This window comes from Tursiops truncatus, chromosome 12 (assembly GCF_011762595.2).
Source record: "Tursiops truncatus isolate mTurTru1 chromosome 12, mTurTru1.mat.Y, whole genome shotgun sequence".
NCBI lineage: Eukaryota > Metazoa > Chordata > Mammalia > Artiodactyla > Delphinidae > Tursiops > Tursiops truncatus.
Genome location: NC_047045.1, coordinates 30,026,789 through 30,244,288, shown reverse-complemented (window position 1 = coordinate 30,244,288; position 217,500 = coordinate 30,026,789). Strand labels below are relative to the sequence as shown.

Below are 217,500 nucleotides of genomic sequence, written 5' to 3'. Positions count from 1 at the left end.
AATATTCCATTACCTATGATGATGATAATAATGATTCCTTAACTTGATAAATGGAAATATGTCAGAATGTGCTATAAAAATTATACATATATATAATCTTAAATTTTTATAAGTATAATGACATAAAGTGTGAAGATATATGAAAGTTTTACATAGTACTCAGTGTATGTGATTTATTATATGATGCCAACCTAATATTTTTATTTTATTTATTTAATTCTATATCTTTTTTTTTTTACAACTTTATTGGAGTATAATTGCTTTACAATGGTGTGCTAGTTTCTGCTTTATAATAAAGTGAATCCACAAGATCAAGGTCAATATGTAACATTAAGTATGATGAGAAATAGTAAAATTGAATAGGAAGCAATAGCTAATCTTCACAAACAACCCAACAGACTTATCTTGGTTTCATTTATCAGGAAGTCAACTCAGAAAGGTTAATTAATACATTCAAATCATACAACTACAGAGCATTGGGTGCAGGATTTGAATTCACAGACATCTACCACCAAAATTTTATTCTTTCTTACTGCCAGTGGTTTTTAGACATTTAAGTGCAGCAGAGATCTCAGGAGGGTATGCTGAAACATTCATTGCAGACCCCCACCCCCAAGTTTCTGATTTGGGCGGTCTTGGTTGGGGCCTAAGAATTTGCATTTCCAACAAGTTCCCACATGTTTCTGCTGGTTCAGAAACAGGGCTTTCAGAACCTCTATTCTTATTATGGTGCCTGTCAAACATAGACATAAGGAGAAAAGAGGAAGCAGGCTCACTTCATCACTACCTCAGAGGCAGGTGCTTGGTCATTAAAAAAACAATCCCAAGAGTCACGCTGTCTTAATTTGGGTCCTGCCTCCATTACTTACAACATGTGTGCCCCTCTTTTTACCCCAGTATCCTCCTCTGTAAAATGGAGATAAGAATAGTTCCAATCTCCCAGGGTAGTTTTGAGACCTAGAGTCGATATGCATAAGATACTTAGAACTGGGTCTGATATATAGTATATACTCAACAAGTGATATCACAGCTCGCCAAACTGTTTATAATTCCTGAGTGCTAAAATTTTTTAAAAGACATATTGATTTATTCAGCTGTCATTTTCTGACAAAAGAAATACACAAATAAATTGACAGAGATGAAAATTTCTGAATGTTAATTAAGAAAAAAATCAATTGTATGATTTCTTATATAACAGTGGCTAAAATTTTGAAGTTAAGTTTTGTAAAGACACAGACCATATTTCAAGTAGGTGATTCTTGTATTGATCTTCCATAAATCCTGATAGCATAACATAACAGTAAGTCATAAATCAGTGAAGAGATTTATGACGTGAGTTGGGATAATAGATCCTAGGTCTTTGCTTTAAGATGATTTAACTTCTCTAAGGTTCAAACTCAAAAAGTTTAGATGAATAGAAAGTGAGCATGTAAACTCTCTGTCTGAGATATTAGGTGTTATTTGTCATACAGACTTGTCAAAAAGTGCTAGATCATAGTTGATTCATCATTGAGTCTTCTAACAATGAAGAGGTTGGCTAAAATGCAAGTAATATGAGAAATCAAGGGTTCAAACATACCACACTGTTTAACAAATTTAAGAACCAAATGCTTTTTCACAGAGAAAAAGGGTCAATTGACTTCATGTGTGTGAGTAGCATGGACAATTTAATATACAATCAGCTAAATAGAAAGGGGTAAAGAGAATATGAGAGAGAGAGAGAGATTTTCCCTATGGAAAAGTACTATTAGAGTTTTCAACTAGAGGAAAGCACAGATATAATGACAAAGAAGAATATCATCAAGAGAAAGTAATAAATTAATTTGGTAAAAAATCGATAGATTGATTTAGAATGTTTCCCATTATTAGCATTAAAACACAAACAGGACTTTTTTGAGGTGGCCAGTAGTGATGAAGACAGCATTTGGTTGCTAAAGAGAAATGTTATTTTTATTTTGGCAAAACTTCAGAAGGGCCTTCTTCTCCAGTGACAGATCAAATTCTCATAGCTCAATTATCTATAAGAGCAAACCTACTTTCACTATATTTTTGAAAGTCTATAATCTCTATGGAGGATCCTCCCAATGTCATTTCTATAGTAATTCAGAATCTTAATGCACTTTATCACTCAAAAAGGAATTAAAATTAATGTTAATCTAACAAATCTTTCAAAACCTAAGAACTTCAAATTCTATGGATGTGTGTAAATCCATGAAACTTAATGTAGCTTCTACTTTTATAGAATATAAGGTCTAGAAGTGTTGTTCCTCCTTTGGCTTAGACCACCACTAAACTGTTCTCAGGGAGGGAGTGAATTATAAATCACTAACTTGGTCCTGTGAGAAAATTTGGGTCATTTTTACATTATAATACTTTAATGTTTGTGCTGTCTTTTATAGACGTCATATTCACCAGTATTTACAGTATCTGAAACTCTGAAATGTCCCAGGAGTAGGAATGGAAGTTCTGAAGGCTTTAATATGTTTCCTGTTGCTAAGGTAACCACATCCTTGATATCCATGTGTTCAACATGTCACTCTCATTTTGTGTCTGGCTCTCAGAGAGCCAGCACTGGCTCATGGCATCAAAGAAACACAAGAAATGAAAACAAGACAAAAGACATATGGAATTGTTTCCTCTTTAAGGTGTCTTTTTTAAGATAATAAACTCTCTCAAGTTAATGCTGAAATTCTTAAATTCCTACATTGAATTAATAAAGAGATTTAATGAGAAATTAAGAACTAGTATGTAGTATATGAGTCTTCTACAGATAAAATTACTAAACACTGTCAGGAAATACAAAAAAACAAGTTTATAAATGATCAACTGTAGAATAACACTCACCCATGTACCAAAGCAAAGGAATATTGAATCAGTGTGTGAACTATTCAATAAACTCAAGGAACTGTTATAAATAAAGTTATTTTAACTTTAAATATACCCAACGTTAAGGCCTAAATATAAAATGCAGTTCAACCATCAAAACTTTGATCAACATAAAACATGTTTAAGAGAAAGGCAATTTATTTCTATGTGTTAAATATGAAATGATCTATTAATACTTGATCACTATTTAAAGCAAAATTTTTTCTACATTCTGGCCCCTTTTAGAAATGAAACATTTAATTTTAGCTCAATAAAAAGAGCATATTTCAGCAATTTTTAAATCATCATTTATATATACTATGAAAAAATTAGAGATATGTTCATAAGTCTCCAATTAAAATTTAAGCAAATGACCTTTGTGCACCTCTCTGTTATATAAATTTGATGGCATTGCAAGAGATAACCAAAGATGATTAAGAAACACGAATTTTTTTCTTGAATGTTAGTCTAGGCCTGCCTTTATCATTCTTGATTTTAATTTTCAGGTTTCAACAATAAAATAAAATTTTAAGGTTTATCTCTGTCTCTATGTAGAGGTCAGACATATAGCAACTTCTTTTGATTTAGCATAATCTTCAGTACACAGAATGAACAGTGACCTAGCTTCCATCCTTTTCTTCTTTTATAAGTCCCTGTCTTCCCAACAACCCATCAGCATCTGAAAATTCCTTCCAGTCACTGCCTACACAGATTGAGCCAAAGCTTAAATTGCTGAATATGAAGTATAGAAAGGGCTTCAGTGTCACCCAGCAATGTTAATATATGGACAAATGCTCAAAAAGTGAATTGCATTATAAAGGACACTTCGTAATATAATATAAATATTGTATCATCATTTTAGCATCTAGGCTAGCTACTGCTGAGTTTAATGTTACATTTATTTCTTTAAAAAACAAAGGTTATTGAAAAGCTCATGACATAAAAGTTCTAATCAAAATGTTTAATACTAGAATAAAAGTATTTTTAAAAGACCTAACTGTGACCAGTAGGTGTTGGGCCTACTGAACAGCATAGACTAGAGTGTATATTATTTCAGACTGAGTAGAAAATACTAATTTGCTTTTCAACATGCATACATATCATTTGTTTTTGTAGTCAGAGAGCATTAACAGCTACTACTGAGGAACATGAAAAATGAAGTTGATGAGTTTTGATGAAAATTTTTTAAATGTGAGACTGATATTAGTCACGATTTTTTAGGCTGTGACTGACTGGCTGAGTCAGACTGACTCAAAGTATAAGGTTTTTTTTTTAAACAAAAGTAATATAGTTTCTTTATAAACGTAAAAAATAATTTTATTCTGATATAGGTAAGTGAATAAAATACTATGAAAAATTGGAGGTTTATTAATTGCTTTTATGCTTCTCACCATGTAGTCCAATTTCATATTATTCAAGTAAAAGCTCCAGTAAAAATCAATGAAGAGGACACTTCTGTCTCTGGCCAAAACTGAAGAAAAGAGACCTGATTACCTTCCTGACTGAAACAACCAAAAAACTGGACAAAAGCTAAAGGTTTTGAAGACACTGGCCATCAAGTAATGAGGGACAGTGATCCTTGATGGAAGAAAACAAATGGGGTGCATGCTATGGTTACCTCCAAGTTAAAGCTTTGAGAGAGTTTCTAGGCAGCAATACAGGAAGGAGGAAATCAGATGGAACTTGGAAGAATCCCTGATGTGAATATCAGAGGTGGGAGTCTGAAGAGAATAAGACAGATAGAGTTTGCAGGAAAGAGTACCAAGGATGAGAGAGATGCATATACAGAAAATATCAGAGATCTGCAGAGAGTCCCCCTGGAATATTTAGCTGAATACTAATCAGGGCATGAATATGAAAAAAATACCCAAGAGTGGAGAAAGAATCACCCTAAAATATTAGAAGAAATGATACTTGTGATCATTCAAGACCATGAATATACCTATTCCCACCACTCAGCATGGAAAAACTTCATAATAAATGGGCCACTGGGTAGATGGCCCACATGAGGATTTTGTCTAAGTTAATCTAGCTCTAGGTTAAAAGCTTTTCTGATCCCACCAAACAAAACCTTAAAAACAAACAAACAAAAATAAAAAGATCATATTGTTCTTAATACTTAACTAAATCCCAGAAAAATAGCAGAAAAATATTTACAAAAATGTGAAAATATTCATCATCCAAAAGCTGAATTTTATAATTTATAATCAGAAAAACAAGATAAATAATGATAAGAAAAAAATTAACCAATTAAAACTGATGCAGAACTGATGTTATAAATAGAAAACAAGGTTATTAAAATAATCATTATAACTTATTATATGTTTTAAATCATATGCTTAAAAAGTTAAGTAGAGCGATAGAGGATATTTAAAATTCCTAAATCAAACTTCTAGATATGAAAACTATTATGTCTGAAATGAAAAATACAATAGATGAGACTATTGTGGATTACATTTTGCAAAAGAAAAAAAAATTAGTGACCTTGAAAACAGAAGAAAACAACCTATCCAAAATGAAGCACACAGAAAAATACTTTTAAAATAAACACAGCTCAATGTTTTTAGAATATCAGAGCTCAATGTTTTTAGACTATCATATCAATTTACAGAGATACATACTAAAAACCACTGAATTATATACTTTCTTGAATTCTTTGGCATGTAAATTATAACTGGATAGAGCTGTTTAAAAAATATGAGCTGTGAGCAACTTCAAGTGACCTAATATATATGTGTGGAGTCCCCAAAAGAGAGAAGGGGGAGGAGGACAGAAAAAAAGACTTGTAGAATAATGAACAAAAATTTTCCAAATTTAAGGAAAAGTTTAAACACAGACATCCAATAAGTTCTACAAATTGCAAGTACAAGAATAAAATGAAATTGAGGCATAGCATAATCAAATTGCTCAAAATGTGAGATAAGAGAAAATCTCAGAAGCAGCCAGAGTTAAAGAGACATGTCATGTAGAGACACAGGGAGAAGAAAAACAGCAGATTTCTCATTAAAAACAATGTAAGCAAGAAGGAGTAGAGGAATACTTGTAAAATATTGAAAGAAAGTATTTGTTTTAGGATCAGGTAGAATTAGTCTTTCAATTTCATTCCTCTGTTTCAAGTTGTTTTAGTTACTCTAGGGTATCAGAATTTTCATATGAATTTTCAAATTTGCTTGTCAATTTCTACAAAGAAGCCTGCTGGGATTTTGATTGGGATTGTATTGACCCTATAGGTCAGTTAGTAGAAAACTGATATCTTAAAAATATTAAATCTCCTGACCCATGGATATGGTCTTAGGTCTTCTATGAACCTTGACTGATAATGATGTATCAGTATTGGTTCATTGATTGTAACCAATGTATCACACTTTTTTGGTGGTGGCAGAACTTGTGGGTGGGATGGGGGAAGAAGAGGGAATAGGTGGTGAACTTTCTGTATTTTCCACTCAATTTTGTTGTGAATCTAAAACTTCTCTAAAAAATAAAGTGTGTTAATAATCTTTAAAAAGAATGATCTTAAATCAACAACTTAATCTTCCGTATTTAGAAACAAGAAAAAGAACAAACTAAAATGAATGTAAGCAGAGGGAAAGGAATGATAAAAACTGAACAGAAGTAAATTTAATAGAGAAGAGAAAAATCAGCTAAACCAAAAGTTGGTTCCTGAAAAAAAACAATAAAATTGGCAAAAATTTAGCTAGATTGATCAAGAAAAATAAAAGAGAAGACTCAAATTACTAAAATCAGGAATTACAGAGAGAATATCGCTACCCATTTTAAGAAATACAGGAGATTATGAGAGAATACTATGAAAACTATATGCCATCAAATTTAAAAAGTTATGGTGGAAAAAGAATCACTCCAGAAATTACTGAAAGGCACAAATTACTGAAATTTACTCAAGAAGACAAAAAATTTAAATAGGCCTATACCAAGTAAAAAAAAAATTAGTAATTTAAAAACTTCACACTGGTGTCAGTTCAAGATGAAGAAGACACAGGAAAATCCTGAACTCACCTCCTCCCACAGACACTAAATTTACTGCTATATATGGAACAATTACCTCTTAAACCCTAAAACCTGGCCGAGCAACCACTTCACATCTGGCAAAGGAGAGGAAAACCACATGGAAGTGGGTAGGAAAGTTTTCTTTTTTAAAAACTTTTTATTTTATACTGGAGTACAGCTGATTAACAATGTTGTGATAGTTTCAGGTGCACAGCAAAGGGACTCAGCCATACATATACATGTATCCATTCTCCCCCAAACTCCCCTCCCATCCAGGCTGCCACATAACACTGAGCAGAGTTCCCTGTGCTATACAGTTGGTCCTTGCTGGTTATTCATTTTAAATATAGCAGTGTGTACATGTTGATCCCAAACTCCCTAAACATCCCTTCCCCCGATCCTTCCCCCTAGTAAGTAACCATAAGTTCATTCTCTAAGTCTGTGAACCTGTTTCTGTTTTGTAAATAAGTTCATTTGTATCATTTCTTTCTAGATTCCGCAGGTAAGGGATATCATATGACATTTCTCTTTTTCTGACTTACTTCACTCAGTATGACAATCTCTAGGTCCATCCATGTTGCTGCGAATGGCATTATTTCATTATTTTTAATGGCTGAGTAATATTCCATTGTATATATGTACCACATGTTCTTTATCCATTCTTTTATCAGTGGACATTTAGGTTGCTTCCATGTCTTGCTATTGTAAATAGTACTGCAATGAATATTGGGGTGCATGTAGCCTTTCAGACCATGTTCTGTTTTGTTTTTTCAGAAGCAAAAAGTTTTAACATAATGTATATGAACCATTTTATGGGGATGATGTCCAAGGAGTTAAATGCTTTTACAAGATTTTGGGCCAACAAATTACATGGTTTAAAAGTTCTGAATTGAAAAAAAAATTTTTTTCCAGGGGTCTTTGTTGGGCTTGATACAATTAATGACATGTCACATAAACAGAGGCAAGTGTAGGCACAATAGGAATCCTGTGGTTAGGGGGCCTTTGTTCATCCTATGCTACAGACAAACCAGTGTCTATGGCTTGCATTCAGATCTCAGTTCAGAGATTAACACTAAGGACATTTTAAGACATAATCTCATCATAAACCCCAGTGCAGTGACCTACAGTTGGGAGGGAGCTCAAAACCCAGAACTTCTCCCTGAGGAGCAAAGTGTTAATACTCCAAATCAGGCACCCTAACTTTTGAGAACAGGAACTGAGAGATGAGAGCCCAAAACATCTTGCTTTGACAACCAATGGGTCTCATAGCTCATGTGGTAAACTGATGAACGTCCCTTAAAAGGCCCACATACAAACTCACCCACTCTAGGATCCAGTGCAGAAGCAGCCCTTTGAAAGGTACCCAGACTTTATGTGAAAAAAGACTCATTTCCTAATTTTAAAGCAATTGTCTAAGGGGCAGGTGCCTGCTGGGATACTCTCCAGGGACAGAAGCTTGTGGGTGACATCTTCCCACTCTTTTGATGCCTTAAGGCCTTACTAAAGCCAGCAGACACCATTTTTTTTCCTTTTGTTTTCTTTTTTGTTTTCCTTTCCCATGAGGGCCACATCTGTGCTCCACCTGGTAGGCGCCATCTTCTGTACTCTCTCTCTACTTTACTAAAGCCAGCAGGTACCATCTATTTTTTTCCCACTTTTTATTTTCCTTTTTCTTTTTTTTTCTTTTTCTCTTTTATTCATTTTTCAATTTTCTTTCACTTTTCCTCTTTTCATTTTCCTTTTTTTTATCAAGTGCTATCATTGCATTCCCCCTGTGCCTCAGTCCAGCCAGGGGGCAGCATCTTTGTACTCTCTCTCTGCCATGTTCCAGAACACAAATATCTCCCAGCAGGAAGCCTCTACACATGTCTGGTGATCCATTTTTTTGTGACTGCCACTCAGGGGATGCCCCTTCATTGCCTGGCTCTGGAGACTAGAGGGACTTGTATTTGTGGGTCCCATGGCACTGTAACAATTGTAGAGATAGTTCTCGGCTGACTACTACTCCCAGGGAATTGCACAGATAGCAGACTGAAACACACCTCAGTCTTTTTTTTTTTTTTTGAAGTGTTTTTTTTTTTAATCTTTTTTGGAGTATAATTGCTTCACAATACTGTGTTAGTTTCTGTTGTACAAAAAAGTGAATCAGCCATATGCATACATATATCGCCATATCCTCTCCCTCTTGAGCCTCCCTCCCACCCTCCCTATCCCACCCCTCTAGGTCATCGCAAAGCACCGAGCTGATCTCCCTGTGCTATGCTGCTGCTTTCCACTAGCTAACTATTTTACATTTAGTGGAAATGTAACTATTTACAGTTAGTGTATATATGTTGATGCTACTTTCACTTCACCCCAGCTTCCCCCTCCCCACCTCCATGTCCTCAAGTCCGTTCTGAATGTCTACGTCTTTATTCCTGCCTTGCCACTAGGTTCATCAGTACCATTTTTTTAAGAGGCCTATGTGCTTGTCCAGAGCTTTGGCCTAAGGGGCAGGCTTCTGGTTTGGCACATTATAAGGACCTAATGAGGGGCTCTATGATAACAGAGGCTGCTGAATTCAATATTTTCACTCTCCCTCTGCCTCACTCCAGCTTGCTAGTATCTTACAGAAAGGAGTTTATATCCTCTCTAGTACCCTGATTTTTGTGGCTGCTGAAAGGGGACACTTCTATATCACCTGGCTCTGGTGGCCAGTGGAGTTTACACTCATGCATCCCATGGGACTGTAATCAACAGTGAAAGAGTTCTTAAATAGCTACCACCCCCAGGGCACAACAAAAGGCAACAGTCCCAGGAGCTCAATCTTTCTGGAAAGAGGCTTATTAGCTTATCATCATAGCTACAGCCTGATGGGCAGGTTTCTAATTAAGCACACATCTAATGGCCAACTGTAAACATTTCCTGAGATGTCAGATGGTGGGCACTATCTATACACTGTCCCTCTGCCACAGTCGAGAGAGCCAGCATCTCTCGGCGGGGAGCTATTATATGTGTTTGGTATATCTGGGTCCCTGGTATTTGCAGATGCCATCCAAGGGATACTCCTTGATTGCCTGGCTCTGATGGCCAGGGGCACTTGCATTTCTGAGTCCCCTGGCACTGTAACAATCAAAGAGACAGTTTTTGGCAGGCTACCATCCCCAGGGCATTGCACAGACAGCAGACCGAAACACATCCCCAGCCTTTCCATGAGAGAAGCCTAGTTGCTACTTCTGGAGCTTCAGCCTAGGGGCAGGTTTCAGGTTTGGCACACAACTAAAATCTATAGAGATGCTCTCAGGGAATGTAGGTAGGTGGATAGTATCTTTGCACTTTTCCTCTGCCTCACTATAGCTCACTTGCATCTCCCAGAAAAAAGCTTGTGTATGCAACTGGAACCCTGATTTTTGTGACTGCTGCCCAGGGAACACCTCCGGATTACCTGTCTCTGCGGGCCAGTGGGGCTTATGCATGTGGTCCTGCAGAACTCTGTATATTTGCATTCTTTAAAAGCTGTTGTCTGAGGGTCTGACCTCCAATCAGCCTGAATCTAGTTAGGACACTGTCTGGTCTTGGCACACCCTCAACTACTGAGACCTATTAAAAATAAAATAGCCTTCTTAGACAATCACAAAAGTTTGGAGACAACCAAAAGCTAGAGCAAGATTAAACAGTAAGATTCATCTCCTGCACAAGGCCAACTCTTCAAGACTGGGAGAAGTGGCTGTTTCATCTAACGTGTAGAAACCAACACAGAGTCAAGAAAAATGAAGAGACAGAGAAATACATTTCAAACAAAGGAACAAAATAAAACATAAAAAAAATTAATGAAACAGAGATAAGTAATTTACCTCATAAAGAGTTAAAAGTAATGATCATAAAGATGTTAACCAAACTCAAGAGAAGAATAGATGAACAAAGTAAGAACTTCAAGGAAAATATAAGGAAGTTCCAAACAGAAGTCGCAGAACTTAAGAGTACAATATCTGAACTGAAAAATACAATAGAGGAGTTTAACAACAGACTAAAGGAAGCAGAAAAAAAGGATCAGTAAACTCAAAGACAAGGCAGGGAACTTCACCCAATAGAGCAGCAAAAAGAAAACAGAATGAAAACAATTGACAATAGCTTAAAAGACTAACGTGGCAACGTCAAGCAGACTAACATCTAGGAGTCCCAGAAAGAGAAAAGAGAGAGAAAAGGACAGAAAATTTATTGAAAAAATAATGGCCGAGAACTTTTCTAACCTGGGAAAAGAAATAGACATTTCGATCCAGGAAGCCTAAAGAGTTCCAAATAAGAGGAACATAAAGAGACCCACACCAAGACACATTATAATTAAAATGTCAAAACTCAAAGACAAGGAGTGAACCTTAAAAGCATCAAGGGAAAAACTACTTGTTACGCACAAGGGAACCCCCATAAGAGTATGAACAGATTTTTCAACAGAAACTTTGCAAGCAATAAGGGAGCACTGAAAGGGAAAAAATTTCCAACCAAGAATAGTCTACCCAACAAAGTTATTATTCAGATTGAAGGAGAAAGAGAGTTTTCAGACAAGCAAAAGCTAAATAAGTTCATCATTACTAAACCAGCCTTACAAGAAATGTGAAAAGGACTTCTTAAAGCCAAAAAGAAGGTGTACAAGTGAGTAACAAGAAAACATATAGAAATATAAACCTCAGTGGTAAAGATAAATATATAGTAAAGTTATAAAGTTTTATATATAGTTATATATATTAATATATAAACTTAAAAAGTATATATACTATATATATAGTAATATATATATAAACTTATAAAGTTAGTAGGAATTTTAAAAGAAGAATTAGTAAAAATAACTGAAAATACAATAATTAGTTAAGGGATACATAAAATAAAAAAACCTAAAATGTGAAGTCAAAAACAAAGCATTGGGATGGAAGAGTAAAAATGTAGAACTTTAGAATGTGTTCAAACTTAAGTTGTTATAGACTTAAAATACTGTTTTATATATATAAGCTATTATGTAAGCCCCCCTGTAACTACCAAACAAAAATCTATAGTACATACACAAAAGACAATGAGAAAGGAATGTAACCATACCCTTAAAGAAAGTTGTCAACCAACAAAGGAAGACAGCAAGAGAAGAAAGGAACAAAGAAACTAAAAAACAGTCAGAAAATAGTTAACAAAATGGCAGTAAGTACACACCTATCAATAATTACTTTATATGTAAATGGATTAAATTCTTCAATTAAAAGATATAGAGTGACTGAATTGATAAAAAATCAAGACCCAACTATATGCTGCCTACAAGAGACTCACTTCAGGTGCAAGGATATACACACACTGAAAGTGAAGGAATGAAAAAAGATATTTCATGCAAATGCAAGTGTAAAGAAAGCTAGGGTAGCTATATTTATATCAGACATAATAAACTTTAACAGAAAAGGTGTAATAAGAGACAAAGAAGGGCATTACATATTGATAAAAGAGCCAATCCAAAAAGAAGATATAACCTTTGTAAATATTTATGCAAATACAGGAGCACCTAAATATATAAAGCAAATATTAGCAGACCTCGAGGGAGAAATAGACAACAATACAATAATAGCAGGGAACTTTAATACCCCACTTATACCAAGGACAGATTAGGCAGACAGAAAATCAGTAAGTAAACATCAACTTTAAACAACACATTAGACAAGATGGACTTAGATATATACAGAACATTCCATCCAAAACAAATAGAACACACAACTTCTCAAGTTCACATGGAACATTCTCCAGGATAGATCATAAGTTTCAATTTTAAGAAGATTGAAATCATATCAAGCATCTTTCCAGCCACAATGGTATGAAAGTACAAATCAATTACAAAAAGAAGACTAAAAAATTCACAAATACATGAAGACTAAACAACATGCTACTGAACAACAAATGGGTCAACAGAGAAATAAAAAGCAAAATCAAAACATACCTTGAGACAAATGAAAATACAACATATCAAAACTTATGATGGAGCAAAAAGCAGTTCTAAGATGGAAATTCATAGTAATACATGCCTACCTCAAGAAACAAGAAAAATCTCAAACAACTTTACACACCAAGGAACTAGAAAAAGAAGAACAGACAAAGCCCAAAGTTAATAGAAGGAAGGAAATAACAAAGATCAAGCAGAAGTAAATGAGAGTGCAAAAAGATAATAGAAAAAAAAAATGAATGAAACCAAATGCTGCTTCTTTGAAAAGATAAATAAAATTGACAAATTTTAACTAGACTCACCAAGAGAAAAAGAGAGATCTCAAATAAATAAAGTCAGAAATGAAAAAGAGGGTTTCCCTGGTGGCGCAGTGGTTGAGAGTCCACTTGCCGATGCAGGGAACACGGGTTCGTGCCCCAGTCCGGGAAGATCCCACATGCCGTGGAGCGGCTGGGCCCGTGAGCCATGGCCGCTGAGCCTGCGCGTCCGGAGCCTGTGCTCTGCAACGGGAGAGGCCACAACAGTGAGAGGCCTGCGTACCGCAAAAAAAAGAAATGAAAAAGATGTTATAACTGATTCCACAGAAATACAAAGGATCATAAGAGAATACTATGAATAATTATATACCAACAAATTGGAAAACCTTGAAGAAACGGATAAATTCCTAGAAACAAACAACCTTACAGATTAAATCATGAAAATAATGGAAAATCTGAACAGATTGACTACTAGTTATAAGATTAAATCAGTAATAAAAACTCTCTACAAACAAAAGTCCAAGACCAAACAGCTTCACTAGTGAATTCTACCAAACATTCAAAGAAGAATTAGTACCAATCCTTCTCGAATTTTTCCATAAGACAGAACAGGATTCAACACTTTCAAACTCATTTCACAAAGCCAGCATTACCTTGATATGAACCCATCCAAGGACACAACAAGAAAAGAAAATTACCAATATCTTTGATAAATAGAAGTGCAAAAATTCTGAACAAAATATTACCAGACTGAATTCAACAATATGTTAAACGAATCATGCACCATGATCAAGTGGGATTTATTGCAGGGACTCAAGAATAGTTCAACACCCCCAAATCAATCAACATGATACACCACATTAACAAAATAAAGGATAAAAATCATGTGATCATGTCAATGGGAACAGAAAAAGTATTTGACAAAATTCAGCATTCATTTAGGATGAACAAGGTGGATGTAGAGCAAACATACCTCAACATAATAAAGGCCATATATAACAAAACTACAGCTAACAATACTCAATGGTAAAAAACTGAAAGCTTTTTCTCTAAGATCACAAACAAGATAATGATGCCCATTCTCACCACTTTTATTCAACATAGTATTGGAAGTCCTAAGCTCAGCAATTAGTAAAGAAAAAGAAATTAAAAACATTCAAATTGGAAAGAAAGAAGTAAAACTGTCACTATTTACTTGCAGGTGACATGGCACCATAAGTAGAAAACTCTTAAGACTCCACCAAAAACTGGAACTTATAAATGAATTCAGTAAAGTCACAGGATGCAATATCAATACATAGAAATACTAATAACAAACTGTCAGAAAGAGAAATTAAGAAAACAATCCCATTTACAATTGCAACAAAAAGAATAGAATACCTAGGAATAGATTTAACCAAGGAGGCGAAAGACCTGTACACTAAAAACTAAGACACTGATTGAAAGAAATTGAAGATGACACAAATAAAATGTAAAGATACTCCATGCTCATGGATTGGAAGATTTAATATTGTTAAAATGTCCATACTACTCAAAGCAATCTACAGATTCAATGTAATTCCTATCAAAATTCCAATGACATTTTTCACAGAAACAGGACAAATAATTCAAAAAGTTGTATGGAACCACAAAAGACCGTGAATAGACAAAACAATCTTGAGAAAGAAAAGCAAAGCTGGAGGTATCACGCTCCCTGATTTCAAACTTTACTAAAATTATGGTACTCAAAAGAGTATGGTAAAAAAAAAAGAAAAAAAAAAAGAGTATGGTACTAGCATAAAAACAGACACATAGATCAGTGGAACAGAATACAGACCCCAGAAATAAACCTATGTATATATGGTGAATTAATTTAAGACAAAGGAGTCAAGAATACACAATGGGAAAAGGACAGTCTTTTTGATAAATGAGGTTGGGAAAACTGAACAGCCACATGCAAAAGAATGAAACTAGACCTCTATCTTTCACCAACCATAAAAATTAACTCAAGATGGATTAAAAACTTGACTGTAAGACCTGAAACCATAAAAATCTTAGAAGAAAACATAGGCAGTAAGGTCCTTGACATTAATCTTCGTAATTATTTTTTGGATTTGACACCACAGCAAAGGCAATAAAAGCAAAATTAAACAAGTGGGACTACATCAAACTAAAAAGCTTCTGCACAGAAAAGGATACCATCCACAAAATGAAAAAGTGACTTACTAAGTGGGAGAAAATATTTGCAAATCATATATCTGATAAAGGGTTAATATACAAAATATATAGGGAACTCATATAATGTAATAGCAAAAAAACCAAACGATCTGACTGAAAAAATGGGCAGAGGATCTGAATAGACATTTTTCTAAAGAAGACATACAGATGGCCAACAGGTGTGTGAAACCATGCTCAACATCACTAATCATCAGGGAAATGCAACTCAAAACCACAATGAAATATCACACCTTACACCTGTTAGAGTGGCCATTATTAAAAAGACAAGAAATAACAAGTGTTGGTGAGAATGTGGAGAAAAGGCAACGCTTGGGCACTATTGATGGGAATGTAAATTGCTACAGACACTATGGAAAACAGTATGGAGTGGAGCTTTCTCAAAAAATTAAAAATATAACTACCATATGATCCAGTAATTTCCACTCCTGGGTATTTATCTGAAGAAGGCAAAAACACCTACTTGAAAAGATATATGCACCTTCATGTTCGTAAAAGCCTTATTTACAATAGCCAAGAAATGGAAACAACCTAAGTGTCTATTGATGGATAAAGAAGATGGGGTGTATATATAAAATGGAACATTTTTCAGCCATAAAAAGGAATGAAATCCTGCCATTTGTGACAACATGGATGGGCCTTGAGGGGATTATGCTAAGTGAAAGAAGTCAGACAAAGACAAATACCATACACCCTCAGTTATGTGTAAAATTTTAAAAATAAATAAATAACAACAACAACAAAAACCCAAGCTCATAGAAACAAAGAATAGATTGGTGGTTGCCATAGGAGGGGAGTGGGTGTGATGGGTGAAGGGAGTCAAAAGGCACAATCTTCCAGTTATAAAATAAGACATGGGGATGTAATGTACAGCATAGTGACTATAGTTAACACTGTAGTGCACATTTGAAATATGCTAAGAGAGTAAATCTTAAAAATTCTTATCACAAGGAAAAAAAAATCTGTAACTATGTATGGTGACAGACTTATTGCGGTCATCATTTTGCAACATATACAAATATCTAATCACTATGTTGTACACTTGAACCTAATATAGTATTCTAAGCAAACTACACCTCAACAAAAATTAAAACTTCACACAAAGAAAATCACAGACATAGATGGCTTTACTGGTGAATTCTACCAAACATTCAAAGAAGAGCTAATACCAAATCTTCATAAACTTCTCCAAAAAAACAGAAGAGGAAGGACTACTTCTCAACTCCTCTGTGAGGCCACTGTTACCATGATCTGAAAGTCAAAGACTCACAAGAAGAAAACTACTAATTGATAACTACTTTTTAATATAGATGTAAAACCCCTCAACAAAATACTACCAAACCAAATCCAGTATATAAATGGATTATGCACCATGAACAAGTAAAATGGATTATGCACCATGAACAAGTCCCAAGAATGCCAGGTTGATTTAACATCCCCAAATTAATTAATATAACAGACCTTATTAATAGAGAAATATGATCATCTCACTAGACATATACAAAATTTGACAAAATCCAAAACCCATTAATGACAAAAACAACCCTCAAATTAGAAGTATAAACAAAACCTTCTCAGCCTGATAAATAGCATCTGTAAAAACCATACGGCTAACCATCATACTTAACATTGAAAGACCAAATGCTTTCCCTGAAGATAGGGAACAAGTCAAAGATGTTTTATGCATAATTGTACACTTCAAATTTGGAATATTTTATGTAACTCTTCTGATGCTTTTATACTTAAAACATATTATAATATTAAATATTCATCAAAAGCACAATTCAACTGGCTGCATAATATTCTATTAAATTAATGTATTACGATGTATTTAAATAATCCCTATTGTTGGAAAATATGATTAATTTAAAATTTTCTTTTATAAATAATATTAGGAAAGTGGGCATACTGGGTCAAATAATAGGAGCACTTTCAAAGACTTATTTGCCAAGATCCTTCCCCAATAAATTTGCACTAATTTATAATCCCACAAGAACTTTGAGTTATATTTTAAAACTGTAACATTTTATTTAATTGATATTGAACATTTTTATTGGCTATCCATACTTTTGTTTTTTAGATTATCTGTTCACAGTTTTAACAATATTTTATTGGAATATTAAATAAATTTTATGACACTTTATAAAAAAGTACCAACATCCTATTACATTTGTTCATAGTATTCTCTCTTTAAATATAGTTGTGGGATTTTTCATGTTGTAAACTTTAAAATTTTTAGGTAATCAAATCATTATTTCCTTCCTTTATGAGTTCTTCTCAAGCTTTTGAAAATATTTATCAATACCTTTTAAATGTTGTTTGATTTATAATTCATGAAATTTATTTTGATAAATAATCAAAATGTAAGGTTATAATTTGAGTTTTTAAAAATGGATGCCTTAGATTTTTCATGCAGTTTTTTTTTTTTTTTTTTTGGCCGTGCTGGGTCTTCATTGCTGTGTGTGGGCTTTCTCTAGTTCCGGTGGCTTCTCTTGTTGCAGAGCACGGGCTCTAGGCGCGCAAGCTTCAGCAGTGGTGGAGCGTGGGCTCAGTAGTTGTGGCTTGCGGGCTTTAGAGCGCAGGCTCAGTAGTTGTGGCACACGGGCTTAGCTGCTCTGCGGCATGTGAGATCTTCCCGGACCAGGGCTTGAACCCACGTCCCCTGCATTGGCAGGGGGATTCTTAACCACTGTGCCACTAGGGAAGCCCTCTCATGCATTTTTGTAAAATAAACTATTCTATGTAGTGAAGACACATGGAAATAAACACTCAATAAATAGTACTTTGCAGAATAATAGTAGCATTGACTGTTAAGAAACATTATCCAAAACTTGGGAATAAAGCAAAGGAAGGAATGTATGTTCTTTCAATGTCATACTAATGCACTGAATAACAGGCCCACCCATGGAGTATTTAATTCACAAGGGAAATGTAACTCCCTTTGATACATTATTTACTATTAATCAGGATTTAGGTTCTGAAATTACATGTTAATTTCTTAATATTTTAGGGTGGAGAAGTAATTGATTTTTGTCCTAAAAGATTCATATTTTTGTCATAAAAGGTTATCATTTTATTACCATGTAGCACTTTAAACAGTTTTATATATAATCTAACATTTTTATTGCAACACCTTTTCTTCAATGACCATAGTATATACTCAGTTCCTTAAATGGTCTTTGAACCAGCTTTATATCTCACTAGTTCCTTCATTACAGATGTAAATAGGCAAGTACATCTTTGACATATATTCCTCTAGATTTGTGTGACAGTCATGATTATATAACATTTACAACTTTAAAAAAATTAACTTGCACTATGTATCTATGCAAAAAATTTCTAAACCCAAATATTTTAATAATATTTATTTTTATTCTTTTTGTTGTATTTAGTTTATGATTCTTATTGTTGGTGCTTCTCTTATTTCTTAAATTCTGCTTTGCTACTTGTATGGTCTTTATGTATATCTTCTCATGTGATTTGAATGATCATATCTACTTTTTAGTTTGATTTAGGTTACTTTATTTTTTCCAACATATTTCAAACCTAAATCTAATTTTAAACCTCAAAAATAAATATAAGCTTAGTACATTATCATGATTTTAAAACGCTCTTCCCTGCCTGTTGGTCCATCCCCACCTCGCTCCTACTTAATCTCTTATAATGCAGTCAGGGATTTTAGATCCAGACTTTTGAGATTGCATTATTATCTTCATATTATATATGGTTTCATTCAAGAATAAATCTCCATTACATTTGATCACCACAATTAAAACAATGTTAATTAGTAATACTAAGCTAGGAACTACGTAGAACACTTAAAATGTATTATTTGATCACTAAGTTACCTTCTGAGATTGTTTCCATTATTATCTCAATTTAAGAAAAAATAATCTGAGGCTTAGAGAAAGTAAGTGCCCAAGGCCACAAATTTCTAAGTGATCCACCCATGAAGTGAATCTCATTTTGTCTCCCCAGAACACGTGCTCCAAACCACCAGGTAACATTGCTTTTTAGTTTAGCTTTAACTACATGTTTACTTGATTTCAATGCTCATCATCAGACATTGTCTTCATATTCCCCCAATTTTTTAAATTTTGAATTTTGTTTCATCATTCAGTTAGCTGCAATATATCATCAAGATTATTTTTGAAGAGGATTTTTTGTTTCCTCTGTAAATTTTTTAAATTTAAAATTTTAAAATATTTTCTGACATTATATAAAAGTCTATATTTCCATTGTTTTCATTATTTAATGACAGCTCAGTTGTGAATAAAAATTGCACATCGTAATTTTTAACCGTTCAAATTCAGTAGATTTTGCTCACCTATCATGTCATGTTGTAGACAGGAAATACAAGACCAGTCTAATTTTTTGAGCATTATCTGTTTTATTTTTCTACCCAAATGCTAATTATTCAGTTAAAGAAATAATATGTGATAATTACATTTCTCAAGGTGTATCTAGAACATGCATCTCTTTTTACCTATTTTGTATGTTATACATTGAATCCTCATGCCGTGATTAATTAATTCTCTCTTTATAGCTGTGAAAAGTTTTCTTCAAGTATGCCTTTGATTACTAGTTCTGTTCCATTTGTTTTATAATATTTCCTGTAACTGTTCCTTTTACTTCCCACTCACTCAAATACAACTTTCATCTTTAATTCTTCATCATTTTTGTTTTGATTACCAAAGAGCTTCTCAAATGCATCTTGCATCCCATGGATAAATTATTTTTCCAATGGACCTGAGCTGTTTGCTTTTTTGTTTACATGCTTGTGATATTACTTTATCATTTCTAAAATGATAGGCATTGTGGATTGTTCTTGGTCCCGTTTTATAGATGAAGGTCAAATCAATAGTTTGAAGGAAGCAGATACTGGTTCAAAAGTAAGCAAGCAAATAAAAGCAAATAGTATGGCTCTATAGGCAAAAGGGTATAGGCTTATAAGAAGAGCAGGTAATGATGTGGATTTAATATGACTACACACTACAACATAAAGCAGTATTTTAAAAATAAGAATGATATTGAGCAGTGATATGCAGAATGTCTTTATGAATCACAGAATCAACAAACTTTGTATTTCACCTACCTTGCCCATTTCTACATAACTATATCCAAATATTGATAATATCAATGAATGAAAGAAGGAAGAAATATATATATATATACACATATATATACACATATATATACATACATCAAATATGTATATATATATATATATACACACATACCAAATATTATTATTTGCAAAGCCCTGTGACAGGCATTTTACTTCCTTTTTTTTTCTTAAGTTTTTGGTGTGAAAAACAAGAACTGAAAAGCTGATAATAGAAACATAAGGTTTTATGAGTTTTATATTTTGTAATTACTTAAGAACTAACTACATTTTTATCTCACGGAGGTCTAATAAATGTTTTCCATTTTTCTGAATTATATATCAATTCCAATTCCCAGTCAGGGAAGAATTTGTCCAGAACTTTAACATGTATATGAATATTTAACAGGTGTATAAATATATATAAAAATCTGTATAGTCAAAGACACTATATATTTCATTACGCAAGTTACAGTCAGATTATTTGAACATTTTTAAGTAAAATAGGTTTAAACTATTTTGAAGATTTCCTAAACAGTCTCATCTTCTTTCATTTCTCTCTAAATCATAGTGAAAAATAATTGCATTCTAGCACTTTCCTGCCAGAAATGCGACTTCTCCAACAGAACAAAAGGGCTTCTCAGTAGAATTAATTTTCAGAAACAAAGACCTCCCAGTGAAAGTAGACATTTAATTTGAATTTTCAGCACAATATTAAGGGATTGTTTTTCTTCAGTTGCCACCTACATGTCATTGATCAGGAACCTTCTTTATTTTTGTGCCCAGATGTTCTAAAAGGTTGCTTTCATAGCTAAACGTGCTCTAAGTAGCTCAGGATACATTAACTATCCAACTTCCAGAAAAAAAGGTTGCAATATAAATGATACAAAATGGAACAATATAGAACAATACTAATTAGACTTTGAGGAAAAATACCTCTAAATGATACATTTTTGAGAAAGGCTGAGGACTATAGTGATACACTCCATAGAAATGAGTTAAGTACAGTGCTTTGTAAACTTGAACCACTTTATGACTGTTGGAGAAACCTTTTAATATCCAATTTACACATTTCTTTTTGCATATGTCAGGAAACAATTAAAAATTATAATTTCTCTGATGTCTTTTAAGTCTTCTATATATTCTAATTTCTTGGTAGCTTTTTTTCCCTAGCATGTACCATTCACTAGAAGCCTGAAGTACTCATATAAAAATATATTGCTTGTAGACATGCAGATGACTTCAAATACTTCACAGTGAATTGCTCATTCACCTGAGTGTTTAACAGTGTCAGTGTGCTCAACATTATCATATTTAATTGAATAGTTCAACAAGATAATATGCCAGGGCACACACCATTCTGTGAAATCGTTCAGTGCATTAGGCTAACAATAAATAAAGCAACACTTAAATGCAATACAGGGGACTTAGAGGAAATTATACAAAAAGAGAGACAGAGAGAGAGAAAAGAAAGGGAGACGGGAAAGAGAGGGACTTTTAAGAAAAAAGGGGAAAGTGGATGGATGTCTGCGAAGAGATTTCTGCGAAGGTCCATATTAATTCTTAAACCTCATTTTCTTGAATGACACTAAGAGTAAACATAACTGATGAGAAGAAAAGAGCGTATGTTTGAATATTATGTACATAGCAAATGAGTACTATTTCTAGTCCTTCAATTAGATCAGGGTGGTAGACAAAATTTTTCTGTAAAGGACCAAATAGTAACAATCATATGGCTTTTGGGGCCATATGAAAACAGCCATAGATAATGCATAAACAAATGAGTGTCTCTGTGTTCCAGTAAAACTTTATATGCAAAAAAGGTGTCTGACCAGATTTGGTCCATGGTCTTATATCATTGATATCTGATCTAGATAGAAAGTCAGCTCACTCTTGAGCTTGGATGGTGTAAAATATCAGGGAAAATAGAGTCATGCCTTTAATTTTAATAGGAATTCAGCGACTTATTTTTAGAGGTCGTTATTTTTCTACGAGACTGAGCCAAAGCACATATGACCTATGACATTAGCTCTATGCAATTGCTTTCTGCTTGAATATCATTTCTGAATAATCTCGAAACCTTCATTCTTTAGGCATTTTGCATGTTCTAACTCTATTGTCACTTCTAGATATTCCTTAACATTCATTATAGCAAAGAAGTTTAATGGTATCCCCCTTACCAACACAAATGTTACTCGTTCCTGGTACGCTGAATACCTCTTTATCAAGTAAAGTACAAGAAAGTTCAAATGCAAATGAAAGTTTCAAATAACACACAAGTAACAAAACGTGACAGTCTTTTCAAATATTTTTAAAATTTCCATTTATGCAAATGTTCATATACATTATTAAATTTCTAAAATAATATATTATAGAACAACATCAAGATTATCTTTCTCTGTTCCATTCATTCTATGGATATTGATAAAGGACAATATTTCTAATATTGTCAGGCTTGCTAACTTTTACTGGATTATGAATCACAATAATAGCATCTTTATGTTTCTGACACCTGGGACCAAGAATCTGCTCCTGCAGATTCCTCCCAAAGCTTCCCAAACCTTCCCAAAGCTGAAGGTTGGCAAAGAGTTAGGAATCTGGGCAACCAGAGCTTGCATTCCAAGTTTTTCACAGGCTAAATGTGTGATCTCAGATAGATTATTTAATATCTCTGAACTTCATTTTCCAGAAAAATAAAATGATGACAATAATGCTTAATAAGATGACTGTTGTAAGGATTAAGTAAGAAAAGTTGGAATTCAATATATGTTAACTCCATTTCCTTCTTTCCTTATTCTAAGTGGATGCTTCTTAGAGTGCAAAAAAATATCAGAAATCTTTTTTATCACAGGACAATTGATTCAGAAAAAAAGGCATTGAGAACAAAACCATTTAAAAGAGAAATCAAATTTTTATCTTAATTAAAAGGGGGTCAATGGCCTAATTGGGACTTTATTTTGAAAAATGTTATTAAAAATCCTGGATAGGGCTTCCCTGGTGGCGCAGTGGTTGAGAGTCCGCCTGCCGATGCAGGGGACACGGGTTTGTGCCCCGGTCTGGGAAGATCCCAAATACCGCGGAGTGGCTAGGCCCGTGAGCCATGGCCACTGAGCCTGTGCGTCCGGAGCCTGTGCTCCGCAACAGGAGAGGCCACAACAGTGAGAGGCCCGCGTACCATAAAAAAAAAAAAAAAAAAAAAAAAAAAAAAAAAAAATCCTGGATATAACTTTACTTGTTTTTAACAAAATAAATTTAATCTTGTAAGTATAAACATGTGCTAATTCTTACAACAAAAGAAAGGATTGTGTTAATGGAGAGGGAGGTAAAACTGTTTGGGATAAAATACATGATAATGTGATATAATATATATGAGGTCATTCTCTTTACATTTCAAACTTTTAGCTCAAAAGGCATCATTCCTGCAAAAGGAATCACAGAACATTTAAAACAAAAAGTCATTCAAAATAGATAAATAATGGATAAAGGATAAGAAAGCAATGAACCACTTACTACTCAACCAGTTACAGTGTGCACCTCTGTTTCAGGTTTTCCACGTACCCTATTTTGGCCTAAAACCATATTTTATTAATTGCAACAGTAAAATGTTAGATAAAGTATGCATGTATTTAAAAAAAAAAACCTTGTAAATGTTAGGTAGAAATCGTTTGGTTGTTATTATTACATAACAAAATTGTGGGATCAGTTGTTTGAAACAATTTTATTGCTGAATTGTCTTCATTTGGAAGATATTATAAAGTACTGGGAAAATATATAAGATGATGTTCCTCTAGTTTTGCTTAGGAACTCGCACTTGTCTGTAATGATATGAACCATGATTAACCTTATTAACATAATTAACAAGGAGCTTAAATATAATCCACAGCTTTCTCAGAAGAATTAATTTACTTCAGTATTAAAAATGGGCCATTTTTTTTAGCTCAAATGGCAAGCATATAATATTTCTTAATTTTTTAAATTGGCACAACTGTTATAAAATAGCAGCATAGTTACAGTAGTTGAAAATATGAAGTTAAAAGGTATGGTATAGACATGAAACATAGTAGTTATAGTTTTTGTTTAATTCTTGGACTCATAACACATATGATTCGAAAACTTGAAGATCACATAATACAATGTATGCTCCATTCTCCTTAGATATGTTTTTCTATTTTTTTCATCTTTGTGCATTGAATGCCACATAAATTTTGACACATTCTAAACAGACCAAAAAACTACTTGCTGTCATGATGAGTAGTTTGCTACCAAAGTTAGAGTATTCATTTAGGCATTAAATCAGTCATCCCTAAATGAATTGGAAATTCAATTACAGTGAAAAGAACAGGTTTGGTGACCCTTTCTGTGATTACATCTTGCATATAAATGTATCTAAATCATAAATGACTATCATTTTCCTAAACAAATGGCTGTACTAGGCAACTGACTGCCCACTTACTTAAGTTAAACTAGTACCATGTAAGCATTTTCATAAAATATATAAATGGAATGAAATCTCTAATTTAAAATATAAATAAAATCAGTGGAACTTCATGCTTTTTAATATGTATGAACCACATGACCATGAATCAGGTTGAACAAGAACTTACAAATATAAATGTGTAACTTGCAGGAAGTATATAAAATTACACAAGGATTCTTATAGAGGCATTAAAATAATGTACCACATTGTGCTACTTAAGAGGTTTCTGAAAATGTCAATAAAATGTGGCCTGTAAAAGAAGGAAAATTTAGAAATTTAGCTAATCACCATCATTGTCAAAAAGTTAAATGTGTTGGCTTATGAAAATTTATATATGTAAATTTTATTTATATATATAAATATTTATATATATACACATTACTATTGGGGTAAGATTAAGAAATAGCATTATTTTTGCTCTGTGGGGTAGAACTCAAGATATACTCACATTAGGAGATTCATAAGTAAAATTTGAGAAGAATGAATCTAAAAATATGCTTCTATATTAAATGTGGCCTAGTTAAGAATACGCAAAGTTCACTGCTATCTGAGAACAGTTTTAGAGCACGTGAGGGAAACTGGATAAAATTTGATAGTTGAAATAAAGCTTATAGGAAAAAAAATTTTAAATTATTATTTGGCATTCTACAGCTATTTCAGGCCACTATTTTAAAATTATGTCCACCCAGAGAAAACGAAATAGTTAGCAGCCAGCATCCGGAAGACTAATCAAATCTGGCTTTCCTTGCATGTTTCTGTCCTGTGGACACAGCTCTTATCCTCTAACACACAACTCCTTGTGCAAAAACAAACTTATCATTACAAGTTCAGTATTCTATTCCAAGAATCTTTCTAGATTTAGTTCCTGCCTGTTATGGAAAAGCAAAACTGGATTGTTTAACATTTTTTAATGCACTGCAGTTTTTATATAAGAATGTTTAATCTGTTAAAATAAATATTTATTTTAAATGTTGGCACTTAATAGTCCATTGATTATAGGTATCTATAATCCTCAATATCACAGCCTCTATTATTCTATAAACATCACTTTCTTAACTCTTTTTGAATCTCAAAAATTACCAAGGGAAAAATAGCTTAAAAGCACATAGGATATTCTGAAAAACGAAAGTAAAAAAAATAGGGCAATTTAATAGTAAACTCTAGGGCTTCCCTGGTGGCACAGTGGTTAAGAGTCCGCCTGCCGATGCAGGGGACACTGGTTCGTGCCCCGGCCTGGGAAGATCCCACATGCCACGGGGAAAAAAAAAAAAAGTAAACTATAATTGGAAACCATTTACATTGTAACTGTTTGAAATATAAGCTTTTTGAGGGTAGGACTGTGTCCTTTAAGTGACAGTATATATTTGTATTTATATGAAACAAAAAGAATAGTAATTTTAATATGTTGCTTTGCTTATATATATATATATATATATATATATATATATATATATGAAATATAAGTTTGTATCTGCTTATTTATTGTGAATGTTGGTTTTAGAACCAATATATTTCTGTGTCAGATAAGCACAGATGACACACTCCGGTCTGTTTCCCATCCCCATGGGCCTTATGATGGCTTTCTGCATGCCACATAATGGTCTCTCTGAAATTCAGGCTTGGATATCATCCAACTTTTTAAAGTTACATGTAGACAAGACTAAATTATTACTCATAGGGTCTCCTCAACATCAATCTTTATATTTCTTTTTAGTTCTTCCCTCTGACATCTAGTATATCCTCCTCAATGTCTTAGGGCTCATAACACTGAACTGATTTTAGTCTGTGCTTTGTTTTTGAGGTCCATATTAATCAGGTTGCACAGTCATCTTATTATCATCCTAGGAGCCTTTCTAGAGTATATCTTACTGAGTCTCCCAGGGACAGAAAAACCCTCAGATGTGCTTCCGTTATTTCTTGCTAGGATTACTACAATTCATTATATTCTGGCCTACCTGTCACCTCTACTCTTAGTTGCTTACAGCTAGTACAAACTCTGGCAATGTCTAAAAGCATACAAAACCTAGAATATCTGATCATATTACTTAAGCAAAGAGGAAACTCTGCTTGCCCCTAGGAAAGCTGTGGATTGTATTTAAGCCTTTATTACCTACAAACATGACAGCTTGCTGAACAATATAGTTAAGTAACTTGTTCTCAGTAATTGCTATTTTTCTTTAGGAAAAGTGCCAAGCATTGAAAGTATTTATTTCCAAAAGCAAGTTTATCTCACAGAAAGCATAACAGTTATGATCCTGAAAGGCTGAATAATTAACATTTGATAAACTGATTCCCATTTTTTGTGAACTTTGGAGGAGGACTTATTATATAGAAGAATCTTGTTAAAAATCATATATTATTTTGTAATGCAAATAATCAATCTTATGTTTATTTGTACTATAAACTTAAATGTTAGTAGTAGGGTATTAGGTTTAAAAGGCAAGGAACACCTGCAGTGATGCTGTAAAAAGAATAACAAACTCTATTTCAGTCTGGATTCTGAACTGTGAGTAAGTCCTCCTGGAAAGATAGCAATGCAGGAGCAGATTTACAGTGTTGTCCCTCATCCAGCCACTCACAGAAATTGACCAAAATGAACAATAAAATATACCTGCCTTTTATTTCAGATGTGATTAATTTGTATATTTACATTTCTTCATTCTGGGCTATGTTTCACTTTCTTTCATCCATCATGCTGTTTCAGTGTAGAAAGATCATCAACAGAAATATCCTCCTTATGAAACTGAAGAACTTACTTCATCTTCTATGTCAAAGCTGACTTGTAAGGTTCTTGAATATGGCAAGATGAATCTTTCGCCACATCAAATCCATAGAAGGTGTAAATAATGAAAAGGCAAAAGACATGCTACACTCTCTCCATGTCCATATTCCTTACCTATTTCTTATGTTTATCAGCCCTACTGAAGGCATTTTCTATGGTGGACTTCCAATTTTATATTAATATAAGAATGTTGTTTTGCAAAATTGTAATTGGTCTGTCAAAAACACTTGCCAGGTAATAAACCTGAAAAATGGCAATATCTCCCAGGATCTCTACTTTCTTTAGAAATTGGAATACTAAAGGAAGGCAAAAAGCAAGTGCATATCCTTACTAATATACTACACTCGATCTTAGCCAAAAGGCTGAGAAGGGATTATCCTTACTAATATTCACAACAGATGGTGGGTGGTGAGAAACAATGGTGGGGTAAGAAGAATCTTGAAACTAAAATTGTCCTTGAGATAAAAGACATTGAGCTCCTTTTGAAAATCAATGATGATATATTATCTAAAAACATCATTATTCAATTTTTGGAGTTGACTAAGTAATGGGTATGCAGCAAACTTTTGAAGACCAATCCCTCAATAAAACTGTATTTATCAAAATAAAAGTAAAATCTTCTGTAGGAGTAATAATCAGCACAGTGTCCTAAAGTAATGGAAATTTTATCCTTTGTAGCCTTAAATCCAGGATCATCCTCTCCTCTTATGAATAGCCTCCTTCTTCAATTACTTCCTTTATAATATCCAGAAAAGTAATAGTTGCAACAGTAAAAGCAGAGACAGCAACTTCCTTCACCATAAACCTTTTTCCCCTATGAGTTTCTCCATTTTCCACACCATCTTTGATTGGCAGCAAAGTTGTTATATTTCCAATTTTCAGTTGATCATCAAGGCTTTTGTCCCACTCTACATGAATTAAAAACATACCTGATAAGACGTTTTGAGACTTCGACCTGAAAAGAGACTTCCTGAATATAAGAATTGAGCAGTTTTCTTTTCCCAAGATATCAGGAAGCACTAGGAATCCTTATGTTGCAATTAAACTTACAATATCCATTCACTCATTTATTCATTTGTTAATAAAGTACTATTTGTTAAGTAATATAAGAATACCTACAAGATAACCTAAGTACTTATTTAAAGTGCTATCAGGAGAAGGTTCAAGATGGCGGCATAGGAAAATCCTGAACTCACCTCCTCCCCCAAACACAATAAATCTATAATTACATATAAAATAATTCCTTCAAAAAGGGACCTGAAAACTGGATGAAGAGTGCCTCCAAAACAAAGATCAAGACAGGCAGGAGAGGCAGAGACATGGTATCACCAAGGGGAAAAAAAAAAACACCCCAGCAGCAGTGATCCACAATTGGGAAGGGTTACAAAGGTATGGATCTTCTCCCTGCGGAGTGAGGAATTTGAGCTCCACATCAGGTACCCCAACCCCTAAGTCTTGCACAGGAGAGATGTGCCCCTAAAACCTGGCATTGTAAACCAAACCGACAGGGAATATGCCCAGAAAAACTATAGAACTGCAGAGAATGGAAAACCCGCTCTTAAAAATCTAGTGCATAGACTCACTCAACCTGAAAACCAGCACAAAAACACCAGATTGAATAGGGCATAGACCGTAGGTGAAGGGTACACACTAACCTTAAAGCAACTACCAGAGAGGGAAGAATCAGTTGGGATGCTCCCCAAAGACTAAGACACTGGCAGGCACAATTTTTGCACTTTCAGGCTACCTTGCCAATGCCAGTGCTGGTGGGTGCCATTCTGGAATTCTCCTTCTAACCCCGCTTCCAATGGGCACACCTGATGAGAGTTACACCAATCCCTCAGCTTTGCCCAGGCCTCACAGCTGGCCAGGGCATGCCACATCAACAAGCATGGCCCTCCCACAACAGGAAGGCATATGCAGCCTACAATGGGGACACCCCTTGAGTACCTGGCTCTGGTGGCCAGGTGGGATTGTGCTTCTGAGTCCCACAGGACATCTCCTACATAAGGCCACTCTTTCATGACTGGGAGAGGTAGCTGATTTACCTAATACATAGAAACAAACACAGACATTTAGGCAAAATAAGGAAGCAGAGGTATATGTTCCAAATGAAAGAACAAGACAAAACCCCAGAAAAAGAACTACAGGAAATGGAGATAAGCAGTCTACCTAATAAAGAGCTCAAAGTAATGGTCATAAAGATGTTCCCTAAACTCAAGAGAAGAATAGATGAACAAAATGAGAACTTCAACAAAGAGATGGAAAAAAAGAAAGTACAAAACAGAAGTCATAATTTACTAGAGGTCTTGTAGCAGACAGGATGAGGTAGAACAATGAATCAGTGAGGTGGAAGAAAAAGCAATGAAACTCACCCAGACAGAACGGCATAATTTAAAAAGAATTTAAAAAATTGAAGATACCTTAAGGGAGCTTTTGGACATCAAGTGGAATAACATTCTCATTATACCTTCTTCCCAGAAGGTGAAGAGAGAGATAAAGGGCCAGAAAAACTACTGGAAGAAATAGTGGCTAAAAACTTCTCTAACCTGGGGAAGGGAACAGACATCCAGGTCCAGGAAGCCCCAAATTATTCCAAATAAGATGAATCCAAAGAGACACACACCAAGGCACATTATAATTAAAATGGTAATGGCAAGGATAAAGAGAGAATCCTAAAAGTACAAAGAGAAAAACAACTTGTTATATTCAAGGGAAAGCCCATAAGGGTCACCAGCAGATTTTTCAGAAGTGAGTGGCAAGACATATTCAAAGTGCTGAAAGAAAAAAACTTCCAAACAAGAATTCTCTACTTAGCAAGGTTATCATTCAGGAGAGATTAAGAGTTTTCTAGATAAGCAAAAACTAAAGGAGTTTACCACCACTAAACCAGACCTAAAAGAAATGTTAAAGGAACTTCTTTAAGCTGAAAAGAAATGAACTAATAATAAGAAAACATACAAAAGTAAAAATCTCATTAGGAAAGGTAAATATATAATAAAGATAGAATGGATCAACCACTTGTAAAGCAAGCATGAAGGTTAAAAGACAAAAGTAGTAAAATTAACTTAAATTACAATAATTAGTTAAGGGATGCATATAATAAAAAGATGTAAAGTGTGTCATCAACAGTATAAAATACAGGGGGGAAATAAAAAGATAAAAGTTTTGTGATGTGTTCCAATTTAAGTTGCTACCAACTTAAAAGAGACTGCTATTTATATAGAATATTATATGTTAACCTCAGTAACTATCAGGAAAAACCTTAATTACCCAAAGTAAAATGAGAATGGAATCTAAATATAACACTAAAGAAAACCACCAAAACACGAGGGAAGAGTGAAAGAGAAGAAAGAAAAAGAGAAGAACTACAAAGACAGCCAGGAAACAGATATATGCATCCTTATATTCATAGCAGCATTATTTACAATAGCCAATATATAGAAATGACCTAAATGTTCAAAATGGATGAATGAATAAAGAAGAGGTGATATATATATATATATATATATATATATATATATATATATATATATATATATATATATATAGTGGACTATTACTCAGCCATAAAAAGAATGAAATATTGCCATTTTCAATGTCATGGATAGACCTCGAGGGTATTATGTTAAATGAAATAAGTCAGACATAGAAAGACAAATACAATATGATTTAGCTCACATGTGAAATCTAAACAAACAACATAAGACAAAAACAAACTCACAGACACAGAGAAGATTGGTTAGTTTTTATCAGAGGGGAAGAGGATTGGGGGTGGATGGGAAAATGGATATAGGGGGTCAATTGAATGGTGATGGATGGTAACTAGACTTGTGGTGGTGATTACTTTGTGGTGTATACAGATGCCTAATGATGATGTTGTACAATTGAAACTTCTATATTTTAAAAAAAAGTGCCTTCAAAGTAGGATCACCAAAAATATGAGAAAAATTCTAATGTTTACTAAGTTATTCACTCAAAAAAGTCATCATGATAAAGATCAGCTTATACGTCAAACTTGTTTTTCAGTTTCATATATATTTTAAACTTAATGTTTGTTGGAGAAGGGCTCTACAATCTTATCAATGCTTAGGGCCTCTAGAGTCTTTATCTAGACATGCAGATGCCACACAAGGAGCTGAGTTAATGCTATGAATCAGATAGGTGAGGTCCCTGTCATGAAAAAAAAAAAGATTACAGATTGTGATAAATAGCAGCAGATAGTAATGGAGGATGAGGAACTTGCCTTAGATTCAGTGGTTATGAAGGCATCTCTGAGAACATGACTTTCAAATTGATAACTAAAGGATGATAATAAACTTGCCTTTCAAAAATATGGGGCAATAGCAATCCAGCAGTTGTAGGAGCCAGGTGAAAGTCCAGTGAATGAAAGGGGCTTGAAATAAAAAAGAAAACAGAACAATATAATCAAGCATACAGACTGATTGTGGAAAGGGTCAAGATGAGTTTGGAAAGGAAGGCAGAAGAACAAATGAAGACTCATGAATTAAATAAAGCTGTGATAAGTAGTTCCAATGTCATTGCACTAGAAATGGAAAATATTAAAGGAATTTAGTAGGAAAGTCAAAGTGACATGATCTATGTTCTTAAGAAATTCTTCTGGCTGCTGAGTGTAGATTTGAGAAGTAATACAGATGAGGATCCTCAATCTCTGATTTGAAAAACTGAGTGGATGATTGTTTCTTAAGAAACAATGAAACTCCTGAGATTGGGAGGCTAAAGGAGGAAGATAAACGAAATAGGTAACAAAACACAAAACATGTTTTTGGATATATCAAGTTTGAGATTTTTATGAGACATTAAAGAAGACATATCAAGTAGGCAGTTTGGATCTAGAAGTCTTGGAACTTAAAGATGTCAGAGCTTAAAATATAAACTTGGGTGCCCACAGCATATACAATGTATTTAAAACCAAAGGTTTACAGGAGATCGTCTAGGAAGTGGGTAGAGACAAAGAGGAGAAAAAGGATCCAGGACAATCTCAGGTACTCCATTATGTACCAGCAAAGACAAGACACTGATTACCAAGATAGAAGAGGCAGAAGAAATGAAGTTAAATGAGGCGAGGTTTCAAGAATAAAGGAGTGGCCAAATGTTGCTCTATGCTTAAAGAAAATAAGAGGTAAGAACTGTCTGTTAGACTCGGCTAATGGACCACGGCAGTCACTGGTATTAGAGAGAAGAGCAGTTATAGTGTCATAGTTAAGGTGGAAATCAGAAGTAGGGATGGTGTTAGATAATGAATTGTGGATGAGAAAGTAAAGATAGCTACAATTCCTCACATTGTAGCTCTGTTATTTCAGAGCAAGATACATGTAAATGAAACTACAAACTAAATAGGAAGGTCACATTACTGCAAAATATTAAATAATGGCATAAAGTGGGGGGTACCTATTTTATACACCTAGGCTACCCAGTCCTACACGGTACTCTAGGTTGATTTTTAAGGATTACAAAATGCAAGAGTGCAAAAAGAACTTAATTTATTTGATATATTTTTCAGATAATCGTTCTTCATTCTGCTGCCCATTTATGGATGAGTAAACAAACAAACAAAAAGTACCTATAAGTTATTTATGTGAAAAAAGTATTTGAAACAGAAAGAAGAAAATATAGTGTGACATTTAAGATGAAGAATATATTAACCAATAATATAAAATTTTACATAATAAGCACTGAACACAGAAAAATAAAAATATGGGCTCCATATTTTAAGAAGAGAAAAGAAGAGAAAACAGACTGAATAAAAACGGAGAGAGCTAAGGAAATATTTTAAGGAGAGAAATTATGTCATAAAAATGTTAAAATTATTAGAAATAGTCAAATGAAGAATCAACCAAATTGAAAAGTGAACCTAAGATGTGGAGAACAAGCTTGAGAAAAGCACAGGAAAATATAAATTGACAAAATCAGTCACAAAGGAAAGTATACAGTTAAACCCAACAAATACTGAATTTGGATTTCTGAAGAAGAGAATGAAATAGAAAATATGTTCAACTGCATAACAAGTGCAAGGCTGTTTTATAAGTATGGGGTCTTCTAATTATGCAACAGTGCTTTCACCTTTCTTTCCAAAAATTTGTTTGTAGCTTCAGGTGAGAAGAGAATATTAAAATGTGGTTGGATATAATTAGGTAACAAGAACAGGCTGTACTTTTATAGTTCAAGAAAGGGTTATTTGAAAAGCAGTTGATTTCTCTCTCTTTTTCAGTTTTTTTTAATGAAATGTTAAAATTAATCAAAATTTAAAATTTAAATATAATTAAGCCAGTAACTACCATGTTGTATCCTGTCTTTATTGCTGGATTAATATTAACTATTACTAATATCTAAATCTAAGATGATATGGTCTAAAACTGGAAGTGCTAATAGACTTTTGTTATTGAGAATGTTATGGAGGAAGTAAATAGTAGACCTATGTATTTGGATAGTAACTGAAGATGACAAACTACATTCAACCTTCAGAGAACCACTGCAATTCTCTTTCACCAGAAATAATGGCTTAGAGGGGAAAAAAAGCAAAAACAAATATAAAATATAATAACACAAATTTCTCCTCTTTAGACAGGCAAAGGCTGCTAATAAATCATGTCTGTTTTAAATGAAAAAAAATTTTTTAGAAACTATGAATCATCAAAATTGACTCAAGAAAAACTAAATAAACCAATAACAATGGAAGAAATTAAGAAAGTTGTCAACCATATCTCAGAAATTTTTTGGCAAATATTGTTATAATTCCTCTAAATCTAAGAAGCAAAACTTTCTAATTACTGTGAAGTTTATATGCCTCTAATATTAAAGCCTTATAAAAATAAGTAATGGTATAGAAATTTATTTTTTTAATTATAGAGTCCAAGTTCTTAAATAATATAATAGCATATAAAATCAAATCATATATTAAAATATAATCCAAAATAAATTAAAAAATAATTCCAGCAATTCAAGGACTGTTCATCATTCCTCAATAGGTCAGATTGTAAAACCATACAATCATCTCAAAAGAGGTCTAAAATGCATTAGTTAAAATTCAAGATCCATCCTAGACTTTTTTAGAAAAAAATGAATGTTATTTAAAAAGCAATAAGAATCAGCATTATGCTGAATTCATAATAACCAGAAATAAGAAAAAAATTACACCTTCATACATTTTACACAAAGCTATCAAAGCAACTCAACATGAACATAAAAACAACAGAATATACAAGTACTGAAAATAAGGTCAAATGATTATCATTAGCAAATAAGAGTTTTGCTATCTAAAAAAAATAAGAGGGCTTCCCTGGTGGCTCAGTGGTTGAGAGTCCGCCTGCCGATGCAGGGGACACGGATTCGTGCCCCAGTCCGGGAAGATCCCACATGCTGCGGAGCGGCTGGGCCCGTGAGCCATGGCCGCTAAGCCTGCGCGTCCGGAGCCTGTGCTCCGCAAGGGGAGAGGCCACAACAGTGAGAGGCCCGCGTACCGCAAAAGAAAAAGAAAGGGAAAAAACTTAAAGAATAAGTTCTTTATGATGATAAACTAATATTTCAAAAGACAATGATTTTCTTATATACCAGTCAACGTTAATTATAAAATGTAATATGAAAATAATAACCCTCCTTGGACACAAATATATAAAAATATTAAATTCCTCAAAAGAAATTTAATAAGAAGTGTATAGAAATAACATAAATTTAACTTAGAGATTTAAAATATTATGGATACAGATATAAAGTTCTGTTTTTAAAGAGTCAGTATTACAAACTTTCCAAATTAGAAATTCCAGTCAAAATTCCAATAGATTTTTTGTAATGAAACTTGAAAAAAATGTTCCTAGTGTTTTAAGAAAAATAGATAAGGAAGGACTGAAAAAAACTATTTTCTGTATTGTGTATTAAAATATACAGTTGGCCCTCTCTATCTGCAGGTTCCAACCACTGATCAAAATATTCGAAAAACAAATTCTAGGAAGTTCCAAAAAGCAAAACTTGAGTTTGCCGTGCACTGGTAACTATTTACATAGGAGTTACATTGTATTTACAACTATTTACATAGTATTTACATTGTATTAGGTATTATAAGTAATCAAGAGATGATTTAAAATATACGGGGAGATGTGTGTAGGCTATATGCAAATACTACATAATTTTATATAAAGGAATGAGCATCTCTGAATTTTGGTATCCAGGGGGGTCCCTAACCAATTCTCCACAGATACTGAGGGACTACTGTACATAAATATAATAATTTAATATGGTGATGTTTATGAAGAAATAAATACTGCGATAGAATAGAAAACAAAATTTAATCAAATAAAATTAGAAGAACACTTTACATTAAAAATGTGATACTTAAAATTATAGTAAATTGATAAATTTTCAGAAACTAGACTATAATTTAGGAAAAACTGTAAATTCAATTTACTTTTGTTTAACAATTTAAATATAGGCTTTAATATAGTATTTTAACCACAAAGATTCCACTTTTAGGAATGTATTTTAAGAATCAAAATACATTATAGGGACTTCTCTGGTGGCGCAGTGGTTGGGAGTCCGCCTGCCGATGCAGGGGACATGGGTTCGTGCCCCGTGTCCAGGAAGATCCCACATGCTGCGGAGCGGCTGGGCCCGTGAGCCATGGCCGCTAAGCCTGCGCGTCCGGAGCCTGTGCTCCACAACGGGAGAGGCCACAGCAGTGAGAGGCCCATGTACCGCCAAAAATATATATATATATATATTATAAGTTAAACATATATTTATTTCAGTGTTAATGGAAATGTAATTAAAAAGAAATGTAAGAAAATGGAATTAAAATACATGTATTGATTAAAATACATTCTTGCACATGAAATATTAGATAGCAGTTAAGTTACCTTGTAGAACAACACTTATACAGTGCAACATTAAATGAAAAAGTCAGGTTAAAAAGAAGACATGATTTTATTTTTCTAACTGGAGTGCTTGAATGATAGTCTTTATTTATTTTAATGATACATTAGATTCTGTATAATTAGCAACTATTTATGAAGAAGCAATAATTACATACTTTTATTTTTAAAAAAGCATTCCAACCAGGGTTAACCACTTACACCACATGTGATCTTGGGCAAATCAATTAACCTCATAGAGTCTCAGTTTCTTCAACTAATAATTAAAAAAAAAAAAATGGCTGTACTGCTTGTCTGTTATATGTAATAATATTTGTGTAATACATATTGTGTTTTGAGGATTAATTAGTAGAAAATATCCTCCTATTTAATTCTATTAAGAAATATCTGATGTGAAAAATAAGAACATTAAAAATGGGGGATATGGAATATAGCAAATATTTTATAATCACTATAAATTAAAAAATTGTGAACCACTGTTGTACACCTGAAATTTATATAATGTTGTAAATCAACTATACTTCAATAAAATAAAATAAAATGGTAAAAAAAATAAAAATAAAATATGGGGATATATAATCTGAAAGTGATTTTTCTATGTTAACTAGACTATTGTAAATTTTGGAAAAGTGGCCTGTATTAAGGTAAATAGAAGTGTGGGGGTGTTCATAAAAGCTTTATGGACTTTTCTGAGTTACTTCAAGACAAACTGCAAAATTCTTTTTATAAAAAATCTAAATAAACCTAATATCATTCAACATTAATATTAAAATCCAGACAAGGCATACAACTGAATTCAGGTGGATGGGGCTGTTAGGAAGATAAATATATAGCTTTAAGCTTTATCAACTTCAAAAAGTTGAAAATCCTAGTATTAGAAAATCAAGTAATGATAAATTTACACACTTACATAAGAAAAGTTTGGTCTTAAAGTCACTTTCATAATGAGACCATTTCATAAACCTTTCCTGTGGATTTCATATCTATAAGATATACATACCTTCATCTGTGACATACATGTTAGAAAATAAATTGTTTAAGAAAGTGGTTTGTTTTTTAATTGCTTTTATGATGAACTGTGAATGTATGGAAAGTCACAAAGATTCCTTGACGGAACCAAAGTTTTTGAGGGTTGGCACAGATTGAGGATGAGAAGGAGTAAAGCAGTGGTCAATCTTACCCAAGAAGACATCATGGTTACTCTTAAAAGGCATTTTAAATACTAACATTTGTACTGACATTATCTGCTTATAGTTTCAATTCCTACAGAATTTTTTTTCTAAATTATTTTATATCAGCTTTAAAAAAGTGCGTATCTATAAGGTCAGTAAATTTTGATGAATAAGAATAAGAACTTTGCATCTGAGAGATCCTAGCTTTCCCTCACTGAGATAGCTGGCAATTTCTCTAAACACTAGGTTCCTCATTTGTAAGATGGGTAACATAAGAGACTTGCTACATATGGTTGTTTGTAGAATTAAATAAGATGATACTTGTTGAGCCAAAACTAAGCCTGGCACAGAAGAAACAGCAGTACTTGTTAAATATTTTTAGCAATATCAATATCAGTAATACTTATGTGACCTCCTTTGGTTCTATAACTGTTTCTGAAAAAGCGTGGTATAGTTTGGAAATAAATATTCTCTGTGTGTGAATCTTGTCAATAATTTAAATGTGAACTCTATAAGGAAAAGTCACTGTATTGATTAGTAGTTCTTCTTATTTCAGGGCTATTTTAAGTATCACTTTAAACTTTGGTAGTAAAAGCTGCAAAGTACTAAGTAAGTGTAAAGTATTAGTAACAAATGAAAAACCTGAAAACTACAATAATATACAAATAAAATATTGTTTAATGAGTGTTTCAGATAAATAAATCGGTCAGAAACATTCTTCAAATTTCAAATGGTATTTAACTCAGATTAGAAGTAGAAAACTGAAAACAATGTTTGTGATCTAAAAAGATCACAAGTTTTAACAAGTTTATTATTATATAAATAGAGCCTCTTAAAATGTTTAGTAATAATTTTAATTTGTGTCGTAGTATTTTTTTTTTTTTTTTCCAGTACGCGGGCCTCTTACTGTTGTGGCCTCTCCCGTTGCGGTGCACAGGCTCCGGACGCGCAGGCTCAGCGGCCATGGCTCACGGGCCCAGCCGCTCCGCAGCATGTGGGATCTTCCCGGACCGGAGCACGAATCCGTGTCCCCTGCATCGGCAGGCGGACTCTCAACCACTGCGCCACAAGGGAAGCCCTTCTTTTTTTAATATATATATCCATTCTTATTCAGATTCTTTTCCCATATAGGTTATTACAGAACATTGAGTAGAGTTCCCTGTGCTGTACAGTAGCTCCTTGTTAGTTATCTATTTTATATATGGTAGGGTGCATATGTGAATCTCAAACTCCTAATTTATCACTTCCCCCCACGTTTCCCCTTTGATAATCATAAGTTTGATTTCTAGATCTGTGAGTCTGTTCCTGTTTAGTTCAAATTAGTTCAAATTTTCAAACTATTTGCTTCTGTTACAGCACTTTTTCATATTATTTTTTCTACTACTACCAAACTCTCAAGAAAAAAAACCATATAAACTCATCAAACAATGAAGTATTTTCTTTGGCTCTACTCCTGAAAACTCAAATCAGTTTCTTTGAATCATAACCTCTAAAGTCCTGAAATGTCTTGCAACACTTACATAGTGAAAGTTTACAAGTAGTGGAAAAGATTAATCTATAAATATATTATATGGCTTTCACATTATCCACATATTACTAACAAATATGAAAATGGAGCTTTGACAAAATTCTGACTACAAGTCAAATACATATAAATTTGATTTAACATATGTGTGAGACCCAGAATTGTAGCTATGAAGAATATATTATCATGTAAAATAAGTATCACATATATAGTGCTTAAGACTTTCTTAAACACAGCAGATAAAAATAGACAATTGATTCTACCACATAAATTATATGTGAATGCTGGATAAATTTAAACCTTTATGGAAACTTGATAGATTGACTACATAATAGTTAAAAATTTTCCTTCAAAAATACAATCTCTATAATGTAAAATAAAAGAAAAATAACATACATCCTACATATGTAGCAAGCAAAGGGTTAGTACTTTCATATATTGAAAGCAATTAATAGTCAATATAAAGTTTAATGCTCCAGTAGCAAAACAAATATCAGACAAGAGTAAGAAACTCTCAATGAAAATAATGGAAAAGTCATACTAACCAAAGCCATCTATAGATTAAATGCAGTCCCTATCAATACTCCAATGGCACTTTTTTATAAAAGTAAAAGAAAAAAATCCTAGAATTTGTATGGATCCAAAAAAGACCCCAAATAGCCAAAGGATTCCTGGGAAAGATAAACAAAGCTGGAGGCATCACACTTCCTGATTTCAAGCTATAGTAATCAAGACAGTATGGTACAGGCACAAAAACAGACACATACAGAGTACTGATACATGTATATGTATAAATGAATCACTTTGTTGTACACAATATTGTTAATCAACTATACTCCAATATAAAATAAAAAGCTAAAAAAATAAAAATAAGTGTACACATACACACACACACAAAAACAGAGTATGAGCAGAGCTATACAGTAGGTCCTTATTAGTTTTCCATTTTATATATAGTAGTGTGTATATGTCAATCCCAGTCTCCCAATTTACCCCTTCCCACCACCCCACTTTCCCCACTGGTAACCTTAAGTTTGTTTTCTACATCTGTGACTCTATTTCTGTTTTGTAAATAAGTTCATTTGTACCATATTTTTTAGATTCCACATATAAGCGATATCATATAGTATTTGTCTTTGTCTGACTTACTTCACTCAGTATGACAATCTCTAGATCCATCCGTGTTGTTACAAATGTCATTATTTCATTCTTTCTTACGGCTGAGTAATATTCCATTGTATATATGTACCACAACTTCTTTATCCATTCCTCTATCAGTGGACATTTAGGTTGCTTCCATGCCCTGGCTATTGTAAATAGTGCTGCAATGAACGTTGGGGTGGTTTTTCATTATGATTTTCTCAGGGTATATGCCCAGTAGTGGGATTGCTGGGTCATATGGTAGCTCTATTTTTAGTTTTTTAAGGAACCTCCATACTGTTCTCCATAGTGGCTGTATCAACTTACATTCCCACCAACAGTGCAAGAGGGTTCCCTTTTCTCCACACCCTCTCCAGCCTTATTGTTTGTATATTTTTTGATGATGGCCATTCTGATCTGTGTAAGATGATACCTCACTATAGTTTTCATTTGCATTTCTCTAATAATTAGTGATGTTGAACATTTTTTCATGTGCTTTTTGGCCATCTGTATATCTTCTTTGGAGAAATGTCTAGTTAGATCTTCTGCACATTTTTTTGACTGGGTTGTTTGGTTTTTTTTGATATAGAGCCTCATGAGCTGTTTGTATATTTTAGAGATTAATCCCTTGTCAGTTGCTTCATTTGCAAATATTTTCTCCCATTCTCTGAGTTGCCTTTTCACTTTTTTATGGTTTCCTTTGCTGTGCAAAAGCTTTTAAGTTAAATTAGGTACCATTTGTTTATTTTTCGGTTTATTTTCATTACTCTAGGAGGTGGATCCAAAAAGATATTGCTGTGATTTATGTCAAAGAGTGTTCTGCCTATGTTTGCTTCTAAGAGTTTTATAGTGTCTGGCCTTACACTTAGGTCTTTAATCCATTTTGAGTTTATTTTTGTGTATGGTGTTAGGGAGTGTTCTAATTTCATTCTTTTACATGTAGCTGTCCAGTTTGCCCAGCCACGCTTACTGAAGAGACTGTCTTTTCTCATTGTATGTATATTCTTGCCTGCTTTGTCATAGATTAGGTGACCACAGCTGCTTGGGTCTATCTCTGGACTTTCTAACCTGTTCCATTGACCTATATTTCTGTTCACCCTGTAATGACCTATATGGGGATAGAATCTAAAAGAACAGTGGATATATGTATATGTATAACTGATTTGTTTTGCTGTACAGCAAAAACTAACACAACACTATAAATCAACTCTACTCCAATAAAATTTTTTAAAAATATTTGTTAAAATATTTAAAACTTAGTGTTGATTATAAATGTATGGGAAAATTTTAAAAATAAAGCTAATATTTATTTAGCACACTATAATTTAAAACAAACAAAACAAAACACAAAAAACCAGACACACACACCAATTGAACAGAATCACCAGCCCAGAAATAAACCCATGAATGTATGACCAACTATTATTTGACAAGGGAGCCAAGAATACTCAGTAGAGAAAAGACAGTCTCTTCAATAAGTGGTGCTGGGAAAATTGGGTACTCACAAATAAAGGAACGAAACTGGACCCCTATCTTTCACCACTCACAAAAATTAACTCAAAATGGATTAAAGACTTAAATGTAAGACTGTAAAACATAAAACTCTTAAAAGAAAATATAGGGAATAAACCTCCTTGATGTACGTAATATTTTTGAAAGAAATAATGACACTGATTAATGTCATTAATATGGTTCTATTTGGTGGTAAAAATGAAGAAACACACTTCATACATATGTTTGCATGAGCAATTAGAAAGCTACAGCAGCTTGTTGACCTCAGTTTCTTTAGGAGGGGAGTTGGGGCAGATACACTTGGAAGAGACCCATGACCAGGTGGGTAATGACCATATTCTATTATACTTAGTACAAAGACAATATGTTAAATATCTTAAAGCATATTTTAAAAATTATCTTAAGCCCATCTGGCAAGACATGTCAAGAGCCTTAAAAATGTTTTCTCTTGATGCAATAATTTCTCTATTAATAATTTTTCTTAATAAATAATTATAGGTGTTTCCAAGATTTATGTACAAGAATGTTAATTGCAGGACTATTTATAAGAGCAAAAATTTTGAGCTAATGTTCCATCAACAAGGAGCTAGCTAGATATATTAAATAAAAACTTATTTACATATACAAGTGTAAATAAATGTTATTGATATACACAAGTGTATAATATATACAATATATTTCTATGTATCTATATAATATATAATATACACATATATTTCTATGAAGATATTAAAAGCCATGTAGACATTTTTTAGAGAAAATATGAAATCTTTTGCTCTACATGCTACAAACATCTTCCCAGTTTGTCACTGCTTTCCATTCCTTTCGTGACACATTTACTATACTTTAACCTATATGAAAAGATACTAGAATTAACAACACCAAATAATTAACAGTGAGTCAGTAGATATATTTCCCATGATTTTAGCTTCAGATTCATGTTTATATATCCTATAAACCCTCTATCATGAAAACATGTTACATTTATAAGAAAGAAATAAATTATTAAAAAATAAAGTTTTAGCTTTATTTTGTGTAATATGTTGTATTTATTTAAACAGTTTGCAAAGAAAAATTCTACATTGACTATAATAGCATATATGTAGACCTAAAATATATACTGTTCAGGAAGTCATGCTTCTCAGAATACTGTAACATAGGATAAGAGATTATACTTATTATTTTTTAGCTAGAAAGTGGAAATAAAATTTGTTAATGATTTGAGCCCTGAACATATATCTGAAAGTTATTAATTGATATTTTCTTTTCTTGATGTATCACTAAGACATATCACATAGAAATGTTAGAGCAGACAGGAATAAAGATGCAGACGTAGAGAATGGACTTGATGATACCGGGAGGGGGAAGGGTAAGTTGGGACGAAGTGAGAGAGTGGCATGGACATATATACACTACCAAATGTAGAATAGATAGCTAGTGGGAAGCAGCCGCATAGCACAGGGAGATCAGCTAGGTGCTTTGTAACCACCTAGAGGGGTGGGATAGGGAGGGTGGGAGGGAGACGCAAGTGGGCAGATTGACTTTGTTATACAGCAGAAACTAACACACCATTGTAAAACAATTTTACTCCAATAAAGATGTTAAAAAATAAACAAATAAAATAAAATCTAAAAAAAATTTAGAGTATATATAATATTTTCAGAAATTCTAGATTGTTAAAGGTGCAATTATTATTAAACACTTTTCAATATTGGTTCTCTCCAACATAATTAAACTTCAGTGGATAGATTTTTCTTTAAAATACTTTAATTTCTTGTATTTGTTTTACTTTTAGCTGTCTGAAATGCACATTTCCTTATAAAATAAATTGGAATATGAGGAGTTGGTTTGGTTTGGTTTGGTTGCTCTCTTATATAAGTAGTTTGAAAATAATTCTGAAATGAAACTTTCACTGTGGTCAAGTTATTCCTATTTTCTTTCCACAGCGCCAGCCATGAAAAAAAATCCATCGCCTTTTTAACAATCATATTAAAGAGTAAAAAGACCTTTTCAAAAGGTGAGAGATTGCCTTTGGTACTGTTAGTTAAATGTCGTATTTTCCTCAAGAACTAAGAGTCACCTTTATTAATATAGTTGACTACAGTGGCATCTGATTCTGAATTTAGAAAGCCACTAAGTTTTTCATATTTCTTATATAGATAATCTAGCTTGCATATCAAACATGGAAGCTGCCACACTTTTTGCTCTTGACTCCATTAATTTCAAACTTAGTTTAAGACTAATTATAATAGAATTCTGTGGTTAGAAGTAAAACCCAGCTCTAAACTGTTTAATATAGAAACAGAATTTTATAAAGTTATGAGATATCTCATTGAACCCAAATATAACAATGGGACGGGGCCTGAAGAAAAACTAGATATGAGCAATTTTCTTCTCTGCTTCTCTCTGAGGTTCTGGTTTATTTTTCTTTCTTTCTGTCATTGCTTCTTAATCTCTGGTCCATAGGCCAGGACATATGGTCATATGACTGTTCCTAACAGTCCAGACCCCCAGTAAAAGCATGACATTCTTGGCCCCAAGTTCTAAATCTCCAGGATACGGACTCAGTGTTCCATATCTGGCAAATTGCCCACCACAAACCTATCAACTGAAGTCACCTGGTTATAAGGTTGATCCTGCTACTGCAATATGGATGGCAGGACTGGGGAAGACACAGACTTAGAAAAAATGGGAAGTTGATAGTCCAACAAAGTAATAGATATCCATTGTACTAGGGCCCTATCTAATCTATTCTCTACAGAGGCATACCTCATTTTATTGCACTTGATAAATATTGCATTTTTTACAAATTGAAGGTTTGTGTCAACCCTGCAACAAGCAAGTCTATTGGTGCCATTTTTCCAGCAGCATTGTCTTACTTCCTGTCTTTATGTCACATTTGGTATTTCTAGCAATATTTCAAACTTTATCATTATTATTAAATCTGTTATGGTGATCTGTGATCAGTGATCTTTGACATTACTATTGAAATTGTTTGGGGGCACCATGAACCCTGCCCACACAAGATGACAAACTAAATCAATAACTGTTGTGTATGTTCTGACTGCACCACCAAGCAGCTGTTCCCCTGTCTCTCTCCCTCTCCTTGGGCGTCCCTATTCCATGAGACAGGATAATATTGATATTAGGCCAATAATCACCCTACAATGACCCCTAAGTATTCAAGTGAAAGGAAGTGTCACACAGTTCTCACTTTAAAAATAAAAGCTAGAAATGATTAAGCTTAGTGAGGAAAGGGTATCAAAAGCCAAGAATGGGTCTAAATCTAGGCTTCTTGCACCAAACAGTTAGCGAAGTTTTGAATACAAAAGAAAAGTTCTTAGAGGAAACTAAAAGTGCTACTCCAGTGACCACACAAATGATAAAGTGAAACAGACTTGATGACATGGAGAAAGTTTTAATGGTCTGGTTAGAAAAATCAAACTAACCACAACATTCCCCTAAGCCAAAGCCAAATCCAGAGCAAAGCCCTAACTCTCTTCAATTCTATGAGGGCTGAAAGAGGTAAGGAAGCTGCAGAAGGAAAGTTTGAAGCCAGCAAAGTTTGGTTCATGAGGTTTAAGGAAAGAAGCCATTTCTACAAGATAAAAGTACAAGTGCTGATGTAGAAGTTGCAACAAGCTATTCAGAAGATCTAACTAAGATAATTCATAAAGGTGGCTACACTAAACAAGAGATTTTCAATGTAAATGAACCAGCCTTATGTTGGAAGAATATACTATCTAGGACAGTCATAGCTAGAGAAATCTCAATGCCTGGCTTCAAAACTTCAAAGGACAGGTTGACTCTTTTGTTAGGGGCTATTGCAACTGGTGACTTGAAGTTGAAGCCAGTACTCATTTACCATTCCAAAAAATCCTAGGGCCATCAACAGATGAATGGATAAAGAAGATGTGGCACATATATACAATGGAATATTACTCAGCTATAAAAAGAAACGAAATTGAGTTATTTGTAGCAAGGTGGATGGACCTAGAGTCTGTCATACAGAGTGAAGTAAGTCAGGAAGAGAAAAACAAATACTGTATGCTAACACATATATATGGAATCTAAGAAAAAAAAAACAGGTCATGAAGAACCTAGCAGTAAGATGGGAATAAAGACACAGACTTACTAGAGAATGGACTTGGGGATATGAGGGTATCCCCAAGGATATGGGGAGCGGGAAGGGTAAGCTGTGACAAAGTGAGAGAGTGGCATGGACATATATACACTACCAAACATAATATAGATAGCTAGTGGGAAGCAGCCGCATAGCACAGGGAGATCAGCTCAGTGGTTTGTGACCACCTAACGGGGTGGGATAGGGAGGGTGGGAGGGAGGGAGACGCAAGAGGGAAGAGACATGGGAACATATGTATATGTATAACTGATTTACTTTGTTATAAAGCAGAAACTAACACACCATTGTAAAGCAATTATACTCCAATAAAGATATTTTTAAAAAGTTACTTTTAATTTCTATAAAATATATTAATTCTAGTCAGTTTCTTTACTCTTTCGCCAGTGCCAATTATGCCCGTCCATGCCTCATTCAATCTCTCTTCCTTGCTAGTCACCCGTGGTATGTGGTACAACCAAAGATAAATCGTTATAACAAGTGATACTATCATCTGAAACTCTCTCTTAAGCCCTAAAATATCCTGGGTTCCTTATCAAAACCTTTGGCTAGGTTACCTATGTGGTAGAGCTAAGCCAACAGAGTTCACCTTATATGTCCTCAAACTTACAAAACATAACCAAATTTACAGCATCACTAACCCATCTATCACATAAGTGAAGGTGATTTTGAGTCTTATATGTTCCCACATTTCTAATTCACAAAATGACAACTCTAGTGTGTCATTGAAGAGAAGGATATAATCAATAAGAATTAGATTTTGGAACCTACTACCACTTATTGCCACATCCACATACCCTAAGACATCGGTATGCTATTCACAAGTTTATTTCAGAGGCTCAGAGTTACAGATTTCAATTCCAGTTCTGCTATGTAATGTAATCTTGGCCAAGTTACTTAACCTTTCTGAACCAGTAATCTTATCTACAAAAAGAGACTTGTTATATCTACCTCAAAGTGTTGTAAAGATTAAATAGGATAATGTATACAATGCTACAAGTATAGTTTGTCTTATTAATAAATACTAGTTTTCATAGCATTCAACCCAATAACATTCTAGGACCAGAAGCTCAGGCTGGCCCTGGAATGACAGATGCAGCCAGGCTAACTGGCGGGATGCAGAAAGTCAGCCTCCATGAGATCTGTTTCATACTTGGAAGAGGTAGCATCATCTCTCTTGGCCTGAAGAAGCTGCTGATTATCACAATCTCCCTTCCCTTTACCCTATACTCTGTCTTGAGGCATGCTGGCGTAACTTCAGAGCTGAGGTTTGAGGGACCTCAGCTCTGTAGTTATGGTTGCCTATCAGATAATTAAAGGTGATAAAAATTAGGACAACAAAAAGATCCTAAAACAGTAAGCCAAAACGATGATACATTATAATGGTAGAAGTATAAATGCTTTATTTAATTTTTCTGTTTTCCAAACTTTCTTCGTGTGATTCTATTACTTTCAGGATGAAAAATGTATTTTATTTACACTTGAAATAACCGTGAGAAAAAAAAAAACCCAGTAGTTTTAAAGGCTGGTTATTATAGTAGCATTTAAATTAGAAAAAAACTATAAAAAGCCTAAATGCCCATCTAAAGAAATGGATAAAATATGTGTTGGTAGCGTCATCAAATAAATTATTATGCAAATTTTTGAAAGTGACAATATGGATTTACATTCATTTAAATAAGATGAAATTCTTAAAAATAGATTATGTATCAGTGTGATAAAATAAAAAAAAGGTATGTGATGTAAATGGGAAGACATAAAAAAGTTTGTAATATGTATGATTAAATCAAATAATGCTATTAACAATTTGAAAATTTTAAAAAACGGTGAACTTTGGCCTCATGTCTGCCTTAATCCTCCCTTCTTTTTGGTACCAGTGAACCCTTCTGTTTGGTACTGGTGAACACAACATGGCTGCTGCCTCACCTCCCACCTCTTTTTTCAATCCACCTTGTCTTAATGACCATGATTTCAGCTCACCCCCAATCCAGACTGCTTCAGCATCTGGTCTCTGACCCCAGATGCTCTAGCAGAACATTGCCTACCTATATTTCTACATCTACCTGCCTGAAGGTATCCCAGACTTACCTGCCTTCCTGACTCAGTCCCAGGCATGTCCTGCTGGAGAAGTGCTGGCCAGAGCCTTCCCCCTAGGCACACTCAGCACACCTGGTAGCATGCACTTTGCTTTTAAAGATTTTATTATTATTATTATTGCCACTTTTTAGTTACATGGTGCAAATTCATCGATTCAGTTTCTTAATTATTTAGATGAAATATATCTCTGTTATAACATTATACCAAATTTGTTTTTCTAAAGTATTCTTTATTATGCCTTAGTTTCTCAAGAAATAATATTATAATCAGATTAATCTGTTCCTTCCTTTTTACAAAAAGTGCCTTTTTCTTGTAGTGTTTGCAGAAGATACATTTATGGCATTAGAACTACTCTGTTTCTTTCTTTCAAATTAAATGATATTCCTGAGACTGAATAAATCTTCATGAATAAGCACTACTGATGTTAAAATACACAAATGGACATATAATAAAATACATATTTTATAAAGCTGACAATGACTCTGGTTTCTCTTACTCTGTAACTCTGTAAAGAACTTAGTTTTGTTACCAATGTCCCCTAGTTGACTTTGCAATGACAGAGCACACTCGGGCCCTTATTGCTACTCTTGAATCTGCTGGGATAAGCAAATTAAAGCTGCCCTTGGAGGACTTCCTGAGCATCCTTGATTTTGGGGTGTACTCCACTTCTTCTCTATGAACCTGCCTATATATAAGGGTGAGAGGCTTTAACTCTGCAACACCCTGTATGGCAAGGGAGCCATCCTTTTCTTCTCTATGAAGTCTTAGTCAATGCAAAACTACATTAAAACTTGCTTGTGCTTTATCAATATTCTTTTGTCTCAGTAAAGTTTCATTTACCTGGAGGGGAAAAAAAAAAGTGTCTGTCTCCAATTATGAAACTGACCCCTCATTTGGCATACAAAGACTGAAATCTAAATTTCAAAAATTGGGAAATTTGATGCTAATTTGTTGTATGAGGAGAAAAATATGACAGATACAGTCCTGAATGTTTTATATAATTTGTTTTACTAAAATTCCACAATAAGACTGTGGGGAAAGCATTATTATACCCATTTCACAAATAATATCATATGGTAAGTGAGAAGGAAAGATGGAATTTGAACCCCAGGCTGTTGACTCAAGAATTTATACCCTTTCCAACCACTATTCTCCCTGTAATTACATAAACGAATTTGCTTTCAGATTTCCTTCATATTTTGACCACCTATTCTAAGAGACTGAACTCCTTTCCTTTATTTGAATTTGACTTGTCAAATCAGTCAGCTAACTTCAGGTACTCGGTGGATGCTATCATAGGCTAATTGAGGATCAGACTCCATTGGTAAACATATCACCTGATCATCTCCACTATCACCATAATGAGAATGACCACTCTTTGAGCACCTACTGTGTGATAACATTTTATCATGAAATTAGCATACACTGTTTTATTTAATCCTCAAAGTAATCCCCAAATCGGGAATTGTAAACCACAGATTACTACTTGTATCAGTCAGGGTTCTCCAGAAAAACAGAGCCAATAGGATAAAGAGAGAGAGAGAGAAAGGGAGAAAGAGAGAGATTACATGGAATTAGCTCTCGGCAATGTGGGAGTTAGCAAATCCATAGGGCAAACAGGCAGGCTAGAAACTGATGTGTGATTTTTATATAACAGTCCTGAGGCAGAATTCCTGCTACAGGAAACCTCAGTTTTTTACACTTAAGGCCTTCAACTAGTTGGATGAGGCCCAGGCCCACCACCCACATTATCAAGGGTAATTTCCTTTACTTAAAATCAACTGATTTACAGAAAAAAAAAGTCATATAAATTTGTTTAAAATTAAACTCAGACTTAAACAATAAATAAATAAATAATCAACTGATTGTAGAAGTTAATCACATGTACAAAGTGCCCTCAGAACAACATCTAGACTAATGGTTGGCCAAACACCTGGGTACCATAGCCTAACCAAGCTGACATACATAATTAACCATCACACTACCCTTTCTAAGATAATGCCCCACTTTTCTTAATAACATGCTATAAGTGAGGCCACACTCACCCGTTTAATTCTCATGTAGGCCAATTAGCTTTAGCATCCTACCACCTTTACCCTACCTAAATTACCATCCCTCAAATTCTGTCTCACATCTAAATGTCACCTCTGAAATCTGTTTCTATCAATTACCGCCTGCTTTTGGTCACACGATTAACTGATTGCTCTAGCACTAGCAATTTAAAAATAGGCAAAGGTTCATAGCTTTAATTAGTGTACCAAAACCAACTCCCTAAACCAAGTCTAGATCCCCTGTAAACCAGATAATCCAAGCAAGCCAAAATCTATTACTTCTACAGAGTTTCCTGAAAGCCATTTGATGTTGCAACAGCAAAACATCATTTGCCCTCAGCAAAATCTTTCATCTACAGTGTTCTGTTCAATCAGCAAAATGTAAGAGGCATCATTATTTCTCAGGAAACAGAAATCAGTAGGTTAAGTGACTTGCCTAAGTTCAAAGTGCTAGTGTGTGAGATATGGGAGATCTAGAACCCTAATCCATTTACTCAGCATATATCACTTGAACGCCTATTATATTTCAGGCTCTGGGATCCAGCAACAGATAAAACATACAGTCCACCTGACCTCACAGAGTTTAAATTCTAGAAAGTATAGTTAGCAAACAAATAAATAGATAATACTGGGGTGTCAGATAATAATAAGTGTTTATGAAGAAAAATAAAGCAGGTAGCAATTAGGATATATGATTTGGGGGTGAGAATCGCAATACAAAATAAGGCAGTCAGGAAGACCTCACTGAGAAGGTGGCATTTGATCAGAGCCCAAAAGACATGAGTGAGCAAGCTCAGTGGAAATATCGAGAAAGAGGGTGCCTGTCATACAGAGGAAAGGTCCTGGCATAGAAGCTGCCTAGTGTGTTTGAGAACCACAGTGGAAGCATTACAGAATGGTGCCAACTTAATTTATGCTAATCTGTCATTACCATCTTTAGATGTCTTTGCCATAGAATTCTGTTTGGCATAGCTATGTGGAAAGTCAAATATGCTTTACAAAATGAAAGTTATGAAATCTACAATTATTATTTTATCTATTATATTTATACTTACTTGTCATGATATGAATTTATCCTTCACTTATTAATGGTACTACAAATTAACTGAAGTGACTGGCAACTAAGTACACGAAGCATTAATTTGGCTTCTTAGCAAAGGGAAAGAGTGATTGTGGTCTCTCTAAATTCCTCTCCTTTTAGGGACTAATTTAGGCTTGTAGTACTTTGTTTAAGATGTATTAAGACTTTCAGAAAATCACTGTTTAAAAACCCCTTAAGAGAAATTACTTTTTATAATGCAAAACAAAATTGAAGAAAAATTTGCATATTAAGATTACAGTATCTGACTATATCTACATTACTAGGGTTTCTTGTTTTGTAGATAGGTTTTCAAGACACATTAATCAACATTAACTGTGTCTATGAAAGAAGGTCATTTATATCATCTTATGAGTCTTACATGATGATCACTTTTCTAAAATCTGTATCCATTTAATGGTATTTGAGCAATTTTAAAATGGTGATAGTAGAGAGTCCAGTCTAATTGCCAAGAGTCAAGTTGAGTGTAGGTAATATGTTTTACCAACAAAATCTGTGGTTATTACTTATAAGACATACCAGTTACCAGGTAAATTCAGCACCTATAGTATCATGCTTACTGATATCTAAGTCATATAAATATAGCAAATGAATGTTCAGGTCTACAGTGGTTTGCAGCACATTTCTCATACATTTCATTTTGCTAATATTTCCTTTAAATCACTTCCAAGAAAAAGAGTAAGGTGTCTATTCTCTATTTCTTCCTTTTCAGTTAAGCCAAATGTGCAAACACCACATATGGAAGAACAGGAATTCCACTGACAAAAAGGAAACCAACTCCATAAACAGAAGTATTCAAACAGAAACTTCTTAAACTGGGACTTTATTTTTTTTTAATCTAAATTTTGTTAAAGTACCCCTTAAGGTTATTCACATATTTTCCAATAAAAACTACGACAGAGCTGCTGCAAGCACAGTAACAATAAATAGCAGAAAGAAACTTCTAAGAATCCTATTGGTCCTGCAGCCTCCTGCCAGAGTCCCACACAATAGCAGATACTTAGGCTGAGAATGGCTCCACTGGAGCAACACTAATACATTTGACACAGCTTCCACCCTGTCATTATGCAGAGGAGCCTGTGCTTATCCCTTTGTAAAGTGGAGACTCTTTTAACCAGGAATCCCAGGATGAAACAGAACCATTTTCCTCACGGCAAAACAAATCCTTCTCCAGTGAATTTTGTTATTGTTTATTGTTACACTGTTCTATCAGCACTAAACTGTATGAAAGCTTCAATTAGTTCTTGATGAATGATCCCATAAAAGCATGTAGTTTCATTTCCCCTGCCACCAGATATATCACTGTTATTAAATGAAATATAATTGGGATAAGATTCACGAAACTTAGAGAAGCTGTAGTGCTCTCAGTTCAGCCTAAAATGGTTCGTCATCAGTGTAGCTGAATCACACTCGACTCACTGTACATATAAATTCCCATCGCTTGATCCTGGGGAGAATGTAGAGGCACTAGATACAGTCTAATGCACAATCTCTGCCCTTCACTGAAGATAAAGGCCTGTGGTGAGGTGCTGAGTTCAGCGCTGGGTCAAAGAGTTGTTATCTCCACAGAGGAGCAAAAGGAATCTGTATCAATCAGACTTCTGCATGATGGAATATACTCATGTTATATGTTCCATAGGACCTACTGCATTGTTCCAGCAATAGGTGGAAGCCATCAGTTTTCCTCTTTCTCCTTAGTAGAGAAACCCTAATTTTTAGCTAGGCATATTGATACACAGAGTAAAAGGCTAACTTCTCTGCCTCCTTTTTATGTGACCATGTTGCAGCCAACGAAATGTAGAATTGGGGTATGAGACTTCTGAGAAATCTCATTAAAGGGAGCCAACTCAGCTGGGGGCAGACTTTATAAAAAATCTTTCTACCTTTCTTCCCTCTTCTGGCCTTTAATGCAGAAGTGAAAACTGGAGCTTCAGCAACTATATTGGATCAGGATGTGACCTTAAGATGAAAATCATGTAGGAGAATATTAGTACAGGAAAATAGAAGCCTGCGTGCCTGAAGACATTCTGGAGCTACCATCTAAGCCTTGAACTGCTATCCTAGGTCTTAATTAATGTATGATACACTACTCTTTTGATTGAAACCCTATTACAGGCAACAGAACTTAACTGTAACTGAGAGAGCTGTGGATACTTAACATATTTTTTGTTTTGTTTTGTTTTGTTTTGCGGTACGCGGGCCTCTCACTGTTGCGGCCTCTCCCGTTGCGGAGCACAAGCTCCAGACGCGCAGGCTCAGCGGCCATGGCTCACGGGCCCAGCCGCTCCGCAGCATGTGGGATCTTCCCGGACCGGGGCACAAACCCGTGTCCCCTGCATCGGCAGGCGGACTCTCAACCACTGCGCCACCAGGGAAGCCCTATACTTAACATATTTTTAAGTAACTAAACAACACCACTACCTGTTGGTCACTCTGTGAGGCATTTTAATGCATTGTGACATTTCATCTTTAAAACAAACCTATAAATTAGGTACTGATGTTATCTCCATTTTACAGATGAGAAAACTAAATCACAAAGCCATCCAGCACATAGCCTAGTTGGTGGTGAGGGGTTAAGGGAGAGGAGAGGGACAAACGTACTTACATCCTGTGTTAGAGACTGTTCTACATGCTTGAGAAAAAGAAATGAACAAAACAAGGATTCCCGTCCTCATGGATCAAATATTCTAAGACAGTCTCAAGAGTTCTTAACTGTAATCTTGAACAGAGGTTTACAAAGTATGGTCGGCAAACCCCTTGAGAATCCAAGACCTAGTGGATATACAAGATCAAAACAGTTGTCATAATAATACTAAGACTTTACTTGATTTTTTTACTGTGTTCACAATTACACTGATGGTACAAAAGCAATGGTGGATAAAACCGCTGGCAGTTTGCACAAACCACTAGTAGTCATAGTATTTCTCACCACCACAGATCCACAGTTAATAACTAAATTAATTAAATTATTTCCCTTAAGAATGTCCTCGGTGAAACAGTAAAAATGTGTAATTTCACTAAATCTTGAAACTTGAGTACACATCGTTTTAATATTCTATGTGATGAAATGGGAAGCATACAAAATACACTTCTGTATACTGAAGTATGATGGTGATCTGGAGGAAAAGCACTTGTGCAATTGAATCACAAGCTGAACTAGCCAGTCTTTCATGAAATATCATTTTACTTGAAATAATTAATAACAAACTATGGTTATTCAGACATGAATATTTGGCAGGTATTTTTTCAAAAATGATTGAGGTAAATCTGTCAGAAGAAACCAGCAGAATTTGCTGCCAGTGATAAAATTTGAGCCTCACAATACTTAAGATTTTTCTGAGGAAAATGGTGGTGATATTGACCAATACGATGTTTTGATATTTGGAAGATATGCATAATTCCGTGAACCAATATTTTCTGAATGACCAATGTATGTGTTAAATACATGCATGGGTAAAATTATGCACCGGTAAAAGACCCATTCAGAGTGCATAATAAACTAGTGGATTTTAATGTAACAAAGTATCAAGAGTATATTGATATGATTTCAGATTCCACACACTCTTCTTCAAAAGAACCACTTGCTGAGTTTTGGTGTAGTATCAAAGAATACATACAATTTTATGTGATGACAACTAGATATGTGCATAAGGCCATATTTTCTTCACGTACTTCAATCATAAGAATGAATTGCAGCAGATGAAGATACAGATATAAGAATTGACTACTGTCTATTAACTTAGACATTAAAGAGATTTACAGAAGTATAAAATAATGTCATTCTTCTCCCTTAGTTCTTTTTGTTTGGGAGTTATTTTTTCATAAAAATGTTGTTTATGTTAGCAGGTAATGGGTTTAGTATTGTTATTTTAAATGAATTGTTTAAAAATATTTAAAGTTTTTTCCTCGTTTTAATTTTTAATAGTAAATAGAGACAGATATAACCCAAGGTCTTATTTCTTATTTTTTATTTTTTTGCGGTACGCAGGCCTCTCACTGTTGTGGCCTCTCCCGTTGCGGAGCACAGGCTCCGGAAGCACAGGCTCAGCGGCCATGGCTCACGGGCCCAGCCGCTCCGCAACATGTGGGATCTTCCCGGACCGGGGCACGAACCCGTGTCCCCTGCATCGGCAGGCGGACTCTCAACCACTGCGCCACCAGGGAAGCCCCCAAGGTCTTATTTTAATGGTGAGAAATTTAATTTGAAACAGAAAACCGGGATTATTCAGACAGTTTATCTTATTTCTATGGGACTCATAGCATCTCACATGTGCTTCCCTCAAATTTTCCATTAAGCTAGAAAGACTCAATAGCAGAAGAAGTTTGTTGGTGTAAATTTTGTGACCTGACTAGGATCACAAAAAGATGCCAGATTCCTCTTATTTGGAATGAGAAAATTGAAGTTCAAAAGCATGTGACTTTTGACATTGCAATTAAGCCAACAGGGGGAGCCTGCAGAACAGACAGAAATGTCTGGGGTTAATTATTCTAAATGTTGCAACTGTTGTTTTCTCTAAATTCCTAAGAATCAGAATGTTTGCTACAACCTTTTAAAAACTGAATAAAGGAGGATTACCTTATGATTTCTGATTCTATCATTTTCTTCAACACAAAACATATTTTCTACAACCAAACCAAGGCCTCCACTTAGCAACTGAGTTAGATATAGCATCATATACTATTCAAGCATCTCCTTAAAATTAAGATGATGTCAGTCATCTAAACTTCAATTTTTATATATTTAATATAAGGATACTAAGATTTGTTCCTTAGGGTTGTTGTGAGATTGAAAAGAGATAACAAGCTTGAAACCACCCAAAACTCCCCCAAAATCATGTGCTTAAATACTTTGGATTTCATTTGATACTTTCATTTTTTTGGCCCTATTAGTTCCTCTAACAATAAAATAGTTCTCATCCATAAAAACATGGCCATAAAAACATGCTTTTGGGGCTTCCCTGGTGGCGCAGTGGTTGAGAGTCCGCCTGCCGATGCAGGGGACACGGGTTTGTGCCCCGGTCCGGGAAGATCCCACATGCCGCGGAGCGACTGGGCCCGTGAGCCATGGCCGCTGAGCCTGCGCGTCCGGAGCCTGTGCTCTGCAACGGGAGAGGCCACAGCAGTGAGAGGCCCGTGTACCGCAAAAACAAACAAACAAACAAACATGCTTTTGAGATCTCTCACAACTGCGAGTAAGGATAATTGACCTTTGGCCTTGGCGCCCATCTCAGGCGCAGGGTTTGCAGTGAAGCTGTGGCTTCCCACAGGCTGCTCCCACTCAATGGCTGACAAGGCAACAATACTAAGACGGCCTGTTCCTGGGAAAATCACAATTCTCAGTATTCTAACCAGAAGTGTTGAGAGTTCAAAAAATCAAGTTGCACAAAATTATAGAGCTAAAGAGCTGAGAATGTTTAACTGAATTTGTTACTAGGTGGAAGGCTATCTTGAAATATGGAACTACAAAGATTTGTGAAATGGTTTTGGTTGATTATGAATAAGATACAGAATGTAAAACGTGATATCAGTTAACCCAAAACCTTTGTAATCACAATCTCAATTCAGAAAATCAAATCCATTCTATTTTTTGTATGGTATCTTCTAAACATACGTACATTTTAATTGGTAATATAAATTGTTATCATGTATTTTACTGACTTCTAGTCTATCATATATTCAAGTCTTACAGACAGACAGACACACACACACACACACATATTTTAGTGCTCGTTCAAATATAGAATGGAGTCACCACCTTGGGAAAACAAGTAATTGAAGGAGAGAAAAGAGGATTAAACTAACCCACTTCCTGCTCTTGATCCCCATAATCTTAAATTTAATATATTCTGAATCAGCTTTTCATACCTTTTTAGAACTAGAATACTAGAAATAGAATTCAAATTATATTTTCTGTTATAAACATACTTAGACTATATGTATAATAATAAAAAGTAAACATATAATAGTAAAACAGTAAGTGATAAAAAGCAAAAATTACTTTAAATATTTTCTGTACTCTGCCCTAATATCTAAGCATTTCAGTAGCTTTTCTTAGACATTAAATTTATTTGTAATCATAATACCAGTTTATATCCAAAACTCTCATAACCCAATCAAATTTCAAATTTAGACAAAAAATATATTCTTCAGTTACATATAAACTTCTGGAGTGGAAAACAGTGGCAATTATATAATTGGCAATGTTGATGACCATGGTGATTACAGCTTAGCACTCATTACTTTTCAGTTTCCCTAATATTAACTCAGTCTCACAACAGCTCTATCAGGTAAGGGAAGTAGATAAACCTTTTTTCCTAAAGAGAAAAGCATAGCAGTTCAGGTGATTTATTTGTTATCAAATAAATTGTTCTGATTTGTAGCCTCCTCCTCTAGATCACAAATAACATGCAGTGAGGGAAAACTGCCCTTACACAATTCAAATCCACAGGGTCTGTTCACCGTTCATTTATTATTTTACCAGATCCTTGTATTAGAGTTAAAGGAATATAGATACTAAGCTTTTGAGACCAATCTTATTTTCTTGATAACTAGATCTTACCATATTTTACTTATCAGTTAAAATGGTTCAAGTCAAATGGGAACATTTTAAAAGTAAATTGCATGTAAATATGTCAATTATTCCCAACTTGGTCTATAGATTCAGTGCAGTCTCATCCCAGCAAGTTATTTTGTGAATATCAACAAACTGATCTTAAATTGTATATGGAAAAGCAAAAGACCCAGAAAAGCCAAAACAATATTGAAGGTGGAGGACTGACAGTCTATAGTTCAAGATTTACAATAAAGCTACATTAGTCAAGACAGTGTGGTGTTGGCAAAAAGATAGACAAATAGATCAGTGGAACAGAATAGAAAGTCCAGAAATAGATCCACATAAACACAGTCAACTAAACTTTGACAAAGAAACAAAGATAATTCAATGGTGTAAAGATAATTTTTTCATTAAATGAGGCTGGAATAATTAGACATCTATATGCAAAAAAAAAATCTGGACACAGAACTTAACATTATTCAAAAAAATTTACTCAGAGTGAAGTAAGTCAGAAAGAGAAAAGCAAATACCGTATGCTAACACATATATATGGAATCTAAAAAAAACCCAAAATGGTCAGAAGAACTTATGGGCAAGACGGGAATCAAGATGCAGACCTACTAGAGAATGGACCTGAGGATACGGGGAGGGGGAAGGGTAAGCTGGGACGAAGTGAGAGGGTGGCATGGACATATATACACTACCAAACGTAAAATAGATAGCTAGTGGGAAGCAGCCGCATAGCACAGGGAGATCAGCTCGGTGCTTTGTGACCACCTAGAGGGGTGGGATAGGGAGGGTGGGAGCGAGATGCAAGAGGGAGGAGATGTGGGAACATATGTATATGTATAACTGATTCACTTTGTTATAGAGCCGAAACTGACACACCATTGTAAAGCAATTATACTCTAATAAAGATGTTAAAAAATAAAAAAAATTTTAAAAAGTGAGTAAAAAAAAAAATTAACTCAAAATGTATCATGGACCTAAGTGTAAAATGCAAAACTATAAAACTCCTAGAAAATAGCACAAAAAAAAATCTAGATGACCTTAGGTATGGTAATGACTTTTTACTTACAACACCAAAGGCTTGATCCATGGAAGAAAGAATTGACAAGCTGGACTTCATTAACATTAAAAATTTCTGCTCTGCAAAAACACTGTCAAGAGAATTAAAAAAAAAAAGCCAAAGATTAGGAGAAAACATTTGGAAAAGACATTTCTGATAAAGGACTGTTTTTAAATATATACAAAAATCTCTTTAAATTCAACAATAAGAAAACAAACAACCCAGTTAAAAAGTGGGACAAAGGCTTGAACAGACACCACACCAAAGAAGATATACAGATGCAAATAAGAATATTAAAATATGTTCCACATACTATGTCATCATGGAAATGAAAATTTAAACAACAAAGAGATACTACTTACACACCTATTAGAATTATCAAATGCCAGAACACTGACAGCACCAAATGCTGGCAAAGATGTAGAGCTAGGAACTCTCATTCATTGCTAGTGGGAATACAAAATGATAGAGCCGCCTTGGAAGTTAGTTTGGCAATGTCTTACAAAACTAAATGTAATCTTACCATACTGTCCAGCAATTATGCTCCCTGGTATTTACCCAAAGGAGTTGAAAACTTGTCCTGCATGCAGATGTTTATAGCAGCATTATTCGTAATTGCCAAAACTTGGAAGCATAATTCATAATAGTCAAAACTTGGAATCTACTAAGTTGCCCTTTAGTAGAAGAATAGATTGGTACTGTGGTACATCCAGATAATAGAATACTATTCAGCGCTAAAAAGAAATGAGCTATCAAGCCATGAAAAGATATGGAGGAAGCTTAAATTCCTATTACTAACTGAAAAAAAGCCCATTTGGAAAGAATATGTGCTGTATGACTCCAACTAAAGGACATTCTGGAAATGGCAAAGCTATGGAAACAGTAAAAATATCAGTGGTTACATTGGTTAGGGGGAAGAGAAGGATAAAGAGGCAGAGCACAGAGGACTTTTAGAGCAGTGAAGCTGCTCTATAATACTACAATTGTTGATACATTTCATATGTGTCCAAACCCATAGAATGCACAACACCAAGAGCAAACCCTAATGTAAGCTATGGACTTTGGGTAATAATGATGTGTCAATGTAGGTGCATCAGTTGTAACAAAAGTAGTATTCTGGTGAGTGATGTTGATAGTAGGGGAGGCCGTGCATGTGTGGAGGGCGAGGAGTGTACGGAATCTCTCTGTACTTTGTGCTCAGTTTTACTATGAACCTAAAACTGCACTAAGAAATAGTCTATTTTTTTGAAGTAGATTTCATACCATCTGCATAACATCTTAAAATGATAATCTGAGAGTTGGGTACTGGAAGCAGTATTTTACAGAGCTTTGGGAGTTTTCCTTCAGAGTCTTCATAATGCTGTTGGGCTTCTACTTTAAAAGACTTCATTTTGCTAAGGGGTGGCATATTTCCCACTTTGAAGATTCTAACATGTTTTAAAGGTCCTGTCTTTGAAGAAATGAATATCTGTGGGATTCCCTGATGAGAAGATTTTCTATTCCAGGAGAAGAGAAGTCCTCTGTTGAAATTATTTACCAGATTATGGTTTTAACCCTGGAGACAGTCTAATCCCTGACAGGGTTATCATCTTTTTGAAAATATTAATATGTTTGGAAAAGGTTCTACTTCTGAAGAAATTCTTGTTGCTAGAAGGAGGCTATCTTTAAAGTTTTTAGCAAGTTGTTGTTCTCAAGTATATTCGGTAGCATAGGATGACCTCACTGGGAGAACATTAAAGTAAGATGCGATTTCTTCTATCAGCATTTTTATAGAATTCTATGAACATTAGAATAGAACTAGTATCTCATGAAGTGTGTAAATCAATATTTTCATTTATTAAATTAAGTTAAAATGTTAAATGAAATCTATTTAACTTAAAATTATATATATGCCTTATTGGTCATTTTGGCATTTTATTTTTTTTTAATTTTCATTTTATATTGGAGTATAGTTGATTAACAATGTTGTGCTAGTTTCAGGTGTACAGCAAAGTGATTCAGTTATACATATACATGTATCTATTCTTCTTCAAAGTCTTTTCCTATTTAGGTTATTACAGAATATTGAGTAGAGTTCTCTGTGCTATATAGTAGGTCCTTTTGGTTATCTATTTTAAATATAGCAGTGTGTACATGTCAATCCCAAACTCCCAATCTATCCCTCTTCCTCATCCTTCCCCTCTGGTAACCACAAATTCATTCTCTAAGTCTGTGAGTCTGTTTCTGTTTTGTATTTGAAATATATGAGTCACATAAGCAATGATAAATATTAGGTCTAGCATTAGTCTACTAATAAAAGAAACACATGCTCTCTATCAATTGTCCTTTTTTATTCCATTTCTAAAACACCAAACATTTCCAAAGATGACACAAATATTTATTTGGAAAATTCACATGAGTGAACTGAAGGAAGAGAAAATAAATAGAGGACCTGTAATTATAAACACTTTAATGTTTTTATAAAGAAAATAAAAGTGAAATGAGAGAAAGGAAGGAGAAAAGAGAAGTGAAGAAATGTTAGGTAATTAAACAAATAGGCTAGAAAGTCCAAGATCAAGGTGCTGGCAGATTGGGTAACTGGTTAGAGCCCACTTCCTGGTTAAAAGATGGTGTCTTCTCTGTGCCTTCACATAGAAGAAGGCAAAAACTAGCTCTCCAGGATCTCTTTTATAAGGGCACTGATCCCATTCATGAGGGCTCCGTCATCAAGACCTAAGCCCCTTTCAAAGGCCCTACCTCCTAATACTATTACGTTAGGCATTAGGTTTCAACATATGAATTTTGAAAGGATGCAAACTTCTGATCTATAGCAAGAATCAAGCCATGTTCCACTTTCTTCTTGAAGCCAACAATGGCATCAGAGCCCACTAAACCTCTGTTTTCCCTGAACTGCAACAGTATATGTTCTTGTATATCCCTTGGTCAAGGTCTAATGTTGAGTTAATTGTGGAAAGAAGTAGGCACAGGGCCAGTTCTATATGTAATATGACTTTGTATTTTGAGTTTAACATTTTAATTCAGAGAATTCCTGTTAATATAATATGTTGTACAAAGTGAGATTTATTAGTGACTTCAGCGTTTGGCTAGTTCAACAGAACCAAATCTCCTATTTAATCATGATCCAATTTTAACAAGGCATTGTTTGATGGCTCTTTAGAGTTGTATTTTTCCCTTGAATGAAATGTTCATATTGTTGTTATTAACCTCTACTTTAAATAGATACCCAATCTAGTTATTTCTAGACATTAGAATGAGAAATAAATTTTTCATTGTGTATTTATTACTTTACTTACTATCTTTAAAACTTCACCCATAAAGATGAATCTACTCAATGTCACCTGTTATTTAACTGAATATGTTTATGTTAACACAGAGCAGACTCCTCTGATCCAGAGGTTTGCACTCCATGAGCGTATGTGGATTCAATGTCCCCCAACGTTCTTTCATATGAATCAATGCAGAATTTGTTCATATAGCAAATCATAACTTCATATGAAAAAAGAAAAGAAATGCAAATTACAAATGCAAGTCTGGGCACTAAAATTCCATGGCAGAACTTGGTACTCAATCTGATAATCTAAAACATCATTAATTACAATTTTCAGAGATCATGAATCTAATTATGTTATATCCATTTACAATCTTTTTCCAATGCAGTATACACATACACGTATTGATCAATTAGTCATCAACTATTTAGTGTATATATACTATGAATACAGTAGTTATTCTACTGTGGTCAGAAGCTCTGTATAAGAATTTCATTTAATTTTGTGTTTTTGTCCAAATGATAACCAGAAGGCCTAGGAATAATTATCTCAGAGACATGGAGGTATGGCTGTGAGGGAAGTCAAGAGAGAGGGCATCTGGATGATAAAAAAGAAAGAGGGAAAATCAAGAAGCAGAGAAAAGTATTAATGAAATTCTGGATATGGATGGCATTTGTGTTATAGATGTCTAATTCCAGAAAGGTTAAAGGCATTTTAACTCTTAATTCCATAATGGGGCCAGATGGGGGAAACACATATGCCAGTCTGATCCCTAGTAGTTCTTACCTCTCTGACCTGGGTGAATAAGTAATTTGAATGGAGGAAAAAGGCAAGTATTTTAGATGCTAAAATCCCAGGAAAGACAGAATAAACTTATGTGAAAAGAGCTTGAGAATGCTTAATATACCCCACAGAGTACAGACAGATGCAAATTGCCTTCTTTAAAGCATGTGCGGCAATTCTGCCCCAAAGAGTTTCTAAAATCTCACCCAAAACTAAGATCTTCTATAAGAGTGAAGATGCATCTTTTAGTTGATTCTATCATGCTGTTTACGCTCCTTAGTTCACATCTGAAATAATTTGATATTTGCAGTTCTTACAAACTACATTCTTCAAAATATTTTGAATGTAATTGGCTTTAAATGGCAGATAGTAGCATAGTTCAGCGCTAATAGTCATATATTTATATATAGATCAAAATGCATACATTGCAGAATATTTAATGATCCCCCAGTGAGAAAAGATGGAATAAAGAAATATATTTAATATAACCTATTTAACAATTGTCAACCAAATTGAATTGCTTTGGCTTTTTTAGGGGATAATTCTCTAAGGACAATCATGTAAGAAGCAATGCGCATGGTCACTAAGGCTATTTTTGTTCTGTTTCAGGCTTAAAATATACCAAGCAAATAGTGTAAGATGCTGAAAAATATATATATATATACTCTACCCTGATTAATGAATGCTATAGATATCCTTCTGCTCTGTCTGCTTGGTTAGCTTTGTTTCAAATGCGATACAGATCTCATGCTGCACGGCAGATCCAGAAATAATCCATGTTCCTTTAAATTCAGGCAATGCATCATATTCTATTACACTGTGTCACATCAGTCTATGACAGTAAAACATGAGTTATGTGGATATGGACCAGTAAGTGAACTGGTCCCGACAAATGGACAAGTTGAAGATCAAGTACAGTGTTCTCATGAAAAAATATTTTTAAAAATAATATCATAAATAATATATAAGACTTGAAGGGCACTGCTTCTTATTTACTCACATAATCAGCATCCCACATAATCATGCCCCCAAAACTGAAAAATGAATCTTGACCACATGCATTTATATGATCTGGAACTTAAATAAAAGTTTCCTGTGTCAAATTTCACCTTTGTATTTTATCAGATATTAGTTATGGAAAAGATAAATAATGCATCAGAGTCTCTCTTCACGTCAGCTATATCTAACAAAACAATAATGGGAGACATTAGAGACGAAAAAGAAAGGCTTTCAAGGATAAGAAATTTTGATTGTTGTAAATATCAGTATTATTCCAGTGGGGTCTTAAGGAAGGGTATGTGATCAAAGCAGTGAGAAAGTTAAATTGCTACATCATTACTATTGTGATAGTTCTAATTAATTAACAGTTACTGTGCCCTGATCTGCTAGGTACTTCAGAGAATTTTAAAATGTACACAGTTTTAAGCTATATAATAAGTTCCAAACAAGAGAGAATATAAAATAAATTAAAAACAAACTTGAGAATAATTGGAGGGAAAATTAAGAATAGACGACAATTTAGAATGTTGCAAATCTAAAGTTCTCTGATACTGCAATCTGATTATATACAATGTTTAATAAAATTGAGTGTGCTTTAAATAGAATTGATAAGAAATTGAGGAAGATTCTAGGTATATAATAAATACTCTTTGACATAAATCATAGCAATACTTTTTTGGTTCTGTCCTAAGGCAAAGGAAGAAAAGCAAAAATAAACAAATGGGACCTAATTAAACTTATTTGCTCAGCAAAGGAAACCATAAACAAAATGAAAAGACAACCTACAGAATGGGAGAAAATATATGACTGATAAGGGGTTAATATCCAAAATATGTAAATAGCTCATACAACTCAACATTTAAAAAAAAAAAAACCCAATTAAAAAATGGGCAGAAGACCTGAATAGACATTTTTCCAAAGAAGACATACAGCTGACCAACAGGTACATGAAAAGATGCTCAACATCTGTAATCATCAGGGAAATGCAAATCAAAACCACAGTGAGATATCATCTCACAACTGTCAGAATGGCTATCATCAAAAAGAACACAAATAACAAATGTTGGCCAGGATGTAGAGAAAAGGAAACCCTCATACACTGTTGGTGGGAATGTAAATTGATGCAGGTACTGTGTAAAACGGTATGGAAGTTTCTCAAAAAACTGAAAATAGGACTACCATATGACCCAGCAGTTCCACTGCTGGGTATATATCCAAAAAAATCAAAAACACTAATTCGAAAAGATACATGCACCCCAATGTTCATAGAAGCATTATTTACAATTGCTAAGGTATGGAAATAACCTAAGTGTCCATCAACAGAGGACTGGATAAAGAAGATGTGGTGTATATATATATATATATATATATATATATATATATATATATATATATATATACATACAATGGAATACTACTCAGCCATAAAAAAGAGTGAAATTTTGCCATTTGCAACAACATGGTTGGACTGGGAGGGTATTATGCTAAGTGAAATAAGTCAGACAGAGAAAGACAAATACTGTATGATATAACTTAGATGTAGAATCTAAAAAAATACAACAAACTAGTGAATATAACAAAAAAGAAACAGACTCACAGAACAAACTAGTAATTACCAGAGGGGAAAGGAAAGGTGGGGAGGGGCAATATAGGTGTAGGGGATTAAGAAGTGCAAACTATTATGTATAAAATAAGCTACAAAGATACATTGAACAACACAGGGAATATAACCAATATTTTATAATAACTATAAATGAAGTATAACCTTTAAAAATTGTGAATCACTACATTGTACACCTTCAACTTATGTAATATTGTACATCAACTATACTTCAATTAACAAAATAGATTCTAAGTATAGAAGTCGAGCCCTGGTCCGGGAAGATCCCACATGCCGCGGAGCAACTAGGCCCGTGCGCCACAGCCGCTGAGCCTGCGCTCTAGAGCCCATGAGCCACAGCTACTGAAGCCTGCGTGCCCAGAGCCCGTGCTCCACAACGGGAGAGGCCGCCGCAATGAGAAGCCCGCGTGCCGCGATGAGGGCTAGTCGCCGCTCGCTACAACTAGAGAAGCCCGCGCGCAGCAACGGAGACCCAGCGAAGTGAAGGAAATGGAAAAACAAAACAAAATTCCAGCAATGTTAGTAAACTATTATAACATTTTTTACCTAGTGGATTATTCATGATATTTTTACAACAGCCCTCTTTGAGTATCCATATGTCTCTATTCATGCCCCTAAAACTGCCCTTGCAACTTAGAGGAAGAATGTCATATAGAGAAAGGTCATAAGTTATGCAGCAATAAGAAAAAAAATATGAACTGGAAGAGACAACAAATCTTAGTAATACATATTTGGAGAAGGAAATGACCACATTAATTCATTTAATCATTCTTTCATTCAATAAACATCAATTATCAGCTATGTATTAGGAACAGCGTTCAGCAGTCCCGTGCTGAGTCACATTGCAGCTTCAGACAAAAAGAAAAATGTGCACCCCTGTACACACTTACCAAATACCTTCCTGTATTTTGACTTAGTGGAAAAAGTCAATAAAACTCTGCAATCAAAACCATGATTATATATAAAAAGCCCTGCTTTGCTCAATCTGTTTCTATGCCATGTTCAAACCTTATAAACCTAACCAGTGTGGGTTGTGGCACTTGCCAGGCTGGAGGATTGCAGAGGATTGGAAACCACTGGTCATACAATAATGCAGGGTAGTGAAAAGAAACAGAAATCTGTATTTGTTTTATTTTATTTTTATTTTTTTGGCTGCGCTGGGTCTCCGTTGTTGCGCACGGGCTTTCTCTAGTTGCGGCGAGCGGGGGCTAGCCCTCATCGCGGCGCGCAGGCTTCTCATTGCAGCGGCCTCTCCCGTTGCGGAGCATGGGCTCTGGGCACGCGGGCTTCAGTAGCTGTGGCTCACGGGCTCTAGAGCGCAGGCTCAGCAGCTGTGGCGCACAGGCCTAGTTGCTCCGCGGCATGTGGGATCTTCCCGGACCAGGGCTCAAACCCGCATCCCCTGCATTGACAGGGGGATTCCCAACCACTGTGCCACCAGGGAAGCCCTGTATTTCTTCTAAAATGTGGTATTTCGTTCATAGTGTGTTTTTTTTTTTTGCATTCTTTAAACATAGTATTCAAATATTTATCTTGATTATTGAGTATTTGGTGATTGTTTACATTTTGCATTTCACTGGTTTCACCCTAATCCAGGCTTTGGGTTCAAACATGGATTACAAAGAAGAATACAACAGGGCGTCTGCTCTCAAAGAACTAAAACTTTAATAGGAACTTTGTTTCCAAATCGATATCCCCTAGCCTGTAGTCTTTTCTCTCTCTCTCTCTCTCTCTCTCTCTCTCTCTCTCTCTCTCTCTCTCCCCCTCTCTCCACACAGGTGCACGCGAACACACACACACAACTGTATCTTCATCTTTGCTTAGAGAACTCCACATTTCCTTTGGGTGCTTTTCACACTATTTATTTCCCAAAGTTTTAATCATATTTCAAAATATTCAATTTTTCCACTGCTCCTTAAGTTTTACCAACAATTTTAATGGCATCATAATGTTCAGTGCTTTGTTCTTTGAGACATTACTTCACTTTCACTCATAATGCCAGGTATTTTCCATTGATATCTCCAGCGTTACTCTCCACTCTGCTCTCTGCCATGAGAGGCTGACCCACACGGACTCCATCAACAATTTTCCTTGCCTTCCAGCTTACAGTTGGATTCTGCCAATGGGGAGCACCAGTGACACATTGAAAGGATGGGGGAGAGTGAGGTCAGGATATTTACTGCCCTGTATTCTCCCTTGCAAGGTCTCCTCAGTTGGATGTTCCTCAACTATTACTTTCAAGGTAATATCTCTTTCTAGATTTTGGTAACTGCCCCCTCTCCTCCCTTTGGGACTGAAGTGATAACAGCTCTATTTTTTTTGCCAACTCCATCTTTTGGGTTTCCCCTTCACCCTATCTACACATTTGTAAATGGTCCCTTGCAAATAACAATTTTCAATTTATCCAGACAGATGTGCTATCTATTTCTCGTTGGGACCTTGATTGCAGCTCCCATCTATCTTACTGTAGTGATTATTATGTCACCAGTTACCATTTATTTGGATGTTCACTTTTACCTCTCTCTTTTAATTATTTTCTATCTCCTTTTGTTTGCTTATACAATTGTGCAATTTTTTAAAATTATAAAGATCTTTAAGATATTTTCAAGTAATTTGATACATTACTCTGATACTTTAAACACAGCATTTAGAATATGAGTTAACCTTAATTGACAAGGAAATCTCATTATTATAAGCATGAAATACTGTAAAGTAATGCCTCAAAGAGCTTTAAAATGTTATACTGGCTCCTATAATAAACAATCATAGACTCTTTCCCTACTGCCACTTTACTCAACACATGTTTAAGGATATCAACTATTGTAGGAGACAGTGAGCTAATCACTACTTAAACTGTATAGGACTTTGTAGTGTCATCTATGTGCCCCTTAAACTGTATAGGACTTTGTAGCGTCATCTATGTGCCCCTAAAAAAAAATATCTTTCTCATTTGATATTTTGAATCTGCAGTCACCTTGGAAACATAACTAAACATAAAAACCAGTCCTGAGTAAGGGCCTGGGGACCACCTTACACTAGCATATATGGACATTTAGTAAATGTGCTTTGGGATTATTGCAACTCTTTTGTAGCTTTGGGCAGCCCATCTCTAGATTTACAACTATTTTTCAGAAAGCTGAAAAACAAGAAGTCAGATATTGGGATGAGTGATGATTTATAAGCATGGATCCCATGAATAGCTTATAAATATAATTGATCATTTATGTCATTTCTAGTGCGTATGGAGAACCAAATTTTCAGATACTGTCTAGTAAACTTAAAAGATTTTTCCATGAAGTATTTATTAATGATTATAACTAAATATACTATCTTTAAGTCTGATAGATCATGGGATTTATTATCTGTATCATATAGCCAAACTGATTTTATTTATCAATTAAGAATAGTACTTTAAATTATTTTTCATTGGTCTTAAGTAAACTTATTCTTTCCATGCTTTTTAAGATGCTTATGAATAAAGACCCTGAGATATCTAACTTAGTCTTAATTAACTGTAGACTGTGTGACAGACATTAGGGACACGGTAAATGTTGATAATTTACTGAACTGAATTCTCTGATGCAGTGTATTATTTTAAAGAAAAGGGTATAAAGATACATGCTTTGGTCTAATAACTTAATTAGATATTTAAATTTAAACATATAGGTTTCTTTAATAATCTGAACACTTTAATATCAAAATCACAGGAGGTAACCACAGATATTTTGGTCAATAGATGAAGGGGATTCAGTGAAGGGAAGCAGCAGGATCCCTACACTTACTGAATGTACAGTGTACACCTGCCATAGAGGACCACAGTGCAGGGGTTAAGAGCATAGGCATCTTGACTAGATTAGCAGTTCAGCCACTGACCAGCAATTAAATTAACCTCTCTGTGCCTCTGTTTCCCATATCATTGGGATTATTATAGTAATGTATATCCCACAGGACTCTCGTAAAGATTAGATAAGTGAATATATGTAAATAGTGTCTGCACAGGCAAGTGCTCAGTATGTATCATCTCATTTACTCTTTTTTTATTTAATTTTTATCGGAGTATATTTGATTTAAAACATTGTGTTAGTTTCTGCTGTACAGCAAAGTGAATCAGTTATACATATACATAGATCCCCTCTTTTTAGATTCTTTTTCCATATAGGTTATTACAGAGTATTGAGAAGAACAATACTTTAAGATTAGTGTCATGCCCATCTTCTTCTTTTTGGAAAGGAAAACCAGAAATCAAATATCATTTACCTGTCCCAAAAGCCCTAAAATTAAATCCTACCTTTGATCATTGTCAAGAGTCACTGGCCAAATCATGGATATTTAAGCAATATCTGTTTAATATTTTTATATTATTCAAAGTCCTAAATAGAGGCACCTGTCAAAATAAATAAGATATGATTTATACATTAATTCTGACCATAGCCTAACACTGATCAACTTTGAATGCAAGGAGAATCAAAATGAAAAGACAAGTTTTTAAAAATGTGAGGACAGGAGACGTTGATCACATCAGTTTGCCGCCCACACCCCTCCAAAATGGTCATACAGAATTAAAGTTAAAGAAAGAAGAGGGAGCATGACTTTTTCTTATATTCCCTGGTCATCTTCCTAATCTCACTTCTGTCCTTCCCACTGTGATATTTGCTAAATCACTTTCCACCTCTATTTTCCAGTATACTTTAATTTCTGGTCCCATGCATTTTACTGGTTTGCACCATAATCTTAATGGCATTGCAAAATGTGCATGAAGGTTTTGTGTACAATAAAAAAAAAAAAATTCACCCCTTCAAAATTGCTTCTTTACTAGGTTGATGAACACTCCTAACAGTAACTGTATGCATGTTGGTAGAGCATCTGTCTCCTGGTTTGCTTCCCTGTCAAATTTACAGATTATTCTGCATAACTTTTCACCCTGAATCTGCACTCTACATGACATAGGTAAAAAAGCACACAGCCAAGTGCAACATTCTTTCTTTAGAGAGTGAACATGCAGTGCAAATTCATGCTGTGAGGATCTGCAAAACTCCTTGAGCCTATGAACAGGTGTGAAAAATGTTGCGACAATCTGAAAAAGCATATTTTAGGCAAACTACTCTTGTATTATTTAAGTAACAATGAAATTGTTTACCCACAAAAAAGCAGTTTATAATACTGATTTTTAATATGAGAATGTAACTTTGAGAATCTAAATTTTAAAACAGTCTCCAATTAGAGAATGCACAGGTAAATAATTAAAAAGTCAAAATCAAAATACCAACAATAGCCACATATTTTATACATAAAAAAGGTCTGCTTTCTCCAGTTTGCATCACAAAAAGGAATATTTCTTTGCAAAAGCTGAAAAGAGTAAAATCCAGATCCTGAATATTTAATAGAAAATAAAATGATATTTATTTTTAAGTGCATTCTACATTCAACACAACTGCATACTCAAAACAAATCTATTGCGTTGCCCTGACATAGTTACTGCAAAGGTTTTTCCTTTGCTGTCCCAAGGGCCCAATTGATTTATCTGCCAGAAGCCTAAAGCCCCAAAATAAGATAGCTTTGAGTTTACAGAGGTCATTTTTCATTGTCTAAATAAAAATTTCTAAACAAAAATCTCTCATCCTGTTAACCGCAGGGTCCTTATCTCCCCAGAGGCTACAGCAACCTGAAAGAAGCCATTTCAATTCTTTCATGAAGAAAGATAAAAGCAAGTTTTCGATTAGAAAGCTCAGCAAAGCCTTCTTATTAAATGTTGGCAACAGTAACTAGTTGAAAAGGCAAAACTGTTCTAGGATGGGGCGGGGGAAAGGGAAATTATTATGCATGCGACAAACCTTATACAGGGACTGCGAAGGCAATCGAAGACAGTGACATTCAAGGAGCCAAAAGGAAGTTTATGAATCCTTGTAACTCCTCACAGCTGTTCTACTCAGCGCCTTAATAAACTGCCTAGTTCTATCAAGCATGTTCTCTTAATTGTGTGTGCCTACTTTTATCAGCTAACATTAACTACGTGTCATGATAATTATGCATTCAGGCCCATCTTCTCTGATCTGTCATCATTCAAAGTGCTTATGCAGCACAGGCAGGGGTGGAATGTGGCACGCTATCCTAGCTTCAGAATAATAGATTTTGTGAGGCTAAGCTAAAAGGAAATTATCAAAAATGACTTCATAGTCTAAGTTTTGATAAAGAAGATAAACACAGACACTAATGGTGATGCCCTGGGAAACAGAACCGTGAAAGAAAAGGAGGATTCTGCTATTTGAAGAAAACCTGCTGTAAGTGAAGGAGAATGAAAAGCATAGTTACTATTTTAACGTAGTTGTTTCAGTAAAATGTAGAAGGAGAAATGAAATAATTTGGGGGCATGTTTACAATAAAACATAAACTAGTCCGTTTACCAGTTAAAGTGCCAGGGTATCCTTCCTAACGTCTCTAAGAAACAGGAAAGGCCTGAGGTTGGGGGTGGGGACAGGGAACTTAATTCAGTAAACATATTTTTAAATCTTTCTCAGTTTGCCCTCTAAATATTTATCCTATTAATTTTTTAGATTTCTATTAATTTTAAATTCTGATATAAAGAGAGATACCTCCAGACAAGAATAAACAGTCAGGCACGGTCTATGGTCTATAAAAAGTCTGGCTTACCTTATCTTCCCATTCTTAGCCTTAAGGTAGTAACTAAGAATGAATATAACTTTATTCCTCTCAGTTTAGGTACATATTCTAAAAAGCATCTGAAGGTGCTCTTTATTCTGTACCTTATAAAGAAAATACTTCAACTCATTTCTTCTAAGAAAATATGAAAATAAGATTTTTATACATTGATTTTAAAATTTGTCACAAACTGAAGGTTACCCAATAAACCACGGTCAGAAAATACGGCTTCATATTAAATATTTTAATGCTAAAATTATTATATCTGATAGAGAATATCTAAATTTTCTAATATTCTGCAGAGAATTCATTTTAGTGGATTCAGATAGAAGCCATGTTGCTCAAAACCAGACAAAGCATGAGAATATGACATAAGGACTTTTTCTGTGTGTGTGTGTGTATGTAATTTTTGTTTTTGTTTTGGTTTTTTGTACTATAGCTATGATGAGTAAGTGATAATACCTGCTTTGAAAATTTTTCAGCAAAAATCACCTTGACTATTTTATATGGGGAATAATTTTAAAGATTAATTTATCACTAGTTTCTGTGTTACAAGGAACCCAATACTGTCTCATAAGAAAATATGTGCCCATGAGGCCACCTTCAGGCAAAGTGTGATGGTTTTCTATCCAGTGATGAGTCTTCTTATATACCTCAAGTATTGCTCATAGGGTACTAAACACATGACCAGTTTTACTGTTTATGAGACATACTGATCTGTCCTGAACCAGAAATACAGAATATTTCCTCCCTTGGCCTCCATCAGAGAGTGGAATGTTTATCTCCCAGATCTTACATGCCCATCAAAATGCAAACTGAGGAAATTATGGTGCTCAGGGAAAAAGCTGAAAGGTATTCCCTCCCCTACAAGTTAAAATCTGCTTCTGATTAAAATGCCTCTCTGGAGAATATCATATATGGCTTCTATTGGCCCCAAATATAGTTCATATCATTAAATTGGTTTTTGATGCCCCTGACTCACTCCTTAGAAGAATGCATACAATAAGCAGCCCTATAAAATTCCTAATTGTAGTTCGGGTAGCAAGGTTGCAGAAGACATTATCTCATATCAAGATCCACATAAGAAATGTTATTTAGAAATCAGTGATCAAAAGTAATTATGCTTCTGCTGAGAAACTATTAGAGCTTACCTTTGTTGATATCAAGTTTTAAGTAACTGATTTTATCTATTTTATTCTTATTTTTTCTATTTTATAAGTCATTTCAAATATTTTGGGAAACAGAGTATGGCATAAATAATAAAAGGAATGGTTAAAATGATTGAACTCACATTACAAAATCCATACAAATTAAAAGGAACACCTGACACACACTGGCTTGAGTAACAGTCAGGTAAGTCATAAAGAGGAGATGTCTGGAGGAAGATATTGGTCCCTGGTTAGTGCAGCTGCTCAGCAATGTCAGCAGGGACCAAACTGTTCCATCTTTCTGCACTGATATCATCAGACCATTATTTTTTCCTCTCTGTGCTTTTTTACTCTTAGCTTTAACTGCTGCCACTATCCTAAATAATAAGACTATATTCAAAGATAAGAGGCAGAGGGAAGGAACAGTACCAGCCATGCATATGTCAGAAAAAGAGCATCACAAGATGCCCCAAAAGACTTTTTCTCACACCTCATTGGCTGTAACAAGAACACATGGCCCCCTCTTGCTGAGAGGGAGGCTGGGAAAGAGAGTACTCAGCTTTCTGGGACTTGCAGTGGGGATGGCAAAAGAAAGGGTAGTATACTTGGCAGGTAGATATCAAAAACAATATAAAACAAAACAAAAGGAGCTTCTAAATACTCATTATTAAGTTCAGATGGGACTTGCCTGGTTAAGAATCCACCTTCCAATGCAGGGGACGCAGGTTTGATCCTTGGTCGGGGAACTAAGATCCCACAAGCCACAAGGCAACTAAGCCTGCACGCCTCAACTACTGAGCCTGCACACCGCAACGAAAGATCCCACATTGCTGCAGTGAAGATCCCATGTGCCACAACTAAGACCCAACGCAGCCAAAAATAAATAAATAAAATATAAAAAAAGTAAGTTCAGAAAAAATAAAGTACTATATAGGTGGTTCTAGGTACTTTTCGCCTAAGCGTATTTGCTCTAGGCATCTTTGCCACAAGCATTTTTGCCATAAACATTTTCGCCACATAACTAATTGGCCATAAGCCAATTTTGCCATGACAGATAAAATAACTGGTTGACAGTTTGGTTTGACAATTTGGTTTCAACTGGTTGAAATGCATTAGTGTTCTTCCAGTTAGGGACATTATTGATGGCTTTATGGAGCTGACAGGTAATGAAAATTTGCCACAAGAGTTGGTTTCTTATTTTGAAACACACTACACTGGAAGATAAAGATGCTGAGAGACTCAAAAGAACAGAGTTGAACCCACATTTCCCATAGAACTTTGGAATGTCTATCAACAGATATGTGACAATGTGCCAAGAAGGAACAACAGTGTAGAGACTTTCACAACACAATACAAAGCTCAGATACAAATACGCATCCTAGTATTTGGAAGCTGATACCTCTCTTAATGAAGGAAGAAATTTTAGAGAAAAAAGAAAAAGTACTGTGTTGAATGGGGAGACAGGTCAACAAGAAGAAAAAAATAATTGTATAATACTATGAATGAATACAAATGCTTAGGTATAATTCACAAAATAAAACCAGTTATTTGTGCAGTATTGCTATGAATCTACACATATTTTAAATGTACCCAAATATTTTGTATTTTGAACATTTTAATTTTGTTATTCATTTTTCATGTTTCCTTTTATAGTTTTTCTTTTATTTTTTGTTATTTTATCTTTTACAGCAAAATTGCCTTATGGCCAATTAGCTATGCAACAAAAATGCTGCCTCAAAGATGTCTATGGCAAAGATGTTTATGGCAAAAATACCAAACACAATATTGAGTATGACAGTACTATAAAATAGCTGAGCAAGTTGTAGAGTTTTGTCTTCATAACCTGGATAGTTACTTTTTACATGTGTTAATTGAGATGGCATCATACTATCATTACCAAAGATCTCAAGGCCCAGAATAAACTTAGTGTGATGTTCAATCTTGAGATAGTGAATGTAAATCACATATCAGATAGAGTTCTTAACAATGTCTAATTACTTTGGCAAACCTCTTGTCAGACCTAATAGGTCATCACTGATCTCACATTGTATTATGGGTGAAAAAGAATACAATGTCAACTCTGTCTATACTTTTTTTCACACACTGTTCCTGCTTTCTTTATTCATACTGTATTTGATTTGTGTTTTCTTTGCAAAAACCTTTTTAAGTCACATATTCCTTCTACAAGCTTTGTTTAATTTAAATGAGTAATGAAATCTATAAATCCACTTATTTAGGCACATGAAACCTGTAATATTTGACATTTACCTTAGTATGTGTCAGACACAGTTCAAAAGGTTTTAGTCATATTTTCTGATTTAATCACGACAAAAGCCAAACAAAATAGGTACTATTAGTATCTCCATGTTATGGATGAAAAAAGTGAGGCTTACTGAGGGTTTAGAGGCTACTCAGCTATTAAATTGCTGAGCCTGAATTCAAAACTAGGCTGCTCTAATCCCAAAGCCTCCTTTCTTAACCACCCTACCAGTAAATCAGTTAATTGAGTAATCAGTCAAAATTCAACCAAGCAAATGAAATGGAATTTTAAGGCACAGTCATGGTCTAAGAAAAAGTAAGAAATCAAACAAACCAATACAATGTTATAGATGTATTGAAAGTAAACCTCTGGGAAAATTCAACCCATTTTTACAGTTGTATCTATGGTAGAGTACAACAGTTATATCCCTAGAATAATGACTGGAATAGAATGTTCTTGATTACTGTAATTTCTAAGAAAAGAAAGATATGAATAGTTTTTATAAAAGCTGAAAACCAAAACAATATTCTAGTAAGCACTCAACCAAAAAGGAAATTCAATGGAATTTTAAAGCCCCATTCAGTTAACGTAAAGGCTGTACTATATATAGGAAACATCATGAGATTTCTCTCCTTAAATCTTCCATAAATTCAAAGGTGACATAAACAACTGGGAACTTTCATTGAAGAAACAGAAAAAGTGGTGAACTCAATGAACGCTTAATTTTCTGGTAACATTTCCACTGGAATTCTTGAATGCAGATATTATAGGCATGTTGGGGGCCAGTAAGTTAGTCCACATTTAATAGAAGTGTGCTGACTCTCACTGAACAGACCTCAGTTTGCACCATAATCCAACTAAAACAGTGCACTGTCTCTCCCAATTCTCAGCTTCTTCTCGTGGCTCGTATTCTGACAGATTTAGAGTTTTAAATATTCACTTACTTGTGCTTAAATTCTGGTTCCAAATACTAGCAGGCTTTTGTTTTAACTCTCAGATGAGATACTAAAAATTAATTAAAATGCAATTATCCAATAAAATGAAACTTTCATTCAGTCTATAACTATGTGTCCTCTGACTCATTCCAAATGGACATTCTGTAGACCACATCCTCGCTTCCAGATCATGTTATGGGGAAATAGGTTGTTTGGTTCTTGCCGGCCTCCTATTCTTTTTGAGAAGTTAGCTATCTTGCTGTGCTTTACTATAAACCTCTAAAGTGATAAAACTGCTATCTAATTACTTAGATTTAGGTGCAGAATCAGATGTAAATCAGATTCAAACTTATTTGATAAAAAATCGGCAATAAAGAAGTTCCCAGAGAACTGAACTGATGGCTTGGTACAACTGTTATGTACTGTGATACACTCTGTTTTACCCTCTTTTCATCAAACCAGCCTCTATTTCTTATACTTCCAATCACTTCCCAAAACATGAGAAGTTTTATTAGCTTTTTTATGTTAAATAGGTCTTTCTCCAATAAGATGTCATCAAATTTTCATACTGAAACAGGTATTTTTCTCATTCCTGAGGATTGGTGGGATATATTATCAAGTAAGTTATGCTCAAAATTATGCATCCAGTCCTATTTAGATATGTTTGAAATATTACTTAAAGAATTTTTTTTAATCCATGCATCCATCCTCCCATGCAACTAACATTTATTAGGAAAACTGAATATGTGATATGTGCTCTGCTAGGTGACTTCACCTTCAGTCTCATCTCATATATAAGAGTGGTTGCTTGGCCCAGAAAGTCCTCAAACAAATACAAGCATCTTTATGAACATAAATAAAAGCATATTATAGAAAACTGATCATTTCAATTATGATATTTATAATATTCCTAAATGTTTGCATGTAAGCCTTTGCAGGAAGTTCAACTTACTCGATGATTTATTTGCCACCCTCATTCTCAGTTAAGACTATTAGTACACAAACAATAGAACCGGTCAGAATCATACATGTAATCTTAGTATATTCTCTTGCCTCAAGTGGCTGATAGTCTCATGGGAAGACAGAAAAATAAATATACAATCTAATTTTTAAACCATTTCAAGTGATGTGGGAATATAGTGTTTTAGGTATGGTGCTCTGACTAAAAGTTTTCGGGAAAGGTTTCCCAGAGTAGATGATGTTCTAGCTGAATCTTACAAGATGAGTTCTATTTGGCCAGAAAAAGATACGTGAAAAAAGCATCCAGGAACAGAGAACAGCACCAGGACAGGTATGAAGGGTAGGCGGGGTATTACAACCATTTAAGTAAAGCATGAGGTATGCTAGTGGGACCTGGGACTGGAGACTGTATGGTCTCCATTTCAAAACTGGTCAGGCTATTTCAAAAAAACTCAAAATGTACCACAGATCAAAAGGAGCCAGTGGAAGGATTTAAGGGGATATGAAATAATTAGGTTTGCATTTTAGAGTGATTGTTCTGAGTGCAATCACTGCTGTAGGTTAACTAAGAAAGAAAAAACAGAGGCAAGAGCTCCCATTCAGTGTCAGGAGGAAGAGATTTTCTGGAGAGCCCTCTCTCCCAGTGGGATCTGTTCATGCTATGGATGACTGAAGCTGTGGGTTTCTTCTTCACACTTGATTCTGGGCTCACATCCTCTACATCCCTTCTCCTCCCCTTCATGAGTTAAGCCTCATGCCCATTCTCTTGCCCTATAACCTGATTTCACTTCCTTAATCCTCTCATTCTTTAAGACCCCAGTCAACTCCTACAACTATTTTCTCCTGAAGAGGAGACAATAAAAAAGAAGCAAATAAGTTGTATTGTTCAAAAAAACAGTATTGTAAAATTATAGCATAAATCTTATGTTTATGTATTTCACATACCTAATTATTCTTAAAAAAAACATATAGTATGGCTCTATTTAGCTTCCTTATATTTTATGCTTATCCAGTGATATCTACATTTTAGGAAAAAATAACTTTAGTAGATACATATGCAACACCAGCCACTGACATAAAGAATACATAATGAAATAGTTATATTCCAAGAGAAAAATCAGATGATTAATTTCCAAGTATTTTTAGTGGAACATTAAAAGAGAAACAAATAATATAACTATACATATGGGTACCCACTTATACTAATACACACATACAAACTATACATTATTTTTCTATTTTAAGCTATGCCATTGAACTTACTTGGTTACTAGAAAAATCTTTTTAAAAGCACCCTGAAACAGCATTGTGGAGACTTAAAAAAAAAAAAATACACTACTATATAGCTTTCAGTGTAGAACCCATAATGTCCTTGATAGAGACCATCACGTATTGGGACACATATGCTGTTTTCTACTATTTCTTTGATTAGCCCTCATTCTTGCTTTTCAGGGTTTCTATCATAATACAAGAAAATAAAATTTTAAGCCCAGAAGGATTTTTACAGTAATGCAAGCTATTGATCAATGCAATTTTTTCAACCACAGCTTACTATTGCATCCAGATTCCTTACAGCTCCAATATGCCCAGCGGGTTAATACTGGGTAAGGTACAAGCTGTTAGAAAACTACCAGTAAATTTTTTCCCTCAATGTTGCTACATATTTCAAGCTCCCGTGGGGCAGTAACAAGACTTTTATTTTTTGCTTTTGTCCAAACCTCAGACTTCAGACATACTTTGAGTGATAAAGATCAGTCATGAAACACATATTCAAACCATGATTTTCTTGTGTTAGTTAATCCTAAAACACTGGGGCATATCATGCCTGTTGTCCAGTCCAGAAAGACATCTTAAACACCTACCATCACCCCCATTCCAAGAAGACCATGAGCGAACTATAAATGGTGATTGCTATTGCCTTCTCTAATTGGACATTTTATCTTTCCACTATCTGCCTCCCCCAGGCTCTGTTTTGAATCTTCTACTTCTGCCTCCTGATCACAAGCCCTTTGGTTTGTAGCTAGGTCCATCCTATGTCTAATCTCTAGAGATTGTCTCTGCTTCAGAGGCAATTTTATAGGAAGCTTAATCTTCAAGGTCCCTCATTTGCACAGGCCCCTTCCATGACCCTGCATAGGAAACTAGCAATTTGCCCATAAAGTCTTTCTTTTCATTTACATTGTAAAGTAAGAATTTTGGGGACTTCCCTGGCAGTCCAGTGATTAAGACTCTGCACTTCCAATGCAGGGGGCACAGGTTCAATCCCTGGTCAGGGAACTAAGATCCCACATGCCAGGCAGTGCAGCCAAAAAAAAAAAAAAGTAACAATTTTTATTTTTTTCTCCAAGATGACCCCATATATTTGTATAAGCTTCGGACTCCACAAAACTCAGATCAGCCCCTAACTTCATCCCTAAGCTGGCTTTTTGGTTGAGGTTCCCCTTGTAGAACTCTTCTCTTCATTTCTATCAGCTGGGTTCCCCTCGCTAAGGCCAACAGCTATGTTCCAGCTTGGCCTAGGCTCCTCTAGGCTTCTGGGCACAGCACCCTGCCAGGCTCACCTCTGAGTCCTGCTTAGCGGCATAGGAGAATAAGCACCTGAACTGCAATAAACAGTATAAGACAAATATTGCCCTGAAAGCATGTATGTGTATAAAATGCAAAATTAAGTCCCAACATAGGATAGAAAACAGTTTACATTCATCTGCTGCCAATTTCTCTGGGACATATCCTAGAATCACATGAAAACTGAGAAAAAGAAAACTACTTCTAATGCCAGACATATCTAAGTATCTCTGAGTGACAAGGTTTAGCCACAGATCGAGGGTCTTGAAAGTATGTTTGTTCCCACCTAAGTTCTTGGCACCATCGAAGACTACAGTCCAAGTGGATAAAGCTGTACATGCGGGGCTGTCCACCTGCAGAATGGCAGGTGGAAAATTATGCAGGGGAAAGAGTTTAATTGGTGACCTTTAAAATAATGATTCATTACCTTAAAACACTTTTATTATGTCAGCGTGAGTGCTTCAATTGAGACTAATGTATTTAAATCAAAAACAGTAGGTCTTATTTAACCTACCTCAACCAAAATAGTACGTTTTGAAGAATTTGTTAGACTTCTTTATCTTTCCTTCCCCTTCCCCCATTCCCTTTTCATCCTTTTCCTTCCCTCTTTTCTTTGCTTCTTTCTTCCTTCCTTCCTTTTCCTCCCTTCTTTCTTTCTTCCCTTCTTCTTCCCCTCCCTTCACTAAGTACTGCTTTTGTTACTTGGGCATTCTCCATTTGTTCATTTGCAAATGAGGTGGTATCTGCAGAGTAGACTCTAACCCTAAATAGTGCAAATCCTTTCTCCATTTCCTGGAAGCAGCTGGCCAAAAATGACTTCAGGAATAACTCTTCCAACCAGGGAAGGAAGTCAGGCAGACGAGCATTTAATTTTTCATTCGACTCATTAGTTACTACATGGAGTTGCTTGGGTATGGAAGTGAGATAATACCTGTAAAGCACCTCGTGAGGTTCTGGACCCTTAATAAAGGTTAGTTCATTGCATTCTTCCTCACAATCTAATACTAAGTCCTCCATCATTACCCAGGGTTATGGCACATATTATTATATGTCTAGCCCAATGGCAACCCTTTTAGGTCTTCCTTTTGGCCTGGATTTGCCCAGAAAGGAAAATTGGGAAAGTTGGCAGCCTATTAACCAATATGCTGAATGTGTTGCAAGAGTCACAAAAATCAGATTCCTACATGCTAACATGAATCCGAACCTAGAGCAGACATATGCAAGCAGGCAGCTACTCTAGTACCAAGAAAATAAACGGCTGGGCAGAAGCTATATTTACTAGGACATGTTTGTGATTTTTGAAGCAAAATTTTGTGACCAGTTTTCATTATATGCTGGGCTATGTAAGTTTTTATGGGATACACATTTATAAATAAAAGTATGAGAGCCTCTAAATCACTGACTTAGGCTGAAATGATGCCTCTAGGGTTTGAGATTATAAAAAAATAAAAGGAGACTGAGCAGGGATCATAAGGCAATATCCTACAGGAAGCAAATTGATACCTGGGATTACAGTAGCAATTCCTTTCTGGCATTCACGAAGGAACATATTTTAGATAAACAAATAGGCAGAACATTTTGGATCTCTGTAAATAGATCTGAAAAGTCAGGCAAGAGCCTTTCGCTATATGGGTGCAAATGACATCATTCATAACCTTTTGAGCAATTGGTGCATTTGAAGAGCTATAATTTGCACATATGAAACCGAAGTTGAACTATTCATTCTATTTCACATTATAGTCCTATTGGCAGAGCATGAGAAAGGCAAGCTATGACTAAATTTTTCATGACTATATTCTTAATAAGAAAATTTCACCTGTAATATTTCCATATTAATGTACATATGTGTTTTCCTGGATCTGAAAACAATAATAAGTGCTGATTTATTTCCATATCAGTCTTTTATGCTAAATGCCATAATTGCTGTTCTTTCTAATGGACGTACAGACATAGGAAGTTAAGTGACAGACAGAAGAGATCCTAAACCATAGTCATTTTCTATCTTTTAGTCATGTGTTCAACAAGTACCAGTGTGTAAAGTACTGAGTGAGGAGTTTGGAGGAGCTTGAAATGAAAAAGGACACATCATGTTATTCCTTAAGGAATTTAGAAACAATAGGAAAGAGGAAATGCTACACAAATATTTATGATGCAAGAAGCAGTTTAACATGTGCCATGAGAAATGTACAAACACTGGAGCCACAGAATTTCAAAGAAGGCAGAAGTCTGTCCAAGATAACTCAAAAAATCGTCATGAAAAAATGTTATTCAATCTAGACCTTGAGTTATAAACAGAATTTGAAACAAAGAAAATGTTGGTGAGCTGTATTCCAAGGACCTGATTTTAAGTAAACTTCCATTTGTTCCTGTTGGACAAAAACTCTGAGAGGTAAAATTAAAATCTAACAAAAGAAGGGAAATCCTTTGACTTTGGTGCTCATAATTTTCACCAATTATTTCTAATTGAGTGCAAAGATCAAAGCATACTAGGGGTCGGGCTTCCCTAGTGGCGCAGTGGTTGACAGTCCACCTGCCGATGCAGGGGACACGGGTTCGTGCCCCGGTCCGGGAGGATCCCACGTGCCGCGGAGCAGCTGGGCCCGTGAGCCATGGCCGCTGAGCCTGCGCATCCGGAGCCTGTGCTCCGCAACTGGAGAGGCCACAGCAGTGAGAGGCCCGTGTACCGCATTTAAAAAAAAAAAAAAAGCATACTAGGGGTAAGAAATAGCATGAGCAAAAAAAAATCACTAGCTCTCTACTGGTTACTGTATTTGAGGCCTAATGACCAGAGGTGGAAGGATGGAGGCGCATCATTGACATCGTCCTCTGGGGAACACTGGGAGCACTGTAGTTTCAAATAAGAACACACACACCCTAACTCATGTAGTTGAGGACTTATTTTAAAATACATCAGAATAAGAAACATCAGTAATAAATTACTACAGGTTTGTTACATTTTCTTTTTTAGTGTGTTTTTCCATTTACCTAACAATGAAAAAACATTATATTATTTTGATTTTATTTGAATATACATTCATCTGGGATGGGGTGCAGGACATAAACTGGTTTATGCTGCTTTGATAAAGTACATAAATTAGTCTCCCTTTTATTCATGCCATTCCCTTTCATTATTTATAGTTATGCTCACCAAAGAGAACAAATAAATCCTATGACGACACTATACAAGTCCCTGTTGGAAATATTATGTGTTCACATACGCTAATCCCTTTCACAGGGTGAAGGTACTGCAAACAGCTCCTCAGGCCCCAAGTTTCCAATATGCACTTAGGGTCACTCGTGGGCATCTCCATAAACAAATGTTACTACTGGTTAAAAGCAGGCACTTGGGACCTGGAGAAAAACAGTGTAGTAGTGTTTGATACATGAATAACTATAAACTAGAATTCCCACCTACTTAAAAATTACTTGCAGGGTTATTACTAAAGCAACTTTCCCATTAATTCACGTTAATAACTTGGGTTTGAAAACAGTATCTTGGGTCAGTGCTGGTATATTTCACCTTCTCCAAGGTAATAATTTAAGTATCAGTAAATGTAAGATATATCTGACTACATCTTTTGCATAAGCAGTGCAAAAATATTCAGAACCAACAGGAAAAAATGCATTTGTATACTCAATTTGAATAGAATTAGTGAATCAGGTCCATACAAACTAAACTTGAGCGTGAAGAAAACATATCCAGAGAGACAAGGCGCAGGATGAGCAGGGGTTGCCAGAGGAGGGAGAGAAGGGGGAGATGTGGGAAGACCACGCAAATAGCCTCTTTATACATTGAGATGGTTTTGAGAATAATAATGTGCTAGTTTCTTTTTTTTTTTTTCATCCAAGTAGCTATTGAAGATTGTAATGATTTCAGTCTAAAAAGCAATGCTGGAAAGCCTCTTCAGAGATTGCCAGCTCCCACTGTGCAGAAACACTGTGTTCTTGCATGCTGGTGTAATGGAGACAAACAAAAGAAACACTTCAAGGAAAAGGGATGCAGAAGAGGGAGGGCGGAAAAAGCACGGAAGATGTGGTTCCCAGAAAAACAGTAAGAGTTTTAGCAATGACCAAAAGCAAGCATAACAACACCCAAGTTTGAAACTGATGTAAGTTAAATAAAAAGGTCAACAATTTAAGTAATATATTACATAATGATATTCTCAGTCAAAATAACAGTAACTTGTCATCAACAATAATGATCTAGTCCCACTTTCAGTGATACCCACTCCCCACCTTAAACTGGCTCAATTTGATTTCACCTTTTACAGATATCTGTTTAGGCTCCTATTGGGAACAAATTTATTTAAAAGATTTCTAGTTATGTAAACACGTTTCTTTGTTGCTTCTGTCTGCTTGCACATATCTCTCTTTTTCTCTCCCTTTCTTTTGGCAAAATAAATACTTTAAAAATCAACACACATAACTACACAATGAAAGTATCCTAATTAAGATGATTCTCCTTAGTTACTTCAGCTCCTATAAAGATTTAAACATGGTTTAGTACCTCCAGATTCTGACCATTATAAAAAGGTCAATAATAATTACTGTTTGCTTTCAAATGCTCTTAACGTTAAAACTTTCATGAGATGAAAATTACACGAGGTGAAAACCGGTATTGCGTGCACGTTCTAGAAAAATCTATGAAGATAAATATTCTAGGAAAGTATATTTAAATTTGTTTTTAATCTCACAAAATTTTAATCACCGTGTCTGTTTTTAAACCTACAAAATGAGGACTAACTCTGCTTAATGCCATTATTTCTATACTAGGAACTGATGCTTCTTGGATATTCATTATATATCATTATAAACCAATGTATAATTACTAACTGTGTTATTCACCTTTGAATAAGGTTTATCTGTAGGTTTCATCAAAGTATTTTGGTGTTACTACATTTCGTATGGTGCAGTGTAAATGAGACATCTACTTCTTGTAACCAGAAACTCACTCTCTGGATAAGATCACACAGGATTATTCTGATAGAAGATCCTCATATCTCTATTTAGAAAGCAAATTATTATATCTGAAAACTTTGAAGAAAGGCATTTCAGGACGAAAAAACAAAAAGAAATGGGCAAGACATGGTAGCCAAAAACTCCAAACCACCAATGCTGTCAAAATTATTTTTAGGGTCACAAAATAATCTGAGAACAATATATTACTTAAGCTTCTTTTTTTTTGAGACATGATCTTGATTATGCTAGCATTATTATCACTGCATTACAAAGTTGAATTCTAAAATTTACCAATGTATAGAACTTTCGTTATTATACAAAAATATTTTACCAATGGACACAAAATATCATTGAATAATACTCTTTTATACAGTCCACTTAAATAATAGTTGTTTAATACAATATTTATACACTTAATATCTGAATAGCTATTAAACATACCTGGCTATATGAAAGGAGAATAACAAAGAACAATACAGGAGTTCTGCTCTCACTGACAGTTGCTGTTTATGATTCTTGAACAAAGAAAACCTTTTTTTGTTTAATATTATTCAAGAACTTGAAAGACCTAGCTGTTAACCACAGGCAGATCCATTCTTATTCATAACACTCAAATGTTTTATTTTGATATCTCTTGTCCCTTTTGTTTTTAATTATTTATTATTAGTGATAGCATATTATATATAATATGATAGTTATTATTACATAATGGCTAATATTTATGAAACATTTACCATGTGCCATGCATTTTTATAAGAGCTTTACATATACTGACACATTTAATTCAAACAACAACCTGAGAGATGTATTTTATTATCTCAGTTATATAGACGAAAGGTTAAATAACTTGCCCGAGAGCAAATACATTTTAAGTGGAAGTCAGAATTAAACCTTGGCCTTCCTTCTACACAATATTTCTAGTATTGACAAGTCAATGCTTTCAGTGTCTAAATATATCTATATATTTGAATATATTCAAAATGCCATATAAGTTTACAGTATTCCCAAACAGTAAAACATATATGATTTACCAATAAAGTTGTAATATACTTTTCAGGGAAACACTATTATAATCACATATGACTGTCCCTCCTCTGGAAAATAAAATTTTAAAAGATAAAGAAAAGGGAAAAGCATCTCTGATTGACCTCAAGAAGGGAGAAAAAGATGGAGGCCAACTAAGACTCTAAGGAAGAGCAATGGATTTCAGCCACTTCCTTCCTTTACCTTTTTTTTTTGGTGATTTTAATAGGGTTATAGTTTGTATTATTTTCTTTGTTTACATTTTATTTTTAAAAAGGAAGGAAAAGAAGTGTTTGTCAATTAAAAATGATTAAGGGGAATGGAGTTTTATTTTACTCTTTCCTTTCAAGATCCAGACAGTTACTTTTCTAGAATACAAGTTTTTTTTGGAAGACAGTTTAATAGCACGTTCTGTCTCTCTCCATTCATTATGATGCTGAACAAGACAGTGGGTGGGTGGCTGCTCATCTGGAGTTTGGTAGTGGGTTGCTGGCTAGACAATAGCAGGTCAGTCTAAAGAAACAACTCTGATAATAGTAGAGAATTCTAGATGATGATGATCTGTGGTAGTCTCACCTGCACCCGTAAGTCTGTCTATGGCCTCTCACTCCTGGAACTGAGTTTCTGTTTACATTCAGATTAGATACAGAAAGGGTATAAGTAAAGCAACCTGGGACAGCAAAGTACAAAACTGGAAAGACCTAGTCTGTGCCCTCTAGAAGCTCACAACCTAGTGAATGAGTGAGTGGCAGAGACTAAGAGCGCTTACTATGGCTCTGAGGTACTGTACAAGTTGTTGGGGAAGACAACGCCACATAATCCAAGAAGGGGCAGAGGCCAAGGCAGGGTAATCAGGAAGCCTTCACAGAAGAGGTAACTTGTGTTTGGGTCTTGCAGAAGGTTTTATCATCAAGCCAACTAAAGAGAACAGGGAGAGGGATATGCAGAGATGAAAACATTTCTTGCCAGAAGAAAAATAAAGCAATCCAATCAATTTCACTTGTGCAGAAATCAGTTCTTAGAAACTACTTAAAAACTCCAGCAGGGCAGAAGGTTTCTCAGCCATTCCCAGCAAGTTTGTAATCCCACATGGGGCTCTCCTCATTCATTTGCCGAGAGTATGAATATGGGGCAACAGTGGTGAAATCATCCAGCTATGATTTTAACCCCTCAGCCCTTCTTCATTTAGCACCTTCCCCCCATTTTGCTGTTTCTGTATTTGGAGTTCTGTTAAGCAGGGTGCTTGTGGCTTTAAAAATGCAAAATGGTTGCCAAAAAGAACAGTTTTGCCATGTAGCAAATGTTCATACTCTGCAATGCTAATTTATGTCCTTTCCTATAGTTATACAGGTTGCTATGTGCAATGAATTAAACATTAATAAAAATTATTTGATGATGCTATTAGGGAATATATTGAGAAAAATAGATGTTTGAGTACAGGGGTTGCCATTCTAAGGAGACAGCGTTTTTTGGTTTTTTTTTTTTCAAGATTTGAAAAGCCACTGAAAGGAACACATTTGGAAAATGCAACTATTGAAAAACTTAGCATGAGTAAATTTCTGTGGAAATTTCTGTTGTTTTACCTGGGTACTGGCTACATGGATGTGTACAGCTGGAAATAATTCTCCAGCTCTACACTTATGATAAGTATACTTTCATTTATGTATATTATATATATTAATAAAAACTTTAAGAAATTTTAGCATTAGCAATGAAATGTTTAATACATTCAAAAATACAGAAATACAACCATATTTTTCAGTTCCAAATCTAAAATAAAAACAACATAAAAATAGGAGAAAATGCTTCTCCATATAGAAATGGATTGTTTCATCTCTTGAAGAAATTCAATAAACGTAGTAGGAATTCTGGCTATGATATTTGTGGAAAATTCCCGCAAAATATATACTTATGAATGAAGTATGAAACGTTATTTTTTAAAAATCATACTTGAGTTCAATACATTGCTGCTTTTGTTTCCACCTTTGTGTTTCTGTATAAGAGAACTGAACAGCCCTAGAGGCTGACAGATAGTTTATGTGGCATTTAACAACAGAGAAGGAGGCTCCATCGGCCAAGAGTGGCAATGAGCTGACTGACTTCATGGAATACTATAGGTGGGAAAATTACCTTGGTGCTTTCTACTTGCACTGATTTTTTCTTCTGCTGACACTTCTGATGCTCTGAAAGTTGCTTTGCTCACATCCTCTGCTACTGGTGTCAAAGAACACTCTCAATCTTCACATGCCAAAAGAGGAGGAAAACCTTATTTCAATGCCCAAAAGACTTAGCTCCTGTCAAAGATATTCATTTAACACTCACAGTTGGTCTATGGCAACTTGAAGATGTTGTCTTAAGAAGTAGGGCTGGTAGGGGGTGGGGTGGAGAAGAAAAGGCCTGGCTTTCTAGGGAAATCTTGTGCTTTCCATATCCTGAAGGCATGTAATAAGAAGAGGCTGTACACTCATAAATAAAGAGGGCAATTTCAACTGTTACTTACAAAGTCTGTGCTTCTTCAGGAAAAGGGGGTAGGGTTAAGCAAGCATAATAAGATCATTACAATTGGCTAAGAATGGGGATATTCTAAAAACAATAAAAAGTTTATTATTAGCAAAGCTTTCTCCTATAAAATTAACTGCCACTCCGTCTTATTTCCTATTTAGTTTTGGCCAGCTACAGCTAATAAATTTCATGATAAGAAAAGTCATCACCAGCATTAATTGCAAACTTTGAATCTTCTTAATGTTTCAAGTACTCTAAATACCATACCAAAAACATGGCCATTCCTAAATATGTGCGGCACTTAATCCTAATCTACATAAAATAAGCACATAAAGCTTGAAGTCACTTATAAAAAGGTAATCAAATATATTAGTAGAGATTTGCTATCTGGCTAATGGCCAACGGATGACAAGCCATTCTTCAATTTACTCTGACCACATACACATTCATATCGCATGTCCATTTCAGACCATTTATTCATCTTCCACCCCTACCCACACCATAATATTCTTCTCTGATGGTATTATTTGTTACATCCTGAAATCCATCCCAGAACATGGTGAAGCACACAAACTTAGTTCATTGAGTGAGCCCTCTTTTCTTTCTTTAGGCTATTTTTAAAAACTGTATTCTACACAATAAATCCTAATTCAGCCAATACCAATTCATTCAAACAGCATCTGAATTTTAAAATTGGCTCCTTTTCAGACAATTAGCCGGAGTGCCAATTTCCCAGTCAAATAAAATCATTTTCCCATTAACATTTTTGGTTATATAATCTGCTATACAAATATAATACTATTAAAACTCAATGTGCAAATTAAGTCCCTAGAATATCTCAGTTGCTAATTTGGTCAGATAATTCCAAGCATACATTTTGCTGTCATTTAAATTGGAGATTTTTCTGCTGGCTGATTGCTTTCCAAGGGTGAGAATGTGGCTGAAGAGCCCAGTGCATGTCTCAGATTTTCCACACTTTGTACACATGGAAACTGTCTTTGGGCTGGGACTCTCTCCTCTGTCTGTAGAGCATATTGTACTTGCAGCCCTGCCTTTCCTCCTTCTAGGCTGCCAGACACATTTGCCCAAAATGAGTCACTCAGTCTTTGATTTTTTGCATTTAAGTTTGGCCTGTCTGATGTTGTTTGCACAGCCATGCCACATTGTTAGAAGTTGTGATTCAGTGTGTTCTGGGAGCTTTTCTTTTGCCAGCCCTGCCTACTTGTAATGCCCTTATTTCAGTTCATGGTTGAACAGCTGACTCAGGACCTTAAAGTGAACCATCCCCCATGTTTGCCCAGTTCCCAACTTGCTGCTGTGCTGATCTTTGCTTCACAGCTACAGGCCCAGCTGGGGGCATACTTTTAGTAATCTTGCTTTCCCATTTTTGTCACATATGTCTTGCAGGTGATGCGGGAAGCTGCCTGCGACATCTGTGACAGATCCAGACCCCCCAACCATATGGAAGGTTGGACAGTACCAAACATTTGATTGGATCCAGAGTTTGGTGCCACATTTACTGCCAACCTTCTAAAAGGCACACAGGCCATCTTGAGTTGGTTTTATTTCTTTGTTTCCCAGAGCTACAATTCAGAGTAGTTTGATATTCAACAACATCAGTAGTACACCATTATCACCTACAGATTACTGGTTACTGGTTGTACAAATTACTTAACCACTTTAAGTCTCAGTTCCCTTATTTGTCAAATTATTATAATAATCATTTCTGTTTCATAAAGTTAATAAAAAAGATAAACTGAGAGATGATACATGTAAATCACTTAGTATACACAAATGCTCAATAAAGGTTAGCTATTGGAGTATATATGAATAAACCAGTTTCTTTAGGCATTAGCATAGCATAAGTAGCTTGTAAAAGGTGTATGTCAAAACATTTACATGATCAGTTCTCATTTTATTCCTTGTAAATTAAAAATTTCTTGTATATAATTCTCATTAAATCTGTCTTCGAAAATGTAAGAACGTAAAGTTTCTAATGCTTGCTTCAGTCCCTAGACCAAGTAAAATATTTCAGTCCATTTCATACTTATTTCCCAAATAGCATTAATACTAATGTTCCATCCTCTCTGTGAAGGAAGGTAGGATTCCACTCTTGAATGTTCCAAGTCAGCAAGAGTTCTTGAAGCCACTTGGACTTCTGCCCACTGTTGGTTTTTCCATTGTGTGTCCATATTTCTGTTACTCAATTCTGAAAACTGGAGGCTAAGACTGGTTTTCTAGACCCTCATTCAGTTTCATGTGTTTGACCTCTGAGTCCTCATTAATGAAACCATTTTCTCTAGCTCTGTTTCACAGACTGACTTGTCACTGTGATATCGTCTAACCTTACAATATCCTCAAACAGGTGAAATGAAAGGTATCTTAACAGGCATCCTATCTTCCAAAGGATCTTTTTCTGCCTGTTGAGTAGTCTACTGAAAGATTTTTGGTGAGGGAGGTCTTACTTGTTCAGCTGCAAATTCTTTTCAACATTAATATTCACTGCCTTTTATACAGTCAAAAATCTGCATACTTTGGAGCCTATTATATAGTGTATCATGAATAAGTATACTATATTTTCCCATGCCTGATTTTCAAAATTTTGAAAACAACTACAACGCCATTTTCAAATTTTACTTTTTTTTAATTTAAGCACCTTCAATTCTATCATTCTTCATATCTAGCCTTCCTCCTATTTGAGTGGCCCTCTTCATTTAGTTCTTAAACATATGTGAACTACATTTTATTCTGTAGAAAGAAGAACTTTTTCTTTGAAAAAGCACCATAAAGCAACAAAGAATTAAGTAATTATTTTCCTTCTTTTTATCATAAGAATACATTTTCCCAAAGGCAGAGGACTTATTCCTTTTCTTGTCCTAAATTTTGCTCCTTAGGGCTCTTTTTCCCTGATCACTCTTCTGTGAAGATTAAGATTTGGGGCACTTGTTTCAGCATTGCTGTCACAAATTTGTTACTTATTTGAACTCCTCCTTGTTTCCAGACTCCTTCCTCTACTTCTTATGTTTATATGATTTCTGGGTGTGGATAACACATGGCATTACAAACACACTGGTACCATCCCATGCCTCTTGCCTTTGTCACTATAGCTATTTTAAATTATAAATCAAAATTCCTTTTTTTAATGCATCATCATTTTTTAACTGTACATAGAATTGTATATTATATTTCTCTGAACTTTCTGAACTTTACTAACTGGAATTATAAGGTTATCATATTTGGCTATGCAATCACATCACTATTTAAAATTCTAATATAAAAATATGATTTTTTTCTCAAGGTTGACATGACTTCTACTTTATGTAAAAGTTCTTATACAAAAACAGTAGAATTTATCACACTGCTTTCTCACTCTTATGAGAAACTATGAGAGTAAAAACACATCAAATGTATTTTAGATTACTGGTATATAACAACAGGGCCATTCTTCATCACTGACTCTGCCAATGGACCAGTCCTATTATTGATAATAGGAAAGTTTCAGACACACCTTCCTTTTGGCTGGGCTGTGGATTCACACACACATATACAAACATATTTTCTCAATGCCAAATGCTACAAAGTACATGTATCTTGTAAACAAGGTTTAGTCATCCATTCACTCATAAGTCTAATCCAATCAATTGTGGTGATACCAACAACATTACTTTAGTTATTTTAGCATTATATATAAAAATATGGTTGATTATGACATATGCATATGTGCAATTTGAATGTGTATATACGTGATTATATATGTATAAATATTTGTAAAATTGTCCACTATTCTGTGCCCTGATCCTTTCCTTTGTTGTTTCTTCCTTAGAATTACTGGGCACTTTCTTGACACAGTTTCATATTTTTTACTAGGCCATACAAATTGTTCATACTTGCTTCTATGATTTCCTTTCATTATTATATATATTATTATACTTATTAAACTAAGTAGCATGTAGTTTTTAAAATATTGATTGGAATTATTTATCTTTCTCAAAAGTTATTTTAACTTTTTAAAATCAGATCACTGAGTCTATTGCAAAATATACTCTTCCTTATGTTCTAAGAAGAACTCTGTCACCAATCAAGTGGCAATTTGTCTGAAAATGTCAGCCATTGGCCACAAAAATATTAAAGATTTTTCTTTCTTGATGGTACATTCCTTTTACCTATCCAGAAAAATGACTTTACACTGGAAGAAGACATCAAAACATCAACTGTGTCTTCAAAGCCTTCAGTTTCCTTCCTAGGAAGACATATTCCATGATCCTTTTACCAAACTTGTTTGATTATTTAACGAATCTTCACTGAATGCCTTCTCTGTGACAGCCAGTCTCCTGGCTGGACAGGTAGGAGAATCTACCATAATGGGAAAGATTTAGTTAGCTGGTCAAGGGTGTATTGACATGTTGTGCATAAATCATGATTGCACTGGGGACAGGACTTCAGGTCTGAAGCCAAATTCTACTTGGGATGGGCAGATCTATTAAGTGCCTCAAACTGACCTCTGATTCAAGTCATCCTACAGAATTTCCTCAGGAGTATGCTGAGACATTTGTTATACATGATCAGAAAGATTTGTTTCAACTCTCTACCTGAGCTTAGAAAGACTCAGAGTTGGTTCCTTAAATGATGTGATGGGTCCTTATTCTGAAAAGGTAGATGCATTGGTTGTTGAGTATTTTTGTGTAAGCAACTTGAGAGTCAGGAAAGCAACACTTCCCACTAGGAGATTACTATCTTTCTCCTGTTTTCAGGCATTCTTCATACCTATAAGTTTTCATAGTCTTGTCATTAAATAAATCCTATATCACCTTACTTTGTCTGTTGGCACCTTGCCACCCAAGACCATCACCACTTTAAAAACCTCAGAAATACTTTCAGAAGTCAATGTACGTCTATTTAGCCATATCAAGTCAACATTCTACCAATACAGCTCTATCTCCAGGCAACTTTGATAGAACTTTTATAGGACTCCTTGGTGCCCCTAAATTTATCTGCTCTAGGATAAATCTATCTTTTTATAGCTCATGGTTCTAATGTTTCCTCTGTTGTCTGCTTCCACACACACGAGGGCAATGGCAATAAACATAGTGACTAAATCTTCCAGATAAATGGCTACTTCAGAAATGACCTAGTTGCTACTATCAATGGTATTCATAGGTAGGGTCCTAAGATCTTAAGACATTAACTATGTCCTTGTGGGCATTTAATATTTTTCATAATTCTCAAAGAAATGGCCATTATATCAAGGAGATAACATCATTATAAAGTACTTTTGGATCCTTAAAAAGAACATAGAGCAAGGGTAAAAAGTTATTTCTAAAAAAAACCACCAAAGATCTGCACAGAACATAAATCAATAATTATTTACACAGAGTAAACTCAACATAATCAACATTCCAAAGCTATTGGTGTTTGAACTATTTTAGCAGTGTTCCATAAGAAGTCCTTGTCTCCAGTGTGTTTCCAGCCTTTTCTTCATGGACTACTCCTACTCAGACATAATTATCTATAATAATTTTATATTTTCATGCATGTAAAATCTGAATTTTTAAGCTGGCATCCCTAGCCCTATTCCAGCACTGATTTCTAAAGTACCTTGAGCTCACTCTCCACTGCATACTTTTTGTACTCCTTCTTCAAGAACTAGTCAAAGAATTACTTCTTTTATGATATCTCTGCTCCTTGCCAATATCTGTACCTTTCTACCACTCCTAAAACTTGTCAAAATATGTTTTTCTGCTTTCTTTTATAAGTAAACTTTTTATAGAAGTAAAACATGTCTTAGTTAGCTCAGGCTACCATAACAAAATACCATAGACTGGGTGGCTTAAACAACACACATTTATTTTCTCATAGTTTTAGAGGCTGGAATCCAGAGATGAATGTATCAGTGTGTTCCGGTTCTAGAGAAGGTTCTTTTCCTGGATTGCAGATGCCCACTTTCTTGTTGCATTCTCACATGGCAAAGAAAGACAGCAAGCTCTCTGGTGTCTCTTCTTATGAGGGTACTAATCCCATCCTGAGGCCCCCACCCTCATGATCTCAATTAAACCCAATTATCTCCCTAAAACCCCACCTCCACATATGATCACATTGAGGGTTAGGGTTATGTTAGGGTTCCAACATAAGAATTTTGAAGGAACACAATTCAGTCCATAGCAAATATACATTCAGGGAAGTGCAAAAATCATACGAATACACTTTGGTTAACTATTTCAAAGTAAATATACCCATGTGTCCATTCACTCCATGGATCAAGAAATAAAAATTGCCAGGAGGCATGAAGTCACCCTCTGCTACTTCCTCGTCATTGCTGTCTACAAATGGACCTATTATTCTGACTTCCACCACGAAAGACAGTTTCCCTGTTTTTGAATGTTATACAAATAGAATTGCTTTGTGCCTGGTTTCTTTTGTTCAGCATTATGTTTGTGAGGTTTATCCACAATTTCACATGTAGCAGTAGTTTGCTCATTTTATCTTATTAATACTTATCTTAAAATATTTAAATATTTTATTTACACATCACAATTTATTGTCTATTCTACAGAAGATAGATATTTGCTGTTTCCAGTTAGAAACTATTATCAGTAATGTCTTTTTACTTTTACATGCTATGGTACACATATCTATGCACTGTGCAAGTATATATAGTTAGAAGTAGATCTTCTAGATCTAGCATTATGCTGAACCTTAGTTAGTATACAATTTATTATTCTCAATAATTTAAGTTTTGTTGAAGCCTTTGTTAGATTAAGAAAGTACTTTCCTGTTCTGAGACTGCTAAGATCTTTTATCATTAATCAGTATGGAATTTTATCAAATGCTTTTCTTCACCTTTTGAATGATCATATGATTTTTCTCCTTTATATGGTTAATGGAGTGAAATACACTGATCAATATTTTTAATATTGAACAAGACTGTTAAAATAAATCTAACTTTTTTGTTGTGTATTAAAATTTTCATGTGCTGGTGGATTTTATGTGCTTACACTAAGTTTAAGAATTTTTTCTATGTCCATAAAAGATGGCTTTGTAATTTCCCTTTCTTGAAAAGTCCTTGTTAGGTTTGAGTATAAAGTTTATGCTAGTCTCCTAAAATACATATTTATAAAAAAGTGTTCCATCTTTTTTCCCTTAGAAAAGTTTGTGTAAGATTGTTGTTATGTCTTTCTTTAAGGTTATCTAAGCCTAGAATTTTCTTTATAGGAGGGTTTTAAATAACACGTTCAGTTTATTAAATAGATATAATACTAGTATACATAATTATATTATTTTTTGTATCCAGTTTGACAAGGTGAAGTTTTCCAGGAATTTGAATTTCGTATACATGTTCAATTTTATTGGCATAATGTTCATATGATTAAGACTGATAACTGTTCGTATTATCAGGATCTCTGATTATGTGCCTTTTTTTAATCCTAGCATGGATACGTTATATCTTTTTTTTTTTTTTTTTTTCCTTGACCAATCTTTGGAAGGCTGTAAGCCCTATTATTCTTTCCAAGGAACCAGCTCCTGGCTGTGCTGACTTTTTCAATTTTGCATTTGTTTATTACATTATCAATTTTGGTTCATACTGTAATTATTTATTTCTACTTTCTCTGGATTTAGTTCTTCTTATTTTTCAATCTCTTGAGATGGATACTAAGATTATTGATTTTCAGACCTTTTTGTATATATACATTTTATCACTATGTATTTCCCTCTAAGCAGGGTTTAGCTGTATCCCATAGGTTGTTTTATTTTTTATTTCCGCGGGGCTTGCCGGATCTTAGTTCCCCGACCAGGGATTACACCCGGGCCCTCACAGTGAAAGCACGGAGCCCTAACCACTGGACAGCCAGGGAATTTTCACATCCAATAGGTTTTAATATATTATTCTCATTATTGTTCAATTCACAACATTCCCTTCATATTTTCTCTGACTTTTGGAGAGTTTAGAGGCATAATGGTTAATTTTCAGACATCTGGGTATTTTCTTGTTGTATCTTTTGTTAATAAATTCAACCTTGATTTCACCATTGTCAGAGAACATACTCTGAGTTCAGTTCTTTGAAACGTATTGAGACTGCTTTATTGAAATATGTATATTTTGCTGTCAGGTATTCAGTGTTCTAAATAGATCAATTAGATAAAAGTTGTTAATTGTGGTTTTCACATCTTCTACTGTTATGTTAATTTCTTGTCTCTTTATTTTATCAGAGAAGTGGGTCTAATCTCCAAATATGATTCTGAAGAATTCTAGTTTGCCTTATAATCTTTTCAGTTTTTGCTTTGTCTATATTAATGCTATGTTATTATCTGTACATAAATTTAGAAATGTTTTATTTTCCTAGTAGATCGTTTAATCATCATGAACTCTTCATCTTTAGGAACAATTTTATTGCCTTGAAGTCCACTATCTTTTTACTGAAGTAATTACAATGGATTTTTAATATGTGCCTTCTGCCTTTTTTGTTCTTTTATTTATGGTGTGTCTTTTAAGAACTACATATTGTAGCATTTTTATTTCTTATAGTGACATTTCTCTTTCAATTAAATCTGTTTATATTTAATGAGACTATTAATATATTTGAATATAAATCTATCATCTATTTGCTTTGTGTTTATCCACTTTGTTGTTGCTATTTTTTCTCCTTTATTGTTTTATTTTGAGCTAAGAAATTTTTATTATTCAATTTTCCCTTCTATTAACTTGTTACATATTTTTAAAGCATCTATTTAAGAGGTTACTACAGACATTACTAACATGCATTTTGAATACAAATTAGTCGTTCTCTACCTTCTGGAAATAAAAAAGTACTTAGAACAGGTTCTTAGAATGTTTACTTAATACTCTCCACCATGTGTGCTATCATTTTAATGCATTTTATATATATATATATATATATATATATATATATTTGTTGTATACAATGTTTTAAAAATACCACATTTTTATCATCTTTTTTACAATTTAATCCTTTGTGCATTTTTGTACTTTTTTATGGTTATATTTATCTTGTGCCTAAAGAATCCCTTTAGTATTTCTTTTCATTTTTAAAATTTTTTATTGGAGTATAGTTGATTTAGAATGTTGTGTTAGTTTCAGGTGTACAGCAAAGTGAACCAGTTATATTCAGTTATACATATACATGTATCCACTCTATTTTTTTTTTTAAGATTCTTTTCCCATATAGGCCATTACAGAATATTGAGTAGGGTTCCCTGTGATATACAGCAGGTTCTTATTAGTTAACTGTTTTATATATAGTAGTGTTTTTATGTCAATCCCAATCTCCCAATTTATCCCTCCCTCATTTTACCACGTTAACCATGTTTGTCTTCTACATCCGTGACTCTACTTCTGTTTTGTAAATAAGTTCATTTGTACCCCTTTTTCTTCAGATTCCACATATTAGTGATATCATATATTTGTCTTTCTGTGTCTGACTTACTTCACTTAGTATGATAATCTCTAGTTCCGTCCATGTTGCTGCAAATGGCATTATTTTGTTCTTTTTTATGGCTGAGTAATATCCCATTGTATAGGTACCAAGTCTTCCTTATCCATTCCTCTATCAGTGGACATTTAGGTTGCTTCCATGTCCTAGCTATTGTAAATAGTGCTGCAATGAACATTGGGGTGCATGTATCTTTTTGAATTATGGTTTTCTCCATGTATATGCCCAGGAGTGGGATTGACGGTTCATATGGTAGTTCTATTTTTAGATTTTTAAGGAACCTCCATACTGTTCTCCACAGTGGCTATATCAATTTACATTCCCAGAAACAGTGTAAAAGGGTTCCCTTTTCTCCACACCCTCTCCAGCATTTATTGTGTGTAGATTTTTTGATGATGGCCATTCTCCCCAGTGTGAGGTGATACCTCATTGTAGCTTTGATTTGCCTTTCTCTAATAATTAGTAATGTTGAACATCTTTTCATATACTTTTTGGCCATCTGTATGTCTTCTCTGGAGAAATGTCTATTTAGATCTTTTGCCCATTTTTTGATTGGGTTATTTGTTTTTTTTGATATTGAGCTGCATGAGCTGCTTGTAAATTTGGGAGAGTATCTCTTGTCAGTTACTTCATTTGCAAATATCTTCTCCCATTCTGAGGGTTGTCTTTTTGTTTTGTTTATGGTTTCCTTTGCTGTGCAAAAGCTTTTAAGTTTAATTAGATCCCATTTGTTTATTTTTGTTTTTATTTTCATTACTCTAAGAGGTGGATCAAAAAAGATCTTTTTTTTTTTAACAACTTTATTGGAGTATAATTGCTTTACAATGGTGTGTTAGCTTCTGCTTTATAACAAAGTGAATCAGCTATACATATACATATATCCCCATATCTCCTCCCTCTTGCGTCTCCCTCCCACCCTCCCTATCCCACCCCTCTAGGTGGTCACAAAGCACTGAGCTGATTTCCCTGTGCTATGTGGCTGCTTCCCACTAGCTATGTATTTAACGTTTGGTAGTATATATATGTCCATGCCACTCTCTCACTTCGTCCCACCTCTAAGAGTTTTAAAGTGTCCAACCCTACATTTAGGTCTCTAATCCATTTCGAGTTTATTTTTGTGTATAATGTTAGGGAGTGTTCTGATTTCATTCTTTTATATGTAGCTGTCCAGTTTTCCCAGCACCACATATTGAAGAGTCTGTCTTTTCTCCATTGTAGTATTTCTTTTAACTTAGGTACAATGGTGAAAAATTCTCCCAGTTTCTATTTATCTGAAAATATCTTCATTTTATCCTAACATGGTATCCAGCAGTGCTATTGTAATTTGGCTAGGTATTGATTTATTTTTATTTCTCCTGCTTGTGTTTTTTAAAACTTTTTGAATCTGTGGCTTTATATCTTTTAACACTTTTGGAAATTTCTTGGCACAATGTTTTCAAAAACTGCTTTTCCCAATTTGTCTTCTTTTTCTGCAGCTCTAATTCCACATGTGATGCCTTTCATTTTCTTTCTCCATGTAGTAGCTAATATTCTCCTGAACTGTCTCTACATCCTTGAGCAAGGACATCTGTCAAAAAAGCAACTTTTGGTTTCTTTGACATTTCTATTTTTTGTCTGTTTTCTATTTCAATGATTTCTTATCTTTTATTTATGGCTTTCATGCATTTATTTGTTTTAGGTTTAATTTTTTTCTTATTTCTTAAGGTGGAAGCTTATTTAAGACTTTACCCTACATAAGCATTTAAAGCTATACATTTCTCTCGAAGAAGTGTTTAAGCCTGCACATTCTGATATGTTGTGTTTTCATTTGTATTCAGTCCAAGATATTTTTTAACTTCCCTTATGATTACATTTTGGACCTATGGTTTATTTATAAGTTTGTTTAATTTCTAAATATTTGGAGAATTCTCAGATATCTTTCTATTATTGGTTTCTATTTAAATATATTGTGGGTAGATTCCAGTGAGGCTTGTTCTCTGGTCTAGTGTATGGTATAGAATATATATTCTGTTCTTGGATGGAGTGTCCTATTAATATAAATTAGGACAAGTTATCTGCTTTATTCTTCAAGTTTTCTATATACTCATATTTTTTTAACATATTTATTGGAGTATAACTGCTTTACAATGGTGTGTTAGTTTCTGCTGTATAACAAAGTGAATCAGCTATACATATACATATATCACCATATCTCCTCCCTCTTGAGTCTCCCTCCCACCCTCCCTATCCTACCCATCTAGGTGGTCACAAAGCACTGAGCTGATCTCCCTGTGCTATGTGGCTGCTTCTCACTAGCTATCTACTTTACATTTGGTAGTGTATATATGCCCATGCCACACTCTCACTTTGTTCCAGCTTACCCCTCCCCCTCCCTGTGTCCTCAAGTCCATTCTCTACATCTGTGTGTCTATTATTGTCCTGCCCCTAGGTTCTTCAGAACCACTTTTTTTTTTTTTTTAGATTCCATATATATGTGTTAGCATACGGTATTTGTTTTTCTCTTTCTGAATTACTTCACTCTGTATGACAGTCTCTAGGTCTACCCACCTCACTACAAATAACTCAACTTCATTTCTTTTTTTTTTTTGCGGTACGCGGGCCTCTCACTGTTGTGGCCTCTACCGTTGCAGAGCACAGGCTCCGGACACACAGGCTCAGCGGCCGTGGCTCACGGGCCCAGCTGCTCCGCGGCATGTGGGATCTTCCCAGACCGGGGCACGAACCTGTGTCCCCTGCATTGGCAGGTGGGCTCTCAACCACTGCGCCACCAGGGAAGCCTTTCATTTCTTTTATGGTTGAGTAATATTCCATTGCATATACGTGCAACATCTTCTTTATCCATTCATCTGCCAGTGGACACTTAGGTTGCTTCCATGTCCTGGCTATTGTAGATAGAGCGCGATGAACATTGTGGTACATAACTCTTTTTGAATTATGGTTTTTTCAGGGTATATGCCCAGTAGTGGGATTGCTGGGTCATATGGTAGTTTTATTTTTAGTTTTTTAAGGAACCTCCATACTGTTTTCCATAGTGGCTGTATCAATATACATTGCCACCAACAGAAGAGTGTTTCCTTTTCTCCACACCCTCTCCAGCATTTATTGTTTGTAGATTTTTTAATGATGGCCATTCTGACTGGTGTGAGGTGATACTTCATTATAGTTTTGATTTGCATTTCTCTAATGATTATTGATGTTGAGCATTCTTTCATGTGTTTGTTGGCAATCTTATACTCATATATTTTTAAATTGTTTTATCAATTACTAGTCTATCAATTAAGTATGGATTTGTATATTTCTCCTTTTCATTCTGTGAAATTTTGTTTCATCCCTTTTGAAGTTCTATTATTGAGCACATGCAGACTTTGGACTGTTATGCCTTGAAGACTTTTATAATTATGATATATTCTCCTTTAACCCTGATAATTTAATTTGTCTACTTTTCTTCTTATTTTAACATAGCATTCCTACTTTCTTATAGTTTTCTTGTAGACAATTTATGTATGAGTCTTTATTTAAAAATCTATCCTGCTATTTATTTACTTATTTATTTTTATTATTTCTTATAAAGTTTATTCATAAAATGATGGATCATTCATTTTCTTTTTTTAAATTAGTTATCCATTTTATACATATTAGTGTATACATGTAAATCCCAATCTCCCAATTCATCACACCACTACCCCCACCCCCACCCACCACTTGCCCCTCTTGGTGTTCATAGGTTTGTTCTCTACATCTGTGCCTCAATTTCTGCCCTGCAACCTGCTTCATCTGTACCATTTTTCTAGGTTCCACATATATGTGTTAATATACAATATTTGTTTTTCTCATTCTGACTTACCTCACTCTGTATGACAGTCTCTAGATCCATCAACGTCCCTACAAATGACCCAATTTCATTTCTTTTTATGGCTGAGTAATATTCTATTGTATATGTGTACCACGTCTTTATCCATTCATCTGTCGATGGGCATTTAGGTTGCTTCCATGACCTGGCTATTGTAAATAGTGCTGCAATGAACATTGGGGTGCTTGCGTCTTTTTGAATTTTGGTTTTCTCTGGGTATATGCACAGTAGTGGGATTGCTGGGTCACATGGTAGCTCTATTTGTAGTTTTTTAAGGAACCTCCATACTGTTCGCCATAGTGGCTCTATCAATTTACATTCCCACCAACAGTGCAAGAGGGTTCCCTTTCCTCCACACCCTCTCCAGCATTGTTGTTTGTAGATTTTCTGATGATGCCCATTCTAACTGGTGTGAGGTGATAGCTCATTGTAGTTTTCAACGGCATTTCTCTAATAATTAGTGATGTTGAGCAGCTTTTCATTTGATTCTTGTCCATCTGTATGTCTTCTTTGGAGAAATTCTATTTAGGTCTTCTTCCCAGTCTTTGATTGGGTTGTTTGTATTTTTTTAATATTGAGCTGCATGAGCTGTTTATATATTTTGAAGATGAATCCTTTCTCCATTGATTTGTTTGCAAATATTTTCTCCCATAATGAGGGTTGTCTTTTCGTCTTCTTTATGGTTTCCTTTGCTTTGCAAAAGCTTTTAAGTTTCATTAGGTCCCATTTGTTTATTTTTGTTCTTATTTCCATTACTCTAGGAGGTGGATCAAAAAAGATCTTGCTGTGATTTATGTCAAAGACTGTTCTTCCTACGTTTTCCTCTAAGAGTTTTATAGTGCCTGGTCTTACATTTAGGTCTCTAAACCATTTTGAGTTTATTTTTCTGTATGGTGTTAGGGAGGTTCTAATTTCATTCTTTTACATGTAGCTGTCCAGTTTTCCCAGTACCACTTAATGAAGAGACTGTCCTTTCTCCATTGTATATCCTTGCCTCCTTTGTCATACATTAGTTGACCATAGGTGCGTGGGCTTATCTCTGGGATTTCTATCCTTTCCATTGATCTATATTTCTCTTTTGTGCCAGTACCATACTGTCTTGATTACTGTAGCTTTGTAGTATACTCTGAAATCAGGGAGTCTGATTCCTCCAGCTCCGTTTTTTTCCCTCAAGACTGCTTTGGCTATTTGGGGCCTTTTGTGTCTCCATACAAATTTTAAGATTTTTTTGTTCTAGTTCTGTAAAAAAGGCTGTTGGTAACCTGATAGGGGTTGCATTGAATCTGTAGATTGCTTTGGGCAGTATAGTCATTTTCTCACTATTGATTCTTCCAATCCAAAAACATGGTATATCTCTCCATCTGTTGGTATCATCTTTAATTTCTTCATCAGCGTCTTACAGTTTTTTGCATATAGGTCTTTGGTCTATTTAGGTAGGGTTATTCCTAGGTATTTTATTCTTTTTGTTGCAATGGTAAATGGGAGTGTTTTCTTCATTTCTTTTTCAGATTTTTCATCATTAGTGTATAGGAATGCAAGAGATTTCTGTGCGTTAATTTTGTATCCTGCTACTTTTCCTGAATCATTGATTAGCTCTAGTAGTTTTCTGGTGGCATCTTTTAGATTATCTATGTATAGTATCATGTCATCTGCAAACAGTGACAGTTTTACTTCTTCTTTTCCAATTTGTATTCCTTTTATTTATTTTTCTTTTCTGATTGCCATGGCTAGGACTTCCAAAACTATGTTGAATAATAGCGGTGAGAGGGGACATCCTTGTCTTGTTCCTGATCTTAGAGGAAATGCTTTCAGTTTTTCACCATTGAGAATGATGTTTGCTGTGAGTTTGTCATATATGGCCTTTATTATGTTGAGGTAGGTTCCCTCTATGCCCAGTTTCTGCAGAGTTTTTATCATAAGTGGGTGCTGAATTTTCTCAAAAGCTTTTTCTGCATCTATTGAGATGATCATATGGTTTTTCTTCTTCGATTTGTTAATATGGTGTATCACATGGATTGATTTGCATATATTGAAGAATCCTTGCATCCCTGGGATAAATCCCACTTGATCATGGTGTATGATCCTTTTAATGTGTTGTTGGATTCTGTCTGCTAGTATTTTGTTGAGGATTTTTGCATGTATATTCATCAGTGATATTGGTCTGTAATTTTCTTTTTTTGTAGTATCTTTGTCTGGCTTTGGGTGATGGTGGCCTCATAGAATGAGTTTGGGAGTGTTCCTTCCTCTGCAATTTTTTGGAAGAGTTTGAGAAGGATGGGTGTTAGTTCTTCTCTAAATGTTTGATAGAATTCACCTGTGAAGCCATCAAGTCCTGGACTTTTGTTTGTTGGAAGATTTTTAATCACAGTTTCAATTTCATTACTTGTGATTGGTCTGGTCATATTTTCTATTTATTCCTGGTTCAGTCTTGGAAGGTTATACCTTTCTAAGAATTTTTTTCATTTCTTCCAGGTTGTCCATTTTATTGTCATAGAGTTGCTTGTAGTAGTCTCTTAGGATGCTTTGTATTTCTGCGGTGTCTGTTGTAACTTCTCCTTTTTCATTTCTAATTTTATTGATTTGCGTGTTCTCCCTCTTTTCTTGATGAGTTTGGCTAATCGTTTATCAATGTTGTTTATCTTCTCAAAGAACCAGCTTTTAGTTTTATTGATCTTTGCTATTGTTTCCTTTGTTTCTATTTCATTTATTTCTGCTCTGATCTTTATGATTTCTTTCCTTCTGCTAACTTTGGGTTTTGTTTGCTCTTCTTTCTCTAATTTCTTTAGGTGTAAGGTTAGATTGTTTATTTGAGATGTTTCCTGAGTTAGGCTTGTATTCCTATAAACTTCCCTCTTAGAACTGCTTTTGCTGCACCCCATAGGGTTTGGATCGTCGTGTTTTCATTGTCATTTGTCTCTAGGTATTTTTTGATTTCCTCTTTGATTTCTTCAGTGATCTCTTGGTTATTTAGTAACGTATTACTTAGCCTCCATGTGTTTGTGGTTTTTTACGTTTTTTTCCCTGTAATTTATTTCTAATCTCATAGCGTTGTGGTCAGAAAAGATGCTTGATTTGATTTCAATTTTCTTAAATTTACTGAGGCTTGACTTGTCACTCAAGATGTGATCTATCCTGGAGAACGTTCCATGCACACTTGAGAAGAAAGTATAATCTGCTATTTTTGGATGTCCTATAAATATCAATTAAATCTATCTGGTCTATTGTGTCATTTAAAGCTCGTTTTTCCTTATTAATTTTCTATTTGGATGATCTATCCATTGGTGTAAGTGAGGTGTTAACATCCCCCACTATTATTCAGTTACTGTCGATTTCCTCTTTTAGAGCCGTTAGCAGTTGCCTTATGTATTGTGGTGCTCCTGTGTTGGGTGCACATATATTTATAGTTGTTATGTCTTCTTCTTGGATTGATCCCTTGATCATTATGTACTGTCCTTCTTTGTCTCTTGTAGCATTCTTTATTTTAAAGTCTATTTTATCTGATATGAGTACTGCTACTACAGCTTTCTTTTGATTTCCATTTGCATGGAATATCTTTTTCCATCCCCTCACTTTCAGTCTATATGTGTCCCTAGGTCTGAAGTGCGTCTCTTGTAGACAGCATATATATTGGTCTTGTTTTTGTATCCATTCAGTGAGCCTGTGTCTTTTGGTTAGAGCATTTAATCCACTCACGTTTAAGGTAATTATCGATATGTATATTCCTATTACCATTTTCTTAATTGTTTTGGGTTTGTTTTTGTAGGTCCTTTTCCTTCTCTTGTGTTTCCCACTTAGAGAAGTTCCTTTAGCATTTGTTGTAGAATTGGTTTGGTGGGGCTGAATTCTCTTAGCTTTTGCTTGTCTGTAAAGCTTTTGATTTCTCCATCCAATCTGAATGAGATCCTTGCCCAGTAGAGTGATCTTGGTTATAGGTTCTTCCCTTTCATCACTTTAAATATGTCATGCCACTCCCTTCTGGTTTGTAGAGTTTCTGCTGAGAAATCAGCTGTTAACCTTACGAGAGTTCCCTTGTATGTTAGTTGTCATTTTTCTCTTTCTGCTTTCAATAATTTTTCTTTGCCTTTAATTTTTGCCAATTTGATTACTATGTGTCTCAGCGTGTTTCTCCTTGGGTTTATCCTGCATGGACTCTACACTTCCTGGACTTGGGTGGCTATTTCCTTTCCCATGTTAGTGAAGTTTTCAACTAAATCTCTTCAAATATTTTCTTGGGTCCTTTCTCTCTCTCTTCTCCTTCTGGGACCCCTATAATGCAAATGTTGTTGCATTTAATGTTGTCCCAGAGGTCTCTTAGGCTGCCTTCATTTCTTTTCAGTCTTTTTTCTTTATTCTGTTCCACAGCAGTAAATTCCACTGTTCTGTCTTCCGGGTCACTTATCGATTCTTCTGCCTCAGTTATTCTGCTATTGATTCCTTCTAGTATATTTTTCATTTCAGTTATTCTGTTGTTCATCTCTGTTTGTTTGTTCTTTAATTCTTCTAGGTCTTTGCTAAACATTTCTTGCATCTTCTCTATCTTTGCCTCTATTCTTTTCCCGAGGTCGTGGATCATCTTCACTATCGTTATTCTGAATTATTTTTCTGGAAGGTTGCCTATCTCCACTTCATTTTGTTTTTCTGGGGTTTTATCTTTTTCCTTCATCTGGTACATAGCCCTCTGTCTTTTCATCTTGTCTATCTTTCTGTGAATGTGGTTTTCATTCCACAGGCTGCAGGACTATAGTTCTTCTTGCTTCTGCTGTCTGGCCTCTGGTGGATGAGGCTATCGAAGAGGCTTGTGCAAGTTTCCTGATGGGAGGGAATGGTGGTGGGTAGAGCTGGATGTTGCTCTGGTGGGCAGAGCTCAGTAAAACTTTAATCCGCTTGTCTGCTGATGGGTGGGGCTGGGTTCCCTCCTTGTTGGTTTGGCCTGAGGCGACCCAACACTGGAGCCTACCTGGGCTCTTTGTTCGGCTAATGGTGGCATCTGGGAGTGTTCACACCAAGGAGTACTTCCAGAACTTCTGCTGCCAGTGTCCGTCCTTATGGTGAGACACAGCCGCCCCCCGCCTCTGCAGGATACCCACCAACACTAGCAGGTAAGTCTGGTTCAGTCTCCTGTGGAGTCACTGCTACTTCCCCTGGGTCCTGATGCGCACACTACTTTATGTGTGCCCTCCAAGAGTGGAGTCTTTGTTTCCCCCATTCCTGTCAAAGTCCTGCAATCAAATCCCACTCGCCTTCAAAGTCTGATTCTCTAGCAATTCCTCCTCCCGTTGCGGGACACCCAGGTTGGGAAGCCTGACCTGGGACTGAGAACCTTCACTCCAGTGGGTGGACTTCTGTGGTATAAGTGTTCTCCAGTTTGTGAGTCACCCACCCAGCAGTTATGGGATTTGATTTTATTGTGATTGCGCCCCTCCTACAGTCTCATTATGGCTTCCCCTTTGTCTTTGGATGTGGGGTATCTTTTTTGGTGAGTTCCAGTGTCTTCCTGTCGATGATTGTTCAGCAGTTAGTTGTGATTCCAGTGCTCTTGCAAGAGGGAGTGAGAGCATGTCCTTCTACTCCACCATCTTCAACCAATCCTATTCCTGCTTTTTAATTGAGTTGTTTAGCCATTTACATTTAATATAATAATCAATATGGTTAGGTTTAATCTAGCAATTTGTTTTTCATTTTCTATTTCTTCCACATGGTTTTGTTTCTTCTTTCCTTTCTTTCTTTTGTTTGACTTTTTTATACTGAGTGATTAAGTTCAGTGCTTTTTTTGTTAGTACATTTGGCTGTACTCATTCAAGTACCCACCCATTCAACAGATAATGCAGTGATTAGCCCCACCATATACCAGGCTCAGTACCATGTAGTGGGGAGTACAGAGGTGATTAGGACAGACACTGCCCACTCAGAGTTTCTTCCATCAAACATTTAATTTTTTTTTCAGAGACTATATTTTATAATTCTAGAACATTCATCAGATTCCTATTTATTAATTCCATTCTGTATGAAGTACTCAAGAGAATTTTTATTTTCTTAAAAGTATTAATTGCAAATACTTTAAAATTATTTATCCTAAATTTCAGTATTTCATGATCTGTGGCCCTCTTTCTTCTGTTTGTTTCTTTCTGGGATTTTGTTTATTTTTTTCTATCTCTTAAGGATGTATGGTATTTTTTTTTCAACTGAATTCCAGATATAGAGTATAAAGATTTAAAGTCTCTGTATCATGTTATAATATTTTTTCCAGGCAGGCAGTTTGAGTAGAACAGACCATCTACTTAGGAGTGAGATGATTTGAGACTGGGTTTCAAAATTTGTGAGAAAATTTTGAAATTTTTTTTCAAGGTCCTTTCTCCTTGGCAGGACTTGATCTCCTATTTTTGCCCCTCAGCAAGGTGAAACTGCAAAAAATCTCTGCTTATTCTTCTTGATTTCTCGGACTCCCATCTTACAATGTTTAGGAATCTGCAAATCCCTCAAGGACAACAGTGGCACAGAATATCAATTTCACCTCAATATGTTTTCCTTTTCCTAAGACCTTAGCTCTTCAAAACCTGCCTACTTTGGTTTCTCTACAATGCCTCCAGTCAGCTAGTTTTTGTATTTCCAATAGCTTTTATATTGTTCTCCAAGCAAAGGCTGTTCTGATAATAGGATACTTTATCATAGTTCAGGAAAAAAATATCAGTATATCTCTTATAGGATTTTGGGTTCTAATAAAATGATTTACATATTTGTCTTACATCCACTACTAGATTATGAATTTCTTATAGGCAAGGACTCTGACTCATTATCTTTAGTTGTTCAGGGACTGAGATAGAGTCAGCTGTCAGTAATTATTAAGGTTTTCAGTTACATCTCTTATTTCTGTCTTAAAAAAAATAAAAAGTCTGCACACTTCTCTTCTAAACTACTTACTCCCCCCCACACCCCCACATATCTCTCTACCTGCTACTCTCTGGATTGGTAGTATCATCGTTCCATTCTATCCTCTGATCTCCTTAAAAAACTATTTTAAAATACTTCAGGATTCTTTTCTTTCCTGACACTAACCAGGTGTGATCAGAACATAATCTATCATCTCTCAGTAAACATATTCTTAATGCCCTGAATGCTTTAAATGAAAAGTCAGTATTCTTCCTCCTTCAAACAGACTGTGAGCCCCTTGACAGCAGAAGCTGTCCCTTTTGCTTAGCATATATCCCCTTACGAAGTGGGTTCAACACCAGGTAAAACAATGGCAGTTTGAGAAATGTGGTGCTGGTCACCTGCAAACCTCAGAAAGGGGGCTAAGTTATATTTGAGTTGAATGGGAATAACAAACTATAACAGAATTAATGAAATTTCTCCAATAATATAAGCACAATGGAGACTTTTCATTAATTTAATCTGTCATGAATGCTGGCATTTATCTTCATACCCCTAGAATCTGTTTTCTAGGCAGAAGATCCCTACTCTTTAATAGAACTTGATGGTAAGCTCCGAATAACAAACCATAACAGAATTAATGAAATTTCTCCAATAATATAAGCACAATGGAGACTTTTCATTAATTTAATTTCTCATGAATGCTCACATTTATCTTCATACCGCTATAATCTGTTCTCTAGGCAGAAGATTCCTACTCTTTAATAGAACTTGATGGTAAGCTCCGAGGTAAAGTCGTATCCAGAAAGGTTAATCTTTATGTTTAAGTGCTTCTAAGCATTGAAGTTCACAGTAAGTAAGCTTTTAATCAGCAATTACACATAGTAAATATATAAATATACACATGGAGAGTAAAATATCAGTCTAATTGTTTACCCATATGCAAAGACTGATTGAAACAATTCCTACCACCTCACTTAACATTCAGAATTTTATTGGGTCTACTCCAATTCTACCTTTACATATCAGAACAAAGACATGTGGAATTTTAAAAATTATATCAGTCTTTGAAGATTAGCAAACATGCCCCTTCTGAGTGTCACTTTTATCTAATTCAGCATCATTTGCCTGGTTTAAATCTTTAAAATAACCAAAAAAAAAAAAAAAAAGGTGAAAACACCTGCACAAAAGAATGCTCAATTCAACTAGTAGACAAAAAAGGGGAAAAAGGAAAAAAAAAGTAAACATGGCACAGTAGGAGAATAAAGCTTCTGGGGAAAGAAAGCAAAGCTGTGTGACAGATGGAAAGGTCTCAATGGATGAATGGTACTACTACAAATAAGTAGCAGGCAGCCAGAGGGAATCAAATAATAATTATGGAAGAAAAATGAGGGTTAAAAAAGAAGAAAAGAATGCTTTGACTCAAGCTACAGATTCTATATTAATAAAATTTCCTATATTTAAAATATATTTAATTACACATTCACAGAAGGTAGAAAATAATTCATGTCAAATAGGGTAGACAGTTGACAAGTGAACCAGTATAGACAATATAAAAAGCTCAACATGTCCTTGGAGAGGAAGGAATGCATTCCACAATTTGTACTGGCATGCCCCCAAACCTGAACAGATTACTTTCTGACGATCAATATCTGTAACCACCAGAGGCCTGTTAAAGAGTTTTTTAAAAAATCAGCTTCAAAGAGACCTGGTCCCCAGCTTACATTTTACTTTTGCCAGTGGGTGCTGAGGTAAGAGTTTTGGACAAGGCTCATTTTTCTTCTCTTTACAGGGCTGTGTACTGAATATGAAGTACCCTAGCATGTTCTCAGGCTCTAGTCAGCTGGATTCAAGCTCTGTTTATAGATACTGTGAAAGAAGACCAATTCCCTTCACCACCCTGAAATCAGCCTGTGCATATTCAACTCAATGAAAATTGCTGGCCACACTTTAGCTGGGATTCTAAAAGTAAGTGCTTATTCATCAATCTGATTTTAGCCTAATGTCGAGTATAAGTGGAGTATTTTCTATTTGAATCAAGTGGTGTTACAGTTACTTGACTTGAAAACCTAGAACATTTCCTCCCTTCCCATTTCTATAATATATGCGAATATCAGTGAATCAAACAATAGTTTTCCTAACACATTTCTATCCATAATAAAATAATTAAAAATATATTTCTAACAGTGCAGGAAATTTAAAACAAATAACAGGGAGAGCCACATAATTTCCCCATGCTTAACCACTGTAGAATACTCACTTCAGTCTAGAACAACTGTTTCTAAAATATTACACTGCAGCACTCTACTTTGAGACATTCTCCTATTAAATTTTACATCATTAGGTACATTTGGGTACCCTATATATTCTACCCTTCTCTGGGCAGTTGATAACTCACACTATCAGGTGAACAGCTCTGAGAGGTTCCACAGCAAATGAATCTATTTAGCTCTTTTTAACCCAGCATTTCTCAAGTGGATTTGAATCATAAGTTATTTAAAATCCTAAACAACTTTAGCGTACATCCATCTGGAGTCGTTTGTCAAAATTCTGCCTTGGAGTTCACTCAAGTTCATGATCATTTCCCCTTTGACTAAAATAATTTTTTTTCTAAGTAGTGAAAGTGAAAACTACAGAGAAGGCAGAGAATAATATTTCTCCTCCACCTCATCTAATATCCAGAACCTGTCTACCTGAATAAATGTTTGCAAGGAGGACAGCAATGGAGGGGGAGGAGAAAAGCCTCCCTTATTATAAGGATACATCTTATCACTCTCTGCTCAATCCCTCTCAACCTGCAAGTGACTGTTTTATTAAAAGTAAACTCGAGGGTGATAGATGAAAAGAACAACTGTAGCCTTTAATCACAAGGCTATGGCATTTCAGCAGTGTTGGTAGATGGAGGGAATAGTGAAATCATTGGAGACTTAAACAAATGGATTAGAAAAGGTCCTGAAGTGAGTTGCTGGATATATTTCAAAACAGAAACTTGATTAACTAATGCACAAAATGCAAGTGAACTCTTCCAATCAATAATCCAAAATTCCTAAGTATGATATCTGGATTGTGATATTTAAACAAAGTATGCAAATAATCAATGTGAGAGTTTCTGTGTTTGAAAAATAAAGTGGCAACATTGTATAAATTTCAGATTGTTTTATTCTTTACCCTTTATATCATTATTCCTATAAGATGTTCTGCAAAAATTCAGTCAAGTAAAGTAAATTTAAGAATCCTGAATATGATATCTCATAGTTGAAAATGTCTAACGCAAATTATCATTATAAAGGTCCTGGGAAGTCCTGCAATGCAGAAGGGCTTTGACCTTTGCTTGCGTTTTTCTCTAACTTAATGGAATGGAGAGCAATATTTCCATAGTAAGACTATTCATATCCTAAGGTATACTTTAGGAAATAGTTTTCAAGTGTTTCTTACAACAGATTATGCTTATAAAGCTATGGAAATATAGAATGGTTTACAATGCTTGGGAGAGTGTCAAATGGTAATATATTAAAACAGCATATCTCAAAGTATGATCAAGGAAATCTTAGCTTCCCCAAGACCCTTTCAGAGAACCCATGAGGTCAAAGCTCTTTTAATAATACTAAGATGTCATTTTACCTTTGCATTTTCATTGTTTCACGTATGTACAGAGGAAATTTCTAGTGAAAATAAATATTGCTAGATGTAATCCACATAAACAAAATATTTTTGGAATGTTCAATAGATTTTAAGAGTTAAAGAGGGTCCTAAGACCAAAAAGTTTAAGAACTACTATTTTAAAGTAAACATAGGTCTGGGTAATTTTTTAAAAAGGTGGAGAGCCTACTATAGAATTTGAAAGTTTACTTTCAAAGGTAACTTCTTCACATTTTAATAGGCTTTGGATCAATGAGAGAGGGCATTCTATGTACATATTTTATTGACCAATGTAACCTAAAGCACCTCCAATATGACAATAAACTCTGTTAGTGCAGAATTTAAAATAGAAATGGTATGACCAAAGAGAGATAAACATTTTAACTACCTATTTTTTTAAATGTATTTTATTTTGTGCCAGGCATTGAGCTGGGTAAATCTGTGTGCACGAGACAGTTTGTAGTCTGCCCTTTTGGTGATAAAGCACCTATGACTTTAAGCAGAGATACACAAATATACCTGAATCTAAACCTACAGTTATTAAAGATAACAACTCATTTAAAAATTAGTAAGAAAGCAGCATCCAAAAAATAGTCTTATTTATTTTCTCATTGGAGTCCTATTGAATATAGTCAAGTAAGTTTTTTGTTTTTTGTTTTTTTTGGTATAATCATGCACTTTTTTAGTCAGTGGGCATGAATATGGAGCAACATGCTAAGTGATGAGAAACAAGACAAGTTTTGCTGTCCATTATCCTCAAACACCTTGCTTCATGGCATGAATCTTTGGTAGCTACATCCTATTAGACACTAGACTAGGCTCTGGGGATATACTGATGAATCACACAGATAAGGGCCTTGCCTTCATTGGGTTATAATTGAGGAGATATATACAAATAAAATTAAACTTCAGGAGCATGCTGCTATTACCTGAATATGGAGAACCTAAACCTGGGACATTAGAGCATTATTCACCCCCAAAATGTGACATCCAATTGAAACATGAAGAATTAGGAGAAGTTAATGAGGTATGAAGTGTGGTGAAGAGTGCTCAAAACCCTGGAGGTAAGGGAGAACATGACATGTTCAAAGAACTAACAGAAGTAACCGTAGCGGGATTGTGGAGTGTGTGTGAGGGCAGAGGTGAGAGCTGAAAAAGAGACAGGCTTAAGGAAAAATCTCTTTCTTAGCCTATGTTAAGGAGACTGGATTTTATTCTAACAGCAACTAAAGTTATTGAAGCTCTTTAAGTAAGAGAGTAGCATTATGAACTTTGAGTTTCATAAAGATCACTCTGGCTACTTTTTAGAGAATGATTAGGAAGAGGGCATGACTTGGGACAAGGAAATCAGTTAAAAGGACACTGCCCCATCCTTGAAAAAGACAATAATCACAGCCTAAACTGAGGTAAGAATAGAGACCAGAGGATCATTTTAAGAAGTATTTAGAATGTTGAATCCATAGAAATTAGTCATGAGCTCTTAAAGTGAGAGAAAGAATTGAAGTACAACAGACAGGTTTGGGGGCCTGAACCAATGAGAAAGGGAACACAGGTGACAGAAAATCTAAAGGGAAACATGAAGAGCTGAATTTTTATATATTAAGTTTAAAGTTAAAGCAATTGTATATTCAGATGTGGAACTAGAAAAGCTGTCTAGAGTAAATATGTAAATGTGTGCTTCACTGGCATGTAAATGGTAATTTAAGCAATAGAAATGGGTGAGATCTCTAAGAAACACTGCGGGGTGGGAATAAGAGAGGGCCCAGAACTAAGCCCAAACCACACCGATATGGTAATTGGTGGTATGATAATAATTTTCTGAAACACTTAAAAAGTATCCTTTATTAACAGATTATTAAAGTCAAAGACTTAAGAAAAGCTCTATTTCTCTGGCTTCTTTTTATCTGTATACCCCTTCTGGCACGCACACACAAGCACGACACAGAGCAATCTAGGATCTTGCACAAGTAATGGCTGATTGTGCTGAATGCTTACTACAACCCAGACCATGTTCCATGCATTATTTCATATCATATCTCACATATGTAGTAGGTAGTATTACTATCCTCATTTTTAAATGAAGACACACATGTAGAGTCATCAAGTAACTTAAGGATGGCTATACTGTTAGCAAGTAATGAAGTCATGAAGTGTAGATAAAGAGATTAAAGAAGAATTAGGTAGATCTGAAGAATAGTAAAAGATCCAGGAACCTCTGTTTTCAAAAGAATATCTCAAGATGCTGATACTTAGAATGAGTTGAATCCTAAATGACCTTCACTTTTCCCAACAAAATTAGATTGTGCTGCTTGGTGGCACGCTGGAAACAGTTCCTTCTATAAAGCATAGTTTTACAGCTTTCCCCCAGGTTCCCAGGAATGTGGCCATGTGGTTAAGAGGCTTGAATCCCTTATTACACATTTTCCTCTCAATAAGTTCAGCATTACTTGAAATTTCTATTCTTCAACCCAGATAGTGCCTCTTGTATTACTGGTTAATCCCAGATTCCAGCTACAGTGAGAATTACTATATGTGAAAAGAAATCAAGATTTATGCTTATTTCAGTGTACCTACTCTGTGATGGGAGAGATCATTTATATCATTTCAAGAGGAATCTGGTTTCAGAGTTATTTTCTATTTGTACTTTTGATACAACAAAGTAACATAAGACATTATGAACTCTTTCCATGAGGTCATTTTATATTCACCATATATAATAACCCTAGCAGCAACCAAGTTACAAGCATCTTCTCAGTAACTCCAGATACCAGTTTACAATAAGGTAATGTCTATATTTTCAAAAGGAAATAATTCTGGTCTAAATATTCTATAATCAAAAAGTTCCATTTTAACGTAGTAAAGAAATAAAAGTTCCATTTTAACATAGTAAAGAAATAAAATCATTACGCACACAAGCTCTTAAGAAGTGTAATACATGGACACCTCTTTGAAAAATTCACAATGTGTTCCAGCTGATTAAGATTAATAAACATAAATGCCTCATAATCACTATATTAAAGAAATAGAAATCTCTTTTTTAAAAGAAAGATAATACATAAATATCAAAATCTTATTGACAAAAACAGCAGTGCGAAATAAGGAAGTCATTAATTGCGTGTTAATTTATTTTATCTTTTAAAGTGGGGATGTAGGGGCTATCAATAGATATTGTTTCTAACTTACAGAAGAAGAAAATATGTCAAGAAAAATTAAAAACAAGAAAACTGGAAAGAAACAGCACGGATGGGTTGAAAGAAAAAAAGAAAGCTTGAAACATGTCAGAAATTAAGACAAACATATCAGATATGACATTTAATGACAAAAATTTCTCTTAGGAGGAAAAACCTCAGAAAAGATAAAAAACAAATCTTGGTCATATGATATTTATCACAGAAACATCTAAAACAAAAAGAGTTAGAAAGATTAAAATAATAAAATAAGTAAATATCCAGACAAAGGCAAACAATAAAAAATTAAAAGTAGAAATGAGAAATAGAGTTGCATTTACATTTAAGACACAAATCGCAATGTATACACTTTTCTTATTCTGGAATGCTGACAAGGCAAGGGGAGCAGGTGAATCTGAAGAAGTCAAGCAGATAGTACAAGAAGGTCCAATATCCATCAGTTTAAACTAGAGAAGGGGCTCTGTGGACTATAGTAAGGAAATGACAGCTGAGAACCTCTTACCTCTGGCCTGGATGTTCCTCTCCCCAGATGAGACTCCTGAAAGAGAGGAGGAGAGAAAACCTGATATCCATCCATTTTTGGTATCCATTGTATTAGGACCCATGACAGAAAGTAGGTCCAGTTACAGAAAAATAAAATTATATTTATTATTCATCTTAGGTTATGAATTGTGATTAATAACATCTATATTAGTTATTATTATTACATAATTTAATTAGCATCTTCATAATGAAGAAAAAGAAACATAGTACAGTCAAATCAAGAGATTTGGGAGAATACAAGGAGAGCAATACTTCCTTATGTTCTAACATCATTTTGTTTTGAATAGGATTTGAAGTAAAGAATGAAATTACGTATTTATCTAAACTGAGACTGCCCCTTTGAAACAGATTGGAAACAATGTTACTACACTGTAGGAAAACTATTCAGCTTATATAACACCTAGAACACATTGGATGCCAGGGCTTTGAAAAGGAAGGAATTTAACTTAGCCCAAGTTGATTCCAAAACAGCCTCTTCGAGTATATTTGTTCTAATCTGAGTGTTGACAGCATGTAGCAGTTAGGCAAAAAGTTGAAGAGGGAGAGTGGCAGAGGGGAGGGTATCTGGGCCGAGATAGCAGCATTAGCAATGGCGTGGTGAATGCAGAATGAGGGAGTATAATCAGCTCTAGATGCCCAGAGGCACGTGGACACACAGAGCAGGCAAAGCTGAGGCTGGATAAGTTCAAGGGTAGAGAATGGAGGATCTCAAATGCTATCAACTGACTGTGAGAAAAAGTCAGTGAAAAATATCAAGACGATATATTTAAGCTTTAGCTATATTACGCTTAGAGTATTACAGAGAAGGCTTTTGCAGGTGGACAGACTAGAGGCAGGTTTTGCAATTATGCAACAAAAATAGCTCAAACTGATAAGTATTTCTTCTGATCTGCTGACTTGTACATTAAACTCAAATTGAAGCTCCCCATTATTTTTAGAAGTTATCATCTTAGGAGAGGAATAGGTAAGGAAGCCAGTAGGAGAATTAGAAGGGTGAGATACACAATTTCTGGTAATGATAATTATTGGTCACCAATATTGATCATTTAGAGTCTCATTAAAAATTTAAACAGATTCTCACAAGAGAATTAGCAAAATTGAGGGTGGAGTTGAATAATTAGAACCAAATGACATGTGGGGAAACTGATTTGATGTAGATATTGTGAAAGAATTTTTAAGTTATAATTTGCATTAAAGGATTAAGGGTGTAAATTATTATTAAAATACAAGCAAGCTATTAAAAATAAATTTCATGAAATAAATTCTTAGAATAAAATTGCATGAGTGCAAAATATAATTTTAAACAGAAGCAATCATATCAATCTAGTCCCTGACATAGGACACTATATATAGTTTGCTCTCAGCAATCACCCTGTCAACTTAAAAAAAAAAAAGGAACAGGAAAGGAAAAAGAGGCACTTAGTCACCACGTAGGTCCTGATTGACAATTCCACTCAAAAATACTGAAATTAGACTAATTACTAGCTGGAAGAAATATGGAAATTTTTGAGGGAAGAATATTTGTTTCTGCTATCTCTCCCCTAATAAAAAGGGGTCTGAATTGACATGAACAGAATGAAGGCAAAGTCTGAAATAAATAAACAGATACAAGGAAACAGTCTCTCCTGTTTATTTTACCTTCGATTCAGCCCAAGGCTAATCTTCCAAAGTGTATTTTGAAGGGACTGCTAGGTTCAAGCAGGTATTAAGTTAGGAATCAAGTTAGTTAGCAGTAAAAGAGACCAAGAATATGGTTATTTAAAAAACTGGTTAGATAGATCTCATATAAGAATCTCATAAATCTGTTGACCTTCTCCATAGAAAAATACTTTTATGCATAATATTCTATGGCGCTAACAGAAAATCCGAAGCCTATCCATGGAACCTGTAAGATTCCAAATTCTCCACATTATAAAACCACATATCTCAGCAAACTAAAAATAGAGAACTTTCTCAGCTAGATAAAGAGCACTTTAAAAAACCTACAGCTAACGTCTTACTTAGTGGTGAGAAATTTGAAGCTTTCCTGTTAAGATCAGGAAAAATGCAAGAGTGTCCTCTCTCACCACTCCTTTTCAACATCATTCTGGAAGTATGTAGTATTAGCTTACTATCTAATGCAATAAGACAAGAAAGGAAATAAAGGATATGTAGATTAAAAAGAAATAAATATAACTGTTTTTAGATGACATGATTGTCTATGTAGAAAATCCAAAAGAATAGAAAAAAATAGAATTAATAAAAGATTATAGTAAGGTTGTATAATACAAGTTTAATATACAAGAGTCAATTGCTTTCCTATATAACAACAATAAACAAGTGGAATTTGAAATCAGAAGTAAGATGCCATGCACATTAGCCTTCCCCAGAATTAAGTACTTAGGTACAAATCTAATAAAATCAGTCCAAGATTTATATGAGGAAAACTAAATCTCTGATAAAAGAAATCAAAGAACTAAATGAGTGGAAAGACATTCCATGTTTATGGATAGAAAGATTCAATATTGTCAAGATATCAGTTCTTCCCAACTTCATCTAGAGATCCAATGTAGTCTCAATTAAAATCCCAGCAAGTTATTTTGTGGATATTGAGAAACTGATCCTAAGTTTATATGAAGAGGCAAAGGCACAGAAAAGACAACAAAATATTGAAGGAGAAAAATAAAGCTGGAAGACTGACACTACTTGACTTCAAAATTTACAATAAAGCTACAGTCATCAAGATAGTGTGGTACTGGTGAAAGAACAGACTAATAAATCAATGGAACAAAATAGAGAGACAAGAAATAGACCCCATAAATGTAGTTAACTGATCTTTCACAAAGTAGCAAAAGCAATAATAATGGAGCCAACATAAAATGCACATGTATGTTACTGAAAAATCTGTCATGTTATATAAGACATTTATAAGTCTACTGTCTGCTTTTTCTTATCTAAACAAAAAATTAGCTCTACGTATTACTTTAAATAGAAGAAAACATTTTTTTCTACAAAAGACAGTCAGACATTCCATAATAAAAAGGAAGAGCGTATATAGCAAAAGTATTTATTGATTAAGTAGCACTGCAGTGTTCTGATTCCTGGGAAGAGTAATATTTCATTTCTTAGCACATAACAAATACACAAAAAATTCTGGAAAATTAATTAATATACTCTAAATTACTAACTTGGAACTGTGCTGTATAAAGCCATCATCATCACTATGACTGTAATCAACATTGCCACCATCATCTTTTCCTAGAAAGTTAACTTGTTGTGAGTCCAGTTCCTCACATCTCCATTAGACGATAGAGCCAACAGTTTGCCTCTGGCTCCCACAATGGTTCTTACTTTTTCCCTCCATTTTGACATAACTAAGGGAAACCCACACTCTCATGAAGAATTAATTTTGTATAGCAAAGATTCTTATGTTTTCTTGATTCTAAGGCAGTGCTTTCAATGTTTTCCCATTAATCATAGTTGCTTTGAAGTTTTGTAGATATCCTGTATGGATTTTAGGAAGTCCCTTTTGTTCCTAGTTTTACTAAAACTAGGAGTCTCTATTTTGTTGAAATTCTTTTTTGTATCTGAAGATATGACCCTATGATTTATCTCATTTAAGCTATTAAGATTTTAACTATAATAATTGTCTAATGTTAAGCAACCTTTTATTTCTGAGACAAATGTATAGTTTTTATACATTACTAGATTTGGTTTGCTTAGCAACTTTTGTATTTATTTTCATGAGTAATCAGCCTACAATTTTTCTTCCTTTGCACTGATTTCTCATGAATTAGCTTTAATAAATGTATTTTTAATCGCTTATCCATTAGATAGATAGATATATGTTTACTGATATGTTATTCATCAGTATTTTACTTTGTATATAATCTCTTTTATATTTGTAGTTTTACCCCATTTTCATTCTTAATGTTATTTATAAAAATCTCTATTCTTTTTGATTAAATTTTCCTAGAGTTTTGTCTATTTTAGTAGCTTTTCTTAAGTATTTTATCGACGCTCTCTAGCATTTATTTTCTATAACACTGATTTCTGCTTTTAATTCTTTTCTCCAATCTTTTTCTGTTGTTTTTTTTTTTTTTCATAACTTTCTCAATTTAGAAGGTTAGACTTTCTTCATTTCTAATGTAAACATTTAGGGCTTTACATTTCTGTCTAAGTTCCATTTTAGCTGCATCCCAGAATTTTTGACATGTAGTATTTTTTAAATAATTCAGTTCTAAATATTATCTAATGTCCATTATGAATTGTAGTTTTTGTTCGTTGTTAATGCCTAACTTAGTTGCACTATAGTCAAAAGTGCGGGCTTTATGACACTAATCTTTGAAATTTGTCAAGTTAGTTTTTATAGCGTAGCACATGGTCAATTTTCATATATGTTCCAGATGTGCTTAAAAAGAATGAATAGTTCAGACTTGTTGGATGAAGTACTTCATTTTCTGTCCATTAGATAAATTTGTACTTGGGCTCCTCAAATTTCAATACCCTACTACTTAATCTGCCTGATTTGTCATTTACTTGGAGTTAAATTATATAGCAATAAGGTAGACTTGTCAATTTTACTTTGTAGCTTTGCCAATTTTTCTTTAAATGTTTTGAAGTTACATTATTAAGTTCATAACATATAGAATTATTGTTTTCCTGAGGTTTGAAACTTTTATCATCATGAAACAATCTTCTTTATCTGTTGTAATGCCTTTTTGCCTTTCTGTCTGTTTTGTTTGACCTTAATATAATTATACCAGATTTCATTTCATTAGACTTTATCTGATACATATCTTACTTTACTTTAAATTTCACATTTCTCTATCTATAAATTTCCAATGTGTCTCTTGTAACCTGTATACAGCTAGACTTTTTTTTTTAATTCTGAAGATGTTTTTTAACTGGAGAGTTTAGTCCATGTACACTTATTTTATTATGTTTTCTATTTGTTTCACTATTGCTGGATTTCTTTCACCTCCAATTCTGCCATATTTTACGGGTTTTTTTCTTTTGTAACAAAGCAGATATATAATGATATGTAAAAATATGCTTTATAAAATAATCATAACTGGGACTTCCCTGGTGGTCCAGTGGTAAAGAATCTGCTGTCCAATGCAGGGGATGTGGGTTCGATCTCTGGTTAGGGAACTAAGATCGCACATACCACAGGGCAACTAAGCCCACGCGCCACAACTACAGAGCCCACGTGCCCTGGAGCCTGCATGCCGTAACTAGAGAGAAGCCCACGCGCTGCAACAAAGAGCCCACGCATTACAAGGAAAGATCCCCTGTGCCTCAACGAAGATCTCACGTGCTGCAACCAAGAACCAATGCAGCCAAATAAATAAATATTTTAAAAAATCATAACTGGTACTCTACATGGGGCACTTTATATATATTATCCCATTTAATCCTTACAAGAACCCTGGGATAGAGTCATCTCAATAAAACAAAAAGACACTTTTATGACTCTCAATACTTAGAAAATTCCATGGGTTTGGGGAGCTGTGAGCCAGGAACCATGGATTCAGATCAAATATATATGAGAAATATATTTTGGTCATATGAATGATGAAAAATATATTTTTCTTATAAATTATAATATTGAAATGTTATAAATAGTTTAACTTTTATTTGGGGCTATTATTTGGAATATAATGAAAAATGTGAATTGAATTCAGACACTGCTTTCCCCAAAATTTTCTTTTGCTAAGCATAACCTGTGCATCTGTGCCTTATAATCACTTTTCCAAAGTACACTATAATTTTATGCAATAATTTTGTGAAATCATGATATGTGTTCTCAAGCAATAAGGGTATATGGGATTTGAATTTGCATCTTATTTATTTCTCAGATAAAAGCTTTCTACTCTAAGAGTGTCTCACAAGGCAAAAATACCTGGGTTTTAGATTCTTTGCTTAATCACCTAGCATGTATGAAACTGTTAAATAACACAAGAATGCCATTTCCTATAGAAATGAAACCAAAGTTTCACCTTGGGATGAGTATAGTGTGACAACCAGATTTGAAGTAATCCGAAATGGTAGTCATCTTCACTTGGTGAGTTTAACTATAACATTCCAAAATCATTCTAGAATCTATGTAATTTTAAAGAAATAAAATTATTCTAATTTTAAGTAATTAATATTGTAACATTGACAAATACTGTAACTACTCAACCTTGGTCAAATTCTATATTTATGCAGTTGTGCAACAGATGCCATTCTCCCACCTACAATTTCTTCTTGATTTTTTTGAGAGCCCATAAAAGCCTTTTTCAATAAACTCTCCTAGTCAAACCCCACTTTTACTCTTTTTTTGAACTTCTGATTTTCATTTCTATATCTTGCCCTTCTTCATACATAATGTTTTAAATAGTTTTTACACTGCAGCACATATTTCATCTCCTCAGATGAACTGTAAACTCCTTAAAGGCAGAAGGCTTATTTTCTATTATATTTTACTCTCTAGGTGTCTTTTTTTTTAAAACATCTTTATTGGAGTATAATTGCTTTACAATGGTGTGTTAGTTTCTGCTTTATAACAAAGTAAATTAGTTATACATACACATATGTCCCCACATCTCTTCCCTCTTGCGTCTCCCTCCCTCCCACCCTCCCTATCCCATCCCTACTATCTAGTATCTTTAAGTATAACTAGAGAGAGAGTTTCAGTGTTCTCCTACATTTTGTGTTTATGGCATGCTCTGGAATATGGTTTTGGGTGGCATCTTAAAGGATAAAAGAATCAAAATTACCCTCCATTACTGAACAATATTTAGAAAACAGTAATGACTACACCATAACAGTGACTCATCTAGGCTACAAAAAAGGCTGTATATCCACCATACCATTGGCTCGCCCTCTTTTTACTTGTGTTGTTGGCTTTGAGCTGCTTGAGAAGAACTGTCTATTAAATAGATCTCATTTTTTTACATATGAATGGTGTCAGGTTCTTCCATGTAAACATAAACATGAAATCCTTCTTGGTGCTAACTTAAATTTCACCTTGCCTCTTTTCCCCTACTTCCAGGAAAAGACACATACTCTGCCTTGTGACATGATGGGCCCACCTCAATAGTCTGTGTAAAAGAAGGTCACAGGTTATTTTGTAGAAAAATAACACTTTTCTATATTGATTTGAACATGGTACAGCATGGCACACCTCTTAAGTCCCACACACAGGGTGAGAAGTACTGTAAGTTGACTCTACAAAAGCATAAACCAGAGCAAAATTTTTGCACTTAAGAACATTAAAACCTCAGATAAGACAACTGTGTGAAACTGTAAAGCACTGCAACCAACATATAGCTTTACTCTGAGCAATATAATAGTAGAGGTGTTTTAGACCTAATACACAGAGTTCTAGGCGTAATTCTGTTAAGCAGCTTTACATTTTGCCATTAGAACTATTTCCCTTCTATGTTAAGCTTTAATATCCTTTCAAATGCATTAATGTGTCCCCAGAACAGACTCTCACAGACTCCTGCCTGCTTTGAATATTTCCATTTTAATAACAGCTTCAGATCTTCACTCAGAGCTTTATATACCCCTTACTGTCACAGAGGCTTGTGAAAGACAGAAGGAAACAGCTCGTCATCCACAAAAGTCATCCAATGTACTGTTGTTTGCTTTAGAATACAGCCCACAGGAAAATTAAAGAGGAACATCATTTACATTTGATTTTCTCTATCCTTTGGGCTCATCTCTGAATATTTCTAGAGGAATTTTCTAAGTCCCTGTAAGAACTGCTTAAATCTTTTCCTTTCTGAGAGTGACTAGAGCTCCATACTGAAAGAGCTAAAGTCTCTCTCTCAGACTTCAGAAAGGCAGAATAGAGGCAAGTGTCGTTTTAGACCTTCATGGTATGAGGTCTTATAAGCAGACTTGCTATTCAGTGGCACAGCAGCTCAGAGATAAGGAATACCACTTCACCAAAGCAGCAGGGTTGAAACAACTTTTGTGACAGTAGTGATAGTTCTTCAGGCTTGTCTAAAGGGAAAAGTGAGCATTTTATGTTTTGTGAAATTTCTGATCGTATCATTAACCACTGTTACGCTTAAGGGAAAGTCTGAAGAGTTTAGGGTAATGATAATTTTGGAGTGAGGGAGAGGGATAACTTAAAGCAAACTGGAAGAATAGTCCAGATATAATGAAGACCTAGGAGGTCTTCATCAAGAAAAATAAATACAAAATTGGAACAAGTGAGAATGATTGTGAAGACACCAAGAGGAAGGACATGGGGGTAGGGAAGGAACAATAAACTATCAGAGGACAGAGGAGCCTGTGCACATATTGTATTTTGTCCATATTACTTATGTACAAGTATCATCCTATTTCATATTCCACTCTCAAAAAATGTGATTTGTCAAAGATGGTTAAACTCTCTGTTCCCTTACTACATCTTGGTTCATTTGAAATTGCTAATGAGAACACAAGAAGGCAAAGCTATATACTCTAAGCTGATGGTTCACTCTGACACACTCTCAAGAACAGGAATGACGTTCAACATTATGTGACCAGGCTCTGACCTAAGTGGTGGTTTGGAAATGAGTTACTGTGTCACTCATCTTGATGACAGTGACCCATTTGAAGACTTAAGCTCTTCACCACACACACTAAACAACCCCAAACGATCTTATCTGATTGATTTTACTTGGTAAGCTGAAAATAACTTTGAAGAGCTATTCTATTTCACTTTAATTAGCACATGTCTTTAAAGAGTTGAGCATCTTTAAAAAAAATAAATACTATTTTTTTAAATTATTTGATGTATCTAAACAACCAAATCAGCAACCATTTCCTGGACTCTGAATGTTAATATCCAGTTGCTTGTCACCTTTCATACTGATATAACACAGAAAGCTCCAACTCAATACATTCTAAACAAAATTTAACATTTTTATTCCCAATTTTCTTCTTTCTTGTCTCTTTCTATTAATAATGCTTTATTCTGCCAGTATTCCAGGCTCAAATCCTTGGAGTTACCTTTGAGTCTTCTCTCGCAAACAAATCTCACATTTTAAGTTTATAATTTTTGCTTCCTGATATTTTATACTCTAAATCATTTACGTTCTTACAACTACTACTATAAAAATGGTCTTCAAAGAACACCAGATGATTTATTGAGGGAAGAAAAAAAAACACATCAGAATTTCTACTTTAAAAAAACTTCATTTTGGGCTTCCTTGGTGGCGCAGTGGTTGAGAGTCCGCCTGCCGATGCAGGGGACGCGGGTTCGTGCCCCAGTACAGGAGAATCCCACATGCCGCGGAGCGGCTGGGCGCGTGAGCCACGGCCGCTGAGTCTGTGCGTCCGGAGCCTGTGCTCCGCAACGGAAGAGGCCACAACAGTGAGAGGCTCACGTACCGCAAAAAACAAACAAACAAAAAAAAACAACTTCATTTTATTCTATTTTTGAATATATGCATATATATATATAGATAGATTGATCTAGATATATATACATATATCTACAGAGAAAGAGAGAGATTTTTTTCATACTAAAGATATCCAACCTAGCATGTCTTCCAGCCAGGTGTAAGCCTTCTCTGCTTCTTACCTGACTTGTTGCAATAGTCTCTTATTGGTTTTCAGTCTCAAGTCTCAGCTCTAATGGAACCAGGCAAGATGGTATTGATTGGCCATCTGGTACATTTTGACCGCAGTTCTTTGCTCTTACCATTTTCTCTACCTAACGTATCCTTCCACTCCAGTGACACCTGTCCCATCTTACCCCATCCTTTTGGACTCAGTTCAGATGACTCTTTCTTAATCCTCTAACTGAAGTGATCTTTTCCTTCTCTAAATATCCATGACAGGGATGCCCATACCTCTTTTATGGCAGGCTTCACAGTTAGCATAGTTATTTAATTTTTAGGTATTTGCCCAAGTATTCAATTGCAAGATTCTCAGGGAGAGAGTCCATGTTTACATACTCCTGTACACTGGGCATAGCCAGCACAGCACCTTACACATAGTAGGTACTCAACATACGTCAGTTTAACTAAGTAATTAAAATTATGAATAGCAATTTCCTTAACTTCCTCCAAGTTGCATTGCAGTTTGTGTTTTCTTAAGGCTACTTATATTTTTAACTACAGTATATACTTGGTAAAGGATTTCACAACTCTCTAAATTAGCCCATGGTGATTACCCCTATTGTGCAATTTACCACTATTTTATTAAGGCAAGATTAAAGATAATACTTCATTGGAAGAAGTAACAGTGGCATTAACTTCTATTTACTTTGACATAATAAACCTTTAATAAAACATGGGCAAATTGCATTGAGGGGGGTAATTAATTATTCTAACATAAAATTTAAAGGGAACTTAATTTCTTATTCTGCATGTTTAGTGCTTTAAGATTAGTGTCATTAATGTCCTTTTTCTCATTTATAGAGGATACATAAAAATGTTCAATGCTTTCTGATTTGTTTTCTCATTAAATAATTCTGAATTTATATTCAAGTTCATAAACATAAGAACACAACTTGAAGATGCAACAGTTTTTCAGAAGTAAATATCCTTACAGAATGTCAGGGCAGGGAGAGTTTTGTGGGAGAGATTTTACCCCAAATCAAAAAAAAAAAAAAAAAAAGTCATCCTTGTCTACATTTTGAGTGTTGAATCAAAGAAAATTCTTGTTTGTTTTATATCCTCTGGCTTTATTACATCACACAAGCTTCAAAGGGGCAGAGCACAAAGAATTGAAAAATAACACAGCTGCATATTGCAATGGAGTGTTCTGCCTCTGCCTGTGTTTTGTTGTTCATGTAATACTTTTCAATAAATAAAGATGTCAATCAACTCTCTTTGCAGCACAGCACATTTCAGATTTAAACCACTTCAGACACATCAGTGCCCCAAGCTCATGCATTTAACAGATAAAAATTCAGCTTTTTGTCAAGGCAGAATGCAATATTGATTGTAGGTGGTATTTAGGCAGAGGAGTGGCAGAGCAATATTATCTTCACAGTCACATATAGTCCACTATGGAGGCATAACATAAAGTGCATTACACTCTGTGTAAAAATGTTTTCCTAATGCTAAGCATTGATTAATACCCATTTCCAAACACATTCCTGAGAAAGGATTCCACATGCAGCAAATTGTGAGGGTGGCAGAGGGGGGTTAGAAACACATGATAGCAATCATGAAAACTCTGATCACTTGATTTGATTCTAGTGCTTTGTAAATGAGCATAATTATTCAAACATGCTTCATTAAAAATCATGACTGTACAAGTCCTTCGGTTTAATGATCCAAGTATATACCGCGTGAGCTAAGCTTTAAATAAGAATACCAACTGGGTGCTAGGAGGCTATGAGAGAGATATTTTTCTTAAAATCAAGAGAAAGTGCAAAAACACAAACTCTAAAAACGAAGTCAGGAAAAAATCTAAAAGTTAGACCAGTAGTGAATGTGGTGGGCTATATTTTTCTACTTATCTTTACATCTATCTGAATGTCTCTTGGGGCCACCAAAGGTTAGATACCATGTCACTACTAAGCTACTGGAAGACTGGCATACAATTCCTGTAAATCTCAAACTAATTATTGATACATTTGAATTTTAGGTGTCACAGCTACTTTTGACCTTTGAAGGTTGGCTGAAGAAAAGTTTGACAGTTCTGAAAGTGTTCACAGATACTAAAAGAGGTTGTTTCAAATTAATGAAAAAGGGAAGAAAAACTAAATTAATGATGCCAAAGATATTAATAAGACTACTGTTATTAGAAAACATTTAATTATGTATGAGATCTCATTTAATAATAATGTCAGGGCTTCCCTGGTGGCACAGTGGTTGAGAGTCCACCTGCCGATGCAGGGGACACGGGTTCGTGCCCCGGTCCGGGAAGATCCCACGTGCCGCGGAGCGGCTGGGCCCGTGAGACATGGCCGCTGAGCCTGCACGTCCGGAGCCTGTGCTCCGCAACGGGAGAGGCCACAACAGTGAGAGGCCCGCGTACCGGGAAATTAATAATAATAATAATGTCAATTTCACTTATACTGCAAGATACATAAAGGACAATAAAGACAGCATACAAGGTACTCTGTCATTTTGGTTGTTCTGCTAATATTAAGTATTAACCTAAACAAAAGTGAATCATGTTTATGGAGTTAAAATACAGGGTATAAGGGGGATGAGTTTTAAGTTAAATTAATCTGCTCCTAAATCATTCAGATTCTGAAGCATAATGGGTAATTACCAAGACTCCCTGATTTTATATAGTGTTTATGATAACATGGAGTTGGTTTAAGAATGGATTGTCACTTTTCATATCACTATTTTTTTTAATTTTTGACAATTTATGTAGCATCATCAGAGACACATTTCAAAGAGTTTATAACAATTTTAAAGCAGATTAAATTTTAGAGTGTAATGTATTTTAAAAATATATTTTATTTAAATCTACAGCTATATTGCCAAATATATTAAGCACTACAGAATTAAAATGCAAACTCTCACTGGCGGCCTTATAACACCAAGAAAATAGTCATTAATCTCAGAAATGTTAAATTGATCATTTGCTCTCATGCAATGAAACAGCGTCAACATCAGGTCCCTGGTCACCTTTCAAGTTCACCGATAGCTTGGTGGATCTTGGCCAGGTGCCTAGATCAAATATTAGCAGTGTACCTATTCAGAAGTGATTTGTAAGAGGAAAAATGACAGATGATTCACTTTAGTCCCATTGAAAAAATGTAAAAGTGACCAAAAGCAACTAATTGATGTGATGTACTAAGAAAATAACTAAATCTGTAGCTCTGGGTAGTCTCAGTAAGTCTTATGTTAGGTAGAAAATACAGGCCCAAATTTGTACAGAACTCTTTCTCTATGGACATATTATGGGGTGTTAATAATCAGCCATGAGACCACAGCCCTCAGGGAACTCTCCTGCAGAGCTACAGCCATTTGCCTGGAGTGTTGCCACCTTAAAAAATTAATTCACATCTCCCATGTTATTAATATCACAGTCGTAAACTTCTAAGAAACAAATGAACGCTTCTACAAAATAAATCTGGGAAGACAAATTAGAAAATTAAATTTAAAACTATAGTAGTTAAATCATAATAAGCAGGAAAGATTGAGAATTTAAATTCTTTGAATGCAGAGATCATTTTTTATCTAACTTTACTATCATAACAGTTGTCATTATATTTAACTCAATACATTATTTTTTAAGTGAATGACATTCATTTCATTCTGGTCATTTATTCTGGTTTTCTGTGAAAAAAATTTAAACTTGGTGAATCCAGGTAATAAGTAGTTCAGCAAACTTGGAGTACAAGCTACAGGAGGAGTGTAGGTAAGTGATAAAAATAATAATGTCTGTAGATAAATTATTCTCGCTAGCTATTTATGTTATGTCAAGGAAGTCAGACTTTCTCCTACAAACAGCGAAAATTTCTGAAGGATTTTAAATTGGAGAGTGACATGATCAATACTGTGCTTTAGAAAGAGCACCTTGTAGTGAGCATATAGAGGATGAATTTACACAGGGTAAGACTGATCATTTATAAAAAATTATTGCATTATTTAAGAAAAATGATGATCCAAATTAAGGTATTAACAGTGAAGGTGATTAAAAAGTGAGGAAGGGGGGATTGGTCAGGAAGAGCCAGTATAATAATAACATAAATAAATGATATTTACTGAGCACTACTAGGTGCCAAGCAATACAGGTTAGGTAACTTGCCAAAAGTCACACAGCTGGTAAGTGGCAATGATGGGATTCTACACAGGAGGCTTGCCTCTGAGGGCTCCTTCTTAACTACTGCTTTATGACTTGTAGATTTCTAGCTTATGTGACATGGCAGATAGTCATGCTATTCCCATACACAATGGGAAACAGGTTTTGTGTGAAATATGTGAAATAGGAAATAGCAGGGTTTCTTAACCTTGGCACTATTGATACTATTAATTCTTTGTTCTGGGAGACTATCTTGTGCATTGTAGAATGTTTAGCACCATCCCTGACCTCTATGCATTAGATACCAGTAGCACACTCTCTACTCCCCACCCCAGTTATGGAAATGCTTCTGGACATTGCCTAATATCCCCTGGGGGCCAAATCATCCTCTATTGAGGACTACTGGTTTATGAAAAAGATAAAATCCAGTTTTTGCTGGTTTCTTATATTGGATTCAAGTTCCAGGCATCTAGATAATAACGTCAACCAAAAGCTAAATTTATGGAACTAGAATTCAAGAGATATTCTAACTGGAGCTATAGATACAGCTAGAATCATCATCATCATAAAGCGAATAGCGGATTTGCTTTCCAAGGACAATGTGAGACCCACAGGGGTCCAAGAGTACCCACAGGGGTCCAAGAATACCCTGGGGGTGGGGGCACAAGCCTTTATGAATTGAGATGAAGAATCCTTAAATAAGGATGAGAAGATAAAGAGGAAGAAGGAAATCAAGGGAAGGCGGCATCTTGAATAAAGTCAAATTTTGTAAAAAGTCCAAATCAATAAATTGAACTGAGCAGTTAGTATGTTACTGGCTACTGTTGCTGGGGCCATTTATAATTTTTTCCTTGAAACTTTATTCTTTTCTTTTTTCATTTCTTTAAGTATCTCTTCTCTGAATTCATTTATTATATGTCTATATCTTAATCGGTCAGATTTCAAAGTCTTCAAGAATCAGCTGATTACACTCCGAACTGCACCTCCTTCTTAGAAAAGCAATATCAGGCTAGTCTTTATGACCAGCAAAGTCATGTGCTTTCAAGAATAACACTTCTACTGTCTAACCCAAATGCCAATGAAAATTAGTGCTCCATATCAGATGGTGAATATACTGAATGATCATGTCCTCCTTGCATAGAGAGTTGGAAGGTGTAACAGATAAAGAGATTAAGAGACCAAGGGAAAGAATCAGACAGGGAGGCATTGAAATGGCTGAGTATGAGCGCTTTTGTCTCATTCTTAGAATAAGCCCCAATTATGTAAGATTACTGGGGCCCTATTTTTCTAACAACCTGAAAGACAAACACACACAGAAGCTGGTTCCAGAGACAGGGCTATGATAAAGGACTCTCAGATAGAACATGGACACGGTGGTGGCACAAAGGCAGAACCAAGGTGAGAAGCAGGCAAAGCAATCACTCCCTCTGAGCACTTCTCTAAAAGCGGTTGACATAACAGTTAAGACTGTGGTACAAATGGTAGTGGACACCAACTAAAAGAAGACCAAGACATACAGCAAAGTAAGAAACAGGGTCACATCTGTTTAATAAGCTGATATCCCATGGCTGACCTCACCCAGCAGCTTCACTGTCCTCAGGGCAGAATCTAGCTAAAGCTCTGCCATGGCTCTTAGGGTACAGTTGGGGTCAGTGAATACCATAAAGTCTTGGAATCATAACAGACCATGATAGGTTGTGGAAAAGCAGGAAATTAAAATTGTTTTCCTCTGTTATCTCAATGCATATTGCAAGTAAAGTGCTTGGTACTGCTGTATAAGAGTTGTTTTGAGTGGTTAGGAGTGTACAGATAGGGACGTTATTTTATGCATATATATATATATATATATATATATATAAAACATATGTATGTATGTATGTATGTATTTTAGTGGGGTTTTTTTGGCTTTGAGTAACCTCTACTGAGTCAGGAGTTAACTATGGTTCAAGATTCCACAGCTAGAAGATTGAAGAAAATGCAGGTTATTATGTGATTGTGGCTTGTAGTCAGCATGCTGAAACCTGTTCTTGAAACAATATATGTGAGCTAATTTTAGAACAACCTGTATATCCAACCAAATCTTATCTTCACAAAGTTGGATCTCTCATAGAAACACACAAAAAGAAAATTTTGGAACTATCTGAGAAAACTGAGGTGAGAGTAGGTTGCCCTACCAAGTCCCTGTGAAGTCTTTCACACAGTATTCACCATCCTTCAGGAAGAAAGTGACTACTGTCATGTTATGATGTGTAATTCACAAGGAAGGTACGATTGAGATGCAAAATGGCATTAGAAAGTGAAGAAATTCCAACTAGAATTGCTTTCAGGAAGAGTCTGGACTTGGAGTCAGCAAACTTTGGCCTGCTAGTGGGCGCTCTGCTTTTGTGAATACGAATACATTTTTATTGGAACATAGCTATGGCCATTCACTTGTTGTCCATGACTGCTTTCAAACTACAGTAGCAGGTCTGAGTAGCTGCAAGAACGTCCCATGGCCCAGTCGCCTAAACTGTTTACTGTCTGATCTTTTCAGAAAAAAGTTGCTAATCCTTGGTGTAGATGAGGTATTTCTGACTGAAGAAGGAGAGAATATTTAGCCAGTGTACCCCAGGAGCAGGAGAGCCAAAAAAGCTGTGCCAAAATGACTGGTTAGGAGGTTCTCACCAGAGACCCTAGTTTTGTGCATCAACTAGAACCGGCAGCTGCAACTCCAACTGCTTTCCTTGCTCTCTGAACTTACTCAGGCACAGCGCTGGCCTGTGATGTCCCACATTGAAGAGCTAGGCAATCACTGATCCTGGAATAAGGTAGCCCAGAGGGGGCTTTTTGTTTGTTTGCTTTTTTGAAAGAACTAGTTTTACCCCAGGTGAATAAGTATTAATGCCAGGGGAAAAGGGGGGTTTCATGGTTAAATAATTTTGGAACATGTGGACATACTTGATTAAATAAAGTTAAATATGCTTCTTTACTCCATAATTTTTTCAATCTTTAGTAGGTTAAAATGCCTTGTGAATCCCCAAAAAGAAGGAAAAGGTTAACATGTAAGTGGATTTCAAACTTATTTGAGCACAGCACTTTTTTTTCTTTTTTCAGAGTATTCACAGGACTTAAATTTCTTAGATATTAACTTTGAGAATTCAAAGTGAAAGAATACAGATCTGTTAGAAACTCTCTTGTCACAGGACCTTAGCATAAATTGTTTCCTCTTGGACTATGTCTCTCCTTTCCCGGCACACATACACTTTTTCCTGGTTAACCCCAAGTCATGATCAAATTTTTAGCACACACTCAATTCTTCCATGACCTAAATTCTGTCAGGTCACCTGTTTTACATATCCATAGTCATGGGTATATTGTTTTATTTATTTGAGTGATGATTTTATAAATTAGCCTTCCTCACCAGACTCTCAACTTCACGGAGATAACTGCCATATTCCTATTACCCAGAATAGTACATAATAATGTATGATAAACATACAATAAGCACTGATTAAAAACATGGATGAGATCTATCAAGTGCATCAAACAACACAGTGCTGCTATTACAGTCCCCATCAGAACCTTGAGAACTCACTCCATTAAAAGCTGACTGATAAAAGATGATTCTAATAGATTAAAATCTCCATATGCTCAGGCTTTCACAGCCAGGATGGAGTTATTTTCTGACCATAAAGCTACTCAGTGAGTAGAGGCTTACTCAGAGCAAGACAAACAGCTCTAATTGATCCAGGCTTCAAGGTAAGATGCCCGTGACTTCTCTATATCAAGTGTCTGAGGCAGACAGCCATGCTGGAGAGAGCCTGGGGCTGTATCCTTAGAACAAGAGCCACTGTGAAGGCGCTGGAGTTTTGAATGGAGAACATAGTCCCTTCAGGGTCACTCTCCTGAGATGCAGCTCCTGTTCTGTTGCTGAACTTCTGTGGACACCCCACTCTTGACTGAGACATGTACTGATTTTAAAGTATCTGTGGGATATTGATGTGAAGATGCCTAAGATCCATTGGTTCTGAATTCAGGAAGGTAGTCTTAGATGAGGAAATCTATGTAAAGCCATTAGTATGGATAAAATCACCCAAGAAGGCATGGGTTAAAAAAACAAACAAACAAAAAAAGTAGGAGAACTCTGGAGAAGGCATCTTTAAGGACAGGTGAAGGAAAAGAAGACCGAATCTAAAAAGCTCCAAAACAAAGATGACTAGTTGTTAACATTTGTTAAATCTAGCTAGTAAGAACACAGTGTCTGTTATGTTATTTTTCGCACTTTGAGTTTGTTTGAAATATTTCAAAACAATTTTTAAAAGAGCCTGAGGAGTGACCAGAAAAATAGGAAGTAAAGCAGGAGAGAGCTGCTAAATTGAATCCAAGGAAGGATAGCATTTCATGTAGGGAGAGGTCAGTGATGAAATGGAGAGGTCAAGCAAGATAAGGATTAAAAACTGTCAGTTGTTTTGTCAATTGAATGGTTATTGTGACCTGACTGAGAAGAGTTTCAGAAGACATATGGGGCAGATGACAAACCTCATTTAGTATAAGAGCAAAAAGAAGATGAAAAACAGCTATTAAAGAATAAAGCTATTTTTTAAATCTCACCTATCAACAGAGTGGGTAGGGTAGATTCAGGATTGTTTAATTCAGTAAAATGATATCAAGGATGCAGGTCTTTTCATCTTTCTGTTTTGTCATTTTCACCATTTGGAGTTTGTCCTCAGGCTTGTCCCCTTGTATTATGAGATGGTTACAGCAGCTTCAAGCATTAAACCCTCAAAGAGCAATAACCAGAAGCAAAATTTTAAAAGGAGAGGGGAAATGTTTTCTATCTCTTTGTGAGGTGAAGAAACTCTTCCAGTATCATCCAGGAAACCTCCTCTCATTCTCCATGGTCAAAATAGTATCACTGTGCTCAGCGCTAGACCAATTGTTAGCAAGGTGGGTGGGTGTGCAATAAATAACAAGCCATACTCCTGAGTCTACAGATCAGAGCACAGCACCTTCTCTGAACACAAAACAGCAAAAGATAAACCCCTGATAAAACTTGGGCTCTGCTATGCTAGCAAGAGTAGCAAGGCACTGACTGTGCAGGAGGGAGGAGTTGAGATAGACAGTGATGTCTGCCACCGCCTACACTGAAAGGAAACATCCAGCAGGAGGGCGAGAGGATGGGAGGGTGGAAGCCAGGACATGGGTAGAGAGATCAGTCTTGGGCAGAAAGGACTCCCACTCCACTGAGAAGGGAGAAGGTTAGGCAGAAGAGAGGGGTTGTGGAAGAAAAGATCAGAGGCAGGTAACTTTCAGGAGTTGAGATGGGGTTGTTGCAGGTTTCAGTAAGTCAGGAAATATGAGTGTGTATACACAGCACAAATAGCAAGTCGCCAGAGCTAGAGATGGAGTCACTGGGGAGAGGCCAGGCCTCACACATCTAATTCCCAAATAATTAACAGAAGAAAGATAATTAGCTCTACATGGATATGAAAGGTATGACTAAGTTAAATAGGATTGTGGAAATATGGGATGGCGAAGTGTCTTCGGTGTCAGTTTGGTCTTAAAAAATCTTCATAGGTTCACATTTATTTAAATCCTACTAACATATAAAAATTAATATGCTTATTAGACAACACATGTGGGAGAAAAGTTTCACATAGAGCTTGGTATAAGGTAGATCCTCAATAAATGTCAATTTCTGATTTGAATAATACTCTATACCAGCTCCATTAAAAGTCCAATTATATCCAACCCAATTTACATGGTTCTCCAGATTTTCTTGGTCCCAACTGGCCCTTGAAACTTGGAGGCTTGCTTGATTAAGAGCCCCAGCCAGCTGTGGCAGCTTCTCCACGGTCAGGACCAGGCTCGGGCATGGCTTTTGATGATGTCCTCTACAGCCAACTAAAGATGAAAACACGCTAGTGGTCTGGTACCCAGTCTCAGAAGTACAGTGCCCCTGGACATGGGGCCAGGCTTCCCCAGTGATTACTAGGAGGGGCTGGCTAACACCACCAGAAGGGAGCGAGTGTTAAGCACTCACAGCTCCTCAGAGTGGCTCCACAGTGAGACTTGAGCTACAATAGTTCAGCCGAGTTACTTGATTGAACTTGTACCAATGAGTGCAGGAAAATAGAAGGATCTGGCAAAGAAATTTCTCTCCCTTTGCACACCACCAACTGTCTTTTCCCAAAACTACAGTGGTTCCCTAAAGCCTGACATAAGAGTGTCCCAGGATCAAGCGACTGGCTATGGATATCTATGAACTGTCCAATCTTGGTGATACAGGGCATGATAGTATTTGCTTCCCTCCTTTCCTGCCCCACTCTCCTTTTCTTCCTGTTCATGCTGTTCTTAGATTTCAAACCAACCTTCACACCTCCTTAAAGGGTTAAAAAGTGAGCATTTCCTCCAAAGGCTGTTTTCTAGGGAATCCCAGTGAAGACTCAACAAACAGCTGGATTGCTGACCTATTCAGTATATACAACAAGAGTGTGAGGCAATAAGGTTGTCTGCCAATACCCAAATGCATAACTCCAGTTGATGAAAACTGCTCAAACAGCCAACCAACCTGAGCCCGTAAAAAAATAATCCAAACTTAAAAGGAATAATATAATCATTTCAAAACAATCCATGAAAAATACCTAGCACAGGTCTGGCACAAACTCAAACTAGGCACTCAGTAAATATTCATTAGGTGGTTTGTTCATTGATTTCCACTGATTTCAGCAAAAACAAAGGACAACTGGGAGGGATATAAAGCACTTATTGTCCTTCATTTTGAGTGTGCACAGTCCGAGACAATTTAAAATCCCCAATGAATTACAATAAATGTTTTCATGTTCAGTACTGGATCACATGGGGGACTCCATGCAGCAACTGTAATATGAGACTATTGATAGAATTTCAAACAACAGAAAAACAGCCTAATCCATGATTATTTGGGTGAGAAACAGCACAGACCACTGGAGAGCAGCACTGAGCCAGACCACAGGTGTCAGCTGTTAGGTGAAAGGCAATTGTGCCAGGGATGAGGCACTGTGATGTAATCCAGGACTTGCTAAACTTCAAACAAGTCATCCATAGTCCACCTGCGCCCCCGCCACCAGTTCTGTGGATGTATTGTGAATATACACTTGAGAATGTCACATGGGCTATATGGTACTTAGTCCTTTTAACTATAATTAAATCCTCAGTGTTGTAATAAATCAGAATCACCTCTAGTTGCTGTATGAAAATAAGATCTGTGTATAATTCTAATTTACCCTAAAATTCTCACAGTGCAAGTCACTTGCGTACAAATCCTAATAGTTCAGAATGGGTAACAACTAATTGCATTCTCCTCAAAAATGCTTTAATAACAAAATGAAATAGCTGATTAGTCCAATTCTAAACCTTTATTAAATTTGAAAAACTTCATAAATAATTTCTATCCCTAATAATATGTTTGCTATTTAAAAATAACAGTTCAAATACATCTAATTGCTCACAGTATCTTTCCCCAAAAGACTGGTGAATAATAATTTAATGTTGTAGTATCTGAAACAATAATCCCATGAAGTGTACTATTATTATCATTTAACAGAAAACGAAACTGAGTCTTAGAAGGTGTAATTATTTTGCCTCAAGTCATTCAACATCAGATGTTGAACTAAAGATTTTTGATGCTCTGCCAATTATTATTACCCCATAACAGATTCTGAGCAAAGAAGGCAAATACTGTCCAATTTTTAGTACATTTGATTTTAATCCATTCATTCATCAAATATTTATTTAGCACCTTCTCGCTTTGAGTATTTTTCTGATACATTCCATCTCACATCACATATTTCATACAATTCTCAAATCTGTGCAGTTAACCTGGGAAGTGAGATGAGCAGCTATTACTATCATCATTGTAACTTTTCCTCGAACACTTACTATGTGTTATTAAATAAGTTATATTAGGCTAGTTACCCTCAAAATAATCTTTAAATCTTTACAGATCACACAATTACCCCTTTAGAGATGTGAACCAAGGCTCTCAGACTCCAAGCCTATGATCCCATCCATGGCCTATTTTATGGTAGAAAGGTTTAGAGTTTAGAAAGCTATTACTTTATTGAAAGTCAAAACTTGAAACAGTAAGAATCAAATCTAAGTCTTTTAGCTCAAGAACTTAATATTTAATTTATAAAAGTTAGATTTTAAAATTCTCACATTTATGGCTAAAGCCCAAAATGTAAACAGTAGTAAAGAAAACAAAAAGCACTACTAGGATTAACACAAGATAAGCAGTTACAATCTTTTATCTCAGTTGAAGGAAGAGATGAAGACTCCACTATATCCTTTGCATATGAACTTCATTATTGAAAAGCTGACTCACCGTATAAAACTTCGGAATTAACATTAATTCAAATGCATTCCTTTCAGTGCTTTTCAGTTTCAGGAAGACAGGGTATGCAAGTCAAGGAAGTGGAAAGAACAGATACTGAGTATAGGGATAAAGATCATTTAACTGTCCCCCATTTTCCTGCTTCACTATTTCAGCCATAGTTCACTTATACCACTGTCAATGTCATGAACAATTCTTTTGAATAATGTATTCATCCAGATATTTTCAAAAAAAGATATGATAATACAAAACTATCCCCAAAATAAGATTAATATCACTCCCTTTCTTTGCTTTCATTCCCAAAGTTTAAAGGACTCAGAGTCACTTGCAAGATGGAAACCAAATGCTTTCAATTTTGATGCCATCTTAAAGGGATTCAAAGTAGGTGCTAGGATTCAAAGGCTCCCTTTGAAGCAAAAAAAAAAAAAAAAGAAAACACTCAAGAAGATTGGTTTTTGTCTTGCATTAGTGATCTTTCTTAAAAGTCACTAATGTCTTTTTCGCTTTTCAGTCTAGCATATAAGTGTGTGCTGCATAAGGTTCAGAACCATGTCAGGTGCAAAACCTCTTGCAGGGACTTTACCAAATGCCATCATTTACATTTGGAAATGGTAACATTCATAAACAAAGATGAAACTGAAGATAATACCAAAAGTAGGATTTGTTTAAAGTTTTGGGGAAATAATTACCTCTTGATCTACTGAGCATGTTGATGAGGTGCTTCTTTGAGTATATGCCGGTTTCAGTGAAGAATCGGCATAGCTATTCCATTTCAATCAACTAGCCACTAAACATTTAATGTTATATTTACTAAAATGTTTCCAAGTACCTAGAACATTGGCGTAGGTGGTTTGAACAAGTTTACATATTAATTACGTCCACTATCTCAAGTTGTCCCTCATCCTCCTATCATAGCATATGCTTAGCATAGCTTCTATACTCCTAAAATGACATGTAAGGCCCATTGTGAGCTGACCCCTGCCTCCCTGCCCAGACTCATCCTTCACCATCCCTTTGTCTCCTCAGTTATTTCCTTTTTCCAAGCTAAAACTGCCTGGAGTAACTACTATTTGCATTTAAGGAAATCCATCAGCTCTATTACCCCTGTGCCTGTGTACATGTGCTCCCAGTGCTGTCCCTGTGCTTCTCCTTCCCTGGCCAACTCTGACTCAGTCCACCCAAGGATTAGTTGCCCCTCTGTGTGCGTTCAGAGTAGTAGTCTTTGTGTGTCTCCACCACATGACCCCTCTAAGCTAATATGTATCATGCTCTTACTATGTGTCAGCCAGTTAATCTTCTGAACAACTCTAGGAGGTTGCCACTATTGCCATCTCCATTTATCAGACTTAGCAACTTTAAGTATATTCCTCAAGATCACACAGGTATTAAGGGTTAGATACAGAATTCAAACTCAGGTCTACCTGACTGCAGATCCCTTGCTCTTAACAAATACATTATTTCTAAATGTCATAATGTATTGTGATGCTGGCTACAAATTCACTGTCCTTGTCTTCAACATGATAATTTGTCCATTGGCACATTATGGAGAAAACTTTCCACACCGCATGTCAATAGAATTTTTTTGATTTACAAATAAAATGTTTTCAATATACCCATAGTAGTTTCTAATTAATGCTGCTTTCTTTTTCCTAGGAGGTTAGTAACCATCTGATTAACAGTAAAGAATAGAATTCTGCCAAATTACATCATCAAAGTTTACAAGCTGTGGTTTCTACAGTTCACCTTATCCTCTTCTTAACACTTTCTTACCTGGGTCATTACCTTTCTGACTTTCCATTATTCCTAATAGTGTAATGATAATGTTACTGTGATCCTATCTTTATGTGTTTTTAATATCCTAGAATGAAACATGTCTATCTGATTTAGGAGTATTATTCACATGTTACAGCTGGATGTGCTCTTGCATCTTTGTCCCAGTCTTAAGTTTGATTTCCCTCCTTTGTGTCACTTCTATCTTTTCTATTTGCATACCGCTTTCCTTGATGTAAAATGTAGCAATTGGAGTTGAGTCATCCTGCTGTTTTCGCTCAGCTGGTAGCATTTGTCCAGTTTCCTCAGGAGAAAGCCTAAGCCTTTTTGCTCAGTTACTTCTACAAACAAATAAAAAGACCATTTTGTTTGTATTTAGTATTTGGCAAGGTTTGCCCCAATCGTTTTTGGCATTTCTGATACCATTGTTTCAATTCCCAACCACATAAGGTATTCGAAGGGATTAATCCATTCAAAGAAACCAATGTCTCTCAATTGTCTTGTTCAAAACACAGGAAAGGTCATAACTACAAGGTCCAGAGGTACAGATAACTACTGATTTTTCAGCCTTACCTAAGCTATGCAGACCTCATCCTAGAAGCACCAAAGGCAATATGTGTACAAATTCACTTTATTACTGTTTGTGATGGCTTAGGCTTGATTCTTGGATTCCCATTTCACACCAGAATTTTTTTACCAACATAAATATGCACAGCTCAAAGTCCTCTCTTTTTCAGGAAAGAGAGAAGCAAGCCAATCTATAGAGTTCCCATTGGCCTTAAAATCAGAACACATCAGGAGTGCCTTGTTAGATGAATTTAGCAGCAGGGAAGCCTGCAGCTCATCAGCTTTCTATTCCTCAAAAGTAGGTACTTACTGCAGTCAAGAGGAATTATTCCTGAGTATTTCTGGTCATGGGGATGTTTTCATTACTTTAAAAAAATGTCAGAATAAGACAAAAGTCCTCATATTTGTTTTCCTCTACAGTATTACATTTGATTCAAATGCTCTTTTATCTACTCTGAGGGTTTTAATTAATAAGTGAAAATTATATATTCAAATAAAATTCAAGTTAATAGTATTTTTATTCATTCTATAAACAAACAAACATTTAGACAGTCTACAATGGCTCGGGTGCTATGTTAGGAGTACAGATAGATGTGAAACATGTACGTCTCCACCCTCAAGGAGAAGAATACACAGTGGTAAAGAAAGATATATTAATGGAGTATGCTGAAGACTGAATGACAGACTAGAGGAGGGACAGATGTGATCTTCTTGGCAGTGTTCAGGAAGACTTCATAGCAGAAGGAAATGAGGAAAGAGAAGGGAATTCACTGTTATTGGGTACCTAATATGTTCCAGATCCTGATTAAGCACTCAACAAAAGCCATCTTATTTAAACTTCATCACCTTCCTTTTACATAGACAGTCTTTCCCCTCATTTTTAGATGAGGATAAGGCTCAACATATTACGTATCCTGTCCACATCTTATGAGTGATATTGCTAATATTCAAAATCTGTCTAATTCTAAAATTTTTACTAACTCCCTATATTATTCTGCCTTCTGGGGGTCATTTGAGCTACATGGTAAAGGTAAGTTTTTGAAGGTATACATCAAAGGAGTTTTCCAGGCAGAGAAGAAAAAGAAGATAATTCCATGAAGAGGGATCTCTATTTTAAAAAGGAAAGTAATGCAAAATAATATAGAAAAAAAGAGAAACGCTAAGACTAAACTTAAATAATAATAAATTTACTCCCATCAATATCTAAATGTGGTAGGTCTACTATGAGTATTGCCATTCTCTCCATGTTGTGCTCTTCTCCATGAGTCCCCTTGCCTATTTGAAATTTTTAGGACATATCTATAATCTTGATATTTCTAAGGTTAAAATAATAATTAATAATGGGATTTTTTTATGTGCCAAGCACTTTCTAAAATCTGAATATACATTAATTTCTTTATAAGAATCTTATGAGGCAAGTAGCACTATTACCCCCATTTTAAAGATGAGAAAATTTCAGTATAGGAAATTAGGTAACCTACCCAGGGTCATAGAACTAGGAAGTGGTGGAGCTGTAATGTGAATATAAAAATCTGACTTATTCACTACACAATACTGCCTCCTCAGTTTTAGTCACCAGTAGAAGCAACTTAAGATTCAGATGGTTATCATATGAGATAAGAAATAAAATGTGACAAACATAAAAAATTTGGAAGGCTATATAGATCAGAGTGACTTAGCTCTATCATCTCTCATTTCTCAGCCATGAGAGTTTATTCAAATTATATGTTGCCAAGCAAAAACTACTCATTCTCAAACTGCTCCATTTTTTTCTCCCTTGGAGCTTTGTTTTGTAAAATAATCTTCCCTGATTAAGATGACTATCAACTGTATTCACTTGCTAGAGATATTCAATGTCTGTTAATAGAAATATAATCATAATCATATTCATATGTCAGGCAGCAGAGCATTTCAGCGATCCCAAGCATCCTTTTATTTCTTTGAGTAAGATACATGTCTGTCATCAAGAATTAAATGGCCTAAGGCTCTGCTACTTTTATGGAGGAGTATGCTTGTGATAAAAAACTTCCTGCACTCCTGTAGATTACAACTAAAGATTCACAGGGAGAAACAAACAAAATAGAGAAAAAAAAAAAAAACAAAGGAAAAAACCTAACATTCTAGGGCTCTGGAAAGTAAACAAAGCAGATGGATTGTACAGGGAAGGTGAAACTTGGAAAAAGCGACTGGCATAGAGTGCCCTGTTTTTGTAGCTTTGCCCTGAGGGCATTCACAGTTATACCAGTGGAGAAGGGTTGCTAAAACTCTAATAGTCACCATGTTTTCTGGCTAGTTGAACCAGAGGAAGGACATGCACGACTAGGGCAACCAGAGAGTAAGGGGGAATACAGTAAAGAAAAGAGTCAGTGATCAAAGCTGCTGCCCACCACAAGTGGGACAAGGTTTGAAGTTTGAGTCTAATCAAGCTAATTGCTTTTAAAAACAAAACAATACCACTCTTTGAAAAATAGAGCAGAATCCAGAGGATCCAAAACATGACATGTCCAACATCCAGGAAACTATGTGTAATTATTCTATATTCAAAGAACTAGGAAAATATGACAGTCTCAAGCAAGAAACAAATAAGTATAACTCAACTGCAAGATGGCCCAGTTGTTGAAATTGTCAAAGATTTTACAGCAGCTATTAGAAATGTGCTCACTGAGGTAAAGGAAAATATGCCTGTAATGGATGAAAAGATAGGAAATTTTAGCTTAGAAATACAAAATAAACCTAATAAAATTTTTGAATTAAAAAATATAATATTTAATTCAATAAAAATGAAAATAACAATCTGATTTAAAAATGAGCAAAAGACCTGAACAGATACCTTATGAAAGTAGATATACAGTTGACAAATAATTATATGAAAATATGCTCCACATTATATGTCATTAGGAAAATGCAAATAAAAACAACAATGAGGGACTTCCCTGGTGGTCCAGTGGTTAAGACTCTGCACTCCCAGTGCAGGGGGCCCGGGTTCAATCCCTGGTCAGGGAACTAGATCCCACATGCCGCAACTGAAACATCCCACATGCTGCAACTAAAGATCCTGCACACCACAACAAAGATCGTTCACATGGCAACGAAGATCCCACGTGCCGCAACTAAAGACCCAGCACAGCCAAATAGATAAATAAATATTAAAAAAAGAAAAGAAAAGAAAACAATGATAAGATACCACTGCAAGCCTATTAGAATAGCCGAAGTGCAAAACACTGACAACACGAAATCATGGTACTGTCACACACACACCACACACACAAAAGCCAAAAAATAAACTAGATGGAAAAAGTATTAAAATAATCCAAAGGCAAAAGAAAAAGAATGCCCCCCAATAAAATAAGGAAAAAGAGAAAATAATAGACATAAATTCAGGCATATTAATAATTACATTAAATAATAATGTATCCTCCAAGATATTTATCTATTACAAACAAAAATAATAATGGAGAAACCCAGCAGACACTAACTTAATCAAGTGATCATGGTTAATATGATAAGATATATCAGCATCATGCACCCCCTGATATGACAGACTGCAAAGGACAAATCACCTCTATAGTATTCTTTCCTAAAATGCATAACCTTAATTTAATAATCAAAACTACAGTGAGATATCAACTCACACCAGTCACAATGGCCATCATCAAAAAGTCTACAAACAATAAATGCTGGAGAGGGTGTGGAGTAAAGGGAACCCTCCTACACTGTTGGTGGGAATATAAATTGGTACAACCACTATGGAAAACAGAATGGAGGTTCCTTAAAAAAACTAAAATAGAACTACCATATGATCCTGCAATCCTACTCCTAGGCATATATCCAGAGAAAACCATAATTCAAAAAGATACAGGCACCCTAGTGTTCACTGCAGCACTATTTACAATAGCAAGACATGGAAGCAACCTAAATGTCCATTGATAGAGGAATGGATAAAGAAGATGTAGTACATATATACAATAGAATATTACTCAGCCATAAAAAAGAATGAAATAATGCCATTTGCAGCAACATGGATGGACCTAGTGATTATCATACTAAATGAAGTAAGTCAGACACTGGAAGACAAATGTCACATGATATCACTTATATGTGGAATCTAAAAAAAAAAATGATACAAATGAACTTATTTACAAAACAGATTCACAGACCTCCAAAACAAACTTATGTTTACCAAAGGGGAAACGTCAGGGAGCGGAATAAATTAGGATTTGGGGATTAACATAAACACACTACTATATATAAAATAGGTAATCAACAAGGATCTATTGTATAGCACAGGAAACTCTGCTCAATATTCTGTAATAACGTATATGGGAAAAGAATCTGAAAAAGAATGGATATATGTATATGTATAACTGAATCACTTTACTGTACACCTGAAACTAACACAATATTGTAAATCAACTATACTTCAATATAAAATTGAAAAAAAATCAACGTTTGCCTGGAATTGTGAGTGACAGGAGGAATGGTCTGCAATAGGGCAGTGGGACGCAAGGAATATTGAGTGTGATGGAAATGGTCTGTATCTAACTGTGGAGGTATTTCATGGGTGTAAACAACTGTCAAAAATGATCAAGTTAGATGTAGTATATTTATATAAAGTTGACACAAATTTTTAAAAAGAACTAAGTCTATAAATGTGACATCTAAATCAATTTCTAACCAACGTTTATTTGCACACACACACACACACACACACACACACTGGTTAGAGCTATATATCCATACCATCATTCAATTTAATCATTCAACCAATGAGTCTTGTAATGTGGAAAGTATCAAAAAAAATCTTGATGATTTATATATTATAATACTAGGAAGAATGGCACAATCGGAAAGGATGAGGCCTTATTAAGGCAGCATGCTGAAAGAAGGCAGCTTTTCTTGTCTTTTTCTGTTCAACATCGCAATTGTGATTACAATTATATAATGGTTTCTACCCAATTCAGATAGCTCTCTTTTATTTTAACCAGTCTTAATAGATTATGTTAATTCAGAACTGTATAATGTTAACAGATGGATTAGCTGAGAATAAGTAAAAAGCCACACTGTGAAATGAATTATGTACATTTTACCTAGAGTCAACTTAAGCAAACATACCAATTACTATTACAAATAATATATATATCTAATATTAACTAATCCTCATGAAAAAAGAACTTATAAAACCATTAATCATTAATGTATTAAAAGAAAGTACCTGTGTTCTCTTTAGTTTATTATTTTGTTTTTGTCTAGATCTTGCCTGTAAGCTATACCCACTGCTTTTTCTTTGCCCTCTGTCCACTTGCCCTGCACGTCTCTACTCTTTGGTGATGATGGTAGGAGATGATATTATTCTGGCTTTTAGGTGGAAAAAGGACATTCGCCAGGTGGAGAATTACTTGCAAATACTTCTCCCATGTTGCAGATATAATAAACTCCATGATACTTCCATCTGCTTCATCAACCATCCTCCACAGCTACAGTACAGCACGATTGTATATTTAATGATTTCTTGTCTTCTTTGTGAAGACTTTGCAATAACTCTGTGATGCTCTGCCACGTGTTGATACATTGCTCTTTAAAAAGTCCTGGAAAATTATTTTTGAAATGTGAACTTACTCCATTACCCGAGTTTAAAGACCCTGAGTGTCTTTTTCTTTCTGGGTCAGAATCATAAGTATACTCACACAGTATGAGGAGCAAACTTTTCACCTCATCCTTCAGTTTTTTTCTTAGTTCATATATCTCAACTCAAAGTATAAAAGAGAGGCAATAATGAAATAATGGAGTTGTTCCCCGGAGTTGAGTTCTCATCTCTGATTAGTTGACTTGACCTCTTCATATTCTTCTCTGAACTGGAGGTAATAATATCCAATCTTCTTGCCTCACAGTATTCATTAGGATATCAAAATGAAGAAATGAAAATATTTTGAAAATGTGAAAATATGAGAATATTTAAAATATTATAATTTTTAATTGTATCACTTGGTGTGTTTAGCAGGGGTCACACTACCTAAAATATTAATAGGTAAAATATAGGTATTGCTCATATTTAGCTTTTCTAAAATTACTTAGGAGATAGCATCAATACTCTGCTTATTGTTGACATTATTTTTTAAATGTATACACCCTAAAATGTAACAATTTATCTCGTGTGAGTATTCTTTAAATGGAAAAGAATATAACTCCTGTTTATCTCATCCACTAAAAATTGTATTAATTTTTAAAGAATCATACAAAAGAAGTGATTTTGAATAAAAATCCAGGTAGATTTGAATAAGGAGCCTGAATTATGAGAGTTGCCAATTGTGTTATTTAGCTGAGATTTCTGCCATTACATCATGAGCCAGTCCCATAAAGATCATGTCACTCTGGTGTCACTATCTTAGAGGACTGAGACAGACAGAGATTTAAATCAATATAATTACTGAACTAGGGTTCAACAAAAGCACGTCTTGTGCCTCTCAGGACATTTTTACTCAGTGCATATTTGAGGAGGAGATGGAGTATGGTCAGCCTTGCTGACAGGCTTGCCTTAGGTTGGCCCTATAACCACTAGTTTTGTTTTGCATTTTCTTTAATTGGTTTAGGGAGGGAGAGAGGAAGGAAGGGGATAAAAACCTTTTTGTTCTTCTTGTCAACAACTGGATTAAGAAGAATTTAAGTAGGAATAATATTTTATGATTAACTTTATTCCATATGATTTTATGGATAAATATATATCTGTATACACTTACATATACAAATATATATCTGTATACACTTGAATAAAAGCCTCCCAGGAAAATCTGCATTCTACTTTCTTCTGCCTTCCACATTCTCTTCCTTTTTTCCCACCCAAATCAATGTTAATGGTAGCATCATGTGGTGGGGACAGTACTGCCCATTGACCTAGAAATGTTTGGATCTAAGTTCCAGTATTACCATTTAATAGATGTGTGATCTTGGGTAAGTCATTTATCCTGTCCAAGTGGTAGAAAAACCATGTTACGTGTGTCAATGTCAAAGATCACTTCTGGTTTTAAACAGAATTAGCTTATTGCTTTTTAATTCATCAAGAAGTTGTTATGATTCTCTTCTGTGAATACTGACTTCCCTCTCTTTGTGTCAGTTAACACTCCTTATGTTAAAGTTTTTGTGTGTCTTAGGAAATACATTTAAAATACACCTGAGTGCCCAAGGAAGGCTTAACTAAAAAAAAATTTGAAAATTCAATATTCATAGGGAAAAACACTTACTACTGTCATTTAAATTGACACTAAAAATCAGTTTATTGAGATGGAAAATTTGTTGTCTTTTTCAAATATTAAATGTGAATGTATCTGATCAGTGATTTGTTATCAAAAAGCTAAGGCTCAATGGATATAATAATATCTCATAATAAATAAAACTTTAGAGACCATAATAAGTCAACAAACCCAACACATCATATATTCTAGAATCCCAACATTATCTCACAGATTAATAGTTTCTGGAATTTAGCTCAACAAGCAGATTTGTGAAGTATCATGGAGACTTCTGATGTTCCAGGTTAAGGAACCCTCTTAAGGTAGAGATTTTCTGGGATGTGAAAGCTCTCTATGTGGCTCATTTATAGATGATAGGGCTTTTCTACAGGTTAAAGGTATGTAGTTACCCTGGTAGATGCAAAAGTAGAACATCACATATCACAGTAAAATACTCCAGGTGCCTTGTCATTGTCTCCTGGTTGCCTTTGCCCTGCTTTCCCTTTAGTTATCACTGGGATTCTAGAGCTTTTGAACTTGAAAAAAGGTTAGACAGCACACTGCTGGAGCAGTTTGTGAGCATCAGCAGATTCAGCTTGTAATTTCATTGATCTATATGGGCTCACTGTTTGCAAACCAGCTGCCGCACTGTTTCCCCACAGCTACTGATTTCAGTAGCATTGATTTTTTTCCCCCTTACATTAACATAGCATTACTTCTTTAATGGGCAATAAATGACTGGATGTAAATACAATCAGGGCAGCAACAACAAAAGGAAAATGTCAAACCCATTTTTATTTAAGGAATCCTTTCTATTAATTTTTGCCATAAAAATTATAACACAAATTATTGACAAAAGTAATGCAATTTTGATTTTAGTGCATTTTGTTTGTTTGTAGATATGTGGTGTCTGCCAAGTGGTCTTCTTTTCCTAATGCATTAGGCAAAGCAATACAATAACGGTGCTTTTATGGATATTGTAAATTTGCACCATTACCTTAGTACAACTAAATTCTATTCATGAAAGAAAGCAGAAGGCAGTACACCGGTTTCCGCTTAACTCCACAGAGATTGAAAATGAAGGTATTTTAGATTGTGTCAGATGACTAAAGGACTCCTTTAAAATATTGCTTAATTTCAATAAAAATAGAAAAAAGACTAATCTTCGATATTAAATAACTCAGTCAATATAAAGATATAACCCTTACACATCTTCCTGATGCACATTTAATGTGTGTATCTGTGTGTGTGTGTGTGCACATGCGTGTGCACAGGGTAAGCAGTATTTAGAAATTATTTCTCAGAGATCCTTTATAAGAGTTAAAATCTGTAAACGATAATTGTGGCAGAGGATATAAAAAGCATGCATTTTAAAGTTCATTATGCATAGATATGTTTTAGGTGGTGAAAGACATGAAAAGAACTTAAAAACAGGCTTTCACTTTTTGGTTGTCAATTTAGTTACTTTAAAGAAGCCAAAAAAATAAAAAAAAAAATAAAGAAGCCAACTGCCATTAAGTCCAACCAATAATTTCAATTTGGAAAAAACAAAGTCAACAATGTGTTTTATTTCATAAATTTTAGAATTTCCACTGATTTCCGTCTCTACTGAATATATACAGCCAATCTCTCACATCAAACAGTATCTATTACCAAGCCTATTGTTTTCTTTTTTGTTTGTTTGTTTTGAGATGAGCAAAAATCTTCTGGCAGCAACTTCCTCAGATGCCTTATGCCAGAACTCTAACAAATATGGTTTTGAATTTTAAAGAAAATGGTACTAAATCTAAAGTCTAAAAAAATCGCCTATTTTTAGCTATGCCTTTAAAATATCTCTATTTGCTTTCTCGATAGTTTTCCAGCAGTTTCCAAACTTCACTGAGGTTCAGGGACCATTATATTTCAAATAAGTTGAAATAACTATGTTCAGCAATAATTTTTGTTGGTATTTTGTACATCAGTTTTCTTTTTTTTTAATTCTGTGTTGTAGACAGGTGACAAAAGTATCGAACTGAAGTAAGATTCACCAGAATCAATCATAGAGATGGCAAAAATATCTACAGCAACATCTATAGTACATTCTAGTGTAACCCTTCCATTTTAATGGTTTTATTATTGTTTTATTGTTGTCACTGTTACTTACAAAAACATTTACTCATTTCTTCCACTCTATTATCTTCTTTCAAAATTATGTCATTGTCTATAATTCTCATCGGTGGTCTGAGTCATCCCCAAGCCTGAGGCCTATAAATGAATTTAGCATGAAAAGTACTTTATCCTGACGGTATTGTCCAAAATCTCACTGTCAAACAGTGAACCCTGCTGAGTCTGTCATTTTGTCTTGGATGATTCTTCTACCCGGTCACCAAGCTACCATATCCACTTCCTGCAATACTTATCTGTTCTGCTACACCTCTTGTGCTAATAAATTTTAAAATATTTATTTACTTTTTTTGTAAATGAACTAAATTCTTCTCATTTCTCTCTTGACCACCAGAAGAAAATTAGGAGAGTGGAGCTTCTTATCTTTCAGTTCTAAAATTCCAGATTTAGGAAGGAAAGGAATACTTAGAAAAATGAAATCATTTTCAGATATTTTTTGGAGGCAAGGAGTAGATAAATCTTTTTATACAGATACTCTTAGATTCCTTTTTTAGAATTTTATATAATCCATATTTATTTATATTATCTTTAAGCAAATTCCAGCCCAAGGAGTAAGGTCATAATTTATGTGGTCCAGTAAAATGTCCAAAACTTTTCTAATGTTTCAACTACAGTAAGCTATATTGATTCTATTATTCAACTAATGTGTAAAGGTATTCAAGATCACACTGAATTCTTTCTTTTACAACTTGCTTTGTCTTTAATACTAGACAGACTTATTTCCAAACTGAAATGCCATAAATATAAAATTATACAGAATCTACCAGGCTTTCTGGATTTATTTACTTAACAAAACTACTATTTAGGGCTTCCCTGGTGTCACAGTGGTTGAGAGTCCGCCTGCCGATGCAGGGGACACGGGTTCGTGCCCCGGTCCAGGAGGATCCCACGTGTCGTGGAAAGGCTGGGCCCGTGAGCTATGGCCGCTGGGCCTGTGCGTCCGGAGCCTGTGCTCCGCAATGGGAGAGGCCACAGTGGCGAGAGGCCCGCGTACCACAAAAAACCAAACCAAAACAAAACAAAAAACCTACTATTTACCTTAAACTATTTACTGAGCACTAGCTGGAAGTAAGAAATGACCAAGTCATGTCCCCAGGCTCAGAGAGCTTACAATCCAGCAGAGATTACATAAGGATACATAATTCACCCTATTTTTGTATAAAACTTCCTAGAACTGGTAAGACACTTCTTTCACTGTCTACTGTAGCAGAGACAATGGTCTATGGTCCGCACGCTGTGGATACACAGGAAGACTACATCTCCTAGGTGCACTGTAGCCAGCTGGGGATATGGCCAATAGAATGTAGATGAAAAAGATGAATTTCATTTCCAGGCATGACCCCTAAAATATCTCACATGATCCTTTTCTTTTATGTACTGATTGAACAAATGAAGTGAATCCATCAGAGAATTCCAAGGATATCCCAGAGTGTGATGGAGCCAAGAGAAAGGAGTCTGAGTGAAGAACTTCCCAGGTGAACTTTCTGACTTACAATGGCTTGTGACAGGAGTGGAAAACAAACTTTTATTGTGTTTAGCCTTAGAGATGTCAGGTTTGTGTGTTAACTTCTCTTAATAATTCTCTATGATCACTATCTCCCTTATTGCCCCATGTTGTAATGCAAAGGCATACAAAAGCATTAACAAGGAATGTAGGGTTTGGGGTACTCATACTAAAAGAGACTCAATTCTTGCCTTTATAAAGTAGCTTATTTCTTCTTGTGGATTTTTCTGACCATGTTTTCCTACTAGGTGATCTCAAGGGTCGCATCCTTCATTGAAAATCATATAACTGTTTCCGACTTTAATTTTGAGTGGTCTCAAAAATGAGATAATCAAGCTTAAAACTTTTAGCTACCATTTATGAAACACTTACCAAGTACCAGACAAAATCTTAATCACTTGCAAACTTCATTAAAACCCTTTAAGGTAGATACTGTCATATCCATTTTATATATGAGGAGATGGAAACTTACAGAACTGAAATAAATTACCAAGTTAGTAAATTCTAGCACAAGTATTTGACCCTAAGTCTATGAATGCTCAAACTATTAATTCTTTTAACCTAGTTAAATAGCATCTTTTATTAGAATGCCTCAAATAATAATATGTGTCAGTATACTATCTTATGATAGTCATATTGACTTCTGAGGGACCCCTTTTTCGTGAGTATGTTTTATTTTTTGACTATGTTCTTTTTTTCCATACATTCACTTTTATTTTATTTACTGTTTTCTTTATGAGGTAACACTGGTTTATAACATTATACAGGTTTCATGTGTATAGCATTATAATTCAACCTCTGTATATACTACATACAGTGTGTTCACCACCAAAAGTCTGGTTTCCATGCATCACCATACAGTTGACCCCCTTTACTCATTTTTGCCCTCTCCCTACTCTGCTTCCCCTCTGGTAACCACCAATCTGTTCTTTGTATTTGTGTGTTTGTTTTTGTTTTGTTCTGTTTGTTCATTTGTTTTAATTTTGTTTTATAATCCACATAGGAGTGAAATCATAAGGTATTTGTCTTTCTCTGTCTGACTTATTTCACTTAGCATAGTAACCTCAAGGTCCATTCATTTGTTGCAAATGACTAGGTTTTATCTTCTTTATGGTTGAGTAGTATTCCATTATACATATGCACCACATCTTTTATATCCATTCATCTGTCAACAGGCACTTAGGTTGTTTCCATATCTTGGCAATTGTAAATAATGCTACAATAAACATAGGGGTGCATATATCTTTTTGAATAAGTGTTTTTATATTTTTCACATAAATATCCAGAAGTGGAACAGCTGGATCATATGGCAGTTCTATTGTTAGTTTTTTGAGGAATTTCTACACTGTTTTCCATAGTGACTACACCAACTTATACTGGTGAATAAGGGTTCACCAGTGAATACACGTTCCCTTTTCTCCATATCCTCTCCAGCACTTGTTATTTCTTGTATTTTGATGATACTCATTCTAAGGAGCATGAAATGATATCTCATTGTAGTTTTCATGTGCATTTCCCTAATAATTAGTGATGTTGAACATCTTCTCCTATGTCTGTTGGCCATCTGTATGTCTTCCTTGGGAAAATGTCTAGTCAGATCTTTTCCCCATTTTTAAATTGAGTTGTTTGTTTTGTTGCTGTTGAGCTGTATGAGTTCTTTATATTTTTCGGATATTTACTCCTCCCTGGATAAATGATTCGTGAATATTTTCTCCCATTCCATAGGTTGTCTTTTCGTTTTGTTGATGGTTTCCTTTGCTGTGGACAAGCTTTTGAGTTGATGTAGTTCCACTTGTTTATTCTTGTTTTTGTTCCCCTTGCCTGAGGAGACAAGGGAATATCCAGAAAGATGCTGTTAAGACCAACATCAAAGAGTGTACTGCCTATGTTTTCTTCCAGGGGTTTTACGATTTCAAGTCTTACATTCAAGTCTACAATCCATTTTGAGTTAATTTTGTGGTATAAAACATTGGTCTAATTTCATTCTTTTGCATGTAGCTGTCCAGTTTTCACAACACCATTTATTGAAGAGACTATACTTTCTCCATTGTATGTTCTTTGTTCCTTTGTCATAAATTAATTATTCATGTACATGTGGGTTTATTTCTGGGCTCTCAGTTTTGTTCCATTGATCTGTGTGTCTCTTTTTCTGCCAACACCATGCTGTTTTGATAGCTATATTACTATAGTTTTGTTTTGTTTTTGTGGTACGCAGGCCTCTCACTGTTGTGGCCTCTCCTGCTGTGGAGCACAGGCTCTAGACGTGCAGGCTCAGGGGCCATGGCCCACGGGCCCAGCCACTCCGCAGCATGTGAGATCCTCCCGGACTGGGGCACGAACCCGCGTCCCCTGCGTCGGCAGGCGGACTCCCAACCACTGCGCCACCAGGGAAGCCCTCATTACTACAGTTTTGTAGTATAATTTAAAATCAGGGATTATGATAACTCCGGCTTTGTTCTTTTTTCTCAGGATTGCTTTGGCTATTCAGGACCTTTTGTGGTTCCATACAAATGTTAGGATTTTCTGTTCTATTTGTGTGAAAAATATCATTGGGATTTTGATAGGGATTGCATTGAATCTATAGATTGCTTTACGTAGTCTGGACATTTTTAATATGTTTATTCTTCCAATCCATGAGCATAGAATATCTTTTCATTTCTTTGTGTCCTCGATTTCTTTCAACATCTTATAGTTTTCTGCATACAGATCTTTCACCTCCTTGGTTAAATTTATTCCTAGGTATCTCATTCTTTCTACTGCAATTGTAAATGAGATTGTTTTCTTAATTTCTATTTCTACTAGTTTGTTGTTAGCTTACAGAAACCCAACAGATTTTTATATATTGATTTTGTACCCTGTAACTGTACTGTATTTTATTCTAACCTTTTTTTGGTGGAGTATTTAGGGTTTTCTATACATAAAATTATGTCATCCACAAATAGTGACAATTTTACTTCTTTCTTTCCAATTTGAATAACTTTTATTTCTTTTTCTTGCCTAACTGCTATAGCTAGGAATTCCAATTCTATGTTGAATAAGAGTAACAAAAGTTGGCATCCTTGTCTTGTCCCTGATGTTAGAGGAATAGCTTTCAGTTTTTCACCATTGAGTATTATGTTAGCTATGGGTCTGTCACACATGGCCTTTATTATGTTGCTGTACATTCATTGTATACCTATTTTATTGAGCATTTTTATCATAAATGGGTGTTGAATCTTGCCAAATGCTTTTTCTGCATCTATTGTGATTATATGCCTTTATGTTTCATTTTATTAATGTGTTATATCACTTTGATTGATTTGCAGATGTTGAACTATCTTTGCATTCATGGAATAAATCCCAATGGATCATGGTGTATGATTCCTTTAAAGTACTGTTGTATACAGTTTGCTAATATATTGTTAAAAAGTTTTACATCTATGTTCATCAGAGATATTGGTCTGTAATTTTCTTTTTTGTGTTGTCTTTGTCTGGTTTTGGTATAAGGGTAATGTTGATGTAATCATAAGATGAGTCAGGAAGCATTCTCGCCTCTTCAATTTTTTGGAAGAGTTTGAGAAGGATAGGCACTAAATCTTCCTTGATTGCTTGTTATAATTCAGCTTGAAAGCCATCTCATCCCGGACTTTTGTTTTTTGGCAGGTTTTTGATTACTGTTTAAATCTCCTTACTAGTGATCAGTCTATTCAGATTTTCTATTTCTTCATGATTCAGTCTTGGAAGGTTGTATGATTCTAAGAATTTATCCATTTCTTCTAGGTTATCTAATTTGTTCATAGTATCTCTTATAATTCTTTGATTTTTGTGTTATCCATTGTAATTTTTCTTCTTTTGTTTCTAATTTTATTTATCTCAATCTTCATTTTATTTATCTCAATCTTCTCTTTTTTTCTTAGTAGTCTAGCTAAAAGTTGTCAATCTTGTTTTTCTTTTCAAAGAGCTAGCTGTTAGCTTCATTGATCTTCTCTATTGTCTTTTTAGTCTCTGTTTCACTTATTTCCACTCTGGTTTTTATTATATCCTTCCTTTCACTGATTTTGGGCTTCATTTGCTCTTCTTTTTCTAGTTTCTTTCAGTATAGTGTTAGATTGTTTAGTTGAGATTTTTCCTGTTTCTTGAGGAAGACCTCTATTGTTATAACCTTCCCTCTTAGTACTAATTTTGCTGCATCCCATAGATTTTGGCATGTCATATTTTAATTCTCATTTGTCTTCTCTATTTTTTATTTCTCTTTTGACTTCTCCTTGACCGAATAGTTGTTCAGTAGCATGATGTTTAGTCTTCTCATATTTGTGATTTTTCCCAGCTTTCTTCTTATAGTTGATTTCTAGTTTCATGCCATTGTAGTTGAAAAAGATGTTTGATATTATTTCAATCTTCTTAAATTTACTGAGACTGGTTTTGTGTCCCAACATATGGTCTATCATTGAGACTGTTCCTTTTGCATTGAGAAGAATGTGTAGTCTGCTGCATTTGGATGGAGTGTTCTTCATAAATTTATTAAGTCAATCTGGTCTAATGTTTGATTTAAGACTGATGTTTCCTTATTGACTTTCTGTCTGGATGATCTAGTCATTAATATAAGTGAGGTGTTAAAGTCCCTACTATTATTGTTTTGATGTTAATTTCTCTTTTAAGTCCGTTAATACTTTATATATTTTGATGCTCCTATGTTAGGTGCACATATATTAATAAGTGTTATGTCTTTTTGATTGATTATTCCCTTTATCAATATATAATGTCCATCTTTGTCTCTTGTTACCTTTTTTGGCTTGAAGTCTATTTTGTTTAATATAAGTATGGCTACCCTTGTTTTCTTTTGTCTGCCATTTGCTGCGAGTATCATCTCCCGTCCCTTCTTTCTTCACTTTTAAAATGAAGATTCTATTTAAATAATTTCTAGATTTCTACTTTTAAGCTTGCTGATTCTCTCTGATTTTATATGGTCTGCACCATTTTCAATGCTTTCTATTGCATTCTTCATCTCATCTATTGATTTCTTCAGCTCTAGTATTTCTGTTTGATTCTTTCTTAGAGTTTCAACCGCTTTGGTAACATATCACTTTTGTTCATTAATTTTATTCCTGAGCTCATTGAACTGCCTTTCTGAGTTTCCTCATAGCTTGTCGAATTCCTTCATGACAGTTAATTTGAATTCTCTAAGTGTTAGATCACAGACTTGGCTTCTGGAGAATTGTATTTTTTTTTCTTTTTGTGATACCATGTTACCATGGTTTTTCATGGTGCTTAATGATTTATTCCTCTGGTGGCTCATTTGAAATAGTGAACACATTTCTTATTTAGGTAAAACTTTTTTTTACTTTGATTCTAGTTCAACAGGTTGGTACTTAGAGGCTTTTCTTTTGTTTTTCAGTAGGTGGCACTATAGCACAGTTTTTGGTTTCTCTTACCTGAGCTGCCTCTGGCTACACTTGAGAAGTGTCACTTTCCAACCTCCACCACCTCTGCCAGAGGTGTCACTGGTGGTGCCCTTGTTGTCTCTGTTTGTGCCTCACAGTTATCTTGCTGCTACCAGGGTCACTGCTGACACGAGTATCCCTGCTGGGGACAGTGAGATGGACTATGCTGCATCCAAGTTCTCCTTGGTTGTGGGCACTGCTACTACAGTGGGGTGATGGGGATAATGGGGGGGGGTTCAGGATCAAAGGTGTCTCCACTGCTTCTAGAGTTGTCAGGTTTGTGGGCACCACCACCACGAGCAGGGGCCAGAGTCACAGGAGTGCCAAGGCTGGAGGGACCGGGGTCTCGGACCCTGTTGCTGTTGCTGCCCAGTTCTCTGTGGGCACAGGTGACAGAATCATAGGCTCTGCCTCCACTGTTCCTTCATTCTGCCTTCTCTGAAGTCCACCCACCTTCAGATGTATAGACATGCAAATCTCTCTGTTGTCCTGGTGTACTGGGCAGGGGAACCTTTGTTGAGTTATAGATGTCTTACTAGTTGTAGATTGAAAGAGTGAAGGAAAGGAAGCTTCTCACACCACCATGATGCTGACATCACTCTCCTTGACCATGTTCTAGATAGATGAGTTTCCCATACAGCTAAATTCCAGAAAGGTGAGATGTATTTTCTTATAATAGATTAAAAATAATCTCTTACCTAATATATATGGATATAACTTTTTATACTTAAAACATTTTTATTATAGAAAATTTTAAATATAAACAAAAGTAAAGAATATACTTGACTTCCCATACACCTATCATACAGCTTTAGCAATATTTAAATCATGGCCAATCTTGATTCATATACCCCTCATACCCTCCAGATTTATGCTTAAGCAAATCAGAAACTTCAAATTATTTCATATGTAAATGGGAGAATAGATAATATCTTTTAGATATCTCTAAAAGACAATAAAGCTTAAATACATATATACCTATATATATATAATTGTGATACTATTATCATACTTTAAAAAGATTAAAATAATTTGGGTAAGAATTCTCAAAAGAGAATTCATGTATTTGCTAAATAACATATATTGAGTATATATCATGTTCCAGGCCTACCTGAACATCTTTAAGCCTCAACCAATAAATTTTTTGTGCATGTGTGAAGAAATTTCTCTGTAGTAATAATTGGCAGAAGTGGGATTTCATGATTTCAAAGTTATCCAGTTACAGACACAAGCAAAGGATGCCCTTTAGAAAAGATAAGTCTCCTAGCTGGAATTCACTTTGAGTCTCTGAAACCTCTTACATGGTTAGGGTCTATCCCATAAATTTAAACACCTATAATTCTACATCCAAATTACATAACTATTTCTTTTTTTTTTTCTTTCTAGCAGCCTCTAAGCTGGCTGTTATTTTAAAGGTTTTTTTAAAATTTGTGTTAATTGTTGTGAATTTTATATCTGTGCCATTAAACATTTACACTTCAAATTATTATCAATAACATTCCTATTATTGCAGTTATTTACAACTTGCTTGTTTACAATCTCTGTATTATCCAGGATGCAACAGAATTAACCTACTCCAAGTTATTAAATTTTTCCTTCTTATCAATGTTAATGTTCTAGGACTGAAAACAAGGACTTAGAAGATAGCTACTACTTGCCAGGATTCAATCCTCAAGTATGTTAATAATTCCTAGAAAGTATGGTCTGGCTTATGAACTGGAAGTCAGGTTGTGATCTGCTTCTGGCACCCTGACTCTGTCTTGTGTATCATTTACTGCATATGTGCCTCACTATCCTTGTTGTTAGAAGGGGGGTAACAAGATAATAATACACATCCTTGTGTTCCACACAAAAATACTGTAAGAATTAATACTCAGAAAGAACTTCTGAGCTTAGTGAGAAAAGGCACTTTAGAATATAAACACCATTCAATTATTCTTACCACTGTGAGCTAGAAAAATGCTAGGAAGAAATAGCATGATTATTGTGGCATGCATTAAGCCAAATAAGAGAGCAGACTAGTGGGGAATCCCATCAAAGATAAAAATTACTTTGACCAATCCTTCCTTCCCTCTAGCCACTGAAAGAAATTATTTTTATAGCCATGTTTAAATGATACCCTAACTTCCTTTCATTTTGCTTAAAATCTGTGATACAGGAATTGTGCTTAAATGAAATTTCCATCAGCTTTTACATATTAAAAAAAGCAAATACATTTTAATGCACATGTTGAACATTAAATCATTTTCTGCTGCAGTTACTGCAAGTAAATAGTAATTGTAAAAGAGATTCTTTTTGATGAAACAAAATGAAAGTAGACTGCTAATGTTCACCTCAGATTTTCTCATCATTTCATTAACTGTTCAACTAGGAAAGATATTTTTATAATGATGGGCAAGAAAATCATACTCATCAATATGTATCCATATTCATATGTTGGTACACTAACTCTGGAACCTTAAGATAAGAGCACAGAAATATGTGAAATGCATATGCCCCTTCAAATGATTTGTGAGAACTATTTTATTTGTTCAACAACTGTCTCTTCATTCACAGTATTCAGACACCAAATTCATTAAGAAATATAACAAAATTTACATAAGAATTAGTTTGCTTTTCCACAGACTTGTCTTTTCAGAAAACAGGAATTTGACAGACAAAAATTAGTGGAGTAGATTAGACTCCTTGTGTACTAGCTACAAACTTCTGTTCTACTTTTGTATCAACTGTAAACTCAAACCCTGTCCCTCCCCATTTACTCTTTGTATCTTTATAAAATATTTTTCTTTATATTCAACTCTTTTACTTTTCTACATATGGCTTGCCCCAAACCTTAAAGTAATTATGCAGTTTAAGACATTGTGAAACTGTAAAGATTCAGTCTGTTTTAAGCAAGAATAATAAAGCAGCAAAGCTTTGAAAAGACAGGGAGCTGAGAATGCTACTGCTGAGCTTGCATTGCCCCCTATGGTTGCTCTCTGACAGCTACGGAGGAAGAGAAGCAACATGCTCTGTCCTCTCGGTGTACAGCAGCATCTGGGTACTACACTTTGAGCTTCAGCTCAGTTCTGAATAAACAACTTATAGCATGAGATCATCGATCCAGATGCTAATATTTTGGAAATGTATATGCTTTATTTCAACTCTTATTAATGCAGTAAATTAACAACATTTCACTGACTTAGTCACTTTAGTACACATTGTCAACATTACACAAATTTTCAAATTATGGTAGTGAAAATTCTTTCAAATAACAAACATTTTGATAGTTACTTTCAAGTATGTAGCTCTCTAAGGAAGACACTTCTTTTTTTCTGAACTCCAATTTTACGTCTTGTCAGTTTGGTACCATCTAGCACTGAGTCTCAAGTTTAAGTTGTGCACACATCTATATTTTTACTTCCAAACTAGATGGTGAGTTCAGTGAAAGCAGGGGCTGTGCCCCATGTCATTGTATACCCACACAGTGATAGCAGAGTGCTGATATCAAGAAAAGCTGCTCCACTCCCTAAAACCATACACAAAAATAAGCTCAAAATGGATTGAAGACCTAAATGTAAGGCCAGAAACTATCAAACTCTTAGAGGAAAACATAGGCAGAACACTCTATGACATAAATCACAGCAAGATCCTTTTTGACCCACCTCCTAGAGAAATGGAGATAAAAACAAAAATAAACAAATGGGACCTAATGAAACTTCAAAGCTTTTGCACAGCAAAGGCAACCATAAACAAGACCAAAAAGACAACCCTCAGAATGGGAGAAAATATTTGCAAATGAAGCAACTGACAAAGGATTAATCTCCAAAATTTTTAAGCAGCTCATGCAGCTCAATAACAAACAACCCAATCCAAAAATGGGCAGAAGACCTAAATAGACATTTCTCGAAAGAAGATATACAGACTGCCAACAAACACATGAAAGAATGCTCAACATCATTAATCATTAGAGAAATGCAAATCAAAACTACAATGAGATATCATCTCACACCAGTCAGAATGGCCATCATCAAAAAATCTAGAAACTATAAATTCTGGAGAGGGTGTGGAGAAAAGGAAACACTCTTGCACTGCTGGTGGGAATATGAATTGGTACAGCCACTATGGAGAACAGTATGGAGGTTCCTTAAAAAACTACAAATAGAACTACCATATGACCCAGCAATCCCACTACTGGGCATATACTCTGAGAAAACCATAATTCAAAAAGAGTCATGTACCAAAATGTTCATTGCGGCTCTATTTACAATAGCCTGGAGATGGAAACAACCTAAGTGTCCATCATCGGATGAATGGATAAAGAAGATGTGGCACATATATACAATGGAATATTACTCAGCCATAAAAAGAGACGAAATTGAGCTATTTGTAATGAGGTGGATAGACCTAGAGTCTGTCATACAGAGTGAAGTAAGTCAGAAAGAGAGAGACAAATACCGTATGCTAACACATATATATGGAATTTAAAAAAAAAAAATGTCATGAAAAACCTAGGGGTGAAACAGGAATAAAGACACAGACTTAGTAGAGAATGGACTTGAGGCTATGGGAAGGGGGAAGTGTAAACGGTGACAAAGCAATAAAGAGGCATGGACATATATACACTACCAAACGTAAGGTAGATAGCTAGTGGGAAGCAGCCGCATAGCACAGGGAGATCAGCTCGGTGCTTTGTGACCGCCTGGAGGGGTGGGATAGGGAGGGTGGGAGGGAGGGAGATGCAAGCGGGAAGAGATATGGGAATATATGTATATATATAACTGATTCATTTTGTTGTGAAGCTGAAACTAACATACCATTGTAAAGCAATTATACTCCAATAAAGATGTTAAAAAAAAAAAAAAAATGGCAGCCAGGGCTTCCCTGGTGGCGCAGTGGTTGAGAGTCCGCCTGCCGATGCAGGGGACATGGGTTCGTGCCCCGGTCCGGGAAGATCCCACATGCTGCAGAGCGGCTAGGCCTGTGAGCCATGGCCGCTGAGCCTGCGTGACCGGAGCCTGTGCTCCACAACAGGAGAGGCCACAACAGTGAGAGGCCTGCGTACCGCAAAAAAAAAAAAAAAAAAAAGGCAGCCAGTAGCTGACTGGTCTCCTTACAGGATGGTATCATATGACACATTCAGCACTAATCTCTGTTGTTGACAGCTCAGGCATTCAGGAGCAGCAATTGGCTAGACAGATCTTGGTGAGACAGAGAACATGTTCTTGGGCATATACATAGATTCCATCTCTGCCACCATGGGCCCTCTATTCACATGCTCATGATGCCATCATTGACATGGTCAGGGAGAGAGGCTGACTGATGGCCAAGTCATCCTGTCCACTTGGTTATTTAGTGATTCTTCTATAAAGGTTCCACTCTGGTGTACAATAAAAAGAGCTTCCTGTTTCCTTTCCGCTCCATCTACATATCTCCTTCCAGACATCTTTATTTAACCTTGATCTCACACTATTGCTCCTTCTAGATCCCTTGGCTAACCATCTAAATTATTTATCACTGTCTATGAATTGATGAATATTATTACTTCAAACCATATCTCTCTTTACACAATAACTAGGATCTCTGCCCAAAGCCCTTCCCCTGGTAGGTTTCCCTTCCTTCATCATTGTCTTTCAAAGCCACTCTTGAGTGGAAGTATAATGCATCAGCTATTCATTTTAGGGTTGCACCAACATATTGACTTATCTGTGAACCAAGCTCAGATTTTGTATTCCCCTCTGTCACCTACTCACCGGAAACCCCTATGAGGTCTGTCACAGGATGTCTTCCCATAGACGTAGACTCAGTTCTAGTATTTAGAATACTGGATGTTTTGTAAGAGTCCCCTTGAGATCAACACCTATGAAAGGGAGAAGAAGAAAGCAGGATTGGAAAGAAGTCAAGTTCTAAAGCAGCCTTTGCCAACTCCATGGAGATGTCTGGATAAATACCTCTCACAGATACCTAAACTGACCCTTCAGAATTAGCCTGAGTTAGGCCAAAGTGACCACACCTTTATATCTGCATTGATTGGTAAGAGACATGACCATGAGGGAGGCAGCTTTATGCAGCTGAAGCAATCCCTGGAAGATATGAGAGCTGAAGAGTATCTTTTCACAGCACCCCTGCAAGATGGGGCATTGAGCCCTCCATTGAAGAGGGTTCTGAGAAGTTCATCACAGTGTCCATCAAAAAGCCATTGGTAATGAGCTGAGGCAAGGTTGCTGACACAACAGTGATAGGTAACAGGGAGTTCTGGCTACCTTGTTTGTGTAGCTCTCAGGAGCCCTCTGGACCTGCTTGAGCTTACATATCCTGGATATGTCACTCCCATCTTATAATGGGTTGATGCTGGGTGTGCCAACCCTACCCAATCTTATGTCTTGGTAGTCTGACATAACCCAGCTCATGATGAAAAATTCTTGCTGCATGGTCACTTGAGATCCCACTGTTAGATGCTTCATCTCTAGGAGGGCCCACTAGCATGCCAGTGTCTGTCTGTAGAATGGTATATAGTTCTTTGCTGCCTATAGCATGTCCTTGCTCCAGAAATTCAGGAGTCGAAGTTGCAGCTCTTCTATTAGGGCTTGACAGAATCTCCATATAGCATGATTTTCTACCATAAAATGGTATTTACGGAGTAGGTATGAAGTATACATGAGGTCTTCCTGGCTATGTGGCTAGTAGCGGGCTACTTGAACAACGGCTGGACCACTTGCCAAGTCATTTTTTGCTCTAGGCCTTTTTAAAATCTAGCAGCTTCTAGGTCATATGAGGCATGGGTTATAGCAATATTCCCAATTGAAGAATATGCTGCCTGAAGAGGTCTGCCAAGAGATATGATTCTTAGTAGAAGGAGATGCCAGGTGCAATAACTTGTCCTTTATCTGGGAGGGGATGTCCTGCCATGACCTTGACCATAGGACCACTCCCCTACCAAAAAAACCAAAAACTGTACCACTAAGGCAGCTTCTGAATATTAGTAGAGTCTATCTTCCACCCTGTGTTACTTTGGAGATGTGCCTGCATGTCCTAGGCCACTGAACCCCCGCCCCTCTGAATCACGCCATTGCTAAGTATTTGTGAGGTTTATCCTCCACCCTCTGGAGCACACGTTTTACCAAGGAACCAATAATTATCGCCACTTCTGGTTCAACAATATATTGAACCAACATGATATTCTGTGGGATATCCATTCTTGATCTCATATATGATATTCTGTGGGATATCCAGATGACCCACGCCCAAATGAAATATAAGACAAATTCAATATACGAAATATATTATGCGACATTTAACACAGCTCCAAGGACAGTAAGTGTATATTGTCTGTCCCAAGTCAGTGTTAACTGCTTCTGATCTTCTTTTATATGCATGGAAAAGAATGTATGCCAAATCTCAATAGCCACATATCCAAAACTGTGTTAATCTGCTCAACTAAAGATATCATATCTGACATAGCTGTCACAATTGGGATTGCCACTGGTTAACTTTATGGTTAATTCACTGTCATCTTTTATGATACATCTGATTTTACATGGATCAGACAGATGAATTAAATTAACATATAATGGTACCACAATCCTTACAACTTTAAGGCTTTGAGAATAGATCTAATCTCTTCCATTTCCCTGTGGATACAATATTATTTTTGATTATTTATATTGGCTGAGATGGGGTTAGTGGGGCAGTTTCATGGACTTTCACTTTCACTGAAGTTGTTCCTACTAAACTACTCACAGAACTATAAGAGAGTTCTGCCAACTGCTAAGTATGTCCATTATGATTATATGATTATATACATCCTAGGCTGAGATTAAGCTTTACTCTTGAGTTCTGTGACTCATAATTAAGTCCTATGCTTGGTCTTCAATCTGTCTGCCCTCCAGCTGCAAGAGTTGAAGTTCTTTTAAAAGCTGCCAAAGAGGTTCTCTCACTCTCATACTTGGCTTTAAATTAGTGACTGATTGCCTTGGGCCTGTTATTTCATCTCTTCAAAGCACCAGTGGTATTCAGAAATAGCCTCCCAATTCCACAGTCTTTATAATTTATATTTCTCTTGTACCTCTGAAATGCCAGAGATATTGCACAAGCCAGTTCATCTCCTTCCCATATCCTATCCCAGTTGACCTCAGTGACAGCTGTAGCAATTGCACTGTGTTACATGCCAGAGCTATGCAAACTCCATCTACCTACCACCAGTGATGAGGTATTTGTTACAAGCCAGACTTCATGATTCTAACTCCAGAATCTCATTCTTAGAGTCTGCTTCCTTAGACCACCTTTGGCACCATCTTTGGTCAGTTTCCTTGATAATAGAGCCCAATCCAGAGTTTCAGATGGAAGAGGAAGATCTCTTCAAGAATAGTTATAAGATGCTGGGCATATACTCAGAGAAAACCATAATTCAAAAAGACACATGCACCCCAATGTTCATTGCAGCACTATTTACAATAGCCAGGTCATGGAAGCAACCTAAATGCCCATCAACAGAAGAATGGATAAAGAAGATATGGTACATATATACAATGGACTATTACTCAGCCATAAAAAGGAACGAAGCTGGGTCATTTGTAGAGACGTGGATGCATCTAGAGACTGTCATACAGAGTGAAGTAAGTCAGAAAGAGAAAAACAAATATCGCATATTAACGCATATATGTGGAACCTAGAAAATGGTACAGATGAGCCAGTTTGCAGAGCAGAAATTGAGACACTGAAGTAGAGAAAAAAACTATGGACACCAAGGGGGGAAAGCGTCGGGGGGAGTGGTGGTGTGATTAATTGGGAGATTGTGATTGACATGTATACACTGATGTGTATAAAACGGATGACTAATAAGAACCTGCTGTATAAAAAAATAAATAATATTAAATGAAAAAACAAAAAAGGAATAGGTATAAGGGTGGGAGTGAAGCAGTAAAAGGAAGGAGAAAGAGCTCATCAGGAATGTGGTCTCAGCATTGGCATCAGTAATATTTTTTGGATATGTCTATTCAGACAAGGAAAACAAAAGCAAAAGTAAACAAATGGGACTACATCAAACTTTTTAAAAAAGCTTTTGCACAGCAAAGGAACTTCTAAACAAAATGAAAAGGCCACCTACTGAATAGGAGAAGGTATTTTCAAACGATATATCCAATAAAGGGTTACTATCCAAAATATCACACTTGTCAGAATAAATATCATCCAAAAGACAACAAATAACAAGTGTTGGTGAGGATGTGGAGAAAAGGTAACCCTTTATACACTAGATGAGAATATAAAGCAGTGCAGCCACTATGGAAAGCAGTATGGATATTCCTCAAAAAAATTAAAAATAGAACTACCATATGATCCAGCACTTTCACTTCTGGGTATTTATCCGAAGAAAACAAAAACACCAATTTGAAAAGATATGTGCACCACTATGTTCATTGCAGCATTATTTATAATAGCCAAGATATGGTAACAGTCTAACTGTTCATCAATAGAAAAATGGATAAAGAAGATATGGTATATACATGTATATATAAAGTAATATTAGCCATAAAAAGATAATGAAATCTTGCCATTTCCAACAACATGGATGGACCTAGAAGTGAAATTAGCGATTATGTGAAATAAGCCAGACAGAGAAAGACAAATGTTGTATGATCTCACTTACTGTGGAATCCTAAAAAAAAAAACCAAAAAAACAAATGAATAAACATAGCAAAACAGAAACAGAGTTATAGATACAGAGAACAAACAGTTGTCAGAAGGGAGGGAAGTGGGGGAGGAAAGAAATAGGTGAGGGAGATTAAGAGGTACAAACTTCCAGTTGCAAAATAAATGAGTCAAGAATATGAAATGTACAGTGTGGGGAATATAGTCAATAAGTATGTAATACCTTTGTATGGTGACAGATCGTAACTAGGCTTATTGTGATGATCATTTTGAAATGTATAGAAATATTGAATCACTATGTTATGCAAAAGGAACTAACATAGTGCTGTAGATCAATTATACTTCAAAAACAGACAAACAAACTCAGAAGAAGAAACCAGACTTGTTACCAGAGAGGGCATGAGGGAGGGAGAATTGGACGAATGCAGTCAAAAGGTACAAACTTCCAGTTATAAGATAAATAAGTTCTAGGGATGTAATGTACAAATGATAAATATAATTAACACTGCTGTGAGTTATATATGAAAGTTTTCAAGAGAGCAACTCCTAAGAGTTCTCATCACCAGGAAATTGTTTTTCTATTTTTTTAAATTTTGTATCTATATGAGATGATAGATGTTCACTAAACTTATGACAATCATGTCATGATGTATGTAAGTAAAATCATTATGCTGTATACCTTAAATGTATACAGTGCTGCATGTCAATTATATCTCAATAAAACTGAAAGAAAAAAAAAAAAGAATGTGGTCTCAGGTAAAGTCTAGCCTTGGGCTGATACAGGCAGATTGCAAGGAGTCTGAAATATAAATCTCACCACAGTGTTGCCTCCCTTTGAGTCAATGAAGCTAGACTTCTGTACTCCTGTATCAGTCAGACATAGTCTAAATGCCATTCCTGAAGTGGGGTAAGGAGTGTCACAGCCCACTGGCTAGAGTGCTTCCATCAGCCAAGGGCATTTTGTAATAGGGAAGAACAAATCTGACTCCATATTGGATCTGTTTCTTTTACTTTAACCTTTGTATTCTATTGCTTTTGCTATAAGTTAATCACTAAAGGGATGTTGCCTATAGCTTAAAGTATACATAATGGCCCATCTCCAGGAACCTTGCCTCCCAGGCCTGAGCTGTAAGTTAAAATAACTTTGTTTAGCTCACAGAAAACATCCTGACCAGGCCCATCTGTGAATGGCTGCAGGAAAGAAGAAATTAACACATCCCCTTTGGAGTCTGGCCAGAATCAGGAAATATTTGCAACAACTTACTGCCTTTTTTTCCCCTTTACCTCCTTATCTCTCCCTCTATTCTATGAAAGAAACTAGAACCCAAACCCAGGTGAGAAGGTTCTTTTAGACACTAGCCCACCATCTTCTCGGTCTTCAGGCTTTTTAAATAAATTTACTATTCCTTGCCCCAACAACTCATCTCTTGATTTATTGGTCTGTCGTGCAGCAGGCAGTATGAGCTAGGACTAGATAACAATTTCTCAGGGTATAGGAGGTAGGGGATGGGGGCTAATCAAAGATTCATGAAGAAGTTTCATAAGATCACACTGAGGAATCAGAATATTTGCTTGGAGTAACTTATAAGATAACATCAAACTGAGGGCTAGATGTTGGCATCACATAGCACTCAGCTGGAGAGGACATTCAGAACAAATTCATTCGGCTGCCAGCACAGCTCCCTTCTTGTCTCCTTCAGGAGTTGCTGCCAGCCAGCAGCAGCTCAAACTCTATCCGAGTCTAGGTGAGGAACTTATAAGGTAACCAATTCAGAAAGTCAGTGCTTAAAAAATTAATTATAACATTACTGGCTTCATCCTGATGACAGATAAAGAAGAGCTTCTCTTGAATCTATCAATAAATTGTTAGTATCTAAAAAACCAAAATTCTATCTAAAATATATCCTAAAAAGCAAAAATCACAATTCTATCCACAGAGTAAAGAGCAATAATCACATTTCTACCCACACGGCAATTCAACTACTGAATCTGTTCTTCACAAAACTGAAGTCAAGAAAGCAAGTTTCCTGTATATATATAAAGTAGGATATAGAGTATCCTACTCTAGATCAGCACAGCCGTTTAGCATTCCTTTGGCATGACCAAAAAAAAAATCAATGGCTCCCATTAGCCAATCCATTCCTAACAAGGACATTAAATATTTTCATCTCCTCCCTCCCCATTAAAACTTAAAGAAAAAATGTCTCATATTATAATGATTTTAGTCTGTGCCTTCCCTATAAAATTCCACTGACATGATGAAAAATAGAAAAGCAAATTTTAAAAAAGAACTTAACATTGCTAAAATGCAGAAGCCATCAACGATCAAGAAACATTAATTTTTTTCCAGAAGTTGTGAAGAAGAATGACTAGACTAAAGGAAAGGTTGATCGACGTTGATTACCCTGTTATTCAACATTAGAAAGGAAAAGAACTCAGCCTATTAAGTGAGTGCTTAGCTTTCTCCAACAGGATGCAGGAAATACCCAAGTTTCACACAGCAGGGTATAAAGCAAAGACCTTTAGATTGAGTCTGTCTCCCAGAAGGACTGGCCACTGCTTTTTTTTTTTTTTTACTACAGCTAGTGGGCAGCCTGTACTAAGCGAAGTTTGTATTTTACTATGGTGTTCTTCAACAAAGACAGTGAGTAAAAGAGGGGATAGGGGTTTGCAACATCTCTAACTTTAAACCATCTCAACAAGTCCAAAATGAAAAAAAAAAGACTAAGTTGAACTGTGAACTCCTATAACACACTAACCATCATTATTGCCCTCTTTTCTTCTTTCCTACTGGCAACTGCAGCTTTGAACTTTGTTGCGCAGCCCTAAGTTCCTGCCAATAGGAATTGGAGAAGAGAGTGCCAGTAAGGAGCAAATCGAAGGATTTGGAAACTCAGCTAAAGGTCACAGGAAAGTGAGTCCCAGTTTTCTACCCCAGGCTTCACAGGGGTCAGAGAGTCTTAGAATATTTCAGAGTTAAAGCTGCTTCACTGGATCCTTGAGCTGCCTACTGATGGATCTCACCTACTGGACTGTCCTCTATGGTGAACTCCCCCGCCCATCAAAGTCCACTCACTATACCAGCACAGAGTCCACCACCAATATCGGAGCAATGTTTATAAAATAGTAACATAGACATTTCTTGAAGACTATCAATAAACAATCGTTCAAATAAGGAATACTGAGGAGTTGTTATAAGAGATGAGTTAGAGCCAAATTAACTAAGATAAAAAAATTGCCAAGACATTAAGGAAAAAAATAGGTATGAAAGAGTCTTTACAGCATGGTTACATTTTTATTTGAAAATTTTAAGCATGTTTAAGTACATGCAATGTATTATATGGACATAGAACATAATGCAAGCATAGAATAATAGCTGAAATAAAATGTAACAAAATGTGCATTGTGATTGCATATGAGTATTAATATTATAGGCAATATTTTTACTTTTTATATTTTTATTGTTTAAATATTTACTTTTTAATCAGAAAAAAATCAGTACAGATTTTTCCATTTATGGTGGTAGCTTATCATATGGAACTGATAAAGTTTGATAGTCTATGGCTGTGCATGTGTATCCTCTCTTGAATATGTGTTCTTTTTCTTTTATCTTAACAATATCTTATGTAGAAGTTGAGAATCCAATAGAAAGGAATTCTGACCACTAGGCAAGACAGAAAATCTTGCTTCACTCTTGAAAGAAATGGCTCCCCATTCAGGCTATATATTGGTATAGCTCTGGCAAAAGTACAACATTAAAGGACAACTTCAGCGTTATGGTCCTACTTCTTTTATGTGACTGTGTTAACAGCAATTTACATCTGTGAAATTTGGTTATTTGGTTATTTCCATAGCATAACCTTCAGACATCTATTTCTGGTAATAGTGGATTAAGTAACTCCTCCTAACACTCCTGCTAAATACACTAGAAAACCTGAATAAACATCAGAAAAAGTAGATAAATATTATTTGAATGTATTAGAAAGCAAACAAGGGATTGAAGGCCAAGAATGGGGAGAAGCTGAAACCTAGACAGGTAAGCCTGGCAATTAGGGCCACTTTTCTCCTAGGGACATCTGCTGTTTCTGAAAATTTGGTTAGGAGTCAGAGTCAACTACAAGTAGCTCTCTCAGGGACTGATGCCCAACTTTAAATCATCTTGATCCTTGAGCTTGGGTTAAGATTATCCCAGATTGCTAGTTTTTCTGACTGCCTGACAGAAGCAAAAGTAAATCCTCCCTGTAGAAAGACAGTCTTATCCTGAGCTTCAGGAAACTTTTATAAATTTTCATCTGAGATTATTTTCATTTTGCCTGATGGGCATTTGGTATTTTTTGTAATATGAATCTGCTGATGATGAAGGCCTGCTTGATTAAAAATAACTTCATTTCATTTTTATTATGGAAGGATATTTTTTCCCTTGGAATAGAATTCTAGGCTGTTAGTAATTTTCTCTCAGTGTCTTAAAGATATAATCCCTGTCTCTTTGTTTCCATTGTTTCCATTGTTTATAATGCAGTATCACCAATGCTCAAAATTCAAGGTAGCTTGAACTCCAAAAGCGATCCCAGTATTCGCAGTAAGTCAATAATAAATGGACTAGGTAGACTTCTACAATAGGTCTCCATTCAATATCTCCACTTCCCTAACATCCACTCACTCATCAGTCCACTGCAGTGTGGTTTCTATCCCCAATACTATTCTGGAATTATTCTCATTAAAAACAATAGTATCTGTCTTACATGCCAAAGAACATTCAGTAATATTATTGTTCCTCAGAAGCATTGCCCACAGTCAGTAACATTTTCTTTTATGCTAGATTCTCGTACAAACACACTCTCTTGGTTCTCTTCATCTCTGGGCATTTCTTCTTCCTCAGCTTTTCAAACTCCTCTTCCCTTTACAGCCTATATTTTGGCCATATTGACAAGTCTTTTGCTTCCTCAGTGCCACACAATCTTCTGGCTCCTTGTGCTAGTATCTCTCTGCCTAAAAAAGCCACTCCTCCTATCCTGGCAAATTTTTTGTCACGTTAAGTATTTTCATCTTGGTTCTCAATTTAAATTTCCTCTGGAAAAATTTTTTTTCTATATTCCCAACACTAGGTTAGGAGCTCCCATTTTTTGCTACCAAGCATTGGTTGTAGTACTTGTATTTACCATTGATTATTTGTCTAATTATATTATTTCTTGCTAGGATATCAGCTCTAAGAGGATAAGGCCATCTACTTGTTCACTACTGAGTCTCCAAAGTCCAACACATTGCTAGCCTCTATAAGGTGATGAATAAATATTTACTGAGTGAATAAATCTGCTCTGGTCTTTCCATGTCTCCATGTACCATGGCAGTTCCCCTAATCAGCTTTCATTACTGAATTTCTACAAAGGCCTCCAAACATATGTCCATAGCTTTCTCCGGCTCACTTATATCCTAACCTACACATTGCTTTCAGATTAATGCACTCCATTTGGCCTTTAAATATGATTAAATATTATTATCCCCCTTCCCTTTCTACCAGTCCTGGGCAATCTCATCTATCTATTCATACACATACACACACACACACACACACACACACACACACACACACACACAGACACGGACACCTTCAAATGTAATATGTTATAGTCACATATTTATTAAATATTGAGGTACTCACAGGCTTGAAGATAACATGTGGTTACTTAGAAAAATGGATGATACTGAGTTAAATTGTGGAAAACATCTTATAGTTACCTATTTGTAACATAAATGTGCATTTGTTATAATTTCAACATTTGTTACATAAACAAATTATAAGATAATGCCCACAACATAACTTATTATCTTCCATATTTCTAAGTGCTCACCTGTCATCTTCAAAGCCAGGAGTCTCAATTTCCTCATTATTAAAATATGAGTAATGATATCACTTTCCATCATTTTAGTCCCTTTCTTTCCTTTCCATTTAAATATTCCACAGACAATCTTGGTTACTCTGTCAAACACAAAATTCGTTAACTCGATCACATCACCAAACTTTCACCCTGTTTTTTATAAATTGCATCATTGTTATGGAGTAAATTGTGTTCCTCCTCCCAGACTCTTAGGCTGAAGCCCTAACCCCCATTGTGACTGTATTTGGAAACAGAGCCTTTAAAGAGGTTATTAAGGTTAAATGAGGTCATAAGGGTGGAGATCTAATCCATAGGACTTTATAAGAACAGGTGTCTTTATAAGAAGAGGAAGACACACAAGGGATGCACACGCCCAGAGAAAAGACGATGTGAGGACACAGTGAGAAGCCAGCTGTCTGCAAGCCAAGGAGAGAGGCCTCAGGAGAAATCAACCTTGCTGGTATCTTGATCTCTACTTCCAGGCTCCAGAACTCTAAGGAAATAAATTACTGTTATCTAAACCACCCAGTATGTGGTATTTTGTTATGGTACTTTTAGTAGACTAATGCAATCAATCGCTATGTCACCAAGTCAAACCATCTCATATAATCCGGGAAAGGTCCTTCTCCCTTTACCTTGGTATACAGATTTATTTAAGATTCTTATCAATATCTTCCTTCTAAATATGGCTTGATTTTGCATTTTTGTCTTTATCCCCACTTTATCTACATAGGTCCAAATTTCTTCATCTGCCTGAACTATAGCCCACGCCTAACTGTTCTCTTTCACCTCCAGTGTTGGTGCCCTTTATTCTGTACTCTACCTGCTACCTAGATCACCTTTCTACAGGACGACAAAGGTGGTTGACTTACTTCCCTCTCTTGAGCCTCTAATCTCCATGAGCTACAGGACAAGGGACAAATGCCTTATTTTGGAATATGTGGTCCTTTGAAATTGGACCCAACTGAACTGTGTAGTCTTTCTCCATTACTATTTCTGCAGACTCCAGCCACATGAAAAAGGTCATAGCCTAGCCAGCCTTCCTATATTGGACTCCAATGTTTGCTTATTTTTCTCTTGACTCAGTGAAGCATTTCCAACATACCTGAACAGAAAAGGCTGTTCACTTCACTATGTGGTCATCACTGTTTATTCTTTTATAAATACCTCTGTTATACATTCATAGAATGCAGTGAGTACATTTACATGGCTATCTCACTAAACTATGAATCTTTGAGAACAAGAACAGTATGTAATTCATAATCATATTTTGTGTATTTAGCATTTGGGCCTGACCATAGTATTTGACAAAGAAGTGTTTCACAAATTAATATATAAAATATTAATTAATGGTATTAAACCATAACTCATTTTTTTGAGTTCAAAAGTCTTTAAAAGGGGGAAGGGTAAGCTGTGACAAAGTGAGAGAGTGGCAAGGACATATATACACTAGCAAATGTAAAATAGATAGCTAGTAGGAAGCAGCTGCATATCACAGGGAGATGAGCTCGGTGCTTTGTGACCACCTAGAGGGGTGGGATAGGGAGGGTGGGAGGGAGGGAGATGCAAGAGGGAAGAGATATGGGAACATATGTATATGTATAACTCATTCACTTTGTTATAAAGCAGAAACTAACACACCATTGTAAAGCACTTATACTCCAATAAAGATGTAAAAAATAAATAAATAAAAATAAATAATAAAAAATTAAAACAAAACAAACAAACAAAAAAAAGTCTTTAAAAAAATTCTATTGGTATGGAATGAAGATTGGGCTTCTCATTCGAGTATTCAAGACACGCTCCAGTGGACAAGAACTATGTTTTTCTATCTTTATGCCTCTGTTTACAGTGTTCCCACAGTTCAAATATTACCTCCCACAAGCTAGAAATAACTACATTTTTTAAACATCTTTATTGGAGAATAATTGCTTTACAATGGTGTGTTAGCTTCTGCTGTATAACAAAGTGAATCAGCTATACATATACATATATCCCCATATCTCCTCCTTCTTGTTTCTCCCTCCCACACTCCCTATCCCACCCCTCTAGGTGGACACAAAGCACCGAGCTGACCTCCCTGTTACTATGCAGCTGCTTCCCACTAGCTATCTGTTTTACATTTGGTAGTGTATATATGTCCATGCCACTCTCTCACTTCATCCCAGCTTACCCTTCCCCCTCCCCGTGTCCTCAAGTCCATTCTCTACATCTGTCTTTACTCCTGTCCTGCCCCTAGGTTCGTCAGAACCACTTTTGTTTTTTTTTAGATTCCATATATATTTGTTAGCATATGGTATTTTTCTCTTTCTGACATACTACACTCTGAAAGACAGTCTCTAGGTCTATCCACCTCACTACAAATAAGTCAATTTCATTTCTTTTTATGACTGAGTAATACTCCATTGTATATATGTGCAAATCTTTATTTTTTTTTTTTTGAGGCTTCTTCCATAGATTTTATTTATTTATTTATTTTAACATCTTTATTGGAGTATAATTGCTTTACAATGGTGTGTTAGTTTCTGCTTTATAACAAAGTGAATCAGCTATACATATACATATATATTCCCATATCTCTTCCCTCTTGCATCTACCCCCCTTCCACCCTCCCGATCCCACCCCTCTATGTGGTCAAAAACCACCGAGTTGATCTCCCTGTGCTATGTGCCACATCTTCTTTATCCATTCAGCTGTCCATGGACACTTACGTTGCTTCCATGTCCTGGCTATTGTAAACAGTGCTGCAATGAACACTGTGGTACATGACTCTTTTTGAATTATGGTTTTCTCAGGGTATGTGCCCAGTAGTGGGATTGCTGGGTCATATGGTAGTTCTACTTTTAGGTTTTGAGGAACCTCCATACTGTTCTCCAGAAGTGGCTGTATCAATTTATATTCCCACCAACAGTGCAAGAGGGTTCCCTTTTCTCCACACCCTCCCCAGCATTTATTGTTTGTAGATTTTTTGATGATGACCATTCTAACCAGTGTGAGGTGATATCTCATTGTAGTTTTCATTTGCATTTCTCTAATGATTAGTGATGTTGAACATCCTTTCATGTGTTTGTTGGCAGTCTGTATACCTTCTTTGGAGAAATGTTTATTTAGGTCTTCTTCCCATTTTTGGATTGGATTGTTTGTTTTCTTGATATTGACCTGCATGAGCTACTTGTATATTTTGGAGATTAATCCTTTGCCAGTTGCTTCATTTGCAAATATTTTCCCCATTCTCAGGGTTGTCTTTTGATCTTGTCTATTGTTTCCTTTGCTGTGCAAAAGCTTTTAAGTTTCATTAGGTCCCATTTGTTTATTTTTGTTTTTATTTCCATTTCTTTAAGAGGTGGGTCAAAAAGGAACTTACTGTGATTTATGTCATGGAGTGTTCTGCCTATGTTTTCCTCTAAGAGTTTTATAGTGTCTGGCCTTACATTTAGGTCTTTAATCCATTTTGAGTTTATTTTTGTGTATGGTGTTAGGGAGTGTTCTAATTTCATTCTTTTACATGTAGCTGTCCAGTTTGCCTGGCACCACTTATTGAAGAGGCTGTCTTTTCTCCATTGTATATTCTTGCCTCCTTAATCAAAGACAAGTTGACCATATTGTGTGGGTTTATCTCTGGGCTTTCTATCCTGTTCCACTGATCTACCTTTCTGGTTTGGTGCCAGTACCATACTGTCTTGATTACTGTAGCTTTGTAGTATAGTCTGAAGTCCCAGCAGCCTGATTCCTCCAGCTCCGTTTTTCTTTCTCAAGATTGCTTTGGCTATTCGAGGTCTTTTGTGTTTCCATAAAACTTGTGAAATTTTTTGTTCTAGTTCTGTGAAAAATACCATTGGTAGTTTGATAGGGATAGGGATTGCATTGAATCTGTAGATTGCTTTGGGTAGTATCGTCATTTTCACAATGTTGATTCTTCCAATCCAAGAACATGGTATATCTCTCCATCTGTTTGTATCATCTTTAATTTCTTTCATCAGTGTCTTATGGTTTTTTGCATACAGGCCTTTTGTCTCTTTAGGTAGGTTTATTCCTAGGTATTTTATTCTTTATGTTGCAATGGTAAATGGGAGTGGTTCCTTAATTTCTCTTTCAGATTTTTCATCATTAGTGTTTAGGAAAGCAAGAGATTTCTGTGCATTAATTTTGTATCCTGCTACTTTACCAAATTCACTCATTAGCTCTAGTAGTTTTCTGGTAGCATCTTTAGGATACTCTATGTATAGTATCATGTCATCTGCAAACAGTGACAGTTTTACTTCTTCTTTTCAGATTTGGATTCCTTTTAATTCTTTTTCTTCTCTGATCTGTGTGGCTAAAACTTCCAAAACTATGTTGAATAATAGTGGTTAGAGTGGAAAACCTTGTCTTGTACCTGATCTTAGTGGAAATGGCTTCAGTTTTTCACCATTGAGAAGGATGTTGGCTGTGCGTTTGTTGTGTATGGCCTTTATTATATTGAGGTAAGCTCCCTCTATGTCTACTTTCTGGAGGGTTTTTATCATAAACTGGTGTTGAATTTTGTCGAAAGCTTTTTCTGCATCTATTGAGATGATCATATGGTTTTTCTCCTTCAAATTTTTAATATGGTTTATCACATTGATTGATCTGTGTATATTGAAGAATCCTTGCATTCCTGGGATAAACCCCATTTGATCGTGGTGTATGATCCTTTTAATGTGCTGTTGGATTCTGTTTGCTAGTATTTTGTTGAGGATTTTTGCATCTATGTTCATCAGTGATATTGGCCTGTAGTTTTCTTTTTTTGTGGCATCTTTGTCTGGTTTTGGTATCAGGGTGATGGTGGTCTCATAGAATGAGTTAGGGAGTGTTCCTCCCTCTGCTATATTTTGGGAGAGTTTGAGGATAGTTGTTAACTCTTCTCTAAAAGTTTGATAGAATTCGCATGTGAAGCCATCTGGTCTTGGGCTTTTGTTTGTTGGAAGATTTTTAATCACAGTTTCAATTTCAGTGCTTGCGATTGGTCTGTTCATATTTTCTATTTCTTCCTGATTGAGTCTTGGCAGTTGTGCATTTCTAAGAATTTGTCCATTTCTTCCAGGTTGTCCATTTAATTGGCATATAGTTGCTTGTAGTAATCTCTCATGGACCTTTGTATTTCTGCAGTGTCAGTTGTTACTTCTCCTTTTTCATTTCCAATTCTATTGATTTGGGACTTCTCCCTTTTTTTCTTGATGAGTCTGGCTAATGGTTTATCAAGTTTGTTTATCTTCCCAAAGAACCACCTTTTAGTTTTACTGACCTTTGCTATCATTTCCTTCATTTCTTTTTTCTTTATTTCTGATCTTATCTTTATGACTTCTTTCCTTCTGCTAACTTTGGGGTTTTTTTGGTCTTCTTTCTCTAATTGCTTTACGTGGAAGGTTAGGTTGTTTATTTGAGATGTTTCTTGTTTCTTGAGGTAGGATTATATTGCTATAAACTTCCCTCTTAGAACTGCTTTTGCTGTATCCCATATGTTTTGAGCTGCCATGTTTTCATTGTCATTTATTTCTAGGTATTTTTTGATTTCCCCTTTGATTTCTTGAGTGATATCTTGGTTAATTAGTAGTGTATTGTTTATTCTCCATGTGTTTGAATGTTTTACAGATTTTTTTCCTGTAATTCATATCTAGTCTCATAGCTTTGTGGTCAGAAAAGATACTTGATATGATTTCAATTTTCTTAAATTTACTGAGGCTTGATTTGTGACCCAAGATATGATCTATCCTGGAGAAAGTTCCATGGGCACTTGGGAAGAAAGTGTATTCTGTTGTTTTTGGATGGAATGTCCTATATTTATCAATTAAGTCCATCTTATTTAATGTATCAGTTAAAGTTTGTGTTTCCTTATTTAATTTCATTTTCAATGATGTGTCCATTGGTGAAACTGGGGTGTTAAAGTCACCTACTGTTATTGTGTTCCTGTCGATTTCCCCTTTTCTGGCTGTTACCATTTGCCTTATGTATTGAGGTGCTCCTATCTTGGGTGCATAAATATTTACAATTGTTATATCTTCTTCTTGGATTGATCCCTTGATGATTATGTAGTGTCCTTCTTTGTCTCTTGTAATAGTCTTTGTTTTAAAGTCTGTTTTGTCTGATATGAGAAGTGCTACTCCAGCTTTCTTCTGATTTCCATTTGCATGGAATATCTTTTTCCATCCCCTCACTTTCAGTCTGTATGTGTCCCTAGGTCTGAAGTGGGTCTCTTGTAGACAGCATATGTACAGGTCTTCTTTTTGTATCCATTCAGCCAGTCTATGTCTTTGGTGAGAGCATTTAATCAATTTATATTTAAGGTAGTTATTGACATGTATGTTCCTATTGCCATTTTCTTGATTGTTTTGGGTTTTTTATTGTAAGTCTTTTCCTTGTGTTTCCTGCCTAGAGAAGTTCCTTTAGCATTTGTTGTAGAGCTGGGTTGGGGGTGCTGAATTCCCTGAGCTTTTGCTTGTCTCTAGAGGTTTTAATTTCTCCATCGAATATGAATGAGATCCTTGCGGGGTAGAGTAATCTTGGTTGTAGGTTTTTCCCTTTTATCACTTTAAATATATCCTGCCACTCCCTGTGGCTTGCAGAGTTTCTGCTGAAAGATCAGCTGTTTACCTTATGGGGATTCCTTTGTATGTTAATTGTTGCTTTTCCCTTGCTGCTTTTAGTATTTTTTTCTTTGTATTTAATTTTTGATAGTTTGATAAATATTTGTTTTGGCATGTTTCTCCTTGGATTTATCCTGTATGGGACTCTCTGAGCTTCCTGGACTTGACTTGACTTCCTTGACTATACCCATACCCATATTAGGGAAGTTTTCAACTATAATCTCTTGAAATATTTTATCAGTCCTGTTTTTTTCTCTTCTTCTTCTGGGACCCCTATAATTCGAATGTTGGTGTGTTTAATGTTCTCGCAGAGGTCTCCTAGATTGTCCTCAATTCTTTTCATTCTTTTTTCTTTATTCTGCTCTGTGGTTGCTATTTCCTCTATTTTATTTTCCAGGTCACTTATCTGTTCCTCTGCATCAGTTATTCTGCTATTGATTCCTTCTAGAGAATTTTTAATTTCACTTATTGTGTGGTTCATGATTGTTTGTTTGCTCTTTAGTTCTTCTAGGTCCTTGTTAAATGTTTCTTGTATTTTCTCCATTCTATTTCCAAGATTTTGGATCGTCTTTACTACGATTACTTAGAATTCTTTTTCAGCTAGACTGCCTATTTCCTCCTCATTTGTTTGGTCTGGTGGGTTTTTGCCTTGCTCCTTCATCTGCTATGTATTTCTCTGTCTTCTCATTTTGTTTAACTTACTGTGTTTGGGGTCTCCATTTCGCAGGCTGCAGGTTCGTAGTTCCCGCTGTTTTTGGTGTCTGCTCCTGGGGGTAAGGTTGGTTCATTGGATTGTGTAGGCTCCCTGGTGGAGGGGACTGGTGCCTGTGTTCTGGTGGATGAGGCTGTATCTTGTCTTCCTGGTGGGCAGGACCCCATCCGGTGGTGTGTATTGGGGTGTCTGTGACCTTATTATGATTTGAGGCAGCGTTTCTGCTAATGGGTGAGGTTGTGTTCCTGTCTTGCTAGTTATTTGGCATAGGGTATCCAGCACTGTAGCTTGCTGGTCATTGAGTGGAGCTGGGTCTTGGCATTGAGATGGAGATGTCTGCGACAGCTTTCACCGTTTGATATTATGTGGAGCCAGGAGGTCTCTGGTGGACCAATGTCCTGAAGTCGGCTTTCTCACCTCAGAGGCTCAGGCCTGACACCCGGCAACCACCAAGACCCTGCCAGCCACACAGCTCGAAGAAAAGGGAGAAAAAGGAAGGGAGGGAGGAAGGAAGGAAGGAAGGAAGGAAGGAAGGAAAGAAAGAAAGAAAGAAAGAAAGAAAGAAAGAAAGAAAGAAAGAAAGAAAGAAAGAAAGAAAGAAAGAAAGAAGGAAAGAGAAAGGAAGGAAGGAAGGAAAGAAGAAGGAGAAATAAAGAAAGAAAGAAAGGAAGAAAAAATAAAATAAAGTTTTTAAAATAGAAGACAAGTTTTAAAAAGAAAAAAATTAATTAAAAAAAAGAGAGAAAGAAAGAATAGAGCAACCAAACCAAAAAGCAAATCTACCAATGGTAACAAGCAGTAAAAACTATACTAAAAAAATAAAACCAAACAAAACGGACAGTCAGAACCCTAGGACAAATGTCAAAAGCAAAGCTATACAGACAAAATCACACAAGGAAGCATACACATACACTCTCACAAAAAGAGAAAAAGGGAAAAAAAAAGAAAAAAATATGAAATAAAAAAAGGAAGACAGCAACCAAATCAATAAACAAATCTACCAACGATAATAGCTCTAAGTACTAACTTAGGTAAACATAAAACCAGAAACAAATTCGATGCAGAAAGCAAACCCCAAGTCTACAGTTGCTCCCAAAGTCCACTGCCTCAGTTTTGGGATGATTCCTTGTCTATTCAGGTATTACACAGATGCAGGGTACATCAAGTTGATTGTGGAGATTTAACCTGCTGCTCCTCAGGCTGCTGGGAGAAATTTCCCTTTCTCTTCTTTGTTCACACAGCTCCTGGGGTTCAGCTTTGGATTTGGCCCCGCCTCTGTGTGTAGGTCTCTTGAGGGCATCTGTTCTTTGCTCAGAGAGGACTGGGTTAAAGTAGCAGCTGATTAGGGGGCTCTGGCTCACTCAGGCTTGGGGGAGGGAGGGGTATGGAATGCGGGGCATGCCTGCAGCGGCAGAGTCCAGTGTGACATTGCAAAGGTCTGAGGCGTGCCATGTGTTCTCCCTGTGAAGCTGTCTCTGGATCATGGAACCCTGGCAGTGGCAGGCTGCATAGGCTCCTGGGAGGGGAGGTGTGGAGAGTGACCTGTGCTTACACACAGGCTTCTTGGTGGCTGCAGCAGCAGCCTTAGCGTCTCATGCCCATTTCTGCTGTCCGCGCTGGTAACTACGGCTCATGCCCGTCGCTGGAGCTTGTTTAGGCGGTACTCTGAGTCCCCTCTCCTCGCACACCCCAAAACAATGGTCTCTTGCCTCTTAGGCAGGTCCTGAGTTCTTCCCGGACTCCCTCCTGGCTAGCTGTGACGCACTATCCCCCTTCAGGCTGTGTTCACACAGCCAACCCCAGTCTTCTCGCTGGGGTCTGAACCTAAAACCCAAGCCTCAGCTCCCAGCCCCCACCCGCCCCAGTGGGTGCGCAGACAAGCCTCTCAGGCTGGTGAGTGCTGGTCGGCACCGGTCCTCTGTGCGGGAATCTCTCCGCTTTGCCCTCCGCACCTCTGTTGCTGCGCTCTCCTCCATGGCTCCGAAACTTCTCCCCTCCACCACCCGCCATGTCCACCATTGAAGGGGCTTCCTAGTATGTGGAAACTTTTCCTCCTTCACAGCTCCCTCCCCAAGGTGCAGGTCCCGCCACTATTCTTTTGTCCTTGTTTTTCCTTTGCCCTACCCAAGTATGTGAGGAGTTTCTTGCCTTTTGGGAAGTCTGAGGTCTTCTGCCAGCGTTCAGTAGGTGTTCTGTAGGAGTTGTTCCACTTGTAGATGTAGTTTTGATGTATTTGTGGGGAGGAAGATGATCTCCGTGTCGTACTCCTCTACCATCTTGAAGGCTCAAAATAACTATTCTTAATTTTGCCTTCTTAATAGAATCTATTTCCATCTAATAATATAGTTATTTATTAGTGTGTGCTAATACCTCTGTTCGACTTTAAGATTTTTAATGTAAAAATCCATATCTGATTCATCTTCAACGAATTAATGCCTAGTCCTGTTCATTTACCAGAAACTCAGTAAAAACATTGTGACATCCACTTTATGAGTATTTGTTGAGTATATCAGTCTCTTTCAAACATTTTGATCATGTCTTCTCATAAAAAAATGTGTTGTGCATACACCCATATTATATATTTAATTATTTGGAAATGAAAACATGTATTAATAGACTAATACATTATATGGATTATAATACAATCAGAAAAATGTTAAAAAAATTAAAGATAAAAAATAAATATAAATGGAAGTCCTTACATTTTTTCCTGTATCCCATTACTTTATGCTTATGTATGTTTTGTGGGGTAAGCCCTTCTTTGGAGATCACTAACACATTATTCCCATTATATTATAACACAAGAATTATTAACAACCTGCACTAGTACTGCTTTAATCATCCAGTGTTGTTGAGAAATGAGCATTCTGCATAGTTTACTTCCTATGTAATGGACGTTTAACCCATAACAGGAAAGGAATCTGGCCAGCTGCCAAGTTGCTCATTGAATGCCTACCACATGTCAAGCACTGTGACACATCCTTTGTGTCCATAATCTCATTTGATTCTAAGAACAATCCTGCAAAGTTTAAGTCCACCTTACAGATAAGAAAACAGATTTTCAGAACATTAAAATATTCATGACTGTCACAGATGAGACACAGGATCTGAATCCACATTTGTCTAAACTTATACCCTAATATACCCAGTATAAATTCTTCCTAACACACCTAGTCACAGCAACTTTTAAACTCATAGGTTTAACCTCTCTTTTAAACACATATGTTTAACCTCTCTTGACATTGTCCTCAACCTGGCCCTCTGGCCTGTGCTGTGGCAGTCCACACAGGCATGGAGGCTGAGGAAGGAAAGAAGCCCTAGCTCACAGACACTGATCCCCAACACTATAAGAGTATCCTAATGCCCTTTGCACTGATGAAATTTCATGTTGTCAACTCACTTTCACATAATCTGTCTCACCGTCTTATAGGTAAAATAATGCATGTGCAGATGCAACACTTCCTTTTTGCAAAATTAATTTCTGAATCAAAAATTAAAGCAGAAAAAAATCAAATAACCTTACCGTCTTGAAAATTATATTGCTGTAATTTTTCTTATCAATGTCTATTGAGCTTTGAGCATCAGTTAAAATGGGTTTAGTTTTTACCTATATAAACTAATAAAAATAGTCATCTTTTTCACTTTCACTTCCTCTAGGCTACTTACTTCAGATAACATGATGGAACACTTGACCATGATTGCAAAAATCTAGCACAATATTTTAAAGAACTTTATCATTAGAACATAGTACTTCAGAAAATGTAAGTCACAATTTTCTTCAAATTATACTTTTCAGCACAATTTTAGGCAGAAGCAGCATTAACTTTATATGCAAATCTTAAGAGCTACAATGATATTTAAAAGCTAATAAGGATTTCTCAAGAAATATGTTCTGAAAAATATCCTAGGACAAAATTTATAAATATTACCTCACATTAGCAGAATTGTACAAATATTTAGCAGAAGAATATCATGGCTGTTCTTAGATGGGTTTATGATAATAAAATGATTTTTCCACTGAGAATAACAGTGTAGGAGTAGAAAGAAAAAGTTAGTATTATATATTTGGAAGAGCTTGTTCCTGACATTTTATTTAAATGGTGAATTTAGCCCATATAAACAATACTCTGTTCAGACTTCGGACATTTGATTCTCTATTACTTGCCATGATAAATTTTGGCAAATAATGGCGAATCAGGTGAGTTTCAACATTATGGAACAATTGTTTAAAAAATTCACTGCAATTTCAAAAATTATTTTATAGCTTTTTAATTTCCTATCTCCTATACTCATATTTCTCTATTGTTCATGCTACATATCAAGTGCTAATTAGAAATTCCAGAGAGTTTACTTACATTTTTGTTTAAAATGTTTTGCTTTTTAAGTAGTACTTGGAAGAGACTGTTAACATATTGTTTCCTCACATATATTCTTCCCTCTCCTAGGAAGAAACCCTCAAGTTTGAGATGAGCACACACACTTCCTGACTGTGTCCACAAGGGATTGGGGGTGCCATATACCTTCTTTTTTTCTCACTACTACGTGGAGTGCAGAAAAGGCAGTGAGCCATGTGTAAGAGGGACACAAGTGAGGTGGCAGACGGAAGGAGCTTCGGGTCTTGGCGCTGTGAGATTTCATTCTGGCCCTCGACCAACTCTTTTTCTTAAATGAGATAAACCTCATTCTGCTCAAGCCACTCTACTGGGGGTTTCCTATTACAGAATCTTTTTTTTTTTTTTTTTGTCCTTAAAATTACTGGCAGAGATAGAAGCAGATTTTTCAACTGAAAACCAGTTTTACTAGAACACAAGCTCACAGCAGGTAAGAGTTAAATAGATTTTTCTTACTTTAGAATACAAAACAAAAGGAAGAAAAATGAAAAACTATGTTCATACACGCATTCCAAAATTTGCTAATTAAACACATGCTTATTTGGTATTAAAAATGTCACGTTTCCTGCCATGAGTTGCAATGTAGAGATGAATAAAGCATAGTCCCTGTCCTTAAGCATATTATCGTCTAGCTGAGAGGACACACAAATTGTCAAGCATTAACTATTCATTTATTCACTTTTTCACTCATTCCAATGGTAGTGTGAGCACAGAAGTACAGAGTAAAAGTGGCCCAATTCACTCTGGTAGGTGGAAAAGGATATTCTTTTAGAATATAGTGCCTGGAGTGAATTTTAGAATATGAGAAAGAATTACTCAGGAACGAATGTCGAGGAGGCACAGCAAAGAGAATTTGGGAGAGGAATCATGGCCATTTGAATTTCATCTGGATAGTTATCAGCTTCTAATTGATGACTCAAGTAAGCTAAGGACTGGAAAGTCTTAAGTACATTGGGAAGTTAAGTGGAGTGCGTGAAGGTGGGGGAAGATCACCAGGGCAAGTGGGAGGGCATCACAAAGCCAGATTGCCATAGGTTGTTGTCTGAGGAGTAGGTGGACACAAAAATAAAGAATAGACTATTTCAGGATGCTTGGTTGTGGAGAACTCACACTTGTGCCATTCAAACTTTCAATGAAATTAGTTTGGTATTCTCATCAGTGGATGGGCTTTCTAACACAGCTTAGGTCAGCTGTTATGAATAACATCAGAACTCCAACTGGAAACTGCAATTCTTTCTTTGCAATTTTGTATTATGGCTCATTGTGGCATTATGAAGAATCTCTTCCATACTGGCAGACATGCCTCTAGAATGGTGCTACCAGAATGTAGTAATAATCTAGAAGGCTACTGACTTAGGATAACCTGGCTTGACTTTTCATTGCTGAGTTGTGCTAGTGTAGTGTGTAAATAGCACAGCACCTGGATGCTTAATAGCTAAATCTGCTAACTGTTATATATAGAATAGATAAACAACAAGGTCCTACTGTATAGCACAGGGAACTATATTCAGTATCCTGTGATAAACCATAATGTAAAAGAATATAAAAAAGAATGTATATACATGTATAACAATCACTTTGCTATACAGCAGAAATTAACACAACATTGTAAATCACCTATACTTCAATAAAAAAAGAGAGAGAGAGAGAGAGAGAGAGAGAGCTAAATCTGAATGGCTACTTCCTATTTGACTCCTCTTTTCCCTTTACTTTCTACAACTGTCAGTCTGCAAGTGAAATCCAACCTACGGCCTGTTTTTGTATGACTCTAAGTTGAGAAAGGTTTTTACATTTTTAAAGGACTGGAACAACAACAAAAATATGCCACAGAGATTTATGTGGTCCACAAAGCCAGAAATATTTACTATCTGGTCATTTGCAGAAAAAGTCTATCAACTTGTGCCCTAGAAAATGATATAGAGTTATCCTACTACCTCTGCTTTCTGTCCTTTCCTTTCACAATCTCGTCTGATTTTAAGAGGGCTTATTGTTTAATAGTCTCTAAGACTATTCTCCATTTCTAATCTGTCACTTTATTGACTGCTACTCAATTCTTCTTGTTTTTCCTATATCATTTACCTTCCATCTTCTTTCCCTCTTGTGTCTCCTAAAATCCTTGACCTCAATATAGGGGAGCTGGGCACATAATAACCCTACACAAAAAAGTATTTCTTGTTGGTGACTAATTACAAAGTATCAGAAATGTAATCTTCAAGTATTCATCTTACTTTTTACTGATTCTTCAGGTCAAAAAACCAACAAACAAGAGAAAGTTGAAAAAAATTTCACGCCTTCCTTCTTTATCTAGCTACTTCCCTCACTCCTTTTTCTTAATTTCACTCCTTTTATCTTTGACTATCATTATCCTAATTAGCTCTAGTCCACTCACTGGTTATCAATTATTTCAACTCCATGTAATTGAAGAAATTCTTATTTTTTTTTACTTGAGTTTCTGTGCATGTGTGTTTGAAATGTCAAATGTAGTCATATACATCTCTTAGAACTTTCTAAATTATGTTTCACTTTTTAAAGGTGAATTGAAGCTACAGAAAAGTGACCTGGGCATTTTCCAATATGGGTTTTCTACTCTTTTCAGAGAGTAGGCTTGGTAATTGCCAATGATCAACATAAAAAGGAGCTACCACAACAGTTTTCACATTACAAATACTTCCCTTAAAAATATTTAGTGGTATCTACTTCAACTTTTTTTTTTTTTTTTACTTGTTAATGCTCAAAAAATATGTGTTTTTCTCAGACCTTTCCATTGCCACAGTCTTGTATAAATGACAGGGCAATGTAGTCCTAAAAGTCCAACACTATAAGTGTTATGAAAAAAAGTTTGTTGTGCAATGTTCTAACTTCCACTTACTCCATAAAGACAAAGACAAGTTCTCTCATTATTGAAGTAATATAGAATATATTCTGGTTATGCAAAAATAAGAACTTCAAGCCTGAATGGCAACAACATTTCTATGTAATGAGCCTGTTTACACACACCAAATTTAAATGTCTTAGGTTTTTTACTGGTATCTTTTAGAGGCTAAATCAAACCCTAAGGATGTAATCAAATTAAAAGGATTAGTACTCATTAATAAGCTGGCAGTAATATTTCATCAAAAGTTTGCTAAGTGTCTCTCTGCAAAACCAATAGATAAAAGCAGGCAGTGCATAAAAGTGTCTGTCTACTGCATTAAAACATGACGAAAATAATATTTCTTAACATTGCCAAAGAACCATCTATTTCTGAAGATCATACCAGTTCCCACTGCATAGGCCAGTAAGGGTCATTAAACACCAATGGGTCTCTGAGTCCTTCTTCAGAGTCAATGACATTGTAGACTTCACTCGGGATCTCATTTTCTTCCACACAAGGTCTGCAGGGCAAAGAAGGCAAATGAACTATGAAAAACATAATCACTGCTTTTACTGTTGCTTTTTTTGTCATAAAAATTCCATTTATTTAAATTCCATTAAAAAGCACATTTGGCTGCCAAGAGTATAAATATATACTTTTATTATACTTAGCATTTTTCATTTTCAAAAAAAATTCTGACATTTGTTTGGATAAAAATGCTAAAGTATTTTCAAACTACCTGCTTTAGCTAACCACTTTCTACGTGTTTGTTGCACATAATAAATGCTGGAAAAACAAGTGATTTAGAATGCAGTTCAAAAACTGTATATATTTCCCATTATAAGTTATCAGCTTACACTGATCATTATCCTTACTATGTCATGTGCCTTCCACTATGACTTTTCCCAAAATACAGCTCTTAAGGGAGTGATTTAAATTACTTGAGCTGTAGTGGAAAACATTTTTTAAAAATCTCATTTATCTAATTGCTGTGAAGTATTTAATAAATCATTAACCGAGCAAGTGACAGTATTAGAAATTCAGAAAGGCTCTTTAACACAACATTCTCCGTAAGACAAAACTATAACTCAGTCATTCACATTTGCCTGTGCAATTTGGAAGATTACCAAAACCAAATATTGGGGGAAATAATTAAGCAATGACATTGACAATACCGTCTTAGAAATAAATTTAAATTTAGTAAAATTAAAGGAAAAATTAAACTATCAAATACTAGAGTCATTCTTATTTAGGAATATATACAAGATTAAACCAAGATTATAAATTTATTAAAAATAGAAAGTATATCTAATTTCATTATTGTCCCAACACTGTGCACATGAGGTGTTTGGGAATTATTTGCCAATTTATTTCCAGAGTATTGAAATGGAATAGCCAAGTAGCAGCATTTACATAAGATGTCTAGGAATGCTCTCTACAACATCATTTGCAAAAATAATAAGCTGGAAACAACTTAAATGTCCATCAATATGAAATTGTTCAAAAATCATGTTATATTCACATAATGAAATACTATTTAGCAGTGAAAAGAAACTTGATCTATAGATATCAACTGGATCCATTTGGATAAATTTCAAGAATTGTAAGGAGAGGACAGAAGAATACATATGCTATGCTATCATTTATATAAAGTTTTAAATCATCCCAAAACAAGTTTTAAAATCATTTTAAATTACATATATATATATATATATAAAAAATACACACACACATATATATAGTATTTGAATCTAAACATATTTAGGAGACTCCTCTGAAGAGGGCAAGGAGGGGACTAGCTTTAAGGGAGGGGCACACGAGGAATTAAACTCTAGTGATTTACTTCTTTAAAAAACCTGGGGCAATTATGACAAAATTATGAGTTTAACAAATATAGATGGTGTGTATCTGTTATACATTATATTGGTGTGCATATCTTATGTGTATTTGGAATATGTTATAATGAAACAAAACACACATACACAAACAAAATTAGTGAGACCTAGCTGTTACATTAATGAGCCAAAAAATGGCTTCTGTACATTGGCCCTATGTTGTCTATTTCTTCACAGCAGCTCGGCACTGTAGCTCCAAAGCCCACCGAAAAATCCCAAATTTTTACACATCCAGTTGCTTTAAATGTAGCCCAAATAAGCAGGTTTTAGCTTTTTAGAGCCTTCCTGCTTTGCATACCACACAAAACTGCACCCAAGATCTGTTAACCATAGATCAGATAAACTCTGTGGCTATAAAAGAAAGACCCCAAACTGCTGCTGCCCTTCAGAGTTCTCTGACCCAGAGACTCTCCATCATGCTGCTCAGCAACATCATCTAGACAGGTAATCCCCTTCCTGATCCTTCTCTGATTTCCCTTGCCCTCCTCCTCTTCTAGGTATAGTCCCCCAGCCATTGCCTCTGGAAGGTCTCCTGCTGTGAGGGACATTTCCCCAAGTGCAAGCCTGTCAAAGCACTGCCCAAATAAAACTCATTGTGTGCTACTGCCACCTCATGGTCATATCTGTTTCTTTGATCAGCCCCCAGATCCCTCGAACTCGATACACCAGGGAAAAGAACTAGAAAATATATCAGGATAATTCTAGATTCTATCCTCCAACTTGACCCTTTCAGTAGTTAGAAGGGTTCAAATAACATTAAGGTAGCTAAACATGTTCAGTCTTTGATAAGAAGAGGATCATTATTTCTCCAGGAATAGTTTTTAGCTGTGAGGTTTTAGAAACTTTTTGGATGGCTATTTAAGGGACTGAAAGATTGTAGCACGGAGCATGGTGTTCAAAGGGCCGCATGGCATCTTCTCAGCCTGCCCTGCTGCTTGCACTGTGAAGCCCTCCACCCTATGTCATTGCGATGACCACAAGGCCTGTCAAGCATCAAAGCGACAGCATTTGAAACTTATGTAATAACAAATTTAAGTAGGAGAAGAGAAAAGGAAGTTTTATCAAAGGTAAGAACTTAAAAATACTAAAGCAATGACAATAAAAGTGGAATAAAAGAAAGCATAAAGCAGTAAAGTAATAAAAATTAATAAATGGAAGTTAAAATTAAAGTACTTAGCATAGAAAAATATGTTTATCATAATTTCATTTTCTCTTTCACCTGTATGTTCATATAAGCATTCATGGACGAACACTTAAGAAAATGTGAAACTGGGAAAGGGATCAAGAAAATCTCTTTATGACCCTCTGTACCCTTTGAATTTATTTTATACCAAGTGCATGTACAACCTTTACATTAACAAAAATTTTAAGACAAAACAAACATCAAAATCTCCTAGATTTTCAATGGAATTTTAGAATCTATATTTTAATAAAATTTCTAGTTTTTTAAAAGCTATTTATATCCAATAGAAAGTCAGTGGGCTGTATGTATCCCAATGTCCAAAATTCTGACCTCTGCTCTGTATCTTCAAAATTCTACTGCATATAATTGGAATTCAGAAGTGTAGGAATCCTATATCTTGAGACAACAAATAATAAGAATAAAATAGGTTACTTCCTCCCAAGATCTGATATAAATTAACATTATAATGCATTGAATCTGAAAATACCCTTGTTTCGTTTAGCTCAAAATAAAGTGGGTCTTTTTTTCAGAAAATTATATTTTAATGTATATACTTCTATCTTCATATCCCATTCAATTACTTTCTCAGGATTAACACTGAGAGGAAATCTAAATATTTGGAATCTAAACAGCTTAGCCTTTCAAAATATTTTTCTCTATACTTATATTTTAGCACTTTGTTAAATTGCAACATTTTCATATCCCTCTTCCTGACTCCTGAACACACTGACCTGCACTGAGTCTGTGTGGGTGACGCTGAGATGCAATGAACAACAGGTACCTTCCCCATCTTGAATGTCCCCGAAGAGCACCTGCTGTCTTCAAAAATGATTTAAGTGACCCAGGTTTGAGGCATCCCATTGCAATGATTATATTTCTTATAACTGAAGAAAACTGTGTGAAAGCTACATCTTCTCTGTTGGATCCAAATTCACAGAACTGCATAGCTGAGATTCAGAGCCCTAAATAGGATGTCATATAGGAAAATGCCAAACTGGCCCCAAGTGACGATTCCTTTTCAATTTTTGAAAACAGTAATGTTAACCATTGCATCATTATCTATTATCCTTCTGCTAGATGTTTTATAGAAAAGCTCTATTTTGGAACTCAGTACATTATTTCACAATTCTACTAGTTTTCGTTAATCATACATGCGTATACTCAAGCACACACACATACGTACACAGCTATTTAACAACCAAATGAAGATACAAAAAAATTTAAAAATAACTTAGCACATATACTCTTTTTATTTCTTAACAAGTTTCCTTTACTTTTTTTTAGGGAAGTAAATGTGACAGATTAAAAAAAAAAAAAAATTGGCCCAGAGACTATCTTTGAGACAGCCATGGGAATAATCTGCTATAGAGAATGAAGCCACAGCCATGATACAGTTAGAGGTTTGGGAGCCTCGCCAAGAACAAGCTGATAGGGCCTGCAGACTAACCTCAGTTTGTGCAGTTTTCAGGCAGATAATAGCTGCATGATTAGAAACCACTTCACTGACTCACCTGAACCTTATTTCCAGTTTTCCTTTTCTGCCAATCTCACAGCATGGTTTAGAAAATATTTTTTCTTTGAAGAGATACCAACTTATTAACTATCCACCTGACAGTGTACACAAATTTGCATCTAAGCAGGATGTCCTTCTACAGGAAATTGTTAAGACATTAAAAATTTTTAGGCAATAATGCAAATATACTTCACTGAAAAAAATTTGTCTGAAATAATAAATATTTTTATTCTTCCCCTTTATTACATACTACAAAAAACAATCAAACAAAAGACTTGTGTATTCCTTTACAAATTAGTAAATCCATGTGCTAGAACAGGGGTCAATAAACTTTTTCTGTAAAGAACCAGAGAGTAAATAACTTAGACATTATGGGCCTTTATAGTCTCTATAACAACATTCAACTCGACCATAGTAGCCAGAAAGCAGCTATAGACAATGCATAAATAATGGCCTGAATTCCAGTAAAGTTTTATTTACAAAAACAGGTGCAGGCAGGATTTGACCTTTGGCCTTTGGACCATAGTTTGTCGAACTCAGTGCTGTCCTATAGTATGATTTTATCAATGATACAGCTGATAACTATAAAAAGGAACATCTATAAATAAGTATAAAGGAAAAAATATCGATTTCCTACTGAGGTATTTGTGTAATTTGATCTTAAACTATGGCATTAAATTCCAGAGATAAGGTTTCTGAAAAATGACAAGAATTAAACAAATACACTTCTTTTTAGTTCTTCTGTTTTTGGTCTTTCTGTTTACTCTTCAAAGTTTTTGTTGTGTTTAAAAAATAGTAACCGACCATACAACTAGAAAGAGGGAAAACTAACATTTCAAAGGTCAGCACTGCTGACAATTGAGTTCTCTGCCAGGTGAAATGGGCATTGACTCATCACAAGAAAACAGAAGTGGATGTTTCCAATGAATGCCCCAGAAAGTGTGTTTTTAATGAAAGATTAGTCAATAAATGCAAAATATACTTCTTCCAAAACTTAAGGTTCAAAGTAGAAGCTTTCTAGAAGAGATTTCTAGAATGCATCAGATATTTGTTTAGCTCCGCAAACCCATAGCACTGCCTTTATTCACCATCCATGAAGCATTCTCACAGCCAAAATGCAGTGCTTAGTAAGCATCTTACCCCAGATGGCTTGAAGATGTACAGTAGCACTGAAATTACAATATGCACCATGACTTGTTTGGTCATCCAACTTTGGGAATGGAGCACCCTTGTCTCTATAATGAGCAGTCTGATGTCCCATGCAGTTTACCTGTGGTAAACAGGAGTAAACATAACTAACCAAATGTTGGCATATTAGTGAGATGCAAACAGAAATATTTTTCTTTTTTCAAGCGGCTTTAAGCAACGAGTAGTCACCATACATAATTTACTCACATTTGTACTTTCATGCAGAATAGTATGCATTTAAAATTTCTCAGCATAAATTAGAATTTACTCCAGGGCAATAGTTTCTCAAACTCAACATCTTACTAAAAAAGCCAAACAGTATAAGTCCAAGAACAAGATTTGTTTCACTTTTGCTTTTCTAATTACCAAAAATATCTCTTCCCTCAACTTTGTTTCCTCTAATTCTAATGATTCTAAATCAACTAAATAAATATTGGAGTTTGGGTTTTTCACATAAAAAACCAGGGGTATTTACACAAATCCAAGCATTTTTTTCATGCAACCATGTGAAATTACTATTAAAAGCACTTACAAATGTCTTACCATTGTATGTCTCCATGCAAATAGAAATAACATGATTAAACAGTCTCTGTATGTATATATGTATTATATGGCAAGATACAATTGAAATCAGGTGAAAGGAAAACTTTTAGGTAATTTCTTTAGAAAAGTCCCTTTTCCTATGTTGCAATTGCATATTATTCCCATCTTTGTTTTGCCCCTAATACTCTGTATTTGATAGAAAATGAAAGGGAGGCAGGCACACTGACATTCCTCTTCACGTTTCAGGGGCTTCTGCCTCTATTATGAGTGTCCAATTTGGTTGTAATATTCATTTTTAGAGATTATTATTCAAACTTTGGATTCCTAAAACTACCTCTAAAGTCTGATAAAATATGCTTCCCTTACTTTCTAAAAGAATATGACATATATACACTACCAAATGTAAAATAGATAGCTAGTGGGAAGCAGCCGCATAGCACAGGGAGATCAGCTCAGTGCTTTGTGACCACCTAGAGGGGTGGGATAGGGAGGGTGGGAGGGAGATGCAAGAGGGAGAAGGTATGGGGATATATGTATATGTATAGCTGATTCACTTTGTTATAAAGCAGAAACTAACACACCATTGTAAAGCACTTATACTCCAATAAAGATGTTAAAAAAAAAAAAAACCAAAAAGAAAACCAAAAAAAGAATATGAAAGAAAGGTCCAACAACTACCAGTGCCACTTTTTCAGACCTTCAGATTATTCTGGGAAAAAACCCTGTGTTGCTAATTAGAAAACATTTTCTTTCTCAAAATTAGTTTAAAACAAAATTCCTTTTTCTGGTTCTCTACGAAAATAATAAAAAGCACAATGTTGAAAAAACAAAACACTTGGGCAAAGGTAAACCTCATAGACTACATCCAGAGTCTACTTTACATGATGCACACAATGTCCACAAATGTTGAGGCTTTTTTGAAAAGCATGTTTTTCTTTCATATAAAGATAAAAAGAAAAGCTTTTAGGTCATGGGCTATGGGGGGAAGAGATAATGTCTCTAGTGCTTTGATGTTACAAGTAGCTCTTCATTACAGAAGATTTCTGGTGGCATAATAAAGGTCCTGATAAACTGAGCTTGAATATTTAATAACCAGCTTCTACACGGAAGCTTTGTGACTTTCCTGTCCTTTGCACAGCAGAGCAACCATATATGTATTATGAACAAATAACAAAGCTTTATCATTTTAGTGTAGAGATTTTAGTATTTAAAGATACGATGTTACTAAAAGGGAGAACATTATTTCTATATTTCTTAGGAAGATTTCTGTATAGAAATGCTTCTAAAGTACCAATTGACAAGAAATTAGGATAAAATAACCCACTTGTAGTTAAATGCAACATATAAAATCAGTTTCAAACTTTTATGCATTGTATGTAAACAGAAATTATAGCCAATTGAATGACACTCAAAACTGATGCGTCACCCTGTATTAGTTTTGAAGTAAAAGGTAAATCTAGGTGAAGTTTTGCAACTTACATGTAAACAAGTTGCCTGAGTTTTAAACGTTGGCATTCTAGACAAAAGAATTATTTAAAGAAAAAAATTGTCAGGTCTCTTTTAGGAAAATAATACTTTTGATAAAATTCTATATACATGAAAAATCAAAAAGCTAATAGAACTAAAAAGGAGAGATTATAATATCCATATAAGAGGTACCACCACAAATCACCACTGTTTGGCAAACTCCCTTCAAGACCTCTCTCTGTGCATAGATAGATGTGGGCATGTATAGATCAAGTATATATAGATACGGGTATAGATAAATTGGGCATACGTACATAGGGGAATATATAGGCATATATAGATATAGGCATATACAGATCAATATAAACATCTCCTAATTAAAGTCATATCAGTATACACAGTACTATGTGACTTGCTCTTTTTCTTACTAGGAAAAATGTCATCTTTCCAAGTCAATAAAAATACATTTTTAACAGTTGATACAGCATTCATTTATACCAAGACTTGCTTTTGCAGTTTCTTGGTGGTGGACACTTACTAATCATCTTTTTGTAGCACAATAATAAAATGTTATTTATGTACTGGTTGATTTATAGTGCATCTCTTTCCAAAAAGAATTTATGGTGGCTTACAGTAAAAATATAAGTAAATAAAGAAAATATGATTTAGCACCAAACAAACCAAAAATAAACAAATAAAACAGGAACCAACAAATGAAAACAAGAGAAAAATATGATTCTCCTGGTAAGTGAAGTTTTGAATAAAAGTCCTTACTTCAGGGTATCAAAATTTATCACTAAAATACCTATGAAAAAAATACAAAAGGAGACTAAATACTAAAAACAAGAATCAACAGCCCATTGTCCAAATCTAGGAAGAATCTCTACTAACTTCAAAAGTAACCGAATTAGATCGTGAAAAACAATGGCTCACAACTATCACCACAAGTGACACAAGAAGCACAGATATTCTGACCATAAAGAAGAGAAAACAACATGTTAGTTTTTGCAATAGAATATCTCTGCAAAGAAACACAGCAAACTGGTACAGTGATTGTCTTTAGCTGGGGCAAGTGGAGAACACTGAGAATCAAGAAGAAGGGCATTTACACTGATGCCCTTTCATGTCCTTTGTACTTCTACCACACACAGAAAAAGGTATTTTCTCACGAAAAAATAAGTTATAATGTCTAAAAATTATTAAGCCAAATACAGAAAAATTCAGGTTATAAAACTATAAGTAATTAATATCCCAAATTTAAGGAAAATAACTATATATGCATTTGAATGAGTGGATGATGGGTGGGATTATTATTTATTTTCTTCTTCCTCCTTTCTAGATTTTCTTCCACTCTTCTAGCCAAAGAATTTAAAATACCAGTGTAAAACCAGGCAAAGGAAATAATATAATATATAAGAAGAAATTTTAAAAAGACAACCATTAAGGAAAAACTCTAAGATATCTTTTAAAACATTGCAAAAGCCCTTAACAATTATAATTAAGAAAAAAGTGAAACATAAAAGAAAGGAGAAATATACAAAGAAAGTAAAATCTCTAATGGATCTTTGAATTCATCTCCCCTGTTTCCCCTTGTCCACTCCCCCATACTGGTTTCCTTGCTTTCTCACACATGCCAGGCACATGCTTGCATTCACACTTGATGTTCCCCCTACCTAAAATTCTTTCCCCAGACATAAGCACAATTCACGTCCTCAAGCACTTTAGGTCATTATTCAAATTCACCTTTCAGTGAGGCCTTGCCTATTAAAGATATATATTTATATTTATGTTTATGTTTATACATACACCACATAAACACACATATATTTTTGTATAGTTGAATAGAAAAGATAATATATTTGATATATAGATGTTTTTTAATCTGTGAGATTTTTAAAGGTGACATCACGTAAATACTCTTTCATACATACTCTTTTCCTTAACAATATATAAGAAAAACCTTTAGAAGACACTAAACATTTTTGTAAAATACTAATTTTTAACAACTGTGGTATCCAATCGATGGATATAACATAATACATTTAAAAATTAACAGTCTGGGGCTTCCCTGGTGGCGCAGTGGTTGAGAGTCCGCCTGCCGATGCAGGGGACGCGGGTTCATGCCCCGGTCCGGGAGGATCCCGTATGCCGCGGAGTGGCTGGGCCCGTGAGCCATGGCCGCTGAGCCTGTGCGTCCGGAGCCTGTGCTCCGCACGGGAGAGGCCACAACAGTGAGAGGCCCGCGAACCGCCCCCCCCACCCCCCAAAAAAATTAAGTCTTAACTTTTATTAGTTTTCTATTTTTTATTGAAATAAAATATGAAGGAAACATTTTTATGAATTTATTTAAAATTTAGTGATTATCCATAATGAGCTAGAAACATTGCTTCAGCACAAAGGAGAAGAGGCAAGAACAAAGATGCAGTTCCTGCCTCAAAGAGCTTAAAATATATGTAAGAGGAGAAGATGGCAATGATGCAGATAAAGATTTAAAAAAAACCCATAATTATAACCGTGATATAGTGCATCATGGGAAGAACTGGGTAAGAGTATCAACCGCTACTGGATACTGAGGGAAAATCATGATGAGGAAGCAACATTTCAAGGGAGACCTGAAGGGTGCCCAATGAAGAAGAGTGTTCTAGGCAAAGGATTTGTGTACTGAGCATTTCTGTGCATTGCATAAAATCTTCTTGCAAGTTTGTATTTCCTTAGGATAAATAACCAGACATTAAATCACCAGATCAATGGGCATGGCTATTTTTATAGTTTTTGATACATACAATCTAATTTCCCAACATTGAGTTTGTTTCAAGATATAACGCCACCAGCAGAGTATGAAACTATCTATTTTACTGTTCCCTCGCCAGCACTGGGTATTGTGTTTTAACCTTGATTTTTAAATTACACTATGAGAATATAATTATTTTTGAAAAATAATAAAATATGTAAAGTGTTAAAAATGACTAATGAGCTTACGGCTCTCAAATTTCCACCATCTAGTAATTACTACATTGAACATTTTACTGTATATTCAAGACACTCCTCTATATAGATAAACACATTTGAAAGGTATTATTGCCCTTGTATTGTGGTGGTTTTCCACTTAATATATTAGAAGCTTTTTCTAGAATTATAACTGTGTATCAACATTTTCAGCTTCATATGCTTACTACAGTAAGTTTAGCCAGTACCACATTGTTATTTTTCTGGAATTTTACTATTAAGTCTCTAAGTTTAGATTTTTAAAAAATACTTGTTTATCTTGCCTGTGGCTTTTCGAGGTTCTTAAATCAGTGGATCAATGTGTTTCAGCGGTTCTTAGACATTGTCGGTTATTGTCATTTCAAAATTGTCTCTGCATAATTTTCTCTCTCTTCTTCTGGGATACAGATTAAACGTGCTAAATAAGTCCTCTTGTCAGGTTCTCTAGCTCTCTTACTATTTTCTGAATTTTCTATATTTTTCTCTCTCTACATTTCATTCTGCATAGTTTCTAAGGACCTACCCTGAAGTTCAGAATATATCAAACATATATAATTTGCTTATAAACCCATTTTTTGAGTTCTTAACATCGACTCAGATTTTAGTTGTTATAATTTCAGGTGGGTTTTTTTGCATAATTATATCACTTTTTATAGTTTTAAGATTTTACTGAAATTTGTAAGCTTAGCCTTTATTTCCACTAACATGGAAAAAAAAATAATTGTTTCATATTTCTAATATCTGGAATGCAGAGGTCTGTTTTTGTTCTTTGCTCTTTCTGTTGATTGTGGCTGATGCTGTCTCGATTCATTTTATACCTCATTGTCTTTGGTTGTTTGCTAAATGTTTATTTGAAAACCTACATTTATAAGTAATTTGAGACCCAGGAAATTATATATTCCTTCAGAGGGAAACTTCATTTCCTTCTGCCAGTCATGTAAGGGTGGTAGCCATCTGAGACCGAGGCTTAAGGTTTTGGGACCATGTGGATAACCGCTCAGAGTACATTTCATGTTCCCTATTCCCAAGGGGACAGCCTGTCAGGGATCCAGGCCAGAGACTGAACTTCAATATCTGCTTCACACTCTACCGAAATTCCAGCTTTACAACTTAGGTATAGTCAAAGACTAACTGGGACATACCTCTTTAAAATCTATTGTTTTCTCTGTTCTTTGTCTGGTATTTTCTTACCATCTTATTAACTACACTATCCATTTAGGAAGATGTTTTGCATTGCTTCCAGTTTTTGGGTTTTTTTTAGGGTGAATTGGTCTACATTATCAATTCATCATTATGAGAAACGGAAGTCCCCTACACTTAATTCGAATTTGTTTTAAATTAATTTTATTTCTGTAACAGAGAACAAACCTGACTACTATTGAATCTATTCCTTTAGCTTTAAACTTCTGCTCTGTTGCCTGTGGTTAGTCTTGCTGGCTCTGACCTTTTGTAAAAGAATGTTGCCTAGAGCCTGAAATATACAAGATAGCCCATACTCAAGGCTCTGACCTTTAAAGGTATAACACTTTTCCATTCATAAAAACATAAAAAGTTGCAGAACAGAGAATAACATTTGTCTTGTCGGAGGTTTATAGGAACACTGTGACCAGATCTAGCTGGACAGCTAGCTGCAAGAGCAAAGGATTCCTGGACCAAAAAGTCTGGCAAAAAATACCAGCCACAAACCCCTTCCCTTTTGGTATAAAAGAGGTTTTATACCAAAAGGTTTAAAAGGAACAGTATGACCAGATCTAGTTGGACAGCTAGCTGCAAGGGCAAAGGATTCCTGGACCAAGAAGTTTGGCAAAAAACCAGCCACAAACCCCTTCCCTTTTGGTACAAAAGAAGCCTGAAAAATACAACTAACAATGACATATGAGTATAACAAATTACTAGATTAAAAAAAAAAGAAGCCTGAATTCTAACTTGGGTAAGATGGTTCTTTGGGACACTAGTCCACTATCTTCTTGGTCTGCTGCCTTTCTGAATAAAGTCACTATTCCTTGCCCCAAAAATTCATCTCTTGATTTTTTTGGCCTGTTGTGTGGCAATCAGTACAAGCTTGGACTCAGTAACGTTCCCACTTGTAGTTGTTGTTTTACTCTGCAAATGATGTCATTGTGAACATTGCTTTAATACACTTAGTGTTCCTCTGGGTATTTCTTTACATTTCTACAAATAAATTGTTGTGTTCAAACAGTATGCATTTTAAGGCTTTGACATGTATCACCAATTTACCCTCCAGAAAGAATATGTTTATTCTCTCTTTAGTTTTTCATCAGAAAGTCAATTCCTCCCAGCTCCCCTCTCCATCCCGCATTCACAGACATTTACACATATAAGCAGGTAATGATTTTTCATTTTTGGCAGCTTGATAGGTATATAAATATAAATATAAATGTATATTTTCTTTTGAAGTGTTTATTTATTACACTTCTAGTGAGACTAGCATATTTATTGAATATTTGTAGTTCTTCATTTGTGTATTACTTAATCAAGTTTTCTTAATCATACAAGGGTAGTCAATAGACAATTTTATTCCTATTTGTACTGTTACAGATTAGGAGATACAATTACAATGTAATTATATAAAAAGGTAAATTTTAAAGTAAATGTAGTCATAATGAATGATTCCAATGATATGACATTCTGGAAAAGGCAAAACTATGGGGACAATAGAAAGATCAGTGGTTGCCAGGGCCAGGGACTAAGAGGGAGGGAGGGATGAATAGGCAGAGCACAGAGGACTTTTAGGGCAGTAAAAATACTCTGTATGATAATAGTGGATACATGTCATTATACATTTGTCCAAACCCATAGAATGTACAACACCAAGAGTGAGCCCTCATGCAGACTATGGACTTTGGGTGATTATGATGTGTCAGTATAGGTTCATCAATTGTAACAAATGCACTGCTCTGGTGGGAGAAGTCAGTAACAGTGAAGGCTATGCATATGTGGGTGTAGATGGGAAATCACTATACCTTCCCCTCAATTTTGCTATGAATTGAAAACTGCTATAAAAAATAGTCTATTAAAAATAATAGGGCTTCCCTCGTGGTACAGTGGTTGAGAGTCCACCTGCCGATGCAGGGGACACGGGTTCGTGCCCCGGTCCGGGAAGATCCCACATGCCGCAGAGCGGCTGGGCCCGTGAGCCATGGCCGCTGAGCCTGCGCATCCGGAGCCTGTGCCCCGCAACGGGAGAGGCCACAACAGTGAGAGGCCCGCGTACCGCAAAAAAAAAAAAAATAATAATAATAAATAAAACTTAAAAAATAAAGTAAATGTAGTCAATAAAAGAAAAATAACATGAAAATCTGAGACTTTAAATAAAGCAAAGTAAGACCAGAATTAACTATTTAATGCAAGAATCAGCAAACTTGCAGCCTACTTTTATTAATAAATCCTGACTGGAATACAACCATACACATTCATTTATGTATTGTCAGTGTCTGATTTCACACTACAATGCCAGAGCTGAGAAGTTGCCACAGACACTGTACTGCCAGCAATGCCTAAATACATGAATCAAGAATGATTGTTCTTTGACAAGGGGTTAATATCTAAAATATACGAATAGCTTATACAACTCAATATCAAAAAAAACAAACAATCCAATCAAAAATGGGCAGAAGACCTAATAGACATTTCTACAAAGAAGACATACAGATGGACAACAGGCACAAAAAAAGATGCTCAACATCACTAGTTATTAGAGAAATTAAAATCAAAACTACAATGAGGTATCACCTCAAACCGGTCAGAATGGCTATCATCAAGATGCTTACAAATAATAAATGCTGGAGAGGCTGTGGAGAAAGGGGAACCCTCCTACACTGTTGGTGGGAATGTAAATTGGTCTAAATACTATGGAAAACAATATGGAGGTTCCTTAAAAAACTAAAAATAGAGCTACCATATGATCCAGCAATCCTACTCCTGGGCATATATGCAGAAGAGACGAAAACTCTAATTCAAAAAGATAAACACATCCCAATATTCACAGCAGCACTATTTACGATAGCCAAGACATGGAAGCAACCTAAATGTCCATTGACAGATGAATGGGTAAAGACAGTGTGGTATATATATGTACAATAGAACATTACTCAGCTGTAAAAAAGAATAAAATATTGCCATTTTCAGCAGCATGGATGGACCTACAGAATAGTAAGTCAGAGAGAGAAAGACAAATATTATATGATATCACTTACATGTGGAATCTAAAAAATAATCCAAATGAATTCATTTACGGAACAGAAACAGACTCACAGACATAGGAAACAAACTTATGGTTACCAAAAGGGAGGGGGGAGAGATAAATTAGGAGCATGGAATTAACAGATACACACTACTATATATATAAAATAGATAAACAACAAGAATTTACTGTACAGCACAGGAAACCCTAGTCAGTATCTTGTAATAACCTATAACAGAAAAGAATCTGAAAAAAATACATGTATATATAACTCAATCATTTTGCTGTATACCTGAAACTAACACAATATTGTAAGTCAACTATACTTCAATTAAAAAAAAAAAAAGAGTGATTGGTCTAAATTCCTCCTAAATGTGAAACACTAGCAACATGCATACTATCATAGCTATTAAAAGTTGTTTTTTTCTTTTTGTTTTTACCTCCCTGTATTTTGGACCACCAATCATCTCCTCCCCAGTTGTCACCCTCTCCTTTTTTCACCTTTACAACACTAGAATTTTTGCAACAGCAATTGAATTTCTCTTTCTAGCCTGTTAGTCCCTGTACTGACACCACACAAGCACACACACACGTGTGCACACACATACATTCATGCACTTCCCTTGTTTGTCCAATCTCCTCCATTTACACTCCTAATGTCTGCAATCTCAGTTGCTCAGACCCATATTTACAAAGAAAATGCACATCTAAATCTATGCAGCCTCTTTTTTCAATAAAGAGAAACTTTATACGAGTTCACCTGTTATACTACAACAACTTTTCAAACATCAATTTTTCATCTTGTTATATAGTTGGACCTCCATTAGACATCTAATTGAGGAAGAGAAAAAAGTATTCCACAGAATATTCAATATCAGTAGAAATAAGCTAATACAGTTCCTGAAGAACAAGAACCATATCTGATTTTCCCCTTCAGTGCCTGACCAATGTTCAGTGTCTGATAAATGTTTGTTGAATAAGTGAATTTAAGAGATCTAAGGAAGTCAAGAAAAAAGTTATTGAGAAACAGGTTACCATAGTGGTTAAAAACAGACTCTGGGCCCTAGTAAAATCCCATCTACACACTTACCACCTCAAGTGAGTTTCTGAACCTCTCTGTGCCTCAGTTTCCTCATCTGTAAAATGGGGGTAGCAATAGTAACTACTTCATATGGTTATTTTGAGGAGTACATAAACTAATACATGTAGAGTATTTAGAACTTGGTAAGTATCATATACATGTCATACTTTTCATAGAGTTTTCAATCTTCCCTTAATTAAAAAAACTGACTCTTCTATACAACTTATTTGCCTATCATTTCTGGAGGAAAATGGCTGGGTCTATAAAGGCCATTCTACCCTCACTTTCCTAACGTTTTATGGAAACCACGCTTTTTTTTTGAAATGAATTGTTCGCTCTGGGCTAAAATGGAGATACAAAGATGGCAAAATGTAGTGGTAAGTGAACTAATGGAGGAGCACATTTACTGAAGTAAGAGAGCAAATGGACCAGAAAATTATGTAAAGTGAGTTACAAGATATTCTATTTAGCCTAGTGCATAAAACATGGGGTGAGGAGTTAGAAGATTTAGGTTTGAGGTCCAACCCCGATACTTAGTAACCCCTTTATTTTGCACAGGTTAACCTTTCTTAGTATCATTTTTTTCACATGTCATTATGCCACAAACCATGCCACAGGGTTCCTGTGGTAGTAAATAAAATAATTAAGTTAAAACATACATAAACCAAAAATTTAGTCTTATATACTAAATTCTGAATAGTTTATATAAGGTATACTGGTCTTTTTCTTTCAACTTTTCTATTTAATTGATTCCCCAGCTAATCTTGAAACAATACCAAACCTATTTAAATATTGTTCCTAACTCTTTTTAGACATATTATTTGCCACAATACATTACGAATACTAGAGTTAATAGACTATGGACTGCAGTTCTGTGAATCCAATTGTTATATTTCTTTATATAAGTCATTCATTTTTAATTAAACCTCTGTTCTACAAACATATTACTGCACTTCAAAACAGAATGATTTTAGTAGTGTCTGATTTTCTTTGTCATGCATTAAATTGTATCAACTCCTGATGAATAGCACAATCCAAGAGAAACAAGAAGGGCAATCTGTGAACACACTGTAGTGGCTCTGTTCAGGCATCCAACAATTGCACACCTATGAAGCGAAAGGCAAGGTACTAGGAGCAGGGGACCTAACATAGACAAGATCATCCTGGCCCTGACCTACACAGAGTGCAATCTAGTGAAGGAGATTTATAATTAAGATATTATGAAAATCTGTAAGAATAAATGATATGATAAGGCAGTACAAATCATCTCTGGAAGCCAAAAGAAACATAATTTGGAATAAAAAAATCAGGAAAGGTCTCCTGGAGGAAGAAACTTCATGCCAAGATCTGAAGACCATCAGCCAGGGGGAAATAAAGATTATATGGCACATTTAAAGAAGTAAAACATCCTGAATATTGGTAGCATAAAAAGTGATGGGGAAATGTCATAAATAGGAAAGCAGGAAATAGATTATAGAGCTCCTGCAGATCAGGCTCAGGAACAGTGGAAATCCATTTAAATATATTAAACAGGAGCATGGTCTGATCAGATCTGTGTTTTAGGAGGCTAGCTTTGGCTACTTTATAAAATATGGATTGGTTTATGAAAGCTTTCTAAAAGCAAGATGGTTTTGAGAGAGATCAACTGGGATTCTACTCCTGTATCCCAGGTGGGAAATGATAGTGGTTTTGACAAGGGTAATTGCAGTGGAAAGCATTATGATGGAAAAGTGTCTGAGCTTGATGATTCCCTCACTGATTCATTCAGCCATTCATTTAACCAGTACTTATTAAAAGCCTACTCAGTCAGGCAATGAGCTACTGCTGTGAACACAGCCTTAGACAAGACATGGATGCCTTCATTTGTTTATAGTCGAACAGAATAATTAGGTAGGAACAACTAGCTTATTGCCATCTGAGAAATAAAATGGTTCCTTCCCTTTCACCAAAGTATATTTCCATCCAAGTGGAGATGTCCAACAGGTCACTAGATAAGGGGGCCTAGAATTCAGGAGAGACGTTTGGGACTGATACATAGAGTAGGGAGCCCTCAGCACATGGATGACAATAAAAGATGATTCCAAGAAGAGAGGGCACAGTGATGTGAGGAGAGGAAACAGGACAAAGGAGTAAGGAATGCCAATATTTAAGGGGGGGGGGGCAGCCCTTAAAGAAATATGAGAAGCCATGGTCAAAAATGGAAAGAAAGTTAGGAGATTGTGGTGTCCTAGAAGCCAAGGAAAGAGAATTTCAAAAAGTAGACAGTGTTCAACAGTGTCAAATGCAACTGAGAAGTCAAAAGTGAGAATTTTCTAAGCATTGGATTCATTGCAACATAAGCCACTATGACCATGTGGAAAGTAGTTTCTATGAAATGGTAGATTGAACATGAAATTTTAGTGGACAGAAGTTAAGATCCTACATTTTGTAAATTAATATCATGTATGAATTTATAATATCAGAGAAATATTTGGCACAAACATCTTAACTACATGATTGTTTCCACAACTGCATTCCACCCTAGATTTGCTCTAGTGTCCATGCCCAGTATGAAGACTGGTACCTAGAAATGAATAGGATTCCAGTTATGACCTGACCTGCATGAAATAGGGTGGAGCCATCACTTCCTCAATCTGTAAATTGTACTTTATTAGACATTGACATGACGAGAATTCTGATTAGTTTCTGTGGTAAGGACAGGCTGGTTCATGGGGAGTCAAGTCTCACTGGTAACTCATGAGAAGCTTGTTACCTTGTTATTGACTAAATCCTTTGTACGTTTATTATGCTCTTTCGCTATGACTCTTCATTTTTATGTTGTTATTTTACTCCTAATTAAATATTTTTATTACAGATTCAACCCATTGCTCAACTAGGATCTCTTTGGAGAAATAACATATTTACTTAACAAACACATTGTAGCTTTTACTATGCTAAGCAATGCTAAATTTTTTGTGGAGCTTCTTTCTGTTCTGCCTTCACATTACCTCTGAAAGTGATTAGCATGCAACTCACTGTCTTCCTCCAAATCATTAATGAAGATATTGACCAAGGGATGACCAAAGACAGAGCCCACAGCACACCATAAAAAATCATCCTTTTTACAGACATCAATCCATTAAGAAGCATATTTAGGATATAACCACTCAATCAATAAGCTACTAACTTGCCTGCCTATGCTATCACATAAGATACATGTCCCCAGACTGTTCAATAGTTTAGCATCAGACACTCTTAAATGCCTTGTTGGACATTCATTACGTTACACCAATTCTACCATGTTTCTTTGACTGGCCTGTCTAGTGAACATAGCAAAAATAGTAATAACCATAATATTTTAGTAGAACTTGACCCAAGCTAGTTCATAGTGGTTATCACTTTATTTTCTGTCTATCCATGAATTATTTTAGATAATATAGAATGCCTTAAGGTAAAAACTGTAGGTCAAAAATGTAGGTCTACAGTTTCTAGAGTTGCCTTTCTTTCTAAGTTTGAAAAATATACAAAAAATTGGAACACCAATCTTCCATAGCTTCAGTTTTCTATGATAATATTGCCTGGAAATCCTATCAGTGTTCTGGGATTTAACTCATCTACATAAGGAAACATACATGTATTTAGATTACGTATTTGCTCACAAAAATATGTTTAATTTTCTTAGGCTTAAATATTTTCTAACTACACTATCTCCCATTTATTTCCAAAAAAGAGAAATGAACTTGATAGTCTTTCCACCTTCTCTCTGCTTTGGTACTTTACATTAGAGTTCCCTGGAAGTCCATACCATCTTTGTTGTGATGTTGAGGACTTCTCCCCCACAGTTTATTTAGAAAAATAGCAAAATTGTTTTACATTAATATGCACTTGAATTCAACTTTCAGATATTTTTCCTAAGTTGCTTCTGTTTCAGAACAGTTTTTATTATGTCAGGAATAACTTGAATATCCCTGATGGACTTATTGGGAAGACTGTATTATCTATTATTCAGTAGGCTTGCTTGAGCTTCTCAAAACCATTGCTCTGGATAATTAATAAATAAACCTGCCAATAAAATAATTCATGTGGAACCGACAACAAAGTAAATACATTTATTTGCCAAAATTTTCTAGCAGGAGCATTATTAAAGGAGGTGCTATTATTTTCTTTTTAGTTGGCTTAGGATCCAACTTACCTAGTTCATCAAATAAAATACTTCTTTTCTGTTAAAGTCATCATAAGAGGACAGAGTGTAGCATTATTAAAAAGTGGTTCATTGCTTGTTATGGCAATGCACCTTTGAAGGGCACAGAAATTATTTTAATTGGATAAATTAGATGTTCTTTGTGTCCATATGGAGTGTTGAATTTAATGATTTGGTTGAATGGATGTCAGTGTTTCTGTTCAATCTTTCAATTAAACTAATATTAATCTTACATTTTCTAAAGAAAGCTTAATAGCACAAGATAACTGTGATATCTCCAGGACATACAGTAAGGTCACTGGATATAAATGAGCCCACATTGTTTTTCTGAATAATTTTGTAGCGAAGAGGGAAGCTGTGGAAATTGTAGTTATGTTAGCTTTTCTCCCTTTCAGTTTCTTCAGACCAACACTAAAAGATTTATGTCTTTCTTTTGTTACATTGTTATACCTGGCACAGTTACCCTACTTCATAAAGATTATTTGTAAAGTCATCAGTTAATTTCTTGTTTTGTCTGTTTTAACTCACAAAAATCAAGATAGCCTTTCAACCAATGCTTTTTAAATTCTGGAAGGTCTATTAAAATTATAGTCCCTTTCTTTGTTTTTCAAAACTAATTTGATGTGATTTGTACAATGTTTCAATCACATATCATCACGCTAGGAAACAGATTGGGCATGTGTTTTCTTTAAGAATTATATGAAAATATAAAGTTATAAAATACTGAAATAATTTTACATTGCTCATAAAATTGTAAAATTTTGAGAGTGCTTCAGTTTGAAAATGATTGGGGTTCTAAAAACATGACTCAAAGAGGTTGTAAAATTACAAGGACACTTCAGCACTCTGTGAGCATTTCTATCCAGAGGTGATCGACAGCACAACTTGCTGAGCAATTTGCCTGGTATTTGTAGGAAAGCCTTGTTCTTTCAAACTGAAAAACTCTTAAAAATACGAAGAAACTCCAAAAATTTTAAATTGCAGCATGTAACATACATGCCCCCAAATCCAATTCATTCTCTAAATAAAAACATTATTACTTTTAAACTATAAAAGGCCTAACCACAACAGAACAACAATCTATCTATCCCACCCAATTCGAATGCCAAGTCACTATAGCTGTTATGTCTCCCAATCTGGGATATTCTGACATGAGGAATTGTTCATCAAACAAGATTATGTAATTCTTTTAAACTCCTCTTGGGTTATTATTTTGAAATTATCTCTAAATTTTTTGCTGAGGATCCTGTGACCTTTGGAAGCCATTCTGAATTTAGATAAATTATGTGTACTTGTATATAAAATACAAACTATGTCTTCTCAAAAGTTATATTTGTAAATAAAGCTAAATGTTCAAGGAATGTATTAATTCCTCTGAGTCTATTTATACATCTATAAAATAAGGATAATAATGTCTACTTTAAAAGTCCATTGTGGAGTTTTGATACATAAACAGCCTACTACACTGCCTGATATGTAGTAGATGTATAAAAAAATAGTTGCTATTTTGATATCATCATCATTATCATTATAATAATCATTGCAAACCTGAAGTTTCATGTTATATAGGAAATATTTGACTTCAATTGTAACTCTCATGCAAATTTTATCATCTTGAGCAGATTATTCACATTTTGGGGCCTTGTCATAAAATGTTAATAGTCGTTATTTATCTGGACCGTGGAATTTTTTTCTATTTATTTTTTTTTCTTTTTCTCAACTGTATTATCTGCTTTTTATGTTAAATATGCATTACCTATACAAAATAAGAACAAATACCATGTACTATTTTGCCAAGCATACTTGGCACTTGTGTATTTACAAAACCACACTGACAGGCAACAGAGAGACAACTGTATGGTGTCTCTAAGGAAAATGAAAACAGAAGACAGCATCTAAAGAGATTCATAAGTTGCATGAGATACCAATGATAAATGAAGATTATGAAACATCTCATGAGTCACAAATCCCTTCTATACCCTCAGACAAATGTGAGTTGGGAGGAAGACTTCTCTTCTCTATGTTTTCCACTATTACATCTCCAGGGGCTAGAACAGAAGATACTGAGGTATAGACGGTGCTCAAACACTTTTGTTAAATGAACGGCCTGGATGAGGACTGGCATTCCAAGTCAGCTGGTGAGGCTCAGCTATGGAGAATGAGACTTGGGTCAAGATGTCTAAGCCAGGTCTTTTGATCCTAAGTCCCTTTTCTTTAAATCTTAAAGTCCATTTATCCCTAACAGCTGTATGGACAAGTAGCTGAAACTGAAAGAGAAAAAGGTGGTCCTGATGGGCCACCATTCAATAGAGGTGGAAGAGGTTACACAGAGAATTAGAATGAAGGAAACTGGCTTAAACCTCTTGACCTAAATTATGTTCACCAATCCAATTTTTCCGGTAGTGGGGATTATCAGGCACATGCACAGTAATTAATAAATTGTTCCTTTGTTCCTCATTAGACTACTGTTCTTTAACAGATCTTCTTTGAAAAGAAGCCTAGACAGAAGATGGAGTTACCGGCAGGACTTGAACTCCAACACATATTGTAAAAGCATCAAGGACAGGCATACAGTTTAGAGGTGAAATAATTATCCAGAAAGAATCTCTGGAATGAGTCAAGACAGAGTTTTACAAGGTGAGTAGGAGTAATTAGGTAAAGAGAAAGGGAGACTTTCCTGCTAAAAGACACCTCAACAAAGTGACAGAGACAAAGCATCATGTGAATAGGGAAATGGACAAGCAGGTTTAGAATGCTAAAGAATAATTTACAAGACAGAGAGGGATAAGAAATAAAACCAGTGGTACAGGCCAAATCATGAAGAGCTTTGAATACCAAGCAAATGAACTTAGCCTCTACTCTATAAACAATGAAAAACCTTTAAAGAAATCTAAAGAAGAGAGAATACCAGCAGTTAGGTAGGAGAGAGATAAAGCTGAAACAGGAAATCAGTTTGGAGACTGTAATAGTCAAAGACAAAAAAAAAAAAAAAAAGAAAACCTGACTAAATTTGACTATCAATATATAAAAAGTTGATGACTGTACCAATACATATTTAATCAAATTTTGACAATTTTGGAGTACCACTCTTGGAACCTTTGAATTTAATCCAAAGGGGAACTGAAAAGACATGATTCTAAACAACATATAGAACCACAGAAGAATGTGGATTTTATGAGTTCACTGGACTGCACTGTCATTGGCAGCATAGTCTGAGTTGGAGAAACTTTGGACCTGGGACTTTCTGCTCTACCAGAAACTAGGAATTCTACTGAGGTGTCAAGGCAAATGGCTGAAAACAGAGATGGGGTATCCAACACAACCGTGAAGGGATCTAATAACTGCTCCTCCACACTTTCATCAAATGACAAATTATGATTGTCTAATTGGTGGCATAATGATGACATCATCTGACTTTTCCATGCATTATTTTATTCCTTTGTATGATATTTGAAATGTCTGTGAGCAATCATTGGCATGCTGGGGACCAATTTAAGAGCATGAATGTTTACATGAGGAATAGAAAACTTAAAAGAATCTATAATTATCTGGATTTTGTTTAGCAGATCTGAGGGCAAAACCCAGTTTAATTATTTATTTCGTCAGAGCAAATATTATATAAAACTGCTGGTATGCCTCTGAAGATCACAACCAATCTCCCATTTTTTCATGTCCCATGGATAGGTCTGGATGTGTTTGTGAATTTGTTTTGTTTTATTTTAACAAATCTTGTTCCAAATAAGAGCTGAGTCTATTGTCCTAGGCACACAGCGTAAACCTTACCTTTCTTAATAAAATTTTATTATTTAAAAATTGGCTTAAAATTAAACATTCATAAATAGTTTGATTCATGAAAGTAAATTTGAGGTTTTTAAAAAAAATTATTAGAGTAAATTAACTGAATTTTTAGAAATTTTGTAACAATGTATACCATTTGAATTTCTGAATTTATCATAAAAGGCAAAGATTTGAGAAAATAATATAATTTCTTAAGGATAATGTGTTAGAATTCATACTTTGTGATAGAACAGGAAGTCCTAAGTCCAGAATTTCTCCAAGTTTTTATTAGTAGTTAAATTTAGAGTCTATATTTCTAAAATAGGTGGAATATTTTATATAATTACTAAATACAAAGCTGTATTAGAGATAGGATTACTATTTTATTCAAAATTCACAATCTCTAAAATTTCTAGTATCTCCTGCTTAAAAAGCAATACAAATTGTTTTAAGTACACATAAATTGGTTGCAAACTAATTAAGACTCTTAAAATAATTAAAATTAAAACTGACAGAAAACTCAAAATAATAAACATTTTATTTTTAGAAAATCCATTCCTGTTAGAAATACATATACATGATATTTTCTGCATTTCCATCTTCCTCTAATTCATCACTGTAAATCTTCACAGAAATTCTGATAGGCTGGTGTTCATTTACGACATTTCACATTTTCTTAAAACTCATTATCTCCACCATTATTTTAGCTGCTTACTGGAGAAAGCATGCAGACCCATCCCTGGGTATTTTCCTCATAAAGAAATAGAAATGTCTCAGATACTGAGAACAAAGCTGAAAACAGAGAAATAAAAGATTTCTCTGAAGATTCTGATTGTCTGTGATTTTTTTACATGTGATAGTAGTGTGACAGAATATGGTTTCCCTCTAAAGTATCAGAGCCAAAAAGATCAAATGATTTATTTTAATTTTTCAAGATTATGTGGCACTTTTCTTCTCATACAAATGTGAAATCACAAATATCACAGCTAAATATATACCTAAAATAGTAATATCATCTAAACACATATTGTATATAGATGTTTTTCCCATGAAATCTAAGAATGCCGCTCCCTATTCTGTAGACGTATTTGGAATTATTTCTCAAAAAACAAAAAAAAAAGAAAGAGAAGAAAGCTTTTCTACACAAAGCTAATAAGCAAGAAATCTGTGTCATTTGTTTATAAATGCAACTGTGCATGATTTAACTCATCAAACAATCAATCATTCATGTTTATTGAACACCTATTATGTGTAAATCATTGTTTCATAACTGAGACTTGGGAATGCCTCAACCAAATCAATAATTCAACTGTGAAAAACAAAGCCCAGAGGTGTACCAATTCTTTCTAGTTTTCTATACCCTAGATTTACATTCATGCTATTAAATTGGCCCCTGGCGTTATGAGATTTAATTAATCCATTAATTCTAAAATCCCAATGAGATGTGTGTGTTACAAGGATATTTGCTAGGGTGGCTAGGGGTGCATCCACAGTGTTTCATTCGTTATCTAATCTTTAAGATCCTCTCACATCCACAATTAAGGGAACAGGTGCCCTGATCTTTCAGAGACAAGATACACTAGCAGTTGCTGGGCTCAATTGCTTTAGTCATTCTAGGTTTAAGGGTATCATGATTCCCATCTCTCTATGAACCACAATTCTTACTAAACTTACTTTTTTGATTCCTCTAGACTAATCACAAATATTTTACCTACTGCAGAGTAGCTTTTAGCCTAGCTTATTTAATTTACACATGGCCTATACCAATTCTCCTAAGATGACTCATGTGGTTTGACCCAATTAACCACACTGTTCACCAAGCACTATAAAAGTAAAAGAAGTCTGTTTATTTGCATACTGTAAACCAAAAAACTCAAAATATGGAAATAGCACCCAACTGATCACTCCCAAATGTCTTACACTTGACCCTATAGCAGAATGTTCCTATAATGTGCATTTATACCCTTGAGCCGGATATGGTTTATAATTAATGCAGTATAAACAGCAACTCTTGGATCATGATCCAGCTTCACAGGACCCTTATCTTCCTGTCCAGCAAAAGCTAGAAGAGAGTAAGGACAGAGGGCATTATCCAAGAAGGATATCTGTAAGATCCACTATAGCAGCTGTGATCTGAACAAGGTGTCTTCAGTTTACCCCAGTTCTTGACCCACATTGCTTATGGTGGTCCATCTCAGGAAGACTAGAGCAGTGTGTTATGAATATTGCAATGGGGAGGGAGAGTGGCTTATTTTCTCCTTAGTTCCAGCCTAAATATTATTAGCTCAATTGATCTATCTTACCTAAAGAGACAAGTTTTTACATAGAATTTTTGTCTCAGTCATATTGTCTACCCCCCAATACATCTGCTATCCTTACTCTCAGAAGATGGCCTATTTCTCTGAAATAATAGAAACAATTAGCAGAAACCTTCCATAGACTTCCACTACCAAATCAACTCACTCATTTGCATCTAGGTACAGATACTCTGCCTTCCCTCATTTTATTATGGCTGTGTTTTTGATGTTATTTAATTCTAACACCTTCACCTATAGATCCTATCCCTCTTACCTTCTCAAAGCTATTATTCTAGAAATTCTCCTCTTTATCCTGCACTATCAGTTTTTTCTCTTCTGGTTTAGCCCAACAGCACAGAAATATGCTGTTATTTCCTTTTTCTTTAAAAACAAACAAAACATATGGTCAACTAATGTTTGATGGGAAGCCAAGAATACTCAATGAGGAAAAGACAGTCTCTTCGATAAATGGTGCTGGGAAAATTGGATATTCACATGTAAAAGAATAAAAGTAGATCCCTATTTTATACCACTCCCAAAACTTAAGTCTAAATGGTTTAAAAACTTAAATGTAAGACTGGAAACCATAAAACTCCTAGAAGAAAACATAGGAAAAAAAGCTCCCTGACATGAGTTTTGGCAGTGATTATTTGGATATCACACCTCTAAAGCACAAGAAACAAAATAAAAAATAAGCAAATGGGACTACGTCAAACTAAAAAGCTTGCACAGCAAAAGAAATGATCAAAAAAATGAAAAGAAAACCTAAGGAATGAGAGAAAATACTTGCAAACCACATATCTGATAATGGGTTAATATCCAAAATATATAAAAACTCACACAACTGAATAGCCAAAAAACAAATAATCCAATTAAATATGGGCAAAGGACCTGAACAGACATTTTCCCAAAGGAGATATATGAATTGCCAACAGGTACATGAAAAAGTACTCAAGATCATTAATCATAAGGGAAATGTAAATCAAACTACAATGAGATTTCACCTCACACCTGTTAGAATGGTCATCATCAAAAAGATAAGAGATAACAAATGCTGGCAAAGACGTAAAGAAAAGGGAATCCTTGTGCGCTGTGGGTGCAATTTGAATTGTTACAACCACTATGGAAAACAGTATGGAGTTTCCTCAGAAAATCAAGAACTATCATATGATCCCACTATTCCACTTCTGGGAATATATCTGACAGAAATGAAAACACTATGTTAAGAGATATCTGCACCCCATGTGCAGCGTTATTTACAATAGCCAAGACATAGAAACAACTTAAGTGTCCATCAACAGATGAATGGATAAAAGAGTTGTGGTGTATATATCTGTACAATGCAATATTATTCAGCCATAAAAAAGAAGGAAACCCTGACATTTGTGACAACATGAATGGACTTTGAGGTCATTATGCTAAGTGAAATAAGACAGAGAAAGACAAATACTGTATGATCTCACTTATATATCAAATCAATTAAAATTTAAAAAACTCATAGAAAAAGAGATCAGATTTGTGGTTACCAGACGGGGAAAGGAGAAAGGGAATTGGATGAAGGTGGTCAAAAGATACAAATTTCCAGTTTATAAGATAAATAAGCGGAGGGGATATAATATACAACATGATGATTATAGTTAACACTGCTATACGGTTAAGAGAGTAGACCCTAACAGTTCTCGTCACAAGGACATTTTTTTCCTTTTATCTTTTTTTCTTTTGTATCTATATGAGATGATGGATGTGAACTGAACTGTGGTAATCATTTCATGATATATCAAAGTCAAGTCATTATGCTGTATACCTTAAACTTATATAATGCTGTATGTCTATTATATCTCAATAAAACTGAAAAGAAAACAAAACAAAAACACCAATTGACACCACTTTCTATTTCCAGCTACCAGATCTTTTCTATAATCCCTTTGCAGCAACACTCCTAGAAGGTGCTGTCTATTTGCATTATTTTCATTGTTTCTAATTATTTTCACATTCTCACTGGAATCCATTCCTGAGTTTTGTCCCCATGATTCCACCAAAACTGCTCTGAACATGGTCAACAATAACCTTCATATTGCTAAACTCAGTGTTCAACTCCAGTGCTCATCTTATTTCACCTATCACAGTATTTGTCACGCTTGAGAAGATGAGCTTAATTTGGCTTCCAGTAAACCATAATTTCCTGGATCTCCTCTTAAGTCACCAGCTTCCCCTTCTCAGTCACCTTTACTAGTTTCTCCTCATCTCCCTGACCTTTTAACATTGGAAGCCCCAGTGCTCAGACCATAAATACTTTCTTTTATCCATCTACTCTTACTTCCTTAGTAATCTCATGCAGACTAATAGCTTTAAATACCATCTCTGGGATGACAATTCTTAAACTTCTGTCTCCAGACCCAGCCTCCTAACTGGACTTCACATTTTTATACCCAACTGTTAAATCCATATCTTTACATGGATGCCTAATATAAATCACACTATAACATATAATAAACCTAAATCATCATTTTTTCAACAAAACTTGCTCTAACTTCATAGTTCCCTCATCTCAGTAAATAACTCTATATTTTCAGTTGCTCAAACCAAAAGCCTTGCCACTTCCATCTCTCATATCCCATAATCAATCCTTCTGTAAATCTTGTCAGTTCTGTCCTCAAAATAAATGTCAGACCTAACCTTTATCACTATTCCTACTGCTACTATTCTGAACCAAAATATCAATATTTCCTATTTAGATTATTGGAGTATTCACTTAACTATTCTCCCTGCTTCCACCATGGCCCACTAATATCTATTCTCAATACATTGGCCAGAGTGATCCTTTTAAAATGGAAATCAGATGACTGACGTCTGAGACACTGAGCCACGTTGGTTTTCTCCTACTTCAGTGGTTCTTTCCTCTCAATATTCTGTATTCAGTCTGCTCTTTCTCCCAAACTCTTACTGTTGGGGTGCCACAGAGCTCAGTCCTTGGTCCTTTTCTATTATCTCTGTACTCAATTAGTGACCTCATCCAATATTGATGCCATAAATATCATCTATAGTCCAACAACTTCCAAGTTTATATTTCCAGCTTGGCTATATACATAGAACTGCTTGCCTGGTTCTTCCAACTGGATATAAAATATATACATATCAAATTCATTATTTCTGAAATTAAATCTGCTCCACTTGTGTCTTTCCCATCATAGGCCATGTCAACTTCATTCTTCAATTGCTCACCCCAAAAACGTGGAGACACTTGTCATCTCTATTTTTTTTTTCATAACCTGTATCTCCAAGTTAGCAGCATCAGCAAAACCTGAAACCTTGCAAAAAATGCAAATTCTCAAGCCTGCCCCAGTCCTACTGAATCAGGAACTCTGGATTGGGCCTCAAATCTCTGTTCAACAAAACTTCTAGCTGATTCTTCTAGTTGATTCCAGATGTTTGCTCAAGTTTAAGCACCACTGTGCGAAAGAATATTGAGAGTCAGAACTGAAAAAAACTTAGGAGCAAAGGCTGGTTCTTCAATTAAAAGTTAAAAGTTCTTTGTAGGCCACTGAATAATCATAGTTGCTACTGTTAAACCTCACAGGGTTCTCATGGAGTTTGGGTGAGTATGGATGTGTCATGGCTAGAGCATAGCACGTGAGGGATGATGGCCTAGGTTGAAGGTCTATTCTGCCTTATTACCTACACATTCTTCACTAAAGTATTTTACATCTTTCTCTCCTGTGAAATAAGGAAAATAATACTTAGCTCATAGAGTTATTGGGAAGATTAAAAGAAGTTATAAATTTAATAACATCTACAGAAGTATTAGCATATAATATTCATCAATAAATGTTAGTTTCTGATGAATTTACAGTGAAAAGTTCCACTCTGGGCTTTCTGTCAGAAGCATCCTCTCTATTTCAAAAAACTAAATGTAAAGGCCAAAGGCCAAGGAATGAAAAAAGGTCCTTTAGTAATGCTCACATTTGTTGAGAATAGGAAGAACTGATTCATAATTCCTCATTTGTCCCTTATTTCAGGCAACTCCTGAAACCTTACCCTGTCCGTAAAGCCTGCCCATCTCCTGTCTCTCTCTAAACATGCCACTTTCATGATAACATCAAGTATTCCTTCTACTCTCTTCACTGACTCAATGGCATAGAATGTAGTTTTCTGTATTTGTTTATTTAATTTATACACTTGGCCAATGCCTATCTTCTAGCTTTGTGCCTTGCGTATAAAACATCATTAATCCTATGTATCTTAGGGAAAGGTCCTTGGTAGCAGGTCTTGCTTTTCTTGCCTTTATTTTCATAATGGTCATAGAGCACCATTTAAATACAGACTTAATTAATGG

General features: G+C 35.3%; 1 long non-coding RNA gene and 1 pseudogene across 1 annotated transcript; both read right to left on the bottom strand.

Annotated features, from left to right (window-relative positions):
• Window positions 1-27,850: 27,850 nt before the first annotated feature.
• LOC117307546 (U2 spliceosomal RNA) lies at window positions 27,851-28,025 on the bottom strand (annotated as a pseudogene).
• A 30,569-nt stretch (window positions 28,026-58,594) lies between these two features.
• LOC141276083 (uncharacterized) lies at window positions 58,595-192,715 on the bottom strand. Its single transcript, XR_012325022.1, has 5 exons — window positions 192,586-192,715; window positions 187,257-187,374; window positions 162,525-162,631; window positions 116,069-116,104; window positions 58,595-58,986 (listed from the first exon to the last, which is right to left on the bottom strand). It is a non-coding gene; the product is annotated as an uncharacterized lncRNA (long non-coding RNA).
• Window positions 192,716-217,500: the final 24,785 nt, after the last annotated feature.